General features: G+C 45.1%; 2 protein-coding genes, 2 long non-coding RNA genes and 1 other non-coding gene across 5 annotated transcripts; 4 read left to right on the top strand and 1 right to left on the bottom strand.

Moving 5' to 3' along the window:
• Nucleotides 1–11,874: 11,874 nt before the first annotated feature.
• Nucleotides 11,875–195,506, bottom strand: TTC7A (tetratricopeptide repeat domain 7A). The gene is made up of 20 exons (XM_053383388.1): nucleotides 195,219–195,506; nucleotides 185,096–185,259; nucleotides 182,491–182,659; nucleotides 176,442–176,572; nucleotides 172,188–172,309; nucleotides 166,335–166,413; nucleotides 161,763–161,923; nucleotides 159,594–159,657; nucleotides 148,158–148,295; nucleotides 146,712–146,795; nucleotides 130,197–130,301; nucleotides 121,719–121,836; nucleotides 116,854–116,911; nucleotides 114,556–114,628; nucleotides 106,723–106,883; nucleotides 80,112–80,228; nucleotides 75,217–75,314; nucleotides 70,616–70,750; nucleotides 57,855–58,057; nucleotides 11,875–12,203 (listed from the first exon to the last, which is right to left on the bottom strand). The coding sequence occupies exons 1-20, from the start codon at nucleotides 195,394–195,396 to the stop codon at nucleotides 11,982–11,984; spliced, it is 2,580 nt and encodes an 859-aa protein (XP_053239363.1). The 5' UTR covers nucleotides 195,397–195,506; the 3' UTR covers nucleotides 11,875–11,981.
• On the top strand, nucleotides 73,792–76,007 carry LOC128411237 (uncharacterized). The gene is made up of 3 exons (XR_008329735.1): nucleotides 73,792–73,950; nucleotides 75,220–75,389; nucleotides 75,822–76,007. It is a non-coding gene; the product is annotated as an uncharacterized LOC128411237 (long non-coding RNA).
• On the top strand, nucleotides 116,160–116,291 carry LOC128411688 (small nucleolar RNA ACA64). Its single transcript, XR_008329894.1, has one exon. It is a non-coding gene; the product is annotated as a small nucleolar RNA ACA64 (small nucleolar RNA).
• A 26-nt stretch (nucleotides 195,507–195,532) lies between the features above and the next one.
• On the top strand, nucleotides 195,533–198,464 carry LOC128411238 (uncharacterized). Its single transcript, XR_008329736.1, has 3 exons — nucleotides 195,533–195,674; nucleotides 195,823–195,971; nucleotides 197,195–198,464. It is a non-coding gene; the product is annotated as an uncharacterized LOC128411238 (long non-coding RNA).
• Nucleotides 198,465–201,763: 3,299 nt separating this feature from the next.
• Nucleotides 201,764–207,076, top strand: MCFD2 (multiple coagulation factor deficiency 2, ER cargo receptor complex subunit). Its single transcript, XM_053383389.1, is given in 5 exon segments — nucleotides 201,764–201,811; nucleotides 201,813–201,973; nucleotides 204,158–204,310; nucleotides 204,984–205,143; nucleotides 205,637–207,076. Coding segments are annotated over 5 exon segments (639 nt in total). The 5' UTR covers nucleotides 201,764–201,778; the 3' UTR covers nucleotides 205,769–207,076.
• Nucleotides 207,077–217,982: the final 10,906 nt, after the last annotated feature.

Here is a 217,982-nt window from a genome sequence, read left to right as displayed (position 1 = left end):
GCAGATCCCGATGTAGATCATTAGTCCCTCCTTGTTCCTGACATAGATATTCAGTCACCCCTTCTCCCCTGGTGGGAAGAGAGGAGCCATTTTGTTGTTCGCCTCAGGTGCCAAAATGTCTTGGGCTGGCCCTGGCTGTAGAATAGGATAAACTTCCTTCTGCTTTTAGGTGTTCTTCAGTTTCCTAGGAAAGACATCAGGAAAGACAAAGGCTCGGGAACTGGATTTTTGTTGTTGTGTGGAACACTCTGAAAGAGTTATGGAAGCCAGAACAGCAACTGTCCACACTGTAACATTTTGTTGCAGATTGCTTGATATTGAATTATTATATAAGGTACAACTTATGCCCAGAGCGCTCTTACTACTAGACAATCCCATTAGAGCAGCTTCCTAGATTCCTAGGTCCCACTAAGAGGCAAATAGCTCTCCTATAACATTAGCCTTTTGCACAATTTTTGCATTTATGTTATTACACTGATGAATATACAGATGGTGAAAGATTTGGACATTGATTTTGAATCAATATGTAGAACTGAGCCAGTGTGAAATATGTAAAGAAAAAGAACCCTTGCGGTGTCCTGTGGCTATTGCGATGGGCACTTATTTTACTTTCTTATTTAGCAAGATTTATATACCACCTAACCACAACAACAAAAATCTAAGTTATTCACATGCATGTTTCCTGTTCAGCTCTGAATCTCAAAGGGTGGCCTTGAGAGAGCACTAACTCTTGCTACCGCTTGTTCCTCAAAAGCAGCTGCACAGATTCTCGACTCTCTAGGAAATCAGCCCTTACCCTTCAGAAGTTGGAATGTTTGCAAGCATCCCATGACATCGCATCAGCTTATCAGCGGCATGAGGTGGGGGCAGTGGACTCACAGGTGACAGCACCTTATAAATCCCATTGGGTGAAAGGGAATCTTAGTCATCCTTCATGCCCTGGCTTAACGGCCTTATTCCTGCCATTGTGGAGGGCCTTGACAGCTCAATGGGAGGAATGACTTTCCATGAACTCGGCAACCCCGAGTAGACCTTTCTATGAAAGGCAGCGCGGTGCTGAATGTGGAAAAGGCGATTTCCGCAATATATACCTCTAATTAATTTTCCTATCCCTCCAGCACCCATTACACTGCAAGCTGCCTAGAATAACAGCTGCCACCCGTGCCATGTAAGTGAGAAGGGCCTGTGACACTATTGTATCTGGTTTCTTATCACTTACCGAGCAGATCCGAGTATCCACTGCACAGGCGTATCCATCAAATATGGATGAGGTGGGTAGAATGACTGTTTACACACTGAAAATCTATTTCGGTTACACTGAAAACACACACGAGGCGAGGGGGCTGGTTCAGGCAGGTGGCGGATGCAGAAGGATGGAAAGGGCTTTTTTCATTGTCTTGCTGAGGTGATGCAAGAGTTTAGTTGCTGTGCACTGCGGCAGCTGGCTTTTCGTCCCCACTCGGGGTGAACATCAGGGCCACCCGTGAGACCCCAATGTTTCAGACCCCAATGATGTAGCTAGGGCTAAATGTAGCTAGGGCCAATGATGTAGCTAGGTCATAAAAAGGGGAAGGGGAGGGAAGGAAGGAGGGGGAATAAAAGATCAGGCTAAGTTCAAATTGAAAGCCAGGTGGAATAGCTCTGTCTTACAGGCCCTGCGGAAGGAAGTTAAATCCTGCAGGGCCCTGGTCTCATGGGACAGAGCATTCCACCAGGTCGGAACCATCACTGAGAAGGCCCTGGCCCTGGTGGAGGATAATCTGACTTCCTTAAGGCCCAGGACCTCTAAACTATGATTATTCATGGACCTTAAGCTCCTCTGTGGGGCATACCAGGAGAGGCGGTCCCATAAATACGAGGGCCATAAGCCACAAAGGGCTTTAAAGGTCAAAACCAGCACCTTAAATCTGACCCGATACTCCACCGGGAGCCAGTATGAAAGTATTGTTTTGTTTTATTACGATCAGTGCTGTTTTTCTAGAACAAGAGGTGCTGGAACTCACCATGAACACCTCCCTTGTTCTCTTAGAATGGCAATGGTGTGCACCTGAGAGGTGCCAGAACTGAGATTTGGTGAGTTCTGGCTGGGGGCGGGGGGAAACCCTGCGTTGGCCTCCAGTTATATGGGAATGAGGTCTGACAGAATAGGAGGGCGAGTGATATTTGCTACTGACCAGTGCCAATTTTCACTGAGGTCAATCAATATTTTTGGCAAATGAATGTCAGTTCGAGAATTGTGTGCAGTTACCTAGAAGGTGCAACACATCCAGTTACATTCTTTACAAAAGACACGTTTGAAAAGTCAGGAACAATCCAAACTTCTTATTTCCTGTCAAAATCTGCTTTCAATCTTCTTTGCCCGCAAGTGTATTTCTGCTTTGAAGTAATCAGTAGATATTATTTCACTACACACACCAGATAAGAGAATTAATACACGATTTGCTGATTCTTCCTGAATACTAATAATGCAATTAGCAAGAGGGAATACCTTCCACCGATGAGATCATCCATATGCATTTTGATAAATATGAAAGAGAGAGATATTTTTATCTGGTCTGCTCTGTGTAACGGACTTCTCTCCTATGATAGCCACTTTTGTTTTCTTCCTTGTTGCCACCCACAAAAGAAATGTTTATGTTAGTTTATGCCAGGGGTCAGCAAACTTTTTCAGCAGGGGGCTGGTCTACTGTCCCTCAGACCTTGTGGGGGGGCGGAATATATTTTGAAAAAAAAAATGAACGAATTCCTATGCCCACAAATAACTCAGAGATGCATTTTAAATAAAAGGACACATTCTACTCATGTAAAAACATGCTGATTCCTGGATCTGGCCCCCCGGGCCTTAGTTTACCTACCCATGGTTTATGTGATCGTTTTTGCCTCCATTATCTGCTTTGTCAGTACTTAATTGAAAACCTTAATAAACAATTTTAAAAAATAAAAAAGAAAGAAAGAAAAGGAAGCAGCTGTTTAGAAGCTGTTCATGGGGTATAGTCCTGGATCAACACGAGTCACATCCAGGCTGTGTAAACATTTTTGCTCATGGCTGGAGGTTACAGGAAGTTAAGGTTTCTCAGGAGCAATTCAAAAGGGTTTGAACTGCTGAAATGTACAGTAAAAGAAGAGCAGCAGCAAGCCCGCAAAATATATCTCCCCAATCCATCGGGGAATTCAAAAGGCGTAATCTGAGTTCAAAGTCCAGTCCAACCACGGAAAAACACTCCAAGGGTGTGAAGCAGGGCAGGTGAGGCTTGTGACCTGGGGTGTGGTGTGAGGAGAGTCCTGAGGGCCAGATGGGGAATTCGAGGGCTGCCTTTGGTCCCCATGGCTCAGGTTCTCCACTCTGCTCTAAAAGGTGAATCATGCCTTGTGGCAAAGTTGTGGAGTTCTTTTCTCCTTTTGGAAAAAAACACAACTCCATCTCTTTTTCTTGGAGGTTATCCTTGGAGCAAGTTATTATCCTTTCACACGGATAATGAATTCCTGGCGGTCTGGTTTGAGCAGGTTTCTGCTCTGGAAACCGAAGCTTGTAATCTAAGGCAGTGTTTATGTTGTCAGCCCAGGACAAGGGGATTTGCAGCCTTGGATCCTCTTCGGAGGCAACATTCATTTGCTAATTACCTCAGCCAGACAATGACTTGTAGGCTGATCAGGCAGCTACCTCTGACCCACAATGGCCAGACTGCCCTTAACCCCTTGAACTCACATTTCCCCTGAAATAAATACACGTCATTGTGAAGCCAGCTGCAGTTTCGCCTCTCATATGATGATGGAGTGCAGGCAGGGATGGGAACAGGACAAATTTCTAAGCACCTGTTTCCAAGCGCTTCTAAGGATGGCAGCCCTCGTACTCCTCAAAGTGGCAAACTGCTCTTGTGCAGAGTTTCCATAGCATTCTGAAACGGAAAGGTTGTTTCAGCTGGTTGTTGTATTACATTACCATTTTATTTTGCTGTATATCTCTTTGCAAACTGCTTTGAGAAGAAAAAAGAGGTTTGTCTGATTGAACTGCAGGAAAAAGTTGCCGACCGTTCTGTGCAGATGTGAACAGGTCTCCTTAAAGGTAAAGGGACTCCTGACAGTTAAGTCCAGTCGCAAATGACTCTGGGGTTGCGGCGCTCATCTCGCTTTACTGGCCGAGGGAGCCGGCGTTTGTCTGCAGACAGCTTCCGGGTCATGTGGCCAGCATGACTAAACTGCTTCTGGCGAACCAGAGCAGCTCACGGAAATGCCCTTTACCTTCCCGCCAGAGCTGTACCTATTTATCTACTTGCACTTTGACGTGCTTTTGAACTGCTAGGTTAGCAGGAGCACGGACCAAGGATCGGGAGCTCACCCCGTCGTGGGGATTCAAACCACTGACCTTCTGATCTGCAAGCCCTACGCTCTGTGGTTTAGACCGCAGCGCCACCCGCATCCCATAGCCACCCGGGTCTCCTTAGCACCCTGTAATTCTTTTGTCTTTTTGTCTGAGGCAGATCTTTCAAACACACACACCTTTGCTGGAAATGAGGGCTTGGGGTGGCAAAAAAACCCCCCTTCGTTTCTGGCGCTGGAGGAGAGACAGAAATCCTTGGCTTTTTCACGTCCTGGAGGGGCAGACAAGGCTGCTACCCACCCTGGCTTTTAAAACATCATTGATCCACCACCTCAGGTGATGACGGAGCAGTAAACTTTGGCCTTGTGGGTCTTGTCTACATAAAGAAGGTCTGCAGAACGTGTTTGAATGCAGGAGGTTCCACATTCACTCCCCAGCATCTCCAGGTAGGCCTGAACTATACTCACCTGAAACCCCAGGAAACAGCTGCTCATCAGTGTTTAGCATTGAGCTGGAATGCCTTGTGGTCTGAGCTGCATCAAGCAACTTCCTATGATCTCCCACAATGCCTCTGTTTCAGTAATGGTGCACCCAGTGGCTTTGGGGTGGGGTGGGGTGGTGCAGATGGCAGTCCCCACCAGCTGAAAAGCCATCTCTTCTTTTGTGGGCCTTGGAACCAGGTAGCCATTTTTGGCTCAGGGCTAGTTCTCACCATCTCTAACCTGGATTAGGATAATCCCTTTGGACTAACACAGATTAAGATAAACCCTGAGGGAGAGTTCGTACAATCACTTCCTGTGAATTGTAGCCTGCTTTAGCTCTGTTTAGGTCGTGTAGTTTATTTCTATTTAGGACATCCTGTCAAACTCTCACCACTTTCCCATCAGGTCAGGGCCAGGGGGAATTAGATGATGTGACTTGAGTTGGCAAATCGGGCTGATCCAATCTCAGCGTTGAGTCATGGACACTGTGAGACAGCACCTGTCTCAAACCTCCTTGAACATTCACAATTCCATTGCACATGAATTGCTGGATATGTGTTAAATTGTCTTTTGCAACCCGGAGTTCACTGGAGGCTTGTCTCAGGACTGGATTCCCGAAAGCGTGTGATATTTGCAGCAATCATGAACTGCAAAGAACAAAAAGCAGCAGGAAATGACTGCACACACAACACAACACATCTTTCTCCATGGAATTTGTTTATTCATCTAGTGAGAGTCATTTGAAACTCAATGCTCTCACATTTCATACGAAAAGGCATATCAAATCTCAGCAGCATCACAAACTAGTTTGCAAATAAAATCAGATATTATGTGCGGCTTCCTTGAGGATGCTACATTTTAGAATGGTGGCTGGCTGCAAGAAGGGGAAACGGTAGTTTTGTTTGGAATATTCTGAAGCCATTGGCGAAACTGGATGAACTTTAGTCCCCCATATGGCTGATGAACATCAGTCAAAGGCTCCTAAACTAACCCCGTTCCGGAAAAGATGTAACCCAACAAAAGTGAGTCTCAAATAAAACCTACAGAGTGTACATCAACAGGATTTGTGTTTGTCATGAATAGTAGTAGTTTCATTGCTTTCAATGGGATTTAAATGCAACTAGATTTTGCTTGATCTTGACTTTTAAGTATAGTATTTTTCCTGTAGAAGGACAATGAGCAAATCTAATAAATAGCAACAGTCACTGGAATATAATAGAAGAAATATTTGGTTTGCTCAGCTGTACAGGAATAACACCTCTTAGAGACTCTCGGATACAAAGGTGACATTTGAGATTTCTGCAGCGCTGAATGCAGGGTTATGCAGGTTTGCCAAAGTCCTGGTCCATAAAGCACTATTCCAAGGTTGCTTGCCACTCCCCAACTCTGGGAATGATACTACATGAGTACGTGGCATAATTTATGAGCGTGCTGCATGGCGAAGGCAAGGGCTTCCCTCCACATTGCCACCCCACTGAAATGCCAGTTTTCACCTCCAGAATATGGGGTGCAAAAATGAAAAGGGGGCCTTTTGGCAGGTTGCTAGGGGTCAGAGATTGGGCTAGGCAATCAAAGCAGGTGCTATGCCACTGAACTACCATATGCAGTGATGCTTCATCACTTTCATGATTACACTATGATTAACGTACACAGCATAAAACAGGCCTCGTTTTCTAACGCTTGGGCTGCAAAAGCCTGGTCTAGGCTACTGAGGTGCTGTTAGTCCCTGAGAACGAGAGAAGTGAAGTAGTTAAGGGGCTCTATCCCTTTTTAAATTATTTTTTAACTGAAGCCTTTAAAAAAAATCTGCTAGTGGGAGTGTGTAAACTTTGATAATAGTGCAACAGGACTTTGAAAGTGCACACATCCTCTTTCACTGTTTAATGCAAAAGGCCTTTGGGGGGGGGGAATGCACTTGCTCAGGTGAGTGAATTGCAAGAAAACAATCAAAAGCCACTTGCAAGGCCACTGAAATACCAGCATAGCAGTTCCCTGAAGGCCTGTCTCCTCTCTCTGATTCCTGAGCTGGGAAGAGCAACAATCAAGAGACAACAGGACCATTTACATGGAATGATATGTTTTTCTCCATCTGTGCCACAAACAACATATATTGCATGAAATTGCTGTTTCAACATCATATGGTACAGGATTATGCGTATATCAATGCAAGTCCTTTTGTTTTGGTGAAAAAATGGCATGCTCATCAGTTGCAAGGAGTCAATAACACTTGTTTCTTGTGTGCACAGAGGTGCCTTGAGTTTGGTCCAGTATTTCCTAGAGCACAATATCGCAGTAGTCAGTTTTTCTAGATCAGGGCTGGGGAACCTGCCATCCTTTAGACTGGGGGTAGCTAACCTTTTGGCCAGAGGGACACATTTCCCCTTGGCTAATCTCCTGGGGGACGCATGCCAATGATGAGTGTGGCAAAAGTGAGTGTCACCCCACGGTCTTGCATGCACGCTCTCTCTCTTGTGTGCATGTACATGCACATGAGGTACACAAGAGGTGCCACACAGCTCCCCTCCTGGGGTGATCCATGCAAATCAGCTGAGGCACCTGGCGACTGATCTGATGCCCAGGGAGGGGCAATCGCCAGCGCCATCTGGGCACTGGTCTAGGTGGAAAGGCTTAAGCCTTTCTGCTGCCCCCATCACTGTGTCTACATTAAACAATATATTTTAAGGTAAAGGTAAAGGGACCCCTGACCATTATTAGATCCAGTCGTGACCGACTCTGGGGTTGCGGCGCTCATTTCGCTTTATTGGCTGAGGGAGCCGGCATACAGCTTCCAGGTCATGTGGCCAGCATGACTAAGCCGCTTCTGGCAAACCAGAGCAGCGCACGGAAACGCTGTTTACCTTCCTGCCAGAACGGTTCCTATTTATCTACTTGTACTTTGATGTGCTTTCGAACTGCTAGGTTGGCAGGAGCAGGGACTGAGCAATGGGAGCTCACCCCGTCACGGGGATTCAAACTGCCGACCTTCTGATTGGCAAATCCTAGGCTCTGTGGTTTAACCCACAGCACACAATATATATTTTAGCTTCCACCAAATTCTATTGGGTGTTGGAGAGGGGGAGGGGGAGGGAGAAAAAAACTTGCTTGGGGTGATGCATCAGGCCTTCCAGGCCCAGTGTTAGTCATCCTTGCTCTAGATCATAGTTTCCAAAAAACTTGGGTTTCCCGCTGTTTTTGGACTACAATCCCCACCATCCCTGAACAGTGGTCCTGGTAGCTAGGGATGATGGGACTTGTAGTCCAAAAACAGCTGGAGACCCCAGTTTGGGAAACCCTGCTTTAGATGTTGTCAGACTACATGGGTTATTGTAACACCCTGCAATGGGCTCACAGAAGGTTGCGGGAGATTTTTTGTTTTGCCCTCAATGTGTCGCACCCGCTCCCCGTTGCTGACAAACATCCCTCCCCGACAGCAGCTGAACATCTATGTTACTCCTCAGTGATGCTCACTTGACTTTAGTAGCCCAGCTACTGAATGCACATGAAGTGCTCTTAGGACATCACTCGACATTGTAAGAAATGCGCTGCTGCTTCCCAAAACAGCACCCTCATGTCCCTGCCCCTCTCTGTGCCCCGCCGTGTCTACTAGGGCCCTGCGGGACTTGACATCTTTCCGCAAGGCCTGCAAGACAGAGCTGTTCCACCAGGCCTTTGGCCAAGGCGCAGCCTGACCCCCTCCTTCTGTAATCTTCATAGAATTCTAGCCCAATGGTTGCTATTAATTTGATTCTGAATTGATTTTAGAATGAATTGATTTTAGAATGTATTTCAATTAATTGATTGTGATTTTATGTAAACTGTGATATTTTTACTGTTGTTAGCCGCTCTGCGCCTGGCTTCGGCTGGGGAGGGCGGGATTAATAATAATAATAATAATAATAATAATAATAATAATAATAATTACTGGGCTGGATGAAAGGCCCTACTGAGGTTTTAGAGCTCTGCCAAATGGAGCTGCCTCCAGCCTGGTTGCAACAGTGCTCATTCTGGCCAATTCTGCCTTTTCCGCCTGCTGCATCTTCTCCCTCTGCTAGGCCGGGGTGCAATAATTTAAGGCAGGGACTCTCATCAGCACCAACTAGCATGGACAATGCTCTTGGATGATAACATCTAGAGCAGGCATAGACAACCTTCGGCCCTCCAGGTGTTTTGGACTACAACTCCCATCATCCCTGACCACCTGTCCTGTTAGCTAGGGATCATGGGACTTGTAGACCAAAACATCTGGAGGGCCGAAGGTTGCCTTTGCCTGATCTAGAGGGTCACGGGTTCCCCATCCCTGATTTAAGGCAACAATGCAGATATAGAACAACTTCCATGAGTAAACATATTTAACACTTTATATGCTCATTAAAACCACCACCACCACATAGGGGTATGATACAGTATGTTTTGACAGTTTTGATTTCAATGAAGGGACTTAGCCCCATGCTTACGTCTCCCAGTGAAGTCAACAGATTACCAAAGTGCTTAATTATGGCTGCCTAATGCCACAGAAAGAGATGGATGGATAACAGTCCTATGATGTACAGCATCAAAGTAAAACACAGACATATATATTATACCTACCTATCCTAAAAACATAAATGTTATCTAAAGTATAATCACTAAAACAACAAAGCTTGGTCAAATTATATGATCAGGTATTTTTCCTTGCAACAAATATCTAAAACAGAATCAAATATTAACAACAGGGAAAACGTGAACTGACAAAGGCCCTTAGTTTTGATATCCAAAATTCAGTCTTGCGGCTCGATGCCATTAGCACAGAGGCGCCTAATGTCTGTGTGCTTTGACAGCGCAGTCCCTTGAGTAACCCTATTAAGGCCTATGGGCTTCTTTCAGAGTAAGCAGCCAAAGCGGACCCATTTTATTTCTCTTCCTATGTGTGTATATCTTTGCGTAATCTCAATCTGGAGGCTTTGTTGAAAAGCTGGAGGCGTTCCGGGAGCCATATTTTAAGGAAGAGATTGACAAAACCGGAACACTTCTAACCTAGGATGACAATTGGTTTTGGAAACTTAAGTTCTATGAGCAACGATGGAAAGAGCTGCATATGTTTAGTCTAGAGAAAACAAGGTTAAAGGGAGACATGACAATAGCTGCCTCCAAATGATTAAAGGACTGTCAATGAAGGATGGAGCAGACTTGTTCTCTGTTCCTCCAGAGGGAAGAACAAATGAATGGGAAAGTCAGCTAAATGGCGGCAGAACCTTTCCTAACAGTAATAGAACGAGATGCTGGACTAGGTGGGCCATTGGCCTGATCCAACAGGCTCATCTTATGTTCTTATGAGCTGTTTGAGCGTAGAACAGATTCTGCCTCAGGAGGTGATGGGCTCTCCTTCGCTGTCGGTGTTTAAGCAAAGGCTGGATGGCCATCCATCAGGGGTGTTGCAGTAGTTACAACCTCCTCCACTGAGCACAGGGGGTTGGATTAAACGGCCTTCCAACTCTTTGGTTCTGTGTGCCTGCAGAATGTGATAAATTCCTTTAGAAAATTGCATACATTCAGAACTGAAAAAATCTTGGTTTTGAGGGGGAGATGGGCAGTTGGGGTATGGTGCCCCCTCCATGTCCTACTTTTTAAAAATAGGCCTCTTCACAATCCATCAGACATCCTTGGAAAATAAAAGCTGTGCTTGGGCCTAGTCCATTTGTTTAGATGGCATTGATATCTGGAAGAAAGGCAGCTGGTGCTGTGGCGCAGGGCCATATAGAATCCTAGAATTGTAGAGCTGGAAGGTTGTCTAGACCAATCCCCTTCAATGCAAGAATATGGTCAGGTCATGTAAACTACAGTCTGACAGACATAAAGAGAAGAGGAAGTCCTTCCTTTCAGGGTGCTGTTGATGGGGAAAGGCTTCACATTTTAGTGTGTCAGGAAAATTGCTATTAAAGCGAGAGGAGCAAAGCCACGACAAGTCCGCAGTCCTAAACATTACTGAAACTATCACCCCCTCTATTCCCAATGCCATTGTTTGTGTCAGGAATAGGAAACCTCCAGAGGCTTGGCTGATCTTGTCCCCCCAGCGTGGTAGGGAGGGGTCCATTTCTCCCTCCGAGGCCATTCCCCCCCCCCAAACCACACCTATATGTCAACTGGTGACATTACTGGGGTTCAATCCTGCTGGGTGCTGCTTCTCCATAATGTTCCCTCTGGGGGAAAACGCCAGCGAAGCAGACCCCCTCCTTCCACCCTGCAGGTCAACTCTGACAGGCAGAGGGACTGCCCACTTGTCAGACGAACGCCATTGGGACATCAGGTGATTGACAAGTGGGTGGCCCTGCCCAGCTGTCAAAGTTGGCTGGCGGGGTGGTAGGAAATAAAAGATTTGGTCCACCAGGCCATCTCTGGCTTATGTAGTGAAAACACCAGCATCCACCCATGCACAGGGAGGAGGTATCAGTCAGGTTGGGAAAACTCCAGGATTTGCAGAAGTACTTTCCCATTTTCTGAGTAAAGCAACCCAGAAGTCTTATGCCAAGAGTGAACTGGCAAGGTTCCCCCACCCACACAAACCCTGAGTCTTCATACTAGTTAGTTTTACAGCTCATGCAATTTTTCTTGCTTAGGGGTGGTGTAAAGATGACAGCATGATGCAGACTTGGGAAAGGCCTTGTATTGCTCATCAGCAATGTCACAGACACTATCCAATAGGTGCCAACAATATGCGCAGAACCGCATTATGTTAGGCTCGCAAAGCCCACCAAGCTGATTCAGCCAAGGAAATTGTGACCTGTCAGGCGTGTGACATACACTCCCCACTCCCCAATCTGCCATCAAATGTTCCATTTTTGCAATCTGAAGAAAGGACAGGAGAGTATACAAGCGCCTGCGGCACTGCCATGCATTCTGGATGGCCCGTGTTTTTGGGTGAAGGGAAGTTCAAGGCAGCACTGCAAATTGCAGCAGCCCCAGCAGCCAGAAAAATAATCACATTTCCCCACCAACAATAATATATATTGCAATCTGCATGTTGGGAAAACGCATTATCCCTGAAATAGAGCCACTTCCTTGGGTAAAGGTTTCTGAATTCTAGGTTAACAAAAGGAGCCACGTATATATATATTTATTGCACTGTAAACAAATTGCTTATTTGATATGTGTGCTGTTGGAACTACCTCCACGGAACGCATGTGCATGGAAGAAATTCTACGCCATCACAGTTCCCTGGGGATGACCGTGAACGGCACGACGGGGCTGCTGGATTCGAGGTCCAGAGCCGTCAGGAAGCACTCCACAGCTGCTTCGTTTTTCCCCTGAGCATGAAGCACTTCTCCAAGGCTGTTCCAGGCTTTGTGGCTGGTGCTCTGTACCTGGACTGCGTCCTGCAGAACCTTCTGAGCCAAGTTTCTCCGCCCGAGCCTGTTCAGCACCAGCCCCTGTCAAGGAAAAGCAACCCGGTGTTAGCGCATAATAAAACCAAGCCGTTCAGTAGTGTGTCCGGCAAGGGAACCAGTCAGGAAAATAGGAAGTTGCCTTCTGCAGAGTCATCATGCTCATCCTCCAACAGCATCCTGCTCCAACCATCCAGATGTTTTGGACCATCACACGCACACCCACCCACACCCACACCCTGGCCATTTATTGGGCATGTTTTCTGGGGCTGTTGGGAGTTGCAGGATAAAACATTTGGAGAGCACCGGGTTGGGGAAGTCTGATTCAATCCATCACACCTTACAACCTGGTGGCAGGCCTGCTTCTTCAAGCACAGTGGCCGGGCAGGATTTGCCACTTTAAAAAGGTGGTGCCATTTTAAACTATACCCCATATTTTTATTATCTAGTTCTCCAGAGTGGGTACCTTTTTCCAGTTGCAGCTGGTAACAGCAGTATGGGATGTAGTGCAGCCATAATGTGTTGGCGTAATAAAGCACAAGAAAATGTAAATTTGTATAACTTTTTAGGTAACTAGATGGCAAAAGGAGGACATATATGATACCTATGCTCAGTTTATCATTTATTTAGAAACTCCCTGCTGTGTTTTTCTTCTCCCCACACTGAGAGCAAGTGTAGTGGTTAAGAGTGGTAGACTCGTAATCTGGGGATCCGGGTTCGGGTCTCCGCTCCTCCACATGCAGCTGCTGGGTGACCTTGGGCTAGTCACACTTCTCTGAAGTCTCTTAGCCCCACTCACCTCACAGAGTGTTTGTTGTGGGGGAGGAAGGGAAAGGAGAATGTTAGCCGCTTTGAGACTCCTTAAAGGGAGTGAAAGGTGGGATATCAAATCCAAACTCTTCTTCTTCTCCTCCCCCCCACCCCGTCTGTCCCCTCCTCTTCTTTGCATTCAGGACTTAGTGAAACCAGCCTGACCTTCCTACTGACTGAAACTAGGAAAGAAACCACTGCTTGGAATAGTGGTGTGGCACTGGGGGACAAAATCCTTTCCCAGGGGGATTATGGCTGTGGACATACTGTACATTTAAATTGTTCACCCCAAAAAATGCGCCCAGGGAACTGTAGTTTATCCCTCACAGAACTACAATTCCCAGGAACCTCAAACTACAGTTCCCAGGTTGGGTGTGTGTGTGTGTGTGATTCTGCTCCCCCACTGCATTTTAAAGGCGGGTGGAGATAACAGAAAGGGATATAAAGGCATTCAATTTGGAAAGGGAAAGGTTGTGGAGATAGAGCTGAAATAGCTAGATCAATTTAGGAAAAAGCTAGACCACAGCTGGACAGAATAGCTGCGCAAGAAGTCATCTACACCTGGGGAAATCATCCAGCTGTTCCAGTGTGTGTGTGTTTTATAAAAGAAACCACTGGGTTTTCTGAGATCAGAACCTACCCACCTCAATGACGAATGGAAGAAAAAACACGGGGTGTTTTGTTCATGGCGTTGTTCAGATGCCCTGTTATTTCACAGTAAATGCCCATTGTGGAAGCATCCCAGGATATAAAAATGCTGATAGCTTCCTGGTTCTCAGGATTGGGCTGAAGGATTACAGTCTCAAGAACTCTTTTTTCCATTTTTTTTGCAGCTTCGTATTTTTGACTCCCTAAAGCTGGTATGACATATAGCACTGAACACTTTGTTTCCCTGAAGAACCCATCCCTTGAGAGATGCTGAGCTCTGGCAGAATTTTACATATCCCCACAGAGTCTGGCAAGCAGTAAACAATGCCTTCATGTTGTTGCCATGTAAGAGTCCAGCTGGGATCTGCCCACGATGCAGAATGGAAAGGGGGTTGGGGAAAGAAAGAAGGATATTCATATATCCTCCCGCGAAAGGGCAATTTACATTTTTAGCTGGGCATATTATTTTTTTTGGTAGGTTTCCTAATGAAAGTTCAGTTTCTCGGTTTCCATAGAAACTCCTCTTGTTGAGGTGCATGAATAATTTTTATGAAATCAGCAGAGATCTAGGGAAGATTAGCAATTAGTATCCTGTTTTTATTTTTATTTTATTTTAAAGCAAATAATTAACAGCATCACCTCCTCGTTATTCTGGGCAAGGTGGAACGGCTTTTCTGTTTCGTTTCTCTACGTGAGTTTTATTTATTTTCCTTAGACCAATATATAATCTTCTGGGAGGTAAAGCCTCAGGATGTCAATTTTGAGTCCTGTGAATTCCTCAGGGGCTCTTAACTCCTGTTTGCATCCAGTCACGTCCCAAGTTGGAAAAGAATGTCGCTGTGTTCGTAAGACTATAAGGAAGAGGGCTGCTGGGTCTGACTAAGGGTCAACTTGGTCCAACAACCTCTTTCCCACAGCAGCTGATCAGATGCTTCTGGGAGCTCACAAGCAGGCAGAAAGGAAATTGTCCTTCACCATTACTGCCCACCAGCCACCAGAATCTGGTGACATAATGCCTTTAAACTGGAAGCATCCATTAAGCCAGCAAGGAGGATAACTGTTGATAGACTCATTATCCATGAATGTGTCTAACCATCTTTTAAAGCAATTTAAGCCAGCAGGTCCCATTGGCACATTTTGGTTCCCTAAGTGAATTCTGCGTTGTGCGAAGAAGCGCTTTCCTTTTTGTCTGTCCTGAATCACCAGCCTGCTGCTTGGTTTTGCAGGATGATCCGGTGTTTCGAGAGGGGAAGTAAAGGGCTTCCGCTATCCAGTTCCACCACGCATAATTTCACAAACGCTGCTCATGTCCTTTATTCCATTACTCCCTACAACCTCTCTATTGGGCCTTCAGTCAAAACACTCCCCAGGCTACTTCCATCATGACCCTTCTTCACTTGAATGTTCTTGCCCGGCTGAAATGTGTGTTTGGACTCTGATAAAGCCTCATGCTTACCTACATGGGAGATAAAACCATAGAACTGTAGAGTGGAAAGGGACCCAAGGGTCATCTAGCCCAACCCTCTACAATGAACGAATGGCAGCTGAAGCATCCATGACTGATGCCCACCCAACCTCTACTTAAAAAATCTCCAAGAAAGGAGCACCCACCACCTTCCAAGTCAGTGTGCTCTACTGCTGAACAGCTCTTATGATCAGAAAGTTATTCTTGATGTTTAGCTGGGGGTCTCTTTTCTTGTAACTTGAATCAATTTATCCAATTAAACCTACTGGAGAACTTGGCCTCTAGCAGCTGAAATATGAAATGATGCCCTGTCTGCGTTGGGCAAGGTTTTCTGTATTACTTTCATTTTTATATTTTTAGGTGTGAGCGCGCGTGCGCACACACACACAAAATCAGAGAATTGACATGGAAGGATGAGGAATTCTAAAAGATGAAGAAACAGAATAAAAGCAGACCCATCTGAGTTATAAGAAGATGGAGAACACTGAATCTCCAAGGAGAACTGAAACATGAATACTGTCAGAAAAGAGAGGCTACACCAGGTATAGACAACCTCGGCCCTCCAGATGTTTTTGGACTACAACTCCCATCATCCCTGACCACTGGTCCTGTTAGCTAGGGATGGTGGGAATTGTAGTCCCAAAACATCTGGAGGGCTGAGTTTGCCTATGCCTGGGCTACACAATGGGTCTTCATGTATGCCATGTAAAATGAGGAAGAGTGATGTCCATGCCCCTAGATTTTTAGAAATGTAAGGAGCTGTATTATACTGGCCATTGGGCCCAAATCTCAGAGTGGGCTGTGTGAAGAATACCAGTCGGCCATTTAGGGCCCCGTTTAGCTATCAAGGAATGCAAAACAAGGCATAAAAGAGAAATGCAGTAGCTCATCTGTAGAGCACCTGCTTTGCATGCAGAAGGTCCATGGTTCAATCCCTGGCATCACCAGTTAGGCTGGGATAGACCCCTGCCTGAAGACTTGGAGAGCTGCTGCCAGCCAGTGCAGACATTACTGAGCTAATGGACCAGTGGGCTGACTCAGTAGAAGGCAGTTTCCTTCCCATGTTCTTAACGAAGAGGAAAGGAGCGAAAGAAAGCCACCCTGCTCTTTCTGACATGATTTCGTAGGCAGAAGGAATAAAGTGGAAAAAAACACACTCAGATCTTCCCCCCCTGGGGGCGGAGCCCCCCTGACAATCAAAGGAAGCCTCCCATCTAGGGCACAAAGGCAGCCCACCGCTCCCCCCTCCCTCCGACTCCTGCTCTCTTTCATTTCGCCAAATGTTAACAGAACCCACTGCTAATGCCTTTGAAGCTTAACGATGATAAAACATTTATTGGCATAAAAGGCAGGCCCCTAGGCAGCCTTTCAGAAAAAGCCCAGCCTCTGATCCCTTCCCAGGGAGCCTCAGACGAACAGGAGAAGAGAAACGGGGAATTGGAGGCAGAGAGGAGAAAGAGAGGCCTTTTTATTTCTTCCAGTCCTGCTGAACGTCCTCGGAGCCTAACAGTGGGAGGCGTGGAATGCTCTGCAGACAGTCCTGCTTTCTCCGAGACCTAAATGGAAGCGGAGCAGCGAGCGAAGGAACAGAAAGGTGTGCCTCGTCCACGCATTTAAAACAGACGCGGCACAATGCGCTGCTTGTCTCCCAGAGCCAGCCTGCAGCTCTGAGGGCCACCGGCTCTCAGGCGCAGAGGATGTTGCCACAGGGGCAGCTTTGCCAAGGACTGCAGCGGGGCCTTTGTCAAGCACAAATAAGAGTGCTTCCTGCTCCCTCCCATGCCAAAGGGGTGTGTGTGTGTGTGTGTGTGTGTGTGTGTGTGTGTTTTAATGCATGCTCAGGCTGTCCTCATGCTTATTCAGTGAGGCCAGCAGGATTCCACAAGCCTTCTTAGTTCTGGGACAGATGAGACTAAACATACTCCCGGCTGGCAGGCCGGAATGATGGGAGCATTGTTATGCTGTTTGCATTTACTTTCTGTATGCAGCGCCTGCCCCTTTCAATTCACTGTTTACCCAAATAAATTTTTTTCTTCCTCCAGCCCGTTCTTTGCGCTACAGGACAGGCTTTGTATGTGTGTGACTGCTAGGTGGAAACACTGTTTTGAGAGATGGCTTTATCCACCTGCCCCTTTTCTCCAAAGCACTTGACTTTCTTTTTTGTCTTTTTCCACCTCCACCCCCATCCTTTTGCCCAGACGCTGAGGTCCAGCGCTGAGGGCCTTCTGGCAGTTCCCTCATTGCGAGAAGCAAAGCTACAGGGAACCAGGCAGAGGGCCTTCTTGGTAAGGGCACCCGCCCTGTGGAACGCCCTCCCACCAGACGTCAAAGAGATAAACAACTACCTGACATTTAGAAGACATCTGAAGGCAGCCCTGCTCAGGGTTTTTAATGTGTGACATTTTAATGTATTTTTAATCTTTGTTGGAAGAAATCCAGCCAGATGGGCGGGGTACAAATAACAACAACAACAACAACTACAGGGGGGGGAGGTTGAGGTTGTGGGGTCCACTGATTCTACAATCTGTGGGGCAGGGGGAGGGGGCATTGTTGCTGCATTGGCAGCACCAAAGTCACCTCCCCTGGGGTGCAACCCTGGGCAGTGTGTATGGAGGTCCTGGGCTGCCCGGACAACAAGACCCCCTTTCCCAGCCTCACTGATGTGGTCCAAAGGAAAGCAGAGCAATACGTTTGGCACCAGCTTGGCTGCAGGAGTTGCTGGAAGGAGGTGTACAAGGTGTACAAGATGATTGACTGTATGGGATTGGCAGAAATGACTGGCAGAATCCGTGACCAGGGAGAAGAGTCGGCGGAAGAAGACTGGAAGAAATTTAAGGACTATTTACAGAAATATTGTAAAATTAAAGAATGTTGAATGATGTTGGATTGAAATTAAGGGGTTTCCAGCTGCAATGTTTTGAGATAAGGATTTGCTGAGTAAATAATTTGAATTGGAATACAAGAAGGGGAGGTATGAGGAGGTCAGGGAAATATGTCATTGAAAATTAAGTATTGTGAACTGTATGTGTTTTTAAACTTTTTTGCTTTTTTTTCTCTTTGTTTCTATAAAATTGGAAACTTAATAAATATCTTTAAAAAAAAATGGAAGGAGGTGTACAAGGAACCATCCAACCGCCTTAGGGTGAGAACCAAAGCTGGACAAACTACCCCAGAAGGAGTACAGCGTTTTCTCCACCCAATGTAGTACCCCTCTTCTCACACCCCAGACAAGGGGGGAAGGGGAGCTTGTTGCATCAGGAGGGGGAGACACCCTTGCCTCTTCACTAGCCGGACTCATCTCTGCCTCTTGGGCTCCCTCCTCTCCTGCTTCAGCTTCTGCGTCTGATTCTGGACTACTCTCTGTCACAGCCTCTCCCAGCTCACTACTCCCTGTTTCCTCTTCAGCTTCTGACCTCTCCTCCTCCCGGTCTTCTCCCTCTGACCACTCATTGTCGTCTCACTACCACTCCTTGGGCTCTGAGCCTTCTTCCCTTGCGGGTTCCCCAGGTGGTTCTTCCTCCCACAATTCCTCTGCGTCCAACCAGTCCATGACAGAAGGGCTGTACCACATGTTATTTTGGCACACCTGGATCGGATGCTTGCCACTCCCACATTCACAACAGGCTTCCACATCTCTGTTCTCAGCTCCACAGCTTCATAATAAGACAACTCCTCTTCCAAGCTGCTGTTTCATCAGCCAGCCAGCCGCATCTACACAGCACACAAACCTGCACATTCAGTAAATTCCACAATAATCCTTGGCTTCAAACTCCACAGTGATGATGTGCCCTTTCCCTCCCTCTTGTCTCCTCAATCTCCCTTTCCCTTTAAGAGCTCTCCCAATTCTTTGTCCTCAGCGAAGCCTGTTCTGGCATCAGCTGAAAAGGGCATTCTAACGCAGGCTGAGCCAGCCCAGGGCAATTCAAGTACAGAAGGAAAAGCTGAATTAATGATTTAAAAAAAGAGATCACCCATGACAGGAGGAAAAAGAGACACAATGCATAATGTAGGGCTCATCCAGCACATACCTAGGTAAATCTGGGAGGCAGAGCTGGGAATCTCTGCAGATAAAGCAAACAAGGCTATAGGACGAGGGGGGGAAATCTCAGGCTTGGTGGGGTGGTGATGAATGAGTCCCCTCAGGTCTCTTTATTTGGCCCTGCAATTCTCCCTCGGCCAGGCCTCCTTCCTCAGGTTCCACCACTCACTATATGGACCCAGTTTGTTTTTAATTCCATATAATCATAGAATTGCAACAGTTGGAAGGGACTCAAAGGGTGATCTAGTTTAGCCCCCTGCAATGCAGGTATCTCAACTTAAAGCATCCATGACAGATGACCATCCAACTTCTGCTCAAAAACCTCCATGAAGTAGAGTCTCCCATTTCCTGAGGAAATCTGTCCCACTGCCAAACAGCTCTTACTGTCAGAAAGTTCTTCCTGGTGTTTCAGTTGGAATCTCCTTTCTTGTAACTTGACTCCGTTGGTTCGATTCGAGCCCTACCCTCCGGAGCAGGAGAAAACAAGCTTGCTCCATCTTCCATGTGAGAGCCCTTGAGATATTTGAAGTTGGCTACCGTATCTCCTCTCAGTCACCTCTTTCCCAGGCTAAACATACCCAGCTCCTTCAACCGTTCCTCATAAGGCTTGGCTTCTAGACCCTTGATCACCCTAGTTGCCTTCCTCTGCACACGTTCCAGCTTGTCAATATCCTTCTTAAACTGTGGTGCTCAGAACTGGCCACAGTATTCCAGGTATTCCACAGTATTCTGAGCAAGTCAGAACAGAGTGGTAATATTAATAATGGTACTATTTGTTAACAGGGCCTAGAACTATCCTCCACCCTCCTTTCATAAAAAATTAGGCACCAGGACCTGCCCTATATCTTCTGCAGTCAAGACAGCTGCAAATAATTCCTATCACTTCTGCACAATCTTCCTGTTCTCCATTAGGAGAAACAGTGCAATTCTATATGACTGAATGAGAATGATACAGCCACGTGGATGGGACTCATCATACAAGTATTTCCCAATCAATGCATGACATTGGCACTGAACATGTGGCTGAACATGGGGAGAGGGACCCTAGCTTAGTGCTGAAGCACATGTGCTGCCCACAGAAGGTCCCAGGTCCTATCCTTGGTATCTCCAGCTAAAAAAGCTTAGGCAGCAGATGGTGCCATAGATCTCTCTCTAAGATCCCAGAGATCTGCTGCCAGTCTGAGCAGGCAATACTGGCCTAGACTGGCAAACAGCCTGATAGAAGGCAACTTCCACCATACACCCAGCCCATGTAGCATCCAGTCCGCAGTCCACAGAGAAGTGTCTCTTGCACCAATGAAGATGCACACAAAGGCCTGGAGGAGGGGTGGGAAACCTTTTTCTTTCAAGGGCCACATTTCCCCAAGGGTAATCTGGTGGGTGGAGCCCAAACCCAAAGTGGTGGGGGTTGAAGCCCAAAGTGGGCACCAGCCTGCTTATCTCTTTCTCCTGGGCAGCCCCTTTTCTTTATTTCCCTCAAGAAGATCAAACCTCTCCATTCTTAAGGAAATCAGCCCTGAGGGCTCACTGGAAGGACAGATAGTGAAGCTGAGGCTCCAATACTTTGGCCACCTCATGAGAAGAGAAGACTCGCTGGAAAAGACCCTGACGCTGGTAAAGATGGAGGGCACAAGGAGAAGAGGATGACAGAGGATGAGATGGTTGGACAGTGTTCTTGAAGCTACCAGCATGAGTTTGACCAAACTGCAGGAGGCAGTGGAAGACAGAAGTGCCTGGCGTGCTCTGGTCCAGGGGGTCACGAAGAGTCGGACACGACTAAACAACAAATTTCTCTCTCTTTCTGCCACCCCCTTCTACCCCTGGTTTCCCCTGCATGAAATTGGTTTGAAGGCCACAAGTTGCCCATGTTTGATATTATTCTCTCTCTCTGTGTGTGAGAGAATCATTTGTTCCAGAAACAAGAGAAGAACAGAGGAGAAGTTTCAAGAAGCAGCTGAAGGCTGAGGTTCTTTTGTCTATGCAAGGACATTTTCTGTGGGAACTGTTCTTTGGACATGCATCTTCAACCCTGAAGATACTTCCAAGGCAGGAGCTGCGTTGAGATATAACTCTGCTATGTATGGATACTGGCACACACGCACAGCAAAAGAGATGCCAGACCCAATCCTTCTAAATAATCCATCAGAGGTTGATGGATTGATCCAACAGCCCATTCCTAGCCAGATTTGATACTGCGGGGTATGTGTTCATTTTGCTCAAGAGTTTTCTGCTCTCTGCAACCTCATTTCTTTCGCCTATTATTAATGACATCATCCATATAATTTACAGCCAGTCAGCTCCTTCACACAGGCCGCGCTGCTGTAGCAGCCACTAGAAAATGCAGAAAGATGTAACCAAGAATGCATCAACCTTTGGGGGCCCTGTCTCTGCCGTGTCTCCTGTCCTTTGGGGAGCACTTCTTTATCTTTCCTTAACCTGAAATGATTCATAAATCATAACCCTTTATGCATCAAGAGACATTCCTGAATTATATATAGCTCTGTTATTTTCTATTACATGCTGAAAAGAGAAAGGATGAGAGCGGGCGTGTGTGTCAAGTCAAAGCGAAGATAAAGAATTAAAAACTTCCTATAAATATTGCATGCTCCTTGATGGGATGGAGGCCCCGCTACCTACAACATTATGATATTAGAGAGCTGTAACGTATTTCACTGTAAAGTTCACTGGTGTGCATTAATCCTAGTAGCTCCTGAGCTCACCTCTACAAAATTGCAAGTGGTTAATGTCATAGCACATGCATGCTCATCGCTTGGAATCACAGAATTGCAGAGCTGGAAGAGATTCCAAGAGTCGTCTAGTCCAACGCCCTGCAATGCAGTTATCTCAACTAATAATAATAATAATAATAATAATAATAATAATAATAATAATAATTTATTTATACCCCGCCATCCCCAGCCACTCTGGGCGGCTTCCAACAAAACACTAAAATACAAAAACCTATTAAACATTAAAAGCTTCCCTAAACAGGGCTGCCTTCAGATGTCTTCTAAAAGTCTGGTAGTTGTTGTTCTCTTGGAAATCTGGTGGGAGGGCGTTCCACAGGGCGGGTGCCACTACCGAGAAGGCCCTGTGCCTGGTTCCCTGTAACCCGGCTTCTCGCAGCGAGGTAACCACCAGAAGGCCCTCGGCGCTGGACCTCAGTGTCCAGGCAGAATGATGGGGTGGAGATGCTTCTTCAGGTATACTGGACTGAGGCCGTTTAGGGCTTTAAAGGTCAACCAACACTTTGAATTGTGCTCGGAAATGTACTGGGAGCCAGTGTAGGTCTTTCAAGACCGGTGTTATATGGTCTCGGCGGCCGCTCCCAGTCACCAGTCTAGCTGCCGCATTCTGGATTAGTTGTAGTTTCCAGGTCACCTTCAAACGTAGCCCCACATAGAGTGCATTGCAGTAGTCCAAGCAGGAGATAACTAGAGCATGCACCACTCTGGCGAGACAGTCCGCGGGCAGATAGGGTCTCAGCCTGCGTACCAGATGGAGCTGGTACTTGACCTGTGCCTCTATGGACAGCTGTGAGTCCAGAATGACTCCCAGGCTGCACACCTGGTCCTTCAGGGGCACAGTTACCCCATTCAGGACCAGGGAGACTAAAGCATCCCTGACAAATGGCCACCCAACCTCTGCTTCGAAACCTCCAAATGATGGCTGCAAAATGAGCAAATGTCCTGCATCACTGACCCACCTAGAGCTATCTTCCACTACAACTGAGTGAAATAAGTTCACAGGCTCAGCTGCCAGTTTCCAAGGGTAGAGATACCAAGAGGTGTAGCTGCAAGCGGGAGGCAGTTCTATAATAGCAGTGCAGCAACAGAATAGGCAACTTTACTTAAGGACAGGTCTATGCTAAGGTAGAACTGCCCATGTCCTGGCTCCCATCCCAGAGGCGACAACGATGCATAAGAAAGAGAGCTTAATTCAAGGCTTACACCAATTCAGGCCAGATCAAAGGTACAGGCTGCCAATGACGTGTCTGAGTTCAATAACGGCTTCAGGGTCTGAGACCACACAAAAGCTGTGAAGTCACCTTGATACCTGGTCATGCTCCTCCTAGTGCTTCCTTATGAGACTCTCTCCTCCAACAAGATGGATGTAATAAATAAATAAATAAATAAATAAATAAATAAATAAATATAATAATAATAATATATTATTTATACTCCGCCCATCTGGCTGGGTTTCCCAAGCCACTCTGGCTTCCAACAGGGTATTAAAAACGCAGTAAAATATCAAACATTAAAAACTTCCCTAAAGTTCTTCCAAAAGTCAGGTCGTTGTTTATTTCCTTGACATCTGGCGGGAGGGCATTCCACATGTGCTTGAAGAAACATGCTTCTCCAAATGGGAGTCTGTTCCCAATGATGGAGAGGGCACCAAACTCTTGGTTCCCCTCCAAGTGAATTATGGACCACTTTTCACAGCAGAATGGACTGTACCACTTCAGGTTGCAGGCGGTAGTGGCTAGGCTGAACCTTTCCTCTGACAAATTCTACCCTCCACAGGGAAAACATTCAAACAAGAAAGCCCCCAGACCTACAGCCAAAAGAGGCGCAGCCTAGAAACAGCTTGACTATTTGATTCCAGTAACGATAAAAACCAACTGGGACAACGTGCAACGCTATAACTACAAATATCTGAAAGCATCTCCACCCCCATCATTCTACCTGGACACTGAGATCCAGCGCCGAGGGCCTTCTGGCGGTTCCCTCACTGCAAGAAGCCAAGTTACAGGGAACCAGGCGGAGGGCCTTCTCGGTAGTGGCGCCCGCCCTGTGGGACGCCCTCCCACCAGATGTCAAAGAGAACAACTACCAGACTTTTAGAAGACATCTGAAGGCAGCCCTGTTTAGGGAAGCTTTTAATGTCTGATGCATTACTGTATTTTAATATTTTGTTGGAAGCTGCCCAGAGTGGCTGGGGAAGCCCAGCCAGATGGGCGGGATATAAATAATAATAATAATAATAATAATAATAATAATAATTATTATTATTATTATTATTATTATTATTATTATTATTATTATTATTATTTAAAGAGTATCTATAGCTAGATTATAGCTAAAACAAATTTTTTTTTTCTTCCAGTAGCACCTTAAAGACCAACTAAGTTAGTTCTTGGTATGAGCTTTCGTGTGCATGCACACTTCTTCAGATACACAGTTACCTATCTGTAACTAGATTCAGTTACCTATCTGTAACTAGATTATAGCTGTTGATCCTACTGAATAAGTGAATGGAGGAAAAGTACAACCTTGCCACATGCACACATTTCCTGAAGTCTGCCTAAATAACAACTGTGTTGACATTTGACCCATTATTATAATTTTACTGTGTGCAGCCAGGATACACCATTCTGCTGCTGGATCCAAATGACCTGGTTGCCCTGGAACAAGAGGAGTTTTTCCCCTGATCCCAGTTTTAATTCCATTGCATTTGGATTCTGTTCAAAGCCTGTCTGAAAGGTCACTGCTCCCTAAGGAGTTGGCTTTTTAAAATAAAAATATTTTGAGATATTAGAAATACAGGAACATTCTTGGGATTCTTGTCCAGGCCTGTGAGCTAACTGAACAGAAGCCTGGTGGAGCCAGCGGGGAACTGAATGAATCATCCAAACAATATTCTTGCAATTCCCATTTAGGACTGCCAGGGTACTGTCTACGGTGACGTGCATTTGCCTTGGATGCAGCAGGCAGTTGGGCCACTGCTCATTCCACTCCATTCCACCCTATTATTTGTGCTGCCCCCTCTCCACCTCCAGCCCTGCTCCTAACCACAAGCAAGCAAAGGGACAGGTACCGTAGATGCTCGGTCTCTGCAGCATAATATAGAATTTCAGAGCAAATGTGCATTTTGAGTTCCAGTCTCAGTGGGAATGCAGAGAATGCCCTTCAGAAAGCAGAAGCTTCTCTCCAGCCCCTCGCTGCCCTGGACACTTCCAGTTAAACATGTTCCCTAGGTTGCCACCTGTTATGTACTGAGTTGAATAGGATCCAAAAGGCAGCAGTCTGATTGGTCCTAGAACAATAGGATTCAGAATGCAGCAGTCTGATTGGTCCTAGAACAATAGGATTCAGAATGCAGCAGTCTGATTGGTCCTAGAACAATAGGATTCAGAATGCAGCAGTCTGATTGGTCCTAGAACAATAGGATTCAGAATGCAGCAGTCTGATTGGTCCTAGAACAATAGGATTCAGAATGCAGCAGTCTGATTGGTCCACAGGAGCCACCCAATTCAGCTCCAGGTGGAAGTGAATCCACAACCTGATTGGCCTACAGGTGAATCCCGGAATTAGCCAATCACGTGGGTCCCATTGTGTAAATAATATATATAAAGCAGACATTCTGGGGGAACTTCCATTCCTCCTCACCACTATGAGCTGAATAAAGAGCATGAAATCCACTCTCGACTCCGAGTATATTTCACAACCCATTCCTGCTCCATACTTCATGTTAAATAAAGATAAACCAGACCGCAAATTTCAGCATGGGGTTTGCATAATAAGCAGAGGGGAGAGAAGCACAAGAGCATTTACAGTAATGTTGAATTGAGGTGCTTTGGTGGGGCCTGTGTGTTAGTAGCTAAATACAAGACGCTGCTGGTGGTTTTTGCAGTTAATTTAGCGTATCGCACACAGCTTTTCTTTTTATTCAAGCCACAAGGTTGCCAGCTCTCGAAGGGCGAGGAGGATCAGTTTGCCAATGGGCACAGAATGTCCATTTAAGTTTTAGGAACCAAAAAGGGGAGACTTGAGCAAAGCAAGAGCGATCGGTGTTCTCTGATTCTGTATCCTGACTCTTTCCCCTTCCCCGGCCTCTCTTGGTGGCCCCCCCTGGGATTTTTGCTCTTACATATGCCATGTGCCTGCAGCACAATAGCGTGAAGCAGGTGAACCGCCGAGAATTCGGCCAGGAAGCATCATCAGATGGTGCAGTGGCTCAAGGGAGAAATTTCATTGCTTAGAATGGGCTGATGAACATGCTGTGGCCATATGCTGTGGCCTATGGGGTCATGTGCAAATGAGTGAGGAAAGCATCCATGAAGACCTAAGCAGTCATGTGCCCATCCCTCCTCAAGTTTTACAATGCAGGAAGAAGAAAAATCTCAATACTGAGATTGGGACTAACATCACACAATCCCTGATCTCTGAAACACACTGAAACTCCCCTCTTATTTTCTCTGTTCTGAAGGCACTCAGCAGCTATAGTTCGCTGTTAGAAGGAGTGGTTCCTATAAAATTCAGGTACAGTATATGATTTCTTTGGGAAAGGCCCAGACACGACAGAACTGGATACAAGTCACCCACAGAGAGGTAGATTTATGCCGTGACCATAGTTCCAAGATGGAACAAACTCAGATGTATCAAACTGCCTTGTCAACAACAACTGTACAACCTGTATTTTCATAGCAGAAAAGGTCTGCTATGCATTTGCATTTAATTCTGTGCATATGCTCAAGATTTGTTACAAGATAAATTAATCGTTCAGTTGTATTTACAACCTGGGAAGTATAAATATGAGGTAGAATGCAGAGAAAAATGCCCAACCTCAAGTTCTCCTGTTTCTAGTTTCTTCAGTGAGGGGTCTTAAAAATATGTTTGTAGGCATGAGGAATTCAAATCTGCTAATATTTTTGTGATTGGACAACCATTAGCTTGGCAAGTCTATGTTTGATGAAGAAGCACATAAACTGCTTTTGGAAAAACGAAAGAATTTTAACTTGACCTTCTGAAAATGTCAGGTAATGCCATAACAACAACAACTATTACAGTGATATCTTGGGTTACAGACGCTTCAGGGTACATACTCTGCTAACCCAGAAATAGTACCTCGGGTTAAGAACTTTGCTTCAGGATGAGAACAGAAATCGCGTGGCAGCAGCGTGGCGGCAGCAGCAGGAGGCCCCATTAGCTAAAGTGGTGCTTCAGGTTAAGAACAGTTTCAGGTTAAGAATGGACCTCCGGAATGAATTAAGTTCTTAATCCAAGGTACCACTGTACTACAATTGCAAGTACTTGGCAATAATTTGTAATGATTTTTATGCAATTTTGCACATGTTTTACTTACCAAGCAAAACTAAATAATATATTTTGAATTCCCAAGTTATGTTACAACTTTTTAGCACCCCTCATTTTTGGAATTTGGAATTTGAAAATTCAACACACCCTAAACACCTGCGACACAATCTGCTTGGCTAGCGTTCGAAACAGGGATTTCATTCGCTGTGCAGTGGTAGGAAGATCTGAGTTTTAAATGTTTGCTTCTCGAATCAGCTAATCGGTCAGAACAGTTCTCTCGCCCTCTCTCTTTATTTGAGCATCCTTGGGGGTGAGAAAGTTGCAGAGAAATGCCACGGCGGGATCATGTCTCTGGAGACAAGTGACTTCAACTACTGTAGTTTCTAACGTTATTGTTGATGCAGTCTTGGGTGGGCATAGATTAAATGAAATCAGGAAGAAAGTGTCAGTCAGAAAAGACACGGCTAGTACGATAAGGAAGCTGGAATGCCAGAAAAATTTGGAAATAGCCCTAAATTATTTTACCTCTCCTGTCCCTTTTGTACCTTATAAAAATGATTTCGGCATTACAACTAAAACTTCAATTCTATATACATAATTAGATATTTAGACAGGGATATATAGATGGATAGATATAGAGATATATATGTCTTAAAAGAACAAAGGTACTTTTAGAAAATGCAATGGAAGAACAGATTCCTGCCAGAATTCAGACAGATAGAAATGTTTCGTGATCAGGATAAAATGAACCAAAGCCAATTAGTAAAGACAGACACTTCATCCTGCATTCAGATGCGGTTAGCCTGTCATTGTGCCTATTTCTGCAGGCACAACACCTCAAGCATACGGAAACTAATTTGCAGAACTGCTCTGCCATTGCTCCTGGGATCCCTTTGTTGTTTGGAGCTAGGATGTTGCCCAGCCATAAGCCTTGCTGTATTAATAGCCTGCTGAGAGTGAAGAGCAGATCTGGCTGCCAGTCTCACAAAGCAGTGCGTGCCTTGCCTCAACCCGGCGATGATACGTGCCCCTTGCCCAGCCCCTTCACCCAAAAAAACCCCAACAAAAAACAAAAAAAACCTCACTACGGCGAGAGGATCTTCCTCTCTTTCTGCAGCCATGGGTGGTTCCCAACCACCACCAATAATTATGCAAGGGAAGGAGACCAATCACTGAACAACAGGATCCACAGCCCAGATCTTTTGTAGGGACATTGCAAGGTCTGAAGCCTGTTCCGTTAGCATGACTTTTCATACAGCACGTTGGGAATTACAGTATACTCCTGTGGAAGTACTGACCACTTTTGGTTACCGTATTTTTTTGCTCTATAAGACACACTTTCCCCCTCCTAACAAGTAAGGGGAAATGTGTGTGCGTCTTATGGAGCAAATGCAAGCTGCGTAGCTATCCCAGAAGCCAGAACAGCAAGAGGGATTGCTGCTTTCACTGCGCAGCGATCCCTCTTGCTGTTCTGGCTTCTGAGATTCAGAATATTTTTTTTTCTTGTTTTCCTCCTCCAAAAACTAGGTGCGTCTTGTGGTCTGGTGTGTCTTATAGAGCGAAAAATACGGTAAATGACTTCACAGTGCAAGAGATTCAGGCATCTGTTGATAGGACTTGCGAATCTTCAGCAGCCTTGAAGCTGGTTTGAATCTCCTCTCCAGTATATTTTAAGCAGTACTTCAGAAAATAAAATGAAATCAAATCAGAGTTTTTCTAAGAATCCACTCCACTAGCTGGATTCCGGAGTGGATTATGTGGCCTGATCAGTCATACAGACTTCCGGAGTGGCTCAGAAACACTGTTATTCTACATTCAATTTGTTACTCATTTCCCATCAAAACTGTTGTCAAGGAATTCCCAGCAAGGAACCTTCTCTCTCTCTCTCTCTCTCTCTCTCTCTCTCTCTCTCTCTCTCTCTCTCTCTCTCTCTGAGTCTACATCTGATGATCCCCGGGGGAGACTGTAAGCCTTTGCTATTTAATGAGGCCTTTGATTAATTCGTTTAGTTACCTTCGCTACCACAGAGGCAGGGAAGCTGTCAGGCACATGGCACCGAGCACACCGCATTGATCTATGCATCAGGACATCTCAATCAGCTGCGCCTTTAATGGGAACAAGGCAGCTACAGCTTAATTCCGCCGCTGAACATTTGCAGGAGGGTTGGTGCTAGCCTTCTAGCGAAGCACAGCCGGGCCTTGAACTGCCACTGAGATGAGCACACTTTCAGTTGACATAAGAAGAAAATAAGCACTGTGGAATGCAACCAATGACTTTTGCATTCTTGAGTAGCGGTAAGAAATGTGGCTACTTCTCCACTGCTGAGCTGCTGTGCAGGGGAACCATTGCGGCGCAGAGAGAAGCGAAGTATAGTGGTACCTCTGGTTACAAACTTAATTTGTTCCGGAGGTCCGTTCTTAACCTGAAACCGCTCTTAACCTGAGGTACCACTCTAGCTAATGGGGCCTCCCGTTGCCGCTGCACCATCAGCGTGCCATTTCTGTTCTCATTCTGAGGTAAAGTTCTTAACCCGAGGTACACCTTCTGGGTTAGCGGAGTCTGTAACCCAAAGTGCTTGTAACCCAAGGTACCACTGTACGTTGAAGCACGACGTGAGAGGTTAGAGTTCAAATTGCAATAAATTAATAAATGGTAGGATTTTGGTTATTTGGGGGTACTGAAGGGAAGATTGGAGGCCAGTGGAAAAGTACAGGCTAAGCTTTCTTTCCAAGCCAGCGGCTCACCTGGGATAGAGGCAATAACATGACAAAAGGCTGCACTGCTGTGGGGGACAAATCCCTCTTGAAAGGACCTTGCTGTAAGATCTGCACTTCCTCGTGTACATAGGTGAATACACCATATTTCTTAAAGCTACGACAGTCTCCACCCTGTCTCAATTCTCCAAAGGAGAACAGACCCTGGGGGAGCTCATGGAATCCCCTGTCATATTACTGCGGCTCAACAGAGAGTGGGGGTGGCATCCAACTTCTTTTTCAATTGTTGTTGTTGTTTAGTTGTTTAGTCGTGTCTGATTCTTCGTGACCCCATGGACCAGAGCACGCCAGGCACTCTTGTCTTCCACTGCCTCCCGCAGTTTGGTCAAACTCATGCTGGTGGCTTCGAGAACACTGTCCAACCATCTCGTCCTCTGTCGTCCCCTTCTCCTTGTGCCCTCCATCTTTCCCAACATCAGGGTCTTTTCCAGGGAGTCTTCTCTTCTCATGAGGTGGCCAAAGTATTGGAACCTCAGCTTCAGGATCTATCCTTCCAGTGAGCACTCAGGGCTGATTTCCTTAAGAATGGATAGGTTTGATCTTCTTGAAGTCCATGGGACTTTCAAGAGTCTCCTCCAGCCCCATAATTCAAAAGCATCAGTTCTTCAGCGATCAGCCTTCTTGATGGTCCAGCTCTCACTTCCATACATCACTACTGGGAAAACCATAGCTTTAACTATACGGGCCTTTGTTGGCAAGGTGATGTCTCTGCTTTTTAATATATTATCTGCTTTTTCAATATTATCCATCAAATACGTATTCTGCAATATATCTCAGGCTAACTCCCTTTATCCTCACAAAAACAATATAAAATAGGTTAGGGAGAGGGAGACCAGCTCAGGGTCAGCTTCTAGGTTCAAATCCTTATTCTGTTGTTGTTGTTGTTTCTAAATTCATTTGAAGATCACAGGGTAGTTTACAATATAAAAACGCAAAAATGCATACCATAGTAACAAACAAAAACAATACCCCGCCACACACACAGCTTAAAAGGCCACAGATCGTCTAACTAGCCTGAATAATTTTTATTATTATTTGCAAGTAAGAGTCACTGTCATAGTGCTTGGGGACATGAGCTTGACAGCTCTTTCCCCCTGAAGCCATTTCCCCGAGGGGCACAGAGGGGTGGAGCCTGCTGGTCTAGTGGTATGGGCAATATGTGTGAGTTTCCTCAAGGGACCAGTATTTTATCTTATCAGCCAGGCCTGAAAAGGGCAAACGTTTTTCAGCGGGTTTAATTTAAGTACGCCTTGCAGCTCATAGACATGGTTCTCCGAGGCTAGCATTCTGTTTTCGTAAACAGATCTGGAAAAGCAGGATTAAAAGGAAAGGCAGCACGGGACTCAAAAAACAAATCACAGCAATCTGCCCCATGGCACCCTAAGATACAGACACCTCCCAATTGCTTGTGACAGTTGCCACCAAATACTTCCATCATCTTTGATTCTAGGGAGGCAATGAAGACCAAAGCTTCCTCTCAAAACTAAAAGCAGGAATGCTCTCTGTTGCAACTGTTTCATGAAGAGCCTCTCCAAAATATTCAGCAGGGCGTGTGATATAGACCCACGGTCTCAGAGTGCATGTTTTCCCCTGACCGTACAGCTCCCAAACCACACACACAGACCATAAGTTAACACACTCTCAACAGTACAATGGTAAAATGCCACCAACAGGTCCTTTGAGAGATTATTTTTCTGGAGGATTCTCAGAAAATATAACCTCTGCTGTGCTCTCTTCATGAGGTCTGCGGCGAATTTTCTAATACCTTCAATATAAATGAATTAACTTACTTCCTAAAATTAACGTATTGCTTCTTCAACCCCAGAGGTCCTCAGGGAAACAAACAATACACAGCTAGCTTGAGAATTTAGTGGGGTAGGAGAAGTTATTATTATTATTATTATTATTATTATTATTATTATTATCATCATCATCATCATCATCATCATTAAAAGCCTTCTACGTGTATATCAAGCGCTTCGCAATTTATCTCCTATTCAGAGATCTGCACACTTATTTAAAGGACAATTAAAAAAAAAATCCTTTGTGTACAGCTACAGTCATCTACACCACCCACAGAAGCTGTTATTTCGAATGCCCAGAGTTCCTTTCAGAAGGTACGTCATACATATAGAATTTTTCACTCTAGTACATTCTTTATGAATGAACCCCAGCTGCATCCCTGGCAGCGGGAGGAAGCTTATTTTTCTCAGAAGAAAGGTAAACAGCGAAGCACCTTTCCTGACACGTGCTCTCTCTCCCCCCACCCCACCCCCCCAGCCACTGAAGGGGCTCCTGCAGAAATGAGCTGTCGCTTCTGTGGAGCTATTGTTATACTGCCTAGTTCCTCTGCATAAATGAGGTCAGTGGCTCCAAGTCACAAGGCAGACCATACCTCTAAGGAATAAAAGATGCACAGGCCTTAGCTGTAATGACATGGGGATTCAAGCACTGATGTGCGCTGGGAGCATCTGCAGAAGCTGGGGCATGTTGTGAACGCATCTCAGGTGTTTCCTCTCTCTCTCTCTCTGCATTAATTCATGGGCTAACTAATTCCCTTCCTGACGACTTTCCTGCTGTTACGCGCAGTCAAACACTGATTCATTTCCAGGGGAGCTGGGGGGCAGGAATACACCCCACTGTGGTTCCTTTATGACAGGGGTCAGCAAACTTTTTCAGTAAGGGGCCGGTCCACTGTCCCTCAGACCTTGGGGGGGGGCGGACTATATTTTGTAGAAAAAAAATGAACGAATTCCTGTGCCCCACAAATAACCCAGAGATGCATTTTAAATAAAAGCACATATTCTACTCATATAGAAACACCAGACAGGCCCCACAAATAACTCAGAGATGCATTTTAAATAAAGGCACACATTCTACTCATGTAAAAACACTCTGATTTCCGGACTGTCTGCGGGCCAGGTTTAGAAGGCAATTGGGCCAGATCCGGCCCCCGGGCCTTAGTTTGCCTACCCATGCTTTATGATTTATCCTTTAAGGCCGAGTTGGCCAACTTCCATGGGATCCATCTATTCCACAGACAGTAGATTCCCTAACAGATGGCCGGGCTATAATAAGGTTGGCATCACCTAACAGCAGGGGCTTCGCATTGATGGAGCACATGGATTCAGATGGCAAGATGTCATTGGTTTGAGCGGCAGAGGAACAAATGTGTTTCTTGGAAGCTCCTCTCAAGGAGCAGAGCAGCAGTGGTCTTTCGCCTTCCCAGAATGCGCACGAGACAGCAAGACAATACAGTTCTTATACGAAATGCACTGGTACCTTTCGAGGTGCAACAGCTCGCCGTGACAGCTGTAATAGCCCCACTGTGTCAATCCATTACATATGTGCTTATAATGAACCCAAAGAGCAGTAGCGCTTTGCTGGTGGTGTCATGGTGCTGCATCGGATATTATGGCACACGGAGAAACAAAGTCATAGAATCTTCAGAGTTCGAAGTTACCCAAGGGTCATCTAGTCTGACCCCCTGCAATGCAGAAATCTCAGCAAAGCATCTGTGACAGATAGCCAGCCAACCTCTGCTTAAGAACCTCCAAGGAAGGAGAGTCCATAACCTCCTGAGACAGACTGTCACCACACCCAATCAGATTTAGGAACCGTGAGGCCAAAGGAGAGGAAAAATAGTTTTTAGGGAAGAACTGAAAACCGAATCGGAACTGACAATTTTTTTGACAACCACAACACAAACTGCAAACCAAGGCAAGAAGTTTCCGCTCAGCTTTAGCCTCCCCCATCTCTCTCACTTGGGTCTCCCAAATATTTCATTTCATTTATCTTGTATTCTTTTCTTAAGGGTAAATTGATAATTGGGTCTTCTTGTAACATAATGTATACACAGGAAATGCGTATTTCCCACTACCAGACAAATTCATTGTCCTGTGTTGGCTGCCTATAGGAGTGTTCCACATTCTTGGGTCCCCATATGCTGTTGGACTACAACTCCCATTACCCTTGGCCATTGACTAAGCTGACTAGGGATGATGGGAAATGTGGTCCAACTGTACCTGGAGACCTAAGTTTGAAGAACACTAGGCTGCTAGCTAGGTTGAATGGCCTCTTTTGAACTTCATGTCCCAATCTGTGTTGTGATTCGTAAGTGAAACAGCTCCTACTTTCCTCCTTTTGTGGTTTTGTCACAAAAAGAACAACAGGCAGCATTGTGGTTCACCACAGGCTGGCCAATAACACCAGCCGACATTTTATATCCCTGGCCAAAATTCTGGCCAGAATACAATTCAGTGAAATCGCCTGGAACAGGCAACATAATTCTGAGGGAATGTCATGTTGAATATTGCTGGCATATCTGGCATAGTTAATGGCAGTCTGAAATTAGCTGGTGGTTTAAATCATGTGGAAAGGTAATGATTCAGAACTATTTGGCAATATGGGAACAGGTTGAATCATCAAACTGTGGGGTTACAAGATACAGTGGTACCTCGGGTTAAGTTCTTAATTCATTCCGGAGGTCCATTCTTAACCTGAAACTGTTCTTAACCTGAAGCACCACTTTAGCTAATGGGGCCTCCCGCTGCTGCCGCCACGCTGCTGCCACACGATTTCTGTTCTCATCCTGAAGCAAAGTTCTTAACCTGAAGCACTATTCTGGGTTAGCGGAGTCTGTAACCTGAAGCGTATGTAACCTGAAGCATATGTAACCCGAGGTACCACTGTAATCGGCTGCTGGTACAAGATCACCATTCACTGGATTTCCAAAGGAATCCAATCAAGGTAGGCCCTATCGTTAGGCAGAATGAGGCAGCTGCCTCAGGCTGTGCAGAAGCAGATTCAGCTACTGGTGAACAGAGCTTTGGCCGCTATGTGTCCTTTCCTATGCCCCCAAATTAAGCCTGCTGCACTCAGGGTCTGTGAAGAACGCTGACTTCTCAAAGGTGTTGAAGTAAGATTATATTGCCAGCCCACTGGACTTATGTACACAGGGGCGTGTGTGGCAATATGGTCCCTTGCCTCAGGTGGCAAAATGTCTTGGGCTGGCTCTGAATCCAGTTTATTACATGCAGCCATCTTTGTGATGTTATATAACATTGTGATGTTATATTTATTAAGATGTCACCTTTCTACTAAGGCAGCCAAGGAGGTTTCTAATTTTTTTACAGTACTAAAACAAACTTTACATAATATAGAGCAGAATACTTTCAGGCCAAACTGATGGTCCCTTCAGGAGCTGATAGCATGAGCTCCCTGGCCTGGACTTCTTACTATCTGCCTTTCCTCAGAGCACACAGGTCTTAAGACAAGGGTAGGCAACTTAAGGCCCGGGGGCCGGATGCGGCCCAATCGCCTTCTCAATCTGGCCCGTGGACAGTCTGGGAATCAGCGTGTTTTTACATGAGTAGAATGTGTCCTTTTATTTAAAATGCATCTCTGGGTTATTTGTGAGGCATAGGAATTCGTTCACCCCCCCCCAATATAGCCTGGCCCCCCATAAGGTCTGAGGGACGGTGGACCAGCCCACAGCTGAAAAAGATTGCTGACCTCTATCTTAAGATGTCCCGGGGGATGAGGGAAGTGGTCTATTCAACACTTCTCTCAGGCAGATTGAAAACTGCAAATATCATGCAACGGCTTGATAATGTGAGAAGCCCATCGCTTTGCATGTTATATGGGGGTGAGGAAACAAACAGTGCAAGAGGCTTGTGTCTCTGTCCAATGTGTGTGAAGCAGCCTTTAACAACAGGGCCTGCTACCAATCTGCTTTTCTGTTGATGCACAACCAACTTCTCTGCAGTGGCATGTATTTGTTTGAAGAGAAATAAAGAGGTTCTTGGCAACTATATGCTGCTCCTATGTTCCCGAGACTGTGCAGATGCCCACACCAGAAATCACGCCTAATTCCATCAGGCCGCAGAGCAAAGGGAGAGAAGGAAAAAAGGACTAGTCCATCACCTCTGCTGAGAGGCTGGCTGCTTTTGGCCCTCGCTCAGATGTCACCTAACAGCAGCCATTTCATCAGGCTTCCTGAACTCTCTCCATGCTAGTCGTTTGCTATAATAATTCTTTAGCCTTAAGACCTGGTGGCTGAGCATGCTTTTTTCCTCCTCCCTCCCCATCTCTTTTTCCTTGTGTGACATGCCTTCTAGATTATAGGACTGAGGGCAGGGACTGTTTTAGGACTGATTTCTTCAAGCTGCTCTTTGAGCTTTTGGGGGATGGAAATGCTGGGAGTTGTTACAGTGGGATCTTAAGTACTTTCATAATTCTAACCCCCTCCACCTGTGACCCCAACTCATTCTTCTGAAGTTGCAGGCATCCTAATTCCCTTTCTTAGAAATCGAGTGGAGCCCTTACTACATGACCCTACTCCGTGCAGGTGGGGGGTGGATTTTCAGCTCCTCTCCCTTAGACATTTTTCCACCAGGCAGAATTGGCAGATTATCATAAGGGAGCCCAGCTGGGAGAAAAGAATGTGTGCATTTGAGTGATTGTGTGTGTGGAGGGGACAGAAAGGCAGGGGTGGGCTCAGCCCCTTCTATCCATTTTAAATTTCACCACTACACAAACACTGTACATATGATTGGGAGTCGACTCTTATTTAAAGATATTCATCCGCTACCAACTCATGCAGTTTGAGTTTCAGGCATCGTGTTTCCTAGAATATTAAGCAATTTTCCTGGTGATGGGGAAATTGGTACTGTCCATTTAACATTAAGAGGTAGCAAAGTTCGAAGCCAATGTCAAGTGAAGACAATCCAAAACCTTGCTCTTTCCAAGGCACTGGAGGGGGGGTGGAGGGACAAACAGCTATTCCTCTCCCCACCCCCTGGCTTCTTGTGCCCTATTACCTAGGGTAACACAGCACTCCTGCAAGCACCTGAAAATTCACATCTGTTTATACTTTCCCCTTCCTTCCACAGCACTGCAGAGACAACTGATCAGTATGATGGATGTCTGGAAGGGAGAGAGGACACTGCAGCTGGGCTCGCGCCAATTACTTTTGGGGAAAATATTCCTGACAAAAGGAGAAGAATTTCATAAGGATCTCTTTTCAGTAACAGACCAGACCCACTTTACTTCCTTCTGCTTCACAGGTTAACCAATACAGTGGTACCTCGGGTTAAGTACTTAATTCGTTCCGGCGGTCCGTACTTAACCTGAAACTGTTCTTAACCTGAAGCACCACTTTAGCTAATGCCACGCTGCCGGAGCACAATTTCTGTTCTCATCCTGAAGCAAAGTTCTTAACCTGAAGCACTATTTCTGGGTTAGCGGAGTCTGTAACCTGAAGCGTATGTAACCCGAGGTACCACTGTAATAATGATTTGTTAACTCATCTCTCTCTCTCTCTCTCTCTCTCTCTCTCTCTCTCTCTCTCTCTCTCTCACACACACACACACACACACACAAACACGCATGCATGCACACACAGGGAAAATGCACGCACACACACTTTGGAGTCTCAGAGCAAAGAGGTGCAATTTTTGCTCCACCAGGCTGAATGCAGCCCACCTGCCACATCATATGTTTGGGTGGGTTCTAGGCAGCTGGAGTTGAAGGCAGGTGGCAAAGTCCCTGATGGGCCACCATACATGGCAGGCAGCTTAGTGGATCTGGAGACCTGGCTTTGGAATGTATCATTTTAGTTGTGATTCCTGCATTGCAGAGGGTTGGATTGGGTGACCCTCTGGCTCCCAGCTCTACAATTCTGTTTTTGAATCCCATCATAACCTTCGAAATAAATGATTCAGCACCGCTGGCAACACCCAGAATCATCAGGCAACTGCTGGGGTCCAAGCATACAGAGCCTCTGTATACATCACCAAGGAGTTGCTCTCTCTTGTCTCACAGAGTCATCTGAACTCTTATATTGCTGACTGCACATTTTTATGTTAGGTTAGTGGCATGATTGCACATTTCACATGGCTGCTTCCCTTTACTGCTCTGAAAATGCATGTAATGGAGGGAGGTGTTGGGGAAATATTGGGTATTCAGCTTGAACCCCCAATATTTCCCCAACAGAGACACATTATAATGATCTTTGACACAGCTCATGCCACATCTCATGGTACTGGCATGAGGAATAATTATGTCTGACATCTCTCTCACAGGTCTTCTTCTACACAATGCCAGCACTGTTGGCAATGCTCAGGTAACCATCTCTCTAAGGTAGGTATCAGACCTTCCAGGTGTTGCTAGACCACAACTCCCATCACCCCTAACTATCAGCCAGGCTGGCTGGGTCTGATGGGAGATGGTACCCAACAGCACTGGGTTGGCATCATACTGATTTCCCCTGCTTGAAGGTTAAATAAGGCAGAATGATTCGCTGAAAATATATGCTTTCCTGAATTGGAACCTGTTTGTTAAAATAGCTTAGAGAAACATCTTCATGCCGCAGGATGGTTCTGGTGAGGGATTCTACAGCATAAAGGAACATGCCCTCCTATATTTTCATTAATTACATGAAGTTTTCTGGTCTCATGGACTGAGCTGGACAGCTTAGACATGCCCTTTCTCCAACACTGTAAATCAATGAGTCAGAAATGGCTGCCAAGGTTTGAGACTAGTGACACCAGGCAAGGTTTATGCAAATGTTGAACCTGTCCTGCTGTTTGCAGAATAACTGCAGAACTGTTCCAAAGCACTTGGGAAAGAAATGTTGTTGTCTGAAACTCTCCCAGAAAACATTTTTTTCTGAATCTCTTTCAGAAAAACCCACAGATATGATCAGATGGGGAATCCAAGTGATTCATCATGAGACAAGGGTGAAAACAAAACGTTAGGAGTAGGCTGTGGTTTTCAAAACCCCCAATAAATAAATTTAATTCCAACTTAAGAACATAATAGCTGTGGAAATCATTGCTCAAGGGTATTATTAAATAACAGCATTTTGCAAGGGATTCGTTTTGACAGAAAAGATCCATTTGTGTACTATTGCCGATCAAAACATTAATAATCTTTAAAGGCGAACTTTATTGCAAAATACGTGCTGATTATAATTTTTAACCCGGAGGTGAGAAGCCTTTGGCTCTTTAGATTCCATCAGCCCCGGTCTACATGGCCAGATGTCAGAGGACAATAACATCTGGAAGGCTGCGGGTTCTCCATCCCTGTCTCTTTTCACACATTGTAACTTGCACCATGCGAAAGGCTGGGCTGGATGACTCCCAAGCCGGAATTAAGATTGCCAGAAGAAATATCAACAACCTCAGATATGCAGATGACACAACCTTGATGGCAGAAAGTGAGGAGGAATTAAAGAACCTTTTAAGGAGGGTGAAAGAGGAGAGTGTAAAATATGGTCTGAAGCTCAACATCAAAAAAAACTAAGATCATAGCCACTGGTCCCATCACCTCCTGGCAAATAGAAGGGGAAGAAATGGAGGCAGTGAGAGATTTTACTTTCTTGGGCTCCATGATCATTGCAGATGGGTGACAGCAGTCATGAAATTAAAAGACGCCTGCTTCTTGGAAGAAAAGCAATGACAAACCTAGACAGCATCTTAAAAAGCAGAGACATCACCTTGCCAACAAAGGTCTGTATAGTTAAAGCTATGGTTTTCCCAGTAGTGATGTATGGAAGTGAGAGCTGGACCATAAAGAAGGCTGATCGACGAAGAATTGATGCTTTTGAATTCTGGTGCTGGAGGAGACTCTCGAGAGTCCCATGGACTGCAAGAAGATCAAACCTATCCATTCTTTTTTTTTTAAAAAAAAAGATATTTATTAAAATTTTCAAAGTTAGTACAATAAAGATATAAAAAATCAAAAAGAAAAAGGAAAAAAATACGAAAAAACAGAAAAACCAAGATACATAAAAATTAAAAACACATTAAGTTCACAATAATTTACTTTCATTGACATATTTTCCCGACCTCCTCATACCTCCCCTTTTTGTATTCCAGTTCAAATTATTGATTCAGCAAATCCTTAACCATAATTCTTAACCTAATTCCACCTCTCTCTTTTTTTCCTATCCCTCAGAACATTACAGCTGAAAACCTCTTAAATTCCATCCAACATCATTCTAACATTCATTAATTTTACAATATTTCTGTAGATAATCCTTAAATTTCTTCCAATCTTCTTCCGCCGACTCTTCTCCCTGGTCACGGATTCTGCCAGTCATTTCTGCCAATCCCATGTAATCGATCATCTTCAACTGCCATTCTTCCAGAGTGGGCAAATCCTGTGTCTTCCAGTACTTTGCAATAAGTATTCTTGCTGCTGTTGTAGCATACATAAAAAAAGTTCTATCCTTTTTGGCACCTGTTGGCGACTATGCCTAGAAGAAAGGCCTCTGGTTTCTTCAGGAAGGTATATTTAAATACCTTTTTTAGTTCATTATAAATCATTTCCCAGAAAGCCTTAATCCTTGGGCACGTCCACCAAAGGTGAAAGAATGTACCTTCACTTTCCTTACATTTCCAGCATTTATTATCGGGCAAGTGATAAATTTTTGCCAGCTTGACTGGGGTCATGTACCACCTGTATATCATTTTCATAATATTCTCTCTTAAGGCATTACATGCCGTAAATTTCATACCTGTGGTCCACAACTGTTCCCAGTCAGCAAACATAATGTTATGTCCTACATCTTGTGCCCATTTAATCATGGCTGATTTAACCGTCTCATCCTGAGTGTTCCATTTCAGCAGCAAGTTATACATCTTAGACAAAATCTTAGTTTTAGGTTCTAACAGTTCTGTTTCCAATTTTGATTTTTCCACCTGGAAGCCGATTTTCTTATCCAAATTATATGCCTCCATTATCTGATAATAATGAAGCCAGTCTCGCACTTTGTTCTTTAGTTTCTCAAAACTCTGCAATTTCAGTCTATGACCTTCTTGTTCCAAAATTTCCCGATATTTCGGCCATTTGGCCTCCATATTGAGCTTTTTCTGTGCTTTCGCTTCCATCGGTGACAACCACCTTGGGGTTTTATTTTCCAATAAGTCCTTATATCTAATCCAAACATTAAACAACGCTCTCCTGACCATGTGGTTTTTGAATACTTTATGTGCTTTAACCTTGTCATACCACAAATATGCATGCCACCCAAATACATTGTTAAAACCTTCTAAATCCAAAATGTCTGTATTCTCAAGAAGCAGCCAGTCTTTCAGCCAGCAAAATGCTGCTGATTCATAATAAAGTTTAAAGTCTGGCAGGGCAAATCCACCCCTTTCCTTTGCATCTGTTAATATCTGTCTATGATAGAATTACAAGGAAAGGAGAGAAATTTAAGAATTAGAGCAGTACCTGAAAGTGAGAAAGACAACCTGGCAGACTTCCTTACAAAGGAATTTACAGATTTTTGGCAACAGGACTTGGGAAAAGAGGAATTTAAGATAGTGAGTGCTTTTAGACTTGGCAGAAGACAAAGAAAGAATAAAGCAAGAGATTGCTTGATCACTTTAAGAACAAAAGAAGAAAGAGATAAAATTCTGAACCTGCACTATCAAAGAACTTTGGAAATTGAAGACGCATTTGTAGAGATTTTCAAGGACATACCCAAACCTATCTTGGATGTAAGAGCCTACTACAGAGATCTGGTGGCTCTTTTGAGAAGAAATAAAATACTCTTCAGGTGGGAATTCCCCCAAGGTCTATCTTTTAAATACAGAGAAAGGAAAATAAGAATAAGGACAGTGAATGATAAAGACAAGTTTTTGAAAGACCACGAGGAGGATCTACAGAAGGAAGTGGAATCTGCTGAGGACCCAACTGCATCAGGAAAAGGAATCTTAGACATAACAAATCTATCATTTGGACTTCTGGGCCCAGGGAAAGATAAACCACCTACAGAAGAACAACAACAACTTGGAGCAGTTGGAGGTAAAACCAAGTAATTGATCATGGCTCTGCAACTTCTAAGTTGGAACTGTAATGGACTTAATTCCCCTCGAAAGAGAAAAGGTGTTTTTCATATATTAAGAAAAGAACAATTGGACTTGATATGTTTACAGGAAACACATGTAATGAGGCTACACAGGAAAATACTTATCAATAAAAGATTGGGACAAGAGTTTATTTCGTCTGACAAGGTTAAAAAGAGAGGAGTGGTGATATATGTGAAAGAGAAATTATTACCGAAATTAATTTTTAAAGATGAACAAGGAAGATATCTGGCAATTGAAATTCAACTTCAAGGAGAGAAATTTCTGATTGTAGGGGTGTATGCGCCGAATGAGGGGAAATCCGAATTTTTTAAGAAGTTGCATGAGATCCTTTTGGACTATATGGACTATAATATAATCCTGATGGGGGACATGAATGGAGTCGTATCTACTAATATGGACAAGGCACAAAAACAGGTAGTCACTAAAGATGGTAGACTACCAAAAACTTTCTTTGAACTGACTGACAATATGGACTTGATTGACATTTGGAGAATTAAGAACCCCCTGGGGAGAGAGGGAACTTTCTTCTCTGAGGCTAAGATGACATGGACTAGAATTGACCAAATTTGGATTACTAGAGGAATGGCACCAAAGATAAAGAAAGTGGAAATCTGCCCTAAAACTTGCTCTGACCATAATGCTGTAAAGATGGAGATGAAGCAAACAACAACCGGCACCTTCAGATGGAGGATGAATGACACCTTATTTAGAGATGAAGAAGTATATAAGAAGGCCCAAAAAACTTTGAGAGATTATTTTGAAATAAATATGTTAACAGATGTTGAAAAAAGAGTAATCTGGGATGCAAGTAAAGCTGTGATGAGAGGGTTTCTGATACAACAGAATGCAATAAAGAAGAGAAGTCAAAATGAGAAAAAAGATAAAATTTTAGAGAAAATAAAAGAAGGGGAGAAAAAAATGAGAGTAAAGCCAAAGTCTCCGGAGATTTTGAGAGAAATAAAACTCTATCAAGTACAATACATGGAATTGATGAATCAGGAAATAGAATGGAAAATTAAACAAATGAAACAGAAGACATTTGAATCAGCAAATAAATGTGGGAAGCTATTGGCTTGGCAATTGAAAAAAAGACAAAAATTAAATACCATCACAAACTTGGAAGTAGAAGGGAAAGACATACATAACCCAAATGAGATTAGGAATTGCTTCCAGAAGTACTTCAAACAACTATATGCACAAGGGCCACAGAATGAAATGGACATTGACTGTTTTTTGAAAACAAGTGGATTACAATTTCACAAGAAAGCAAACTAATGTTGAACTGTAAAATATCTGACCAGGAGATAGAAGGTGCCATCCAAAATATGCAACTAGGCAAGTCTCCAGGACCGGATGGGCTGACCTCCAGATATTATAGATCTTTGAAAGAGTGGTTATTACAACCTCTGAAGGAAGTCTGCAATGAAATTTTGGAAGGGAAAAGGGCACCAGAGTCGTGGAAGGAGGCTTATATTACACTAATACCGAAAACAGAGACTGAAAAGACTCAACTTAAGAACTACCGTCCCATATCCTTATTAAATGTGGATTACAAAATTTTTGCTGACATTTTGGCTAAGAGACTGAAAAAAGTATTGATGGAGGAGATCCATAAGGATCAAGCGGGCTTTCTTCCGGGAAGACATCTATCGGACAATTTGAGGAACATAATTGACATTTTGGAAAAGTTAGAAGTGAATATAAACACTAAAGCAGTTTTGATATTTGTGGATGCGGAGAAAGCTTTTGACAACATCTCTTGGAGTTTTATGAAAAAGAACCTACAGGGTATGGGGGTGGGTCAAGGTTTTGAGAATGGTATAGGTGCAATATATTCTGAACAAAAGGCCAAATTAATTGTAAATAACGTGGTCACGGAAGAATTCAAGATTGAAAAAGGGACACGACAGGGGTGCCCAATTTCCCCATTGCTTTTTATATCGGTCCTGGAGGTCCTGCTGAACATGATTAGAAGGGACCGGTTGGTTAAAGGTATACAGGTCGGAGCCAAACAGTACAAATTGAGAGCTTTTGCAGATGACTTACTTAACGTTACAGGATCTAGAATCTAGTACTAAAAGGGTTTTGGAACTAATTCAAGAGTTTGGTCAGGTGGCAGGATTTAAACTGAATAAGGCAAAAACTAAGGTGTTAGAGAAAAATCTAACACTGATTGAAAGAGAGAGGTTCCAGAATGAAACAGGTCTGACTGTGGTTAAGAAGGTGAAATATCTGGGGATTAATATGACAGCTAAAAATGGGAACTTGTTTAAAGATAACTATGAAAAATGTTGGACGGAAGTGAAAAAAGATTTAGAAATTTGGTCAAATTTGAAGCTTTCCTTGTTGGGCCGAATTGCAGCTATAAAGATGAATGTATTGCCTAGAATGTTGTTTTTATTTCAAACATTGCAAATTGTGGACAAGATGGACTGTTTCAAGAAGTGGCAGAAAGATATTTCTAGATTTGTCTGGCAGGGCAAGGAGCCTAGAATAAAATTCAAACCTATCCATTCTTAAGGAAATCAGCCCTGAGTGCTCCCTGGAAGGACAGATCCTGAAGCTGAGGCTCCAATACTTTGGCCACCTCATGAGAAGAGAAGACTCCATGGAAAAGACCCTGGTGTTGGGAAAGATTGAGGGCACAAGGAGAAGGGGACGACAGAGGACGAGATGGTTGGACAGTGTTCTCAAAGCCACCAGCATGAGTTTGACCAAACTGCGGGAGGCAGTGGAAGACAGGAGTGCCTGGCGTGCTCTGGTCCATGGGGACACGAAGAGTCGGACATGACTAAATGACTAAACAACAACACACATGGCTGGGGTTTGTTTAAACAACCCAGACACATAGATGGGGCTGATTCTGTGGAAGAAATACCTACAGCTGGTCCCTACTGATGCAGCCGAATCATTTAAAAGTTCTTTCGGAAGGACAGGAGCTGTTCACGGAGACCCATTCCTATGCAGCTAAGGAAAAGGCTTTCTGAAAGAACAGCTAGCTATATGAATGCTGCTCTTAAAAGAAACTACAAATTTAAAAAGCCTGACAAGAGTGCCTGGCGTGCTCTGGTCCTTGGGGTCACGAAGAGTCAGACACGACTAAACAACAACAACAACAACAACAACAACAACAACAACAACTCGCACCAGAATTGTGGATGTTTGTGTGCAGAATTCCCCAACCTGGTGCTCTTCAGCTGTTTTGCACAACAGCTGCCTGGCGTATACAGAAGTTGTAGTCCAAAACAGCTGGCAGGCACCAGGTTGCGGGCAGGTTGTTCAAGTAATTGGTGCTTCCACTTTTTGCTTGCTGGTGCGTCATCAAAACAGAACTGGAACACCTGGAACTCTACATGTGGGATGTGCAGCCACATTTAAGGAGAGCAGGAAGGGCAGTTTCAGGTTCCCAATGACTTGGGCATTTCAAAGTAGATGTAATTACTCCTCGAGTGCATTCGTATTTCTGAGAATTACAAGGTATAAAATAAGTAACCATAACAAATCTTATTAAAAGATGCTTATTGCTTTAGCAATTTAATCCTCCATATTACTCAGCAACAAGGCTTTCAAGCTGGCTGCCAATCTTGCTCTCCTCAGTAAAATAGCTTGCCTCCTAACCTGAAATAATAATAATAATAATAATAATAATAATAATAATAATAATAATAATATGGTTGCAATCCAACAGCTGAGTTGCAGGGGCCTTAGGAGGCTGGTTAAGGGGTGTTAGAAAAATGTAAGCGCTATTGCACCAGCTGAAACAGATGTCTGTGAGTGGGTAAATTCTGTTGGACAAACCCTCAGTAAGCCCACAGAAAGCTTCATAAGCATAGAGGAAGCTGAATGTTGGGAGATTTGTGGGAGAGACTGCAGTCCAACATAACTATGCACAACTGCTAGTTAGTGCATGAAGGGGTTAAGGGCCACAGAGCTGTATTGCTAGATAAGACTCAGCTAACTCACCCCCCCCCATCCTCTGGAGAGAAAGTGAAGCCTTTCTACTCTCTTCCTCTCTGCATCATGTATGCAATGAGAAGGACATGTCTATGCTTCCAAGCACAAACTGCATGCCTGAAGCTACTTTACTGTACTTTCTACTCAAGGCTATTTTGCCTGTGTTATCCTTGCTGCTGCATGGAACAATGCATAACTGAGACCTTGAATCTGTAAGTAAAGCATTTCAAACTTACTTTAACAGTGTGCGTGTGGTCTGCTAATTGCAAGAGTGGTAGAAAGAGGTCAGCTGCTGTGTACAGCTGAATGGGATAAAAAGGTCCAATAACCTATATTCCTGGGGATTTACTGTGGTGCTTATTTTTGTGAGTTTAATCCTCTGCTATTGGGGCTCTCTGTGTGCACACCCTCCATGTTGAATCCAGGAACCCAGCCGTTCCTCTTTTTTTTTGTTCACCCACATACACGGGTCCACAGGGATTCGTATATTTAATTCGCAGCTAGATTCTGGACAGACAAAACAAAGCACTTATTCACACAGGGCAGAATTAAATTGGAATTCACTCCTGCAAGAGACAGTCACGGCCACCAGTTTGAATGGTTTTAGGTAGAGGATTAGACAAATTCATGGAGGATTAGGCTACTCATAGCTACTAGCCACAATGGCTGTCTATATTCTACCTCTACTGTCAGAGGCTGAATGCCCCTGAATCATAGCTGTCAATGTTTCCCATTTTTTAAGGGAAATTCCCTTACTCCGAATAGGATTCCTCGCAAGAAAAGGGAAAAGTTGACAGGTATGCCCTGAATTCCAGTTGCTGGGAATCACATACGGGGGAGAGTGCTGTTGCACTCAGGTCCTGTTTTGGGGCTTCCCAGAGGCATCTGGAAAGACCACGGCAGGAAGAGGATGTTGGACCAGATGGGCCTTTGGTCTAATCCAGCAGGATAGCTCTTATGTTCTCTTATGCCCTGCCAGCATCACTAGATGGCAATGCATGGTGATTCCAGGGGTGACAGTGGAATGGAACCTTATGATCCAAATCTCTATTCTTCCAACATGCGTACAAAATTGGCCGGAAACTATGGAAGCCTTGGGGCAAAATACAGCTGACTAGAGGAAATCTGTGGGCCTTCCATCTTGGTCACACTGAGAGGATGATTGCTCTACATGACTTTTTCCACCTTTCCTCCAAGAATCTCCACATGGCATGCATCCATTTCTGTCCTCGCTTCCTTTCCCATCTGATCCCAGCAAAAATCCTGAGAGGTAGGCTAGTCCAAGAAAGAACAACTAACTACCCACCCTGGAAGAATGGCAGATGAAGGTGATAGACTATATGGGACTGGCAGAAATGACTGGCAGAATCCGAGACCAGGGGAGAGAGACAGCGGAAGAAGATTGGAAGAAATTTAAGGACTATCTTAAGAAACATTGCAAAATTAATGAATGTTAGAATGACGCTGGTTTAGAATTTACATGGTTTCCAGCTGTAATGGATAAGCAAAAAGAAAAGAAAGGTCAAAAATTAAATGAAAATTAAGGGAAAGGATTTGCTGAATTAATAAATTAGAAATTGGAATACAGAAAGGGGAGGTATGAGGAAGTCAGGGAAGTAAGTTATAAGAAAATAAGGGATTGAAGGTATACTTGTTTTTACTTTTGTCTGTTTGTATTTTTGTTTTGTTTTGTTTTTATATAATTTTTGAAACTTTAATAAAATTTTTATTTTTTTAAAAAAAAGAAAGAACAACTAGCCCGATATTATTCAGCAAGCTTTGGGGACGAAGGCAGGTTCAAATCTGGGTCTGTCCTGTCCACAACATTAACTCTCAGGGCACTTTTGAGAAGAGTTCCCTGTCTGGGCGAGATCCCCGGCAGCAAGTCATAAGCTTCCATCCTGCCTTTTGTAACATGCCAAGGAGTTCACAGCATTTGAGGGAAAGCTGTGGTTTTAAAGGAACAAATTGAAATTTGCCCTGAAGTGATTATCCATAGCGCTGGAAAAGAATGCAACTCTCAATAGACACTGGCTCCCTCTGGACTGCGGATTGCTCCTATGACCTTTTGTCTTAGTGGTGCATGAAAAGAGTACAGAATGGAGACTTGCACTCTTCTGCTTCAAGGTAAACAAGCATTTAATTAGCGTCGGCATGATATTCTGTGCCATGCCTTTCTGTGTCATTCTCCAGGCCAGCGCGAAGCAAGCCTTCAAGGAAACAGATGTTAGGAGGTTTTTAAAAACTAAGGAATCCTTGCTTTGATTGTTGGACGTCTCTGAAAACAAAGATCCGTGCACAGGGACATGGGATGAAACCAGGTGCAGAATTAAATTGGAGCACTGCTTCCTGGCTCCACTCTAGTGCAGCTTCCTCCTGTCCTGAAAGACTTTTAAAGGGGATCGTCTGCAGTCTTAGTTATTCATGATGAACTTTCCACATACAGGTGGAGCTTGGTGTCAGTATTTCTGAACAGCTGATTCCCCTCACAAGGTAGCTTTTACCTCTGTGTCAGAGGAACCATGGGCCAGGCTTCACATGGGATAGTTTTGAAAAATGGCCATCGAGTCTTTCCAAACAATGTGTGGAATGGTTTAGTCCTACCCCTTATGACGATGACATCACAATGCGCAATGTAATGACATCATAATTTGGTTTTCGTTATTCTATGTGTAATGGGAGAGAGCTTGACAAGGGTGGGTGACATGTTTGGTAGGCATTTGGGTAACATATTGTTCTACCCTGCATGCTTGAGTCAGCAGAGTATGAAACGTTGAGCATGTATAGTTTTATGGGGAAAGGGAAATTGTCATGGAAAGGAATTAACCAAGCAGGGAAGAATTTTGGGGGACCCTCAGTTTTCATTACTGCTAGGCATAATGTCTTTAATAATAGTGTTTTTGTGGTCAAAGCACTTCACTCACCCAGTGTGCCAACTTGGCTGTGGGTGCCTGGGGCCATGAGTGCCATGTGGTGTCCATGGCTGTGGCACTGAAATTTGTGGGTGTCTGGACCCTTCATGGGGAATTTTGTGGGTGCTCAGGACCCCAGGGAGTTGGCACCTATGCTACTCAAGATCCTTACAACATCCCTGTAGAGAAGGCTAGATGTTAGTATTTTAGGAGGATGGGATCTAGGAGTCTCGCCAAGGGCTACAGAGCGAGATGTCACGGGGGAAACGAGTGAGGATTTCCCAGCCCACAGTTCACACTCTCAGCACTGACTCTGACTAGCCTGACTCCCCTCTGACATTGTTACAGCTATTCAGGACCAAAAGAGATTTTACGATGTCTACTCCATTTTTGGGAATTAGCAAGCAGCAGCTGAGAGAAATGGATAATGGCTGCCTACGTGTGTCTTGAGAAAAGCCATGGATTGCAGTCAAGGCTTCAATTGTTTGATCACACTGATTACCCCATTAGTCAATTTAGACCTCTTGTTAAGCATTTGAACAACAACTCAGTTGGCCTTGACTGACGACATAGATGTCTTCCTGTAGCTATTTTCCTGGAGGATGAAGACTTTCTCCTATTGTTGAGCATTGCACATTTGCAATTCACGGTGTTGCCAAAGTTCACTGTTATTTGGTTCGGGACGCAAATCTCTCCAGTTTCCATTTCCCCCCCCAGTTTTTTATCATCAACTTTCAACAGAACAAATGACAAAACAAAGGGCAGTTGGGCAAACTACTCTTGCCTTCAGGCCTGGTGCTAGATCTTATGGAGAAGGTGGCTTGGTTGGAATCAAGGCTGCTGGACCAGAGGAGCTCGAAGTGAGCAACAAAAAGGACTGGGAGTAGACTGAGGCCTTTTAAACCTCTGTCTCTGGACTACCTCCTCCAGGCTCCACCCAACTGTAGAGAACTCCTCAAAAGGACAACCCTCTGGCCTGAAGACAGGCACTCCTCCTTTGTTCCAGTCTCCTTCCAGGTGCACTCGCTGCACCACTAGTCTGGCGATGGGCACAGGGAGGCACCTGGCTCCTCAGGCTCAAGAAACTGTGCAAATGAAGGCTTGGGTTCCGATCCTATTAAGTCTTGGTGGCCTGGGAGATTCCTCTGGAGATTCCAGTCTATCAACTTCAGGTGCAATGGCCTCTCTATCTGGCACCCCTGCAACCTCTGACTCTGTCCAGATCATGGCTAGATTCAGGGCTCATGATGACAACAAACAACACTTCGACTCTGAAGAGCAGCTGCCAGTCACAGCAAACAATGCTGTGTTAGATGGGCCGAAGGTGTGACTCAGCACAAAGCAGCTTCCTGCATTTCCTAACCCCCTGTGCTCAAACCCATCTTCTTCAGGAGGTCCCCCTGAGTTTCTAGTGAAGTTTTGGTGGGTGGGTGGTAGTGAAGGTGGCTGCAAGAAGGTGAAAGAGAAAATGTTCCTCTCCGTGAATTCCTTAACAACATGTCAAAATCCACGACAGCAAGAAACTTTGGAACACAGGGTGTGGTTTGCAGCACTGTATGTTCCCTTTAGCACTGTGTTTTCAGGGACTTGATCATTAATAAGTTAATTCATGATTGAATAATAATAGGTTGTGTCCGCAGAGCAGGCAAGCTGGAAGTGTGCTTCATTGCCCACAAGGCAGGGCAGGTTCATTCAACGGCCAATGTGATGCTTCCACTCATTACCAGTGGGAAAAGAAGAAAGACACAAATGGGGAGCTGGTTTTTGGATCCTGACGATCTTATTTTCAAATTAGGTGAGTTGCTGCAATGGCTATGTTCGCCTTCCACTGCTAGAGACAATATGCCTCTGGATACTGTTTTGCTTGGAACGGCAAGGGGGGAGGTAACTGGCGCTCTCAGGTTCTGTTTGCAGGATTCCCATGGACATCCGATTGTCCACCGTGAGAACACAATGCTGGACTAGATAGGCCTTCAGCCTAATGCAGCAGGAATCTTATGTTCTTACACCCGTGGGTGGCTAAACAGGGAAAAGCACAGATCCACATGGATCCTCAGGATTTTTGCATTGGGTCACCCCAAATTCACCATCAGATCACATAGCATGTCCATGGCTACAGCCTGCACCAAAAAAACCACACATCCACTGTTTCGTGGGGCCGCAATGGAGCAAAAACGTGGTTACAAAGCACAGATCCACATGGATTCTCAGGATTTTAGCATTGGGCTGCCCCAAACTCACCATCAAATCACATGTCTGTGGCCACAGCATGAACCACAAAAATCATACATCCACTGTTTCGTTCAGAATATTTTTTTTCTTGTTTTCCTCCTCTAAAAACTAGGTGCGTCTTATGGTCTTATGGAGCGAAAAATACGGTAACCTTTTTGGAAAAGGAACGTACAGTACTAGTAAGAAGAGGACCCCTAGTATGCAGGAAAAGATGTTTTTTTTTGGGGGGGGACTGGCCTCTCCTCAATCTCCCTCCACTCAGGGAGGCTAAGAGATGTGCTGTGCATTGCCTGCATGATGACAGTGAACCAGGAAAAGGGACTTTTCTGTGGTGGTACCCTGACTTTGGAATACGCATTTCTGAGATGCCTACCTAGCATCCAGTTTGATGAGTTTTATGTGCCATGTTAAAAAAATAAATTGCTTGCTCAGGTTTCAAACACTTAACTGATTTATGCTGCTCTTTTTCACCCTTGTCTCATTGACCGCTTTTTGTGTTTGTTTTGTTATTCTTGTCGTTTTAACTGTAGCAAGCCACTCTTAATTTTTCTCTCTCCCCCCCCCAAAAAAAAACTATAGAGCCTTTTCTTTTTAAAGTAATAAATAAATAACTTTGGCAAGAGAGAGAGCAGTGCGCAGGCAAAATAGCAAAATCTTCCATGATGGGTAAAAAGGTGAAGGTACTGGGTGTGTGGGTGTGTGTAAGCAGAGAGAGAGAGAGAGAGAAGCTGTCTCTCTGCTTCGGCCCTGATTCCAGTGAAGAAGAAGAGTAGAATTTGGATTTGATATCCTGCTTTCTCACTACCCGAAGGAGTCTCAAAGTGGCCAACAATCTCCTTTCCCTTCCTCCCCCACAACAAACACTCTGTGAGGTGAGTGGGGCTGAGAGACTTCAGAGAAGCGTGAGTAGCCCAAGGTCACCCAGCAGCTGCGTGTGGAGGAGCAGAGACGCGAACTCGGTTCACCAGATTACGAGTCTATCCCTCTTAACCACTACACCACACTGGCTCGGAGGGGTTGAGCCCTCTGAACTCAGGGGATCCAGGTGCGTTTCCTGGCTTGAGCAGTCAGGATGCAGAAGGGGGTGGGCCTCTCCTTGGACCCAAGGCAGTCCATCATGGATCTGAGTGAGGGGAGACCTGGCACCAACCCTCTGCTCATGCTGGGTGCTTCCTGGTTGGCACAGTGGAGTTGCACTGCCACCTTCCAGCCCTTTCTCTGCCCATCCTCTTTGCGTGTCTGAGCAAAACACTCATCCCAAAAAGGGAATCATGTTTTGCTCAGGTAGCATGTATACATGCCCACATGTACGGCTTGGACACGCCGCATTGCCACGTGGCTCGAACAGTACTGACGTGGGGTCATTGTGGCCCTCAGCTGGAAGAAGGCATGTCTGCTTTTAAGTGGCCGCTAGCTTTCGGTTAGAGGGACGTGGGTGGCGCTGTGGGTTAAACCACAGAGCCTAGGACTTGCCGATCAGAAGGTCGGTGGTTCGAATCCCCATGACAGGGTGAGCTCCCATTGCTCGGTCCCTGCTCCTGCCAATCTAGCAGTTCGGAAGCACGCCAAAGTGCAAGTAGATAAATAGGTACCGCTCCGGTGGGCTGCTCTGGTTCGCCAGAAGTGGCTTAGTCATGCTGGCCACATGACCTGGAAGCTGTATGCCAGCTCCCTCGACCAATAAAGCGAGATGAGCGCCGCAACCCCAGAGTTGGACATAATGGTCAGGGGACCCCTTACCTTTACTTAGCTTTAGGTTCAAAGGATCCCAAATTATGGTGGTGGTGGTGGGTATCAATTCCCTCCCCCCAAAGTGCGAACACGCTGTGGGTTATCTTCATGTGACCCACTTGTTTATCATTAAACGCAACTGGAAAGAATCCCAAATGTGTTTATGACTTCTCTGCTATTGCCCAGAGGAATAATTAAGCCGACGGGCTTGTTTATCGCCAGATTTGTGCCCTCTCCTAAAAACCAGCCACACTGTTTCCAAGCTGGATTTTTCTGAAGAAAGGTCTGACAGCCTGAGGGGAGATGGATGAGTTCTGCAACTAATTAGTGCTTGATGCACCAGGGACAAAGAGCCCAGCTCGCTCGGGGAGTTTGCTTTGGAAGCAGATTGGATTGGTCAGGTGGCACCTAACGTTCCAAATCTGACAAGAGAGATCCGGTGACCGTGTAGAGATCATTATTTCTATTTCTCTCCAAGAAGGGCAGGGAGGACAACTTGTTTAACAAGCAAGAAAAACAACAACAACTCCTTGGTAGAAACAATGGATCCAAAACAATAAAATTATGCGCTGGGGTGGAAAAATAGGAGACAGAGGATTCTATTTGCTAATGCTAGAACTCAAGGTCACCCCATGAAATGTACTTTGCAGTACATTTAGGACAAACAACCGCAAGTTCTTCTCCACCCAAGACATCATGGAATTTGCTGCCACAGAATGTGGTGGCGGCCAAGAAGCTTACATTGGATTTTAGCAGGGGATCAGGGAAATTCATGGAGGCCAAGTCTATCAGCAGCAATTAGCCAGGATAATTCAATGCCACCTCTTTGTTCAAAGGAAGTACACCCTTTAGTATTGGTTGCTAGGAGACAAACAGGAAGGAAGAATGCTTGCCTTTGTGCCCAGCATTTGGGCTTCTGGCTGCTTTTAGTTGGAAACAGGATTCTAGGCTAGGTGGACCTTTGGTCTGTGACAACAGGGTTCTTTCTACCTTCTTAACATAGGAGTGGTAGTAATGATCACAATCAATTTCAATACAGTTTCCAATCTAAAAAAATAGTTATGGCATTATGGGCTCAAGCCACAACTGAAGGAAATATTACATCTACAAGAATTATAGCTGATGAACTACCAGGATACAGAGCTAAAAGCTTAACCTTAAAGATAACAAATTAAAAGACGCCTGCTTCTTGGGAGAAGGGCAATGACAGGCCTAGACAGCATCTTGAGAAGTAGAGATGTCACCTTGCCAACAAAGGTCCGTATAGTTAAAGCCATGGTTTTCCCAGTAGTGATGTATGGAAGTGAGAGCTGGACCATAAAGAAGGCTGATCGCCGAAGAATTGATGCTTTTGAATTATGGTGCTGGAGAAGACTCTTGAGAGTCCCATGGACTGCAAGAAGATCAAACGCATCCATTCTTAATGAAATCAGCCCTGAGTGCTCACTGGAAGGACAGATCGTGAAGCTGAGGCTCCAGTACTTTGGCCACCTCATGAGAAGAGAAGACTCCCTGGAGAAGACACTGATGCTGGGAAAGATGGAGGGCACAAGGAGAAGGGGGCGACAGAGGATGAGATGGTTGGATAGTGTTCTCGAAGCCACAAACATGAGTCTGACCAAACTGCGGGAGGTAGTGGAAGACAGGAGTGCCTGGCGTGCTCTGGTCCATGGGGTCACGAAGAGTCGGACACGACTAAACGACTAAACAACAACAAAAGATAACAACCCACAATTCTGCAAAAAAATAACAAATCCAGTTTCTCAGTCTGAGAATCTTCCCTGTTTCATTGTTCTGCTCCATGCAAAGTCTGAGCCACTACCTTGTTTTGAAACAATTTCAATCCAGCATCAATTTTAAAAGCTATCATTTGTACATTAAAACATGAATATGGCTCCAAAGGTTCTAGAGACTGAAAGCTTTATGAGATTTCTGAGAATATGCGTCCTTAAAATGATTTCCTCTATTTAAATTCATGGCACTGGTCATCTGCTTGCTCATCACATGACCATCAGAGTTTCTGATGTTTCTTTCCAAAGACCATAACCTTGGTCTTTGAGTAGTTAATCTTTACAATAGTCACAAAGCCTAGATAATTGCCTTGTTAGACATACACAAGTAATAGATAGAAGAACTATAAGATATAGAAACAGAGGTAAAAAAATATTACAGGGATAAATTGAAGAGGGAGAGAATTCCAGGCCAGACGTACTTGGCCTGATATTGTTAAGAAAAAGTTTGCATAGTGGAATAAGTTGTGTTTTGAATCTATTCAAAACTTGAATCGATTACTTTCTTTTCATGAGTATGACATTACAGCTGCTCTGGGAGTTTGAGTGTTGGCAGCAACCTTCCTAGGTACGCGCAGTCTATTTCTTCCAAAGCCCAAGGGCTGACTTTAAAAAGTTGAGGTCGCACCCCTGGGAGTCATTTTGGACTCGCAGCTGTCCATGGAGGCACAGGTCAATTCTGTGTCCAGGGCATCTGTTTACCAGCTCCATCTGGTACGCAGGCTGAGACCCTATCTGCCCGCAGACTGTCTCACCAGAGTGGTGCATGCTCTAGTCATCTCCCGCTTGGACTATGGCAATGCGCTCCATGTGGGGCTACCTTTGAAGGTGACCTGGAAACTACAACTAATCCAGAATGCGGCAGCTAGTAGTGATGTATGGAAGTGAGAGCTGGACCATAAAGAAGGCTGATCGCCGAAGAATTGATGCTTTTGAATTATGGTGCTAGAGGAGACTCTTGAGAGTCCCATGGACTGCAAGAAGATCAAACCTATCCATTCTTAGGGAAATCAGCCCTGAGTGCTCACTGGAAGGACAGATCCTGAAGCTGAGGCTCCAATACTTTGGCCATCTCATGAGAAGAGAAGACCCCCTGGAAAAGACCCTGATGTTGGGAAAGATGGAGGGCACAAGGAGAAGGGGATGACAGAGGACAAGATGGTTGGACAGTGTTCTCGAAGCTACCAGCATGAGTTTGACCAAACTGCGGGAGGCAGTGGAAGACAGGAGTGCCTGGCGTGCTCTGGTCCATGGGGTCATGAAGAGTCGGACACGACTAAATGACTAAACAACAACACACATGGCTCGGGTTTGTTTAAACAACCCAGACACATAGATGGGGCTGATTCTGTGGAAGAAATACCTACAGCTGGTCCCTACTGATGCAGCCGAATCATTTAAAAGCTCTTTCGGAAGGACAGGAGCTGTTCACGAAGACCCATTCCTATTCAGCTAAGGAAAAGGCTTTCTGAAAGAACAGCTAGCTATATGAATGCTGCTCTTAAAAGAAACTACAAATTTTAAAAGCCTGCCATCCAGAAGCTCAGTGTCAGGCTCTCCCGGGAGTAGAACCAGTAACCATCTGATTCATAGACTAGTACCTAACATGGTAAACTACCGGGGCTCCACAATGAATGGTTTCCTAGGGGCTTAAGTGTCCCTAGGTTCTGGAATGTCTCTGCCTGCCCAGGCCAGCCATTGGCTCCCCTTGACCTGGAAGAACGACAAAAGCTTCCAGGTCAGGTCGGAACTTTGCCAAGGCAACAACAGACTTCCCTGTGCCTTCCCTTGGTGCCCAATTACATCCCAGCCATTACATGCAAATTTGGCCCCAGGAAAAGCTGTTCGGTGACCTGTATATATTGAGCGGGCATCTATTTTTGATTGGCATCCAATGCCCTTTTAAAATGTGTTGGGGAGGAGGGGATTATTAGGTTGTTCTTGTTTTTATTATTAATATGTACTGTATTTTGTCTTTTTATATTGTGATTTTATGTTGTGAACCACCCTGAGACCAATGGTTAAATGGTATACACATTTAACAAATAAAATAAAACAAATAAAAACAATAATTTTGGGGTATTCCATTGCTGTACATAGGACTAGGCTCATCCCTTGTCTATTGAGAAGCCTCTTCAGAATTTTAAGAGTTCAAGTATTGTGTTCACAATTCATTGATGGGTTTAGGGAGACAGCATGCCTACTGACACCTGGACCGCAAGCCTGCAGGGCTTTAAGGTAGGCACAAGACTTTGAACCGGGCCTGGAAGCAGACTGGGAACCACTGAAACAGCCTCAAAAGAAAAAAGGAATCATATGCCTCCTGCTGTGTTTCTACATGAATTACCTCTCTGGGCATCACCTGGCAGAAAGCAAGCAAGTCCAGAGCTATGACTTGTGCAGAGAGACACGAGGGGCAGCCTCTTCTAAGCACATGCCATGCTGCCATACCTCTGAACTCCAGAATAAGGGAGTGCTCCAATGAAACCCAATGAAGAGGTTCATAGAAGTGCAGGTTAATTCTGCATTCAATGCAGCTGTTCACCAACTCCGGCTGGTACACCGGCTGAAACCCTACCTGCCTGTACACTGTCTCGCCAGAGTGATACATGCTCTGGTTATCTCCCGCTTGGACTACTGCAATGTGCTCCACATGGGGCTATCTTTGAAGGTGACTCAGAAACTACAACTAATCCAGAATGAGGCAGCTAGACTGGTGACTAGGAGCAGCCGCCAAAACCATATAACACCAGTCCTAAAAGGTCTACACTGGTTCCCAGTATGTTTCCGAGCACAATTCAAAGTGCTTGTGCTGATCTTTAAAGCCCTAAACAGCCTCGGTCCTGTATACCTGAAGGAGTGCTCTGTGGAACGCCCACCTGTCAGGTGTCAAGGAAATAAGCAACTATTTGACTTTTATAAGACATCTGAAGGCAGCCTTGTTCAAGGAGGTTGTTAATGTTTGACAGACTACTGTATTTTAATATTTTGTTGGAAGCCGCCCAGAGTGGCTGGGGAGGCCCAGCCAGGTGGGCAGGGTATAAATAAATTATTATTATTATTATTATTATTATTATTATTATTATTATTATTAATATTAATATTATTATTATTATTATTACGTTCCCAGCGGCAAACATTTAGGGCCAGGAGCGTTCAGCAACAGATACGGCAAGGGTGTTTGCTGTTGGTAACCATCTCACCTGGATCTCACCCTTTACAACACACTCCATTTGCACAGAGCATCTGTTGCAGCTGTGATAAGAATGCTGAGAATTCCAAATAAACATTGAATCACAGTTCAAGGACCCTGCATTCCCTTACTATAACTATGGTACTGTGTCTCCCCAGATCCCATGCCTCCACCCTGACGACGCCAGTAGGACACCCTCACTATATGACAAGAACACAAAGCTGCATGCTCACCAGGCAGTTCATGATTTCCACTCCGTTTGGGTTCACAGTCAGTGCCTCATCATACAGTTGCTTAGCCTCCTCCAAGCTGCTGTTCATCTCCGCCAGCCTCCCCCGCATGTACAGCACACTGTGAGATGTGGGGAAGAGACTGGCTGCCTCCTGGATACAGAAGCTTGCTTCTTTGAGGTGCTGCTGCTCCATGAAGAGTTCGGCTACAAGACAAAAACGAAACAAGGCAAAGCAGTGCATTTAAATGGGCGTCCCCTGGCATCTTCCTGGAGAGCTGAAACATTGACAATGCTGATTAAGGACGAGACATTAGCCTCGTGAGAAACGACCCCGCTTATGACGTGTTGATTTTGAAAATGTGTGCTTCCCGGCATTTGTGTATTTTACGGACTCATGAACCATAGCTTGCTCACCGGCCACACAATCAGTCTCCTGGGTTGGTTCATAAATGAGAAGAAAACTGGATATTTAAGAAGCATGTAATAAACCTGCTGGATTTGCTGCTTCTGGGTTTTGTTTTGTTTTTTTGCAGCATTGTTGTGGTTTGGTGCAGCCCTTAGTTTAGCTGCCCCCCCCCCAATTAAGTAAGTATTAAATGGAATCTCTTTTTCTTTTGTTCTCAGGCATGGGTCTTCCCCCAGTCACCTGGGAAATAACAGTAATTTCTTAAGTGCCTCAAAGAAAACAAAGCACCGTTAAAATGTAGAATTAGCACCAACAACATCCCGCCTGCAGATTTACAGCTTAAACAAACTGATATGTGAGGAAAAAGAAGGGAGTGGGTAATAGAAGAAGGTGGAAAAAGAGAAACAGTGCCTAAGAGCATAAGAAAAGCAGCTACCGGATAAGGCCAAAGACCAGGCACCCCCAAACTTTGGGACTACAAATCCCATGTTCCCTAGCTAACAGGACCAGTGGTCAGGGATGATGGGAATTGTAGTCCCAAAACATCTGGAGGGCTGAGTTTGCTTATGCCTGGCCTACTGTCTCCTATGGTGCAGACAGAACACAGTCATTGTGTAAAATACAGCAAATAAGAGGGAGAACCCTGTTTCGTTGGAGATGAGCTTACCGGTAGGTGTCTAGGCCTGAAAAGCAAACGCTTTGCCACTGAGCTATAAGCCTTGCTCTAATGGTCGGGTTGAAGAAGCTACAGAACCTATTTTGCGAATGGAATGCAGTGTCAAGGTGAAAGCAAGTTCTCATGCACGTTGCTACAGAGCAGGGAAGTGCACAATTATCACAAAGTTTGAAAGAAGCAGGCTCTGCAAAATGGGTGGTATGCGCTATTAATACTTGGAACTTTTCACAGGCTCATAGTCCTGACAATTCAGTAAAATGGATCACTGTCAAATCTGGAGGCAGGCAGTTAAGCTCTCATCCCCAACAAGGAAATATCTGTAACATCAACACACTTGTGCACAAACACTACCAAGACAGATCAGCTGAATTCTGACTGACATGCTCAGAAGCTTATTTTACATTCTGAGGTGGTGAAGAGCTTTTGGCTCCTTCTGTCCCTGAATTGTTTCCATTCAATATGGCTATTATGAGAACCTTGTGATTTTAAGTAAACTAGTGTCTGAAGTTGCTTGCTTTCCTTTTCCCTCCTCATTGGTTTAACCTTTTGTGCCATGCCTTTTAGATTGTAAGCCTGAGGTGGAGGGACTGCCTTGCCTTGTTTGTTATCAATCTCATATAAGCCATTCTGGGAGCCCTTTTATAGCTGAAGAACAGCTTTAAAATGCTTTAGATTAATAAACTTTCCCTGTGCTTTGCTGAAAAAAGTTTTGTTTAGCTGGGTATCGAGAAAACCAGCACACCAGAGACGACAGTTATAAGTTATTTTAAAAGCATTAACAGAGTCTATTATTCATGGCTATTTTAACTCACGTGCACACAGAACAGAGGGAGATCCATTTGAAAAAAGGAAAAAATGGACTAATAAAAATGAGGCCGTTCGACTGTTTACTTTGCTCAACAAGAAGTAATTGTTCTGTTACTTTTTCACAATGAGAAATATTGAACGAGAATACTAATGCAACCCACTGACATTATCAATCGATTTTTGTTAATGTAAACACTAAGATTTATTAAGTCCTACGTGCAAATGTTATTAAGTCTTCACAAAACCTTCAGAAAAAATATGTTTTGTTTTTATTGAACCATCTCACTAAAATTGAAATATTTGACACTGAAAGATATGCAGTAATTCTTGTTTATGGCTATGGGGAAACACATTTTTTTAAACAAAAATAATTATGATTATTCCATTGCCTGGCAGATCTACTTTTAGGTAGCAAATAGAATGCTAATGTATGAATTGGATGCCATTTGTATTGCCACTGTATTGGTAGCAAGAGACAGGACAAAAAAAGTATTTTACATTCCTAAGAATGCGATATGATACACATTTGTCTGGGAGTAAGTCCTATTGAGGGGACGCAGGTGGCGCTGTGGGTTAAACCAGAGCCTAGGACTTGCTGATCAGAAGGTCAGCGGTTTGAATCCCCGCGACGGGGTGAGCTCCCGTTGCTCGGTGCCAGCTCCTGCCAACCTAGCAGTTCGAAAGCACGTCAAAGTGCAAGTAGATAAATAGGTATCGCTCTGGCGGGAAGGTAAACAGCGTTTCCGTGCGCTGCTCTGGTTCACCAAAAGTGGTAGTCATGCTGGCCACATGACCCGGAAGCAGTACGCCGGCTCCCTCGGTCAATAAAGCGAGATGAGCGCCACAACCCCAGAGTCGGTCACGACTGGACCTAATGGTCAGGGATCCCTTTACCTTTACCTTTAAATCCTATTGAACTCAGTGTGGTTCACTTTTGAGCAGGCCTGAACAGGATTGTACTGAAATGTTGCCTTAAACTAGGGGAAAGGTGCAGGCCTTTGACAAATTTCTTCGTGTGTGGGGCGGCAAATTAAGAGCACACCCCTTTTCTCAGGCTATTCTGCACCTATGGCGTTTCTGCAATATGAAATGAAAAAAGAAATGATTTAAATAAGCAATGAGATATATGGCTTTTCCTTCCAAGCTCACCAGTAAGAAGAGCCAGGGCATGGGGACCTAAGGTTGCTTATTTTAATTTGAAGGCTTATACCCCACCTCTCAATCAAATGGTTCCCAAGACAGTTTATAAGCAACTGAGAAGAACACCAACCCATACCCCAAACCCCCAAAGCCACCTCACCCCAAACCCCTTAGTTATTTGTCGGATGGGTGGGAACATGAGTTTACTGACTTCCGACTCTAGTCCAAGGGCAACTGGTACTTGAAGTCTACTTTTTATGGCAGGGATGGGGAAGCAAACTCCTGGCAGCTGCTCCTTCTCTGGCCAGAGGATGGGGCTAGGCTGGTCTTCCCATTGTCATGATGTTGTTCTGGGCAGGCAGGGGTTGAGGTCCCCAGTGGTCCTTGGTTGCCTGGCCAACAGCTATTGGCAGGCACCAGAGCTTGCTTTCAGTTCAGCGGTCTTAAAGGACCCCTGACCATTAGGTCCAGTCGTGGCCGACTCTGGGGTTGGGGTGCCCACCTCACTTTATTGGCCGAGGGAGCCGGTGTACAGCTTCCAGGTCATGTGGCCAGCATGACTAAGCCGCTTCTGGTGAACCAGAGCAGCACACAGAAACACCGTTTTCCTTCCCACCGGAGCGGTACCCATTTATCTACTTGCACTTTGACGTGCTTTCGAACTGCTAGGGTTGGCAGGAGCAGGGACCGAGCAATGGGAACTCACCAATAGGGATTCGAACCACCGACCTTCTGATCAGCAAGTCCTAGGTTCTGTGGTTTAACCCATAGCGCCACCCACGTCCCTTATTTAGCGGTCTTAGGGAACTGGTAAAGCTAAGAATCACCAGCCAGGGACCAGAGGCTCATAAAAGCCTGAAGTGCCAATAAGAATTACCATTCAGGTGACGTCTCAGCCTAAACAGAAGACGCCTCTGGTTCTTTTTGGTGAATTCACTTATTGGGAGCCCATGGTTTATATAAGTGGGCCCAGGATATTTTTGTCAGCACAGGAAAAGCTCTAAGGTGAAGTACCTTAGGTCTGAAGCTGAATGTGGCCCTCCAATCCTCACTCTCTAGCCCTCAAAACTCTCCTCAGGCTGCACTCCTCACTGGCCCTTCTTTGCGCCCCAAGTGTTTTCGTCTGGCTGGAATGTGTTCCTTAACTCTTGATAACGCCTCTTGCATCTCTGGGTAGAGGATAAAGAGAGATGTGGGCTTGAGAAAAAGCACCCAAAAGAGCACTGGGAAGTAACACGTGCACTTTCTCTGGTTGCCTTTAGGGCAACTGGCCAGGCTTGAAATCCCCACTGCGGGCTTGAAATCCCTTCTTTTGCAAGCAATGCCACTGTTACCTTATTTTCAGCTCTAGCCCTCTGACTCTTCTCAGCCGTGCAATGCGTGAGCCAATCAGCCTCCCAAATGTTATTAGATATCGTCAAAGAAGTCTTCACATGGGGTGCACATCACAACAACCACTAGCGGCAGAATCTTTTTTTTTTATTAAAGCCCTAAATCTTGGTGTACTTGCTCATGCTTGCCATGCTCTGAGAGGATATAACCTTACCTCTAGGTACATGAAAACAACAGGCTGTGCTTCTTGTGGAACGAAGTAAGAGAGGAAACGCAAAACTATTTTGAGTAAACAATATTACTGTTACGTACTGAGTTGAATAGGATCCAAACTGCAGCAGTCTGATTGGTCCTAGAACAATAGGATCCAAAAGGCAGCAGTCTGATTGGTCCTAGAACAATAGGATTCAGAATGCAGCAGTCCGATTGGTCCTAGAACAATGCAGCAGTATGATTGGTTGGCAGGAACTACCCAATCATGCTCCAGATAGAAGTGAATCCACAACCTGATTGGCTTACAGTAGAATTCCGGAATTAGCCAATCATGTGCAGCCCATTGTGTAAATAATGTATATAAAGCAGATACTTTGAGGGGATTCATTCATTCCTCCTCACCACTATGAGCTGAATAAAGAGCATGAAATCACTTTGCGACTCTGAGTATATTTCAATTACATTTGCTAGTGATGCTAGGAAGTAACAGAAGGCTGATCCATACAGCTGTTTGAAGGAGCGTCTCGACCCCCATTGTTCTACCCAGACACTGAGGTCCAACCAAAAGGGCCTTCTGGCGGTTCCCTCACTGCAAGAAGCCAAGTTACAGGGAACCAGGCAGAGGGCCTTCTCGGTAGTGGCACCCGCCCTGTGGAACACCCTCCCACCAGATGTCAAAGAGAACAACAACTACTAGACTTTTAGAAGACATCTGAAGGCAGTCCTGTTTAGGGAAGCTTTTAATGTTTGATGCATTATTGCATTTTAATATTTTGTTGGAAGCCGCCCAGAGTGGCTGGGGAAGCCCAGCCAGCTGGGTGGGGCATAATTAATTATTATTATTATTATTATTATTATTATTATTATTATTATTATTATTTGCAATGCAGAAAAGAGACCACATGTTTTCACTTGGCGTCAACCATTTTGGCAGTATGGGAGTCATCAGCTGCAAGCTGGGTTTTTACTTGTCTTGGCTAGCAACATTCAGGTCCATTGCTGGCTGGGGTAGTTGGGGCTTCGCTTGGTGAACGCACAATGCCTGATTATCTCAAATCTAATGCTTATTAAAATAACAATAACAATCAGGCTGTATTCAAGTATGTTTGAGTAGACCCGCTGAAATGAACAGATCTTGTTTCCTCCTTCTCTGGAAGGTAGGACTCAAGTCACGAGAAAGGAGATTCCGACTTAGAGCTCAGCAAACACCCACAGGGTGGGATATTTAAGACTCCAAAGGAACCTCATCCCTTCCAAGGCCAAAATAAAGCATGGCCACAGCTCTGGACCACAACATTCCTCTTGCCCCTTTTCAGCAGGGGTGGGGAGAACCTCAGGCCCAGGAATCAAAAGTGACCCTCTCTGCATTTCTATCTGTCCCTTGCCATCCCCCGTCACAAGTCCTGCTTTCTATCCTCGTTGACTGCTTTAGCCAAACAAGGATCTGTCCTTGAATTGCAATCTTGCTTCTTGCTCACTGCAAACGGTGTGAGTGTATGAGTAGAGACCTGATTTTTGTGTGGGTGGAATGTCGCTGTGGCGATCACACAGGGTCCCCGGACATTTAACGGTCTATTGATCCCTGTGCCACCACTGTGCTCGCTTCCCCGCTGCCACCAAGCCTTTACTCTCGGGTAAAACACTTAGTCCAGACAGTTGTTAAAATTGAACCAAATAAACAAGTTTATTTTATAAGCCTTAACAAGTTTATGGTTTCTCAGATAATATTCCTGTCAGTTTCTTAACCTTAGTTTCTTTACCGGCCTATAACTTCCTAATACCTTCTGACTGATTATCTCAACTGTTTGACTGACTCCTCTTAACAAATTCTCTCACTCTCTCACATCAGACTAGCCCAACCCACAGACTTATCCTCTCTATCTCTTCTCTAACTCCAGACTTCTGACTTCTCAACCACCCTAACTCTAACTCTAACTCCTCCCCTTGGGTTCCCATTGGTCAGTCATTTTACAATTAGTTAACCCTTTCCTTACGAACCCAGTATGATGTCACACACCTAGGAGGGCAAACGCCACAGTCGCCTACTGTACAAAGCTAAGAGTCACATGCAGACACTTGGTGCGAGGGGTCAGTGCATCTGGTTGTGCACCAGAAGGTTGCTGGTTCGAACCCAGCCAGGGATGGCTGTGGGCAGGATTCCTGCATTGCAGGAGGGCTTCTAGATGACCCTCAGGGTCCCTTCTGGTTGGTGGTAAAGCATAGCTGCCTTCCAAGCATTTCCAACTCTGCAATTCTACGATACTATGCATTGCCCCTGTGGCGGAAAAGGTTTCCCATCCTCTGCTTTCCAGAGACATGTTTAAACACCTGGAGGAGGAGGAGGAGGAGGAGGAGAAGAAGAAGAAGAAGAAGAGGAGGAGGAGTAGAGTAGTAGTTTGGATTTGATATCCCACTTTATCTCTACCTGAAGGAGTCTCAAAGCGGTTAACATTCTCCTTTCCCTTCCTCACCAACAACAAACACTCTGTGAGGTGAGTGGGGCTGAGAGGCTTCAAAGAAGTGTGACTAGCCCAAGGTCACCCAGCAGCTGCATGTGGAGGAGCAGAGACGCGAACCCGGTTCCCCAGATTACGAGTCTACCGCTCTTAACCACTACACCACACTGGCTGAGCATGAAACCCTGAGCATGAAAACCAGTGGGCTTAATTCACATGCATAAATGCTAGGCGCACACGCACTGAAGTATCTTGCAGAGTTGGGAGCTAAATGAGGATAGCAGGAGGAATATTGCATAAGGGCATTACCATATTCATCAATCTGTTAGCAACTAACAATATAATTCCACTTGCAAAAAAGAAAAAGAATATGATTGAGGGGAGGATGGGAAAAAGGAGGATGGAGAAAGAGCTAAGCAGCCCTTTCCAGCCTTTCGACTGCTATGAATTCGTGGGGGCCTTTCAAGCCTCTTCAGATGCAAATATTTAAAGACCAAAAAAATCAAAATCAAAGTCAGAAGTATAACAAGAATGACAAGGCAGCAAGGCTAGTTGAAGGCCCAGCCCATGTACTTGCTAGGGGAATGATAATCCTTAAAGGATGGCATGGAAGGCTTAATTTGCACAACGCTGATTTTGTGTGTGTGGAAAAGTAGATCTGCAACTTGGCTACTTTGAATTAAGAACAAAACAAGAGACAGAATCTTTCTGACAGAAGGAGAGGGAAAGGGGCAGCTGGGTTAGAGAGCTGAACAGAGAAAGGATGCACGTCTAGCCAACAAGGAAGAAAAATGGTATGACAAAGGGAGATTGTTTTGGCTTGCAATAAACCTGTGCTTCCAAGAAATTTAATTGTATGCTCCTATTAGTCATTCATTCTACTTACTGCTGAACCAGAAGCACTTCTAATCTATGGAACTAATTTACAGAGCACTCAGCAGAAATCAGATTGGAAGAACGACGAACTGTTTGAATCAGGCTTGTAAATCTCTGCTGGTCGGATGACCTGGGATGAGAAAATGTCACCTCCAGGCCAACCATACAAGGAGACTGCATACATGATATATATTGGAAGGAGGGTTTGATTTCTTTTTCTTCCACGTGTCAGAAATATCATCAGTAGTTATGTGCGGGAAAGCAAGATTCATTGCAAAAAATTATTAGCTAGCTATTTATTTATTTTGTGGGGGCTTAATGCTGTTTTGAAGAAGGTGCCATACCCTATTAGGCCCCCACAGTCCTCCCGGATGGTAACACCTTAGATAATGATCTCAATCCAAGACAATTTGCCCTGTAAGTCTCATGACCTCTTTCTGAGGAGGAGGAAGAGAAGGAGGAGGAGATGATCTCCATAGATCTCCTGGAGAAGCACTACGAGAATTGCAAAATCCCAAACTTGGCAACATAGGAAGAGCCCTTTCCAAGTGACAAGAACATTCCTGGGTTCAGAAGGAGGTATCCTTAAAGCAGCCTTCCCCATCCGGGTGACCTCCATATATTTGGACTCCAACTCCCATCAGCCGCAGCCAGCTTGGCCAATGGCCAGGGATGGTGGGAGTTGGAGTCCAACAACATCTGGAGGGTACCAGATTGGGGGAATAAACGGTTTGATTGCTGCTTCACCTCCATTTCCTGAGAACAGTAGCAAACGCTCCATAGATTGCCTGCCCTCTGCAGAACACATGCAAACCTACTGCTTGACTTGTATTACTTCTGACAGCCTTTTGTTGCTGGACAAACCATGTCAACTTGCCACTGATGCACAATAAAAAGGAGCACAGCTTAATGCTGGCTCATGTAAAATGCCAACTGCTCTGTACCTCTGGACGCTTTCCAAAGTTGATGTCAAGAATCATTCTCCCCAGCACTGCATAGGCAGAAGCAATTCTGTTTTTTTGTCTGGTTTTTTAAAAAGTGGATTTCTGCAGAATGAACCACCTGAGACCCAAGGCCTCCAGTCCTTTAGTAGCCACTGCAGGTAGGGGGGGAGGATGGATAGAGCTGATGTTGCTGAATTTATCCTGTTCCATTGGTACTTGAGTCTTGTGTGGGAAGCAGGTAGAATCTGGCAAAATAAAGGCTCATCAAGGTAGACAAAGCCAAACTACAATAGCCAAGGCCAGATCAAGTAGGCAAAGTCCAGGCAAGGTAGGCAAAGTGAAGTCACACCGAAGCAGGGGATGTCCAGTCAGAAGCTTGTGTACATAGATGACAGACAAAAATAGGACTCTGGATAGCTCCAAGCGAGCTGGCTGAAGCTCTTTCCTTTTAAGGTAGCTATAAGAAGATGTTGTTCCAGTAGAAACAAAAGCCAACAGAGGCCTTATGGAGGCTGGCAAAAATGGCTGGTGGGGTAAGCTCTTGCCTCCCTGGAAGAGCAGGCCGGGCTGTAGAGCTCCTCGCCTAATGTTGAAGTCCTGAACTTCTGTGAGGTTGGAGAGATGGGAGGTACTGAAGGACACTCATCCTCTTAGTCAAAGGATGGAGGCAGGGCCATGTCCTCTAACCAGGAAGTTCTCAAACAGGAGACCTCTGGTTTTCCTTTTCAGGAAACAGCCTGAGACTCATCATCATCAGAGACCCCCACCAGCCAGTGTAAGGTCTCAGAAATTCATGGCAAAGTTATGCAGAAAATGTACTTTTCTTCTCCCAGCTAGGTTGTGAAAGCAAGATGCAAACTTGCCAATGTTGAACCTTCGGAGATTCAAGGGCTTCCGACACCCAGGAATGATTGGAAGCACTTCCTTCTCTCTAAGATGCTAAGTTTGCTTCTCCTTAGATCCTTACCAAGGAAGCTTCTATGTGTCCCCTTGCAGTTTGCATACAGATGTCTTTATTGGGTATTTTCCTAGACACTTCCTCCCTCGACTTCAGTGCTTGAATTAGGAGGGGGCAGGGAAGGCAGGTGAGGACTAAATGGATTCCACAGTTCTCACCACTCATTCTTCCCAGTTTTTGCCACACCATGTCCTTTCATAGACTTCTAAAATCAGATCCTTAGGAAGCCATATCAGCAAATGAGCAGACTAGGCATCATTTGCCCCCACCCCTGTAACCCAAGCTCTGAACACAGGCGGCTATGGATAGGTAGCCTAATTAAACAAGACAGTGCAAAGTTACAAAACAGACTGCCCTACTCAGGTGAATTAGCAGAGAGACATGGTGGACAGACCAAATTATGGACCCTGTGGCCTTCTAAAACAACAGCTAAGGAGGTGAACCTAAAACATATTTCTCCCCCCGTTGTAATCTAAGATTTTAAGAAAAGCCCTGCCATATCAGAGGACCTATCTAATCTGGGATCCTGTGGCCAGAATATTATAGGAAGAGCACAAGCAGGGCTTGAGTGCTGTTGTTTCACAGAAGATGGTGGCATTCAGAGTCTTGCTGCCTTTGACCCCGGAGGAAAAATTTAGCCATCATGACTAGTAGATACAATAGCCATATCCTCCATGAATTTAGCTACCCCCATTGTAAACCATCTAAGGTGGCATCTGTAATCCCTGTGAACTGAAGGCTGCCCACCTGCAGCTCTAGCAGAAAGGAGGCTTAGGTGATGCAGAAAACCGTCTGCCGTGTTTGTGCTCAGAGTTGGGTTACTGGCACCACGTTGGGCTCCTTGGTCATGGCAAAGCCATTTCATAGGGAAGGGAGCTGTAACTGTAAGCAAAGGTGATTGACTGGTTGTAGAGCAGCATGTCTGTCTGGAAGTGGGAAGGAGGCCCAGCAGCGAGTGACCCACACGCTGACTGGTATTCCCTAGAGAGGAGAAGAGCCTGCCAGTGTAGTTGTGGGCAACCTGGAGACAAACATTCCAGCCCGACCTTGTAAAGTTCGCCGACTGTCGATATAACCCCACCTTTTCTCCTAATCTGAAATCTAGGTTCACACTAATCTGTCCATCACAAATAAAATAAATAAATACATTTAAAATGCTCCTACTGTACACACAACATGGGAGAACAGATGTTTTTCATCAGCTCGCTGTGCTGTGACTACCCTCCATTCCAACTGCAGTGCACACTGATGGTGTATTCATGCCAATATTTCTTTAAGGGCAAATATCTAATTTTCTCCCAGGGGATCGGAAATGGTTTGCTCAGTTTTGCTGGAGAATTCGAAGGGAGAATGCAGAGAGACGGGGTATTTCAGTCCCCCCTTTGCCTCGGCGTTGTGAAAGACGGCGAAATGGTCTACCTGGCGAGGTCTGCAAGGCTCCACACGGAGGGCATTCGGCCAACCCAGGGATCGAATTACTGGAGCAAAGTCTTCTGCGAGTGGCCATATTTGGTAAAGCATGGGCTTAGCTCAGAGAGAACCAGCAGTGGAAGCAGACTGGGGCATTGCAGTCAAGTGAAAAGGCTTAAAATAATTCAGTATTACAAGCAGAAGGAATAGGGGTCAGCTTAGGAAACGAGGCTTGTGGGCTGGGAAAAGAAAGTTTTGATATGCAAAGAGTTGCAGCAGCTCTCAGCCAATAGCCAACGAAATTCTGGGGGGAAAAGATTGCCAAATACTTCACACTCTCCTAAGGTCCCTGTTTACTAGGAATGACCCTTGTTTTCTGGTACGTATCCCTGTAAATTGTCCCCATTCTGCCCTTTTGCATTGAGACTAATAGGTTGTAATGCCTTTGGGGATTGACTGTGCGGTTTTCTTAATTTTTGTACAGTCCCTAAAAAACAGAGGTGCTTTATAATAACTAATAACAAAATGGGGTGAACACTGGAATAGAAAGCATTCGTAGACTTGGAATGGAATGAACCAGAGTTGAAAAAGGTCTTAAGCTTAATCCATTCAGAGCAGGAAGTTCAAAGGTAAGATTACTTTCAAGAGATGGCAGCTTAGTCCCTGTTTGAAGATGTGAGGGAGATCCCACTGTCCCACGGCTAGGCAATTGGTTCCATCCTTGAATTGCTCTTACTGTTAAGAAGCCTTTTAAATGGGGTATGTGTGGAGGGGTATTCTTTTTGTTTGTTACTATGTTATGTACTTTTGTGTTTTTATATTGTAAACTGCCCTGTGATCCTCAGATGAAGGGTGATATAGAAATTAATAATAATAATAATAATAATAATAATAATAATAATAATAATAGTAAAGGTAAAGAGACCCCTGACCATTAGGTCCAGTTGTGACCGACTCTGGGGTTGTGGCGCTCATCTCGCTTTATTGGCCGAGGCAGCCGGTGTACAGCTTCCGGGTCATGTGGACAGCATGACTAAGCTGCTTCTGGCGAACCAGAGCAATGCACGGAAACGCCGTTTACCTTCCCGCCAGAGCTGTACCTATTTATCTACTTGCACTTTGACATGCTTTTGAACAGCTAGGTTGGCAGGAGCAGGGACAGAGCAACGGGAACTCACCCTGTCACGGGGATTCGAACCGCCAACCTTCTGATCGGCAAGTCCTAGGCTCTGTGGTTTAACCCACAGCGCCACCTGCGTCCCTAATAATAATAATAATAATAATAATAATAATAATAATAATAATAATATAAACAACCATTTTTTGCCATAAAGGACTGTCACCAGCTAAAAACAAACCTGATACATTGCACCAGAGGTTTTTTTCCAGCAGGAACTCCCCGGAACTCAGTTCCGGCACCTCTCAGGTGGCCGCCATTGCAATTGTAAGAGAACAAGGGAGGTGTTCATAGTGAGTTCTGGCACCTCTTTATCTAGAAAAACAGCACTGTATGTAACCGTCTTAAAAAGAATAAGCAGACTTACCAGCCTGCAACCAAATCTGTTCCAGAGTCGTCCACAGCTGCATAGGCCCTTGCTTCAAGGCTGTGCTGTGCATGGTGACTTCAGACATGGCCTGCTCCAGACGCGAGGCTGCAATGGAAGACGCTCGCTGGGAGCCTGAAAACAAACAAACAAATACACTCACAAAACATTGATCTAGTTATCCAATCAAAATATTGTTCTTTAGCTAATGGAGGTGGGGAGTGATCTCCTTTCTCCATTCCTGATGTAAACCAAGGGTGAAAATATGTATATTAGGCAGCTTTCCAGAAGAGTCCAGAGCTGTGTTTGTCTTAAAGCAGGCATGGCCAAACTTGGCCCTCCAGATGTTTTGGGACTACAACTCCCATCATCCCTAGCTAACAGGACCAGTGGTCAGGGATGATGGGAATTATAGTCCCAAAACATCTGGAGGGCCAAGTTTGGCCATGCCTGTCTTAAAGAAATTAAATCTGTGAACCAGAAGTTGGATTCTGCCGTTTGTATATATGATTTAAAACTTCTTTTGCACAACACTTGGCATATTTTCTCCACTTTGTTCAGCTATTTTTTCATATTTTATTTTGGCTTTGCTTGTTATGAGGGAAAACATGGCACTATGCTCCCGAGCAGCCACAAATGTTAGATAGCAGCTGAACAAGCTTTCGAGATTTCAAGCAGGCATTGACCACACCTTTTCAAGCACAGCTTCACAACTCTGAGAACCGGAAACTAACTAGCTCAGCAGATTAGCAAGCTAAATTCCTGGCATTTCCAGTAAAATGCCAGTTAATTTCCAGAGAAATGGGTAAGGAAGCATGGCTGGGAAAGAAAACAAGGCTGAGACCCAGTACGGTTACCAACCGTCAGAGGAGACTGTTAAGTTGTGGGTGAACATATCAGACACACAGCGATTCTTCAGACAGCTCTTGTCTATTCACAGGCCAGAACAGAACTGAACTGAAGGGTTCAGCCAACCTGCTTATATAGAGCTCAACTACAAAGCAACAGTAACCATTTTCTGTAACTATCCAATCACTGAACGTCTCTTTCAATCCCTTATTTGCATATATGGACCTGAGTGAAAACTATCTACACTATCCCCCTGCTGGCCCAGGGTGAGAACTTCAGTACATAACAGAGACAGTAGTAAGCTAGGATGAAAAATGGTCAGGAACTCAGTACAAAGCTCATATATTTTTCAGAAGCTAGGTTGTGTGCCCGGTGCCAAAATGCTGTATTCTGATGCAACTTCAGTATACAAAGTAAATGGTATAAAATGATATAGAGAACCGGACCCTGTATTTGTTTGTGTGTGTTTTAAGGAAAAAATTATTTTTTCCTTTAGATCTCGCTGAGGGGCTACCGCTCACACAGATAACATTATGTCCTGCAGGAAGCCAAGAAAAGCTAACTCCATACAGTAATCAGAAAATAGATTTTATTTAAACATGTTTCCCACCATATTCACAGGCAACACTGTGGTGTCCTTTAGATGCTACGACTCTACACATGGACATCACCAGATGGGCAGTATCAAAATCAGATTGATTATATTCTCTGCAGCCAAAGATGGAGAAGCTCTATACAGTCAGCAAAAACAAGACCTGGAGCTGACTGTGGCTCAGATCATCAGCTTCTTATAGCAAAATTCAAGCTTAAACTGAAGAAAGTAGGAAAAACCACTGGGCCGGTAAGATACAATCTAAGTCAAATCCCTTATGAATACACAGTGGAAGTGACGAACAGGTTTAAGGATTTAGATTTGGTGGACAGAGTGCCTGAAGAACTATGGATGGAGGCTCGTAACATTGTACAGGAGGCAGCAACGAAAACCATCCCAATGAAAAGGAAAGGCAAGAAAGCAAAGTGGCTGTCCAACGAGGCCTTACAAATAGCGGAGGAGAGAAGGCAAGCAAAATGCGAGGGAGATAGTGAAAGATACAGGAAATTGAATGCAGATTTCCAAAGAATAGCAAGGAGAGACAAGAAGGCCTTCTTAAACGAGCAATGCAAACAAATAGAGGAAAACAACAGAATAGGAAGAACCAGAGATCTGTTCAAGAAAATTGGAGATATGAAAGGAACATTTCGTACAAAGATTACCATAATAAAGGACAAAAGTGGTAAGGACCTAACAGAAGCAGAAGACATCAAGAAGAGGTGGCAAGAATGCACAGAGGAATTATACCAGAAAGATATGGATGTCTCGTACACCCCAGGTAGTGTGGCTGCTGACCTTGAGCCAGACATCCTGGAAAGTGAAGTCAAATGGGCCTTAGAAAGCACTGCAAATAACAAGGCCAGTGGAAGTGATGGTATTCCAGCTGAACTATTTAAAATGTTAAAAGATGATGTTGTTAAGGTGCTACACTCAATATGCCAGCAAATTTGGAAAACTCAGCAGTGGCCAGAAGATTGGAGAAGATCAGTCTACATCCCAATCCCAAAGAAGGGCAGTGCCAAAGAATGCTCCAACTACCGCACAATTGCACTCATTTCACACGCTAGCAAGGTTATGCTTAAAATTCTACAAGGAAGGCTCAAGCAGTATGTTGGCCACCTTATGAGAAGAGAAGACTCCCTGGAGAAGACACTGATGCTGGGAAAGATGGAGGGCACAAGGAGAAGGGGGTGACAGAGGATGAGATGGCTGGATAGTGTTCTCGAAGCCACAAACATGAGTCTGACCAAACTGCGGGAGGTAGTGGAGGACAGAGGTGCCTGGCGTGCTCTGGTCCATGGGGTCACGAAGAGTCGGACACGACTAAACGACTAAACAACAACAACAACACATGGCTGGGGTTTGTTTAAACAACCCAGACACATAGATGGGGCTGATTCTGTGGAAGAAATACCTACAGCTGGTCCCTACTGATGCGGCTGAATCATTTAAAAGTTCTTTCGGAAGGACAGGAGCTGTTCACGGAAACACATTCCTATGCAGCTAAGGAAAAGGCTTTCTGAAAGATATTTCAGAAAAATACAAATTTAAAAAGCCTGCCATCCAGAAGCTCAGTGTCAGGCTCTCCCGGGAGTAGAACCAGTAACCATCTGATTCATAGACTTGTACCTAACATGGTGAGCTACCGGGGCTCCACAATGAATGGTTTCCCAGGGGCTTAAGTGTCCCTAGGTTCTGGAATGTCTCTGCCTGCCCAGGCCAGCCATTGGCTCCCCTTGACCTGGAAGAACAATAAAAGCTTCCAGGTCAGGTTGGAACTTTGCCAAGGCAACAACAGACCTCCATGTGCCTTCCCTTGGTGCCCAATTACATCCCAGCCATTACATGCAAATTTGGCCCCAGGAAAAGCTGTTCTGTGACCTGTATATATTAAGTGGGCATCTATTTTTGATTGGCATCCAATGCCCTTTTAAAATGTGTTGGGGAGGAGGGGATTATTAGGTTGTTCTTGTTCTTATTTTTAATATGTATTTTGTCTTTTTATATTGTGATTTTATGTTGTGAACCACCCTGAGACCCATGGGTATAGGGAGGTATACACATTTAATAAATAACAACAATAATTTTTGGGTATTCCATTGCTGTACGTGGGAATAGGTTCATCCCTTGGCTATTGGGAAGCCTCTTCAGGATTTTAAGAGTTCATGTATTGTGTTCACAATTCATTGATGGGTTTAGGGAGAGAGCATGTCTACTGACACCTGGATCCCAAGCCTGCAGGGCTTTAAGGTAGGCACAAGCCTCGGTCGTGTATACCTGAAGGAGCGTCTCCACCCTCATCATTTAGCCCCAGATACTGCGGTCCAGCTCCAAGGGCCTTCTGGTAGTTCCCTCACTGCGAGAAGCGAAACTACAGGGAACCAGGCAGAGGGTGTTCTTGGTAGTGGCGCCTAATCTGTGGAACTGTCAGGTGTCAAGGAAATAAGCAACTATTTGACTTTTATAAGACATCTGAAGGCAGCCCTGTTCAAGGAAATTTTTAATGGTTGATGTTTTATTGCGTTTTTAGTATTTTGTTGGGAGCTGCCCAGAGTGGCTGGGGCAACCCATCAGATAGGTAGCATATAAATATAAATATAATAGTTGTTGTTGTTCTTGTTGTTGTTATTACCCACCCCCAACAGAGTCAGATTGAAAATTCGCCATGATGAGCATTGAAACCTATGTAGAGATGCAACAGGCAACTGTGGGCGGTTGCTTTGCTTGCTCACATAAATCTTTGATTACTGTCTTTTTTGCTCTATAAGACTCACTTTTTCCCTCCTAAAAAGTAAGGGGAAATGTATGTGCGTCTTATGGAGCGAATGCAGGCTGCGCAGCTATCCCAGAAGCCAGAACAGCAAGAGGGATCGCTGCTTTCGCTGCACAGCGATCCCTCTTGCTGTTCTGGCTTCTGGGATTCAGAATATTTTTTTCCTTGTTTTCCTCCTCCAAAAACTAGGTGCATCTTATGGTTTGGTGCGTCTTACAGAGCGAAAAATACGGTATTTAGTGAATGTATCCCTCACGTCACACTCATGGGAATAAACAGCCTACTGCCAGGAAGCCACTTCACAAATCCTGGATAGGAAGTCTACCTTCATGCAAATGTCTGCGCTGGGTTCGGGCTGCCAGACATTTTCTGCTTTGTTTCTCTTACCAGAGTCGGTGTCGTGGGCATCAGGGAGAGTGAGATACATGCTGTTGTGTTTCTTGATTGGCGGCGCCTCGGCCAGGCTGCTTTCCTTCTCCAGATCGCTGCAAGGGAATGACAACGGCCACAAGGTGACGGATGGTTGTTTATGGGAAGCGCAGGAGAAACAGGCCTACCAAGTGAGCATCATATCTCATCCAATTGCCACCAGCTCTGAAAGCTGAAAACATCTGTGCCTATGTGATAGCGGCTGTCAGAATGCACCGTGTTGGGGGGGAAATTTCTGTCGAAGAGATGGGAATTGGTTGTGTCACACAAGCAACGCCCCTGCGAGGCATTCTGACAGAGCAAACTAGCAAGGCGATGTGGAGACGCTGCTGCTGGTGATGGACGCAGCTCTGAGCAATTTGGCACATTTCAGTCAAGCATAGTTTAGCCCCTCCGAAAATGCGGCTTGCCTCTCCTTTTCCTCATTGCGTAAGAGTGGAGATCTCTGTTTACCTGGCTCTAAATAATAATAATAATAATAATAATAATAATAATAATAATAATATCATCTGGGGCACGGCTTGACTAACATAATTAACCTATTTTCGAAGGAGTTGTTTTAGGCAGCACGTTGATAGGTTTAGAGAGAAATGAGCCACATTTATCTATTTCCGGAACAGTAATTTTCATGACGGCGTGCATCCATGTTTTTTCCCTTCGATGTTGCAGCTATCTTTTATATCTTGTTAATAACTTTTTCTTTTTTTCTGTGGCTTACATATTCTCATTTCGAGGACTGCTGTTGTTATCACCCTCTTATTTCTGTAACACTATTCATAGGATAAAGAATTACCTTTTTAAAAAAAATAAAAAGAGAGATATTTATTTATTTATTTCCCTCTTTTCTATGGTATTTCTGTTCGAAACAGCTTGCTGAAATAGATAAATGGGTTTTTGAGGCTGCCCATCATGGCGAGAGACTGCCTCGCCTGAAATTTCCATCTTCTCCATGAAGAAAAAGAAGAAGAAGAGGAAGAAAAGGACATTAATTTAAATGGGGAGGGGGAGAGGAACATACTGCCATCAAAGAAATGTCAAAATTGTTTCCCCCTTTTTTTTAAAAAAAGAAGGAAATCACCAAGAATTTGAAATCATCAACTAAAACAGTAACACACACACACACACACACACACACACACACATTTCAGGCTGCAATCCTAATCCCCATTTACCTGTCAGCTTTTGGAAAGAGGCAGAATGGTTTCAATGACATGTCAGAGCCCTGGCACCTCCTTCACAAAGCCTTCTGGAAGCTTCTGCTCAGCTTAGGGAAGGAGGCGCGATGCTCATGTGCACGACGTCAGAACGTCACACACATGACATCGGCCTCCCCCCATGCCCCTCGCAAGCTAGTGGCTCTGGCTCTAACTGTTCCCCTGTAAAAATATTTCACTGCACACCGGCCACCCCTGGGTGGGCTCAAACCACCAATCTTCTGGTTAACAGCCAGATGCATTATGCTTCTTAAGAGACAACAGAAAGGGAATCATATCTGCTTCCTACTGGAGAATATTCCAGAGCGCAGGAGCCTCCAAAAGAAAAGGCCTTGATTTGTATGGAGGTCAACTGAACCTAAGCTTCTGTGAGGAACTTAAGTGTTGGTCAGAGGTTCAGAAGGGTTTTAAAGTTCAAAACCAGCATCTTGAACTAGGCCTGGACATTTATTTGCCACATTTATACCACACTTTTCCTCCAAGGAGCTCAAATGGTGTACGTGGTTCTCCCCCTCCTTATTTTGGACTTGGACTTGATATCCCGCCTTTCACTACCCTTTAAGGAGTCTCAAAGCGGCTAACAATCTCCTTTTCCCTTCCTCCCCCACAACAAACACTCTGTGAGGTGAGTGGGGCTGAGAGACTTCAGAGATGTGTGACTAACCCAAGGTCACCCAGCAGCTGCATGTGGAGGAGCGGGGAAGCGAACCCGGTTCACCAGATTACGAGTCCACCGCTCTTAACCCCTACACCACACTGGCTCTCTATATCTGTGTGACAACCCTGTGAGGTAGGATAGGCTGATTGACAGTGGATGGCCCAAGGTCACCCAGTGGGGATTTGAACCCTGGTCTTCCAGGGCCTACTTCAACCTAGCTTGTCTAGTAACTGGCAGCCCACGCTGTTGCCTTCAGATAAGTGGCATGTATGAGAATGCCGGCTCAAACCTGTCAACAGCACGGGTGGCAGCCTTTTGCGCTAATTGAAGTTTCTGCAGCATCTTCAAGGGCAGTTATGACCTTAAGAGTTCGTAACTGTAACCTGATCTGCAAATCACCAGGCAGGAACTAACGGCAGGGGCCAAGTGTCAATTTGCTCAACGATCAGAGAACTCGCTATCGATGCGCAAGTTGGTTCTGCGGAAACACTTTCAGGTGGTGTAAATATAGGGCTGGAAATTCAAATTACAGCAGCAATCAAGTTTTACTTCATTTCTTAAATAAAAATTCTGTGTTAAAAAAATAATAATAAATGACCACATAGGAGAAAAGCAGCAGCAGTTGCTGCCTGGGCACCAAGGAAAACCTATGGCAGAGCTGGTCTCTAGGCATACTTGCAAGAAGTCTTGGCATCACTACCTGGCTACAGCTTACCTGGGGTATCATAGAATTATAGAGCTGAAAGGGATCAAAAGGGTCATCTAGTCCAACTCTCTGCAATGCAGGAATCTTTCACCCAACATGAGGACTGAACCCATGACCTTGAGATTAAGAGGCTTATGTTGTACCAACGGGGGTGGGTTCTCTTCCAGGGCCAATTTATGTGGGTTTGTGTGATGGCGGTGGTGGAATTTGGCAAGCAATCTGGCCCAGTTGGGAATGACTTCAGATTAGCTCTAATCCAGCCTTTCTCAACCTGTGGGTCCCCAGATGTTGTTGAACTACAACTCCCATCACCCCTAGCTAGCAAGGCCAGAGCTCAGGGATGATGGGAGTTGTAGTCCAACAACCTCTGGGGACCCACAAGTTGAGAACCGCTGCGTGATAGTCTAATCTGTTATTTTGCCTGATTTGAAATCCAGCAACAGGTACAGTGTAGCCCTGAACAACAATTGTGGGCAACAATTTGTGGGCTGAGCTGTAATATTGTGTGTGTGTGTGTGTGTGTGTGTGTGAGAGAGAGAGAGAGAGAGAGAGAGAGAGAGAGAGAGAGAGAGGGAGAGATATGATGGAAGGACAGTCCCACTTCCCAGCAGTGGGGCTGGTGATCCTGTTCAGATCTAGGATCCCATACTTGCCAGTCTACAAACAAGACAACGGTTATTATTTAGGAGGCTCTGGTTCTTATAAACCCGACTGGTTGGTTACATGACACTGCCTCCTCCTTTCCAAGTGGTATAAAGTAACACCAGTTCATATACTTGCTGCCAGATGCTTAATAGTTTCTACAAATTTCAGGTCTCTTAGTCACGCACGTATATATAGAGTAATCCCGGACCCACTTACGTGCTTGTAAGTCCTACTGCCCTCCATAGGATTTGCAAACATTTAAGTGCATGCAGAATTGCAACCTCATGTGCTTAACTCTTGCCGCTGTTGTTCTTTATATCCTTTCTCATTTTTTGAGGAACATGAAACACCAAAGATGAACTTCAAAAATCTAGAAGCATTGCTGTCCCTCAGGTAGCCTTGCAAATAAGTTCAGAAAAATTACTAGCCTACAGTAAAGTTTATTAGCCAGCTTGCCCACACATAGCTATGTTAATCATGTGAGGCCTCAAAAGTGTGGGCGCTGTAAGGATCCTCGCTGCAGGATAACAGTTGGAGTCAAGATCAACTCCAAGTTCATAAGAATCTCTGGACAAGATCCACCCACTCTGTGACCTGTTTTGCATGTCATGAAAAGCCAAGCCAGTGTGGTGTAGTGGTTAGGAGCAGTAGTCTCGTAATCTGGGGAACCGGGTTCACGTCTCCGCTCCTCTACATGCAGCTGCTGGGTGACCTTGGGCCAGTCACACTTCTCTGAAGTCTCTCAGCCCCACTCACCTCACAGTGTTTGTTGTGGGGGAGGAAGGGAAAGGAGAATGTTAGCCGCTTTGAGACTCCTAAGGGTAGTGATAAAGCGGGATATCAAATCCAAACTCTTCTTCTTCTTCTTCTAGTGCAAATGAGCAAATACATGAGCTTTGGCGAAAAGATCACGACTGCTTTGCTCGTCCTCTGGCCCTGCTGTTGTTACGTTGCAGTAAGCTAAGTCACAGTTTGGCTTAGTGTTACATCCGAACTTATGGTTTATCTCCGGGTGAGCCGCATCCTATAGCCAAGGTTAGTTTCATGGTTTGACTGGGGGAGGTAAACCACAAACCCAGGTTCAGACATAACAGTAACTCAAACCCTGGTTTAGCTTACAGCAGCATGACAGTATGAGGACCGGAGGAGGAGCAAAGCACCATCTTTTCTTCAGGAGCACACACATTGGCTTGTTCATGCTTCAACATATCATTACAAAGACACTAAAGTGGTAAGCCTGGGTTGCAGCTTTGCCACTTCAGATGGCAGGTGAGGGGGTTACATGACATAATGGTCCTCCACACAGTAAGTATCCACAGAAAACCATCATATCAAGGAGAAGAGTGCAACCTAACCTTTCCAACATTATTGAAATTTTTTTTTAAAAATAATTTAACCGTACATAAAGTGTTTTCTTTCAAGACAAACACATGCACAGATGTTAGGTCTTTTATGTGGTCATCCACATGGCATTAAAATAAACTTGGAAAAACCTTTACATTACAGGTTAAGCTCACACCCAGAGGGTATACTTCAATCTAAAAGCGATAAGATAATTTATCCACAGTAGTACAGATGAGGCAACCTCAGAGAGAACAAAAAGCAACACCAATTAGAGGCAAACTCTTACCTGAGCTGTGAAACGTTATGAAGCATCTGCCACTGGTGCAACATTTGCCTACAGGTCACTAAAGCTTCTTCTGGGCCCTTGTGCACCAATTCCAGTTTCACTTTGGTGAAGAGTAAACTGCAAGAAGGGGAGGGAGAAAGGGAAGAAAATTACGATTTCATTTTACAGGCACGTCTTTTATCAAGGGAAGCATTTCCACTTATGAATGGATGGAGCTTAGGGACTTGCCACCATGCCAGATTTCGCAATGAATAGTGAACTCGGGTGAACTTGTAGCCAAAATGGACCCACTGAGAAGCAAGAGGGATGGATAAGAACAAGACGGGAGGGAAACTATAATGCTCTGGGACAGTGATGGTCAAACCTGGCCCTCCAGCTGTTTTGGGACTACGATTCCCATCCTTCCTGACCACTGGTCCTGTTAGCTGGGGATGGTGGGAGTTGTAGTCCCAAAACAGCTGGAGGGCTAAGTTTGGCCATCTCTGCTCTAGGAGATACTAAATGTCTGAGAGCGATGGCAACAAAAAACTGTTGGTAGTGGAATGGAATAGGACAAGGCATGGTCAACTAGGAGAACTCCCGCTGTAACATTATGTTGCACGTCCTACTTGATTTCTAGGTAATTCCACTGTCACCATACACTCTAATTTCTCTCTCTCTCTCTCTTTTTCTTTGCACTTTAGTACTGCAAACAAAACAGCTCCTCCAAATGGGTAGAAGAGTGTGAAGTTATACAGCGGACGCGCGGGTTGCGAACGTGATCCGTGCGGGATGCACGTTCGCAACCCGCAGCAGCGCATCTGTGCACGCGCAGGTTGCAATTCGGCACTTCTGCGCATGCACGACCGCCGAAACCCGGAAGAACCCTGTTCCGGTACTTCCAGGTTTCGGCAGTCCGTAACCTGAAAAAAAGCAACCTGAAGCATCTGTAACCCAAGGTATGGCTGTACTTAAATGAAAAAGCCTCCAAGATTATCAGGAACAAGTTTAAAGACAAAGTATTGGTGCAAACCAGACCCGTTGCTCCCTTAGGCTTGCCACCCATTCTTTAATTCAAAGAACAGTAATACAACATTTTAATATATATTTTTAAAAGCTACTCATTGAAATAAGCAATGGGCTGCAATCCAAAACCCATCAGGGACGGTGGTCCCAGCATCACTCCATTGGTGAAGACCACCAGCTGAATATGTGGCCAGATGGAACAGCTACCGGCAGAATCCCTTCTAGCATCAGCCAGCAGAGAGCCCTGGAACACTCTGCCCTGAAGTAGAGAATTTAAAAAGAATGTTTATCTCAGCTCCTCAAAGGTTAGTGGAATGTCACTATCATTCCTCAAAGATGCCAGAGTTTCCAGATGACTGTTTACTTTGCAAGCTGCAAATGAGGTTGCAGTTCAACCTGCCAAGCAGGAATGCCAAATGCACGACATGGAAACAGACACACACATCCCTTCACCAGGCACACAGGGTGAGTTGTGATTCAGAGAGTTCACACATAATATATCCGTATATGCATACGGTCAATTCCCATGTCTTTTTTGCCAGGTTTTTTCAAAGTAGAACCCTGGCATGGGTAACTTATTCAGTGCATTACAGTCCTCTTTAGGCATTATGAAAAGGGGACTGTAAACGCACAAGGAAGTGTGCTAGTCTCAACCCTCTCCATCATTGTTTCCATCGCCTTGCAACTCATGGAAGGCAGCCTTCCTCATAATCTGTGTCACAATCCTATCAAGATTATTTTGCCTTTACAAAGTTCCTAATATGTGCTGTGTGTTGTAAAGAACTTGGTAGTCACATCACATCCACTATCTATCTGCTCTTATTTCTTGGCATAACTAACAAGTCCCATATTCATCTTCTGCATTTGATGGGTGGGGAGAGGAAAGGTAGTGCCTGGTGCTGCCTTTTATGACCACTAGGTTATTCCTTGTCGAAGGGAAATCCCCACTGGAGTAGAAATCATACATCAAACAGATGGAAAGCTCTTCAATCTGAGCAGGCTGAAAGCAAAGAGTAAGGTTACCATAACTTCCATCACAGAGCTTCAGTATGCTGATGACAACGTAGTGTGAGCATGCTCAGAGGATGACCTCCAAACCATCCTAAATACCTTTGCAGAAGCTTACGAAAAGAAGCTTGGCCTATCACTCAACATCCAAAAAACCAAAGTGCTGAACCAACAAGTACAAAACAACCCCTCTGCAGCGCCAAAATCCAACTCAATGGTGTAATGTTGGAAAATGTCAAACACTTCTCCTACCTAGGCAGTTATCTTTCCACAAGGGCAACATTGATGCTGAAATCCAGCATCGCCTGAGTTCTGCGAGTGCAGCTTTCTCCGGATTGAACTGCAGAGTGTTTGAGGACAGGGACATTCACAGGGAAACCAAAATGCTTGTTTACAAAGCTATTGTACTACCAACCTCACTATACGCTTGTGAAACATGGACCACTTATAAACGCCATCTCCAACTCCTCGAAAGATTCCACCAACGGTGTCTCCGAAAAATTTTGCACATCACTTGGGAAGAAAGGCGAACTACTATCATTGTACAGGAAGAAGCAAAGATCACCAGTGTTGAAGCAATGATTCTTCAACATCAACTTCGTTGGACTGGTCATGTTGTGCAGATGCCTGATGATTGCCTTCCAAAGCAACTACTCTATTCCGAACTTAAAAATGGAAAGCGTAATGCTGGTGGTCAGCAAAAGAGGTTTAAAGACTGTCTAAAGGCAAATCTTTAAAAATGTAGTATAAACACTGACAAGTGGGAAACACTGGCCTGCGAGCGCTCCAGTTGGAGAACTGCCTTTACCAAAGGTGTCATGGGCTTTGAAGACACTCAAACTCAGGACACAAGGGAGAAATGTGCTAAGAGGAAGGCATGCTTGGCAAATCCACACCGTGATCAACTCCCGCCTGGAAATCTATGTCCCCACTGTGGAAGGATGTGTGGACCCAGAATTAGCCTCCATAGTCACTTAAAACTGTGTTTATGGAAGACAATCTTACTCGGCTATGAGTGATTGCCAAAGAAGAAGAACCCTTGCCTCTGCCACTAGCACAATGCAACATCGACACAAAGCTTTAACAAGAGCATTAAATTTTAAGCCAAGTAAAAGATGCTGTTCTAGCTGCTGCATTCCAAATCTCTTTCGCTGCCCACAGTTGCAGCGGTTATAGCAAGAACTAGAGTTGAGCACTAAGCGCCACTGAAAAGGAAAGGCGACAGAGCTGTGCTTAAAATGTCATGCATTTGAAACATAGACAGCCCTGTCAGATTGCATTTGCTTACCTGAAAGATTGCTTCTTCCCACCCATGGCCTCCCATGACAGCACCATTCCATAGGAATAATGAAATTGTCACTCAGCAGTGGAAGATTGGTTGAATTTTAGAGACTGAACATTTGCGAGAAATGGATCTCTCCAGCTAGCTACAAGGACGGTCACTGATTGTTCAGACATGCATGTACAATGTTGACACACGTTTTAATTTGGTTTTCAGATTATCATCAATTCTAATTATCTGGTGGATATTTTAAATAGTTGTTTTAACTGCTGTTTTTGGCAGATAATTTTATTTACCCTTTTTGCAAACCTCTTTGAGGTTGGATTACAATCAAGTGGCGCATGCAATCTTGTGAAATGCAGAAATAACCTCCGAGCACTTTTACAAGGCTAGGCATGCATGGACTCCCAAGGCATTTGTTGATCAGAAAATACATTTTATTTAATAATGGTTTGTTTCAAAGTTCACAAGTGACTCTGTACACGTATTTAAAATTAAGAGCTGCCACTTGACTAGAGTTTGGATTATCTGAGGGTTTTGAATGTCCCCTACCCTGCGTCCCCCAAGTCCACTTCTGTAGTACCATGTGAATAATTCGGGTTGCCCTGAAGGAGATCTCAGTGTTATTTTATAGATATGGGTGTGCAGAGCATATATTATAGAGAAGTGAAGCTGGAAGGTAGAATAACATTTCTCTGTTAGAGATTTCCTTAGTACCGCTCCAGGTTTCCTCTGCGCATTGCCTTGTATTTGTGTGAATAATAATACCCTCCCTCTGTCCCTGTCCTTCTCCTTCTTCCTTATCTGGCTTTATGCCACTAAAGAGAACTTCTGGGCAAAGCGTTAACTCTGTCAACTGGCATGACTCAGTCTTAACGGCCGGTTTAATTTCCACATGACCTTTTAACTATGAGTGGTACCATTAAAGTGTTGAGGTGGATTTATCAAAGCTAAACACACACATGTATATTTAATAACTGTATATATATTATAGGTTTCATGGAGGAAAATAATTTGGAGGGGTGGGGGTTGAGCGTCCATAAAGTATTGGTACTTCTTGTGTCCATAAAAGTGCTGGTCGGGGAATATATTTTCTTGTTTGTTCTCTAACGTAAGATAGTCACTTACTATTAGGGCTGCCAAATGTCCAGGAATTGCTCAGAAAAATGGTGCCTGGGTGGATTTTTCCTGAATCGGCAAAATGTCTGAGGAAACCCAGACATATGGCAGCCCTAATAGTAAGTGCTATTGGGCTATTTTTACAAAATAAGAATAAAGAAAGCTGAACAGCTTTTGACCATAAAGAAAGGGGAAAAAAGGTCAACAACTCCATCTGGATTTTCACTTTTGGGAATATGGCAACCCTACTTACTATGTTGTATTGTTTTCTAGATCAGCCTGGAAGCAACAAGTAACATTTAGGCTAGAAAAACCTCCAAACTTAAAATGAATCCCTGGCTTCTTCTTTTTTACTGGCTCATTATTCAGTATAAAGGAGGAAACGGTATTTGAGAGGCTACTGGGCAAGATGATGGGAATGTGATGAGCATGTCAAGAACATAAATGGCCTTCCCTAACAATTATGCTCTCCAAGTGTTTTGGGCTCCAATTCACATAAGCTGCAGTGAATATAGGTAATAGTCAGGGATGGTGGGAGATTGTAGCCCGAAATATCTAGAAGGGACCAGGTTGGAGGAGGCTGGTATGTGGTTATGAGTGAAAAAAAGACAGTCACGGAACCAAGAAATTACACAAAACAAAAGAATTGCCGTGAAAATCCCTGAAATGAGAAGTAATCGACTACAGAATTAAATTAAATAACAAAAATAAAAAAATTTAAGGAAAAATTAACCTAGAATTAAACAAAGACATAACAAGATGCTGGCTACAAAACTTGTTTCACTGAGCTAATCAGTTTCCTCAGAAGGAAATAAAGAAATTATAAACCTTAAATGATTTTAAACAAACTCAAGAGTAGGGCTGAAACGCTTTTTTGATTTTTGTTATTTAATTTAATTCTATAGTCGATTACTTCTCGTTTCAGAGATTTTCATGGCAATTCTTTTGTTTTGGGTATGTGGTTATGAGCTGGTGTATGATTGAAAGACCCTGATGTTGGGAAAGATGGAGGGCACAAGGAGAAGGGGATGACAGAGATGGTTGGACAGTGTTCTCGAAGCTACCAGCATGGGTTTGACCAAACTGTGGGAGGCAGTGGAAGACAGGAGTGCCTGGCGTGCTCTGGTCCATGGGGTCACGAAGAGTCGGACACGACTAAACGACTAAACAACAAATGATTGAAAGGATGGAGGAGGACAGGGGAGGTCTGGATTCCAATCACCATCCAATCACAAAGTTCACTGAGTGATACTGAGTCTCATTCTACCTCAGCATAGTCCACTTTGCATGGCTGTTATGAGGACAAAATGGGTCATAAGCACCCTGTATACTGCCTAAGACCCAAGAGTGGAGGAAATAAAAACGCAGTAGGTACATTTAGCATAGATGAGTCTTAAGCGTTGAATGTGAATAGATGATTTTTCCCTCACGCTGCTGGCAACAGAACTGCTCCCTAAAATCCCATTATTTTATGCAAAAGGTATTCTAGTACCCTCTCATTATTTTCGCTGGCGCTTGCTTTTTATTAACCATACTTTTGATTCCAATTGTTCCCTCAGTGTAGAAGTTCTTCCTGCTGCCACTGTCTTCCCATCTGGGCCCAGAGTATTTGCATACCTTGAAATCCCATTAGACCATTTCAAAAGCTCATACATTTCTGCCCCTTGCTCTGGGCTGCATTCAGTTCCTTCTTTGTTTAAAATGACAGGGAACACAAAGTATTTATGTTCACAGTAAATCAAAACTACCTCTTTCGTTCTTCGTATTGCTTTGGCACAATTGGGTGGGGGGGAGCAAATCAGTGGTCTTCTTCAGATTCCAGGAAGTATAATGCTTCTTTTGCAAAGGAGACAGAAGATATGAACTGCTTCACCTTCCCATGGAAGGTATCAAGAAAGCAGTGTCCTATTTCCCCCCAAAAAAAACCCAATTCCCCATAGACCAAAGGCTGAGATCACAACTGTCTCCTGCTCCCTAGTATGCAGCTCTTTATACTAAAGGTAAAGGACCCCTGGACGGTTAAGTCCAGTCAAAGGCGACTATGGGGTTGTGGTGCTCATCTCGCTTTCAGGCCAAGGGAGCTGGTGTTTGTTCACAGACAGCTTTCCGGGTCATGTGGCCAGCAGGACTAAACTGCTTCTGGAGCAACAGAACACCGTGATGGAAACCAGAGTGCACGGAAATGCTGTTTACCTTCCCGCTGCAGCGGTACCTTTTTATCTACTTGCACTGACGTGCTTTCGAACTGCTAGGTTGGCAGGAGCTGGGATAGAGCAACGGGAGCTCATCTGGTCGCAGGAATTCGAACCGCCGATCTTCTGATTAGCAAGCCCAAGAGGCTCAGTGGTTTAGACCACAGCGCTATCTGAGCATCAGACAATGTTCCCAAAATTTCTCAGATTCATGAGAGTGGAGATGTGGGTGATTGGGAAGAACCACTCATGTACCTCTCCCTTATGGAGGGCAAAAGTAGAAATGACGAAACTGTTGGAAAAGCATCTTTTCACTCATTCGCCCCATTCACACACAGAACCATAGAGTTGGAAGGGACCCCAAGTGTCAACTAGTCCAACCCCTTGCAATGCAGGAATCTCAATTAAAACATTCATGACAGATGGCCCCCCAATCTCTGCTTAAAAACCTCCAGGGCAGGAGAGTCCACGACCTCCCGAGGGAGATTGTTTCATGGTCAAACAGCTCTTACTGCCAGAAAGTTCTTCCTGATGTTTAGTTGGAATTTCCTTTTGTGCAACTTGAATCCATTGGTTTGAATCCTACCCTCTGGAGCAAGAGGAAACAAGCTTGCTCCCTTTCCCATGTGACAGCCCTTGAGATATTTGAAGATGGCCATCATATCTCCTCTCAGTCTCCTCTTTTCCAGGCTAAAGAAACCTGGAAGCTGATGGCCGTGTTGTCTGACCATTGGCCATGGTGGTTGGGGTTGATGGGAGTTGCAATCCAACATCTGGTGGTCACCAACATGTGGAAAGCTGGCCTGGACCAACTGCCTGCAAGGAGGTATGGTGCTGGAAGAGCAATTTTTCTCAGTCCACAGCATGAGAAGCTACACCTGTGGAAATTCCCTCCTTCCTTAAGGTACAGAGGTCCTGTCTTGTCTTGCATAGGTAGAAGTACAAAAGAGCTCTCTCCCTATTACACCAATCCTCAGACAAAGTAAAGGGGGTGTGTGTAATTTAGCTCCACAGGTTGACTTTTGTTTTTTTTCAGCTTATTCAGTAGTTTGTTTATTACCACAAGAGTCTTCTGCTATAGGAGTGTACCTCACGTTCTTTTCTGTAATTCATTTCACGTGTTTTTCATCTATTACTGTGAGTATTGCTATTTCTTTCAATAGCACCTACTACTTGTTATTTCGTTTATGGGCCCAATTGATTTTGCGGGGAGTTTTCCTACTGAATAGGATGGTCCTATGTAAATATCTCCTGAAAAATATTCACAATAAATATAGCTAAAAGTCACTTTGACGGGTTTCCTCAACCCTAGCCATGCATTTAAAAGTAATGTTTACTCTCAAGTTTGAACACAGGTTTCTTTGAGGGCAAGACGGCTTCAAACGGGTGAAGCTGAAACTGATTTTCAGCTTAATTAGAGATTTCTGGAAGCTTCTCATAGCCTTTTCAGACCCTCTTTAAACCTATACGTTAGACAGGATGCGACATAAACAAACCTGCTCTTTTCACCTTGCTTCCTGAAATAAGCCTGACTTTATAATGCCACACAAGAAACTGTTCATGTCAAGTTATGGCCCCGCGAAGGGAACAAGGGCAACTTTGTGGAGCTTAAGCCTGTGGCAACATGCAGCAAAATCGTTCGCTGAGAAAAAATGGAGCCTGGTTGTTTTCCTTTCCTTCCTTGATTATAAAGGCAGCCTGCCAGGAGCTTGAATGGAAACCTGAATCTGGTCTATCAAAAAGACCAGGTATGAAGCGTGATGCTCTTAGGGGAAGGTGTGGAATGGATTAATAGGGCAACTCCTGGCTACACTAAACTCATCTCTCTCCCAATAAATGTCACCAACCCAGGTACCAAAGCAGTTTCAGTGCTGTTACCAGGCCTGAAGCCAGACTGGAATACAGTGAAGCTAAGTATTTTAATCAACTGATTTAGATTTTTTTCCTGCTCTTTATCCAATCATCTCAGGGTAGTTCACAATATATTCTTTTTTTAAATGAAGGCTAAGTATTGAATGCTACACTGTCGTGCTGTGGTCTGACACACAGTTTCACTTTTGTAAACACAAAAGGGAAGGAGACCTCAAAGGTGCACAGAAGACAATTTCTTCCCCAAAGAGTTTAGAGTATTAAAACTCAGAACAGTCTTACACAGTATCTCAAATTAAACTTGTTTTGAGACAGTATGGGGATTAGTTCTGGCTTCTCCTCAAAAGTACGGAGTCTGACTCAAGCCCTCAGACTTTTAACACCAGGCAACTGGTTGTCTTTCATGCACCTTTGAGATTTTCTCCCTTTGTATTCCTGCATCCGATGATTCCCTTTCTTCCCGGCCTCACACATTGCCACAAATATTCCAGGGTCACAAGTCAAGTGTGGATGACAGACCTGCATCTTTAACAACTCAGGTACACACGTATGCATGCCCATCTGCCGTGTCTTTTTTATTCCAGAGCATCTCACAAAATGGATTCAGGAAGAAATATCCTTGCTACCAGGATATGAATGGATGCTTGGAAGAAAAATAATCACAGCCTCCAAGGAGAGAAAATAGAAAGAACGGTGGGGACAAACGCTTTTTAAAAAATAAAAATAAAAATGGGTAGAAAATAAAAATGATAGGGGATGAATCATCTATAGGTGCCCAGAACACTGATGCAACTACCGTCCTTACAGCAAAATATCACATTTGGTGCAGGGAGGAGAAAACTCACAGGCTCTGTAACGGTTCCCTATCACTGGAATATTTCCTTCTGGGTAGCGTCAGTGACTGAGAGCCAAATTTTGATCTGCCACCAGAGCTTGAGATTATTAATCACCCAGTTCAATTGATTAATGTTTGCAGCTCCGCGGGTGCCCTTTGATGTCTCTTCTGGCCCTACCATTTGAAATTAACAATTGTCAGGCCGCGTACGAAGGAAGGAGTTATAGTTTCTTACAGCTGCTATCTTATGACTCATATGTATCTCGGCAGCAAAACCATGTCACAGATAAATGCGACATCATGTTCCGGGAGCCGCGGAAATCAGATAATGTATATAGGAGAATGCTGGAGAAGTGAAGATGGTATTAGTTCAGGACCAATGTCACCTCATATCTGCACACACAGAGAGACAAATAAGGGAGGCAGACTGGAATCTTCAGGCACATGGCAAAAGCAGAGTTGAAGTGTGCACAAATGATAAGCCACAGAATATTTATAGTATATCTGCATAAATTATGCAGGGAGGAGAAATACTAACTAGTAAACAATCCTTGCAGAGTGGCAACAGAGAATTCTCCTGCCTCTCTCCCCTCCTATCTTTTAGTAATAAAGAATTCTTAATAGTCAGCCAGGTATAAAGGTAAAGGGACCCCTGACCATTAGGTCCAGTTGTAAACGACTCTGGGGTTTATTGGCCGAGGGAGCCGGCGTACAGCTTCCGGGTCATGTGGCCAGCATGACTAAGCCGCTTCTGGTGAACCAGAGCAGCACACGGAAACGCCGTTTACCTTCCTGCCAGAGCGGTACCTATTTATCTACTTGCAGTTTGACGTGCTTTCGAACTGCTAGGTTGGCAGGAGCAGGGACCGAGCAATGGGAGCTCACCCCGTCGCGGGGATTTGAACCGCCGACCTTCTGATCGGCAAATCCTAGGCTCTGTGGTTTAACCCACAGCGCCACCCGAGTTTAGTAATAAATAATTTTTAATAGTCAGCCAGGTATAGTTACGTATAATTCTGCCATTGACCATATGATGTCACTTTAAGCAGTAATGGTTTCCCCTAAAGAATCCCGGGAACTGCCATTTGTTGAGGGTGTTGAGAGTTGTTAGGAAACTCCTACTGTTCTCACAGAACTACAATTCCCAGAGTTCCCTGGGAAGAGGGGACTGATAGTTAATGCCAGTGTTTTCCAAACTTGGGTCTCCAGTTGTTTTTGTTTTTTGGACTACAGCTCCCATTATCCTTAGCTAGCAAGACCTGTGGTCAGGGATGATTGGAATTGTAGTCCAAAAGCAGCTGGAGACCCAAGTCTGGGAAACATTTCACTATGTGAATTGTAGCTCTGGAAGGGGTATAAGGGCATCCTAAGAACTTGCAGCATTCTTAACAAACTACAACTCCCAGGATTCTTTGGGGGGAAGCAACGACTGTTAACGTGGTATGACAATGCTTTTTCAGTGCATAGTGAAGATGTGACCCAGTTGTCTTGATATGCTCTCTCCCCTTTCCCACTAGAAAAGTATATTTTTAAAAAAACAAAACCAACAACAACCCAAGATATAGCTTTGCCAAGCACAAAAAGGAAGATCAGCTTAACAGGTTCACTTTTAGCTTTTAAAATACACCATGTGCTGCGTTCAGATCATGTGAATTATTCAAAGTCACCTCCTGGTGACTATTTTTGGACTTTTGTTATTATGACAAGGGCATCATCTATGCACTAACATCTATTTGAGAGCCAATTCTTCACTCTCCATGCTCAAGAAAGAGTTAGCAGCAGATTCTGCAAAATCTCAAAGTCTGGAGGTATTTGGGGGCGGGGGTGGGAAGTGAACCCACAGGGTATGTGAGCAAACCAGCCCATGATAATTTAATAGCATGTGATGTTGGCTTCATGGGTGAAAGACCATATGGGTTCCTTCACCATGACTGGAAGGTTCTGGAAATCCAAGGCTATACCTGAAGGAGCATCTCCACCCCCATAGTTCAGTCCTGACACTGACGTCTAGCTCCAAGGGTCTTCTGGTGGTTCCCTCACTGTGAGGTCAGGTTACAGGGAACCAGGCAGAGGGCCATCTTGCAGCGGTGGAGAAAGCCACTAGACTGCCTGGGGTGGCAAACCCCAGGGGCGGGGCGATCCGCCCATAGGAGTGGGGTGCACCGTGGGGCCTCCAGAGTCTGCCTGCCTCCTTCCACTTAGCTGCCGTACAGCTGGGGGGGGGGGAGGCTGCGGGCGGACAGTTTGGGCAGCGTGGAGCTTGCGCATGCCCAAGCCACCATGTCCCTCCCAGGAGAGACGTGTGGCTCGGGCGCGCTGCAGCCCCTGCGGTGAATGCCGCCCGGCATTTTGTCACCCCCATCAGTGGTGACACCCGGGGCGGCCCCACCCACCACACCCTTCTTCCACCGCCCCTGCCTTCTTGGCAGCGGAACACCCTCCCATCAGATGTCAAGGAAATAAACAACTAGTCATACCTCAGGTTACAGACGCTTCAGGGTGCGTTTTTTTGGGTTACGGACCCGCTGAAACCCAGAAGTACCGGAACGGGTTACTTCTGGGTTTCGGCGGTCGCGCATGCACAGAAGCACCAAATCGCAACTCGTGCGTGTGCAGATGCACTGCTGCTGGTTGTGAACACTGCAGGTTGCAAATGTGCATCCCACACGGATCACGTTCGCAACCCGAGCGTCCACTGTATCTCACTTTTAGAAGACATCTGAAGGCAGTCCTGTTTAGGGAAGTTTTTAATGTCTGGTGTTTTATTGTATTTTTAACATTCTGCTGAGAGCTGCCCAGAGTGGCTGGGGAAACCCAGCCAGATGGACAGGGTATAAATAATAAATTATTATTATAAATTATTATTATTAGGCTATGGGAGCAAGTAGTAAATGGGAAGTTCTCCAACAGCAAAAAGGGTGTTGTTGTTTTAATATACCACTGATTTGAGTCAAGCAAAAAGCACGGGTAATAATTCTTTCAATAATACTTCATTCCCACTGAAGATGGGAAATGACCATTCAGCCTCTGCTTAAAAACCTCCAAGGAAGGAGAGTTCACAGCCTCCTGAGGGAGACAGTTCCACTGTTAAACAGCTCTTAGAAAGTTCTTCCTGATGTTTGGTCGGAATCTCCTTTCTTGTAACTTGAAGCCATTGGCTCAAGTCTTACCCTCCAGAGCAAGAGAAAAAAAGTTTGCTCCAAATAATAATATTAATAAAACTACAATGCAGTCGGGACATATTCTGACCAATTAGAACCCACTTCTGTTGTTCAAATATCTGCTCAGTGCAGCCTTTGACCTGTCAGTCATGCTCTGTCTACCTTGTTTCATAGGGTTAGGAGCACAGAAAGCTGGTCTATGCGGCTCGGCTGACTGGCAGTGGCTCCCAAGGATGTCAACCAGGATTTGTTCCGACCCCTACCTGGAGATGTTGGGAATTGAACCTGTGACCTTCTGCACACAAGCCTGATGCTCCACCACTGAGCTGTGGCCCTTCCGCTCAAAGGGTTTGCCACTGAGAGGGTGCCCTGAGAGGGGCCACTAGGGGCGCATCGGAAGATGGCTGACAATAACATCTCTCCGACCCACACGAGGTAATTAGGAGGCTGTGATGGGAGTAAATAGCCTCCCTACCCCCCCCCCAAGGTTGTGGGGGGCTGCCCTTGCCTGCTGTGCCCTACACCACCCCTGAATTGGTGGAGATGGGGGCACTAGGCAGAAAGCCCTCCTGTGGATCTCGGCGCTCCTGGACGCTGTCTCTGATTCGCGCCTCTAGCTGCAATAACTTCAAAAGAAACAATTAGGAGGAAGCGAATGCACATATTTCAAGGAAGGAGGGGAAGTAAAGACTGCTAACTGAAGAGATCTCTGATAAACAAGATGAGTCGGAGGAACAAGAATAAATCATGAGAAGATCACCAAGGCTTGGTATGGCAAAGGGACTGGATGGGGGAGGGGGAAAAAACTTTCCTTTCTTTCCTCTATGTGATTAAACAAGAATCCCCCCCCCCAAGTCAGAAATGCCGTTTTAATGACTTAAGCTGTGGATTTATGTCTGTGTGGAGATAATTTTCTAACCAAAGCATGTTTCAAGAAGAGCGTGGAAAGTATAAGAGCTTTGGAATGATGCAGTTAAAAATACTGTCGCCATGTTGGCAAGTTCTGTCTGAGGACTTAAGTCTGGGAGGAGGAACAGAGGTGTTTTTATATTATGGGTGAGACTCCTCAGAGGGACTTAAGAGCGACAGATCTGCGAAATTAATGATGGAAAGAGCGATGTTATTTATGAAAGCGATGATATATGGAAACCATCTTGATATGAGGATTGGACGAACGGAAAAATTCGCACAGGATTATAATTGGTGTTTATCGGCTTAAGGAGATTATCAGAAGAGATCATAAATAAAAAATAAAAAATATATGAACAAGATGAGATGTGGAAACAGCAAGATAAGACTGGATAGAATTATGAACATTATTTGGACTGATTTGGATATTAACGCAGTAGCAAGAAGATGATCGGAATCCCCCTTCGGAACTTGAAATATGGGTCCCCTCAACAAAAATTTAAAATTCGGCTGTATAATTCGGAATTTATGTGATGTGATTTGATTTGATTTGATTGGTCAGCTAATAAAAATTATTTTTTTTAAAAAAAAAAAGAGAGGGTGCAATGAAATATGATTGCATCATCTCCCTCGAGAGGATTAGGAAAGAGATCTAAAACAGACGAACAGAGAAAAGAAGCAAGCTGCCCTGGTGGTGGGGAGTTTAGCACCAAGCCTTTCCCAGATACTAAACGGCTCTGCAGCTCTTTGTTGCCTTGTGCATACAGACGTCCAAAGCGCAGCTGCCTTGTTGCAAAAGGAAATTTTGTTCTGACTGTCTCCAGAGCCCTGCAGCAGATCTGCGAGGTGTCTGAGGGCACCGCCTGCAGCTCTAAATCTGAGCCAAGAAGGGAGATGGAATTAGGCTGGCCTGTGCTCCTCCGCACAACAGCTTCTGCTGATGTGACACCCTTGCCACCCTCGCCGTTATTCTATTTCCTACGTGCCATTAGTCACGTAGGGAGAGCACTCAGCTGATAATAGTGCCTCGGAGCAGGCCATGCCAAAAGGCATTGCAAGCCCTTGTTTGTCAGCCATATTTTCCGCATTCCCAAGTAAGGGAAACAGCAGACACGGTTGAAACCCTCTTGTTTGTGTTGGAGAAGGTAACCCTTTCTTTCAGAATTTCATTAATCAGTGCAGCAATTGCCAGAGAGCTAAAAATGAAATCTTAGCAAGTCTACAGAGCTCTTTGCTGGCCTTATGGCATACCTAAGATGGATTCCCAACTGATGCAAAGAGATATTTCTCCCTCTCTCAGTTGCACAGAGGGAGCCACCTCACATTGAGTGTGACTGTTGATCTGTCTACCCCTAGGGTGGAGAAAGATAGCTCCTTTAACCAAATGTGGCCCTAGAAGACTCTTATCTGGCCCCAAGGATTCTTCCCAGATGATACAGTACATTCCAATTGCTACAAAATATTAAGTGGTCCTCCAATAAATTTCCACGCTGGAGTTCAGGAGTCACTGCTACAGATAAAACAATCTCTCAGAGCCTCATCACCAGTGCCGGATTTAGGTAAAGGTAAAGGGTAAAGGGACCCCTGACCATTAGGTCCAGTCGTGGCCGACTCTGGGGTTGCGGCGCTCATCTCGCTTTATTGGGCGAGGGAGCCGGTGTACAGCTTCCGGGTCATGTGGCCAGCATGACTAAGCTGCTTCTGGAGAACCAGAGCAGCACATGGAAACGCCGTTTACCTTCCCGCCGGAGCGGTACCTATTTATCTACTTGCACTGGCGTGCTTTCGAACTGCTAGGTTGGCAGGAGCAGGGACCAAGCAACGGGAACTCCCCCCGTCGTGGGGATTCAAACCGCCAACCTTCTGATCGGCAAGTCCTAGGCTCTGTGGTTTAACCCACAGCGCCACCCGTGTCACTTCCCGTGCCGGATTTACATATAAGCTAAACAAGGTATAGCTTAGGGCCCCACTCTCTTGGGTTCCCCCTCCCCCAAAAAAATTAAAGGGAAAAAACCCTGGATGTACATTTCCAAAATATAAGATAAAAAACAAATAAAATAAAACCTACATCCTAGCAACAGTGTTTTTCAGTGTATTTCAGTTGAACAGTTCAACAATTACTTTGATAAAATACATATTTTGTTACGTGCAAATGGCTTTAGATACCTATTAGGTCCATAAATTAGCATATAGCATATATTCAACACAAAAAACAGCAACAATTTGTTGTTGACAGCTAGACATATAAAGGGCCCCATTACCTTCAGTAGCTTAGGAGGGCCTCATCAAACCTAAATCCGGCCCTGCTCATCACATACTACATTTTCATAGTACACCTCTAAAATCATGAGGTGTGCATTTGGAATTAAATATATTTCTCATATGATACAGTTGCCTCTGCTAGGAAGGAGGAATTGGAAGGGGGAAACATGTGATTGCTTAAGATGTAACTTTTGCAAGCAGCCCTCAAGATGCTTCAACTCCTCTCTTCATCTCCCCGTAACAAGGGGCATAATAATATTGGTCTATCCCTGCTTGTAAGGATTATTTTAGATAATGTATATGAAGTCCTCTGATCACCCATGCACAAACAAATGCTAAGTGCTGCTACTGAATGCCAGAACAAAGCATTGCTGCAACAAGAAGATTTGCTAGAAATCAGCTTGCAAAATTCAGTGGCATATATTCAAGCTGTAACATGAAGGCGACTGATAAGGATGAAGACTCCAGACACTGAAGCTATTCTCCTTATTGGAAATATCTCTTCATTAGTCGGAAACTTTGTTTTGTTGCTATAGCTACTTTCATTGCAAGTGGCCTTGACTAAGGCAAGAGGTATTTGTTATTTATATATATATATATATAATTGTATGCAGTCTCAGCTGCAAAGAGCTACACTTCAAGAACGGAGAGCTGTGCCTTTGGAGATGATTCATATGTACCTTACGTTTCCCATAAAAAGGGGGCGCAGAAGATGGGGTAAGCTTTTCATGCTGAATGCACTACACCTCTCGACATTCCAAAAATATAAACAGGGAAACATTGTGTACTTATAGCATGGGTGGGAAAGCTTTTGCAGTCTGAAGGCCATATTGCATCATAGACAGAGGCCGCACGGTGGACAGAGCCAGAGGAAAAGTTGGTGGAGTAACAAGTGTTGACTCTTACTTTTGTACAGTAGACTACATTCCAGCCATGCAAGCCATAGGTTTCCATACATTCACATTTCTACATCCTCCCCCAGGGATGTGAAGCTATGCTGGGGAGAGTCCCAGAGGGAATGAACTGAAGGACCACATTTCCCTTCTGAACCTTTTATTTATAACAACCTTATTTTTGCATCAACGCTACCCGTTCCAAATAGGTTCGGCACAACATAGTGCCTTAGCATTCATGCAGGTACATTTGCATTTTTATCTGCATATGCACCCGTTCACAATCAAGATGCTTCTGCACAGAGGTTGAATCTCTGAGACAGAAAGCTGGAACAAAGAATGTCAACTCTAGAAGAAGAAGAAGAAGAGTTTGGATTTGATATCCCGCTTTATCACTACCCTAAGGAGTCTCAAAGCGGCTAACATTCTCCTTTCCCTTCCTCCCCCACAGCAAACACTCTGTGAGGTGAGTGGGGCTGAGAGACTTCAGAGAAGTGTGACTGGCCCAAGGTCACCCAGCAGCTGCATGTGGAGGAGGGGGGAATCGAACCCGGTTCACCAGATTACAAGTCCACCACTCTTAACCACTACACCACGCTGGCTCTTTCACCCAGGTGTGCAAACTCTCCAGGCGATTACTTCATTCATAGCGCAATCCTATTCAAGGTGGCCTTACGGTGCTTTGTATAGTGGTTTCAAGTGTTGTATTTTTTATTATTATTTTTTTAAAAATTATGTTTTAGATAATGGAACAATACTGCCCAACATTTTCCGATGCAAAACCAGGACATGTGTCCCGGGCGAGTCGCGTGACCCACGTTCCGCTCTCACCCAGAAAGAAAAAAAAAAGATTTTGGGGGCACAAGAGCATGCAAGGCCATGGAACCCAAAATGTCTGCTGCGATCTGACGCTAAAACGGGATGTCCCACTTTTTCTGGGGCACTTGGAAGGTATGTTTTATATTATGATGTAATTATGCTGGCAGGGATGCGGGTGGCGCTGTGGCCTCTTGTGCTTGCCAATCAGAAGGTTGGCGGTTCGAATCCCCGCGATGGGGTGAGCTCCCATTGCTCTGTCCCAGCTCCTGCCAACCTAGCAGTTCGAAAGCACGCCAAAGTGCAAGTAGACAAATAGGTAAATAGGTACTGCTGAGGCGGGAAGGTAAACGGCATTTCCGTGAGCTCTGGTTTCCGGCACAGTGTTCTGTTGCGCCAGAAGTGGTTTAGTCATACTGGCCACATGACCCAGAAAGCTGTCAGCGGACAAACGCCGGCTTCCTCAGCCTGAAAGTGAGATGAGCGCCATAACCTCATAGTCGCCTGCGACTGGACATAACTGTCCAGGGGTCCTTTACCTTGACCTTTTTAATTATTCTAGCATTATATTACTTGGAGAAAAGGTCATCGCTTAGTGGTAGAGCAACTGCTTTGCATGCAGAAGGTCCCTGGTTCCAACCCCAATGGCATCTCCTGGTAGGGCTGGGAATGTCCCCAGTCTGAAACCCTGGAAAGCTGCTGTCAGTCAGTGCGGACAGTACTGAGCTAGATGGACCCTTGGGCTGTCTCAGTATAAGGCAGTTTTGTATGTCTCTATGGTTCCCACTGGGACGCAGGTGGCGCTGTGGGTTAAACCACAGAGCCTAGGGCTTGCTGATCAGAAGGTTGGCGGTTTGATTCCCCGCGATGGGGTGAGCTCCCGTTGCTTGGTCCCTGCTCCTGCCAACCTAGCAGTTCGAAAGCACGTCAAAGTGCAAGTAGATAAATAGGTACTGCTCTGGTGGGAAGGTAAATGGTGTTTCCGTGCACTGCTCTGGTTCACCAGAAGCGGCTTAGTCATGCTGGCCACATGACCCGGAAGCTGTACGCCGGCTCCCTCAGCCAGTAAAGCGAGATGAGCACCGCAACTCCAGAATCGGTCACGACTGGACCCCTTTACCTTTATGGTTCCCGCTGCTCTGTGTTTTTGCTGTCTTGTGCAAAATGCCCTGTGAATTGTTTGAATACCGTGGTACCTCGGGTTACATATGCTTCAGGTTACATACACTTTAGGTTACAGACTCTGCTAACCCAGAAATAGTACTTCGGTTTAAGAGCTTTGCTTCAGGATGAGAACAGAAATCGTGCCCCGTCGTCGTGACGGCAGCAGGAGGCCCCATTAGCTAAAGTGGTGCTTCAGGTTAAGAACAGTTTCAGGTTAAGAACGGACCTCCGGAATGAATTAAGTACTTAACCTGAGGTACCACTGTATGTCAAATGAGGCTTCCTCCCTACTCAGTGTGTTCAGGATTGCAGCTTAAGTGCGTTCATGTGTCAAGAGGGTCGCGCATTTTAAGACAAAGCCTCCCAAACAGATGCGATGCTAAAAGTAAAACAAATGGTCAGAATGCAGGAAAGAGCAAATCACTGGTCCCCAGTAGATACATCATTTAAAATACTGTCATTCGCCAACCTTATATCAGTGTATATGAGAACAGATCCTTTATAGTCTTCCAAAAAACCTAGGTGGAATAAATGACCGTATGCCCTTTCTTGTATCCACTTATTTATGTATTCTCTCCAATGTCTCGATGCTCCTCTTTACCAAAGGAAGTACCATCAAGTGGAAACAGCTTTGTAAACCATAATAAAGTAATGCAGGTGTTAACAGCTGACTCAGGACAAAGTGTTTCAGCTGGGATGGTGCCAGGGACTAGCGAGTTCTTTAATTCACCACTGTAATGAAGCTATCGACCTCAGTGCCATATATCCAAACCTTACAACGGCAAAAGCCCATCAGAGGTTGAAAGGCTATTTTTTATGTTCACGTGGCTTTGGCACTACTGCCGTTTTCCAAAGCTCTGCCGAGCGATTAATGGGATTTATTGTTCTTTGTATAACATCCTTGCAAGAGCTGGTGTGGTGTAATGGGGAGAGAGCAGTTCAGATTGTTGCTGAGCCATGCAGCTCACTTCCAGGATATGATTTGGAGGTACATGCATGCCTGGATGTTGGTTAGAGCGTGTGGCTGAGAACGCCAAGGTTGCAGGTTCGATCCCCGCATGAGACAACTGCGTATTCCTGCATTGCAGGGGAGGGTGGACGAGATGAATCTCAGAGTCCCTTCCATCTCTACAATTCTATGATCCTATCCAGGATTCTATGAAGTCACCGCCTCTGCAAGCTAGGCAGGTCTGAATCTGGTCAGTGACTTGATGGGTGGCTACACGGCGGGTGGGGAAGAAAGCTGGAATACAAATGGAAGGGTGGGGGGAAATATTGACCCAGCCACTGTCTCTTGATTTAAACCTGCCACACAGTGTTGTAACAAGGATTTAAGACCATAGGAAACAAATTGTGTCAAAATTAAACAGAGTGCAAAGAGATAGTGGGATTCTGGGAAAATATCTATAACGAACTGAAAAAGATGTTTAGATTTTCATTTGGGGGGAAAACCCCCAGAATTTTTTCTCCTAGGTATCATGTCAGAGGAAAGAAAAAGAACGGTCAGACCAATATTTATGTATGCAACTACGGCAGCAAGGTTATTAATTGCCAAAAATTGGAAAAGCAGCAGCATCCTAACTAAAACGGACTGGTTATCTAAAATGATGGAATACTTCCATACTTCAGAACTAACAGGGAGGATAAGAGGAGATATGGTACAAAAAGTGAATAAGGAGTGGGCTATCTTTAAGGAATACATCAAAATTTATGTGGAAAAAGTAGAATTTCTGACAGCTATTGAGTGAATCCAGAAAATGATTAGAGAGAAAGGAAAGGAAAGTCAAGATAGAAGAAGAGGTTAAAGAAATAATGAAATGCGCTTAAGCTAGTTGGAAAAATAAGGCAGCGTAACAAGAATGGCTGGAAGTCAAGTCACTTGGTGGGAGTCCATATGGGGTAGGTGTGTAGGTATGTTGATATGTACAGTATAGTTAGGTATTATATAGGTAATGTAGGTGTGTTTTATGTTATGAAAATAAGGTAGTGTGTTGTGTACGTGTATTGTGTAAATGTATATGTATGTGATTTATATGTTAATAAAATTTAAATTAAAAGAAAAAAAAAATTAAAGGTAGTGGGGGTTTTTGTGAAGAGTAGGCAAATAATTATGTTTATTTGAGGGTAAGATTTAGGAGAACCAATTATGATTGATATCTAGGAACATGTATCCAAGCAAGTGGTAGGTCCTCTGCCCGGAGAAGATGGAGAAACGTGATTGGGCGACAGAGAGAAGATGGAACTTCTCGACGCCTGCTTTGCCCCTGACTTCTCTCAAAAGGAAAGCAGTGTCCAGCCAGGTGATAACAGAATAAACGATGCAAGGAGAGAGCTGCAGCCTAAGATAGGTAGCTACTATAAAAGAATTCAAATCTCCAGAGTTCTTTCCAACTCATCTAGTCCAACCCCCTGCAATGCAGGAATCTCAGCTGAAGTATCCATGGCAGATGCCCATCCAACCTCTGCTTAAAAACCTCCAAGGAAGGAGAGTCCATCTCCTTTCATGGGAGTCTGTTCCACTGCTGAACAGCTTTCACTGGTGATGAACAATCTGTGCTCACAAGAGTCTCTCTCAATAGCCACTTATTGTAACGGCCTTCTGAGACATTCTCGTTTTGAAAGCAGAGTACGCAATTTTAGCTGTTGTGTTGTGTGTGTGTGTGTGTGTGTGTGTGTGTGTGTGTGTGTGTGTAGAGTCAAGACTAGCAATTTCTGGCACAAGGGGGTTAATTCTGGCAGGGCATTGAGAAGATGAATGCACCTGGTTTTGCCTGGTCCACTTGTGAGGTCAAGGTGTCATCAACTTCTGTTAGCTATTGCATGCATTTAGAAGTTGCCTTTCCATTAAGCCATGTTAGCTGACGGTATGGCTTATCACATCTTTCCTGCTGCTTCTATCTAACCAATATTTGCTGTTTTTGAAAAACTATTCTGCTTACTCTGGCTGGTGTTCTTATCCATTTTACTTGTGTGTTTTTGTATTGGTTTGACTGGATTACTTTTACTGTAGGCTGCTACGGATGATATCGACAGGTACCATATACATTTAATTAACAAATAAAACAAGTTATCTCAATTAATTGTCAGCATTCACTGGTGTGCATCTGAAACGTGTGTGAATTTATGCTCGCCAGCATTCACGTATGAACACCGACGTTCACTGAATCTCCCCTGCAAAGCATAATTGTTTGGGACATTTATTTATATTACTAATTCAGCCACGGAAACACATATATCTAAGGGTTTGTTTTGTTTTTTAAAGGCAAGACTCTGCGAGCCACATTATTAAGAAATTAAATCTTTAAAGTGTATGGATATGCAGTTAGGTAGGAGGAGGAAAACGTGCTATTCTGTAATATTTGAGATTAAGAAATTAAATCTTTAAAGTGTATGGATATGCAGTTAGGTAGGAGGAGGAAAATGTGCTATTCTGTAATATTTGAGAAGCAGCAGGTGCTTGTGTAATTAAAGGAAGGGTTGTAATGCACACTCACATGGGAGATAGGCTCAGGTTGCCCAAGGCATAAGTGGTGCAGAGTCCAGTTCACTGACATCACCCTCTATAAAGGGGCAAGAGGAACCAGTGGCCAGCAAGATTCTCCTTTGGAAATTAACCTGGGGCTATAAAGCAACACCCATCTAAATATTGTCTTCCTTGTCAACCTGACTAAGCCAAGACTGGTTATCAGGGTCTATCTATCTATCTGTTGGTGCATAAGTCTCCTCCCTCCTAATTTTCATACAGTAACAGGGTCTTGTGAAATGCGCAGTGTGATCATAAGCTGCCATGTTACTGAAATAACTAAAAAAATATCCTTCTGTTGAAAAGGTTACCCAGCTCTCCACAAGCAGCTGCTAATGTCTCTACTCTGTTCATCATGCTGGATAAATCTTATTACTACTAATACTACTACTATTGTTACTATTATTACTATTTATACCCCACCCATCTGGTTGGGTTTCCCCAGCCACTCTGGGTGCCTACCAACAGAATATTAAAAACACAATAAAACATTGAACCGTAAAAACTTCCCTAAACAGGGCTGCCTTCAGATGTCTTCTAAAGTCAGATAGTTGTTTATTTCTTCGATATCTGATGGGCGGGTGCCACTACCAAGAAGGCCCTCTGCCTGGTTCCCTGCAACCTCACTTCTTGCAGTGAGGGAACCACCAAAAGGCCCTCGGCGCTGGACCTCAGTGTCCAGGCTGAATGATGGGGGTGGAGACGCTCCTTCAGGTATACTGGGCCAAGGCCGTTTAGGGCTTAAAGGTCAGCACCAGCACTTTGAATTGTGCTCAGAAACGTACTGGGAGCCAATGTAGGTCTTTCAGGACCGGTGTTATATGGTCTCGGCAGCCGCTCTGTAAAAGCCAGAAGAGCTTTCATTCTTGCTCAATACGCACTTAAACCCAATTGTCCAAAGTAGGTTATCAGCAGTCAAAACTGCACTGCACATGCCTCGAGATGACATGTGTTTATATGCCTACGCGCTAGATGCCAAAATGTGCCAGCTTCTCACTCTGATATTTAGCTTCTAAGGGATCCTGGGGAAGGAGTTAAATGCAGAAGAACTTGAAACACTGTAATAAGGAATTCCTGAAAAGGTAAAATGAAGATAGTGCTTTGACAGGGATCTACCAACTCACCGAGTCAAGATGGCTTATATTTTACCTCCATTGTCAGTGGCAGGGTGCCTCTGAATAACAGTTGGTGGAGAACAAGTGCAGGAGAGGTTTATTGCACCCCTGCCCCACTTGTGAGCTTACCAGGGGCATCTGCTTACCACTATGGGCAACACAATTTGCTCTTTGGTCTGATTGAGCAAGACTCTGCTTAGGGACAGGAACCATAAACTCGGGGCTGTCCTTGGTAAATATTTGGGGGATATACTAATGCTATGACTATCAGTATGCTAATCTATCTCTTTCTGGACACAAATACACTCTGAAGGCTTCACTGCGGGGTGCACGTAACATTGCCGCCCTTAAAACACAGTAGGCACACTGAGTCCAGATTGTGAAGAGTGATGGCATCGGTCACAGACCTTCTTTGGAAATGCAACTCAGATTCACCATTACCACAAAATGTTCCATTTATGAATGAGAAATTCTCTTGTTCAACATCTGTACCCATCCGTGCCACTGCCACTCAGGTGTAGGCAGTGTGAGATTTATGTATAAGCTAAACAAGCTATAGCTTAGGGCCCCACTCTCTTGGGGGCCCCCAAAAATATTAAAGGAAAAAAATCCTGGATGTACATTTCCAAAATATAAGATAAAAAACAATTACTTTGATAAAATATATATTTTGTTATGTGCAAATGGCTTTAGATACCTGTTAGGTCCATAAATTACCATATAGCATATATTCAACACAAAAAAACAGCGACAATTTGTTGTTGACAAAGGACAGCTGGACATATAAAGGGCCCCATTACCTTCAGTAGCTGAGGGCCTTATCAAACCTAAATCCGGCCCTGGGTGTAGGCCCCATGATCCTCCCTCTCCCAAGTCGCAAACTGTGTTTTCGGTTGCAGTTCTCATTAAATTGGCAGCTCAGACACAACCCAGGCCAAGTGAAGGAAAACCTTGAAACCTATTTCCCGACCTGTTTAAATACTGCTCCATAATCACCACATCAAACCTGCTTATCTTGTTGTGATAAATCATTCTGTGCCAATTTTGAGCTATTGTTTCCCTTCACGGCAGCCTGAGCAATAGGAGATTTAAATCTGGTTTGTAGCAAAGGCAAGGCTCAGTTTCAGGAAGTACGCATTGTTGTTTCGTAGCCAGAGACCTTGTAGCCTCTCTCCCCTGCACTTTTCCTGTGCTGGTTTCTGGCCCGCTGACTTTTCATTATTATCACTATGCGCATTTTAATTGGCTGCACTTTTGCAAACCATCCACCCTTGATTTATTCACACGAGCTCCTCAATCTCCCCAGCGTCACCACCGCTTTCAGGGGCTGAGCAAACATGCGCTAAGAGGCGCTTTAACTAAGTGTGTTCTCCTTCATGCAGAGCACATGTTGCAGTGGGGTCTAACAGGACATCCCCCTCTTGGTTGCTGGGTGGGATTGTTTAAATGTCCAGGATTGTGATTGGCTATTCTGGGTTGTTGGGCAAATTATGATGTTGCCAATTTGTGGGATGGCTTGAGGGTTTTTATATACTTAGCATGCAGCATTTAACGTTCCCTTTTGCTGTGTGCATAGGATCACCCGCCCACCCTCCCTAAGTTAGGACTTGTGTGTCTGACCTTGCTATGCCTGTCATGGGGTCGTCTGCTTTTAGGGCAGGGGCCTGGTAGGAATTTTGTCCATTTGGCTGATTGGCTGGTGCCATTTGGTTTTTGCCTACTGCATAGCAAATTGTCACAACTTCCGGTTGGACATTGGTTGATACTGGTTGGTGGAGGGGTAAGGTCTGGCTGTGCCTGCCCCTCCAATACTGATGCCAGGGAATTCCGTTAAAGGAATCCAGGGGCTCGCCATGCTTTTGTCCGAATCCCTGGTAAGGGGCTTGGGCCATGCAAGCCTCTGGGAGCATGCGGGGAGAGGTGAGGGTCTGGCACCCAGCTCCATCCTCTCCCCAAATGTTTTCCCTTACTGACTTTAGCAGGGTCGCGGAAGTCAGTTCTGTCCCTGGGTGGAGACAGATAGTCGTAACCAATGCCTAAGCAACCACTCACATTATGTATTTTAATAAAGTTGTGGCCAAAGTTATGCCAAAAACCTTAAACAAAAATTCTGTGTGAATTGTGATTTATTTAGGGGGTGGCTTGGGGACCTCGACATGCAAATAGCTTTGAGAGGCGAAGTTCGGAACAGAGAATCACTATGGAAGAGGAATGCTTGACCTTCCCACCACCCACACTTCCTCTGTTTTATTACCTGCTACCCTTGTATTCTGCATTGAACTGCCCTGTGCTCCACCGCACTGCACTTCTGTGCTTTCATTGCAAACTCCCAGGAAAGAGTTTACTCTCCAAGGCACCATGTCAATGTTTTAGATATGCAGTAAACAGATATGCACCAAACACGTATGAACAGATATGTGGAGCCCAAGGAGTTGCCTAATACAGAATCAGCTCAGAAAAACAGAGCACCCGGAAATTTAGCAGTTAGCTCTCTCCAAAATCTAACACAAAGGCTCTTCCTAGCTCTGCTACTTGAGGTCCTTTTACTGGAGTTGCTGAAGACAGAGTCTTGGATCCTGCAAGAAAAGTCCTGCTGGCTCAGACTGAAGCTTAGCATTCTGTTCCCACAGGGGCCAACGAGATACCTATGGGAAGTCTCAAAGGAGGACTAAGGGCAACGGCACCCTCCCCACTCATGTCCCCCAAAAACTGGCATTCAGAAAAATACTGCCTGTAGAGCATGAAACTCTTAATCTCAAGGTCGTGGGTTTGAGTCCCACACTGGGCAAAAGATTCCGGGGGTTGGATTAGATCAGGGGTAGTCAACCTTTCTATACCTACCGCCCACTAATGCATCTTTCTTGATGGTAAAATTTCCTTACCGCCCACCAGTTCTCGATGGAAGGAGGATTCAACTTGTGTCGTACCGCCCACCTAGAATCCTGAAACACCCACTAGTGGGCTGTAGGGATCAGGTTGACAACCCCTGGTCTAGACAGTACTCCAGTTCTAGGGTTATGAATGAGAGAGAGAGAAATGTCTCTGTATCAACTTTAAGCACACAGTGCACAAGCTTATACACTTCTATTACGTCCGCCCTTTCTCGACTTTCTTTTTCCAAAAGTCCCAAATGCTCCAACCTTTCCCCGCCATACGAACAAAATATGCCCTACACCCAAACTTGTATCTTTGCCCAGATGTCCATGCTTATATATATTCTTAGTGGCAACGAAAGATGCATCCCCCTAGATGTACAAATACTTTTGACCAGGGTTTTCCAAACTTATGTCTCCAGCTGGTTTTGGACTACAATGCCCATCATCTCTGACTGCTGGTCCTGCTAGCTAGGGATGATGGGAGTTGTAGTCCAACGGCAGCTGGAGACCAATTTTGGAAAACCCTGCTTTAGACTCCTTAATACTATAAGACATTGCATACGTTCTCTTAACGTTGCTTACTTAAAGCAGTCTGGATATTCTGCCAGGGCCATGTTGATGACATCCAAAGCATGTTGGTGGTGCTTTTGCGCTGAGAAAAGGAGGGCCAGCAAATGAAGGGAATTCATATCATCCTTGCACAGTTTCAGAGCTTCCTGGAGCTGTTCTATCGCATCACAAATCTGGAAAATAAAAAAGGATTTCTCTCATTTAATCCTGCTTTCAGTTCTGTTCAAGTTCATTTGTTTTGGTCCTTGAGCGTAACAAAAGCAGAACACACAGACAAAAGACGCACTAGAGGCAATATTAATAAAACTCATCAGCATGAAATAAAACCAACTCAGTTGCAAGGCTAGAGTATAAAAGACATCTTACAGATGCAAGTTACAAAAGAGCACGCCAACAATCTAGCTCATCATTAAATAATTCTCAGCCATCCATGTCCAGGCTATAATCTAGAACGCACAAAGGATAGAAAGGCAGTTGCAACCTTGGCCAAATTTAAAAGTGCTGGTAATGGCTTTTAAGCCCTAAATCAGAGCTAGGGAGCCTGTATCTCTCCAGATATTGCTGGACTCCAGCTCTCATCATTCCTGACTGTACAGTGGTACCTCGGGTTACATACCCTTCAAGTTACATACGCTTCAGGTTACAGACTCCGCTAACCCAGAAATATTACCTCGGGTTAAGAACTTTGCTTCGGGATGAGAACAGAAATTGTGCTCCGGCGGCGCGGCGGCAACGGGAGGCCCCATTAGCTAAAGTGGTGCTTCAGGTTAAGAACAGTTTCAGGTTAAGAATGGGCCTGCAGAACGAATTAAGTACCGGTACTTAACCCGAGGTACCACTGTACTCTAGTTGGTGTTGGCTAGGGCTGGTGGGAGTTAAGAGCTCAACATCTGGGAGCCCCACATCTGCCAGTCGATTGGTGGCTTTTAACCATATGAATCTGTTCAGCCAAAGAACAATGCCCCCATCTCTCTCCTCACCCTCTCCTTTCCCCAACTGCAAGATGTCTATGACAAAAGTGTCTCTCCCCAAATGTAAACGAACTGTGGAAAAAAACCATGAATTGAAAATGGAGTAGATGTACCTTTCCCTGTCTATCTGTTAGCTTTGTAGCACATAAACCTTAATAAAAACTAATTAAAACAAACAACAACAACACACCATATGAATTTGTTCAGGCCTTAAGATTGTCTTTGAAGGTTTATAAATCTATCACCTATCTGATACATGGGCTCTGATGATGACAGCGCCTTTTTGGTAGTGGCCTCATGTTTTTGGATCTGCATCCCAAGGGATCCATCAGTACAGGTTTTTAAGCAGGCGCCGAAACCCCCTCTCTTTTAGGCCATATTTCATTGAGACAGTGGATCGAATTTTGAACTGCTGCCTTTAAATTGCTTCCATGAATTTCAAACTGCCATTTTCCAAAATGTTTTAAACTGCTGACTGGATCATAATGTGCTTTTTGTAGTTTTTCCTGTATGCGTGTGCTTTCTATACAAGTCACACAGTGTGAGGGCTTTGCCCTAGAGGAGGCAGCCAGAATGTCTTTAGAATTAAGTTTCCAGAGAGTGGAAGCCTTGACATCGGTAATGAATACAAAAGCCACTTTCAAGTCTATGTGGCTTGACATTTTATCTTTATGCCTCCTTACGGAAATTCTCCCAGGAGATCTTCCCCATTTGTTATTGATAGCAGATCTCGAGTCACCTTTAAGATGATCCTCTGGAAAGGGCACAAGGGTCTTTATGAGCTCAAAAGAGCATCTCAGGGATACAGCAGTAGAGCTATTTAGGTTTGAAAAACTTGTGGCTACAGATTGGACATTAATGGGTTCTCTTTCATTTTCCTACACAGAAGAGCTCTTCACATAGGAAAAGGTTAATGAGCAAAATGGCCCTTTAAAGTGAAAGAACAGAAATACCAAATACAGCAAGGCACTTGTTGGCCAGGATTTTTCCTGCCATCAAGAAGGCTATAGACTCTCTTAGAACTAAGGCCAATGGGGAAGGTCTGTAGCTCAGTGGTAGAGCATTTGTTTTGCATGCAGAAGGTTCCAGGTTCAAGCCCCAGCATCTCCGGCATCCTGGCACATTAGACAGCGGCTGCCAGTACAGTAGACGCTTGGGTTGCGAACGTGATCCGTGCAGGTCGCAATCTGCATCTGCAAACGTGCAGGTCGCGATTCAGTGCTTCTGCGCATACGCAAAGTGTGATCTAGCGCTTATGCGCGTGCGCCGAAACCCAGAAGTAACCTGTTCTGGTACTTCTGGGTTCAGCGTGGTGCGCAACCTGAAATCGCGCAACCCAAAGCGTCTGTAACCCAAGCTATGACTGTACTGTGCTAGATGGTCTGATTCAGTATAAAGCAGCTTCTAGTGTTCCTCTCTCCCCCCCCCAAAAAAATAGTTATTAAAGTTTTCACAATATAATAAAATTATATCTAGAAGAAATAAAATAGAAAGAAAGAAAGAAAAACAACAAAAGAGAAGAGAGGAAGGCAAGGGAAGGAAGAAAAGAAAGGAGAAAGACAACAGAAATAACAAAACAAATAGGCTTCCTATATTTTAGGGCTGCCATATGTCTTGGTTTTCCTGGACACGTCCAGGAATCGGGCTGCAAAATGCCGTTTGCTGGATTTTTGCTGAATTGGCAAGTAGGGCAATTTTGTTTTCTACCCCCCCCCCAAATCCCCCAAACTTTAGAAATTGCGTGGCGGCGGTGTGGTGGCAGCAGGAGGCTCCATTAGCTAAAGTGGTACCTCCGGTTAAGAACGGACCTCCAGAACAAATTAAGTTCATAACCAGAGGTACCACCGCCGCACGATTTCTGTTCTCATCCTGAGGTAAAGTTCTTAACCCAAGGTACTACTTCTGGGTTAGCGGAGTCTATAACCTGAAGTGTCTGTAACCTGAAGTGTCTGTAACCACTGTACTGCCTTTCATCAAAAGACTAAAGAGCAGTTTACAACACGGAGCACGATTTTCAGTGCACACCATCGTATCTATATTACATCATAATCTCCCAGTCTCTCACTTCCCCGCCATCTTTCTGCTGCTTCCATGTGGACATTGTCTTTGGCTCCCAATAGCATCCCAGAAGCGGAGACGCCAGGGTGCTTATTCCCAGCAGTTTCTCCCCCTTGAGGTGACTCTCACCAGTTAAGGAGGAAGGCAGAACAGAGGCCAGAAGGCAGGGACCTTCAGTCCTGGCAACTCTACTATAGGAGCAAGACGTGCTCGGAAGTGTTGCTGAGTTGTATGCCATTTCCTTGAATAAAGAGTTAACTTCATTGACAAGGGAGCCTTGCGTCTTTCATGCTATACCTGCATCCATCTCCAGCCCTGAAACTGGGCCAAGTTTAAGGTGTTGGGCCCTAGACAGCTCAGGACCTGAGCACTTGAGAGACTGCTTTCTTTCTTATATATTCGGCGATCTGTCGGAAAGTTACTGCTCCAAAGATCTCAGAAGCCCACTGCGGTAATTTACCTTGGGGCTTTGAGTGTGGCTGCTCCTGTTCTGTGGAAGTGCATTCCTGTTGAGATAACACAGGCACACACTACCTGCGCTTCCTGGAAACAACTTAATTATTATTATTTTTTATTCCGACAGGCTTTACCAACTGGATAAACGAGTCTGTGCAACGAGGGTCTATTTTGTAATGTTTGAGTTTCGTTTTAAATCAGTAGTTCCCAAATTTTGGGGGGTCACTGCTGCTCCCTTGGTTCCATAAACTTGTCCCCAATGCCGCCTACCCTATAAAAAGCATTTTTCAGAATAGCGGTTTGCATGACCCACTAAGGAAGAATGGCATTCAAGGCAGTAATAATTATATTGCACATTTATTCAAAAGTCAATTAGAACCATTTGGTTGAATTAATTGCACAAAATGGATGAACTTGTTCAAGGGATACCATCTTTCCAAAGTCTAGTTTTTATTTACACCCCCAGAAACCCCTGCCACCCCCTCACCTCTTGGTGCCCCCTGAGGTAATCCCACTGCCCCCTAAGGGGTAGTACCACCCATTTTTGGAACCTCTGTTTTAAATGTATCCAGCTGGTCGTTGTTGTTTTGCTAACTGTGGGTTGCTGGGGGGGTTTGGGGTTGCCTTTTTGCTGTTTTATTGTAATTAATGAATGGATGATAATAACAGTAAAGAAGACAAAGAATATCAGCATCCCCCACACTGGCCTCATTTCACTTTTAATTGAGCACCAGTGGGCAAATAAACACACGAGGAATCAAAACAGCTTTACGTCAATAGAACCCAGCTTTCCGTTGGATTACAGGAAGTGCTAAAGACAATCACCTGAAAATAGATAGACACAGGGAGATTTTTTGAGGTACATTTCCAAAACAATAAAAATTAATCGGGTTGCTAGAGAAATGGACTCTGGGCTGCCAGACTGGGTTTTAACACAGGATTGCTTGGAAAGGCACAGATGAATGGCAAGCAATGCAGCTTGTACCACTCTCATTTCCATCCCCCTACATCCTGGGTAGGCAAACGAAGGCCCGGGGGGCGGATCCGGCTCAATCGCCTTCTAAATCCGGCCCGCAAATGGTCCAGGAATCAGTGTGTTTTTACATGAGTAGAATGTGTCCTTTTATTTAAAATGCATCTCTGAGTTATTTGTGGGGCATAAGAATTTGTTCATTATTTCCTCCCCAAAATATAGTCCGGTCCCCCACAAGGTCTGAGGGACAGTGGACTGGCCCCCTGCTGAAAAAGTTTGCTGACCCCTGCCCTACATTATGGAGACGCAATAGTGGGAAGCGCTGTCCCTGATGGATTTCTCCCATTTATGCAGCCATTAAAGGGATAAATGTAATGGCAGGAAAAGGGTGGCCGAGCAAATCCCCACTAAACTCTCAGCCTCAGTTCTTTCTCTGTGAAATGGGGCTGGCATTGCCTTGCTGTGCAGGGCCCTGTTTGCAAAAGACTACCAAGTTTGCAAAAGAGGCTGGATGCACTTGCCGTGCAAATAACCAAGAGCAGCATGCAGAATGCAATTTTGCAAGAACAGGCGCCTGACCAATATACTTGGGAGCTGCGTGGGCGTAGAGGTGCTCCTGTTAATATTTATTGCTGCTTGTGCAAACTCCCTGCGATAAAAACCTTCGGCTCATTGCTTCAATATTTCAAGGCCTTTAGAAAAGCCGGCAAAGGAAACGTAGCAGTTTCTTTTGGCAGGGCACCTATCGGCCCCTGATCTTGCCAAGTTTGCGGGGGCGGGGGGAAGCAGGGATGAGATGATGGAGCTCAGCAAGGCTGGCGGTGGGGGAGCAGAAGCAGATCTATGAAAGGGAGCAACAAGAAGCAAAGTCCTTTTGCCACTAAACCAGGGAGTAATCTAGAACCAGAAGTTCTTCTAGAGGTGAGAACGGTTCGAGGAGTTTCGTTTACTGCACTCCCCCACCCTTCCTTGCGGCTTAGTCATGCTGGCCACATGACCCGGAAGCTGTACGCCGGCTCCTTCGGCCAATAAAGCGAGATGAGCGCCGCAACCCCAGAATCGACCACGGCTGGACCTAATGGTCAGGGGTCCCTTTACCTTTACCTTACAGAACAGTGAACAACATGAAATATATGAAATATGCACTCTACAAAACCAAATAAACAGAAATCTTCTAAATCTCTGAAAGTCACAAAATATGCACACTAGATGGGTTCCCTTGAAAACATAGAACCAAATAAACATATTCCATATTACTACACATGGCTTGCTGAACTCTGGATTAGACTACTGCAATGGATTAGACTACTGTAAGCAGGGCTGCTCTTGAAGGCTAATTGGAGAGTAAAGTTGCTGCAAAATACAATGGAAAAGGTATTGACTCATATCTGCCATACAGACCTGTCCGTAGGTGCTTTTGTTTGCTCCCAACTGGTTTCCAAGCACAATCAAAAGTGTTGCACTTGCTCCCATATGAATCTGCCCAATTCTCCCCAGACCACACCTCCTTCCTAGACCAGGTTCCTGACTGACTCAGCTCTGTGCTCTCCTCATCTGCTTTGGCAGACCCTCCAAGTGTCCCTATTTTTCAGGGATAGTCTCGGATTTACAGAAGCTGTCCTGTTTTCTGATTTGATCCCGGAATGTCCCTACTTTCATGGGACAAATGTTGGGAGAGTAAGGAATAGGGTGTCCCTACTTTCATCAGAGAAATGCTGGAGGTCATGTTTGATAATGCCTTTTCCTTGGAAAGAGGAAGGTGCGTGCAGGAACCTCTACTTCTTGCAAGACTGGAAAGTAGCCAATTTCCCCCCCACCGCCATCACAGGCATGAGCCCCAGAAGTTTGCCTACAAACTAATATGACCCTCAGATTGAAAAAGCAAAAGTTGCTGGCTAATGTCCTGAGTCTACTTGCTGTTTGTCTTGATCTAAGAAATTGTGAAGTCAGGATGAACGAGAATCTTCTGAACTGCCTTACTGAGCGACAATGGCCAGTGAGAAAGAAGAGCACAACAAGATGACTCAATGGAATCTGGACTCATAAGCCCAAAGCAAGGAATGGACTGAGCACTTGGCCCTCGTCTCGTTCCATTCATTTTGGAACGCTGCCCTTACGTCAGTAGCCACCAAATTGGCTGATGAAAGCCTCAGCCGTGGCACTTGCCAGTTCATACAATCTGCCAGATGAATTAGTAAGTATCATTTAGGCTTCAGTTAATCAGAAAGAGAATACATTAAATAGTTTAAATTATTAAGGATATTAAAAATGCATTACGAAAATGTTTATCATGAGCTATGCTGGCAAAAGCAGAATCGGATATTTCAGAGGCCTAAAAATAAATATGTCTCGGGTGTCAGCAACACACTCCAAGCGTGCTTTAAAGATTTATACCGTGTTAAATGGAGGAAAACAAGGCAGCCTCAGAAGAGGCAGGACAGCACTAATCATGAGTGAATATTGTTTGCAGGGCCTTAGGTTGAACTACACTTAAGGCCTTCATGCCTCTCTGACCGATACATAATTTCCTCGCTCTTTTGTTTGTGTTTGCAAAGACAGGCGGTAGCTCACGCACAAACAGGCACAATACCCATATCCTATACTCAAAAGAGAGCTTTGAACAGAAATGAGGCATTCTTGGCATGCCTCTGGAGGCTAGCATTCACCAGCCTGGTGACTTGCTGATGCTTTGGACTACAAGTCCCATCATGCAATTCAAAACATCTGGAGGGGACCAGGCTAATGAAGGCTTCTCTAGGCTATAGTAGAACTGGCACAATAATTAACCAGCCTCAGTGATGAAAGGACAGGTGAAAATTCAAAATTTAGCTAAACCGAGTACTTTCTTTGAAAAGCATGGCTCTGCTTTATGAAAACTATGTTGACTTTAAAACAAATCCGTAACACAGATCTTGGAACCGTTTTGAGGGTTTTAGTCCTCAGGCCCCGAAGCCTGCAATAATATTTAGCTTGGTTCCCTAGAATTATTATTACTGTTACTATTACTATTATTTAAATTTGTATACCACGCTTCATCTGTAGATCTCAAGGCAGTACACAACATAAAATTACAATTAAAGAAACACAAAATACATAATAAAAATAAGAACAGAAACAAACTTTTTCCAGTGTCTTTAAGTCTTCCATTAATAGCAGAGTAAATTAAATTGTAATCTGCATCCCTCAAAAGATGGCAAAATATGTAATAAGGGTTCCCTTAAAACTACTGAAGCACCTTTGGCTTCCTAATAAGCAAGTCAATTTGGAAAGAACATACTGAAGGTAGAAAGTTTGGAAAGCACTATGATAAGGGAAAGGCCTCTTTGAACTGCAACTACAGATATATGACAGAGCATCACAAGAGTCCTTTCTGCTGCTTGTACCTACCTGTCTGACAAGAGCCAGCTGCAATGAGACGTAGAGGATGATTTGGTGGTCTTCAGGTGCCAATTGACGTGCTCTGTAAAACACAAACACAGAGAGCATGGTAATGGTTCATTTTATATGTGTTCCTATGCATTGCGCTTCTGGAAGCCTGGATATTTAAGGAACACGCCTAGAAAGCGGTGAAAGCGAGTAACAGTTTCAGGTTTAGCGGTATAAGAGATCAGCTTTGTGCGAAGATATTATTTATTGGGTGTCATTGCTCAGGGATTCCGAGAAACGCCTCCCAAAACTAGTGCTGTAGCAGAATATTGGCATTTAGGGAGGAAGCAAAGGATGCTAACACGCATATTGGATGCGAAAGGTCCCAGGTTCAATTCTTGCCATCCCCCAAAGGGTCAGACAGCATAGTGTGAAAGACATTGCTTGGACAGCAACACTGATCAGAACAGACAATGCTTGCTTTGACAGAGCAACAGTCTAACCTCAGTTTAAGGCAGTCTCCCTATGTACATAGCCTCAGCACTGATGCCTGCTTCGTAGCACCTTCAGCTCTCTCAAACCACTCTGTCTCTAGCAAATATACAGTGGTACCTCGAGTTACAAACGCCTCAGGTTACAAACGCTTCAGGTTACAAACTCCGCGAACCTGGAAGAGTTACCTCGAGTTGAGAACTTTGCCTCAGGATGAGAACGGAAATCATGTGCTGGCAGCGCAACAGCAGCAAGAGGCCCCATTAGCGAAAGCACAGTTTCAGGTTAAGGACGGACCTCTGGAACGAATTAAGTTCGTAACTAGAGGTACCACTGCGATCATAAAAGTACTCTACCTCTTCAAACTTTAGGAGTACAGTGGTACTTCGGGTTTAAGACGCTTCAGGTTACATACGCTTCAGGTTACAGACTCCGCTAGCCCAGAAATAGTACCTCGGGTTAAGAACTTTCGTTCAGGATGAGAACAGAAGTCACACTGCGGCAGCGGGAGGCCCCATTAGCTAAAGTGGTACCTCAGGTTAAGAACAGTTTCAGGTAAAGAAAGGACCTCCGGAATGAATCAAGTACTTAACCCGAGGTACCACTGTACTTTTCTTAATGCTAGCAGGCCATTCTGCATCTGGTCAACAAGGATGTAGTTAAACTCTCCCGAGAACACGCCCTGTTGGCTACAGGTGGGCATCTGTGATGTCCGATTAGCAATCTTGCCCGCGTCCAAGCCGGAGTTAAGATATCAAGGAAACAAGCCACAGCTGGTGGGGAAAGGTCAAAGGGCTAAAAATAAAGATGGTTTAAGAGTAATATAGGACAGCAATTACATCTAAATAGCACAGTAAGGGAGATGTTACATCTGAGTCTAGGAATGCCTGCCACGTAAAGCTAAATCCCCCACTGAGAGGGAGCTCTGTCCAAACGATGCCTTCTTACACTTCTGGTTAGTGCACAGAGAATCAGCGAGCAGGAGGAGGACCTTTTCAGTTGTCTCTCGAGGCAGAAATATGCTTTTGCTGACATGCATTTATTCCCTCGTTAGCACTTAAAACGGGATGCGGGTGGCGCTGTGGGTTAAACCACAGAGCCTAGGACTTGCCGATCAGAAGTCCGGTTTGGGCACTGTCTGAAAATCATCCCTGGCCTCTTCCAGTGGCCTTGGGTGAGATAACGGTGCATAAAGCAAAAGGAGCATTAAGCTTATTGCCCATCAGCTCAACATGTTGGGCAATGAAACCCATGCTCTAAAATGTCCCACGAGTGGAAGGATCCATGCAATAGATGTTTTTTGTTGTATTCTAAAATTGCTTTGAGATTATTCATAGCATGTGATCCATAAATGAAACCCCAAAAAAATATGCTATGTGGAAGGAAGGCATACAGTACTACAAAACCCCCAAAAAAGAAAAAAGAAGATTGGCGGTTCGAATTCCCGCGACGGGGTGAGCTCCCTTTGCTCAGTCCCTGCTCCTGCCAACCTAGCAGTTCGAAAGCACGTCAAAGTGCAAGTAGATAATTAGGTACCACTCCGGCGGGAAGGTAAATGGCGTTTCCGTGCACTGCTCTGGTTCGCCAGAAGCGGGCTTGGTCATGCTGGCCACTTGACCCGGAAGCTGTACGCCAGCTCCCTCGGCCAGTAAAGCGAGATGAGCGCCGCAACCCCAGAGTCGGCAACGACTGGATCTATTGGTCAGGGGTCCCTTTACCTTTTTAGCACCTAAAACAAGGATAAAGGAGGAAGAGCTCCAACACAAGTAGAAGCCTAGAGACTGGTGTAAAACAAACAAAACACCTGTCAGTTGGGAATCTCCTCACCTTTCCAGAGTCTCAAGTGCTTTTCGGTGCAAGTCGTCTTGTGTGCTTTTCAGGGTAGCTGTAACACAAGCAAAAGAGCATGAGAAGTTTTGTAACCGTTGCAGCAAACGCTAAGCTTGAATGGCTTTGTGCTCTTTTTTTTCTTTCCCCTTTCAAAGTTGGGAAAAACAGTCCGTATGGTTCCTCAAAATAAACATTCCCCTAAGGATTTTATGTTGTGGAGGGGGTGGGGGGGAGAGAGAAAAAAAATGAGAGAACGAACACACAGCTCTCCCTAGATCTTGCTGGAGAAAGTATTCCCTGCCTTAATTCATGGGGCTCTACAAAGTGATCACTCCTGTAAGACCAGACGCCTGTACACAATCTTTCCTTTTTGAGAACCTCCAGCTAAAACCGGGCCAGAAATAAAATGTCATGGCAAGTTAGAGAACAGCTCTCCCTAGATCAGGCATAGGCAAACTCGGCCCTCCAGATGTTTTGAGACTACAATTCCCATCATCCCTGACCACTGTTCCTGTTAGCTAGGGATGATGGGAATTGTAGTCCCAAAACAGCTGGAGGGCCGAGTTCGCCTATGCCTGCCCTAGATCTTGGTATCTTATTTGTTTCTTAAATCTTTGTGCTGCCCTGCATCAACAGAGTTTAGAATGATGCACCTATTCTTCCCCATCTTTAGCCTCACAACAGCTCTGTAGGGCAGCGCTGGGAGATAACAAATGGCCCCAGTGAACACCCTGGCTTTAATGGGGATTTGAACCTGGATCTCCCTGGTCCTAGTCCACCACTCCAGCCACTACACTGCACTGATGGGGTTTAGTTCAGATCTCGCTCCATATCTTCAGATGGGGGTTTCTTCCAGAGATTATTGCCATTCCAGACATCATTGCCAACCAGCCTTCTCTGCTCTTAGCAGCTTTTGTGCAGAACGCTCTGCCGCGCAAAATCCACAGAGCTAGTTTTTAGAAAACAAACCCAACCCCCTTTTCCTGTTTTCATAGGAGGCGCAAAACATCCATTCTTTCCTGATAATTCCTGCAGCTGACTTTTGCTTTTCTTGTTGTCTCTTGCTTTTAAATAGCTTCATGGGTTTGCTTTTTTTTTTAAGTGATTTTTCTCGCAAAGAGTGAAAAAAGCACAATGAAAATGGAACGTGTACGAAGGACCCTTACATTTTAAAAGATGTCCCTAGTTTATTTCACCTGCTTTGGATACTTTCCGCTTGGAGAAGTTCTGCACAACCCCAGAAGCTTGGCATTTTGTCCCTTAACGGAGCCCACGAAAATGGACATTGCCTTGCTGCCTCTGTGTGTTTTATCCCACTAGGTAGGAGAACATGACTACCTGAATTAAGTCCATTAATCTCCATGGGTCTTCTCCCGAGTATGACTTAGCCGGAAGCAACCCACCAGTTTCATACACATTTTTGGCTGCAACCCTGAAATGAAACTGCTTTGTTCCTATAGGCTGGAATGAGATTCCAGCAGGACTGGCTGGATATGGGACAGCAGCCTTCGGTCTCCCTGAAACATTTGCGTGTGGTATCTCCCCCTCTACCTGTGTGGATGTCGATGGTTTCCCAGAGCCAGGTTTTTATGAGCTGTTTGCTGAGCCCTGGCACTTCTGCGTGGTCATCTGTGCAAAGCTGTTGGAAGGCTGCCTGAAAGAGAGAGCTTGGGTGCTGCACCTGCTGTCCCCTCGATGTAGGAGACGTGTCTGTCGGGAGCCTGCTGGCTTGGGAAAGAGGGGACAGAACTTTGCCAGAGGCTCAGCCAGTGCAAATGTCCCCGGGTGTGTGTGTGTCTGAAACTCTTCTGGGATAGACTTTGGCTCTTGACCAGAGCATAAATTAGCAATGACAGATGTTGGCCAGGCGGCACCTTCTCCTGCCCTCTGCTTTCCTGAGGACGCTATCCCAGGAGGCTCCAGGGCTTTAATGGAATGCTTTGCACCACAGCAAAAAATAAAACTGAAAGAAGGGACTTGTTGAACTTGTATCTCTCAAGGCAACAGGGAATGAATGGGTAGACTTCTTCAGGCAGTCTGAAGATGTAGAAGCTTGGAGGTGAAGCCAGTAGTGAGGAAATGGGTGAAATTTGTCGTTCTTATGTCAAACAGACATAAGAGACATAAGACATAAGATATAAGGGACGCGGGTGGCGCTGTGGGTTAAACCACTGAGCCTAGGACTTGCCGATCAGCAGGTCAGCCGTTCGAATCCCCGTGATGGGGCGAGCTCCCGTTGCTCGGTCCCTGCTCCTGCCAACCTAGCAGTTTGAAAGCACGTCAAAAGTGCAAGTAGAGAAATAGGTACCGCTCCGGTGGGAAGGTAAAAGGCATTTCCGTGCGCTGCTCTGGTTCGCCAGAAGCGGCGTAGTCATGCTGGCCACATGACCCAGAAGCTGTACGCCGGCTCCCTTGGCGAAGAAAGCGAGATGAGCGCTGCAACCCCAGAGTCGGTCACGACTGGACCTAATGGTCAGGGGTCCCTTTACCTTTACCTATGTCAAACAGATAAGAAAAAGATGGGCCAATTCTGCCAGTTACTGGCAAGGAAGAATTTTAGCTGCTAGCAGTAATTTCCGGACCAGCTCATGATGTTTCCTGTGCACGGTTCTTTTTAAATACCCTAATTCTATAATGAAAGGGTTCAGAGGGACTGAATAGCCAATAATTAAACCAATGGTTATAACCAATTTACCCTGCAAAACAGAGAGATTTTAGAACAGAGCCATCAAATGTGCTAAAATTAGCACTGACTTGCATACATCTCCATCAGTTATCCATTCCCCTTGTACTGATTTATTCACATGGGCTGGAGTCACACACCAATGATTAAGAATTCCAATCTGGATTCCACCAACCCAACTCCACAAATGGCAGAAAAAACGACACTCGTTTATCTTCCAAGAATAAGTCCCAATGCCTGATGACATACCCAGAAGGCAATTTCTGCTCATATATCAGATACAGTAACTAATATCAGCTAGACTCAAGTAAGATATGCCCAACTTAAAAATGGAAAGCGTAATGCTGGTGGTCAACTAAAGAGCTTTAAAGACTCTCTCAAGGCAAATCTTTAAAAATGTAGTATAAATACCGACAACTGGGAAACAATGGCCTGCAAGTGCTCCAGTTGGAGAACAGCTTTTACCAAAGGCGTCATGGGCTTTGAAGACACTCAAACTCAGGACAAAAGGGAGAAACAAGCTAAGAGGAAGGCACGCTTGGCAAACCATGATTAACTCCACTGTGTCTCCACTGTGGAAGGACGTGTGGATCCAGAATTTGAATCCTCATCACTTATGGACTCACTGTTAAGATCGTGTTCATGGAAGACAATCTTACTCAGCTACGAGTGATCGTCAAAGAAGAAGAAGAAGCCCAAGAAGTGTTGTTCATCATAAAGCAGGTTCTCTGGGCTTGCAATAGTAAATTCTCTTTTTTATCAGCCAGAAACATGCTTGTTTTTTCCATCTCGGGCTTATAAAGTCCTTGATTTCTCTCAAGTGGGTGGTTAGCTGAACCTTGTGGATGAGAAGTCTGATTATTCTCCATGATCGGCTGCATTTTAAACAGCTGCTCCAACATGTTTTTCAGCTTCGGTTATCACAAGATGTGGCTTTCTTATTCTTCTTCTTTTTTAAAAAAGGATTAGACATATCAGAAGAGGTTCAGAGGAGGGTCACAAAGGTTATCAGGGTATGGAAAAGAAGCCCAACGAGGAAAGAATGGCCATTCCCTTGCAGCAGACACTGCAACCATCCCAATTTCCCAGGGACACGCCACATTTTCTGGATCCCCTGTCAGGTAAATCCCTGTCCCTTTTTGTGAGGCTGGTCATTCATCAAGTTTCAGCTCTTACTGCATGATCTCTAGATGTCGAACCATAGTTTCCAGGTCATGGGAGCCAGTAGTTCTACTTTATTCTGCACTAGTCAGGCCTCATCTGGAGTACGGTATACTGGACACCATCCTTTGAGAAGGATGCAGGTAGGAAAACAGGAAAATAGGAAAGGCTGAATGGGCTTAAGCTACAGAAGGGTACACTCTGGCTTAAACTAAGGAGGAACCACTTGATGGGAAGAGCAGTCTAACAAGGGAAGCAATTAGTTAAAAGAGTGGGGTGGTGAGCTCTCTCCCACACTTGGAGATCTTCAAGCAGAGACTGGCAGGCTGTTGGGAATACTCAAGCCCTAGATTTCCTGCATCGATCTCCTTCCAGTTCTATGATTCTACAAACTCATAGAGGCTTATCAACAGCTATTACCCATGAAAAGCTCACATGAACCTCTCTTCCATGCATTGAGAAATGTACTCTGGAAAATCAGGTGCTTGCAAACAACAGGGTGAGAGGAAACATCCACTTCACGTATTGCTTGTTAACATCCAGGTGCATCCTGTTTAACTGTCTTATGACATTATACTGAGAAATGTATGATGCTATGGCTGCAGATATTTGCATTTGTATGTAGGGGGGTCCTGCCTAGGAGATGATAGATAGATAGATAGATAGATGATAGATAGATGATAGATAGATAGATAGATAGATAGATAGATAGATAGATAGATGATAGATAGATAGATAGATGATAGATAGATAGATAGATGATAGATAGATAGATGATAGATAGATAGATAGATAGATAGATAGATAGATAGATTTTGTTTCTATCAAGCAATATATAAATCTTGTGGAATAAATTGCTGGCTGATGTTGGCAACAGAATGGTGGACTAGGTGAACTTTGGTCTGCAGGGCAATTCCTGCATGCACTTCTTCTTAAAATGCATAAGCTCCAGGCACTTAAAACTGGCATCTCAGAAAGATTGCTGTGCGGGCCACATTAGACAAGTCAAACACATTACCATCAGTTGCTTGCAGGCTGTACGTCAGGCCCAAGGCGAGGTAACCCTTGGCTAAGAACTCTCGGGCATCTTCTCCCAAGCCAATCACCATCTTGGCAAAACGCTCTCCTTCCTCCAGCTGTAAAGGTAAACCAATAAGAGAGACAGACATTACCGGAAGGGCCCTTTTGCAAGTAGAACACTCCTTTGGAGGGGGGCAGGAATCAAAACAGATTATCATCCCTTTGGGATGAACAGTGCCTGCAAAAATCAGTTCCTTTGATTCTGGAGGTAATATAGCCATCATGAGTTGCAGCCACTGACAGCCTTATCCCTCCATAAATCTGTCTAGTCCAGGCTTTCCCAGACTTGGATCTCCAGCTGTTTTTGGACTACAAGTCCCATCATCTCTGACTACTGGCCCTGCTAGCTAGGGATGATGGGAGTTGTAGTCCAAAAACAGCTGGACACCCAAGTTTGGGAAACCCTGGTCTATTCCCTTGTAAAAGCCATCTTAAACTGGTGGACAACATAATGACTGGTATCGTCAAGTTGTGTTCAGTGGGGTGCTCCCCACATTCTGCAGACCTGTAGCATCTCCACACCTGCTAAGTTTCTGCTGCAGTTAAAGGCATAGGAGCAGAGCCATTAAAAGAAAGAAAAAACCTCTGGCACATGCATGCCTAGCTAAGATTTTGAGCCTGTCATCAGCGTTACCTTACAAGCAGGAAGGACAAGGCCTGCACGGGGCCCGTTGGCGGATGTTCTAAAGTTAGAGGAGGTGCTGCAGATGGGAGACGAAGGACATGCTTGAGAGTCTCAAAGTGTATTCCTCATTAGCTCACAGGATAGGCTGCAGGCCTTGTCAGCAATAATCGACAGTGTCAGCTCTGGGTTAAGAGCCAAGCAGCATAGCTTAGCACTATTGGACAGATCCTCCTTCTCGGAGACGTTGATTAGAGGCTCAAGTTTTCTTTAATGGTTTGACTTGGAGCTAAACCAGGTTAGACACAAATATTTCAGGGTCCGATGGGAAAGCATTCTTGATACCCAGCCTTGTCAATAACTCAGCGGTTTACTCACCTCCTTCGTTCCAGAAAGGTTAAACATAACTCGGCCTGCCAGAAATGCGCTTGCCACCCTGACCCTTCCAAAAAGATCCCCTTCTGCAGAGCCTGTTTTGCATTATGATTGTGAACGAAGAGTTTGTAGAATCACAGGACTGTACAGTTGTAAGGGTCCAGGTTCTGGGACACTAAGCCGGAATAAAATTCCAGGGTGACCAAGAAGCCTCAGGCTACATTAAAAGTTCTGCAACCTCTCAGGGTTCCTTAGCTGTCAGAGAGAGCGAGAACAAGTTGTCATCCTCCCCTGAGCTGAAGGAGGTATGCACAAATAACACTCAGCAAGATTTGCCAACAAGCTGCATTCAACCGCTGCAAAATATAATAATCTGAGCTCTCCACTGCCATCATCGTTGATAAAAACTGCAGCAGCCTAACTCCTGAAAGCTGTTTTCCCCGAAACAGGGGGAGGCAGTTTCCCACAAACCATGTCATTTGACGGAAGGTTTAGGAATGCCTATTTGAGCCATGCCCACAGGCACAATGACAAGGGAGAAGGAACAGCAGGTGCTATTCCCTGGCAAGCTGCCGCCCAGCTGGTATTCAGCTGGCACAACTTGTTTTGTGTTTTCCTTTTTCTTCTTCCTCAGGAGTCCAAGGCCTCATGCAATAAAATCCGTACCCTGTGTGTTTGTGCCTGTGTGTGTGTGTGTATAAAAAGAGCTTTCATCAGGAACAACTTGGCATTGCTGCGGACAAGAGCAGTGCTCCTGCCTTGGAGCAGAGGGGGAAAAACTTTGATCAGCCTTTGCCAACCTGCTGCCTTCAAAATGTTCTGGACTACACCTCTCAGCAGGCTCTGCTGACTGGGGGCGATGGGCGTTGTCAGTCCTAAACATATGGAGGGCACCAGGCTGGTAACAAGGCAGATTTAGATTTTCAGAGAAGGAGGCGTCGCTCAGAACTAAATAAATGAGAAGAGAAAATGGGGAAGGGTTTAAAATGAAACCCCAGCACTGAGACAAGTGCTTGTGGAGGCACAGAGGTAGAAGATATAGGGAGTCTTATGCAGGAAGGTTCATAGCTCAGTGGCAGAACAAGTGCTTTGCATGCAGAAGGTTCTCCAGTTGGGCTTGGTGGCATCTCTGTCTGCTCTATATTAACCTGACTCCATCATTAAAAAACAGCCATTCCAACCTCCAAGCATATAGCTGATATACAGTGGTACCTCTGGTTGCGAACGGGATCCGTTCCGGAGCCCCGTTCACAACATGAGCAGAACGCAACCCGCGTCTGCGCGTGTCACGATTTGCCACTTCTGCAAATGCGCATGATGTCATTTTGAGCGTCTGCGCATGTGCGAGCGGCAAAACCCGGAAGTAACCGTTTCTGGTACTTCTGGGTCGCTGTGGGACGCAACCTGAAAGGATTTAACCTGAAGCAAACGTAACAAGAGGTATGACTGTATACCATCTTACTACAATACAGAAAACTCAGTGAGATTTTTTTAAATGTCCCCTTTAAATGAGCAAGGCCTGCCATGAAGGCCTTGTGAATTACAGGGTCTGCATTTCACAGCCTTTCTGTGGAGCTGCCGGGGGTTTTGTGAGTTCTTTTGCTATTGAAGCATCCGACTGACACTTCTGAGGCAATTTCAATGCTTCCATCAATGAGTTTCTCTGGCTGCAATTCAGCTAATGAGACCTGCCCATTGTAAGCCAGCGTAAGCATGCCTATCACTTGCTGGATCAAGAACCTCAGGCATAAATCAAATCTGCATCCAAATGTGCATCTGAACGCACTCCCAGATGTGAATTACATTTATGCGTACTGCATTGTTTCCAGTGGAATATAAATGCTCATTGAAAGGCACATCCGCATCCACACAGTAATAGTGAAAGGAAGTGTTTATACAGTGCTTATACAGCATGTTCAAACTACTTTACGTGCATTACCATATTCATTTAATCCTTACACAACATAGGGCATGTTTGAATTGTTCAACTTTCAAATTCCGAAAATGAGGGGTGCTAAAAAGTTGTAACATGATTTGGGAATTCAAAATATATTTTGTTTAAATTAATATAATGCAGTTTTGCTTGGTAAGTAAAATGTCTGCAAACTTGTATAGAAATCATTAAAAAATGATTGTCAAGTACTTGCAGTTATATCATCATCATCAGGGCTTTTCTTCTAGAAAAAAGGTGCTGGTACTGCGTATCCTTGAGTACTCCCAGGAAAAAAGCATTACCTGACATTTTCATTAACATTAAAATTCTTTGGTTTTCCAAAAGCAGCCTGTGTACTTTTTCATCAAACATAGACTTACCAAGCTAAATGTTGTCCAGTTGCAATAGCAAAAGCAGGCTTGAATTCCTCACATCCAAAAACATATTTTTTAGACCCCCTCACTGAAGAAATTTGCAAAAAAAAAGTTCACCCCCTAAAATGACATGCCCAATTACAACAACCTTGTAAAGCGGGTGGTTGTTACCACGCTCAGTTTCAGAAGGAAGAGATGAGGCCGAGATGCCATTTGAATAGCAAAGCCCATCAACTTTGGGGTGGTCTGGCCACCTCAAATATTTTATTAGGGGCCCCTGATATGACCTCGGCCCCTAGGAGTTGACTCCTATGCCAGTGTTCCCCAACCTTGGGCCTCCAGCTGTTTTTGCACTACAATTCCCATCATCCTTGGTCTTGCTAGCGAGGGATGATGGGAGTTGTAGTCCAAAAACAGCTGGAGGCCCAAGGTTGGGGAACACTGTCCTATGCCACCAGCCCTGAGGTGCCCCGCCCCTGAGGTACAGAGTATTTACTAACTGTACCCCCTGACGCATTGGGATTTCTGGATCTCTTTGCTGCTCCCAATTAATATTCATTTCTGCTTCTTAAGCATTCTGAGATTCCGAGCACAAGGGCAGGAAAGTAAATTAAATGACAGCTTGATTAACTAGCGAGAGAAAGTGCTCTGTGCTTTTCCAAACGTGCTGTAATTATTAAAATGATGTTTATTCCAAGCAGTTAAAAAGAACCGGGGGGGGAGGGGAGGAGAGAAGATATTTCTAAGTACAGCTTTCTTGAGCACAATAAACAAAGCCCAGCAGCTATACCACCACACCAAAGAATAAACATTAGACAGGGAAAGAACACTGGGCTTTTCGCTTATACGCTGCGTTCTGGCTTCCTCTCTCTTTCTGTAGCTAACTGGCAATTACATTTCTAAATTTATTCCAAAACTAACAGCGTATTTATAGCTTGCTGGAAATGCACAGAATAAGTCGCATTCGCAAAGCTTCCTGAAAAATGAAGTGCCTTGATATTTCCTAGCTGAGAAGTTGTTAATTTTCCATTAAATGGCCGCAACCAGGTACCTAGGTACACCTAGCTATTCACACTGCTGCCAATAGTGGAGAAATTACCCTGCCGGACTTCCACTGACGGTGATCTCATTCTAATTTTATTACTCTGCAATTTGAACGCGCATAATGACTGTAATCATTGTATTTAGGAAAGAAGTCCTCCCAAGGCTCAAGTATTATACTTTGCTGATGGAAGGAGACAGAGCTGTTGATAAATGATGGGAACCATGTAGAATTTACAAGGGCGTGCATGGTGTTTAGCCGTTTCTGCTAACTTGTGCCCTGCATTATTTTACCAGCCGATGGGTATAGTCTCTCACGTTCCGTTGGCATTGGGACCTGCAATTAAATGTCGCAGAGCATGCCAAGTTCCTTACAGGGCTCCAACCAGGCTGGAACAGAAGCCTTATAGTGCTTATAAGACTTTTGGTCTACGGACCTAGGCCTCCCCATTTGTGGCCTCCAAGACTGCTTCTGCTTCCCGCAATGCAGGAATGTTTTTCCCAACATGGGGCTCGAACCTGTTATGTACTGAAGTTCTCACCCTGGGCCAGCAGGGGGATACTGTAGATAGTTATGCAAATAAGGGATCGAAAGTGACGTTCAGTGATTGGATAGTTTTAGAAAGTTGTTACCATAACGTTGTACTGGAGCTCTATATAAGCAGGGTGACTGAACCCTTCAGTTCAGTTCAGTTCTGTTCTGGCCTCTGAATAAACAAGAGCTGTTTGAAGAATCGCTGTGTCGTCTGATATGTTCACCCACAACTTAACAGCTTCGGTCAAGCCACACCCACCTGCCCATATGACATCAGATATTAGGGGTGGGGGGGTGAAGACACAGTTCCCTGCCAAAAGCAGGGTTTGCAGGCATGTTCGGTTGATTGATTGTAAGGGGGCCTGAAACGTTCTGTGCCTCTGCAAAACACTACAGTGGTTGTGTTCAGGATTTGCCAAGGCGATGCAGTGGAAGAGTTTTCACAAGAGTACAGGGAAGAGAGAAGAACACGGGTTTTTTCCCCCTTTCCCACCCTCCTGAAACCTCCCACAATCTGACGCTGTAGCCTATAAATAAGTCTCCTTAAAGGTATTCCCAAGCACATCCCCCCCCCACACACATAAGACTTAGATTCTAAATGGATGGCTACCACTCGGTCTTGAGAGAGGAAGGGAAGCGCTACGTCAGGAGCAAAACTGGTGCATTCAGGAAGGGCAGACACACACGAAATGCACATGTTGCCCATATTCTTTTCATACATCCCTCTTGCCATCTACTGTCCAGGCTGGAGTCAGACACAGGTTAGCACTAAAGCAATAAGTTCCCAGTAGTGATGTATGGAAGTGAGAGCTGGACCATAAAGAAGGCTGATCGCCGAAGAATTGATGCTTTTGAATTATGGTGCTGGAGGAGACTCTTGAGAGTCCCATGGACTGCAAGAAGATCAAACCTATCCATTCTGAAGGAAATCAGCCCTGAGTGCTCACTGGAAGGACAGATCCTGAAGCTGAGGCTCCAATACTTTGGCCACCTCATGAGAAGAGAAGACTCCCTGGAAAAGACCCTGATGTTGGGAAAGATGGAGGGCACAAGGAGAAGGGGATGACAGAGATGGTTGGACAGTGTTCTCGAAGCTACCAGCATGAGTCTGACAAAACTGCGGGAGGCAGTGGAAGACAGGAGTGCCTGGAGTGCTCTGGTCCATGGGGTCACGAAGAGTCGGACACGACTAAACGACTAAACAACAACAACAAGTCACCAAAGCCAGTGAAGCTAACTCTTCATTTAAGTAAACCTAAATGCAGTTCAGGCCTAGTGGCTCAGCAACCCTTGCCAGTAGGTCTTGCCCCAATGACACAGTTGTGAGGACCGGAGGTCCTTCCCTTCCCACCCGTCCCTAAGGCTCCTCCTCTCCATGGTTTTCCCCACTCAAAAGTCTCAAACTGTGTCTGCACACAACCAATCTCTATTCTGCTCTTTTCATTTCTCGGAGACCAGAGGGAAGGGGAGCTGGTTGCAGCAGGAGGGGGGAGACTCCCTGGATTCTCCAGCAGCTTCTTGGCTCCCCATCCCCTCCAGCCTCTGCTTCTGCCTCCGATTGTGGACTTCTCTCTGCCACAGTCTCTTCCTGCTCACTAAACCCTGTTGCCCCTCCAGCTTCTGACATCTCCTCCTCCTAGTCTTCTCCTTCTGACCACTCATGGTCATCCCACCAAAAATCCCCTGGCTCTGAGCCATCTTCCCCTGGGGGGTTCTGCAGCTGGTGCCTCCCACCGCTCCTCTGCATCCAGCTAGTCCGTGACATCTGCACTGAAATTGTACTCCAAACTCTCTTATGTTTAAAAAGCAAAGTGGATGAAGCTAGAAACCAAGGAAAACTGGAGGGTGTGTGTGTGTGTGTGTCATCTGCTATAACATCTGCAAAGTCTATTCCTGCATGCTGCTTTTTGAAGACGCAGCTGCTTGCATCCATTGCACTGAGGCCTGGGACTTGCAACTAGACCTTTTCAATGGCAGCGTCAAGACACTGGAACTCATTGCAGGGGAAGCTGAACCAGCTGCCTCTTTGAGCACCTTCAGAAGGCAACCGAAAACAGTTTTATTTGAGCCTGCTTTTTACAGAGATGCTCATTATTTACTGATATATCGCTGCTGCTGTTTAGTTACTGCATTCTTGCCCTTTCTGGTGTTTTGCCATCTTTTATTCGATGCTGGCCCAATTTTGGGTGGAAAAGGCTTTAAAATTATTCTATAAAAATAACCATGTAAATGCTTTGCGGAACACCACAAAGAAAAGAAACAGCCCCCCCCCAAAAAAAGAAAAGAGTCCACAGCCAGGAACTATAATAGAAAATGATTACAGAATTTTTCGCATGTTAACAGATCAATTCTGTGCATGTTTACCTGGAAGCAATTTCTCCTATGTTCAATGGGGTCCCAGGAAAGCATACACAATATTGGAACCTCAAGAACAAAAACTTTATTCTACTGTACACACGAGCATCCTTAAGTTCCTTAAGACTGCATCCATTAATCGAATTGTCAGTGCAACTACCTGAAGAACTTACTTACTGCAATATTAAAACGTAGCAAGGCGCTGCCCCCTCACAAAGGAGCACAATGCACTTCAACACCATAAAATATTAACAATAATATTTTTTAAAAAATTCTCCCTGGAAGTATTTATTTGACTGTGACAGTCGAGAAAAAGCGAGGCCCGCATGAGGCATTTTATCACCCGCATTGTGATCCTGTAATATTTATTTCAACCCGTTAATTATTCAGTCAAATCAATTAAAAGCAAGACAATTAATCAGCCCCCGAGCTCTTGGCAACCGTCTATTTCCCTTCCCTGCATCCTGCCACTTCTTATTTTACTTGATATTTCCAATGAACATCATCCACCGCTGACTGCAGGGCCACCTGGTGGAGATGCCACTGGCGTAAACGGCAGGCTGAGAATTTATTAAAACCCGAGCAGCTAAACAACCGGCAGATGCTTCTGCTGCCGAAGATTATCAACGTTTTTCCGAGCCGCGGCTCCTCCCAGCCACCCCTGTCGCGGTGACTGGAGGGTACATCTTAACAAGGCTGACATTTTAAACACACACAGAGAGACCCTGCTGTTGTGACATTGGGAGCAAGAGAAAGGGAACCAGCTGCCAGCTGGAGAAAACCAAGCAGATGAGCTCCTAGGTACATTTAGGCAGCAATCCTGAGCCTACCTAAGGGGTGCAATTTCTGTAGCGTGGAGGGGGGCTTATCCCCCTCCCCGTAAACGAAGAAGCATGCATACTGGACTGGCTGCACAGGAGGAAAACAACAACCAAGCCTTCGTATTCTGTTTGGAGGGGAATTGGATAGAGGAGGCAGTTCCCCACTCTGAAGCAGCAGGCAACAGCACTGAGGGGACCCTTGCACCGCTTTTCAGTGCAGAGCTGTAATTTTGCAGCTGTTCAGGCTCACTCCCCCCTCCGCCTCTTGTCTCCTCCTCTCTTTGAGCCGCACTCAAACGCCGCTGCTGTCAATGCGGCACCTAATGCATTATGTAACAAGCACTGCGCCAGCTTGCTTACCCAGTGCAGAGGCCCGATGCAGACCTTGGCGGCCAGGAGCGGGACGGTGGGGTCCTCAGGACGCAGCTTCGCGCATTCTTTGAGCACCGAGACGGCGTGGGCGGACTGGGCAGAAGGAGGAAGAAAGAAGGGGAGAGGCGTTTGGTTAGGCAATGCAGCTCCCAAGTACAAGCAAACGTCACCTCTTCAATAGTTAGTGCTGACTCCGCAGAGTTAAGGCATCTGAAAGAGAAGAATCGGGGTTCCCTGGAAACTGCATCCCGTGGCTGATAACCTGGCCCCCCTCCCCCCCACGGATCGGGGCCACTGATAGGTTGTAGTTACTGAGAAGCAAGGGGAAGGTGCTTTGCTTCTGCTCACACTCCCACCCCACCCCAAGGAGCCTCTTATAATAATAATAATAATAATAATTACTATTTATATCCCGCCCTCCCCAGCCGAAGCCGGGCTCAGAGTGGCTAACAACAGTAAAATGATAAAACATTCTAAAATCATTTCATTATAAAATTAATTCCAATCAAATTAATGGCAACCATTGGGCTACAGGTTCTGTGAGGATTGCCAAAGGAGGGAGTCAGGCTGTGCCCTGGCCAAAGGCCTAGTGGAACAGCTCTGTCTTGCAGGACCTGCGGAAAGATGTCAAGTCCCACAGGGCCCTAGTCTCTTGTTGCAGAGCGTTCCATCAGATCGGAGCCACAGCCGAAAAAGCCCTGGCTCTGGTTGAGGCCAGCCTAACCTTATGTCTCCATTTCACTCGCTCCACACAGCTGAACCCTAACAATGAAATGGGTTCGTTTTGCTTGGAAGGGTCATCTAGTCCAACCCCTGCAATGCAGGAATCACAGCTAAAAGATCGCCGGCATATGGCCACCCAACCTCTGATTTCCTTATGCTCCGCAGGGGTCTTCTGACGGGGCACTTTGGTGATTCCCCCATGCCGCTGAGCTTGGGTTGGCTTTTCACATGGCAGGCGCCGCTGACCCGTGGAACCCCTTGCCAATAGAAGTTTGGCGAAAGACGTCCCTGCCTGTTTCCAGGCATCTTGGAAGCACTGTGTTGTTCACATAGGCCTTTCAGACCTGAGATCTTTTACTGACCGGCTGTCAATGGTGCGCTTGACATTTTTAGTTCTTCCTTACTGTAATGATGTCTCTTTAGTTTGGCTAGTGCCCTGTGATATTTTCACATTAAAGTTTGGTTTAGAAATATTTAAATAAAGAGAGTGTTCTACTTGCCAATGGGCATGGAAACTGCTCCCCAGCAAGCACCCCACTCGCCCCAGAAAACTGTCCTAATATTAAGCAGTCTCTGTCTCACCCCCTGCGATCAGAATCCATTTCCGGTGCATACAGAAAGCTCTTTTCTGTCAAAATTTCAGGTGCTCCTCTCTTGCTCAGCATACTGCAAGGCTGCCAACACTCCTATGCACAATTTAGGTATGATACACAATTTCTGAATTTCCGTACTGCCTGCATTAAACAGAAGGAAGTACTATTCATTGTAGGGGCCACCGGATTGGGGGAGGGGGGCGACAAATGGATTTGGTATAGGAGAAAAGGTAAGTAGAGACCCCTAATTTAGGGGTCCCGTCATGAATGGTGGGAGATACTGGGAAGATAAAAGCAAGTGATTCGTCACACTGGCCACATACCCCACAACATTCCTCAGATGAAAATAGGGACATTTCTCACACAAACACACTCATACAACTGACCCTCCTTGCCCCCCCATTTGTGTTCCTCCCCAGCAGAGCATATCCACCACAACAATGCAACACGACACAACACACATATCCTCCACCATCCTGAAAAAAACCCTTAATCCTGATTTTATTTAATTCTTTGATAGATTTACAAAAAGGAAAACACACACCAATAAATACATTTTAGAAAGAAGCAAGATTAGACACGGACACACAAAGCATTTTTTTTTAAATCAAGGCTCTTTGTGCTCCGCTCTGCTCTCCCTTTCTTTATTTCTGCCCAGGGGGGCCCTGCCCTCTGCCTGCCCCTTGGAGCCAGCATGTCCCAAAGGGCTGACCCTTGGCAGCCGCAGTGTCTCGCCTCCTTGCCAATTCTCCAACAGCCGATGTCCTTTATTTTGCCTGACCTGTCCCATATTTCGCCCAACCAAAGTTGGCGACCCTAGTCACTTTCAACACATTCCTACAAGAGGGTCCTGGCAGGCTAGGGCAAGCCAGCAGTGCAACAAATGTCTCTTTCTCCAGCACTAAAAGAGGAGAGAGGAGGGGAGATGGGCGGAATAAATCCCTTCTCATTTATGCCCGCGAGTCTGTCAGCCCTGACTTTTCCAGCATTGATGAAATGATGGGTTCGTAATTGAAAAGCGGCACAGTTAATCAGCAAGACAATCTTTAATCCCTCGACAGTGAAGTACAGTAAAGAGTACATAGCGGACGTTGCAATAAAAGACTACATGGTGGAAAGGGCCCGTTGCCAAATGGAGCTCAGCAAAGTGTCTAACGCGGCTCTGAAAAACAAGCCCCCTGGAAATTCTGATAACCTTTCCCATCAAATGTTAGAAACGATCGCTTTGCAGACCTCCCAGCATGCCATGGAACAGGACCGTCTTAACCATAGGTGCCAGGGGTGTGGGGCACCCGGGCGCCAGGCTCTCAGGGGCACCAGGCCGAGAGTCTGGGGCCCGAGAGTTGGAGACTGGGGAAGAGCCTGCCCATCGGTTGGAGCGCCGCGGCGGGCTCTTCTGCTGTGGGCTGTGAGTTCGAGGGCAAGCGAGACAGCGAGGCGCTGAGGTGGCCAGCCAGCTGTGCCTTCCTGCGTGCCTGGGATTGGTTTAGGGCCGTGGAGAGGCCTGCCCATAGAATCATAGAGTTGGAAGAGACCACAAGGGCCATCGAGGGCCCAGTGTATGCTGCTTACACCATGAGGCGCCCATGGTGCCTTGGGCTGGTTTGTTGCGCCGGGCTCCTTATGTTTCCTGTTTTCTTTTCCTGTGCAGAGATAAGCGTGGTGTCAGCTCCCTAAAAAAAGGAGTTCCCCAAAGGATCTTTGCACCCTGGCTGTGCTGGTCCCGAGAGTTAACCGTGCGGCGAGGTCCAAGTCCAGTCCGAGGTCGAGGGTGCGGTATGGAGGCTGCCCGTCAAAGCTGAAGCTGGGTCGAAGGCAGGGAGTCGGGTGAGGTCAGGAACTCTGGCAGAAGAGCAGGACAGGGTGCAGGCAGGAACAGGTTACCAACTATGTTGCTCCTGCAACCTGGGACTGGGGCTAGCTGGCTTTTATCTGCCCCGAGGCATAGGGCGGCCCCGGTCCACAGGTGACTCACCTCTCTTGGCCTGGAGGCGAGCACTCCTCCTGCGGGAACTTAGTTCAGGAGAGGCTGGAGGGTTACCAGACCCAGAGGCAACCTCAGCCTTCCCTGACGGGGCTGAGAGTGGAGCACCTTCAGGCAATGGGTCCTCCATCACCTCAGGAGCCAGAGCAGACTCAGCTGATGCCTGCATATGAGGATCCAGCACAGGTGAGGACCCTACAGGCTCAAGCCCCAGCCCCGGCTCAGCTGGTTCTGGAGGCGGGGACTCCTGTGCAGGCTGGGATTCCTCAGGTTCAGCCTCTGAGTCCGAATCCCAGGCCATCACACCGGCGCTGCATATGCTTAAGACGGCCCTGCCATGGGAAAATGTTCACATTGTTCACAAACAAGCAAAACATTTATTATGATGATGGGTTGCGTGTGTGTGTGTCTACGTGCGCGCACACACCAGCAGAGATGGAAGATCCTATATACTGGGGAAGGAATTTGACAACATGCACTCACACAGCCAGGCCTCATTTGCATTATACATTCAAAACAATATTAAACAGCGATGGCTTCCTTCCAAAGAATCCTTGGAACTGTGGTTTGTTAAGGGTGTTGAGAGTTGTTAGGAGACCCCTGCTCTGCTCACAGAGCTGCAATTCTCAGAGTAGTTTAACAGCCAGTCCCTCTTCCAGGGAACCCTTGGGAACTGGGATGGATAGACAGGCAGATGATAAGTGATGATGCTTAAAGATATGTTCAGTTCTCCTGGAGGTTTGCCACTAAATGTCAGAACGTCCCGTCATTTCCCACAGGACGCCAGCAATTTATTACTGGACATTTCCAGCATTAATGAGTTCATAAGGTAAAGGTAAAGGTACCCCTGCCCGTACGGGCCAGTCTTGCCAGACTCTAGGGTTGTGCTCTCATCTCACTCTATAGGCCGGGAGCCAGCGCTGTCCGCAGACACTTCCGGGTCACGTGGCCAGCGTGACAAGCTGCATCTGGCGAGCCAGCGCAGCACACGGAACGCCGTTTACCTTCCCGCTGGTAAGCGGTCCCTATTTATCTACTTGCACCCGGAGGTGCTTTCGAACTGCTAGGTGGGCAGGCGCTGGGACCAAACGACGGGAGTGCACCCCGCCGCGGGGATTCGAACCGCCGACCTTTCGATCGGCAAGTCCTAGGCGCTGAGGCTTTAACCCACAGCGCCACCCGTGTCCTAATGAGTTCATAATACCTGCCAAATAAAACACAAGGTCTATTAAAGATAAATAGTGTTCATTGACTCCCTAACATGCTCACTGTGATGCTATGAGAGATCATCTCGGCTGTGACACCTGGAAGACCTGCTCCCTGCCTTGCAGGCCGTTCCATCTTGCCTGGAAGGGCTGGGCCCTGACTGACTCCAGCTGCAAAATCTGGGGCTGCTGAACAGACTCGGGCTGGGCTATTATTAGGGTGTGTTGAATTTTTCAACTTTCAAAAATGAGGGTGTTAAAAAGTTTATAACATGATTTGGGAATTTTAAAATATATTTCGGTTAAATTAATATAATTAAAAATTATTGCCAAGTACTTGCAGTTATACTATGTTGTTGTTACTGCTGTTCTTGTTGTTATCAAGCGCTACCTGACATCTTCAGAAGGTAAAATTAAAATTCTTTAGTTTCCAAAAGCAGTCTATGTGCTTCGTCATCAAATGAAGACTTACCAAGCTAAATGTCCAATCACGAAAATAATAGTGGACTTGAGTTCCTCACACCCAAAAACATATTTTTAGGACCCCTCCCTGAAGAAATTTAGTTCCACCCCCTAAAAACGACATGACCTACAGTGGGTTATTGTTTAGAGGGAGCTGTTGGGTGGGGGTTGTTGCTGTTATTGATATGATTTGTGTGGAAATGGTTCAGTCTGGCCGTGCATTTTTATTTATTGTCTATCACTATTTTTGTTATGTTTTAATTATGTATTGTTTTCATATATTGTTTTCACCTATCCATTCTGAAGGAAATCAGCCCTGAGTGCTCACTGGAAGGACAGGTCGTGAAGCTGAGGCTCCAATACTTTGGCCACCTCATGAGAAGACCCTGGAAAAGACCCTGATGTTGGGAAAGATTTAGGACACAAGGAGAAGGGGACGACAGAGGACGAGATGGTTGGATAGTGTTCTCGAAGCTACTAGCATGAGTTTGACCAAACTGCGGGAGGCAGAGGAAGACAGGAGTGCCTGGCGTGCTCTGGGTCCATGGGGTCACGAAGAGTCGGACACGACTAAACGACTAAACAACAACAATATATTGTTTTCATGTTGTAAGGCACTTTGAGCATAGTTTGAAGTGCGGAAAGGCGGCATGCAAATAAAATTATGTATGCCTTTATGCATGTGTACACATGCTAGAGTTGAAATTTAGTGTGCCTGTTAAATCCAACTTTCAAAACATCAGAGAAACCAAGCCACATATAGGATAAAATATAGTGGTGCAGCAGTTTGCCTTGAATTGGGGGGAAAACAACAACAGTGCTAGCAAAAGTAGAAATTATGGGGTCTCCCATTATCTGAGGGGCTGCCATGTAGAAGATGGAGCAGACTTGTTCGCCATTGCTCCAGAACACATGACTAGATCCAATAGGAGAAGGGTAGGAGCTGTTGGACAGTGGAACAGACTACCTCATGAGATTGTGGATTCTCCTTTGCTGGCGAGGCTTAAACAGAGGCTAGGCGATCATCTGGGATGATTTAGCTGAGTGCTGAGAATTGAGCATTGAGCACTGTATTAAGATGACCTAGATCCCCTCCAACTTCATGATATATATGATTACAGAGAAATATATAGAGACAGGTAGATCTTGAGTACAAACGACATCCCATAAGAGATGATATGGAACTCCGGGTCTGCATCCTCAGACTGGGGGAGGGAGGAGATATTTAGCAGCAGTCGTGAGCATCTCTATGTGTACCAAATTCCAGTTGTATTTTCCAGCGCATGTACTTGTGCAACACATGCACATGTGCTACTGTGTAGTGTGCACAAGAATGAGAGAATGAATGATCACACATATTAGAGTAATAGTGGATTCCGCAGCGTCTGTGTAGGGTCTAAATAATCAGATAATTAAAATGTTAGTATTCCTCAGTCAGGCTGTGGGTGGAAAGTGCATTGTTTGCAAGATCCACTGCAAGATAGTAATAATTAGACTTATTAGTGATGCGACTTTAAACTGGGGGAGAATGTCAATACAGTGGTACCTCAGTTTACATACGCTTCAAGTTACATACGCTTCAGGTTACAGACTCCGCTAACCCAGAAATAGTGCTTCAGGTTAAGAACTTTGCTTCAGGATGAGAACAGAAATCGTGTTCCGGCGGCCCGGCGGCAGCAGGAGACCCCATTAGCTAAAGTGGTGCTTCAGGTTAAGAACGGACCTCCGGAACGAGTTAAGTACTTAACCCAAGGTACCACTGTACAAGTTCTAGGTCTGCATACAAAACTCCATATTTGGATGTCTCTGATCAATGCATAGGATGGCCGTCCCCCGCAAGTCAAACGTGAAGCAGACTTCGGTTTCTCAGTTCTGGACTGCAACACCTGCTGGTCACCCATTACAGTACAGCCAAGTTCTTCCCTGTACATCCCTGTACATCTCTTTCATGCTTCTGACAAGGGCCTTAAGAACCCCCCTGCTGGATCACCAGATCAAAGGCTTGTCCAGTCCAGCATCCTCTTCCTCTTTCTCAGAGTGACCAATCAGATGTCTCTGGGAAGTCCACAAATAGGACATGAGGGCAGCAGTTTCCTCCTGCTCTTGTTCCCCAGCGAATGATAGTCAGAAGCCTCTTAGTTACTCTGTAAACCATCAAGGTCAGTAATCATTGTTCTTAAGGCTTTGGAGGGCAGGACGAGAACTAATATCTGAAAATTGCAGGGAAGCAAATTTCAGCTAAGCATTAAGAGACATTGCCTAATGATAGAAGCTTTTTCGACAACAAAACAGACTGCCTTTGGAGATGGCTGGCTCTCCTTCGCTGGAGCTGTTTAAGCAGGAGGTGAATATGAGTTCTGCCAGGGATGTATGAGTTGCATTCTGCATTGCAGGTCCTGCACTGAGCAGTAATTCAGATTTGATGGTCCCTTCCATTACTGATTAAAAAACCTGATATTTAAAATGATCTATTAATAATGCATTAGCTTAAAGAGTTAACTGAATTGCTAATGAAGCATATTGAAGTAATATAGAGATGACAAAATGACTGAAAATAAACCAATTTGATTAAGCAGGGATATTGAATTTATGATATGAATGACACAGAATAAATAGAAGTGAAATTATTAATGAATTTAAGAAATTGATGGCTTTCATTGCATGGATTAATGATAACTTAACTCCTATAAATTAATTCCAATGTAAAACACACACACACACGCACACACACACACACACACAATAGATGGAGTCACAGAAGAACCATCCAAGCTTTATCTGGGGAGAAACTGCACCCAGAAAAACAAAAAACCCAGAGCAGAAGGATGAGGTGTGTTCCCTTCCTGACATGTTTGGGGAAATTTTAGCTACCAAACTTAAAGCTGTGGATGAAAAAATGAAAAAAAGAAAAGAAAATGTGGTCAATATCTAGCATGCACAAACATAAAGTTGATTTCAAGTCAGTTTGGCACATACAGTGGTACCTCGGGTTACATACGCTTCAGGTTACAGACTCCACTAACCCAGAAATAGTACCTGGGGTTAAGAACTTTGCTTCAGGATGAGAACAGAAATCGTGCTCTGGCGGTGCGGCGGCAGCGGGAGGCCCCATTAGCTAAAGTGGTGCTTCAGGTTAAGAACAGTTTCAGGTTAAGAACGGACCTTCAGAACGAATTAAGTACGTAACCAGAGGTACCACTGTACAGAGAAATGAGGACAATAATGGGAAGGGATTACCTAATCTGATTCTAAAATATACAATTAAGCAGCTTCCAGAAGAAACTGTATAGAAATTAGTTTGCAGCAACTGGGAACGTACTGATTTCAAAAAGTTCTTCTTTTTTACAAGCATACATACTGAGCAGAAGACAAGCCGTCTTTCAAACAGAGCTAGTCTTTCAAACAGGGCAAGCCTCCCCCAGAGCAAACAATATTCCCTTCGGACTGCTGAAGCCACTTCAAAATGCAGGTTTCTCTGTCTCCCCTGGGCTATCTTCCAAATCCAAATGGAGTGAATACACATGATAAACATGTTGTCATACATGCACCGCTCCTTGCAGTCTCAGATTCTAGTTCTCTTCATCTGGTGCAATTTGGTGCCTAGATTCGGCTGATATTATACACTTGCCGCCCCATGTGGCAGCTGGGAGCTGGTGTTGCAAGGACGGGAGAGACTGCCAGCCAGTCTGTTTCCAATCCTTGTCATTAAAGCAATTGCCTAGGATTAGAGAGATTATATAATCTAGTGTAAACCCACTCCCCAGAGTTTATGACGGAGACCCAATATCCCACATTCGCCGTCCAAGCCGCTGGCTGCAATCCAAGCACAGCGGCGATATAGCTTTAGCCGGCTCGTTCTGGTTTTGATGAATTTTCAGGAATCTTTGGAAATTTCCATGGGCTTAGAGGCACAAATCTCTCTCTATCTCCCTCTCCCCACTACACGCCCTCTTGCCCCTCCTCTCCCGGCAGAGAAATCGACCCACCGAGTGTCCTCTAGCTGGCTGACCTTTGTAAGGAAATCTTGAACCGCTACAATCTTTTTAACTTCCTTTCCTTGCTTGTGCTATTTAAGGAGCCGGCGAAGGCCCCTCCATCTCCCAAGGCTCTCGGCTGCAAGAAAAGACAAATGTACGGCTGCTGCCTTCTTTCTTTTTTAAAGTGCGTTACTTAGCAACCGGGCTAAGCTTTTGAAAGGAAAGCAGCCAGAAGGAGCATCCCAAACCATTCCATCCCTTTGCCGCTGCAGAATTTTATACGCCGGATATATTTATACAGTTGCCCCTAACTTTCTAAAAGGCTTTCTGCCACCCTTGCAAGCTGCCAGGTCAAACTTTGAAACTGGCCTTTGGGAGGGTGGGATTGTGGTCATGGCTGACTTTTGGAGTATTTGCATATTGGACACAATGTCTATTTATATTTCCATCTGAGAAATGTTGGAGGGTATGGAATAGGTAAAGGGACCCCTGACCATGAGGTCCAGTCGTGGCCGACTCTGGGGTTGCAGCGCTCATCTCGCTTTACTGGCCGAGGGAGCCGGCGTACAGCTTCCGGGTCATGTGGCCAGCATGACTAAGCCACTTCTGGTGAACCAGAGCAGCACACAGAAACACCGTTTACCTTCCCGCCAGAGCGGTACCTATTTATCTACTTGAACTTTGACGTGCTTTCGAACTGCTCGGTTGGCAGGAGCTGGGACCGAGCAATGGGAGTTCACCCCATCGCATGGATTTGAACTTCCAACCTTCTGATCGGCAAGTCCTAGGCTTTGTGGTTTAACCCACAGCGCCACCCGCATCCCTTGGGTATGGAATAGGTTTTCCCTACTTTCATCTGAGAAATTTTGGTGGGCATGACATTGCCCTCCTTTTGTCCCAAAGAGCTCACAGAAGCGTGTTTATTCCTTTCTCTGTCCCTCACCTCACCTGCACCTGTGACAGAAGTTTGCTTTTTCCATTACATTTACAAATCGCCCTTTCTCCACATGGAGAATGATAAAACGACAAAAACGGTAGAACGACAAAACAACAAAACGCAGCAGCGTTTGGCCAAGACACGGGGCTAAGCAGGGCTTGACAGGTCCCATCATCCAACCTCAGCCTCATTCACATTGAATGAATTTTATCATTTCAGTCACAGACCAGTTCCAGCCCACATACAATATCAAGGATGTCATAAAACATGACAGGGATACATTTGAATTTGCAATTAGGTATAACAGGGACAATACAGATATAGCAACAGTTTAAAAAATATATAAATTAAAACTTAGTCACTAACATATAACCTAAAATTATCATTTAAGGGCTTAATCATTATGATAGCACAGCTTGTTCCCCAAGTTTTATGGCAATCGCACAGAATTTGGCTACCCTTAACGTGATCTCAGGATCCTTGTCATTGGAGCCAAGCGTGATTCCTGGGGCCTGGAGTCATAAAGGCTGGTGCAGGAATCACCCCACTTCTACAACTTGCCGAAACACTCTCTGACATCGTGACAATTGATGGGTACAAGCCCCGCCCGGAGTATTGTATTTGCCAGTTGGAGTGCTGGAGCCTCATTCACATTTGTAGAATCATAGAGTTGTAGAGTTGGAAGGGACACCAAGGGTCATCTAGTCCAACCCCCCCGCAATGCAGGAATCTTTTGCCCAACATGGAGCTCGAACCCATGACCCCGAAATTAAGAGTCTCATGCTCTACCAACTGAGTTTTCTCGCAGCGTCTTACTTTAAAACAGGGGCACTGATCCTTATCCTCTCCCACGCACGACGTCCATCAGGTTCTTGCTCCGGGCACCAGTACTGCCCCTTTCTCCAAAACAGAAACAGAAACAAGTAGCTGGAGCAACAGACTGAAGTGAGGCAACACACAAGGTGGTCCAGCACCTATCATGACATGGAGTAGTGGCTAGGACAGGAAGGCACGTGTCAGCCAGGAGTTCCAGTGTGGTGTAGTGGTTAAGAGCGCTAGACTCGTAATCTGGTGAACTGAGTTCGATTCCTTGCTCCTCCACATGCCTCTGCTGGGTGACCTTGGGCCAGTCACACTTCTCTGAAGTCTTTCAGCCCCACTCACCTCACGGAGTGTTTGTTGTGGGGGAGAAAGGGAAAAGAGAATGTTAGCCACTTTGAGACTCCTTCGGGTAGTGATAAAGCGGGATATCAAATCCAAACTCCTCCTCCTCCTCCTCCTCCTCCTCCTCCTCTTCTTCTTCCTTGTGCCAGAGACTCCAGAACACCCAGAGGCAGATTCTTCTGAGGGATTATCCCCTCCACAACAGGGACGTCCCATTTCCCAGCACCTGCTTGGCCAGTGCAGGCCACACATAAGGCAGGAGAGGTGCCAAAACAGAGGAATACCCTGTTAAGGTTTCCTCCACAATTCAGGGGACGTTAGCCCGAGAGGGACAGAAAGCCTCATATGCTCTCCAGACCTTCTACAAAAAGTCAATGACATACGTTGCGATCCAAAGGCCTGCAAGCTTGGCTGACCCTGCTTGCTACTTGACCAACGCCCCTCTGGCGTGTTTATTGTGAACGAGGAGGAGGGAGAAGGAGAGGTCTGGTCAGGGTGGCAGAGGACGCCAAGCAGTGGCAGGTGGCAGCTGAGAGGGACCACCAGCGAGAGGGAGGGATGGAAGGAGAGAGGGAGGGTGGAAGGAAAGGAGAGGTCGCTCCTTCTCCCTTTTTTCTACTGTCACTTGTGCCAGGCCAGGCTCTTCCTCAGCTGCACCAACAGCGACACAACTACCATTTTAGGCCAAAACTGGACAAGGGACACTTTTGTTCAAAAACAGGAAGATCCTGTTTTCCTAGGGACAGGTGTCAATCCTAGCCCTTCCCCACTTTATATGCAAACATGGCAGTCTCATGAAAAGCAACACATGTGTCACAGTGAACGTCCCACGGGCTTCTCACCCAAGTTGGGGATATAAACCCAGCGCTGGGCCTAGTGCTCTATATCACGACACCAGACTGGCATGAGAGCCACTTAAAATGTGAAACAGTCACCCAGGTTAACAACCATCTCTGAATATCAATGCGCTTGGCACACCGTTTATTAAACAGCAAGAGAGCACCTTGCCTCTGCACATCGCAGACCTTTTCCTTTTTAAAAGAAAAAAAGGGAAGGAGATGAAATCCCAACGAAAATGGTGATAACGGATTGCAGAGAAGCCTCGCTGTACTTTCCCTGCCCGATGCTCTGCCAAAATTTACAGCGGCACAGCAAACATCAGCTGGGAGCCGTTTGATTCTCTCGCCCACGCAGAGGCTCAGAGTAACCAAGGCATTGGCGAGAGCAGAGCAGCTCTTTGCAAAGCCTCCCCTTCACTCCTTGCCGTGCCCAGAAAATATCTCAAGCGTCAATTAAGGGAGGCAGAACGGCTGTCTCCTTTGCCCGTGGGCCTGCATTCGCACACAGCCAAAGAGAATCAGAATTAGAGCCTCTTACAGAAGATCAGATCTTGTGTTCTCGCTGTCAGTTGCTCCAGAATAACTACACATGGGGAGAGCCCTGGTGGATCAGACCCCAGGTCCATTGCTTCCAGCATCCTGTTCCCCTCACTGGCCAACTAGATGCCATCAGCAGAACAACAGACCATTCCAGCTATTGTTCCCCAGAGGCTGGTAATTCAGAGACACAGTGTCCCTGGCCCTAGAGGAACCATGAAGCCATCGTAACTGGAAGACATTAGTAGCTCATCCTCCTAAAATTTGACTAGTCCCCTTTTGAAGTCATCTAAGATGGTAGTCAGCCTTTTCCTCACTTCATTTAAAGCACACCGCTTTCCCCCAAAGAATCCTGGGAATTGTAGTTTGCTGAGGATGCCGAGAGTTGCCAGGGTGCAACAGATGCTACAATCCCCAGAGCTAGGGATTTAACAATCAACCCCTTTCCCCAAGGAAACTCTGTTTTGAAGCACAGAAGGAGTGATTCACGCCACTAAGCTACGAGTGATCCATGTTTATAGGCAGGCAAAAACAGCATAGCATGTATGCATCCCTATTAATTATACACGTCAACATATCCCCTTCAGACCCTGTTTCCTGTCTCCGAGATCGACTGGCAGTTCTTCCGTTTGCGCTAGAGACCAAAGGCCTGCTTCTGATTGGCACCAGAGACCCTCACGTGGCCTTGGAAGAGAAACATCTTCACACAATTCTTACTCAGGAACCTCTGAGCTTGGTTTAAGTGCCCCCGCCACTTTTCTTCCCCATGTCTGGATCCTATGTGGAAGGCTAAGTATAAGGGAGTTAGGGTTGGAGGAAAGCTAGCCACACTCCATCCTTGTTTCCCAACTACCCTCCTGCCTAAAAACGTGACAGCCCTTATGGAGAGCTAGAATTTGGACAGATCTGATGCAGCTACCCTATCCGGTCTGGCTCTAGTCTGTGATGGGATGGGAAGCTGCTGAGGAGCCCCTGTGTGTGCCACCTTGACTTCTATCACAACAATTAGAAAAGCCAAGAGATTTTTTGTTAAAGGTAAAGGTAAAGGGGACCCCTGACCGTTAGATCCAGTCAGGAACGACTCTGGGGTTGCGGCGCTCATCTCACTTTATTGGCCAAGGGAGCCGGCGTACAGCTTCCAGGTCATGTGGCCAGCATGATTAAGTCGCTTCTGGCAGGCCAGAGCAGCGCACGGAAATGCCGTTTACCTTCCTGCCAGAGTGGTACCTATTTATCTACTTGCACTTTCGAACTGCTAGGTTGGCAGGAGCAGGGACTGAGCAACGGGAGCTCACCCCGTCGCGGGGATTTGAACTGCCAACCTTCTGATCAGCAAGCCCTAGGCTCTGTGGTTTAACCCACAGCGCCACCCGCGTCCCTTATATTTTTTGTTAGTAGTTATCAATTCACTAGCTCACCTGCAAACTATATTCAGCACATTTCATGATACGTGCTGTTCATAGTGGGGGGAAACTGTATACCTAGAACGGGGGGGCAGCCCATTTTCTGTCAAGGGCTACATAATGTGGGGGGCATGGTGCACATGGTGTGCCCCCAAACCTTGTTTTCACTCTTTTTCCGGCATCTCCTCCCTTCCCACCCAACAGGCTGCTGCAGGAAGTGGGACAGACCACTCTTCCCAGAAATCCGAACTTTCAAAATTAGGCTGCAGGTTGCAGTTGATCAAGAAAGTACAGCCTTTGTTCAAGAAAGACAAAATGCCATTATAAAGTATGAATAAAGCCCTATACGGCCTAAGACCCTCGTACCTACGGGACCGCCTCTCCTGGTATGTCCCACAGAGGAACTTACGGTCTTCAAACAAAAACATCCTGAAGGTCCCAGGCCACAGAGAGGTTAGGCTGCCCTCAACTAGAGCCAGGGCTTTTTCAGCTGTGGCCCTGATCTGGTGGAACGCTGTGTCACAAGAGACTAGGGCCCTGGTGGACTTGACATCTTTCCACAGGCCCTGCAAGACGGAGCTGTTCCACCAGGCCTTTGGTCAGGACACAGCCTTTGGCAATCTTCACAGAACTTTAGCCTAATGGTTGCCATCAATTTGAGTTGAATTAATTTTAATGAAGTGAATTTAGAATGTTGTATTATTTTATTGTTGTTGGCTGCCCTGAGCCCGGCTTCGGCTGGGGAGGGTGGGATATAAATAAAATTTATTATTATTATTATACAGATAAACCTTTGCATTGCACTAACAGGTTGACCAGCAAGAGAAAATCAGTGTTATTTTTCTCCTTTTACAAGCTCTTATAAGGTGGTGTTTTTACCACGCTCAGCTTGGACAACCTACGCCTTTTTAAAATGTGTTTTTTTGGGGGGAGAGGGTTATAGGGTTGTTGTTGTTATTTTGATTATGTATTTTCTGGTTTTGTATTTTGATTTTATTCTGTGAACCACCCTGAGACCTGCTTGGTATAGGGCGGTATATAAACCCAATAAATAAATAAGAAATAAACCACAGCAGAGTGGGGGTATCATGGATAGAGAGGGTCCAGGACACAAGAGGAGAGCAAGGGCTGATCCTCTGGTTACTCTTTACAAGATACTAGGTTCAAAGATTTTGAAGATTTATGGGGCAATTGAAGCACTTGTCATGCTGTGTTTCCATCATGTCACAGATTTATTCCCGGTGCTGCAAGTCTGAAAGTAAAACCTCGGGATGTGGGCTCATGTTTCTAATGAGGTCAGGAATTGGCTGTGGCAGAGAGACAGGTGAAAAGAGATCTTCTGCCTTGGAAAACCTCAAGTGCCTTTGGTGGTCTGGAGAGATAGCATCCTCTTTCCTCCCTGCCCCCATCCCTCTGGCTCTCTGCCATCAAGCTGCAGAGTATGATAAAAGCCCTAGTCCACACGTCCTGTCCCTGCCATTAGTGAGATGACAGCATTGCAGAGGATAGAGCAGGAATCCTTTGGGAAAGATTCAGTGCTAGGGCTGAAATACTTCACAGATGGAGAAAGAAATTGCTTCTGCTCAAAGTATCAGACACAGAATATTTACAGATCTTGGATCAATTCACGTAGATCATGCCATTTAGCTTCCAGAATATTTAACAAGATTAGGTAGGAGACCAGGACATCCTTGCAGTATAAAAAGCTGCCTTATATCATAGCCAAGATTATTTAATTCACAAATGTTTGTACTTCAGCAAAGAAAGGCTGTGCTCCAATTATATAAAGGTAAAGGTAAAGGGACCCCTGGCCATTAGGTCCAGTCGTGGCCAACTCTGGGGCTGCGGTGCTCATCTCGCTTTATTGGCCGAGGGAGCCGGCGTACAGCTTCCGGGTCATGTGGCCAGCATGACTAAGCCGCTTTTGGTGAACCAGAGCAGTGCATGGAAATGCCGTTTACCTTCCCACCGGAGCGGTAGCTATTTATCTACTTGCACTTTGACGTGCTTTTGAACTGCTAGGTTGGCAGGAGCAGGGACCAAGCAACGGGAGCTCACCCCATCGCGGGGATTCGAACCGCCAACCTTCTGATCGGCAAGTCCTAGGCTCTGTGGTTTAACCCACAGCGCCACCCTTTGGGCAACCCAATTTTGCTTTGAGAGTTAACGTGCTCAACATGCCACAGTCAAATGGAGTCTGGGAGCAGGATTCGAAGTACGAGCAGCAGAAACGAACCGATAACGAATGTAATAGACGATATGTATTGGATGAATGTATGGTGTACAATGCAGCAGGAAGAAGGGTGGGAACAAAAACATCATGGAGGGAAGCGTGGGAAGTCAAAATGCCAAAGGGAAACAATATTAAAGTTGAAGTTAATACGTAATTGTTTTTGGAAGTACAATGAAAATCTAAATTAGAAAGGGGGAAAAATAGAGTTAACACACTCAAGCACCTGAGCTCAGCATTGGAAGAAACTGTGATTAGAATAATACTTTATGCACCTATTAATCAATATAATAGTACAATAATACTCATATTGGACCCATTTGGGGGAAAGGATGGGATGTAAACAACAACAACAACAGTAGTTCAAATTACCATTTGCTTTGGAGAATTGAGTACAGATAATCGAAACTTTTCCATGAACGTAAATGTTCTTTGTGTTTGTGCCTTACCTTGCCACAAGCTGCCATGGAAAGGGCCAGCTGATACCATAGGTGGAATTCACCAAATGCAAGTTTCATTGCTCTCTCCAAACACTGGGGAGAAAAACAAGGAAGCACAAGTATCACCACTAGCAGATTCTCAACTTTTGTGGAATTCATTACCAAAAGGTTGGGGGGGGGGAACCTATGTGATTTTATTTCTTTCTGTGGGGATAAAAAAATGTCCATCTGGGATAGTTCAGGTTTTAGTTGCACAGGAGACAGCCTGATTCGGTGGGATCAAGTAAAGTCTCTTGGGTGCCTGCTGTTAGCCTTTCCCACTGTTTTGGAGAACAGTGGAGCCTTTCCCACTGTTTTGTTCTGTTAAGTTGTCCCCCCCCCCCAATTTTTTTGTTTATACAATTTTTATTAAATTTTCTGTTTTACAATTTAGAATATTCATTTAAACAATCTCAATGACTTCCCTTCTTCTCTTTCCATGGTTCATTTTGCGTAACATGAATCCCTGCATATTTCACATTAACTAAACCATTCAGTATTCCATTGTTACATCCATCAAAACTTATTTACACTGTTGACTTTATCTTACTGCTGCCAGCATTTTCAAGTGTGCACAATTTCCCCCCACATATTCAGTAAACCATTTCCAATCTTTTTTAAACGTATCTTCTTCATGTTCTCTTATTCTATATGTTAGATCTGCAAGCTGGGCATAATTCCATCTGTTTAAGTTGACATTCTTCTTTGCTTGGGACCTCGCTCGTTTTCCATACAGTGGTACCTCGGGTTAAGAACTGAATTCGTTCTGGAGGTCTGTTCTTAACCTGAAACTGTTCTTAACCTGAGGTACCACTTTAGCTAATGGGGCCTCCCGCTGCCGCTGCACGATTTCTGTTCTCATCCTGAAGCAAAGTTCTTAACCCAAGGTACTATTTCTGGGTTAGCGGAGTTTGTAACCTGAAGCATCTGTAACCCGAGGTACCACTGTAGTTGTGTTTTCTTTTCTAAAGAGAGAGTAGGAAAATGGGAGGATGGAATGGTGCGACCTGGAGGAACTCTCCTGCTAGGTGAGGATACAGTGCAACGTTTTGTTGCAGGCCCCACTCATCTCATCTGATAGCCATCCCCACATCCCACAACAGCAAAATTTCAGAAGTGAATTACGCTCCCCGTATCGCTGCTGCGTTGTGGGAAGAAGCCGCAGCTCCCATGCTGCCAGCGTTAAGAAAGGTGGCCTTAGGAGTATCCCTCCTCTGGAGCCATGGGATGTATTGCACATGGCCCCAGGCAGAACATGTGTACACCCATAAATGTTTCAGTTAGATGTAGTGCCACTTGGATACACTTCAGCAAACATTATAAGCAAGCTGGTATGTGTTTGGAAGAACGTAGAGTGCTGCCTTGTTGTTTTGGGGGTGATAAAAAAAAGACATAAGAAAACCTAGGAGTAGTTACCTCAGAAAGCATGACATACTGCCCTCTTCTGCCCAGTGTGATAGTTAGAAGATCGTAAACCGCCGACGCATCCTGGAGACTGATGGCTCGGTCGTCTTTCTGCTCAGGGGCACGGCTAATTACTGCGTCCTGGTTTGCCTGGGAGTGAATTCAGAATAGAAAGAGAGGTCAGGTACAGCAGGAACGAGTGGAAACAGCCAAGTGTACCTCAGAAAGGTCGCCAGCCACGCACTGCATGTCCAAGCAAAAGTGCCCCTATCCAGCCCCCTGCATTCATCCGCAGGAAGCTAATTTGGGAAGGCAGAATGCATTTACAGAAACGCTGGGAGACGATTCCCTCAGATTATCTCTTGGAAACCTCTAGAACGAGAGATGACAAGAGCCCCACAGTGCCAGAATGCTTCAAGGCCCGGGGCCGCACTTAAAATGGTGCGCCCAATTACTTCAGCTGCCTGCAACTTTACGACGGCAACCTTTTAAAACGAGGCAAAACAAAAGAATACTCCTCCACTTTCCCCAACTTTTAAAAGATGTTTCGCACTGCAGCATGGCTGCAGAGAGTCCTCCTCAGGTTAATGTTGGCTTGCAAAGGAATATGTTGCTTAAAACATACTTATTTGCCTGGTCGTATGCAAACCCTTGGAGACATGGGTGGCGCTGTGGGTTAAACCAGAGAGCCTAGGATTTGCCAATCAGAAGGTCGGCAGTTCGAATCCCTGCGACGGGGTGAGCTCCTGTTGCTCGGTTCCAGTTCCTGCCAACCTAGCAGTTCGAAAGCACGTCAAAGTGCAAGTACATAAATAGGTACCGCTCCGGCGGGAAGGTAAACGGCATTTCCGTGCGCTGCTCTGGTTCGCCAGAAGCGGCTTGGTTGTGCTGGCCACATGACCCGGAAGCTGTACGCCGGCTCCCTCGGCCAATAAAGCGAGATGAGCGCTGCATCCCCAGAGTCAGCCACGACTGGACCTAATGGTCAGGGGTCCCTTTACCTTTACCTTTTATGCAAACCCTTGAGTGCAAACAGGTCCAAAGAGATACAGGTAGGTAGCCATGTTGGTCTGCTGTAGTCGAAACAAAATGTAAAAAATTCCTTCCAGTTGCGCCTTAGAGACCAACTAAGTTTGTCATTGGTATGAGCTTTCGTGTATCTGAAGAAGTGTGCATGCACACGAAAGCTCATACCAATGACAAACATAGTTGGTCTCTAAGGTGCTACCGGAAGGAATTTTTTTTTATTTAGTTCCAAAAAGGGCAGCTATGAACCTATAAGAGCACCATCCTGTACCCAGAGCGGCCAACCAGATGCCTCTGGAAAGTCTGATACAGAACAAGATAGCGACAGCCCCCTCCCACATTTGTTTCTGGGGTAGACTACAGCCACTGAAACCTCCATGTATTTGGTTGTTCCCCAATTGTAAAGCCATCTAAGGCAGGAGCAGGGAGAACATTGCTTGGGACTGCAGAGCCACATGAGGAAGTCCAAGCCAGCGAGCTTGATGAACAGAAGTGCAACAAAGAAATACAGCCTAATTGTTTTATCCGGCTCCTTCTCCCCAGGCCTCCTGTAAGCTCCTCTCCTAGGTTTAGCTTGGAGTCTCCTGGAATTGACCTCACTCTCCAGCCATCTGCTGAAGCCAGTCTTGGGAGATTTGACAAGCCACTATTAGTTGGGCGCAAACACAAGGCGATCATAAGGCTAATTCTTGGTTTTACCATTCTTTCTCCATTAACTACCTCATTGATCTTGTGACAGGAATATCTGCCCTCAGGAATATAGATCATAATGAGAACAAAAAGGCAGCTGGGGTATCAGCTGAATCACTGTATAATCCAATACAGTGGTACCTCAGGTTACAGACGCTTCAGGTTACAGACGCTTCAGGTTACAGACGCTTCAGGTTACAGACTCTGTTAACCCAGAAATAGTAACTTGGGTTAAGAACTTTACCTCAGGATGAGAACAGAAATCGCGCGGCGGCAGCAGGAGGCCCAATTAGCTAAAGTGGTACCTCAGCTTAAGAACAGTTTCAGGTTAAGAACGGACCTCTGGAACAAATTAAGTTCTTAACCCGAGGTACCACTGTATGATCTACTGGATCATGTGGGTTTTTTAAACACATGGAAAAGTGTGTCAAAACCCCATGATCAGATTCTTGCTGCTCTAGGGTGGATTTTTTTGAAATGCCATTGGGTGCTTACACTTTATCAGGGTGTTTAGCACCCAAGGTGAGGCTGGAGTTAACAGTCACTCTGGGGAGGAGCTGGAAGGAACTAACCCTGAGATCCACAGCAAAAGTACCTATTTAAACAAAGCTTTGGAACCTCTAAAACACTGGTGGCAGAGGAAATGGGGCTGACTCATTCTTCTCCTACTTCCTGATCTTATGAAAAAAATGAGGGGTTGGGAGTAGGGGTGTTTTGTCCCTGCTCTGAGAGAACACACTTCTGCCCACAGGGAAAATTTACTTATATGTCATTCTTGAAAGACCTACACTGGCGCCCAGTACGTTTCCGAGCACAATTCAAAGTGTTGGTGCTGACCTTTAAAGCCCTAAACAACCTCGGTCTAGTATATCTGAAGGAGCGTCTCCATCCCCATTGTTCTACCAGGACACTGAGGTCCAGTGCCAAGGGCCTTCTGGTGGTTCCCTCACTGCAAGAAGCCAAGTTACAGGGAACCAGGCAGAACTCGGTAGTGGCACCTGCCCTTGGAACACCCTCCCACCAGATGTCAAAGAGAACAACCTAACTACCAGACTTTTAGAAGACACCTGAAGGCAGCCCTGTTTAGGGAAGCTTTTAATGTTTGATGCATTACTGTATTTTAATATTTTGTTGGAAGCCGCTCAGAGTGTCTGGGGAAGCCCAGCAAGATGGGCGGGGTATAAATAAATTATTATTATTATTATTATTATTATTATTATTATTATTATTATTCCAAGGAACTCAAGGTACAGTACATAGTTTCCCCATGTAATTCTCACAACCACCCTATGAGGTAGATTAGAAAGAGAAAGGGAGAGGATGACAGGCCCAAGGCCACCCACCAGTGGCGTAGCGTGGGTTGTCAGCCCCCGGGGCAAGGCAAGTAATTTGCGCCCCCTAACCCAGGTAGGGACAGAGAGCTGCGAGTGTGAGCGTGCCCCCCAGATGTTGCGCCTGGTGCGGCTGGCCCCCCTGCACCCCCCACGCTATGCCACTGCCTCCCACTGAGATTTGTGGCTGTGGGAGGATTCTAACCCAGGTCTCCCCAGTCCAACACCCTACTCACAACACCACATTGGACCTCAGATGCAAATCTCCTCTTATTTTGCAAAAGTCTCAGCAGCAGTAGAAACAGAAGCACGAGTTGCACTCCCTCTCTGCTACTCTTTCCTTACAATGCCCCAAGGCAAACATCTGAAAGCCTTATGAGGAATGGTTGAAGGAACTGGGTATGTTTATCCTGGAAAACAGGAGGCTGAGAGGAGATACGATAGCCATCTTTGAATATCTCAAGGGCTGACTCATGGAAGAGGGGAGAAGCTTGTTTTCTCCTGCTCTGGAGGGTAGGACCCAAACCAATGGCTTCAAGTTACAAGAAAGGAGATTCCGACTAAACATCAGGAAAAACTTTCTGGCAGTAAGAGCTGTTCCACAGTGGAATGGTCTCCCTCAGGAGGTGGTGGACTCTCCTTCCTTAGAAGTTTTTAAGCAGAGGTTGGGTGGCCAACTTAGTTGAGATTCCTGCACTGCAGGGGGTTGGACTAGATGACCCTTGAGGTCCCTTCCAATTCTACAATTCTATGAAATCACAGCAGCATGAGCTAAGGGCACACTGAGAAATGGGTTCAGTTAATGGTCCATGAATAACCATAGTTTAGAGGTCCCGGGCCCTAAGGAAGTCAGACTATCTTCCGCCAGGGCCTTTTCAGTGATGGCTCCAGCCTGGTGGAATGCTCTGTCCCATGAGACTAGGGCCCTTCAGGATTTAACCTCCTTCCGTCAGGCCTGTAAGACAGAGCTATTCCGCCTGGCCTTTATTTGAATTCAACCTGATCTTTTATTTCCCTTTTCTTCCCTCCCCCTCCCCTTTTATGAAGATTACCCGCTCTGAGACCCCATAGCTAATTCTCCCCTGACCTCCTCGCTGGCTCAAGTAGGGCTAATTCAGCCAGCTAGCCCTGGTGACTATCTAATGCTTACTGGATGGATTTCCCCCCAAACTGATTTTTGAACTTTGTATTTTATTGTTATTCATGTTTTTATACTGTATTTTATGCTGCTTTTACAATTAAGTGTTTTAAATTTGTTGTTAGCCGCCCTGAGCCTGGTTTTTGAACCGGGAAGGACGGGGTATAAATAAAAATTTATTATTTATTATTATTATTAATCTGTAAAATCCCTGCACTTGCAGCTAGGGGTGGATGACAAACGAAGCTGCTTCACTCCTACCCAGCTTTGTCTAGAGATGGAGAAACTGTGTGCTCCAAAGGCTGTTGGACTATAACTCCCATCAGTCCCAGCCAGCATGGACAACAGCCAGGAACTATGGGAGGTGGAGTCAAACAAAAATCAGATTTCCGATCCATTAACTATCCTGACTGGCAGCGGTTTGCCAGAGTTTCAGAGAGTAGTTTCTCTCAGACTTACCTAGAGATGCAAAGGACTGAACCCAGGGGCATGTAAAATAGATGCTCTATCGCTGGTGGGTGAGCGTGTGTCCCCCCCCCAAAAAAAGTCTTTTGAACTTGTCAATTCACTCTGAGTAGAGAGAGATGAGCAGGAAATGGATTCAGTGCCAATTCATACGCTCACTCCTCAACTGTTCCCAGAGGTGTGGCTATTCTTTATGCCCTAATACAAGAGGAAAGTAAAATCTATTGAATGAAGGAAAGCTTTTTTTTCTGGGGGTTTGATCTTCTGCGGGCCATAATCAACAGCACTTTGTCACGGGGCGTTCTTTGAAAAGGAAGATTTAAAAAGAGCACTGGGGAAAGGCAGAGGTTTGTGGAAGGATGTGCATAATCAACCTTGCTGTCAATTAAACCTTTCCACACATTGCATACCACGCTATTAAAAAGTTTCTGCATCAGTAGCTCTGCAGCCGCGTTTAGTTGTGAAAAATAGCTGCGCCGAACAAGCCCCCACATATTCTGAAAGCCAGTAATCAGCTTAGCATCAGAGTCAGCTATTTCGGGCATTTGTCAGTGGGCCAAACTAGGAATTTTAAAGTGATGCCTTAGCACAGATAGAATATTCACCCAAACTAGTACATTACTGCAAGATTTGGGCTTACGAAAAAAGGGGACAGGAATACATGTAACTACAAATACCGCCTGTTAGTGCTACAATAAAAAGGAAGTGCTTCCTATATGATCCAAGCACAGGCAATGGTGCCATAAATCAAATGCAGAAGGGGCATGGCTTATTATTATTATTATTATTATTATTATTATTATTATCATTATATTTGTATACCGCCCTTCATCCCTAGATCTCAGGGCGGTTCACAACATAAAAATACAATTTAAATATCACTTGCACAAATAGTGTTTCTTCTTTTGACCATAATCACTTAAGAAGGTTGGAGGGTGGATGGATCTACACATGGGGGGGGGGCTATAAATAAGTCAGAAATTAAATTGTTATAACAATACTTTAATTAACCCCACAACCCTATGTAAAAATGCTGTAGAAAGGTTTTGTGCTCTCTGACGTTATCCGGTGTTGCATGTTTATAACACATTCAAATCACTGCATTTTGACTAATGTAGCTGAGCGCTACAACTATGTTGTACAACTATGAGGTTTTCCTCATGGCTGGAGTTGTCTGAAACTTATTTATTTAGCGGAACTTCACAGTAACACCTTGCCTATAAGGTCACATATCACTAGAGTGACATATGAATTTGCCAATTCTTAAACTTTGTGCCCGGGACTATTTGAGATTCCTTTTCTGGTGCTTACAAGAACAAAAGAAGACCCTGGGAGATCAGGCTGATGACCTATCTAGTCCAGCCTTCTGTTCTTACAATGGGGCCAACCAGATGCCTGTGACAAATCCACAAGCAGGGCCCAAGCACAAGAACCCTCTGTGAGCGTGGTGACCATGTAGCTCAGAGGCAAGGGCACATGCCTTAGATGCAGATTGTCCCCCGTTCAGCCCCTGACACCTCCAGCTAAAAAAGGATCACTGGTGGGGAGACGTGTTTCTCTAGGACCCTGGAGAGCAGCTGCCCATCAGAAGACACAATGCTAGGCTAGATGAACACACAGTCTGAGCTGCATGCAGGGACGCTCACAGGAGAACCCGTTTAGAAAAAACACAAATATGCATATATTTCAGGAATACGTCACTGGACTGCTTCCAAAATTATATTCCATACTCACAGGGTGACCTTTCAAAGCAATTATGCGAGTGCTCTACATACAGAAACGTTATGCAGAGATGGTAGCTTGGCAGAATCACCATATGGTGCCTCCAGCTTGGAGCAGAGTTGCAAATTCTAACCGACGGCAGACAAAAATGAAAAATCCTTCCCGGGCCCCCCAAGGCGGATAAGAAGGAAGCCAGCAAGGCAGACCACCGAGCACCCTCTAGCACCTTCAAAATATGATTCTACAATCATCCTGTGAGTCTATGACCATCACCAAATCCTGTGGTAGCAAACTCTGTAGTTTAACCATGCGCTCGGTTGTCCGATTCAACACACGGAGGGGGGCGGTGACGTAAGCCGAATGAGCTCATTCAGAGCACAGAACTAAAGGGCACTGTGACATAAGAGTGAGTGAAGTGATGATTGACAGCGTGGAAGTGGGATGGGATGTTGGGTGGAGTGAGAAAGAGTGACAGGCAGAGAACCACGGGTGGGAACGTGACATTTGGAGCTGTGAGGAGACGGGCTGTGAGGGGAACAGATGAGAGAGGTAACGGGAGCATACGTTTACTCTCTGCTCTGAAATTGATAAGCATTTATCAATTATAACCAAATACATAAGTTCTTGGAAGACAGTGTTCTCACCAGGGTAGGCTCAGGCTATTTTATTGTCCCCTTCCTAGCCACCAACCTGCACCCTACATCTTGTTTGCACTAGGCATGTGTGGCACCGGGGGGGCGTGTTTCCTCCTCCAACATTTCCCTCCCCTGCCCAACAAAAACCAGCCTCCTTTCCCCTGTTCTACAGAAGTGAAGTAAAAGCATTTGTTGTAGTTCCTTGGGTGGAATGAGGGAGCGGAGCTGCAGCTGAACTTTCTTTAAAATAGCATCTACTCCTATTTTAGCATCTTAAAAAGCAGAGACATCACCTTGCCCACAAAGGTCCGTATAGTTAAAGCTATGGTTTTCCCAGTAGTGATGTATGGAAGTGAGAGCTGGACCATAAAGAAGGCTGATCGCCAAAGAACTGATGCTTTTGAATTATGGTTCTGGAGGAGACTCTGGAGAGTACCATGGACTGCAAGAAGATCAAACGCATCCATTCTTAAGGAAATCAGCCCTGAGTGCTCACTGGAAGGACACATCCTGAAGCTGAGGCTCCAATACTTTGGCCACCTCATGAGAAGAGAAGACTCCCTGGAAAAGACCCTGATGTTGGGAAAGATGGAGGGCACAAGGAGAAGGGGACGACAGAGGACTAGATGGCTGGACAGTGTTCTCCAAGCTACAAACATGAGCCTGACCAAACTGTGGGAGGCAGTGGAAGACAGGAGTGCCTGCCGTGCTCTGGTCCATGGGGTCACGAAGAGTCGGACACGACTAAACAACAACACTCCTATTTTAATAGGAGTGTTAGCAAATAGGGACTGCAACAATTTTGCAGGGAGAATTTTGCCTGTTCAGGGTTTCAACCATTTTCTTCTCTTCCAGAACACTCTGTTCCACACACACACACCTCTAGTTTTAAACACTTATTCATATACCGAGTCAGTCAGCATTCAGTGCACACTGAGCGTGCTCAGTCCTCATAGGTCTGTCTCTGCTTTATGCACACCTTTAGGGTCTCCCCTCAACCTGAAATATTTTTTTGTATTTCTGCAAAGCATAGAACTGTAGAGATGGAAGGGACCCCAACGGTCATCTAGTCCTTGCACAGGCAAACTCGGCCCTCCAGATGTTTTGGGACTACAACTCCCATCATCCCTAGCTAACAGGACCAGTGGTCACGGATGATGGGAGTTGTAGTCCCAAAACATCTGGAGGGCCGAGTTTGCCTATGCCTGATCTAGCCCAACCCCCAGCAATGCAGGAATCTTTTGCCCTTGAGTTTCCCAAAGCTTGTTGAGATGCATGCAGATTCCAGTCTTGTTTTGGCTGCATAATGATCCACAGCCGAAAAAGGGAAGACATTGTTAGTTTGTAGAATTCTACCCAACTAACCCAACAGAGCCAACAAAGAGAATGGAGCATTAAAAACAAAAAAACCAAACTAAGAAGAATTGGGAGTGTGGAAACTACAGGCCAATTAGCTCAACATCTGTCCCGCAGAAACTGGTGGGGAGCACTGTTAAAGATGGGATTCCATGCTAAGGATTGTAAGAAAGGAATCAAAAATAAAACTGCCAAAATATCCTCATGCCTTTATACAAATCTCTGGCGCAAACCACTCTTGGAATACTGTGTACACCTCTGGAAGGCTATTGCGGGGCTGCAAATGGTACAACAAAAGGGGGTGACCAAAATAATCAAGGGGGTGGAGCAATTCCACTATGGGGAAATGTTACAACATTTGGGACTTCCTAGTTTGGAGAAAAGGTAAGAGGAGACATGAAGTAAGATGGAGGGCTTTTTTTCAGTCAGAGCTTGCCAGAGCTCAGTTCTGGCACCTCTCAGGTGGGCTCCATTGCTTTTCTAAGAGAACAAGGTGAGCTCATGGTGAGCTCCGACACCTCTTTCTCTAAAAAAATAGCACTGGGGAAAAAAGTACTTCTTCACACAGAGCATAGTTAAACTACAGAATTTGTTCCCACAAGAAGTAGTGAGGGCTACCATCTTGGATGGCTTTAGAAGAGGAGTAGACAAATTTAGGGAGAATAAAACTATCAATGGCGGCTAACCAAGATGGTGATGTTCTGCTTCTTTTGATGGAGGCAGTATGCACCCGTTGCTGGGGATCATATGTGGAGATTCCCACCTGCACTAAATGGGCTTTGGCCTGATCCAGCAGGCCTCTTCTTCCTGTTCTTACTCAAGCAAAAGGCAATAGAATTTTTTGCAGTTCTGCTTCCACCACCTTCCCTCTTTCTCAGACTTTTTTCCAGGTCAAATCCCATCTGGCCATTTAACTCAATAGTAAGACGGTGATAAATGATTCCCAAACTCTGTTACATTGGGCACACTGTTTATTAGTCTTGGCTACAGGCAGTCTGTTTTCCAGTTCAGCTGAGGGAAGAGAGAGAGAGAGAGAGAGAGAGAGAGAGAGAGAGAGAGAGAGGGCAAGCCAAATTACGCTGCACCACTTGTGGTGTGTTTTGTTAATCTACAACATGACTGGGAGATGCCACACTGAGGGGAACACGTTCTCTTGCCATTAAAAAAACCCAAACCAAATTACAGCGATAATGGCTTGGGTGACAGGCTTATGAACTGCATCAAAACTGAGGGACAGATCTTCATTGTGTAAATGAAAGAATTTCAAAATAAAAATGCTCAGGGATGAGGGTTCTGGGAGAAAAATGCTGACAGAGAAATATTCCTTTCCCAGCTTAGAGACAGCTCTGGCTTATATTCAGCAGCACTAGAAATCCTGTTGAAGAGGGAGGGTGACTAAAACAGGCCCAGGAAAGTTTTAAGGTCAGCTCTTAATCTACCTGCACTTGGGTTCATCAGGAATAGACACTGAGCAGGAATCATGAATTATTGGTGGATTGTTAAACAGATGTTTTATAAAAACCCAGGCCAAGGCACACCTATAATTAGCTATCAGCTTTCCAACTTTTACCTTCAGATAATTATTCCCATACTTGAAGCACAGTGAAAGCTCCTTAGAGCAATGTTTCCTAAACTTGGGCCTCCAGCTGTTTTTGGACTACAGTTCCCATCATCCCTGACCGCTGGTCCTGCTAGCTAGGGATGATGGGCCTGTAGTCCAAAAAACAGCCGGAGACTTAACTTTGGGAAACCCTGCCTTAGAGGAAAGGTGGGGTACAAACGCTATTTTCAAAAATCCACAGAGGAACCCCCTGCGCAGCTGTCTCAGAACTCCTGCACATCGCATAGGCTTCTAGGGGATGGACCAAGGCACGAAGGCCAGCCCAAGATGCATGCCACCTCAGACTGGTTAAGCTATTTGGGCACCTGAGCCATAAGAAACACAGGAAGGTGCCTCATACTGTGTTAGATCATTGGTCCATCGGACTGGAAGTGGTTCAGACAGAGGTCTTTCTCAGGCCTACCTAGAGATGCCCAAACCTGTTACTTCTTCACACAGTTCGTATTTAAATGCTGAAATTCGCTGTCACAAGGTACAGTCTCAGCATTTGGTATTCAAAGGCATATGGCCTCCAACAGTGGAAAGAGAACATAGCCATTGTGGCTGGTAGCCATTAATAGCCCGATCCTCCTCTTTTAAGGCCATTGCTGCATCTTAGTGAAAGCAAATTCCACAGTTCAGCTTAGGCGCTGTGTGGAGAAGTACTTTATTTTGCCTGCTCTGAATCTCTCAACATTCCTCATGGGATGACCACAGGTTGTAGAATTCTTCACACTGTGCATAATCTATCATGCCCCTCACCTGTTACTCGCCCAAATGTTGTAAACTTCGGCCTTAGTGAAAAATCCTGTTAAATTTGCTTTGTAAGGCACTGTAGAGTCACTTGATTTTCTGGAATATTCTGCTGTTCAAAACTGCTTGTTTTTTAAGTTGTATTTCCTTTTTATTTTGTATTACATTGGTTTTAGGTAAGCCACCTTGTGTATCTGTTGTTAGAAAAAACAACCCCAAGGTATAAATCAATAAATCATCAGCACCATAGCTGTATCTCTGTAGCCCAGAGATCTGCTGTTTGTCACCAGGTCCACTCTGGGCGCTTTTAAAATAAGGTTCATATAACACAGTGAAGAAACCACTTTTTTAAATTAAATAAAATCAAGCCTGTTTTGCAAAAGAAAGGAAGGGGGGAGGATGATATTGTTCCTATGCCACGTTAAGGGTGACTCACAATTTTCTATTAAATTTCTCAGACTGCTCGCTGAACGTTTGCTTAATCTGTCATCATCGAGCGATGCTTCAAAAAACAAAAACAAGTGGCAGCTCTTTCTCTCTCTGTGTGCTGTATTAAAAGACAACTGCTGCTTTCTTTCCCACTGAACAGGCAAGAGTTTGCGAACAGAAAGCCAGTTTGCAGATCGCAAAGGAAACCTGGAAATGCTACCCTGAAAATATCAAGTATTATCCTAATGATTATTGCATGCTTTCATTATTACCCTTCTTTATAAGTATTCCTGTCTGGCTTACCATGGATTCACTGATAAGGAGGAGGAGGAGCGCCTCTTCGACGTTGTCATGGGGGCTGTAGATGCTGAAAGACAAACAAACCTGTTGTTTTAATATAAGCAACACCAGCAGCTCACTCATGGGACACTCTTGTTAACACCACCACAGGACTAGTAACTTGAACCGTCTCATGCATGATTCATACGTTATATAACCGCTTCTTCAGGCCAGGATGACTGAAAGCGGCAGGGTGTATCCTAGGAGAAAACTCAGCCCTGACTCAAGCGAGGCAAAGCTGTTTGGTTAGACACAACTTCTGCACATGAAGCAATTTCTCTCCTGGGCAAAAAAAAACCTCCAGATGACAAGTTAAGTTTTCACAGATGGAATATTAAGAAAATGGTAATAAAACACAGATTGTACGGGGCCCACAGAGACGCACAACCAAAGACCTGCCTGTGGTTTTGAGCTGTTATCTGAAATCCAGCACAAACCTCCTCAGCTCTTTGCCATTTCTCCAAGACCTTCAGTCCCTAATACCCATCTCCCAACCCTCCAACTTCAGACCCTGTGAGCTAACACATATCCTTTCCTGTTACTAGATTTTTTCCTCCTCTAGCCAAACTGATCTTCTGCTTCCCTCATGGTGCCAGGACCTCAATACCTCAAGGACGACTCTTTCCACATGAACCTACCCAGACCCTGACATAATCTTCTGAGGCCCTTCTTTGTGTGCCTCCTCCTTGAGGTCCAGAGGGTGGCAACACGAGAACGGGCCTTCTCTGCAGTGGCTCGCTGCCTGTGGAATGCTCTCTCCAGGGAAGTACGCCTGGCGCCTTCATTACACACCTTTAGGCACCAGGCAAAAATGTTCCTTTTTAACCAGGCCTTTGGTTGATCTGTTTGACATCCTGTACCCTTTTAAAATGTGGCTCTTTTGGGGGAGGGGTTGTTATTGGGTTGTTGTTTTTATTCTGATTATATATGTTGTCATCTTTTCTGTGAGCCTCCCTGAAACCTCCGGGTACAGTGGACGCTCGGGTTGCGAACGTGATCTGTGTGGAAGGCACGTTCACAACTCGCAGCATTCGCAACCCGCAGCATCGCGTCTGCGCACGTGCAGGTCACGATTCAGCGCTTCTGCGCACGCATAAAGCATGATTTAGTGCTTCTGCATGTGAACGAGCGCATAAACCTGGAAGTAACCCATTCCGGTACTTCCAGTTTCGGCACAGTGCGCAACCTGAAAATGCACAACCTGAAGCGTCTGTAACCCAAGGTGTGACTGTATAGGGCGGTAAAGGTAAAGGGACCCCTGACCATTAGGTCCAGTCGTGACTGACTCCGGGGTTGCGGCGCTCATCTCGCTTTATTGGCTGAGGGAGCCGGCGTACAGCTTCCAGGTCATGTGGCCAGCATGACTAAGCCACTTCTGGCGAACCAGAGCAGCGCACAGAAACACCGTTTACCTTCCCGCTGGAGCGGTACCTATTTATCTACTTGCACTTGATGTGCTTTCGAACTGCGAGGTTGGCAGGAGCAACTCAATAAATAATAATAACTCAATAAATAATAATAACACTAGAGTATCAGAAATCTGTGAGGGATTCTTGCCCACTTCACCTGTTACTCCCATGGAGTGGGTAAGCAGGCTGTGGGGGCCATGCATTGAGTCCAATTCCCACCATTGCTCCTCCTGTCTTTGCCATTAACATGTTCACCATAATGTCTGCAGCAGGGAGGGTATTCCTGCATGTATAGGCTTTTGGAACAATACGGAAACTGGGCCAAAAGGTTATCCATATGGCACAGGGAGCCTCCGTTCATACAGAAGTTCATACTGTAGCTCCCTCTCACCTCCTGCCACTGCCCAAGTTATGACAGACATGGTGTTGGGACCGCTGACAGCTGAGGGAGGACACATGTGACTTGGGGGTGGAGCTAAGGGCCCAGCTCCACAGCTCTTGTCATCACATGACTCAGGTGTAAAGAGGGCTTCTTTCTCCTTTGGTAAGTGAACTGAAATCTCCAGGGCATTGCAAGCAACGCAGCCAATGACTGGGAGGGTTTTGCAAGTACTGTACAACCAAACATTGTAACCCAGCCATTGCTAAGTGTCTTGACTGCCTGCCCTTTCATGTTATTTTATCTGGCCAAGGATGTAACAGCCCCAAAGAACTCTATACGCACTTATCTCCGGTGTGTAGCTGCAGTCTTCGGCGAAGGGTAGTGCAGATGTACAAATTATCCTCTTTGTTCATGAACTCGGGGAGAGGATCAGATAAGGGGCTCCAGTAACAATCTTCGCTCAGGGAGTGCAGGAGCAGCTCTGCCAACTGCTTGGCAGCCGTCTGGAGAAGAATGGACAGAAAATGAGGGAAGCATGTGTTTTTTTAAAGCCCACAGTGACACCTATTTGCCTACCAGGTTGATGATTCAACTTGCTACGAGCCAGTACACATGATATGTCGGATCTGCATCGGGTTGCTTTTTTAACTTGGTCAGGACGGCCACACACGACTCACCTTTCCAGTTGTCTCAAGTACACAGAGAAATGATTTGCTTTTGGATATGGCTTTCGTTCTTAGGATTCTCAGCTCCAGTAGTATATATGGGTAACATTTGTGAATGAGTTGTTCCACCTGGCCTTTGGCTTGGAATCAACTTGATCCCCTCCCCCTCTTTCCTTTTTCCTTTCTCTTTCTGTGATGGAACTCCTATTTGGGGACTTCCCTGGCTTTTTTCTGGCCCACGTAGGACCAGTCTGGATAGTTGGCCTTGGTGAAGACTTGACGTTCTCATCCCCCAAAAAGTTTTTGATTTGAGTTCCTACTGAAATGAGGCTGCATTTTTAATGTTCTAATGTCGTATTTTAATCTTGTTTTTAAGTTGTACAGTGGTGCAGAGGCTTGACAACCATATGTCAGGAGTGCTCTGATGGTGTTTCCTGCTTGGCAGGGGGTTGGACTCGATGGCCCTTGTGGTCTCTTCCAACTCTATAATTCTATGATTCTATGATTCTATGCCTCCAGATACGAACGAGATCCATTCCAGAGCCCCATTCGCATCTAGAGGTAAATGTATCTAACGACAGCACGTCTGCGCGCATCGCTTTTCACTGCTTCTGCGCATGCACGTGACGTCATTTTGAGCATCTGCGCGTGCGCAAGTGGCAAAACCTGGAAGTAACGCGCTCCATTATTTCCGGGTTGCCGCGGAGCGCAACTCGAACGCGCTCAACTTGAAGCAAATTTAACCCGAGGTATGACTGTATTTCAATCAATTGTTTTTATACCTGGTGTCAGCTGTCCTGAGCCCAGTCTTGGCTGGGGAGGGCGGGGTATAAATAAAATTTATTATTAATATTGTTATAAACAATTTTAAGTGGGACCCATGACACAACTCACAACGTGGAACACCAGCTAGGAAACAGAGAGGACCGGGTTCAACTAGCTCAGGCTATTTTTCCATCCAGCACACAATTGTCTACTCCAACAGACAGAACCACTCCTGTGTCTCAACCAGGAGTCTTTCTCAACAACTGATGCCTTCTCCTTCTCCTTCTCCTTTTCTTCTCCTTAAGCTGCAGGTTCTAGGGATTGAAGCTGGGGCTTTTGGGATGAAAAGCATGTGCTCTACACTGAACTGCGAACCCTTCCCCTATTTAGTCTCCACACCACAAGAGCCATCTAGTCCAACCCCCTCCCCGCCCCCGCAAGGCAGGAATGTTTTTCCCAACGTGGGGCTCGAACCTGTTATGTACTGAAGTTCTCACCCCTGGGCCAGCAGGGGGATACTGTAGATAGTTTTCACTCAGGTCCACATATGCAAATAAGGGATTGAAAGTGATGTTCAGTGATTGGATAGTTACAGAAAATGGTTACTGTTGCGTTCTAGTGGAGCTCTATATAAGCAGGCTGGCTGAACCCTTCAGTTCAGTTCTGTTCTAGCCTGTGAATAAACAAGAGCTGTTTGAAGAATCGCTGTGTTGTCTGATATATTCACCCACAACTTAACAGAACCCATGACCCTGAGATTAAGAGTCTCATGCTCCACCAACTGAGCTACCACCCTATGATGGGTAAACTATGGTTTGCATCGTTTTTTGGGGGGGAAGCATCAGTAAATAAAGCCCTACCTTCTTTGAGAGAGTGTCTGCGTGAGTTTGTGGGTTTGTTTGCTTTATTGCACGTTTCACTGGCAGTTTCAATTACTTTCACTTTCGTTATGAATAAAACCAGACAAATTGGAATAGCCCAAGTCTTTGATTTATATTATAACAGTCTTTGCCAAAAGAAAAAAGAAAAGTGGGGGGGGGGAGCATTATTATTGCTTAGAATACAATGCAAGTAAAAGGCATTCACAGATTGCCATGTAGTATTCCAAATTAATTTAATTGTATGCTTTGTCATGTTAATCCTATCTAAAAAGGGGTTTTTGTCATTGACGCTGTCAAAAATATTTTGAAACAGAATTAGCAATACAATATTAAAACCGAAGTCTTCACCCTTCGAAATAGCCCAATAATTTAGAAGCAATTACATCGCCAATAACTTGAGGAAGTGGCTATTCAAACATAATGATAAACCATGATTTTGAGATGTTGGGGACAAGCTGCACTCAGCACCTGTAATGGGAATTTGGGGTTGCTCGTGCGTAAGTTGCCGCCACTCTCGGCGAGGTTGCCTGGATAAACCTTCCCCTGGCTGGAATCGACCTCCAACTTCATCTAACGCCCTGCATCAGCTTAAACCATGGAACGAATTATAGTTTCTTCCCATTCATAGTTTGAAGTTAGCTTGGTTTATGGTTTTTTTAAGCGATAGTTAAGATCAACCACCATTTGTCAGGATTGGATGAAATGATAGGCTGTGGTTTATTTAAAAAGCCTTCTGAACATCTCTCAGATGCACTGGAGGAAGACAGGGGAGACTAGAGTGTCTACGTGTGCATTGTAATTTCGGCTAAGATCTGGTAATGGGAATCTCTTGGTGGTCATGCCATTCCTTAGACGGGGAGCATTTGGTGGTAGAAGCCCTGTAAGCTTCAGAATCAGCTTCCTAGTACTTTACTCGGGGTTTTAAAGATTATGTAGTTGGATAATGACAACACTTACATACCTATATACTAGACAAGCATATATGGAATTATAGTTGCTTGCATATATAGTGACATAATACAGTGGTACCTCGGGTTAAGAACTTAATTTGTTCTGGAGGTCCATTCTTAACCTGAAACTGTTCTTAACCTGAAGTACCACTTTAGCTAATGGGGCCTCCCGCTGCTGCGGTGCCGCGGCAGAGCAATTTCTGTTCTCATCCTAAAGCAAAGTTCTTAACCCAAGGTACTATTTCTGGGTTAGTGGAGTCTGTAACCTGAAACGTATGTAACTTGAAGCGTCTGTAACCCGAGGTACCACTGTATATCTTTCATTTTTGTTCTATATTTCTTTATATTACTACATTATACTTTATATTTCTACACCTTATATTTCTGCATTATTTCGTTCGGTTTAAATACCCTCAATAATTTTTTTTAAAGATTAGCTTTCTTTTATTATTACTGTTTATTGTTCTAATGCAGATTCTTGATTTTATCCAGTACCCCATAGTTTTATTGCAGCGTGATTTTCCTTGTGTTGTTAATTTTGTTTCTGTGTACCTCGCTTTTCAAGAGTAATAATAATAAAACAGGCTGCAGGTTTCATTACTTAAACTACTGTAGGCTGTTGTCAGGCTGATTTATAATGCAGAACAAATACCGCCTATTTGCAGTGCACTTGGATGTTGCTGAAAGTAGGTGAGGCCATCACCCTGGGAGACTAGGAACCACAGGGACTTAAATTCCCATGTTGCCCAACTTTCCTGGGCATCGCAGCACATGTCCACAGCAGCATCCCAGCTTCTGCAAACCACGGGAATTACATTTTTCATGGCTCCTGGCATCGCTTAATGCTGACCCAAAGTACACAGAACCCTAGGGTGTTAGTTTCTTGGAGCGCTCCTCTCTGTCCCCAACCCACCTCAATAAGTTTGGGGAAACGGATCCATTTCAGAATCATTTCCAAAACGGATCCATTTCAGAATCAAAGTCCATCCTCCCCTACCTTCCTCCCACATGCCCACATACACCTTTCTGCCTATTACAGTGGTACCTCGGGTTACATACGCTTCAGGTTACTACGCTTCAGGTTACAGACTCCGCTAACCCAAAAATAGTATCTCAGATTAAGAACTTTGCTTCAGGATGAGAACAGAAATTGTGCTCCGGCGGCACAGCACCTGGTGCTTCAGGTTAAGAACTGTTTCAGGTTAAGAACAGTCCTCCAGAACGAATTAAGTTCTTAACCCGAGGTACCACTGTACTGCGTTTTCTTTTCACAAAATTGCAACATACACAGAGCTCTTAGACAAAGCTGAAGGAAACAACTGAGCATTGGGCTGAGAAATGCCAATCATAAGCAACGTATTTTGTCACCGGATTCTGCAATTACACTCGTGTGGAAAAGAACCTAGTAAGCAAACAGGCATGCAAAAGTCAGCCTAAAATCAGAACTTCTCTCTATGGGTGTTTTCCCAATTCCAATTCCATCCAACCTTGTTATCCCATTAAACGATACAAAATTGCAGGGCTGGACTCCCAGTCCATAGCAAGGAACAGTACTAAAGAACCCCAACTGTCTTTTTTTTCTCTCTCTTTCTTTCCTCAAATTGCCATCTGCCAAAAGAAGGGTTCCCTCATCTCCTGATGAACTGGGCTTACCATTCTGAAGCTCTGGGTAGCCTTCGTTTCCATGGTCCGCAATAAGTCTCGGAGGTTTCGTATTCCTTTTACGATGTTGCTAAGAGGAAGGAAACGGCAAGTAATGTAAATTAGGGCTGATTTGATTGTGAACTAACACGATGAAGAGAGAGAGGAAAAAACAGAACATCTCTGACATTTCAAAAAATACCCAATCCTGCTCAGGTTGGGCTAATCGTAATAAAAAACAAATGAGTGAGACCTTCGAAGGATAGCTCATCCCAGATGGTGGAATATGAGACGGTCTCTGATGAGTACAGGAGACATTTGGAAGCTTCTCCTGCATCCTGTTTTAAAGCTCTTTTGAAGGATAGCATCTTATCGCTTTGTCCTTGGCATATAAGATGAGGTTCAGTGGTTCAAGCAGCAGTCTAGGAGTACAAACTTGGGCCCACACCTCCACTCACCCATAAAGGTCACTGGGTGATCTTGGTTGGGCCAAGCTCAATGGCTTAAGTCTGTTCTCCCTCAAAGTGTTGCCACGATGGCGAAATGATGACAAAATGATAATAACTGCTCTATTTCGAACTTAAAAATGGAAAGCATAATGCTGATGGTCAACAAAAGAGGTTTAAAGACTCTCTCAAGGCAAATCTGGGGGGAAATGTAGCATGAACACCAACAACTGGGAAACACTGGCCTGCGAGCGCTCCAGTTGGAGAATAGCCTCTACCAAAGGTGCCATGGGCTTTGAAGACGCTCGAACTCAGGATGAAAGGGAGAAATGTTCTAAGAGGAAGGCACATTTGGCAAATCCACACCGTGATCAATACCCACCTGGAAACCAATGTCCCCACTGTGGAAGGACGTGTGGATCCAGAATTGGCCTCCACAGTCACTTACGGACTCACTGTTTTAAAACCATGCTCATGGAATACAATCTTACTCAGATATGAGTGATCGCCAAAGAAGAAGAAAATGGAATTGGGGGGAACTACGTATGCTGTAGACCAGGGCTTCTGAAACTTGGGTCTCCAGCTGTTTTTTTTTTTTTTTTGGACTACTACTCCCATCATCCCTCACTAGCAGGACCACTGATCTGGGATGATGGGAATTGTAGTCCAAAAACAGGTGGAGACCCAAGTTTCGGAAGCCATGCCATAGACATAACAAGAGCTCCACAACCGGGGGCCACTAGGGGCGCATTGGAAGATGGCCGACAATAACACCTCTCCGACCCACACAAGGTAATTAAGAGGCTGTTATGGGAGTATGCAGCCTCCCTGCCCCCCCAAGGGAATGGGGGGGGCTGCCCTTGCCTGCTGTGCCCATAAATCACCCCCAGATTCGAGGGGGTGAGGGCAGTAGGCAGAACGCCCTTGTGTGGACTTCGGCTCTCCTGGACGCTGCCTCTGATTGCGCCACTAGCTGCAGCAACTTGAAAATAAACAATTAGGAAGAAGCAAATGCACATATTTCAAGTGAAGAATGGGGAGTAAAGACTGCTAATTGAAGGGACCTCTGTGAAAGAAGACGGGTCGGATAAACAGGAATATATCATGAGAAGACACATCAAGGCTCGGTATGTCGGCAGTGGGACTGGATGCGGGGGGGGAAACTTTTCTTTCTTTCTTCTATGTGATTAACCAATAATTCCCCCTCACACGTCAGAAATGCCACTTAAATGACCTAAGCTGGATGATTTAAGACTGTGTCGAAATAAATTCTAACCAAAAGCATGTTTTAAGGAGATCAAGGAAAGTACAAGAGCTTTGGGATGACGCAGTAAAAAACAGCATCACCATTTTGGCAAGTTCTGTCAAAAGATTTATGTCTGGGAGGAGGAATGTATCTGTTTTCATACTGCGGGCGAACCTCCTCAGAGGACTAAAGAAGGCGACAGATTTGTGAAGATTAATGATGGAAAGAGTGCTTTTATTTATGGAAGGATGATATATGGAAACCATCTCGATATGGCTATTGGACGAACGGAAAAATTCACACAGGACTACAACTTGTTTTTACCTGCTTAAGGAGATTATCAGAAGAGGTCACAAAGAGAAAGGAAAAATAATTGAAAATAACAAGATGAGATGTGGGAAACAGCAAGATAGGACTGGATAGAATTATGAACATTATTTGGACAGATTTGTGGACATTAATGCAGCAGCAAGAAGATGATTGGATCCCCTCGGAACTTGAAATGTGGGTACCCCCAACAAAAATTTAAAATTCGGCTTTGTAATTTGGAATTTATGTGATGTGATGTGATTTGATTTGATTTGTTGGTTAATAAAAATTATTTATATATTAAAAAAAGAGCTCCACAACCTCCAGTTGCTTAGAACTACAACTTCCATCATCCCTTACCATTGACTATGCTGGCTGGGGTTGATGGGAACTGTAGTCCAAAACATTTAAAGGGCACTGGGCTGGGACAGGCTTCTATAGGTTGTGTAAAGAAACCTATAGACTTCCTTCTTCTTGAATGAAGAGTACTTTGCAGGCCTATTTTATGAACAGAAGCCTGAATGGATCGTTGTTTATGTTACAACATACTAAAGAATATGTCCTCTGATGAAGCCCCTTCTTCCCAAATTTGATGGCTACTTAACATTTTATATTGCAGGACGTGTGCGTTCATTGCAGACCACCAGGTCTGAAGCACCTACATGCACTGAAAACAAATATATGTAGGCACATCAGCTGGTGACAGTAATTCAGGCACCGGTATCTTCAAGATGGTGTTACAACAGCGCAATTTGTATGAGGATACACTTGACCTGGAAAGTGCAGAATACTGCAGGGGCGGTTCTGACAGAAACGAGACCCTGCCGCCATATAACACCTCTGCTAACAGATCTGCACTGCCTGCCGATTTGCTGCCTTGCCATGTTCAAGGTGTTGCTGTTATTATATAAAGCCCTTATATAGGGACGCGGGTGGTGCTGTGGTCTAAACCACTGAGCCTCTTGGGATTGCTGATGAGAAGGTCGGCAATTTGAATTTCCATGACGGGGTCAGCTCCCGTTGTTCCATCCCAGCTCCTGCCAACCTAGCAGTTCGAAAGCACGCCAGTGCAAGTAGATAGATAGGTACCGCTGTGACGGGAAGGTAAACGCCGTTTCTGTGTGCTCTGGCTTCTGTCACAGTGTCCCGTTGCGCCAGAAGTGGTTTATTATTTATTATTATTATTATAGTTATGCTGGTCACATGACCCGGAAAGCTGTCTGTGGACAAACACCGGCTCCCTCAGCCTGAAAGCGTGGTGAGCGATGCAACCCCATAGTCGCCTTGGACTGGACTTAACCGTCCAGGGGTCCTTTAAAGGTAAAGGTAAAGGGACCCCTGACCATTTGCTGCAGTCGTGGCCGACTTTGGGGTTGCAGCGCTCATCTCGCTTTATTGGCCGAGGGAGCTGGCGTACAACTTCCGGGTCATGTGGCCAGCATGACTAAGCCGCTTCTGGCGAACTAGAGCAGCGCACGGAAATGCCGTTTACCTTCCCGCCAGAGCGGTACCTATTTATCTACTTGCACTTTGACATCCTTTCAAACTGCTAGGTTGGCAAGAGCAGGGACTGAGCAACAGGAGCTCACCCCGTCATGGGGATTCGAACCGCCGACCTTCCGATCGGCAAGTCCTAGGCTCTGTGGTTTAACCCACAGCGCCACCCGCGTCCCCCAGGGGTCCTTTACCTTTACATAAAGCCCATAAGAGCTGTGGGACAGTTGACTTGTGGGATCACCTTGCCAAAATATATGTCCCCTGGACCACTTCAATCTGTGGAACCAGCAGCTCCAGATGTTGCTGGACTAGCTCTCCCATTATCCCAGACCATTGGCTATTCTGGTAGGGCTGATGGGAGTTGGAGTCCACCAACACAGGTCCCTCCATCCCTAATATGGTTCCCCACTCATTCGTCTGATTAGATAATAGTTTCCCGAACTTGGGTCTCCAGCGGTTGTTGGAGACCCAAGTTTGGGAAACCCCGGATTAAATGTTTAAACTCTGTGTCCATTTAATTTTTTTTTTTAAGAATTGCTGTTGTTGTTTAATTAAATTTATATTCTACCCTTCATCATAAGATCTCAGGGCAGTTCACAGAATAAAATACAAGACAAAAACACAAGCAAATGATCAAAACAAAACAAAGGCTGTAGAATATTAATCTGCCAAAGGCCTGGTTAAAGAGGAATGCTTTCGCCTGGTGCCTAAAATATATAATGAAGATACCAGGTAAATGTCCCTGGAATTCTATGTTCGTCCTTTGCATTACCTGGAATTTATGCCATGGACTGGAAATAAATGGTGGGAGCAGAGGGGAGAGAGATTGGTTTTCTGCTTCCCCCGATGGGTTAAACTAGATAGTTGATAAAGCTCCTTCTAATTTTTATGATTTTGTGCTTCATTGTACTATGTTGTTAACCACTCTGGTTCTTATGGGAGGACAGCGGGGGAAATAATAATGATACTTTAGCAGCCTGTCTCCTTGTAAGAACTCTACATTATTTAGAGCATTTTCCCAAATAATTCCACTTCTGGAAATAGAAACCACTCCGCTCATATAATAATGACCACAATCAAGTATCCCTCCCTGGTTCCAAAACGTCAAGAGTCTTGACTTATAAAGGGGTCTTCTTGCGCCCCCTTGCGGCAGAAAAAGTGTGCCACTTAAGCTATGTGACTTGTCTTCTCCCTCCCTTTGTGTTGAAAACCGAATTTTAAGGGAAATGATTCACATTCCGAGAGAAGAAACACGGCTCAGCTTTCTTATAGTTCCGGGACGTAGGCTGATACTTCTGCTAATGGTTCACTCAGGCTTGTGATTAAATGTCACCTAGTTCTGCAGTCCTAGGAGCACTGACTCGGGAGTAGGTTTGCACAGAACACAGGGTTGACGTAGATTTTAGGGGTTCCCAGAGGAACACCCCCAATCAGGCACAAGAGCACTGTGCATGTATGTACCTGGGGCTATTTCTCACTAGGTAAGGTAAAGGTAAAGGACCCCTGGACGGTTAAGTCCAGTCAAAGGTATAAATAATGAATTATTATTATTATATCATTATTACATTTGTTGTTTGCAAATTATGTATTTTTTCCATGTCATAAGCTGCCTTGAGTGTGGTTTTAACTGAGATAATAGCATATATATATATATATATATATATATATATATATATATATATAATATTATTATTCATACCCCGCCCATCTGGCTGGGTTTCCCCAGCCACTCTGGGCGGTTCAAAGGCAGAATAGTAAAAACACAATAAGGCAACATACAAATGAAATTACATATATATGTATTTTATGGAAGGAAAGCTGTGATACAAATGCAATAAACATATAATAAATAAACTAACACCAGTGTGGCTAGGGGGTGAGGTCCTTGTCCTCTTGCATTTTATTTCTGATTAATTCCTTAAAAATGGCTGTTGGTGTGTGCTTCTGTCTGTCTGAAAGGGAATTTAACAGAGCCCAGGTTTAATGGATAAGCAGGCTCTTCATCTCCACCAAGGATCAAGGGAATGGGATATTCCCTGCTCTCTGAATAGTCTTACTTCTACTTGGGTTCAGAAGGAATATAAGCCAATGGGAGTTGCAGTCTACCTGAGAGTCTCTTGCATGACTGGCCTACCCTGCCTGGCAGTTGTGGCAGCAAGGGAGGCAAAACCCTCCTTCCATTTCAGGACTGTCCAAGGGGACTCGTTTGAACACCCCTTCCATTTTGCAGCAATGTGTTGCACTGGTTCAGCGGTCCTGGCACCTTTTTCTGCCTGTGCTTTGTCTAGGACGGCATCAGAAGCCAGTTACATGAAACCACGCTCAGCATCAGTCATTCAAAATGGCAGAGAACCTCCAGCCACCTACCCTCTTTTCAAATGGGCCACATAAGCGCTCTGCAGGGCTGCTTCCAGGAAGTAAGGCAGCTCAAAGTCCAACGTCGATGCTTGAGTGCCCTTTATGCCTCTCGGATGCATGTTGCCGAAGCTCTGAGAGCAGGAAAAAAGAGGCGTCATTGTTTGCAGGTGAGCAGGAGCCACCCTTTGGCTAAAACTGTGTCTTTATTTTTCCTCCCAAAAGGACAGAGAAATTGGCTAACAAGACAAGGCAGAGACAAACCGAAAATTGCACTAAATCATCTGTGTTGTTTCGCTCGGCTATTTTTGCACTGTTTTCACAGGCAAGATGCCTGCATTTCTCAGAAAACCTCCGTAAACTTCTGGCAATTTGCTGCAGAGCTTGGGACCCATCAAGCTAAACAGCAGACGCACAAAAGATGTTTCTCTAGGGGCTCGAGAACCCCATTTTTTGTTGCCTGCCTAGAACAGGAGGATTGCCAAGAACTTTGCAGGCTCAACTGCACAGCTGGTGGGCTTGTTCAGCTGAGTGCGCCCAGGCCTGGAATAACCATGTAACATCTCTATGACTCATAGGAGGGAAGCATCTAACTAGTATGTACTATATAATTCGACACATGCACATAGAAATCATTACAATGCATTAAAATAGATACTTTACAATGAGCAAATATATTCAAAACAAGAAGGTATTTAAATGTAAATTATTCCTTGCACACACAGGAAATGTATCACAGTAAAAAATGAAAATACCGATTTACGAAGGCTTTTCGGGTTGGCGCCTCCGGCAATGGCGGAGCTCCTCCGATCAGGAGAAACTTGCTCCATGAAAAGCAGGGTCTGACCGCCACGGCGAAGGCAGAGACCCATAGAAATCACTGGCGGGAGAAGCCTGTGAACTTGGGATTCGGCTGGCACCCTTTGCGCCTCCCCTACTCGCGGGGAAACCCTATTTTGGGGATCCGGAGTGACGTGGGGTGATCGGCGCGGTGCTTTGAATCGACCGCTTCTTTCAGGGAGTGAAGCCGCATTGCTGCTGCCGGAGAGCGCTGACTTTTTCCTGTGGACAATTGGATTTTAAACAACTACCCGTGAGTAAAACGGAAAATTGGATCTTGAAATACTTTAATTTGGCACCAAAGTGGGAAGGTTCTAAACAGGAAGTCCGCCTTCCGCTTTTGTAAATAGACTGAAGCAAAGACGCCACAAGCTAAAGCCTTTGAAAGCTTTCGACAAAGGATTAAATTTCCATCGGACAAAATCACATAACCCCCCTTGGAAGCAGGAGAAGAGGGGGGAAGTCTTGGATTTAGTGTGCCTGCAGGAGAGAGTGAAAATTAAATTGCCACTGCTCTGAACCTGGAAAAGGGTTGCCAGATGACATTCGGGGAATGTTCATTGACAGAACAGATTTGACAGTTAGCTAAATAAGAAAGATACTGTTTCCATTGTCCTCTTTTGCGTTCAAAAAAAAGAGGAAAAAGTAACCGAAAATTGAAGCTATTGTTATTTGCTTGAGTCGTGTTTGAAAGAATTGTTACAAGTGGAAACTGTTTCCCTCTAGAGGGAGCATGTGAAACTGTTGCAGGAGTGTAACAGGGAGAACTCCAGCTGCAAGATAAAGATTCTGAGAACCAGAGACTGACCTTGGACTTTTCAAAATGTTGATAGGAGAAGCTATTGTGACTGTATTACATAAGATAAATTATTCGCTGGAACAGCTCCATAAAAAGACAGAGGACACGATATTTAAAATTGACAACTTGGAACAGAAAGTGACTAATTTGAGTCAAAAAGTGAGTACCAATACAGAAACAATTCAGGAGTTGGCACAGGAACATACCTTGGCAGGACAAATGGTGGAGGAAAAGGAGAAAGCTGTTATTGTGAAACTTAAAGTTGTACAAGCGGGACCCTTAACTTCTCAGAAGCAAGTTGAGGATTACAAATCAAGGTCATTCATGATTGAACCTAGCAAAAGTCAATTTTTGAGGTTTGGATTGAAGAAAGAAAGTTGGAAAGATCCCTCTATCCAGGGATTGATTGACTTTTGGGACATGGGCTTGGGTTTGGAGGTGCCTGAAGTTTTGGGGGCTTCTAGAATTGGAGGAATCCTGAAATACGTCCTGAAATTCTTTATGGACTTTACTTTTAACTATGGAAATTTGGCTGAACTGTTCAGAAGGAATAAAAGCATTGCTAGGTTGGAGTTTTCTTGAGATTTGCTCCTGAGTATCAAAGAATATGAAGAAGATCTGCAGAAGGGACTTGGAAAAGATTTAAGAGCCTCGGACATAAGATCTCCAGGTTGATGGGCTATATGGAACTGACGGAGAGGACTGGCAGAATCCGAAGCCAGGGAGAGGAGATAGTGGAAGATTACTGGATAATTTAAAGTGTTTATTTAGAAATATTGTTAAAGTAATGACTGTTAGAAAAAATGATGGAATGACATTTTATGGATTTAGCAGAAATGATATAAGGAGTTAAGTACATATAAGTAATTTACCCTTAATGGGAAATAAGGTTAAAGAATATGTTATTTATAAGATGACAGAAAATAGAGAAAGATGGAAAGGATTTGCTGAAACAAATACTAGAAGTGGGATACAAAAAGGGAGGTGTGAGGAAGTCAAGGAAACAAGGGAATGAAGGATAGGGCATGGAAAAGGAGGGATGTTTTTAAATTGTTTTTGTTTTATTTTATTTATGTGTTTAGTTTAATGGGTTTAGGTTGGGTTTGTATTGTTCATATACTGTATTGTATTGTTTTTGTGCTTTTTTTTCTCTCTATTTTTTGAATTTTTCTCTTTCTTTTTCTTTTTTGTAAACTCTAAAAGTAATAAATATTATTTTTATAATATTTATTACTTTTAGAGTTTACAAAAAAGAAAAAGAAAAAGAGAAAAATACAAAAAATAGAGAGGGGAAAAAAAGAAAGAAGAAGAAACCAGAGGCCTTTCTTCTGGGCATGGTCGGCCAATTGGTGTCAAAGAAGGATAGAACTTTCTTTATGTATGCTACAACAGCAGCAAGAATACTCATCGCAAAGTATTGGAAGACGCAAGATTTACCCACTCTCGAAGAATGGCAGATGAAACTGATTGACTGTATGGGATTGGCAGAAATGACTGGCAGAATCCGTGACCAGGGAGAAGAGTCAGCAGAAGAAGATTGGAAAAAATTTAAGGACTACTTACAGAAATACTGTAAAATTAAGGAATGTTGAATGATGCTAGATTGAAACTGAGTGGTTTCTAGCTGTAATGGTATAAAGGAACATGAAAAAATGGTTGGATAGAAAATAAGGTGTTTTTATAAGCTGTAATGCTTTGAGTTAAGGATTTGCTGAACAAATAATTTGAAATAGAATACAAGAAGGGGAGGTATGAGGAGGTCAGAGAAATATGTTATTGAAAACTATGTATTATGAAGTATATGTCTTTTTAATTTTTTTGTTTGTTTTTTGTTTGCATAAAAAATTTGAAAACTTTAATAAATATCTTTAAAAAAAAAGTAATAAATATTATTTTTTTAAAAAAAATGAAAATACCAATTTACGTAAATTTTCCATATGCGGACCTTCACGTGCAAGTGTAGTTACAAATTTAGAAATAACTATAATTTCTAAATAACTCACAGTTAGAAATAACTATAAGTGGAAATACAGCACATAGGTATAGATGCAAAATTAGAAATCATTACAGTGGTACCTTGGTTCCCAAATGGCTTGGCTCCAAAACAAATCGGCTCCCGAACGTCGCAAATCCAGAAGTAAGTGTTCCGATTTGCGAACATTTTTTTGGAAGCCAAATGTCTGTTTCGGCTGTTGGCATTGTTTCTGGGGCCAATCAGCCAACCAGAAGCCGCGCCTTGGTTTGCGAACATTTTGGAATTTGAACGGACTTCCAGAACGGATTGAGTTTGGGAACCAAGGTACCACTGTACTACAATTCAAACAGAAATGCTACACATCTCACGATACAGAAAGGGGACTTCTGTTTCTCCACAGGCTGCTGGCTAAATATCGAGTGAAAACTTAAAAGTCCAACTGTTCTTCCATATTATAATTCTTTGATTTTAAAGCAAATGGCTCTTCAAACACTCTGTGATCATGGTATCTCCCCTGCCAGATAAGACTCATTCAAAGGGAGGATTGTCCTCTCTAGGAGACATACCGTAGGGATATCAGAGAGCCTTGGAGGCTTCCATCCCCCAACATTCAGGAAGTGCTAAAAGGGTCTTTGAAGGCGCTTCCATTTACCTTCTCGAGTTCCTGTAGAAACACTTGAGCCATCACACAGGCCCTTTCAAAGCAAACCATGACTTCTTCCTCACGTTCGGAGAGGCGGGCCCGGGAAGCAATGGAATTGGGCGAGCGCTCCAGCGCCAAGCCTGTAAGGAGAGCAACAGCAAGTTCTTATTAAAGCCAAGATGGAAATTGCCCATGAACAGTTGTCACTTAATGTATCACATTGTGTCACCTTCACTCCATCCACTCGCATGCACACCTTGCAACTTCCCGTACAACCCGCTCTTGCACCTGCATAAGGTCTTGTTTATCCTCATCGCCACCAGTGGCCGCCATTTCTGAAACTACAGCGGTACCTCGGGATGAGAACGGGATCCGTTCCGGAGCCCCGTTCGCATCCTGAACAGAAAGTAAGATGCATCTGCACATCTGCGCATGCGTGGGTCACGTTTTGCCACTTCCGCGCATGCACGTGACATCATTTTGACCATCTGCGCATGCGCAAGCGGCGAAACCCGGAAGTAACACACTCCGTTACTTCTGGGTCGCCACAGAACACAACCCGAAAATACTTATCCTGAAGCGTATTTATCCCGAGGTATGACTATATAGCTCGCATATTTCCACTCTAACTCCCTAGGTGTTTTTCATTGGGGAAATGACTCTATATTCTAAGAATCACCTTACCCAATATATGCCCACTTGGAACACCTTGATCTGCAGAGGTTGGACTGTTCCAGATGCCACAGAATACTTATTTCACAGTCCCCTCCCCAAAGAAAATCAATCTTTTAGTGTGTCAGCAGCTACACTTTGGAACTCCCTGCCAATTGATCTCAAGCAGGTGTCTTTGCTGTAGTCTTTCTGCACCTCTCTTTTCCCCCAACCTTATAGCATATATAACATTAATGTCTCACGTCAAATATAACTGATCTGTAGAAAAGACTATTTAACCTGAAAATAGAGACAATGCACGTACTTTTGTAACCCAAGAAAATCTTTAATAAAACCTACTTTTTCTCTTTAAAAAAAAATCTATCCAGGCTACATGTGTTTTCATCTGATTTTAGCTTATTGTTTATTTTGATCAATGTTGAATATTTAAATACCTGCTTTAACAGTATTTTACTGATCATTTCAGCAGCAGCAGCAGCAGCATCATTATTTACCACTTTGAGGTGGTGGTGGTTGTTTTTACAGCTTAGTGGTATACAGTCATACCTTGGGTTACAGATGCTTCAGGTTGCGTTTTTTTGGGTTACGGACCGCCGAAACCCGGAAGTACCGGAACTGGTTACTTCCGGGTTTTGGTGGTTGCGCATGCGCAGAAGAGCTAAATCGCACTTTGCACATGCGCAGAAATGCCGAATCGCAACCCGCACGTGCGCAGATGCGCTGCTGTGGGTTGCGAACGCTGCAGATTGCGAACGTTCGCAGTCCGAGCATCCACTGTATAAAGTTTGTTAAATAAAATAAACAAATACATCCCTGAGCATTGACCATGCAGGCAGAGGATGATGGGAACTGGAGCAGACCTTACTGGGGAAAGTGGGCCAATGGTCAGAATTCAAAACAAGGCAGCACCTGCTCCTCGTTCTTGCCTCTTTCAACCACTCACACCTCTGCACCACACACAGGATTTCGTCCTCTGCCCTGCCTATGCGGAAACTGCACAGAATGTACAGAGGAGGTGTTGGGAATGGGAAAAGCCCCTCCCTTTATTCTTCCTGTTCCTGAAAAGGATGCTCTCTCCGCCACGCAAAGCTGCTGAGGGGCAAAGAACAAAGCATCACATGAGTCAACACACACAAATAAAGAACAGGCAAACGTCCGCATGCATGCATGCAGCTCACGACAAATCATATATAAGATGAAAGATCTTGCCTCACTTCTGTGTGGCTTCAGGAGGAGGAGGAAGAAGAAGAAGAAGAGACAGAATGGAGGTGGGCAAAGCTGTGGTCCTCCAAATATTGCTGGACTACAACTCCCATCATCCATGACCATTGGACATGCTGGTGGACCTGATGGGAGTTGGGAGTCCAACCCCTGCTTTAAACAGATTTAAAATCCATATGGTTTTAATTCTATCCATGTTTAATTGTATTTTAATGATATGATTTTTCTAGGTTTGGGGCCATCCTTGTTTTCATCTGTAAGCTGCCTTTAGGGGAAAGGGTGGGGCTACAACTAAATATACAATGAATAATAGCACCTGGAAGGCTACAAGTCCTCATCCTTGAGATAGAGCATTCTGCCTCGCATTGGGCCAAAGGGAAGGTGAAGGTGCCACATCGCCAATTTAACTGGCTGCAGGACTGCAGAAAAACATATATATGCACAGCTTTTCTGTCTTCCACATGCAGCTCCATATGCATTTTCTCATGTCCTCCCACATAGGCACAAACATTCAAGAGCATAAAGAGGCATGAAAATCAAGCTCCAATCAGAAACAGACATTCTTAGGGTGCCGCTGGGAATAAAAGTGAGAACATTCCTCTCTCTAAGCAGCTGCACATATTTCCGACCCTCCAAGTGTCCCTATTTTCCAGGGACAGTCCCAGATTTACAGAAGCCATCCCGGTTTCTGATTTGATACCGGAATGTCCCACTTTTCTTTGGGACGCCCCTATTTTCATGGGAGAAATGTTGGAGGGTATGGAATAGGATGTCCCTATTTTCATGGGAGAAATGTTGGAGGGTATGGAATAGGATGTCCCTATTTTCATGGGAGAAATGTTGGAGGGTATGGAATAGGATGTCCCTATTTTCATGGGAGAAATCTTGGAGGGTATGGAATAGGATGTCCCTATTTTCATGGGAGAAATGTTGGAGGGTATGGAATAGGATGTCCCTATTTTCATGGGAGAAATGTTGGAGAGTATGATATTTAGGCCTTGGATGACACTTGCAGCTTGGGCCATTTTAGTAAACCGAGGCTGTTTTAAGGAACTGAGCCTTCCACAACAACAACTAACACCTGTGTCCCTCCCTAGAGATCAGTTATTCTTTCCCCACACTGCTAGCGTGTTGTTCTGGTCAGGATGCAGGAGTTCCCCCAGGGATGTTACAAGGTCTACTCAGGTCAGGCAACAACAAAAATAGCCCAAGAACTCCAGTGTCTGCGTATACTGCAAACTGCCCTTTGATCCTCAGATGAAGGGCGGTACGTAAATTGAATAAATAAATTCGCTACCATGGGTCAACGTCTGTCCATCCTAGATTACACCGACTGACCTGGTCTTAAGAGAAAATGTTAGGCCAGTGACTGGCAGTCTTAAGCATGTCTGTCTGCGCAGCAGGAAGCTCAGTTGTGCTCTTAGGGGCTTAATCCCCAACAGACTGTTTAAACAATTTATAAGCCGCTTAACTACAAGAGTGGTTCAAAAGGATGTAACCTCAAAAATAATAATAATAAATCAGTTATAAAATCAAACAATGATTAAATGCTTGCTGGAATAAGTCTTCAGCAGGTGCCTTTAGATCAGCAGGGAGGAGACCTGTCTGACCTCACCTGGGAGGGAAATTAGGCCCACAATACTGAATGCACGGCTCCTGGTGGATGCAAGCTATGTACCTGAGCCCTGAAGGGCCACTGACAGTGACTCCTGCAAAAACCTCCTTGATCAGTCACAAATATAAGGGATTAGGTGGTCCTTGAGGTATACTGGACCCAAATTGTTAAGGGTCTTCTAAATGAATGCAAGAACTTTGAACCTGGTCTGATAGCGTATGGGCAGCCAGAGCAGACTTCTGAGCACTGGAGTTATATTTGTTTTGCACAAACCGGAGCTTCTGAACCAGGCACGAGGGAAGCCCCACATAAAGTGCATTGCAATAACTGAGCCTTCAGGATACTCTGCTCCACAAAACATTTATGCCATAATAAATTTGTCGGCCCTCAAGGCGATCCAGCAGAGGTGGGGAGCTTCTTTCAACCTGAGGGCCTTCAACTTCTACCAAATGGCTGTCTTCTACATGCCTGAGCTCAATGGGGGACCAATGGTGCAAGAAATATTGTGGTAGTTAAGCCCAGTGCTTTTTTTTCCCTAAAAAGAAAAAAAAATGTTTAGGGGTACAGTATTCTTATTTTCCTACTCATATTGAATTGCTGCCCCTCAAAGAGGCCAGACTTCAGTTCACAAAATGTTTAGGGGTATGCATCCCCCAGAAAAAAAGCACTGGTTAAACTACAGTCATTCCTTGGGTTAAATATGCTTCGAGTTGAGCGTGTTCAAGTTGCGCTCCTCGGCAACCTGGAAGTAACGGAGCGCGTTACTTCCAGGTTTTGCCACTTGCGCATGCGCAGACGCTCAAAATGATGTCACGCGCATGCGCAGAAGCGGCAAAAAGTGAGGCGCGCATGCGCAGACGTGCCGTTGCTAGTTACATTTACCTTTAGATGCGAACCGGGCTCCGGAACGGATCCCGTTCGTATCTAGAGGTACCACTGTACTCTGGGAACTGTAGCTCTGTGAGAGGAATACCATGGTACCTCACGTTACATATGCTTCAGGTTATATACGCTTCAGGTTACAGACTCTGCTAAACCAGAAATAGTACCTCGGGTTAAATACTTTGCTTCAGGATGAGAATAGAAATCGTGCGGCGGCGGGAAGCCCCATTAGCTGAAGTGGTACCTCAGGTTAAGAACAGTTTCAGCTTAAGAACGGACCTCCTGAACGAATTAAGTTCTTAACCCGAGGTACCACTGTAGGGGTCTCCTGACAACTCTCAGCACCCTTAACAAACTGTGGTTCCCAAAGTTCTTTACAGGAAGTGATGGCTGTTTAAAGTGGCATCATGGCGCTTGAAACGTCTGCTGTGGACGTGGCCTCACTCACAAAGCTGTCCTTTCCAGATGCCATTATCCAGCAAGGTTAACCCCTTCTGCTAGATATGCACAGAAGCCAACAAAGCAGCGAAACCATCAAGACACATCAAGCGTGCAGAGAGATCAACATGCGCACATCAAACTGACCACCGGCGCACTCACTGCAAGGCTCATTCCAATGGTACATGTGGAGTTCCGTTTCAAGCTTTACATACCAGTCGGAGGTATCTGGTCATCCCAGAGCTCCCATCCACCTAACAAGCTGGAAGGCATGCTGAAAAGGAGGAGAATAGGAAAGGTAGATCGACAGAGAGATAGATGGCAACTATTCCAGCAACACTCATATAAGGAAAAGCACTGATGGCAAACAGAAGATGGAGATTGCAAGAGGGTTTTTACAAAGTTCCTCCAGAAAAATAACATATTCCTGCGACACCCACCTCCCACCAAATGAAATAGGGTTAACAGGCATCAAGAAATATATTTTCCTCCACACACACACACACACACACACACACCCTGAAGCCTGAAAAAGCAGCAAGGACAAATGCAAAGTGTTACGCAGAAGGAAGAAGAGCCATATGATTCAGATAACTAGCTACGCCCTACTGAGAAAAGTGAGAGGTTAAGGCAAAGAGCCAACAGTGGGGTAATGCAGCAAAAAAAGCTAACGTCATTTTAAGGTAAAGGTAAAGGGACCCCTGACCATTAGGTTCAGTCATGACCGACTCTGGGGTTGCGGCGCTCATCGCGCTTTATTGGCCGAGGGAGCTGGTGTACAGCTTCTGGGTCATGTGACTAGCATGACTAAGCCGCTTCTGGCGAACCAGAGCAGCTCGCGGAAACACTGTTTACCTTCCTGCCAGAGCGGTACCTATTTATCTACTTGGACTTTGACGTGCTTTCAAACTGCTAGGTTGGCAGAAGCAGGGACCAAGCAACGGGAGCTCACCCCATCGCGGGGATTCGAACCGCTGACCTTCTGATTGGCAAGTCCTAGGCTCTGTGGTTTAACCCACAGTGCCACCCGCGTCCCAATGTCATTTTAGGCTGCATGAAAAAGAAGGATCCTGCCCCCAAGAGGCAGGGAGTGGTGCCAGTCTGGACTGGAAAGGTATCAGCAGCAGCAATTGCCTTCAACCTTTTCAGATCTCACGCTTTCTTGTAACCATGACACACAAAATTATCACCATCACCAAATAGTTCCAGCAAAAGTGGGCAACCCATTACCTTTGATTACAAAAGCTTCTGTCAGCAGCCGCAGCATATACAAAGGCTTCTTCTCCACCGCGATGTCATCAAGGCCAGCTCTTGCATACATGCTGAGAGCATCCCTGTAAGAGCCCTCGACATAATGGAGCTTCGCCAGGATCAGCATGGCTTCTGTCAAATCTTTTGGCTGGAGAAATGAAACAATTTCCATCAATAATCCATCAGACCCCCAACCGGAACAATGCAATGTTGACATTCAGCCCCAGTCCTGAATTCAAGGAGAATCAAGTGCCTCGATGCACAAGCCTTGTGAGCTTTGATGTATACACTGAGCTGTGATAAGCAAAGGCATTTTCATTCATTTGAAAGAAATATCTCCATAGATCTGCCTGCGCACTGTCTTGCCAGAGTGGTGCATGCTCCGGTTATCTCCTGCTTGGACTACTGCAATGTGCTCTACATGAGGCTACCTTTGAAGGTGACTCAGAAACTACAACCAGTCCAGAATGCGGAAGCTAGACTGGTGACTGGGATCATATAACACCAGTCAAATGCATTCTACCTTGGCTCCTAGTATGTTTCTGAGCACAATTCAAAGTGTTGGTGCTGACCTTTAAAGCCCTAAATAGCCTCAGCCCTGTATACCTGAAGGAAGAAGAGGAGAAGAAGAGTTTGAATTTGATATCCCGCCTTTCACTCCCTTTAAGGAGTCTCAAAGCAGCTAACATTCTCCTTTCCCTTCCTCCCCCACAACAAACACTCTGTGAGGTGAGTGGGGCTGAGAGACTTCAGAGAAGTATGACTAGCCCAAGGTCACCCAGCAGCTGCATGTGGAAGAGCAGGGAATCGAACCCGGTTCCCCAGATTACGAGACTACCGCTCTTAACCAATACACCACACTGGCTCTCAGGAGTGTATCCACCCCCATCATTCAGCCTAGACACTGAGGTCCAGCTCCGAGGGCCTTCTGGCAGTTCCCTCACTGAGAAGTGAGGTTACAGGGAACCAGGCAGAGGGCCTTCTTAGCAGTGGTAGCAGCTCCTCCCATCAGACGTCAAACAGATAAACAACTACTGTATTTGACTTTTAGAAGACATCTGAAGGCAGCCCTGTTCAGGGAAGTTTTTAATGGTTGATGTTTTATTGTGTTTTTTAATATTTTGTTGGGAGCCGCCCAGAGTGGCTGGGGCGACCTAGCCACCAATTGGAGCGGTACAAAGTAAGCAGCACACAAACGCTACCAAACCATTCTACGTTCTAAATCTTATATTAATAATCCAAAAATTGAGAGAGCTATGTACAAGATCTACTACAGAAGCCACAAACAGAAAACTCTTTCAAACTCATTAGAACGTAGAATGGTTTGGTAGCGTTTTGTCTGCCGCTTATGTGCTGCTTCCTTTATCCTGGTCTATTACGAGAATTGGCAGCATAGGTTCATTTCTTCACCAATTGGAGCGGTGGCAATGAAGCTTCCTGTGCCATCTCAGGTGAAATAATTGTATAGCCCCACCCAATGCTAATTGAACAGATTTTGGACAGCCTCCCCAAAGCTGCCAAATATCCCTTCCCAGTTTGTGGGGCATGAATGGCCTGTGGAAGAGCGGGATAGTCAGCCACTCAAGGTTAAGCCATGAGCCCGGGTTTAAATGTTGCAACAAGACAGACTGACTTGTTTCCTAGTGACGCAGCAGCAAAAAGTGCAAAGCAGGGAAGGAACAGAGCAAGAACACTTCTCAGGATTATGTACCAGCATGTTTTGCATTCACATTAAAGCATAGCATGTGTTTCTTCTCAATCTTTATTGAGTTTAATTGATAACAAAACATTCTTATATATGGTATTTCAAAAGTCTCATGTAGTTAAGCAAGAATGTATGGTGAAATGAACTGTATAGGAATGAATTGTCTTTTATTTTGAAATAGTGTTTGTTTTTAACTATAGTTTAAATGAAATCTGGGTGGAAAGAAATAGGTTTCTTTCCTGAATACTTTAATTTCCCCCCAAAAGCATAATGAAATTTTAGGAAACACTAAAAAAACCCTCATTTGCACTATTTTGTTCCCTTTCAGAATGTGAAGATATTCATATAAGATCTTTCAAACTGTGTGTCTGTGTAGGTTATTGTTATTGTTTGCTATTACATTATGTTTTTGCGTTTTTACATTGTAAACTGCCCTGTGATCTTCGGATACAGGGCAATGTAGAAATTCAATAAATAACAATAAATAAATATAACAATGTGATGTGTGAAGCAGATCACAGAATCCTGCAGAAAGGACAATGGATTAGATCAGGCTTCCTCAACCTCAGCCCTCCAGCTGTTTTTGGCCTACAACTCCCATGATCCCTAGCTAGCAGGACCAGTGATCAGGGATGATGGGAATTGTAGTCTCAAAACATCTGGAGGGCTGAGGCTGAGGAAGCCTGGATTAGATTCTAGTGGAGGATTTTCTTCCCTCCTAAATGGAGCAAAAGGAAATGGAATTATTTACTGGAGTCCTTTATGAAACGCAGGACTGAGAGACAGATGGGTTCCAACATTTCGTATCTGAGCCTTGCAATTGTGCATCATTAACAGCACGTTAAATGCTCATGTTTTATGTCAGCCGTGGACACTTACCGGCAACTTCCCTCGGTTTAGAATGCCCGTCAAATACTTTTTGGCGTCGCTCATTTTGGGCTCGGATTTTTCCATTAATGGAACGGCATCCTTGATTTTGGCAAGATTCTCATTCAAGCACAGCTCCAGCAGTGCCTCTGCAACTAAAAGGTTCCCATAGTCATCTGCAGGACAGAGTAAAGGAAAGTCACACACTCAATGTCATGTTCTCATCTATAGCAGGCCACAAAGATAAACACAGAAGTTATCTGCTATATAAACATTTTGTTACATAAGGAAGTTAAAATACTGAGAGCAAAAGTTATTCGCCTACAAAACAACAAGCTCAGACGATTCTCTGCTCATTTTTGGCACAGGCAACGACCATTTTGCACGTGTTCAAAGGGAATATAGAGATTTTTCAGCCCTGAAAAATCTGTACTGGAAATACATCGTATTTCAGCTACAAGGAATGGGCATAGTTTTCTCGCCCTCCTAGGACGATGCCAAATTGTATAGGTTGGTTTCAGACTTAAGGCAACGATCCTAGGGAGTAAACCTTTGAACACTGAGGAACCTACTTCTAAATAAGCATGTATAGGATCAGCATTTTGCAATTAGGAAAACGACAGGCGAATGCACTAAAAAGTGTGGGATGAAGGAATGCTTAATAGGGAAAAGGTGTAACCACCAGGCAAGAAAATTGTGATGAATACTCATAACTTTCTTGCAAACAAATCAGAAGGAATGTTCAATAAAGACTGGGTCTAGTCTAACTTCCAGCAAGAATAGCACCACCAAGCCAAAGAATAAAGGTAAAGGTACCCCTGCCAGTACGGGCCAGTCTTGCCAGACTCTAGGGTTGTGCGCTCATCTCACTTAAGAGGCCGGGAGCCAGCGCCGTCCGGAGACACTTCCGGGTCACCTGGCCAGCGTGACGAAGCTGCTCTGGCGAGCCAGCACCAGCGCAGGACACGGAAACACCGTTTACCTTCCCGCTATAAAGCGGTACCTACTTATCTACTTGCACTTAGGGGTGCTTTCGAAGTGCTAGGTGGGCAGGAGCTGGGACCGAATGACGGGAGCTCACCCCGCCGCGGGGATTCGAACTGCCGACCATACGATCGGCAAGTTCTAGGTGCTGAGGTTTTACCCACAGCGCCACCCGCGTCCCAGCCAAAGAATATATTGCTCTAAAATGAGAGCAGAGATAGGGGAACCAGCGGCCATCCAGACGTTGTTGGACTTCAACTCCCATCAGCCTCAGCCAGCATGCCCAATGGTCAGGACTGATGGGAGCTATAGTCCAGCAACATATGTGGGGGGGGGCACTGTTTCTCCCATCTGTGCTTTAGAGACACGATAAGTCATTGAGCTTACATGGGCAACCAGCCCTATTTTGCCCTATTTTGCCAGCTGCCCAGCCACAGTCAAAATTAAGAAGGCTTCTGTTTGCATAAACATAAGTTGGAGGGAGGGAGCAGCATACATTTTCTTACAGAAGTGCTTCTGCTCCAGTGGCGTTACCTGAGTAGATTCAAAGTGATTTCCTGCAGAGCACTCCAGCCTGCAAGAGGCACTCGTTTCAGCGGAAAGGAATGCAAAGCGTACAAAAGGGAACGTAAGAGATGGCACCTCTGTTCAACCCAGCGGGGAAGCGCGCACACTCGAACAGCTGCTTCACGCACAGCGGAGCACCTGCGGGGCTCTGGGTTATGGCAACAAGACACCATCCAGCGAAAGGCAAGTGTGCCGAGCTCCCAAAGCAATTAAACAGAACTTGAGCATGCAATGCACGCAGAAAAGTCCTTCACTCTTCGCCGTTGTGCATACCGATGGGTCAACAGCAGCCTCCCTCAACCTGCTGCCCTCCAGACAGAACAACAAAATTGTAGAGTTGAGGGTCAGCTGGTCGAATACCCTACAAGGCCGGAATCTCAGCTGAAGCATCCATGACAGGTGGCCATCCGACCTCTGCTTAAAAACCTCCGAGGAAGGACAGTTCACCACCTCTCACTGCCAAACAGCTTCCTGTCAGAAAGTTTCTTCCTGGCATTTAGTCAGAATCTCCTTTCTTGTAACTTGAATCCACTGGTACAGGTTCTACCAGGAGAAAACAAAGCTCCTCTTCCATGCGGCAGTCATTTAGATATTTAATGATGGCTATCATATCTCCTCTTAATCTACTCTTTCCCAGAATAACACACCTAACTCCCTTAACTCTTCCTCATAAAGCTTGGTTTCCAGACCCTTTTGCTATCCTGGTCGCCTTCTCCTGCGCACATTCTAGCTTGTCAATATCCTTCTTAAACTGTGGCACCCAGATGTTTTGGATTCCAATTCCTATTAACCCTGCCTAGCACATGCTGGTGGGAGTTGTAGTCCATCCAAAACATCTGGGAGGCACCAGGCTGGATAAGGCTGGTCTACCATGACGGTTTCAGCATTGGACCCCTTTCACAAAGGGCAGCTCCGGTTTCAACCTAAATTAAAATCCATATTCCCAGCCTGTACCTAACAGATTGCTTTGTTAAGCACACAGGTTCATCAGTTAATATTAGCTATCCTCGGTCTACAGTGGTACCTCTGGTTGTGAACAGGATCCGTTCCAGAGGCCCGTTCGCAACATGAAAAGTGGCGCGTCTGTGCACGCGTGGGTTGCAATTCACCGCTTCTGTGCATGTGTGTTATGTCATTTTGCGCTTCTGTGCATGCGCGAGCGGCGAAACCCGGAAGTAACCCTTTCTGGTACTTCTGGGTCACCGTGGGACGTATCCTGAAAGAACGTAACATGAAGCGGACATAACATGAGGTATGACTGTACTCCATGCTCGTCTGCGGGGGTTTGGGGATGTGCCAGGTTGCCCTGGCTTCTACACACACAGCAAGCATGTGTCTAGTCACAACTGTACACACAAAGGCTGCCTCTATATATGTTTGCACCGTGTTCGGAATGTGGATGGTGCTGTGGTCTAAACCACTGAGCCACTTGGGCTTGCCAATCAGAATGTTGGCGGTTCAAATCCCTGTGACGGGGTGAGCTCCCATTGCTCTGTCCCAGCTCCTGCCAACCTAGCAGTTCGAAAGCACACCAGTGCAAGTAGATAAATAGGTACTGCTGTGGCAGGAAGGTAAACGGTGTTTCCGTGCACTCTGGTTTCCATCACGGTGTTCCAGAAAGCTGTCTGTGGACAAACGCCAGCTCCTTTGGCCTGAAAGCGAGATGAGCAGCACACGCTATAGTGGCCTTTGACTCGACTTAACTGTCCAGAGGTCCTTTACCTTTTTACCTTTTTGCCTTGCACCGTGTGCACAGATACTAGGAGGTATGACTTTTCATCACATTCCTGCTCCTGTGTAGAGGAACACAGAAGCTTTAATGAGCAAACCATCTTCAAAGGCAGCCCCATGTACAGAGCACTGCAGTAGTCTAGGTCATTGCCCGATCATGGCTAACAGCTCTCATGCTGTTAAGTCTTGCTGGGTCCCATTACTCCTCTCTTCACAGCTGAAGCAATTAAACCAGGAAGCTTGTAATTAGCCACAGTCTCCCCATATAAACTACAGAAGTTGTCACCAACCCGGTGCCTTCCAGATGTTTTGGACTACAGTTCCCATCAGCCCCAACCAGCACAAGTGTGTGGTTCAAAATGCCTGAAGGGTGCCAGGTTGCCAAAGGCTGCCACACAATGTCCTTCCCTGTGGCTGAACATCATAGTAAAGGTGGACAGGAACCTGCCTGATCGTCTCTGTGGACTCTTCTTCCTTGGAGGTTTTTAAACAGAGGTTGGGTAGCCATCTGCCATGGATGCTTTAGCTGAGATTCCTGCATTGCAGGGGGGTGGAATAGATGTCCCTTGGGGTCCCTTCCAACTCTGCAATTCTATGATCTAAGTCGTCTTCATTTTGTTTTAGCAACTGCATTGAACAGTCATTTCAATGGGCATTAAGGAGTCCTTTTATTTTGTACAAGAGACGACTATGGACTTTTTTGAGAAAAAGTGTTTTCAGGAGTTTGTCCTCCACGGCTGTTTTTTCTCACTGTGAGACCTCTGGTAACCTTCCAAGGAATCCCGTGGAACACAGCTTGAAAACGACTGAAACGGTAGCGCTCTAAACTTCAACAGCAGTTTCCTAGCTAAGCAGAAAACCTCATTCGCAATGGAAGGAGACAAGTAGCAACGGAAAAGTGAATAAGTGCATAAAGGCTGCTTACAAGCTACTGGCCATTTGGAGAGAGTTGGACAGGGGTGGTCACAGTGGACAATAAGAGGATCTTAAAAACAGGAAACGCTCTTCCCGAAAAGCTCAGAGTGACCTCTTTTACACAACAAAGGGAGTCCTCAGTGCCCATTGAAATAACTGCTGAACTTCAGTTGTGGGGGGGGAGGAAGACGACTTGGGCGACTGTTTGCCAACCCTCCAAGGGCCACATGTCAGTGCTGGGTGCAGCCAAAGTATAATTAATAATAATAAAAAATTATTATTTATACCCCCACCCATCTGCCTGGGGTTCCCTAGCCACTTTGGGCAGCTCCCAACAGAATATTAAAAACACGATAAAACGTCCAACCTTAAAATCTTCTCTAAACAGGGCTGCCTTCACATGTCTTCTAAAAGTCAGGTGTTTATTTCCTTGGCATCTGATGGGAGGGCGTTCCACAAGGCGGGCGCCACCACCAAGAAGGCCCTCTGCCTGGTTCCCTGTAACTTGGCTTCTCGCAGTGGGGGAACTGCCAGAAGGCCCTCGGAGCTGGACCTCAGTGTCCGGGCTGGATGATGGGGGTGGAGACACTCCTTCAGGTATAGATGGGGACTATGGCCACCCTCCCCACAAACACACTCGCTTCTGTGCACATGAGCACACCCTGAGGTACATTCGTGCAGCATGTTTCGCCCTCGTTTCTGGGCCATCCCTGGCATTGCCAGGCAACAGGCCTGCTAAGGGTCTCTGAGGAAAGTGTGGCTGAGCGGCAGGACCTCACTCAGTCCAGGATGGGCTCCCTCTCTCACACACACTTCCCAGAGGTCTGCTGCCAACCGTAGAGGATGAGAGAAAAATGTGTGCCAGTATACTTCTGACGGATAAACACATATGTTATTGGGCGGGGCTGCCTGGCCAATTTAAAATTTGGCAGGGCAGCCCCTCCAGAGAAATAAAACAGCTCTCCAGCCCTGAGCTGAGGCAGAGATCTGAAAAGGGAATGCAAGAACCTGGCGAATAATTCACTCAACCTCTTTCTCTCCCCCCCCCCCACCATGTTTTTAAAATGAAAAAGTTTTGCTTTTAAGGTTTATTATGTCCAAGATGCAAGTGAGACACACACGGTGCTTACGATGTTTCCTGGAGATACAGAAGAGACCACAGAATATTTTCTTTTCCCACCTCAACAAGGCTTAAAACAGGATGCAAGAACATGAATCATCGCCCACTTGCTCTAATTTCCACCCCACTGAGATGAAAAGCCTACAGCACACAAGAGGAAGGCCTAAACCTTTAAAGAGGCACTTGCACTTCCGGAAATATTATTATTATTTCACGTTAGAGCCCGCCCTACCTCCCAAAGGAGCCCAGGGTTGCAAACACGTTAAAAAAATTAAAATCTGGTAGCAGTTAGAAACAGTATCTCAACCAGTGATTTCAGGGTTGCCAAGAATAGTATTTCTCAGACTGTGTAATCAGAGCTGTTTTCAGATTCTGCCTGGAAGTCAATTATAAGAGAGACAGGTACACTTCAACATGGAGGGCATTCTACAGATGGGGAGCCGCCACTGAAAAAAACCCTGTCATGGGGCAACACCAACTAGGCAGTACCACCAACAAGGTTTCACCTGTGGATGGTAGAGTCCAAGATGGCTGATACTGGCAAAGGAAGGAGGTCTTTTAGCTAATTTTGTCCCAATACATTTAGGGCTTTACATGTTAGTACTAACCCCTTGAGCTGGGCCTGGTGGCTCAGTGTCAGCCAGTGCAGTGCTTCAAGTACTATTATTATTATTATTATTTACTATTCATTTACTTTATTACTCATTCTCCACTGTAAGTTCTCATGGTGAGGTACAACACTTTGAAATACAACATTCATCCATTTGTTGTTACTGATGCTACATTGGTCTGCACTGGGAGATTCACAGAGGATTCAGATATACCGTATTTTTCGTCCCATAGGACGCTCCGTCCCATAGGACGCACCTAGTTTTTTGGGGGGGAAATAAAGGGAAAATTTTTTTCCTTTATTTCCCCCCCAAAAGCAGGTCGGGGAAACCGAACCAGGTCAGGGAACAGTGGGATGGCGGCGCTGCGCCTCCCTGCTGTCCCCCGAGCTTGTGGGGCTGGCCGATGTCTGCCCGGCGGGAGGGGCGCTCTGCTTCAGGGCGCCCTGCCCGCCAGGCGGCAGGCTGCTATCCACAGCGTGGGGAGCCCTGCGGAGAACTCCTGCAGGGCTCCCCACGCTGCGGATGTTTGTCCGGCACGCGGGGCGCTCTGCTTCAGGGCGCCCCGCCCGCTGGGCGGCAGGCTGCTACCCGCAGCGAGGGGAGCCCTGCGGGGAACTCCTGCAGGGCTCCCCACACTGCGGATGTCTGTCCGGCGTGCGGGGCGCTCTGCTTCAGGGCGCCCTGCCCGCCGGGCGGCAGGCTGCTATCCGCAGCGAGGGGAGCCCTGCGGGGAACTCCTGCAGGGCTCCCCACGCTGAGGATGTCTGTCCGGCGCACGGGGCGCTCTGCTTCAGGGCGCTTCACCCGCCGGGCGGCAGGCTGCTATCCGCAGTGTGGGGAGCCCTGCGGGGAACTCCCGCAGGGCTCCCCACGCTGCGGATGTGTTCCCGGAGCGTCGGGCGCCCTGAAAGCAGAGCGCCCGATGCTCTGGGAAGCAGGCTGCTATCCGCAGCCTAGACATCCCTGCGGGACCTCCCGCAGGGCTGCCTAGGCTGCGGATGTCTTCCTGAAGCCTGGAGAGCTAGAGGGGTCGGTGCGCACCGACCCCTCTCGCTCTCCAAGCTTCAGCGAAAGCCTGCATTCACCCCATAGGACACACCCAGATTTCCCCTTCATTTTTGGAGGGGAAAAAGTGTGTCCTATAGGGCGAAAAATACGGTAATCAAAACTCATTTAAAAACAGTCATGGTTTATCCCAAACATAGGCAAACTCAGCCCTCCAGATATTTTGGGACTACAGTCATTCCTCAGGTTACAGACGCTTCGGGTTACGTGTTTTCAGGTTATGGGTTACGTGTTTTCAGGTTACAGATGCGCCGAAACCTGGAAGTACCGGAACGGGTTACTTCCAGGTTTTGGTGCTTGTGCGTGCACAGAAACACTAAATTGTGCTTTGCGCATGCACAGAAGTGCCGAATCGTGACCCACGCGTGCGCAGACGTGGCACTGTGTGTTGCAAACATGCCTCCCACATGGATCACGTTCGCAACCTGAGCGTCCACTGGACAACTCCCATCATCCCTGACCACTAGTCCTGTTAGCTAGGGATGATGGGAGTTGTAGGCCAAAACCATCTGGAGGGCCGAGTTTGCCTATGCCTGGTTTTTCCCAAAGAGGGCTGAGAACTGGACTTACTGAGAAAAGGTTTATTATTATTGTTGTTGTTGTTGTTGTTGTTGTTGTTGTTGTTGTTATTATTATTATTTATTTGTACACCACCCATCTGACTGGGTTGCCTCTCTGGGCAGCTTCTAACATGAAACATAATAAAACATTCAACATTAAAAAGCTTCCCTATATAAGGCTGCCTTCAGATGTCTTCTAAACTGTTTATATAGTTACCCATCTCCTTGACATTTGATGAGAGGGTGATCCAATGTTGGCGCCACAACCGAGAAGGCACATTGCAGGGTGCCGAACCTTTATTTCTAATGGTTTGAGAAGTCAACAGCATCATCCGTCGTAGGAATCAGCTAAATGGAGTTAAAACCAGTACAGTGGTACCTCTGGTTGTGAACGGGATCCGTTCCAGAGGCCCATTTGCAACATGAAAAGAGCGCAACCTGAAGCACCGTATCTGCGCAGATGCGCGGTGTGATTTGGCATTTGTGTGCATGCATGAAGCGCAATTTAGCGCTTCTGCGCATGCGGAAGCGGCAAAACCCAGAAGTAACGTTTTCCGGGCCTTCCGGCTCGCTGCAGGACGTAACCTGAAGCAAACGTAACATGAGGCATCACTGTAGTGCAATGGAGGGGAATCACACAAGGGGAGGGTAACCCAGCAGGCTCACTGATGTCATCTGCAGCATCCTCTTTGCTATGGCAGGTAAATGAGGAGCTATGGAAGCTTTCATAGAATCATGGAATGACAGAGTTGGAAAAGACCCCAAGGGCCATCAAGTCCAAGCCCCTGCAATGCAGAAACTGCAGATAAAGTGTTCCCGAAAAGATGGCCTTCCAACCTCTGTTGAAAACGTCCAGTGAAGGAGTATCCACCACCCTCCGAGGTAGACTACCCCACCGTTGAACAGCTCTTGCCATCAGAAAGTTATTCCTAATGTTTACTCGGAATCTCCTTTCTTGTAAATCGAACTCGTTGGTTTGAGTCCTACCCTCTGGAGCAGGAGGGAACAAGCTTGACCATCTTCCAAGTGACAACAACTCTGGAACTTGAAAATGGGTACCATATCACCTGTCAGTCTTCTGTTCTCCAGGCTAAACCAACTCCCTCAACTGTTCCTCATACAAAGCTAGGTTTCCAGACCTTTCATCAACTTGGTCACCCTTCTCCACACCCGTTCCAGTTGGCCAACATCCTTCCCAAACTGTGACGCTCGCTTACGAGTTTTACCGACGTCCGTGACATATTGGCACGGAGGAAGTCGGAGAATTAGTCCAGTTTATTATTTTAGGATAGCTGACCCTCAGAAATTAGCTGAGCAATGTAACCTATGCTCATTCAGATGCAAGTCCCATTGTGTTTGATGGGTTTACTTCCAGGTAACTGTGTCCCGGACAGCAGCTTTACTAGAGAGTAAGCCCCTTTCTGCATCACTGGGACTTACTTCTGTGTAAACCTGCACATTGTATAGCTGATTTCCTTTGAGGCTGCCCTCTTGAGCAAAACAGCATCCTCTGATTATTCCCAATGGGGGTAAAGTGTGAGAAAAATCATTGAGAGCAACACACAAGACACAAAAGGAGTGTTGGGGAACAAGCAACTGTGGAGTGCAGATCCAATTACACCTTTGGGGAAACACAGGGGTTGTACTGTGCATTTAAAAAAGCACTTGGCTCTCATGAGGCAAAGCTCATGATGTGCCTAATAAAAACATTTTTCACTGAGACAAGCCTACCTACCCAGGTATTTAGAGCGCTGGTGTGTTTTTACTTTATTTCTGGATTTTTAAAAAAGTGTTTCAATAGTTGTTACTAATAATCCTATCGCAGGCTTCCTCAACCTCGGCTCGCCAGATGTTTTTGGCCTACAACTCCCATGATCCCTAGCTAGCAGGACCAGTGGTCAGGAATGCTGGGAATTGTAGTCTCAAAACATCTGGAGGGCGGAGGGTGAGGAAGCCTGTCCTAATGTTCTCTTTTGTACACCGCATTGAGGTTTTCTACGATCTATCAGCTCAGTATAAATTTAACGAAGTGATTAACAACAAAACGGGTGCTTAAACATCACGAAGAACTTTCTGACAGTTAAGAGCTGTTGGAGATTGTGGACTCTCCTTCCTTGGAGGTTTTCAAGCTGAGGTTGGATGTGGCCATCTGTAACCGGATGCCATGGCTGAGATTCCTGCATCGCAGGGGGTTGGACTAGATGACCCTGGGGTCCCCTTCCAACTCACCCTCAAGCATTGTTTGCGGTGCGGATGAATTAGCTGCTCTTGCAAAAGAGAGTATGGGTGGGTGGTTGGATCCGGACTAAGTTAGTTGCGCTTAGACTGAAATCAGTGCGTAAAGTTCACATGACTTGGGAGCTGAACCCTGCGGCTTTCTATGGGAGCTGGCTGCGCGCAACTAACTTAACGCAGCGGGGCACAGATTGTGCAACTCTCCCGTCGGGGAAGGTTTTGCTCCGGGAGACCAAAGCACGACTCCTTGCTAAGGGAAGACAGGAGGGCGGGCGCCGCGGCTGCTGCTGCTTCCATTTCCTGGGGAAGAGAAGCTGCTGGCTGCGGGATCCCCGGCGGCGACTTACCGGACGGTTGGGCTCCTGCGCCGGCTGCTCCCCCCTTGGCCCACTTGTGCCGGGGACTGGCCGCCCGCGTCCTCATCTGCTCCACCACGGCCAGCTGCGTGTCCCACTGGCAATCGGCGCGGCACCTCTCCACCGCCTCTTCCATTTTCAGGTGGAAATGCGAGCCTTTCGCAGCCATCTTAGCGTGGGTGGGTGACTCGTGTACAACAGGGAAGTCCCGGGCAGCCGGGCGTGCGCCTGGGGAACAGCCGGGTTCCCCTCCCCTCGCCCAGCAGGGGCAGGATCGCGCGCTCCCGGGCGCCTGGTGGAAAGGCAGGCTCCAGCCGCGCTGCGGCGCCGGACAGATGTGGTGCCCCTTCCAAAAAAACCCCCCACAAAAACTACCACCTAAACGCCCCGATCATCCAGATGTGTGGCAGCTAAGAGGAAGCGCCCCGCGCAAAGAGTGACAGGCTGGTAAAGTTGCGCCGCAGAAGGGAATGGGTTAAAATGGGGGGCAGAAATGGAACAAGAAGGGTCTTTAAGGGCTTGTGAAGCGCGCAATGTTTTCCACCTATTGTTTTGTTTTATTTAATTGCGTTCATAGCTCACCCTTTTCTCCAAGGAACTCAACACATAGAATTGTAGAATTGGAAGGGACCACGAGGATAATCTAGTCTAGTCCAACATGTGGGACTCGAACCCACGACCCTGTGATTAAGAGGCTCGTGCTCTACCGACTGAGGAACCCCTCCTCATTATCTACCCTGTGAGGTAGGTTAGACTGAGAGGTACTGACTGGCCCAAGTTCACTCAGTGAGCTTGGTGGCCAAGCAGGGATTTGAACCCTGGACTCCCAGGTCATAGTCCCAACACTCTTAACCATTACACTGCACTGGCCGGTCCCCCCAAAAAGAGGCTGTTAGGGGCTTCTGCTTAAATGGGCAATGGGCGTTTTCTTTTCTCCTCTCCCCACTTCCTCCCAGGTTCTGGGGGTTCCAGGCTAGACCTGAAATTTCAGGCTTGGATTTTAACCTCCTTCTGTGCAAAGAGAGTAAAGGGCCAAAAGTTAGGCGCGCAGACTGTTTTCTGCTTGGGAAGAGTTTTTGCTGTTTGCTCCACTCCACATCCATCAGGCTGAACCCTTAAAGTACAGAACAGTCTGGTTCTTCCTTTGTCCCCAAGAAAAGCTGCAAGGGACTCTCACTTCCTGTTTCTTGACTGATTACTCCACCTGATGTGCCACACACCCCTTCGGGTTTCAGTTTGTCCTCTGCCACACAAGCCCCATGACAATATTACTCTCTTTTATGCTTTTGCATTTGCTGTTGCCTTTTGGGCAGGGCCTTTTTTGTTGTGTCACCCAGCATGAGAAACTTCCCTGTCCCAGGAAGTGTGTTGTCTCCTCCTTTACTTTTGCAGCAAGGATTTGAATTTTCTCTTTAGATTTTTATTTTGTTTTTTGCTGTGAACTGGACAGCTCTCTGTTTCTTCTCCTTCATTTTGTCCCGTTTTGGGACTTCCAGTGTTTGTGTTATATAGATAATGTGAAGACATAATAAAAGGAATGTCTCCACCCCCATCGTTCTGCCCGGACACTGAGGTCCAGCTCCAAGGGCCTTCTGGTGGTTCCCTCCCTACGAGAAGTGAAGTTACAGGGAACCAGGCAGAAGGCCTTCTCAGTAGTGGCACCCTCCCTGTGGAATGCCCTCCTATCAGATGTCAAGGAAAGAAACATCTGACTTTTTGAAGACAGCCCTGTTTAGGGAAGTTTTTAATGTTTGATGTTTTTAACGTTTGATGTCTTATCGTGTTTTTAATATTCTGTTGTGAGCCGCCCAGAGTGGCTGAGGAAACCCAACCAGATGGGTGGGGTATAAATTATTAATTATAATTATTAATTAGTATAAATAGAAAAGACTGCTCACTATTGCCATTATCCGTGCATGTTTCAGAAGTCTGCACAGCTCTCCAACTGCTCGTTTTTACTCTGTCAGGAACAGAGACAGCGATGTGGTGGAAAACTTTGAATTGAGAAATTTTCCAATGCACTAACCACATTTGTACCAGGCACAAAGACTGCAAAAGAGGATCAAAGGAATGCTTCTGAGCTCATCTGTGAAAAATCCACATCAAAACCAAAGGGGAATCAAAATAAGGAACATCCAGGATATTCTAAAAACTGCAAAACTATGTTATTCAGCATTTAGACAGTTTGAGCATAAGAAGACCTTGTTGGCTCACGCCATTGGCCCATTTAGTCCAGCCTCCTGTTCTTGCAGTGGCCAACTAGATGCCTGTGGGAAACCCCACAAGCAGGACTGAAGCACAAAAAAGGAGGGCCCAACCATAGGATGAGTTAGACTAGAACTTTGCATTTAATGTACAGATTTTTAAAAAATACAAATATCAGCTTGAGTGGTGGGGATTATAATGACCAGGATGCTGCAGGGGTACAGTAATTTAATCCTTTCCTTTGAGGGAAACCCCTCCTTTGCTGCTGCTGTTTGCTTTGTGAAGACATCACATTCCACAATTTTTAAAATTATTATTATTATTATTATTATTATTATTATTATTATTATTATTATTAAATTTGTATACCACCCTTGATCCATAGATACTTTGCTATTAACGTTTACTTATCTGCACGGTTCTTTTGCACCAGTCACTGCTAAGAGAAATCAAATTTCAAATGTGGGTTTTTTTAAAGAATCAAGGTACAAATATCAACTCCAGAATGCAGTTTGCAAATTGAGTGTGTTTCTACAAAATAAGATGCATTTGGACAATTCAAAATTTATTCAGAATTTCAGTTTTGTAGGCTTCTTAATACGGCATTTGAGTTTCTCCCGGGAAGACAAACCCGCGAAAGATAATTCACTGTTGCAGACTGTGAGTAGTGAAACTGATCTGTCCTAATTCTTTCTTCTAATGATACAATGCTAGCAACATCTCCAGCCCTCTGTCGATTACTTACATGCTGTCTGTCAGGATACAAGTCCTATCAAGGCAGTTGATAAGTATCATTAAATTAATGTCTCCAAACCCAACTCTTCTGGACATCAGTCATACAAGAAATATGCAAAATAACTAAGCAAGTGTTAGAAATCACCCCAGAACTGGCCCTACTGAACATCTTCCAAGATAATAATGCCCACTCACATTGTAAAGAGCTCATAACCCACCTACTCTCAGCAGCCAGAAGCATCATGGCCAGGCAATGGAGAGACCTGTCATGAGTAAATATGGACCAATGGTATCAAATGGTATGGGAAACAGCTTTACTGGGAAAGCTAAACAATAAACTGAAACTGACACAGGGACACACAGAAGAAGTCGCCTTCACCCCGGTATGGTTCCCCTTTATCACAAGCACAGCCCAACAAGACAACGACAAGAATCTGCCAAAAGTATATGAATCGGTCTGGCTAACCTGATTCAGAAATACACACACACACACCACTCACATACAAAAACAAATCTCATTACAGCCACCCAAAGACAACCAACCAAACCCTAGGCCAGGGGTCAGCAACCTTTTTCAGCCGTGGGCCGGTCCACCGTCCCTCAGACCTTGTGGGGGGGCAGACTATATGGGGGCGGAATGAACAAATTCCTATGCCCCACAAATAACCCAGAGATGCATTTTAAATAAAAGGACACATTCTACTCATGTAAAAACACCAAGTAGGCCCCACAAATAACCCAGAGATGCACTTTAAATAAAAGGACATATTCTACTCATGTAAAACATAGCTGTCGACTGTTCCCTTTTTTTAAGGGAAATTCCCTTATTCCAAATAGGATTCCTCGCAAGAAAAGGGAAAAGTTGACAGCTATGATGTAAAAACACGCTGATTCTCGGACCGTCCGCGGGCCAGATTGAGAAGGCGATTGGGCCGGATCAGGCCTCCGGGCCTTAGGTTGGTGACCCCTGCCCTAGGCTATTGCCAACCTCTCTCACCACCATGGAGGTATAACAAGCGAACAGAAAGAGAACCCACACAAGTGGCACTGACATAAAACCTCACACATACACTAAGTAGAAAAACAGAAGCATTGCCACCCCACCCCCACCCCTCCCCTTTTCTTCCCAACCTTATACTGCATGCAACGCTAATGTCTCACAACAAATGAAACTGATCTGTAGAAAACGCAAAAAAATACAATGCACATATTTGTGTAAACGAAGAAACCTTTAATAATTTTTAAGTTACATTAAATTACATATTTTAAATACACAATAAACAGCAGCAACATATTTAATACCCATCAAGAGCCTTCTCACAAGGCAGTTGATGGCAGGTTGGCCTGTGGAGTGGTGAGGCAGAAAGTCTAATTAGAATAGGACTTGGGCAGGGTATAAATGATGATTTTATTATTATCACTTAAGGTGGCCTGCATCCCTCACTACATTTGCCACGTACAAGGCAAATTGCATTCATCTCAGTTCTGTGTGATATGTGTGGGCTGAAGGCAGAGTAAGAAGAGCTATTATGAAACACATCAGAATTAATGTCAGGTAATTGGAGCCACACCTATATAGCCACTGCTTAGTATCCAGAGTCTGGATTCTAGGACGTAATGTTCAGAAGGAAGTTTCACTGCCTTCATGGGGAGCTCACATTTGATTGAAGTTCTTGGGAGGAAACTAATAAAAATTATTTAAAAGAAGAAGAATTTACAGGGGGGAGGAAAGGAAGTCTTGTTTATTATTTATGTATTTATTGAATTTATATACCGCCCTTCACCCGAGGATAGCAGGGCGGTATATTGTATAAAAACACAAAAATAAATACCATAATAAACAAAACAATAACCACATACACACAGTTTAAAAGACCATGGATTCTTGAATCAGAGCCAAAGGAATATAGAGAAACAGTTTCGCCTGGCACCTAAAGATATGTAATGAAGGTGCCGGGCAAGCGTCCTCAGGAAGAGCATTCCACAAACGGAGCCACCACAGAAAAGGCCCGTTACTGTATTACTGCCCTATGGACCTCTCATGGAGGGGGAAAGCTATGGGATTGATTTATTTGTAACATTTATTCTGAGAAGCTCAAGAGGCAGGGCAACAGGTGATTCCACCACTACAAGTCAAGGCACATAGTACCCCAGGCCAGCTAAATTATTTTGCCACTTCATGCAGAAAGTCCCACAAGCATCTCCTCACTTTCCTTACAGTAAAAATGCAACCACAATCGGTGATATAACTAACATTTCCCTGCCCTTTCAGGGTACCCAACCACAGCTGCTTCGGGTGACTGTCTCTGCCTAATGAGAGAGCAGGCAGCATCAAAGCACAGTAACAGTTCTTCATTCCCTATTTTATCTTTATGGTGTAGAAAAGGCCCAAGCTACTGATTGGCCCAAATTCATGTGCCGAGTTTTATTGCTAAGGGTGGATTTGACCCTACACCTCCCAACTCACTGGCAATTTAATCACTTCACGATATCGTTTGTTATCTAGTATTAGTATTATTAATTAGATTTCTCACCCACCCTTCACTACGTGGTCCCTGGGACAGGTTACAGAAATGTATAAATACAATACTGTACTGAAAACAGTTAAAAGAATTTAATCAAAAGATGAGGGTGGGACCTAAGAACATCTACTTCTGATTAAACCCACAGAAATTTCAGGCTGCATCATGTTTTCCTATAGGGTCTAGAAAGACTAAGGGGCACAAAGCCCCAGGGCTAACCGAAGATGATGAAGTTGTTGCTAAATTTGTATACCACCCTTCATCCAAACATCACAACAGAAAAATGCATAATAAAAAACCCAACAACCCCACTCCCACACATCATCACATCATTAGGGCACCTGAGGCAAACCACAAAAATTGTCCATCCTAACCATGACAGGGGAAAAGGGGTGAGCGAAATTACTCAAAAGCCGCAGGATTCTGGTTCTTTTTAAATTTTATTTATATATTTCACTAATTTTACAATCATTTTAACATTTCAAAACTTGACTTCCTTCCCCCTCTTTCTGTGGTTCCTTAAATTAATGTTTAATATCTTCTGCATATTCAAATTAACTTTATTTGCTCATTTATTCATCTGCTTTAAATATATACTGTTATAAAACTGCAGGTTATTACAAGAATCCTGCCAATGTTTTCGTTTTGGGAACCCCAGCCTCATTCACACAACCAGCGAGAGCTCCGAGGGCTCGCTAGTCGTGCTAAAGGCGCTGGAACCTCAGCCTAGGAGAGAGGAACGCGTGCCGAGGTTAGTCAAATGAGGCAACATAGGGACAAAATAGGCGGGTCTTCGCGTAGTCTTTGCAGCGATTGGCTATCCGAGTCCACGCCGGCGACGATTGAAAGAGCACCGGGCGTACCAGAGGAAAGTTGGAAGGAGCACCCGCTCATGTTAGCATAGGCAGAGGGAGGGCGTAAACGAGTTCTTTGCGGCGATTGGGTACCTGAGACCCTCTGCAGGCAATGACTGAAAGAGTACCGGGCGTACCAGAGGAAAGCGGGGGGTGGGGTTTCCTTACTTCTCTTTCTTTCTTTTTTTAAAGACCCGCCCTTTGAGGCAACGTTGGAAAGGAGCAAAGCCACGTCATGAGATCGGAGGGAGGGGGCGTGGCCATGGAGCCGGGAGGGGGAGGGAAAGGGGCGTGGCATCTGGCCGCCGCACCTGGGCGTTGGACGTAAAACGCCGAGGCGGCCGAAGCCAATAGCCGGAGAGTTGGGCGGTGGCAGGACGCAAGCGCGGAGAGTTCAGGGGTGGCCGCGAGAGGAGGCGATGGTGGCCGGGTAGGTCCAAACTTCGTCCGGTGTCGCTTTAGGAGGAGCTGGCGGCGCTGGGAGCAGGTGAGGCGGTGGGGTCAGTCCCCATTGTCCTGGGCTTTCGCCACCTGAGGCATTAACAGGGCACTCTTACCTAGAAGAAGCCATAGAGTTCAGTTGGGCTTACTCCCGCGTAAGTGGCTGCAGGACCAAGCCCTGTTGAGTTCTATGGGGCAGCATTCCCTGCCTTGAACAGCGTTGGAAAGCGGGGCGGGCAGCTTTTATTCAGAAAGGAAAGCAGACAGATCAACCACCAATATACATATATATTTAAAAGGTTGCCTCAGGTGTCGGCCCTGCTCAGAGTAGACCTGTTGAAACCAATGGGCATTTGTTTTGCCATAGAAGGGGGGCGGTTAAGAAACCTATTCCCATCCCCCCCCCGCGCACAAAAAAAAAGAATGCCCCAATTACCATAACATTAAAAATCTTTTTAAAACTCTAAAAAGAAAGAGAGAGGGAGAAAATGTGCTGTCGCTTTTCTGCGTTGCAGGCTGTCTTCAATATCTCTTCTTTCCCCAGCCCAGAAAAGCAGAATAGGAAATAATGTTAATCTTACAGGTTAATAAATAGGAGTAAACCGCTCACAGGGGGAAAAAAAACTCCAGTGAGAGAGCTGTTTCCAGTTATAAACCTCATCCCTGATCAAATAATGCCCAGACTTTTAGCCAAAATTTAATTGGCGGAGTACAAGTTTTTAAAAAAAACTACTGGGAAGAGGGGAGAGGATATGTGCTTTCCTTTTCATTTCTTCACATTACAGTTGTATTGTTCCAGCTGTTGCTGGAATTAGTGCCAGGTTTGCTTACCAAGCAGAACTGGAGAGCTGGGAGATGGCTTAAGTTGTGTATGTACTGCTTTATGCTTGATGAAGGGAAGGGGGGAATGAGTTAACAGGGGGCTCATAGTGGAAAGGCCAAGGGGTCAACGATTTCTAGAGGTTTGTCTTTGTACTTCAAAGTCTAAAGGTTTGTTGATAGTGCCTTGCAAAATCCCAAATCTGGGTTCAAACAAATAGAAACTACTAGTAGTACTTCTATTTGGTTTGTATTTAGCACCCACCATATGCTAGGAGATACTTAGTTACTATCACACCGCATTTCCTCCCCTATGGTATTAAAATGGTTAGAAATTCCAGATCCACTAAACAACTGGATTTTTATTTTTTTAAAGGGTTCAGGCATGACTACATTAAAATGTATGGTTGGGAGATAGACTTATTTAGTGGGCACATGTAGCAAGTAACAGCTGTTGTACCCATAGTGAATAGATAAAGTTGGAGGGGAGGAGGAAATGCCACCTCTGCCATTAGTTTTTTAATCCAGCCTGATTCTAAGTCCTGTGGGTGCAATGCACATTGTTGTTAAACTCTTAATATTCACACTCTTGTCCCAGTAATTGACTGCCATGCATTGTGTGCTGAATTGCATTAAGTGCAATTGACAGTTCTTAGCTATTCAAAAGGTCTCTGCACAAAGTGGCTTACAGTAGGAAATACTGTAGTTTAAAATGGGAAAAGAGGAAGTACGTAGAACCTTACATGTGACACGTTACACATAGTGTCACAATAAATTAGGTAATTAGACTTTGGCATTTGAGTGAATATGCAGAATTTGCAATAAGCTTGATGTTATCTCAATAAGTGTAAAGGTTTCCTGGCAGACAGCTGTGCTCCTTGATTCCTTCATTTACATCCCAGACTGCCTATTCCACCTGTGTGAAAGTCTACTTTGAACTGTGCCAGGTGTTCAGCTAAAGGTTGAATACCAAACAAGTTCCTGGTTAACAGATGCTGGACTCTCTACTGAAAATGAGGTTTAACAATATGTAAGCATGACACAGCCAGTCTTTTGAAGTAAGAAGGCATAGCTAGGCAGGTGGCCTTATTACTGTGCATCTGTGAACTTTCGTCAATACCTAGAACATATTTTCATTGTGGCTTTCCATGGCAACTCAGTTTTGGTTGTGGAAACCCAAAATGCAGGTGGTAGGAGGAATAAGGAAACAGAGACTCTAAAAGGTATAAGTGCCTGATTGTTACCCACAATTGTAGTTGTTGTTTTATTCTTATATGTATTTAATTAATCATAACATTTATTAGCTGCCTTTCCAACTAAATGGTCACTGTCTTTTTTTTTTTTTTTTTGCTAGGACCATGGCTGTTACACAACCAAGGATTTCTACGCTATATTTCCTCTGTTGCCTAGTCCTTGCGTCTTCTATGTCCTCTTTTGCTGACGACCACGCAGATGGAAGTCATCAGGCAAACGTGCATCTTGATAAGAAAATGGTACAAGATAAGGAGTATGTATTCTCTGCAGTCACACTCAATATAAATAAGTGGGGGAGATGAGGGTCTGATATGGTAAGAGTCATTTGATATAATAGCAGAATTGAATTCAACAAAATGTTCCAGTGCAGAGTGGCAGCCAGCCAGCCTTTTTCTTATTCCATTTCCCCTCCCACCTGACTTTCTGTCTCATCCCCCGCACACACAAACACACCAGTCAGTCAGCATGCTGTGGTTACTGAGCACACTCAGTTCCCATTGGGTTCTGTTTAGGTAAGTTCGGGAAGCCTTTGTCCCTCCAAACGTGGCTGAACTACAACTCCCATCAGCCTCTGCAAGCATGGCCGATGGCTATATTGCCTGTGAAATCTCTCAGAAACTCTGTTTCATGCAGTCCACCTGGCATGACTGCAACTAACATGCTTTTTTTGTTATATACAGTTAATAGTCTCAGCGGAATAGTCTCAGGGGAAGCTCAGATGGGACTGTGTGGGGGAGAAGATTAGTTCTCTCTTTCCTCTCTGCTGTGGTCCCATCTCTCTGAAGATAGTATCCACATTTCAATCGAAGTCTGGCTTTTAAATGCATGTTGCATTACCTACATGCACACATCTGCATGTTCATTGCATTCAGTGGGTGTGTGGTTGTATCGGTGCGCACTAAGATTCGTCATATTCTTATCTGCAGCCACATCATGGAACATTTAGAAGGCGTCATTGACAAACCAGAATCTGAGATGTCGCCACAAGAGCTGCAGCTTCATTACTTCAAAATGCACGACTACGATGGCAACAATCTGCTTGATGGGCTTGAACTTGCCACTGCCATCTCACATGTTCACAAAGAGGTGAGCGCTAATTTCCTGGAACAGAAAATCTGATAGGCTGGTGAACAGTGTCTGTGAGCAAGCTTATCTTTTAATATATATGGGTTGGAAATGTCTATAACATTTTGCATATATATATATAGTGGCAGTTTAATCCGAAGACTTATCCCTTGGGGATCAGCTCTCTCAAAGATTCCACGCTATACCAAATTTTTAAAAACCTGTAGATTACAAAACTTGCCAATAGTTTTAAAATGTGACCTGGTTTGAGGGGTGGGTGAGTGGAGGAGCTGCAGCACTGCTTTGAGAGACAGTCAAATTGAAAATCTTGTTTTGTACCTTTCTGAGTCTAAGACCTGCCAGGCCAACTCAACTTTTTTCTAGCCTTTATTAGCTAATTTCTAGGAAACCCAAGTGCAACCCTCAAGGGCAGAATACAGAGTGGGACCGTTCTGATTTCCAAATGTGCTTGTCTGCTAAAACCAATCTATCTCCCCCCCCCCTTTTCCTGTAGGAAGGTGGAGAACACACCCAGACAATGAAAGATGAGGAGTTAATTAGTTTGATAGACGGCGTCTTGCGTGATGATGATAAAAATAATGATGGCTACATTGACTATGCTGAGTTTGCAAAGTCACTGGAATGATGATTTCTTTAAAAATCTTTTAGTTCATGTGACCCAGTACAATGTGATTCCTTACTGTATGTTGGTTTGTGTGTTCTCTACCCTTTGGGCTGCAAAATTAATGGTAGAAAAGTGAGATGGCTACACTTTCGTTTCTTATACTTTGAAGAGCAAAAAGATTACGATGGGAACTATTATTTGATACAGTCTTATTAGTTAACAATGGAACAATACAACCCATCTGTGTTAGCAAATTATTTGGCAGTTGTCTTAAAAACTTGCTTCAATGAGCTATCATCTAAGTCACTGTACTCCAGAATAACTTCTGGAGGACTCAAAAGGCATTAATTATAAAGGTCATAGCACTACAGTCTTAAATGCCATAATTATATACTAAAACCAACAGTATGATTTTGTGTTTGTGCTTTGAGTTCACCATTATTATTATTATTTTGCAAAAATTGGGAGTATAGGCACGATGCAAGTTTAAACTCTTTCAAGATCTATCAGCAGGAGAGTTAAGTAGCTAATTAAATCTCCATTAAAATGGATGAGTTTAAAAGTGCTTAGTCTTTGCACTGTACCCTAAATCTCTAAATAGATGTTTGTCATTGTAGACATATGTCTGTCTTTCAGTTGTCTCATCTTTTGTCTTTCAGTTGTCTCATGTTCTGTCACTACCTTACTGGGTTTTGCTGTTCCTTAAATTATAACCTTATAAGAAAACTGGTTGTTGAATTTTAAATTAAGTATATATATATTATATACTTAATATATTTAGTGTTATGTGTATTATACACCATCAGTACAGTATTTTACTTCGGAGTTCATTTTCAGAAAGTGTAGGTTAAATACTTTCATTCAATGAGGTCTTAATGCCAAGAACTATGTTAGCTAATGAAAGTTTATAATCACACTGAAATGCTGCCATGTTAAGGTTCTTGCCAGTGTACCTTGACACAAATTCATGGTGTGAGCTATGAAAAGACTTTCTCATTTTTTTCCTAAAAGAAACTCTGTAATGAGTGTTTAAATACTTGAATGGTCTGCTTATTCTAAAGGGTTCTAAAACTATATACATCTATGTTGTCTTAACAGCCTTGTGCAGATCTACAGTGATAATCTAAACTGCCCTGTTGTTTGTCCTGTTGTATAAAACAGAAGCATACATTTAATCAAGCGAACTATATTCAGAAACAGAAAGCCAAAATGCTCCTCTGTAAATTGCGTAAGAGACCTATTTTCTGTATAAAAAATATTCTTATATGAAGTGCATTTGTAAAAATTGCTTCCTTTGTTAACTGTGTAATAAAAATGTGGATTGTACTATGTTCGTCTAATGTCAAAATTGTTAGTTTTTTAGCATAGTTCATGCGATAAATACAAAAGCAATAAAATCTGATGTGCTGGAAGCTTTTACCCCCTCGAACATGGGAAATATGGATAAATTCTGCAAATGTACTTACTTCCTATACCGGTCTTCCTTCTCACACATCTTTTCGTGCTAATACCGTTTGAACGAGACCATGCTAGAAAGTTTGCAGAGCTCTAACTTTTGTGTTTCAAACTGTTTTCTTTAAAATGGGGGGGGGGGAGCAACCTGTGTCTTCAGACTTTGTTGGGCTCCCACTTTTGACCATCCCAAGGTTGCTGCGGTTGATGAGAAAGTTCAGCAGCATTCAGAAAGCCACAAGTACAGTGGTGCCTCGCAAGACGAAAATAATCCATTCCGCGAGTCTCTTCGTCTAGCGGTTTTTTCGTCTTGCGAAGCAACCCTATTAGCGGATTAGCGCTATTAGCGGCTTAGCAGCTATTAAAGGCTTAGCGGCTTAGCGGCTAAAAGGCTATTAGCGGCTTAGAAAAAGGGGGGGAAAGCGAAAAAAATCGCAAGACGTTTTCGTCTTGTGAAGCAAGCCCATAGGGAAATTCGTCTTGCGAAGTGCATCGAAAAACGGAAAACCCTTTCGTCTAGCGGGTTTTTCGTCTTGCGAGGCATTCGTCTTGCGGGGCACCACTGTACCCGCTTGGTTCTTCAGGTCCTAGAAGTAAAAACATGAGTGCTAAATCATTTTCTCCCTACCAAGCCATTCCTTCATTTACTCTCTTGGGCATTTGGTACCCGTCTGTCTCGAAAGACAGTGGAGTGTTCCTCTGGGGATGAAGCCAAACGGCTGCAGAATCACTGTGGCTGCAGAGACCAGTAACACATACAGGTGAAACTCGAAAAATTAGAATATCATGGAAAAGTTCATTTATTTCAGTAATTCAACTTAAAAGGTGAAACTAATATATGAGATAGACTCATGACATGCAAAGTGAGATACAGTGGTACCTCGGGTTACATACGCTTCAGATTACATACGCTTGAGGTTACAGACTCCGCTAACCCAGAAATAGTGTTTCAGGTTAAGAACTTTGCTTCAGGATGAGAACAGAAATCGGGCTCCGGCAGCAGGAGGCCCCATTAGCTAAAGTGGTGCTTCAGGTTAAGAACAGTTTCAGGTTAAGAACGGACCTCCAGAACGAATTAAGTTCTTAACCCGAGGTACCACTGTATGTCAAGCCTTTATTTGTTATAATTGTGATGATCATGGCATACAGCTGATGAAAACCCCACATTAACAGTCTCAGAAAATTAGAATATTAAATGAAATCAGCAAAACAAGGATTGCAAATACAGCTATATTGGACTTCTGAGAAGCATGCATATGTACCCAGTACTTGGTTTGGGCCCCTTTTGCATCAATTACTGCCTCAATGTGGCAGTAAAGGCTTGACATATCTCGCTTTGCATGTCATGTCATGAGTCTATCTCATATATTAGTTTCACCTTTTAAGTTGAATTACTGAAATGAACTTTTCCACAATATTCTAATTTTTCGAGTTTCATCTGTAACTGCAGCCTCCCACATCATTTCCCCCCCCCCTGCCTTAACAGCACCAAAGTGCAGAAACCTGGGCAGTGTGTATGAAGGTCCTGAGCTACCCAGACAACAAGACTCCCCTCTGGACCTCACTGATGTGGTCCAAAGGAAAGCAGAGCAATGATTTGGGCACCAGCTTGGCTGCAGGGGTTGCCAGAATGAGGCCTACAAGGCGTCATCCATCTTGGAGACCCCACTCCGGATTTGTGTAGGGTTTACTCCCTTGCCTTTTCTTCTCCCCAATATGTCCTGCGAGGCATCAGGTATGGAATTTTCCTTGGGGTTTACTCCCAAAGCCTTTCTCACAAATGATCATAGCCACAGATTTAGCAGAGATTTAGGATCAGAGTTTTCCTTCTCGTGAGAGGATTCAGTGCTAAGGGAATGCATGCAGTAGCCACTAGATGGCACGACAGATTACATTTGCTGCTTTTAGGGTTTGTAAATTGGAATTGTTGAAAGGAAGAGAACAAAAAACTCTGTTTTTTATTGGCCTTAAGAAGGCCCCAGGTTCATCACCTGTTACTATTCTAACAAGGCAAGGTTACCCCGGTCTACGCGCTCTCAACACTTACTGTATTATGAAAACGCAGCTGACGCCAAGAAAAGGCATTCAGAACATTGCATCGAAATCACTGCATCACACACCCCTCTCTCAGTAATTCTGTCATTAAACAGGCCAAGGCTCTTCAAAATCACCTGTCCTTGCCAAGACCAATAGATGAAGCCAAAAGTTTTGCATGGAGTCCAAAGCGCTTGAGCTATGACAAGCCAAATACGCTTTTTTGAAAAAATGCACAAGGTGACCTCATTTTTTCCTTCTTCCCTTGCATCTCTTAAACACCTTGTCCAAGTTTCTGCGCCTCGTCTCCCTCTCTGCCCCCTATTCCATTTTCTGGAATACGATCCTATTAGCAACATTTCCAAGGTGACATTTTACAAGCTTATGAATGAGGCTTGCTTCAACGAAGCCACTCGGATGTGAGTGTGTGGAATCTTTCACTTCTCCATAAAATGCATTGCACTTTGAGGATGTTCAGGACCACAAACATTAATTACCATAATAATTTTATTTTTAAACAACTTTCAAAAAATGTTTTCATATATATATCAAGAACATGTAATAAAAAAAATACAATGCATTAAAGTGATGTTTGGTTTGGTTTGGTTTGGTTTGGTTGGTATACAACACATACCTTTTATGTTATTACAGTGGTACCTCGGGTTACATAACACTTCAGGTTACATACGCTTCAGGTTACATACACTTCAGGTTACATATGCTTCAGGTTACAGACTCCGCTAACCCAGAAATAGTGCTTCAGGTTAAGAACTTTGCTTCAGGATGAGAACAGAAATCGTGTTCCGGTGGCCCGGCGGCGCGGCAGCAGCAGGAGGCCCCATTAGCTGAAGTGGTGCTTCAGGTTAAGAACCGTTTCAGGTTAAGAAGGGATCTCTGGAACGAATTAAGTACTTGACCCAAAGTACCACTGTATTTCATAATATGTAGGGAGAAAGAACAGGGAAGAGCAATGCATTGTTTCATCTCAGCCTACCAAGCCCCTCCAGGGAAGTTCTGACCTGAAGGGAGTGTTGAGGTCCCAGTTTTACTAGCTGCCCACAGAATGACCCCGCCCCACGGTCATATGACATCATCTCCCCTGTTTGTTTGTCTCTTTGTACTTGCTTTGTCAGTCTTTCCATTAAGGCCTGTTGCCATATCCACATTTTCCATTCTTGAAATGTTCCTCCTCAAAGGGAAAAAAAGAAGGATCCATTTCAGCAGAAACAAGTGAAGGTACCTTTAAACTTACACACCAATGGTCTCTCACAGGGACGTGCGGTCAGTGGACTAGGGGGATTAGGCTAGTAGTCCTTAAAATATTACTGGTAAATTAAAGTATTAAAGCCTTGCGCTTCCTTCCCGAAGCCCAGGAAGCTTCTGCCCAGCTATGCACACAACAGAGAGGCCCCCAATTGCCCTTGCAAGCTGACACCTCTGTCCTTAACTGTTCCCCTACACACACACAATTCACCACGTTGCTACTGGCCTTTCACTACAAGTAATGCATGCATCAGTGAGTGGTGTGCTGGGATATTTTCATATTTGATGTGGGCCACAAATTAAAAGGACGGATGGAATGAGGATCGGATGCAATAACCGTACAAAACGACAAGTGAAACCTTCAGCAAAATGTTGCATTGTGTAGTTCAGGGTTCCCACGGCACTCAGAAAGTAGACCAGAAGGGAATTTGGCCCCCACACTAGTGGGGGGAAAGCCCCCAACCCCTGGGGGAAATAAGCAAAGACTGCAGCCCAGAGTGAAATATAGTACATCCAAATAATATTGAAATCAACAGGCTTAAATCTTCTTAATGTTGGATTGTGACCAAGGTCTTTATCCGGGACTCTTGCTTTGATGTGATTGTGGCAATCCACCTTTGTTTTAAAACGAAACAACAACACCTTGATCATACCAATGGAGATCTTATCCATGCCTCCATTAGAGTCTGACTTAAAGCTGGACTTTAGAGGAAGACATTTAGCTACCTTTGGAAGATTGTCAAGAAGGGCTCAGCCGGGGGTTGACACCTGACTGGTCATATTTATTATCTTGGCTGTTTTCTCCTACTGGAAGCCAGTGTCTGTTGAGAACTGAAGCCAATTTCAGAGGTTTATTATTTTTTTTACTGCCATTAATACGAAAACATATTGCACAGACAAGCAAGTAAAATACACAGGCCAGATGACTGCACGACTCTCAAGGTGAGTCGTTGCCAGAAATAGACAGGCCTTTTTAATAAGTAATAATCAATGAGCAAGCCTTTTAAGTTGAGATCTTTCACAGCCTGCATCTCTATTGGAATTGTTTTAAAGTGGTTTTTAAAAATTGTTTAATGATTGGTTTGCTGCCCTGGGCTCCTTCGGGAGGAAGGGAGGGATGTAAAACAAATAAATAAGTCTGCCGAAATTTCCATCGGGGTGGTGGAAAAAAATATGTTCAGTTTCAGAGATGTGTGCAGGAAACTGAATTCATGCTCACTCCTGAGCCATATTAAAGGTCCTTTCTCATGTCATTCCTGTGTATGTATGTATGTACTGGTATGTATGTATGTATGTATGTATGTATGTATGTAAATCTGCTGCCAAAGGAGAAGCGGGTATAGGTGCAGCTGCAGACCTCCCTCTGCCCCTGAAAATCTTTGGCAGTACAGAGTTATTATTTTTGCTTCCTCTCTTCTTCGTTTTGGCAGGACGGCCAGCAGTTGTGCTAAATCTCCCTGCATCTGGAAACTTGAACGGCTGCTCCTCCCTGTCTGTCTTGTAATGAGAGAAAAGACATGATGTTCTCGGCTGCAGGAATGCTTAAAAAGAGACTTGTGCGAAGGGCGGGAGGAGTTCTCACCCCTCGCAACCCAACAACAATAAGAGTTGGGTCCATTAGGCCAAAGAGGGCACTGCCCCACCAACCTCAGCCTTTCCTCGGCTGCTCTGCCTTCTTACTAACCATGAATCCGGGGGTGGTAGTGCCTCTTGCCTTCATGAAGGGACCCTGTGGGTCATCTAGTCCAACCCCCTGCAATGCAGGAATCTCAGCTAAAGCACCCGTGGAGCAGGGGGATCGAAACTAGACTTAGCTATCTCATCCTGTCATTGGCTCTGGTTCCACCTAGTGTTGGACTCCTAGTCTTCTGCCCTACCAGTCCCAATGTGCCAAAAAGGCAAAAGCAGAGATTTCTTTCCTGTGCATTGTAAGGGTTAATTCTGTTAAAGTCAACTAGCCAAGTGGGTGATGGGTGTAGGTGTCGCTAAGCAACCAGGCAGAGTTGCACAATGTTTGCTGAGGTAGCATGTGCTCTGAATGACTGTGTAGTTCTGAGGGAGTTTTCCTCTGTGCATTTGTTTGGATGCTTTCCTGCTGTGTACAAGGTAAAGGTACCCCTGCCCGTACGGGCCAGTCTTGACAGACTCTAGGGTTGTGCGCCCATCTCACTTAAGAGGCCGGGGGCCAGCGCTGTCCGAAGACACTTCCGGGTCACGTAGCCAGCATGACAAAGCTGCATCTGGCGAGCCAGCGCAGCACTCGGAAACGCCGTTTACCTTCCTGCCAGTAAGCGGTCCCTATTTATCTACTTGCACCCGGGGGTGCTTTCGAACTGCTAGGTTGGCAGGCGCTGGGACCGAGCAACGGGAGCGCACCCCGCCGCGGGGATTCGAACTGCCGACCTTTCGATCGGCAAGCCCTAGGCGCTGAGGCTTTTACCCACAGCGCCACCCGCGTCCCTGCTGTGTACAAGGCCTGATGTAAAAGAAGGACAAAACCTCTTTATTTCTTTCTCCTCAAATTATACACTGCTTTTGCCCAGTTTTCCTCAGTAAAGTGTTTTCTGGATTTATTTTCTCTGTCCGCATTATTTCAGTGACTTTGCTAACACAACGGATGCCAGGCACCACTGACAACAATGCCAGACTATAGAGCTGGTGGCTACTGGTGTAGAGATAGAGGAATGGCATTATCTGTCTTGAGCACCAGGGTTACCGACTGGCCCTCGTTGGTCTGGAAAGTGAGTACGGTAATAACGAGGCCTTCAAGTTTAAAAATAGTTTACAACAGATTAGCATACGCAGCGGTTTTCAACCTGTGGGTCCCCAGATGTTGTTGAACTACAACTCCCATCACCCCTAGCTAGCAAGGTCAGAGCTCAGGGATGATGGGAGTTGTAGTCCAACAACATCTGGGGACCCACAGGTTGAGAAAAGCTGGCATAGAGGAAGTCCATAGAATGAGGAAGGAAAATACTCACATAGAAGCTGGATAGAGACGTCTTCCATTTTCTTTAACAGAGATTCTTCTTCAGGCTAGCAGTCTAACTTTTCTTTGTGAGATTGCTTGCGTTTCTAATTAAAATCCAAATGTTGCATTTCAGCTGGCTGAGGATCTGGCTGAAAGGAGGTCTCAGTCTCAGGGACTGAATGCAGTTTTCCAGGCGTCTCCATCTGTCCCTTGGGACTTTCCCTCTCCCCAAGCCACAGCCCTCACTGATCCTGTTCCGAAATGTCCTCAAGTCGGCTTTGCCTGGCTGGAACGTGTCCTTGAACTCTGATCCTCTTTCCTGCTTACCTGGCTATGTATCCAAAGCCCTGATCTTCCATGAAGTCCAATGGGTGACCTTAGGCCAGTGACTCGCCATCTCTTAGCCTAAGATACCATGCAATTCCTGCACAGAATTTGATCGATAATGAACAAAATATGACTGGTTACAACTGCGAGCCCGGGAGAAGTCGAGGTCTTTCCTAAACACTCCCATCAGTTATAACTTCAGTCCTCTGCATGCAAAATTCCCACCTGAAGCTGTGTAGGTAGATGCCAGTATAGCCCAAAGCTAAAAGGTAAAGGACCCCTGGGCAGTTAAGTCCAGTCCAAGGCGACTACGGGGTTGCGGCGCTCATCTCGCTTTCAGGCGAGGGAGCTGGCATTCGTCCACAGACAGCTTTCCGGGTCATATAGCCAGCATGACTTAACCGCTTCTGGCAGAATGGAACACTGTGATGGAAACCAGAGCACACAAAAACACCATGTCCCTTCCTGCCGCAGTGGTACCTATTTATCCACTTGCACTGGCGTGCTTTCAAACTGCTAGGTTGGCAGGAGCTGGGACGGAGCAACAGAGCTCACTGTGTTGTGTGGATTCAAACCACCGACTTTCCAATCGGCAAGCCCAAGAGGCTCAGTGGTTTAGACCACAGCGCCACCTGCGTTACCACCAAGCAGGAACTGGGTGCTCTTTTCCCAATAAGCCGCAACAAGGAGCTGCAAGAGTTCATCGTTCGCCCACCTTTTCCCTGGGATTTCATGCATAAGGAACACATCATTTTCTAGGCTTTATTCTGGCACGGCCTGTTGCACATCATGAGCCTGGCTTCCAAGCGTTTCCTCCATCCGTCATGTCAGTGGCCTGCCTGGAAATAGCTGTTCAGTCCAACACATACCCATCTGCTTGTAAAATGTGAACTCCTGCATTTAAAGGGCTTACAGTGCAAGCTCACTTGATTTAGTGGCTCTGAGTCATTCTTGGTGATCATTTCTTCTTTACTGAATTAACAGGGCTGAGAAATATTTGGCCCTCGGCCTGCTAGAAAACTTCCCAAGTGGAGACCACCAAGGCTAGGATCTGGTGGAACTACCTTTGTGCTATTTATAATACTTGAACTAACGCTGACCTGCCAGTCTATCGGAAGCGTTTGGATCAAAACTGTGAAATCTAATCTTCTGACATTTACCTTCTTCTTCTCCAAAAAAAAAGGGGGAAAAAAAGAGTTGCACCCTCATCCCATCCATCAGAACTGTACAATCTTGAGATTGCCTACGTTTACTTTAAAATTAGATTGTGTAGCACTTTATAGGCTGGTAAAGTCTCTTTATATGTTTTCCCCCCCCTTCCAGTAACACCTTCCAAAAAGGGAGCTGCAAAAAGGACAATCAAATTCTATGCATTGTGCAGAGGTGAACTCAAGCATTCATCCTGTTCTGTTTGCAGGCAGTTTAGATGATGTTGTGTCAAAGCAAGCATTGTCCAGAACTTCCCAGAGTATTTTCCCTGACACTTTCCTTGTTGATTTTCATTGTCTGTGTGAAGTCTGGGTCCCGCATCAAGGAAGGTGATGGTTAAGTCTCCTGGGAAATACAGTACATAGATTAAAAGAATCGTAGGATTGTAGAGTTGGAAGGGACCATGAAGGTCATCTAGTCCAATCCCCTGCAATTGAGGAATCTTTTGCCCAACGTGGAGTTCACTGTTAAGTTGTGGGTGAACATATTAGACGACACAGTGATTCTTCAGACAGCTCTTGTTTATTCACAGGCCAGAACAGAACTGAACTGAACTGAAGGATTCAGCCAACCTGCTTATATAGAGCTCAACTACAAAGCAACAGTAACAACTTTCTGTAACTATCCAATCACTGAACGTCACTTTCCATTCCTTATTTGCATATGCGATCTTGAGTGAAAACTATCTACAGTATCCCCCTGCTGGCCCAGGGTGAGAACTTCAGTATATAACACTCACAACCCTGAGATTAAGGTCATATGTGTTGGCATACAACCAAGGAAACGGGGGCAATTGGCAGGCCCCCAGCTGGCTCCAGCCCACCGGCCGGTGTGCCAGGCGATCTCCAGTCCTTGTTGCAGCATCTGCGACCCACAGCTTCAGAAGCCGGGGCACGCAACTCAGCAGAGACAACGCGCAAACAGAAGTGGCAGGAGAGGTTGTGTAAGCATATTTACAAGCTGTTTATTCAGCATAAAGGTAAAGGGACCCCTGACTATTAGGTCCAGTCGTGGCTGACTCTGGGGTTGTGGCGCTCATCTCGCTTTATTGGCCGAGGGAGCTGGCGTACAGCTTCCAGGTCATGTGGCCAGCATGACGAAGCCGCTTCTGGCGAACCAGAGCAGCACACGGAAACGCCGTTTACCTTCCCGCTGGAGCGGTACCTATTTATCTACTTGCACTTTGACGTGCTTTCGAACTGCTAAGTTGGCAGGAGCAGGGACTGAGTAACGGGAGCTCACCCCATCGTGGGGATTCGAACCGCTGACCTTCTGATCGGCAAGTCCTAGGCTCTGTGGTTTAACGCACAGCACCACCCGCATCAGCATACATCAGGACAAAAGGAAACATGTCTGATCCCTTTCGTGTCCAAAGCAAGACAGCATAAGCAAAAGCTATACACAAACGGAAGTTCCCAGCAAGCTGTGCTGGAGTGTGACATACAACAGTCTCATGCCTGTCCCTTAAGGTGGAACAGAATATTCTAACATCATGCTGATGTGCTCTGTAACTTTAAGGGTCAGCTTACTTATGCTTTCCAGGTCACAGAATCATAGAATCTTAGAGGTGGAAGGGACCCAAGGGTCATCTAGTCCAACCCCCTACAATCTTGGCTAAGGCATCCATGTCAGGTCATAGGACTAAGCAGCTTCTCTGTCACATTGTGAATCTTTGCACCTGGAAAACAGCACACCTCCCAGGACACCCTGTTACCACCACCACACGTTTCTTCCTCCTCTGAGGAGTGACAGGAATAATTTTGTACACTGTGCCTTCCACAGCCAATCTCGGTTTGTTCTTGTGGGGCAGGATGTGCTTTAAAATGTACGGTCTGTTCGTGTGTCAGAGCTTGCTCACTAACTCTTGCTCCGAAATGCAGACCCGGGGCATGGAAAGCAAACCAGCCTCTTCCTCCAAATAGTATTGGTTGTGGAATGGCAGCTGGGAAGGGGCCAGACCATGATCGTCACCACTTCAGCCAAATGAAGTCTGATGCTTGGAACCGGCAAATCCACTGAGCTGTTGCACCCACATCCCTTTGGGCCTTGTCTGAGGAGAGTCAAGAATCTCTATGACACAGAAAGGAGATATTTTCTTGGCGGGTTCTTTCCCAATCTCTGGTTTTGATTTGCTTTGAACTCCTTTTAGCACTTACGAAATGGCTTGGGCTACAGAAAATGTCACGACTGACTGTGCTGTTGTTGTTTTTTAAATGAAGAGACCTTGCTTGGGAGATAGATGATAGATAGATAGATAGATAGATAGATAGATGATAGATAGATAGATAGATAGATAGATAGATAGATAGATAGATAGATATAGATAGATGATAGATAGATAGGTAGATAGATAGATAGATAGATGATAGATAGATAGATAGATAGATAGATAGATAGATAGATAGATAGATGATAGATAGATAGATAGATAGATAGATAGATAGATAGATATGGAAAAATTAGGGAAGGGAAGGCAAGCTATTCTGCCTATTGCCAGTGAGTTTCCAGGCCCAGTTCAAAGTGCTGGTTTTGACCTATAAAACATTATGCAGCTTGGAATCACAATACCCTATGGAACCTCCCCCCACATGAACCAACCCAGACACTGTGTTCTTCACCTGAGGCCCATCTCTGTGTGCCCCTTTGATTCCCCCCCCCTGATTCCCCCCCCAAAATTTATAACAAAAGACGTTGAAAACAAACAAACATACATACAAACATTTATCCTGACTGTAAAAATTCCAATTTTGTAGCATTGTGGGGTGACTTTCTCGAATCCCCCTGGCTGAGTTTCCATATAAATCTTTGTAGCAGTTTTCCAAAACTAGTTGCACATAAAATTTACTTAGTCTATTAACATCTTTCTTTCTTTTCATTTTAACTTTTAACATAGTATTCTAAAATATCATATAGTTAAATCCTAGGCCTATCTGGTACTCACAAGTAATTCCATTTAAGTTATCTTAAGATATTTAGCTA

Source organism: Podarcis raffonei, chromosome 3 (assembly GCF_027172205.1).
Source record: "Podarcis raffonei isolate rPodRaf1 chromosome 3, rPodRaf1.pri, whole genome shotgun sequence".
NCBI classification, from domain to species: Eukaryota; Metazoa; Chordata; class Lepidosauria; order Squamata; family Lacertidae; genus Podarcis; species Podarcis raffonei.
Note: the sequence above shows the minus strand (reverse complement) of the source record. Positions and strands in the feature narration are given on the sequence as shown.

Excerpts from the sequence above, each read along its gene's own strand:
- TTC7A (XM_053383388.1), bottom strand. The coding sequence starts at position 195,396 with ATGGCTGCGAAAGGCTCGCATTTCCACCTGAAAATGGAAGAGGCGGTG. Across the intron at positions 106,884-114,555 it reads AGCTGGCTCTTGTCAGACAG|ATTTGTGATGCGATAGAACA; the intron begins GTAGGTACAAGC and ends TTTATTTTCCAG. Across the intron at positions 80,229-106,722 it reads GAATATCCAGACTGCTTTAA|TTTACTCTTCACCAAAGTGA; the intron begins GTAAGCAACGTT and ends CCCTTCTTGCAG.